The 271597-nt window shown below is 38.6% G+C and overlaps 3 protein-coding genes and 1 long non-coding RNA gene across 8 annotated transcripts; 2 read left to right on the forward strand and 2 right to left on the reverse strand.

Moving 5' to 3' along the window:
- Positions 1-36911: 36911 nt before the first annotated feature.
- Positions 36912-178544, reverse strand: luzp2 (leucine zipper protein 2). The gene is made up of 12 exons (XM_063880918.1): positions 178308-178544; positions 98096-98213; positions 94563-94633; positions 91711-91792; positions 86819-86881; positions 67925-67987; positions 56501-56563; positions 52597-52671; positions 51696-51857; positions 45022-45126; positions 42269-42343; positions 36912-37833 (listed from the first exon to the last, which is right to left on the reverse strand). The coding sequence occupies exons 1-12, from the start codon at positions 178367-178369 to the stop codon at positions 37726-37728; spliced, it is 1047 nt and encodes a 348-aa protein (XP_063736988.1). The 5' UTR covers positions 178370-178544; the 3' UTR covers positions 36912-37725.
- Positions 178545-201918: 23374 nt separating this feature from the next.
- lingo1b (leucine rich repeat and Ig domain containing 1b) lies at positions 201919-218353 on the forward strand. The gene is made up of 2 exons (XM_063881976.1): positions 201919-202168; positions 215949-218353. Exons 1-2 carry the CDS (start codon positions 202157-202159, stop codon positions 217806-217808), a joined length of 1872 nt encoding a protein of 623 aa, XP_063738046.1. The 5' UTR covers positions 201919-202156; the 3' UTR covers positions 217809-218353.
- A 14749-nt stretch (positions 218354-233102) lies between these two features.
- LOC134863683 (uncharacterized) lies at positions 233103-240791 on the reverse strand. 5 transcript variants are annotated; one of them, XR_010165705.1, is made up of 5 exons: positions 239423-240791; positions 237547-238146; positions 235461-237239; positions 235095-235238; positions 233103-234217 (listed from the first exon to the last, which is right to left on the reverse strand). XR_010165705.1 is itself a non-coding variant. In XM_063882322.1 (2 exons), the coding sequence occupies exons 1-2, from the start codon at positions 234862-234864 to the stop codon at positions 233553-233555; spliced, it is 837 nt and encodes a 278-aa protein (XP_063738392.1). In that variant the 5' UTR covers positions 234865-234874; the 3' UTR covers positions 233103-233552. The 5 variants fall into 4 exon arrangements, 1 of the variants encoding a protein (XP_063738392.1); XR_010165703.1 differs by having other exon boundaries at positions 235461-238146; XR_010165702.1 differs by having other exon boundaries at positions 235461-240791.
- Positions 240792-251375: 10584 nt separating this feature from the next.
- On the forward strand, positions 251376-251805 carry LOC134863708 (uncharacterized). The gene is made up of 2 exons (XR_010165710.1): positions 251376-251567; positions 251751-251805. It is a non-coding gene; the product is annotated as an uncharacterized LOC134863708 (long non-coding RNA).
- Positions 251806-271597: the final 19792 nt, after the last annotated feature.

Genomic DNA, 271597 nt, shown 5'->3' on the forward strand with positions numbered 1-271597 from the left:
TCAAAACATCTTCAACTATTTAAGTGGCATTGGCATACATTTTGGATGCTAGAGATATATAGAGATATAATTGTTTATCACTTTAGTGCTTCTCAAAACATCTTGCCAAGGACTGCAGTTGAAATTCTGCCAGCTGACTAACACTGGCTCTTTTACAGAAATGTCAATTAATGCGTTGTCCTTATAAATAAATTAATGAACTTAAACATTAATGAAAAATGATGACAATTACATACCTTGTTGCTTTTTGGATCCTCTGAACACATGCAAACAGTCTGAGGAGGTAACTTAGTTCTCTGCGAACACATGGAGCTGGACAAAGGGGTTGCTTGAAGCAACAATTTGGAATGTTTACTCAAAAACAATCAAATTTAAAAGTAAAAAAAAAAAAAACGACTTGCCTCCAACGTTCTCCTCTGTTTGCCGAATTTGAGTAAACCTCTGGTCATCAAAAGTTAGCCTCCCATGCTTTCACGTGATGTCAGGTATTCAACAGAAAAATATGTGAAGTAATTAGCTACCTGCAGTTATACTTTCTTTTTATTGATCATTATTCTGTCCTGGCTGAGAGATAGCGAACCAATAAAAAGAGACCCAGTAGCTTGGGTTGAGGTTGATTTACTGAATCTTCTCAGTTATGTTTTTTGGTAAAACTGCAACACAGATGAACACACATATTACAGTACAGATACATGAAATACACTCATTCACCACAAATGAAGCTCAACAATGAACTAAATTAGCCATAGCAACTTAACTAGCCTCTTGCTAACTGTTAGCGTCGCGATTAGCATTAGCATAGTTAGCACGGTTTTCGTAACTTAAAATAAATGCCTCAACATCACAGTGCCATAAAACAACTAAAATAAACCAAGTTCATCTCTACTCACTGTTAGTTCCACTCCAAGGCTCAGACAACCAACTCTCTGTGGTGGAGCACTCTCTATGCATGAACACTGAACACTGAAGGTCCTGGTAATTAAAGCTGCAATAACTCAAAAACACCACCAGGGGAAAACTTACTTTTTGCAGTCACTGACAGGAGTCAGAACAATCATCCACATTTATGCTGCTGATCTCATCACCTGTCATTGATGCACTGCCTAGAAACACGATGTGTGTTAACTCCTGAATTACAACCTTGCTAGATACAAGCTAGTTGAGCTAGCTACCATTCATTGTAATCAGATCTACTAACTTTAACAATAAATGAAACTTTAACAACAAATAATAACCGAACTCTATGCCAATGAACACCAATAAATGCAATTTATTTCAGGTAAATGTACTGATATCTGGTTGTGGTAATGTTAGCTAGCGAAGTGTTGCTTATGGTTTCAAGGTTTCAAGGTTTGAAGTTATGTTAGCTAACGTTGAAGTTAACTGCATTTAGAATATAACGAGCGATAAACATGAACTAAAGTTGGCTGCATAAAATACCACTATTAACTAAATTAATTTGAGGTCCACTAAAAATTCAGAAAATGTAGTAATTTCATCAACTTACCAGGGATCGTGCCTCAGAAACACTGAAAATGAATGGGGTTCACGGCTGGAACGGAGTGTTTGGAACTACTGGTCACTCCACGACACGTCTCACTTCCGCATTCCTCAGTTACACCAGAAGTATATGGGAGTGTCGTAACTCCCTTATTTAAATGGCTCTGGTTGAGTTACTATAGCTGGGACCTCTGCACATTTATAGCTGGACCGCCAATCACCTCCTATCTTCCAAGTAACTCCAGAGACGGCCAAAGGAGCTTCTTTCATTTAACCCTTCACATTGCAATAGAAACTGAATAGGCAGATTTGACGGATTTATTTGAAATGTTATTTTAAATACAACTAAATCTAGTTATTTTGGTAAAACTAATGAAAAGTATAAAAAAAAAATGTTTTTTTTAAAAATATATATATATTTTTATGTACAACAAATATGGATTGAATAAATAACAAAGACCGATTTCAAGTTCAAGTTGTTTAATCTATAGTAAAGAATATTAACATAAAATCCTTTCTTTTCACGATATATCTTGTCCTATAATTGGAAAAGGAAAAATGTATTACAGACATCTATACATTAATGGTCTGTATTTTTTTTTATTATACATTTTAAAAAAGCTGCTCTAAAAGCTGATCATGGTGCAATGCAATAGGTGACCCGCTTCTTGGGTTTAACAATTTTTTGGCTCCTATAACAACAAGTGTTAACTATATACTAAGTGAACAATAAAAAGATGGTGGATGAATTACAAAAATGAATCTATGAATGCATAAACTACAATTTCCAGAAGGCAAATCTGTCACTATTGAAATGATGCCACTCTCTTTTGTAAAGGAGTAATCTAAAGAAAACAATATGACAGGGTGTCCTAAAATATGAAAACCAAAACATGTAATGCTTTATTTTCTATATCGACACCTCTGGCAACATAATTATGTCCAGATTTTCAATGATAAACAAATGGTTCAACATTTGAAATACTCCTTTTAAATATAGTAACAACATCTGCCCCTGTCAATATACTCATAAAAGACAGGTAAGAAAGTGAATAAGTGTATTTCCAAAATTGTCTACTTTTTCTGAACAATTAGATTTTTTTTTGTGTTTCACCATTGAGAGTAAGCCTAACTGCAGTAATAACCGTTTCTGTGGGTAAATGCAGTACCTAGCCCCCTGATCCAGAACGGTCATCCTGTTTGGTTGACAGGAAACGGGTTTCACTATTTGAGTGGACACCTGCCAGTCAATCAAGCTGCTTCTAAATAAGGAGTTAGGGTAAGACTGGAATATGGTGCAGCTGATTGCACATCATGCTTGCAAACACAGCCAGAAACAAACATAGCAGAGGACAAATGTGCAAGTGGTAGCAAATTCCCACCAGATTCTGGATTGCCGTGGGCCCATCTCCACAACACAGCACACATAAACAGTAATGTGTATATCCATCAAAATGTTAACCGCTACAACGACATTCAATTCATTTTCAAAGTATTTTCCACACACACACAAACCTCTGCCAAATCTCTGTCACATCCCATACCCTGTCTGGCATTCCTCTAATTTGTCACTTGGCCTTTCAAAAAATGGTTCACAGGGAGAGTGAGACGAGCAAATAATTTGATTAAAGTGGGGCATTACAGTGAGTGTGGAAATCAGCATGACAGGAATATGTCCCAGATGTTAGCTATTGGACAATGGATGTGTAGAGGGGGTGAGACTCTTGGCAGTTGGCACAGGTTCATTGCCTACATCAGGATGGCCTCTTTCCTGTCAGGGCCACTGCCACACGAGTCCGTCTGGAGATTTAAAAATAGTAACAGGGGCAAAGAACAGTGGAGAACTGTGCTCTCTTGGTTACATTGACCTGAGCCCTTAAGTTGCACTGTCATACATTGTGATATTTTTCTTAGATAAAGAAGTGTATAGAAAGCTATGATCAGACTATACACCCTCAAATTGTCTTCTTTGTTTTTACTGTCAGCTCTTCTCGGTAGAAAAACACCAGAAATGTACCCCAAATCTTGTGTCTGAGTCTCACGCCTGGCCACAGATCACTCATTCTGATCATCAAAACAACTCTGCAGCATTTTGTGTTTTGATGGCTCCACACTTATTGGAAAAATGACCGTAGTGCCTTCGACCATCTGCAGTCATGATTGTTTTAGCTCCCTTCCTCGAAATTTTCATGGTTGACTCTCCTCCCAATTGTTGACTCTACCATCCCATCTCTCCAAACAGCCCGCTCTCAGTGCGCACAGCCGTAAAATGTCCAGCCTGCCCAAGCATAGTTGCTACAGTGGTTTCCAGGAATTTGTGCTGCTTCCTTGCGTCAACTTAAGATACACAATTGGTATTCTTGGCAGAGGCAGCAGATTTCACCCTGCTTGTCTCCCTCTCTGCAGATAGTATCTGTTTCATCCTTCACTACCCGCTTGAAGAACCTTCCCCAGTCAATGTCAGGTTGCCTTTCATCCAGATAATGAATTGAATAGTTGTGGGAAAAGCTGTTACGTTTTTTCCTCTGCCACTACCTGTACAAGTCAGTTGATCCTGCTGAGCTGGATCCTGCACTGTTAACTTTCTGCCACTACACTTTTAAGTGAGACCTCCTAAACTTTGTTTTAAAAACTTAAACATGGCAAAAATGGTTGACTTAAAAGCTGGGCACGACACGTTTTAGTTTTTCAGCAAAGGAAAAGCAAGAAAATAGAAAAATAATCATATAGGTGTACATTCAGAGGGTTACAGCCAAAAACTGTTTTCCAGCTCTGCATTTTAGGTAATTTTGGAGGACCAAACAAAACAAATATTCATATAAAATCACAGATTAAATTCTAATAAAAATTGGTGTGTCTTTCTTGTGCAGTGTAGTTATACAATGCTGAATGGATTTGGATTTACCAGGTCACATGACATGGAATCTAGGAATTTTTAAAAATAAACATCTGAGTTTTCATGAAAATGTTCATGTAAAAATAGAAGAAGCACTCAATTTGTGCTTTTTGTCCAGTGTAATAATATCTGAGTTGAATGAGGAGTGACTTGGTCAAATGACCTGAAAGATAATGATACAGCTGAAAATAATTTCTATTAAAATGGTTTTGAAAAACAAATTCAAGACACATCAGTAATAGAAAAATGTTTGCCACTTTAAAACACATTTGGGACATTTTTTAGAATAATTTTCACCAAAATGTGCAGGTTAGCAGTTATATCCAACCTATCTAGCTTTTGTCATGATTTATTAGCAAACATGACCAACATGTGTTGTGAGATTTATTGATGTGCATAAGCAGACTTGCTGTGTCTCATCTGTTGTTCCTCTGCTGATTTCAATTTAACTGATTAAATCCTGTATTGATTATGCAAGAGTGCCCATTTGCCCACATGCAGTGCAGTCTTTTATTTGCAGCAGACCTCAGTTATTTGTGTGTTTTGTCGTTAAACAGCATGCATTTTATAGACAGACAGTGAAACATTAAGATTAAGGTAGTATACTTCACTGTCTGAATGCTCACAGGCCTCAGCTCTTAATCTGTCATGGATGGCAGCTTAATCTTGACCATAATAGTGACTCATGTGGTTTTAGGTTTTCTCAAAGTGGGAAAAATGTTCTTAAGTCTTGTTCTACCTTGTCAGTAAGAGCATGTTTTTTCTATTGGTCCAGCTTGTTGAATGAAAATATATTAAACGGAACACTAGAAATCCCTCTTAAACAAGTACAATTCTTTACATATCACATTTAGAGCATAATAGAGCATCTTCCTCTATGGATATATAATATTGAGTTATGCTGAAAAAATAACTGGCACTTCCTGTTGCCAGCAGTGTCATCTGTAAGGAAATACTACAAACTTTAAACATTGTAAATAACATTGCAGGAAGATGACTTTTCAAATGATGTTTGAAAAATAGAACAAGTTATATTTAAACAACTATACCCAGCTTTTGGTTGAAATGTAGGACAAAATGCCAAATATTCTCTAGGTGTGTTCCCTCATTCTGTGTCGGTGAGTGAACATGAAAGCAATTAAAAATGTAAGAGGTAACAAATAAAGCAGTTCTGATAGTAAACATGACTCCAAATAATTGAATTCCTCATTCATAAAAGATGCAACAGAGACAGAGCTTTTCAGTGTACATGAAACCATTCTGTAGCATAAACATGACTTATTACTAACTGTGTTAATGACATGCATAAAGCGAATTCTGATATAAATCTAACTGGGCTTTTAGATAAAGATCGAAGATATCAAAATCTTGCATCTACCCCCCCCCCCCCCCACACACACACACACACACACACACACACACACACACACTCCTCTGAGCCACAGAGGGCTTCACACAGGAACAATCTTCAGGGAGGGCCTAAACACGAAGTGATGCAATCTATCTGACACATCCTTCTATAGGTACGATTGGAGAAGCTAACTATTCATTCTTTTTTGTGCTTGAAGTCTCATGCCCGTGCGTCTTCCCTCTCTCCCAGTTCCTGGGTGATGAGGGTGCAGTGAGCATTAAAGGGCTGCTTTGAACAAAAAGATTCAGTATGAAAAGGAATGGGATATTAGGCTCCATCAAGGGATCGTGAAGCAGCAGCTCTCCCTCCCTTGAAGCTGTCATATAATTAGATAAAGGTAGATGCTCCGCTGCGAGTCCATCCCCGTTGAGAATTTCCTGCGACCCACAGGTCAGCCCACAGATAGAACGGCAGGGGGAATGCAAGATGTTATACCTTCATGTCAAGGTGACATCACCTCACAACAATGAGGGAAATAATAGAGAAGAAACATTCTGAGAATATTGAATGAGGATAATTTGATGATAAAAGAAAGTACTGTACGAGGACATGTCTGTAAGGTAAAAGCAGACACGTTGAAGTTGTCACAGTGTTTCCCCCATGCAGCGAGCCTGCTGCACTGTGCAAATCACAGTTTGAAAAGCAAGTCAAGGGTAATGCTTACCTCTATGGCATGGCCTATTTTTTATATAAACCTTTCCTAACAATAAAGGCAGAAGTTATTCATATAAGCCGTGTGTGGAAGCAATGTGAATAATAAATATTTGGATAAAAAGTTCTTTACATCTGTAATCTCTCACATCTTGGCAGCCGCTGTTCTCTGGGAGCAATCAATGTAATGCTTCCTGAAATATCTTTATCTAAAATCTCAAAATACAAATGTTCTTTGCCTCAAGTTAGACATGCCATGTAGTTCAATCAATCAGGTAGCTTGACAGGCTTTAATAAGCACAGGTGCACCTTTTCCACTTTTAAATCTTTTTCGCCTCATTCTGACCCAGTTTTCACATATCGTGTGTAATATACTGATAGGCAAGCTCCTTCAATGCACTCAAAAAACTTTATGAAATGCAAGCAATGCAGGCCTTTGGGCAATTGTTATCTTTGTATGTGATGTAAAATCCTGGATATTCAGTACAGCAAACCTTGGAAGTAAATCTAACATCCACTCCAAAACAACATCTGTCATATCATTATCATAAATCAGTTCAAATGTGAACTTCAGCAACAACAGATCCAGCAACATACAGTATACTAATGCACAAATTTAAGTTGATATGAGAGTATTTAACTTAACTGTGAAGGAGGTTAAAGCTGTGAAATGATGGAGTCATTCGATACGTTACCCTTGAATGAGCTTAATTTCTCCACAGCGCTGGCAGTTGCATGCTAGAAAACACATTCACATCCCCAGTCCTAAAATAATTATCTCTTATTTATTTGTCTTTTACTTAACGATTATGTGCTGCAGATTTTCATTTTTGGTTTCTTGTTTCGGTGATGCTGAGAAGCTCAAAATAACCATAAGACCATAAGAATATATTTTCTTCTACTCATTTACTTCTTGATTAAGAGATCTTCATCAGGAAATAAATACATTTAATATAACACACAAGTTGTGGGACAAATTATACAACCGAACGTCGGCCAAATAATTTCCTATTTAGTCAGAAAATACATACAACCTCATGATTGTCAAAGAGATATCTAGAAATGTAACCAAATTATGATATTTTCACACAACCAAGTTTTTTTGTTGCCTTTACAACCATGTACATTAGTTACGTTTTACTTGCACTGCCACTGTGCAATCTTTTACCAATGTTGAATAGAACGAGAAATATATGCTTTCGTAGGGGCCCTTTCTGTCGTCTAGGTCTGAGGATATTTTGTTGCTGCTCCATCTAAATTGAATGTGGTCCCTCATTAATGTTAATAATCACATCTGTGCGTGTCAGAATGTCTTCTGGGAAAATGTCTAAAGGCACAGACTATGAAAAGAAAAGAGAAAAGGAAAGAAAGGCCTCAGAAACAATAGGGTGCCACTGCACCTTTGATGCTTGGTCTTCTAATAATGATCAAACGTAGACTTTAAGATCTCTCACAAAGGCAAGGGATTGAGAACCATGACTCATCTCATTAAAGTCACTGATCCCCCTGTTTTTGTTCTTTAAAGTTTGCTTCAGACACACAGAAATTAAAAAACTGAAATAAGTGTGATACGGAATTATTTGTCATTCAAGGTAATGGATGCATCTGTTATTTTCAGGAGAAAAATTCAACTGCTGCAGTAGTCTTACTTGAGAAAGTGTTGTTTTTAGGGAAATGTGGAGCCAAAGACTGTTGTAGTGTTTTCACGTGGACCTGCAAGGATCTTCCTGTTTTTCATCTTTCTTATTTCTGTTTAAGGTTTGGTTTGGCCAACTAAAGTAACTTGGTTATGATTAAATGATGTTTGTGTAAAAGCCTTACATATCAATGGTCCGTATACACACAATTGTTTTTACTCAATTTGCAGGATCAGACTCCTGCTGTACCATAAAGCAACTGATTCCTTCAATTTCCTGTTTTTTAAAAACTTTTTGTTACCTTTAACACTGGTTGCGCTCAATTCATCCTGTGTATAGTATTTATACAGTTCATATAATTGTATATAAGATTATGCTGATAAAGGATGGTGTTGTATCAAATCTGGAAAAGTATTATCCACAGACAGATACTGTATGTATTCAGCATCTGTTCGGGTATCCATCTCCTTAGAAAGAGATTTCATTTGGATGCAGCTTATCAAATTCCGCAACAAAACGAAATGTCAGCGTTTTGAGCAGATGGTCAAATGAGGCCAAACAGCAGCCTGCCACACAAGAGCCAAACATGTCGTCCTGCACATCCTAGCCAGCAAACAAATTCACCAGGATAATGGTGGCAAAGACAGTACAGTGCTTTTCCATTTGGAATCATCCAGAATAAGAAATATGTTTACCCATTACATTGTTTAAAAGGCTCTTTGTACAATAAACAAAGAGCAGTTTTACCTACGCCGAGGAGGTCATGTTTTTGGTTTAGTGGGTTGGTTTCTTTGTCTGTTTCTCAGGATAATGGAATCACTAGTGGCTTGATTTTCAAGAAACTTTGTAAAAGAGCTAAGCACGGGCCAAGGAAGAACCCATAAGATCTTGGATTAAATCTGAATAAGAGAGCTGATACATGTATTATTTTTCACTTTTGGTTTTGACCTTGAAAGAGGCCTGCGTTCTCTGAGTTTCCTTGTGGTTTCTTTCATCCATTTTCAATCATATTCTTCTAATTAATGCCATTTAGCATGGCAGTTTTACATAATGTAAATTACAATACAAAATGTTGGTGCCACCCTGTAATTCCCTGCATACGTAACTCCAACTATCTCAACCTGAGCAAAACTCTGATCAGACAAAGTAAGTGAAGACATCTGTGAGAGTGTGGAGGTCCAAGAGGATAAGTGAAAAGAGGACTTTGAGGTTAAAAGGAAACATTATTGACTTTGGTAATGAACTGACTGACAGCAGCTTTTGCTAAATTTTTAGGTCTTTCCTGGCAATACATTCAAATGATCAGGATTACAATGCAATCCTGAAAAAAAAGGGTGAACCTGTTTTTACCGAATGTTTGAGGTAAATAAACAAAGTTAATTAGGATAGGATGTAGAAAGTTTTGCATGATTTTTGAGCAATGACTTCATAGAAATGAACACATTTCCTTTTAAAATAATTCGAAAGGGGATATGCAGTAAAGAATTTTTATTCAAGGACTTCAAGGAAACAACTGAGAAGGAATTACTTAAAATACAGTATGTATTTATTCCTTGTTTTTATTAAATCGAAAATACTCAACTTTATTTTTAGAAGCATTAAATTAATTACCGTTATAAATGATCGTATAGGAGGTGTATAGTGTGTAAGATAAGATGCACTATGTAAGCAGCCAAGGCCCCCTCCCACACTAACAGCATACTCGCTAAGTAAGACATTTGTGGGCAGTGGTTATGTCAAGCCTACCTTCCTTATGCCTTAGCCTGCCTAGAAAAACAGCAGTTGGTGGCTCCAGCTGGAGAAGTAAAAACTCTTTCTAATAAAACCAAAGACAGGACCTTCAATTCATCATTTAAAGATGCTGTCTGAGAGTTGACTTCAGGAGCCACTCAAGGTCCATGGGTTCTAGCAAATGTATTTATTTTTCACATAAATTGTGCTCTGGTTTGCCGATTCATGGTGAGTCTCTTATTGCTGAATGTCCATTTCAAAGCTTCAAATTCAGTTGTTAAATTAGCATTTGATTGCCAATACAAAGCCCATTGTCAACAAGATGGATGTTGCACTTGGAAATTATTTTCATGAGATCGGGCAGGTTGTGAAACTGGCATTATATGCAGCGTCAGTAAGTTTGTTGGTGTGTGCACTAGAGTTGAGATCACTATTTGTAGAGTAGATATCTTGCTTGGAGCAGAGGGTGTGTGAATATACTGTATAGCATGTAACTCTGTGACTAAGATCCATAGTAGGTCTTATCTCAGATTGTTACTATTTCAAGTTGGAGTCAGTGAACTCTACTTCTCAACACATACCCTCCTCCAGATATCCCCCAGTGCCTTTCTCTTTACGCATCCATGACCTTTCCCCTGTCCTTTGCATGAACGCCGCCCCGTTTCTGATGGCTGGAGGATAATTGTGTGCCTCTGCCTTCTTTGTTTGTTTCCCATTCTCAGAAAACATGTTTTGGCTGATTTTTTTCTTTCACTGAATTTGACAAAATAAAGTATTGGATTAGAATTGCTACCATTGAATGGGCTCTTTGCTTACAGGGTAATGTTGAAAAAAAAGTACTAGGAAGTCCCAACCATGATGGGATAGTAAGAGTGATCGGAACAATATTATTTGACTATGTACAATACTATGCAACATTGAAGGTAATGTTGTGTTAGAGTACTTATTTTTTTATTTTTTCCACTAGATAATTATAAAAACATTTCCTATTTGATTTTTTTCATTGCTGGAGGCATTTCAATTTAACAAAAAAGAGGCACTGCACACAAGCTTGAATCTTTCTTTATTCTCTTTTTAGTCAAAACATAATGATGCTCTTTCAAAGGCTCCAGTTTTTACCGCCACTTTTGACTGGGTTCGTAAAAATTGTGGGTTTCAAACTACATGTTATTTAAAATATGACCAAGTATCATTTAATGATCAAGCGACCATCTGCATTACATTTATCTGTTTCAGTATTCTCTTTCTCCATATCAGTGCAATCTTGCTGTCAAACTCATGGAAATTAGCTGATAACAAAAACAGTGATAAAATCCCTGTAGAAAAATGAACGTGAATATCTATGAGCAAAATGATATTCAAAACACTTAACACCAACATTCTCGAAGTCTGGCTCTTTATGTATATGTAGAAATATTAATTTACTCATAAACAAAGCCACAGTTTTTCAGTCAGGAATTTTGAGAAGAGTTTGAAAGCAAATCAAAAGACACACTTGTGTCCTTTCCCCACCATGATACTGTACACCGCTGTAGGCTATGAGCCCTTAATTGTGCTCTCTTACTCACTTACAGATGCTGGCAGGATGGTCAGTTCTTAATCAATCACCATTTTATCTAGAAATTGTATGTGTCCCATTCATCATTATAGTAATAATAAACCTTTCTGAACGTTTTGCTGTTCTCGTTTTATTTTAAGTTTAGTCAAAACAAAAATAATCAAGTTAAAAATATATTTCACATCTCTGTATTCATGTCCTTTTTTCATCCTTGATCCTTGTTTTTCTCTCCATGGGATGCATTGTTTTCCACGATACCACTCACAACATGTTTCAAAGTTAAGAGCTGCTTTCAGTGGGACTTTAATAATAGTGCCAAACAGCACTTTCTGGTTTAATAAATCACACAGTTGGAGTGATTTGATTATTCTTTCATTTTTGATTTTCAACTGACATATCTTTAAATTAATTTTAATCAGGAAGAATGAGCCAGGCATGCAATATGCTTGAGCACCTGGTCAGCAGATTATTTCCCATATCAATGAACAGATAAACATCCTGGCAAGTGTTTAGAAATATCACAGTCTTTCTTTATCAATCAGTACTATGAAGCCTAAAAGTTCCCCTAACCAAAATATGTAAATACCATGTTGATAGCCAAGATGCTTTTGTTCTATCTTAAAATGTACTAAAAACATGACATGTTTAAAAGAGTAAAACAATTTAAGTAACAATATATTTCCAAAAGTAAACTGTGGGCTGGGAGTTATCTGTTTTCATTAATGTATTTTCATGTCTCTATAACAATACATTTAAATATGTATATATATGTTTTTGTAATACAGTGAATAAATAGTCCATATGAAACGACAACAAACAGCAATGCATTTATTTTATTTTTTTACTTCTGTGTGAATTACGAACTTAGCAAATCAAATGAGTATTTTTCTTGTTTGATTAAAAACGTTTGTGCAAAATGAACAGTTTCACGTGAAAATATAGAGAAGTATGTACAGATGTACACTATGTTCACATGTATGCACACAACAATTGAGTATTTGAATGAAGACAATTTAGAAATGTTTTGGTGGAATATTTGCCATAGTGACTTCAATTTGACTTATTATTATTTCCAATTCAGGCCACTGTCTACCATAATATGTGTACTGTATGATTTCATCACTGTACATTTCCATTGGAAGGTGAAAAATAATCTTTTTTTGCATTGCTGTTTTTTTTTAATTCATTTCCAAAATATCATAGACTTTGATCAGAATATTTTGTGGAAGATTAGATCAGGCATTTTTTAGCAGTCTGTAACCTAATAATAGAAGTTAAACACATTTGGTTGGATGAGTACTGTTGGACTTATTATCCTTGGCTTGTTCCAGGACTGATACGCATGCTTCTTTAGAAAATCTCCCACTTCCTGCAGCTGGTTCCAACAGAGTAAAATAATGTGAATAATCCCTTTGTGTGGTCTATTCAGACATCAAAGGAGTCAACACCATAGGCGTAGCCTAGTTTTTGAGGGTTTTATCAAGGGAATACAAACAGTGACATCTGAGACACAAGTATGTAATTGGTATTCAAGGATAAAAAAAACCCAAAAACGTTATGTCATTTATTATATGCTGGAAATATCTATTTTAAGATTTTGGGAAAAAACATGAACTGCAGCTGGTTTAGACAATGCTGCATCTCAGGAGCGCTGAAGCGGGCTGGTCTGTTTGGCTGCAGCACTTTGTAAGGATGCTATAACACAAGACTCCTTGTTTCCATGGTAACTCTGCAAGTGTATGAGTGAAGAAGAGGGTGTCGCGGTGTAGATGCTTTAGGTGAGTACATGGAGCAAAAATGATTCGACCATGTGATATTCTTACTATTATAACTGGGCTGGTTCTGTGGCATCTCAAATGTCCATGCAGGAGCCCACTTTTTGTTTTTATTTTGGCTTCCAGCTGAGCCTTTGGCCCACACTGTAGTTTCTCCAAAAATAAAACTTGAGGCTGAGGTTTGTTGGTGGGAGACTGACATGTCTGATGAGGATATCTTCACTTTTTTCCCCTCCCTCATTATTTCAGAAAGAGGAAGTGCTTTGATGTATAAGAAATCTCTCCAGAGAGTTGCGAAGTTTGTGTATGATGCATAATATATTTAAACTTACTGTAGCTGGTGAGTCTCCAAAGACTTCTCACTAACTCTTATTATCTTCTATGACCTCTAAAACTAACATGCTTATTCTGTACAACACTGAATTGTGGAATATCAAGAACTGACGAAAAACAGATCAAATATAAAGAATGAAAAAAGTGTTCAAGATGTCAAAACGTTGTTCATTAATCTTAAATATAGGACAATAAGTATTGTACTTCCAACAATATTGATCTTGCTGAATATGTTATTAAAGTAAATGTCAAGTTTAAAATGTGGTGTAAAATGCAGTATTTTCTTGTCTGAATCTTCTGAATTGAGGCAAATTCAGGTTTCCAATTTCAAGGCAGTATTTACATATGAAATATTCTCAGTATATTTTTGGAGGTGACATTAGAAGTAATGGTTACAGAAATGTGAAATGTATCACTTTAATCTATGTGTTAATCCATGTCTCAAATACGAAGTTCAATTTAATATTTGATTTTCAGAGATAATGACATTTCTAAATTTGTTTAAATCTAGATGTAACTGCAAAAAAAATTAACCCCCCCCCATCACAATTCAGACGGTTCTTTTTTTCTTAGTGCTGTTCAATTTTGTTTAACCAAGAAAAAGTTAAAGGAACAAAAAAAGAATCGTCTTTGTTTAATTCAGATGTCACATGCTGAAAAGGTTGAAAACCACCGGAGAGTTACGCCCATGCCAATCAGCTGTCAGGAACCAACAGCTTGTACTTCAAGGGCCTCTGAAGTGCTGCTGTTTTATCCCTCTAGCTTTTGGAGAATAATTTAGCGGCCCCTTAGCTTTTAAATGGTACGGTAAGTACCACACCATGTTTTGTGTCCACTACTGTTGTTGCTTTTGCTCATGCAATACAACAAAAGCCTGTACTCTATATGCACCACTGCTGGAGGGCAATAAAACATGCTATGTAGAATTTAATGGGCGACTTGACCAGGCTGTGTCGATGCAGTCGTCTTAAAAGCTTCTGGAATTTCTGCGGGAAAAAGACCAAAGCACTTCAAAAGTCCATCTGGAGGCAAATATAACAGATGGGAATGTTTTACAGTGCCATTTACACATGCAAATGGTATTCCTGAGGCCAGATTCAGCCATCAACTGGGCACCATTTCTATATAAATGATTATTGTTTTGAGAGTGTAGGCTTGGCTCAAAGAACTGACTTTGAGGTTACACAGTGAGTTGTGTTCGTAAAAGAAAAGCTACCCAGCAGTAGCAGAAACGTTACATGGATTAGCTATATAGGAGATGAAACGGTAAAACAAACACTATTTTCATTCTGGCCTTTATATCCCTGTTTGCTTTCCCCTTCTCCCACCCACTCCCATTATAAGCTGTGTGTTATGTTGTTGTTGATGTTTATTGCTCTAGCTGCTGGCCATGTAGCTCTGAAAACTGCAGCTCATCCCTCACTGACACAAAAATCCTACTTGTTGTTCCCACCAACATGTACCCATAGGACCAAACTACATCATTAGTTGCCGCACCACAAGCCATTTTACCAAATGAGATGCTGGGCTGCAGTGGGAATTATATGTAGGATCAAGGCAAAGGACAAACCTTTGGAACAACATTTCTAGAAAAATCATTATGAAGTTCACACCTATTGGTTTGTTGCTGAGGACTTATTTTGTCAGACATTGTCCTTGGCTTCTATTACAACTAAAGTAAAGATGAATCCTTTTTGGGTTTCAAACGGTATTGAGGGTAAATGATCAACAGTGCAGTCTCTTCTCACCCAGTGTTTGATTTGATTATCATTACTGCAAAAAACTTTACACCCCTCTCTCTCTCCCCATGATATTTGTTTGAGCTCACGTCTGATTACAATACACCATGCTGCTAGTGCCAACACAAGCAGATAATTATCATAGAGCGGAGTGCAAATATCAGGGGTTTGTCTTTTCCCTACGCATTAACCTCTATCAAAACTTCACTGCGTTGACACCAAACACCGTTGTCACTTAACCGATGAGTCAAATTGTTCTTCGACATTGTAATGATTTTCCTGTGTCTGAGGCTGAGAATAATGCATTTCTGCTGCTCGTTGGTGCTACCGTGTCTGGAATTAGAAACCACTGATGTATTTTGTAATTTCTGCTAGTTTCATTAAGACTAATTTATCAAATTTGGCTGTCTCTACTTTCTGTGAGAGACATTTCTTTGGTATTCTGTTTGATCTGAGAAATCATTCGTTATGCAAGGACGTAAAAAGTCTCTTGGTAGAAAAAGGTTTCCACAGATGTTCCCCTAAATACAGAATAGAGTTACTGAGTTTCTGACTAAAGTCAAACAAACTTAATTTATGGGAGATTTGTCATTACACTGTAATGTATAATGGGAAAGTGATGGTCTCGTGATGTCACCAGTATTAATCACACCATTCGGGTTTAAACACTCTGGAGACATGCCTATGCCTTTCAGATTAGACGGGTCTCAGGAACAAGAACAGAAATGTGTTCTTAAACTCGATAGCATTAGCAACCTGAAAGCATTACTGATCAGAATCAGAAACAAATATATTGCCAGGTACGTTTACACACACAAGGAATTTGATTTGGTGTCTGGTGGTGCGTACATAAACAATCCAAGAAAATAAGTTACATTCTTCATTTGGATTTATTCAACTTGGAGAATATAAGCCCGCTATTAATTGACCTTTAAGCTTTTGGTACTATATTTTTAATATATTATAGATAGTTTCTAGCTTTGCAAGTTTGATTTCTTTGCTCAAAACTGCTGCCTTCTAAATCAGGAAACAAGGTCGATGTGAGCTTAGGGGAACTGAGGAGTTAGAAGATATTTTTCTGTCACTGCCTCACCAAGAGAAACCATTTTCACATGAAAGTAATCCTTTGATCAATTGTTGTGAAAGATTATAGAATAAAGATTTGCTATTGCTGTGATTTACTGAATCCTAAACAAAATGCAGGGATATTTAAGAAGTCCTACTTTAGAAACTCCAGAGAAGTCGTATGCCCTTTAGAAAGTTTCGATGAGCGTGAACGTTTCAGTGTAAGGTTTTTTATTCAAAACATTTGTTCTGTTAACTGGACACTTGTGCTTTCTGAAAGTTCTATCTCTCCAATTGTTAGTTTATAAAAAGCGTTTTCCACACAGCCTTGAAATCATCTGGGATAAAATAAAAAAGAGAACCCCTAAATTCCAAGATATTTTTGGAGCCCTGGATTATATGGGAAAACAAGAACATATTTTATTCATAGCCTTAATCTAATCACTCAAGTATTTGTAAGTTATTTTGATTATTATCTTGCAATACAAAATGAGTTGCAAATCCTGTAAAGCATCAACATCTCATAAAAACTCATCCCAGAGCAGATGTCTTCTGGAGTGAATGACTTGGCCTTGTGCACTGCCAAACCCCTCAGTATTTAATTCAAGTCACTCCCACCACACCAGTGCTGTTACTTAGTGCTCTGTAATCTTTTACTTTATGTCAATACTAATGTTTGTACGAGTGAAAGGTGAACCTGTAATAACCAATGTGTTGGATTAGCCTGAACAGCAGTCAATGTGCCTGGACCCGTGGATTTCAGTAATTCAGCAGTGGCCTGAATGAGCATGGGCTCCTTTTCAGCTAATTCTGACATTGGCTTTTTCACTTTTGATCTATCTCATTTGAGAATCCATTATTAAATGATTAAAAATCCAGATGTTTTATCGTGTTTGATGTCTAAATATAATTAATACCTCACAGAATGTTCATCTCAGGATGCTGGAAGATGAAAAAGCTGCCACACTGCCAATATTTACTTGATGTTTTAAAGAAAAAAGAGAGACAGAAACACTAATATTAATACATTTTGGAGAGAAGAGTCGTTTTGTTCTTTGATGGTTGTTTATCATGTATTTCTTTCCTAGGGATCACACAGAGGTTACATCTCATATTATGTTACCTTGAATTTGTTTCTAACAGCATTTTTATACACAGCATTGAGATACACACACGTTAGCTTGAACAAACAACACTTTTACTGAATCATTTTTAAAAGTATTCACCCTTTAGTTCAGTGGTGGAACAAGCTCTTCTGTGTTTTCAATAACCTTGAAAAATATAGATAGATACATAGATAGATAGATACTTTATTTATCCCACATTGGGAAATCAGTTTGTTCCAGCATCAGTAAAAAATACATATATCACAAATAACACACAATATAAAATATTCTGGATACACTGAAATGTTCTATAAAAGACTAAAATACTGCAGCAACAGAAATATAGATGTCTACTAAAGGAGCAGTGACATATAAATGTCGGATATATAAATTGCAGATGTACTGTAGTGTCCATGCCTGAACAAGTCCAAGCATTTCCTGTGTTCAAGAGGCGGCAGTAATAATACACAGAGGACCCTCAGGTACATGAACGTTCCATTTGAGTGACCAGTGAAGCAGACACTCTGACTCTGTGTATATTATATATTTTTAAATGTACTAACATCTAATGACTTGTTCCTTAATTGAACTATTGAACATCATGAAAATATTGGAAATAAACATCCCATTTCCTAGGGTCCAAGTTCATGTCTCAAAAGAGTTGAATTAAAAAGTAAAAGCATTAAAATGTGGTGTTTCATGTCTGACCCATCTTTGTGTATATATAGCAAAACATGCCCCAATATTTTCAGCCAGATCTATACAAATGATGAACTGTGTTTTTTTTTTCTTCTTTCTGTCTCTTTAAAACATAATGAATGGCAGGTATATAAAGAGGTGTTTCATTATGATGTTGAAAAGACCATAGCCTTCTCAGTGTGAGTCCTCAGTATGTTCACATCTTGTTTGAAGAGCAGGTGCAAATCGGAGCTTTTCTGATAAGAATCCTTCTGTTCGCAATGGATTTAGTCATTTGTGCAAAATGGAGACACGCTGTTCATGACAAATAGATGTCCTTATTGTGTCCTAACTGCTAACTGTAAAACACACTGTCACAAAAAAAATAAATAGCTATTAAGCAGTGCCTCCCAACAGCCTTCACATTCACACTCTGTAATAGACAATCATCCCCCAGGATGATATTCTCTTTCTCAATGCAGACCAGTGCAAAGACTAAACACAGCTCTGATTTGATGCCATGAATAAAGGCATAGAATCTATTAATCCATAATGCTTTAATGATTAAGAGGAGCTGATGGGCTTGAGAAAATCTACCAGCAGGAAGATGGACTGTAGCGTTGAATATTTTACCAAAAGCCTGAGGGCAGCAGGTGGTGTTAGTCGGGAGAATGGTCAATGATGGTAGGTGGTCTGTTAGGATGCACATAACCAACCGTTTCTCTCTTGATAAAAGGGTTGGTGAACTACGGTTCCAATACATCAACTCAGGGAATATGTCAAGTACTGATCTAATATTACTATTTTTCATATTTGTGAAATATAGACCTAACTGCATGGAAGGCTAATAATAGATCTCCAGTTATTTGAAGCAAAAACACATAAAAGGTGAAAGGTATAAATTATTTTCCATTGCGTTGTTCAAAATCTATAATTGGTTCCTACTTATAACACCTCACTATGAACCTCCCACATATAATTTACTGTCCATTCACACTAAATGTGTTTCAACGCATTACAATGATTTCTATTAAAGTTAAAACAATGTGAAATCAGTGATCACCACTTAGTATGCTACCCACTGAACCACAATACATGCAATTGATATCAACAAGGATTTTTATAACAAGAAAGCAACTATAATTTATTGTGAACCAGTCAGGTTATGAACAATAACAATCTCAGTATCGGCATTGTTACCAATCCCATATATTGGACCAGGAACAGCATTATCTTAAGGCATGGCAGGGGATAGGGAAGGATATAGTTGATTAAAGATTTGAAAGTGGTGTAAAAAGGTCAGATATTGTTTCACAATAAATCAATTGCCTTTTAGTGAACTACTGTAATATCAAATATGGCCAAGTAATAAACCCCCAACCCCATATAGCCAAGAGAGATATGTTTGAACAGCAAGGAAAACATGTTATTAATTTAGTTGAATTTACAATCGAGGACAACAACACAATAAAGCCTTATCATTTAGAAAAATGTACAATCAGGCACAAGCTAAATGGCTACAAACTTATGTATTAATATAAAACAGGCTACAAGTTCTGCAGAAAAATTAGCTACACTTTAAGTTGCACTAAAAATTTGCTTTGACCAGTCTATCCAATAAATAAAGCAAAACACAAAAAATATGTTACTTCTTGTGGAATATTTTTATTTTCTAAGTAGATACAATGTCATAATCAATGTGTGCACAAGTGTCATAATGTGCTATTTTTATTATGTCTAAAAACATGGGAGACTGCTGATGGAGGAAACTGGGGCTATTATAAACAGTGGAGGAGTAATAAGGGCAATTTAAGGTAACTGCGACTGAAACAATTCAACAAGATTCAGGTGGTGACATGTCATGCAGAGGAGTCAGCCATGACATTTCATAATGGAAAACATTGTGCATCTTGTAGCTAAAATGGGGCAGCTGGAGTTTTTGTTTCTGAAGGGCACATTGCCTTCAGCCAGGGAATAAAACTTTCCTTATTGTTGGTGGCATTTTTTGTTTGCATAGTTAGGGCTTGGTTTAAAAAATATGTCCAGAAAAATGTTGCAATTCTGAATTTTCGAAGAGTGACGGTGGGAGAAGAGGATTTATTCATTCTAAAAGCAGGAAACTACACAATTTCAAAAAACAACAATCACATAAGTGAAGGAAAAAGAGTGTGGGTGCCAATGAGTGCTATTTTGAACTCTTAAAGGTGATTTAAGTTAGAATAAGTGGAACAAGCATAGATACAATAAACATGTATTACACAAAGTATTCATTATTCCTTCTGAATGGTTCAAAATCTATAATTGGGTTTCGCCACCCCCCTCAATTAACCACCCACATCTCATAAACTGAACATATGTGTGGCAATTGCTCATGTAAGTACTAAGTGCCGACACACACTTTAACTCAAACAAATATTACATTGAGTGGCTTTATAATTTCAAAACAAGATGTTCCTTTTGTCAGTGGCTACAGCAAAGGAAGTAGAGCTCCCTATTCCAACCAAATGATCTTTTCACTTTTTTACAAGAACCAAGATTGTGTTGGTTTGTAAAATGTCATGATGAATTAAATTGAACCAAAACATATCAAACTAAACAATTAAATGACTATATGTATAAACTTGAAAAACAAGAAAATGTGTATCTCTAACAAAAAACCCCACTAATCAATCCTAACATAAAACCCATCAAGGTCTGTGCCCCAAAATGGTGTCACAGTGGGTGGCAGAAATAAGCTGTGTGTGTGTGTGTGTGTGTGTGTACATCATTACGGGCTTTGACACAGGGAGACAAACTAATAAAGGCTTTCCACAACTTTTGCTTAAGCTTATTCCCTAGGTTACCTGCATTTCATCTCCAAATCCCTCCGAGGAATTTCATTTTTAAGCACATTTGATGTATAGGTTTTAAGGGACCTCGCCTATCACAATGTGGCAGATTTGAACTATGCCCAAGTTATATTTTGAAGTTTTTTTAATTAAACTATAAATCCAATCTATTCAAAACACTCCCTGTATATCATTCCCCTATGTGCAAAATATATTAAACCTCCTATGGTATATCCATACATATATCTTCCACATGGGAAGACAAAGATGACATAAGTTTGGAATAGATACAAAGAGGCAGGTGATCTCTTGCGTTTCATTTGCTCTGCATCCTCTGAAAACAACATCATTTACATATTCAGCTTGAGTTGGGAGTTTCTGCCTGAGGCTTGGTCTCTTGGTTTTACCCCCCAAAAGACTCCTAAGTTCAAACACATCAATAGAGGGAGGCTAGCCTCCTGAGAAGAGACGATGAATGAATTTAGCATGTACATTTTGGATTGAGAAGAATAAGAAAAAGCTTTTCCTTCTAACATTAGTCGTACTGTGAGCTGACTTATCTTTAATACTCATTTCTTTTGGCACATGGCCTTTGTGCACACAGGCTATTTATTGGTACAAATGTGTTATTTATATGCAGGAATCCTCAAAAAGTTTACAACTCATACCTGCTAGGCCTCATGGTTGCTGCATTTCTAAAGATTTAAGCTTCAAAACTCTGTAGCCTGAATGACACTGCTGGCTCAGAAATTATTTGTGCTAGTCATTTAAGTTTTACACAGGGTTTATCGGGATATCTCCGATAGAGACAAACACAATCTAAACTCCTTTTTGCCTGAAGCTATTACTAAGAGTCACTTGCAATTACTGACTGTGCCCAAAAGAACAGATTAGAATAGGTCATTGCAGTGTTTAAAAATATCAAACTTATCTCTGAACTATACTTAAATTGATGAAGCCTTCGTATATAGTTGATGTTTATAGTGTTTGAATGTATGGATGGGCATTTTGGTAGTGAAATACTAGTCAGAAATGAATAGCTACTTTAAGGTAATACATTGTTTTCTTTACACTTGTCGTAATGTGTACACTATCTAACACATACACTTAACCTTGTACAGATGAGGTCTATGTTTTCTCCCCAGAAAACCTAAAACAAACTTCTCAAACAGCATTATTTGTTTCAGCCCGCTGAGATTAAACCCTCAGATGTACTGTGAATCTGAATGAAAGCACACAAAGCCCAAACATCCATAGAAGACACTAGAAATCTGGTGGAATCCTGGACACATGACTAGTGGCCTTTCACTTAATATCCAATATCTGAAAAATACAGAAATATACAACTATTGGCACAAACTCAGATAATAGAGTCATATTACAACACAAAACGCCATACACTCCATGACTTTGCATGGTGCTCTCCGACACTCTCTTATGTCTTACACTAAAAGCTTAGCTGTCACCCTCGGGGTTTGAGGTGGAGCTAACAGACTCCTAGATCCTCTCGGTTGTCTGCTTCAGTTTCAGATACAGGAGATTATGGAGGAGAGAAGTCCTTCACCTACAGTGACCCCTCAGTAGTAAAGCACATTGAGACTCAGTGTCCCGCTATAGCATAGGCTTAACAAGCGAGACTGAGCAATAGTGAGAATATGAGGTGAGCCCCTCTATCACTGAGGCACACAGTTTCTTTGTGGCTTTCCACCCCAATTACTCTCATATTTCCAAATATCTAGTCAGCAGAGACAGACTGGAAAGTGTGTCTCAGAAATCTTTGATGATCTGAAACTCACTTACATGATGAAGTCAGATTTTTTCTGCTGTGAAAATGCATTTTGACATATTGAGCTTAAAAACGTGGTAGGTTTGAGCTTCCCGATTGCGACAAAATTGAATTAGCATTTCGATCAGGGACACTTAAAATCTACTCTTCACCTGGCCTTACTATCAGTGACCCTCTCTGTACCAATAAAAAGGACCTTTTACATGCAGTGTCAGAGGTTAAGATGTGTTGTCTATCTCCGGATGCATGACTGCTCACTCTATTAAATGAAATGTGAAAGTCTGTTTTACCCATTCACCCAAACCACAGAGGATGAACGAAATGGAGGAGACAAGCGCATTGTTTATATCTGCCAATTTGATGCAACAACCTATTGATGAAGGTGTTATTGTCCAGGATTGTCGTATAATCGATCAGTGCTGGGACATCCCTCCTCTTGAATCCAAAAGCTGAGTAGTACTGCAACCAAAACTCAGGTATATTTTGAGCATCAGACCAAAATGATTACATTTAGCAAAGGACTTCCAGCAGAGGTAAGAGGTCCTGCAGCAGCCAGACCGGACAAGCCAAAGTGAAGCCCCCTGTACGAATGTGCGAATCAGATGACCCATTGAGAAAGTTGATAATATTTTGGCTTCATTATGAAACTGTAGGCGATTTCAATCAGGAGAGACTTCCTTTTGTGTTTTAGGAATGTTTATTTACGCATGCGCCATATGATGGAAATGTTAATAGTGTTTGGCGATTAGACCCGATCCAGATATCGTATATCTTATAGGGGAAGCGCAGCCATGAGTATAAAAGAAACCCCCCCTCCCCAGGGTCTAGACAATGGTGGTGATGCTGACGATCTGGATTTGATGAGCAGATGGAATGAAGAGGAGGTGTGATGAGGTGAGGTCTTTTGATTAGCTCTCCTGGCACTGGATGTGATGACTGGAGGTGGTTGGGTTGGAGGCGGACCGCAGCATTAACACCTGACATCACAGCTGACTGCAGGAGAGAGAAGACCAATTTTAAAGTTTGACTGAAGCAAAATGATTGGCTGCTGGAGAGTGTGGTGACGTGATTAGTTGAAAGAGAGCGGCCATAATGAGCTGGTTAATGCAGCTGTGGAGTTAATGAATGCACAGTCTTCCTGAAGGAACTAGCGCTGAGCATCATGTGGCCCATTCCATGGTCAAATATAGGGCAATGTCCTCTTTTTGGTTTGTGTGGCTTGTTCTTGTCAGATAGGGATGAAGAGTTGAAAGTCAAGACGGATAAATACAATTCACATAATGACCCAAATTATAATAAACCGTGATCATTTATGTCTTAGTGCAAGATTACACCTTTGATAAAGTCAAATTTGATCTGCCGGTGATTCATTGTTTACATAAATTACATTTGTTTAAATTAAAATGGAGCCCTTCACAAATATGATCTGGAATGTATGTCAACAACAATTCTCCTGCAGCGTGAATGGGGATGCCAGTATTAATGGGCTCCCAGGTTTCTGTTTGTCTTATAAATGCTGAGTAACATAGAGCAAATGAGGATTAATTCAGTACAATGAGCACTAATCAACATACATTCCAATGGGATTTCTTTTTGTTTAAATGCTTGTGTCTGCAGAGTAGTTAGGCTTGTAACACTTAAAATTCTCCTCCGGCTATCAGCTCAGAGTGTTCTCATTGGAAAAATAACAGCATTGTTCTTTTTATCTAAAACTATCTATATTTATGTTTTCCTGACAAGCATCCTCTCAGGCTCTGCAGATAATGATAGCTGTCCTTGAGGGGAACACTGTAAGAAGCTTAATGTTTTGATACAGCAGGTACACCACAAAAATGGGAAGTTGGGGAGCATGTTATGTTACATTTGGTTTATTCTGCCACAACCAAGTTTGTTCCCTAACCAAGCAATTACTCTTGTCCTCGAACCCACATTCTTTCCATATCTTAACTAACACTTAAGAGTCTCTAGATTGCATGCATTATTGACATTAAATGTAATGTTCCTTCACATCAATTTGCATAATGTGACACTGGAGGATTGGTTGTCATGAGGTAATCTAATGGTTCTTCAGGGAGGACTGGGTAATGTTTTCACAGCTAAAACTTATTTTCTTCACCTTGACACCTTGTGGCAGTCAGCCAGTCAACAACAACTCCCCTCTTGTGTTGTGTCCTCTCTTTTGTCCTTTCTTGTGCCTCAATTTTAGTCTACTCCTTTATCCTCCTCCTGTTTGCCTGCTGCACCATGCAAACATTTTCTTTACTGAAGAAATAATGAAAAAAATAAACCAACTATAGTCCCAAATATGTGTTCTTGCATGCCACAGCAGCCCAGACTTCCATTCCGCTCTTTGAGAACTACAGTTTGTAAACAGAGAACACATTTTCTAAAGATTTATTCAAAAATAACAACTAAAAAACTTAAAGGTATTTGTTTCCAGAGTTATATGGCCACGTCTGTTTCCTTTCTTATCTTGAGATACGATAAGGTAGTTGCTGACTGGCTCATCTCAATACATCACGTCCAAAATAATTTCTATTGCTAGGCCAACCACACTGCTCCACAGAGGGCGTTTTGAATAACTTCTGGTCTGCCCTACTTGCTATAATTAAACCAATTCAGTGCATTTTCTTCTGTGTGAGTTATTTCTTTAATTACGGGAAACCTATGCAGTATTGCGTGAGCTTCTTGCAAGTTACTGCTTTAATTTCACAAAATATAGGAGACCATGCTGTGCAGGTCTGTGGGTCTTTTGCATATTTTTGAAATTTAAATCTCCTAATCCACCAAAACAAAAGGAGATGTGTGGCAAGATTATGCATTTTTTGTGAGTTTTGCTCTCTGAGTAACTATATCCTCTCAAACGACAGAAAACATTTGTTTTGGCCTGAGAAGTTAAAGGGAAGTGGGGGACCATAGTCTGTGAAACAGCATAAAATGTGCTCTGGTATAAAAGCAGTTAAGTACATTTATTCAGACATCCTTAAATTTGCATTAATTAATATGTTTTTGTTTTTCTCATACAACTTTGCAGGTGTACAGATCTGTCAGCCTGTTTAGTTGTTTCATAGCTTGGTCCAGCTGCTTAATCACATGTGTTGGAGCAACACAAATCTCTCTTAAGCACTGATAATCGATTATATACAACCAGTCCAGCAAATAACACAGATGAACTGAGTGACTACATTCTCAATTGAGTTGAATACTTACAGTCCATGACCCAAGCTCTTGCTTCTTCCTAAAAGACGAGGGAACCTGCAGTCATATTAGTCAGATATATGAAAAAACAACTTCAGATGGATGATGTTGTTCTGCATCTGCTTGGACACTGAATTATTCCCATTATATTAATCTGATGATTAGTTTCACGTTGGTATACAATGTTAAATAAACAAACAAAGTAATTAGGGTGCTTAGATAGTTTGTGTTAATTGGACAGACCAGAACCAAAACATACTCGGGTAATTATCATACAAAGGAAAGCATCAACGGCTGATATTTAAAAAGTTACAACAAGATCATCTTTGGTATACTTAGTTTAGAAATGTTAAAAGTTGTCAAATTAGTCAATTTTCAGGTCTTAAAACTGCTCACTGTATCAACTGACCTTACACCCCTTTTCTATAGAATGACATTCAGACACTGAAAGATGTCATGCTGCGATGAGTTTGATTAAATTAGATCTATTCTCTAAAGAGATTCATGTTGAGGTGCCAAATACCTCTGATCCTGCGGCAGCTCAAACTCAGCCTTCTTTTTCAGAAACAATTATTTTCTATTCCGAACACTCGGCACACTTCTTTCTCTCCAGACACTTTTACTAACATCTTCCTTTTTTTTATTATCCAAAAGAAACATGCAAATGATTGCTTGCAGCTGCCCGGTGAGGAGTGTACAGTATACAGTAATCTTTGTTGAGTTGCACAAATTAAATATTACAATTATATTTCCTCCTTTCTGTGATCATAATGCAGTTATTTAAAAACCCACGGTATGCTTAAAGTAAGAATTCAATCCCTGCTAAATAATGTAGTGTTGTTATCCACCACATACAGTCTCTCAAAAATGTTGGTGTTTACCCTCACTGGAGCGTTTAATCCCACCTGAACTTTGTAAACATGGGCCTTTGTTCTTTGAGGTGCTAACTGGCTTGAGAGAGAAGCAAGGTGCATTTGACCATTAAAGTGTTTTGCTGTGCATTAGGCCACTGCAGGTTACGCAGAGCCATGTAGGCAGAGGAGGTTTTTTTTTTATGGCGTGGGCCGTAATGAGAGTGTTGACAGCTAGTATAAGTTTGGGATGGCTGAGGGGTTTAATGAGCATTTTCACAGCATCTAAGAAAAAGGTGCATCACTCTCAGCAAAAGCCTGTATATAGTTATTGGTAAATTATTCTAAAACTGTTGTTGTAGCTACAGCCTATTTTTAAATCCAGCATTTAGAGAAGGTCTGCTGTTAGGGGAAAAATTGTATTCATCTCAACTTGGCTCAATGGTGCCCAGTTGTTTACTGAAAATATTCGGACTGCTCTCAGCAAGTGCCTGACGGTGGAACATTTTTACTGAAAGCTGAACGCTTTGAAGCCTTTTGTGTGAACCCACAGACCACAATTAGTTAGTGCTTCGGCAAGAATAGCATCTGCATCTTATTACGTGCTGTACTCAAGGATGTTATAGTGAAGCCTGGATAATTATAGAGCAGAAGCATTAAATTACCAGGGACTTTTTGTGATTTTAACTAACCGTACTGCTTTGTCACAAACTAAAAAGGTTAGTCCAATCCTCTTTTTAACAAATCGACAGAACATTAATCAGCAGTTTATTTGATAATATACTACAATAATTTCAAAATGCCAAACACCAGCTGGTTCTTCAATGTGATGATTTGGTTATTTAATTTTTTGTGAAAGGTAGTAGATTGAATATCTTTGGATTGTTGGTGAAAGCCGAGATCAGAGGCATTACATTTCTGGGTGATCTGTCTATCAGTCCCATTGTTGTAAACAAATTTGGTACAACACCTCAAGGATGAGTGGATTTTATTCTGGTGGTCAAAGGTCAGGGTCACAATGACGATTAATAAACTAATCATGACAGCATTTCACACAATTTTCTAATTGGATTAAATTAGGTAAAGGAATATCATGTCCCAAAGGTCAAAGATCAACTTCAATGTTAAATCATTATAATCTGCAAAAACAAAATTCCATAACTCAGGAAGGGAAGAATAGACTGTTGTATTTTAAATTTAGGTGGATAATGAATTAGCATCAATAAATGTGGGCGTCCACCTTAAAACTTTGGTGATCGTATAGCTTTCCTGCAATACGGGGTCAAAGGTGAGTGAAGCATCCATCTATAAATAGCTTCTTTGGAGTAAAATAGGGTGACCGACGAAAACACTGTATTAGGAGAAAAGCACACAGTTTCAAGAACAAAAAAAAAAAAATGCTGCAAATACAAAACGATGCAAGAAGTTCAAAACGATGCAAGAAGTTCAAAACTCTACGGAAAGTTGGACAATAAGGAGTGATGGACACAACTGGGCACTTGACGTTCGGGACAATAGAGTTGGCCAGAGCATCTTACCACGTTTTGTATTTAGGATATTTAGACATTTCTACCTGTCGGCAACCGTAGTAACAGGCACAATTGAAGCATTTCCTAAGGTCATGGCTATGTTTTTCATTAGAGTCAGATTTCTTTGCCATGCAAGAAAACCCATTCAAGGAATTTTCTAAACGTCTATACAGAAGAGCAAGGTCAGTGCAGCTTAATAAAGCCAAGGCAAAGCATTTTTATTAGTTTGTCCCTACATCAGGTCAAAAATAATCCTCAAGGGTCTTCCGAATCAGCACAGCAAACAACATCTGCCAGGCTTTGATCTTGCTGTCCTTACTTAACAACTTATTGAAACTGCTGACCTCGAAACCTTAATGTCACCACCCAAGTACCACACAAGAAAGAACAGAGCACTATGGACAGATAAGATCTACAGGATCTGTGTCAAGGTTGGGGAAACAGGACCCAAGTGCAGTAACAAAGTGAGGCAGGTAAGGGTCCAAACAAAAGGTGAGCTTTATTCAAAAAGCTGTTAACAAAAACACTAAGCAAGGGGAACACAGGACATGAAAAACACTTAGCTTGAGATAAGAAGGACGGACAGGAACAGGCAGGTGACATGGACTAGATCAGGTGAGAAATGACGACGACCGAGCAAGAGACAAAAGGGAAACAGAGACTAAATACACATGGGTAATCACAAGAGAGAGACAGCTGGAAGGGGGAGGAGAAACACAGGGGCAACAGGTGAACACAATGACACAATCAGGCACAGGAGGGAAAAGCAGACAGGAAGTGAAGCTTAACATGAAACAAGAGGGGAAGACATTTCAAAGTAAAGCACAAAACAAGGAAATTACAATCTAGGAGTCTCCCCTGTCTTTAGGCATTTAACCGACAACTACAATATGTCCTGTAGTAGTTACCTTTACAGTCGATGCCTCCACTATCATATATTGCTACGATGACAAGCACTCAAGCACACACAAAGGGTGAAAAGAATACCACTGCAGCATTGCTGATTGGGGCTGGTAACAATCATCACTATGGTTGCAGACTTGGTTTTGTCAATATGTATTCTTTCTAAAAATAGGTTAAGGGACCTGTCACATGCCTTTAGGAAAATATTCTAACTTTACGATGTTAAAATGCGAGTAGGTATGGAATAACGGTTTCAACCTCAGACGACAGTTGAGAGTTAATTTTGGGTTCCAACAGTGCAAAGACCGGAAAATGAGTTTTGTAATCCACAAATCTAGCTCCTCTTATTGGTATTGATCAACAACCACATCCAGCCTGGGCAGATATATTAAGGTCATTTTTTGCTATGAGGTAATAAAACCTTGCAAAAGCTTTTTTGATATAAACCTCGACAGAAACCCGTCAATGCATTTGCAATTTCCTGGTCACTAAATGAGGTAGATAATTGTTGCAAAACAGAAACGACCTATTCAGATTGTGCCCTTGAAATTATTATTTTTTATGGATTGGATTTTATCCGATGTTACCTCATTTTCAAATCATGTCACATGTTGATGTTTAACCACATATTATTTTCTTTAGTTATTTTTTACAGGTGGAACAAATTAAATAGAATAAACACATAATAGAAGTGCCTATGATTACAAATATTACCCACTATTATGTCCAATCCATTTACTTTTAGTACTGAATAGGTATTGACAGGCTCAGGTCAGTGGGCAGAAACGGGCTTTATTCTGAGGGTCACCTAATTGTTTTCTAAAATAAATGAAAAACTGTGTTTATGTGAATGAATACCAAATCAAAATCAAAGCTGAGTATGAATGTTTTGTTGTAAAAATGGTAATTATAACTCTCTTTTTCATTTTAAAACCCATTGAAAAGGAAGGAATAATAAGGGCATGCAGAGTTCTTTTATAACAGAAAATAGACTAAAAATATAAATAATATCTACAGTATATGACTGCTATTCTACTGTCATTTTCCCTTTTGTGTTGATTTCCTTTATACTCTGTGAGAGATGTATGTATTGCTTTTACCTGAACCTCTCATCTAGACTCACATACAAAAGCAAAACATGTTAGATGAAAACCTTTAGATTGCCACGTTTTATAATAAAAGATGTATCTTGATGCTAATCCCTTTGAACTTCATGTGTCATAGAAAAGTCTCGCATTTTGAAAACAACAAACCAATGTTTTTTTGGTTTATCCCATGACATTGGAGCAGACCTTGCCTTTAGTGGCAGCAGCATCTTTTCATCTGAATTTCAATGTGAAAAAATGTGGGTAAGCAGTGAAAGGTCACGTGTAACATGCGGCTTTTAAAAGCTGGTCCAATCAGAAAGGAAAGGAGAATCTTCAGTGTCACATTAAGTCAAGCGGTGATTGACCCTGAGCATCTTTTCTACCTTATTATCTCTTTGACATTTCAGGATGCTTTTAAAAGACATTTTACAAGTGTTTGGGGAGCCAGTGTTAGGAGAGGGAAACTGCTGATATGTGCAAGAAGAGGAAAGGTTTGCAATGACATCATACTTCATATAGACATTGGTCATGATGACAAAACCGTCAGGTCAGCAAGTAGCGGCATCGTTGCTGTGCCATTATCAAACTTCATTTGATTTGTGTCAGGGACCAGGCGGGGAGCGTTGCTCTCTCTGAGGTTATATTTATCTTCTTCATCTTACAGCGAGAACTTTTTTTCTGTTATTTAAAAAACTGTTTTGTTTTCTCCATCTTATTCACCATGAAACATTACCAAATGTAGATGTGCCTTTATTGAAATGCAAACATAGTAAGTACACAGTACACAGAGTGTAGCAGATTTTTCTTTACATGCCAAAATTATAAGGTGTCTTCAAATATGTATATTTTTGCTCTTGCTGTTAATTATCCATAACCAAGCCCTACCTCATGAATAAAACTAATTATTGGAAAAATAGGTTTTAAGTTAAGATAGTTGTGTTAAATATTCCACTTTTGGTCATTTAATGATGGTTTAATGTTCACAGGAACAGACTTTTAGTTTGGTCCTGATTGGCATCCTCATTGAGGAACAAGGCCTCTGTAGCCATATATTCTGATGTGTTGTGTTTTTGAAAGATCAATGAAAATCATAACTACAAACAATGCCCTAGCGATTTAGCCTAAATGGTTTTGACTCCTGATATATTGAAGCAAATTGAGAAAATTAACATATTTTAAACCCCTGGGGGTACACGGGGGTACAAGACATTTGTATTTGTAAATCGTTTCCTATGACTGCAGTCTAATTAGGAGCCAGGAGGACTGTGTTCTGGCAGTAATGAGTGCCAGACAATCACACAGTAGGAGAATATTAAAAGTCAAAGCTAATCTTGTGACGGAAATCTCAACACTGGCCAATAAACGTGTGCTCATGTGATCCCTATTCTGGTCCTCAGCACAGGTCTAAAGTGATGCTAAAAAACCCAGTCTGCAACAGATTTCTGATACAGGTTTGGTTCCCACGTGGTTCTGAATTGATGGGAGTGCGCCGCAGCTCTTCCATCACAGCCCTCCACCTCATTAAAATCATTTAGTCTCTCAGCGCATTAGCAGGCTGAGCTTTAAGTGTTGTGGATAAAGGAGCAGATGAAGTGGGCAATATCGACACACTTGTGCACTCTGTATAAAGATTTTGCAGTAATTTGTGTGTCGCAATTCAGCATCACTCTCAACTGCACATGTTAAAATAGCGAGGGCTATTCACAGCCATAATGCTGAAGACTTTGGCTGTCTAGAAATCTAATTCTCCATTTGTAATTTAACACTTGTGTTTTTCTTTAATGCACTGCTGGGTTGCTAAGTGTGTGTAGTAAAACAAAAATGAAATCACTTTCTATTACCCTCAGTGGGGATATGGCTAGATGAGATATTGCCTTCAAAACACATAATCATAAGCTTAAAATGTAAATGTCGTTTTTATATATGTGAAAAACAAAGCTTGTTTAAAAAAATGTAAAAAAGCAAAAATCATAAGAAAGGTTGTGGGGAAGGTAATGTATGTAGATGAATTTTTCATTGTACTGACATCTCAGTAAGCAGAGATAGAAATATCTAGACAGCGTTTAGAAATGCATGAATTTCAGAGTTGTTCTTGTGCATGCAGGCTAACAATACAATACAAAGGTCCATTTTTGGCATGAGCACATATTACACAAAGCATTGCCAAAGCATTCCGCACAAGGCCTTATAATAGAACAAAAACAAAAATAAACACTGCACATACATGTCAACAGTACATGTGGCCCAACAGCATAACACCAAACATACTGTACATGCCAACAACAACAACAACAACAACGTGCACATTTAAAAAAAAAATGTTTGTGTGAGTGTGTGTGTGTGTGTGTATGTGTGTGTCGGTGTCGGTGTCGGTGTGTGTGTGTGTGTGTGTGTGTGTGTGTGTGTGTGTGTGTGTGTGTGTGTGTGTGTGTGTGTGTGTGTGTATGTGTGTGTGTGTGTGTGTGCGTGTGTGTGTGCTAAAAGTCACAGGGTTACTGGGGCAGGCTAGTATGTGTTATACGTGACCTGTACTTTTTGCCACTATGAAAAAAGTCTGCTGTGAAAAGGGCCTTTTTATTTGACCTTTTCATTTGACCTTTTCATTTGAACATTCCTCCCATAGATCATTTGAAGTATGTTTTGTAATTGCACAATTTCTGTGTGTGTGTGTGTGTGTGTGTGTGTGTGTGTGTGTGTGTGTGTGTGTGTGTGTGTGTGTGTGTGTGTGTGTGTGTGGGAAAGTGTGTGTGTGTGGGAAAGTGTGTGTGTCTTTGTGTGTGTGTGAAAGTGGTTCTAATGTTATTATAAAAATGTGGTTTTTAGTGAAATCTAACATCTAACATTTTCGTCAGTTTGTGGTTTCCCTCCTACAGCCGGATGACTTCGAGAATTGCTGTATAATTACTGAGGAGCAGCTTCAATTTTCAGTTCGAAAAATCCTTGTCTGTATCTGCAATTGTGCAGCCATGTTGTTGAATATAAAAGTTGCAATCAGGTTATTTTGTTCTTGATTCCAATGATCATCCTCTATTGTTGATCACCCTGATCCAATACTCATATTAGCCTACATGTTAATACAATAATTATCCAACACATTGAAATGCTTTCTGTATTTTTCTAACATCTTTCCATTCTGCTTGACCCAAATACTAAAGCCCTGGTGCAATACTATTGGGAAATCATTTTAAATTATTGATATGCTCTGAGTTTAGAAGAACACATCTCCTGAAATTGACATGAAGCGATCCACTAGAGAGGAGACTCTGTTGGAGTTCGGCCTACAAAAACACATGGTCCACATAAGGTTGTTTGTATTAATATTTATGCCATAATACGGCGTAGAAATGTTGTCGGAATCGGTAGACTCTCTTCTTTCCGATGCATTCTCCCGCGAGATCCTACGTGATTCACAGACGGAGCTAGGGGGCCAATAATAGAGCTTGACGCATACATCTTTCTGAATGCTGTGTGTGTCAAGCTCTCTTATTCGCCCTGTAGCTCCGGTGCAAGGGAAAGTTGTTCTGCTTCCATGCCATACATCGCACATGACGTCAAGTCATGTTCTCATGAAAAAAAAAAAACTAACGTGAACTTAAGTTTAACCGCGAAATACTGCCAGGAGACAATGCCCCAAAGATTGTCCGTTTTGCGTTCAAAGACTTCACGTGCCATGGCAAAACATGGAACGCAAAATGTTCCCTCTGTTCGAAGACGATTGAGGAGACAGCGGGGACTACCTCGAATTTCAACCTGCTATCTCTCTCTCTTACACTTACTGTCTCTCTCACTTACACTAACTGTCTCTCTCTCTTACACTAACTGTCTCTCTCTCTTACACTAACTGTCTCTCTCTCTTACACTTACTGTCTCTCTCTCTTACACTTACTGTCTCTCTCTTACACTTACTGTCTCTCTCTCTTACACTTACTGTCTCTCTCTTACACTTACTGTCTCTCTCTTACACTTACTGTCTCTCTCAATTACACTTACTGTCACTCTCTCTTACACTTACTATCTCTTTCTGTCACCTGCTGTCTCTCTCTCTTACATGGATAAACTAGTTGCATGTTATTGACGCGTTCAATACTTGTTTTCCTGCTGTATTTGTGTTAAAAGCACATTAAATAAAGCACATTAGAGTTTTGCATTTCTGTGAGTGTTATGTTTTTCAAGTTTAACAACATCTATGCTTAACATAAATAAATAAGCTATTCATGATAAAATATATGGTTATGTATGTGCAAATAAGTCACATTAGAGTTGCGTTTTTATGAGTGTTATTGTTAAGAGGACAGGAGTGTAGTTATGAGCACTAGAGTGCGTTAAACGGTAAAATGCATAATGAAAGTCCATAGCGCCCGCCATTAGGGCACACCTATGAGCTGCGGGACCAGAGTTATGTTTTTTGAAGTTTAACAACATGTATGCTTATTGTAGTGCTGGACTTGGCCTTGGACTGGATCAATAGGGACTCGACTTGAACTTGACTTGGATGAGTAGTGGACTCGACTCGGATTCGACTTGGACATTTTTTTAATGTCTTGGACTTGACTCAGACTTGAACACTGGAGACTTGAACCTGGACCTGGACTCGAGGCATAGTGGCTTGACTACAACACTGATATGCAGTTAAAAGTGTGAAACCCAGCTTTCATTATAGAGAGCAGCACTGCAACACTAACAGACTGTGGACAAACACAGTAGAGTTAAGTAAAGGATTGGATTGTGATCTGATTTGTTTAGCAGATGCATGAATTAAAACATGTCTGGATCTAGATCTTAAGGACCACTTCGGGACATGTTAAGCTTCAACACATAACCTCATTATGGACAGCATAACAGATTGTAACATATATATAGCGTTTAGTTTTTTTCAACATTTGAAAAGTGGCTGTATGGTTTAGACAGATGTGACCGGGGCCGGCCCAGGGCATTAGGCGCCCGCCTAGGGCACCTAATTCTCCTATGTAGACTGTATAGACTGTATATGAGGTTGTAACGTGCGTTACTGAAAATTGTAGCTGTATAATATTACCAAAATGTCTTACTGCGTTACAGCAATATGTAATACATCATTGTAACTGTAACTTTTGTAACGCGTTACACCCAACACTGCTCCTCGATAGTAAAGACAATAATAGTTTTATCTTTGGCCTTTTTTGCATTCAATTAAAGACAGGCAATTTTCCCACTGACTAATCGGACAATTAAAAAAGGTTTCAGCTAAGCTAGAATGAATAGTTCTGAATAATTATCTTGGAAAATACATCAAGTCCTAAAGCTTTGAGAGGATGGCAGAGAAATGAATACGGCTTACAAAAACCACACTGTCCCTTTGATCAAATCCCAAGCTTGTTTACTTCAGAGCAAGCTCTTCATCTTTCTTCTCACCCACTGCTCCGGTGACCGGCTGCATGGAGGTTTAATGGCAGCATTTGCAAGGTCTGCCGTCCGTCTCCAAGTCCTGGCGACAGGCCCTTTTGTTTGCTCTCAGCAAGACGTAGAGCAGACCTGGAGGAGGTTCTCAAACTTGCAAAAAAGATAGATTACAGGCCTTAAAATAGAGCTGCACACCTGTCCAACATTTTCCAGCCAGGACCCTTGTGGTTCCAGTGACCGTGGCAAATGCCACACAATGGGGATGCTGTGACCACAAAGCTGATTAAAAAGCCGGTAGCTTTCACAAACAACTATAGATACCAAACATATCAAAGTGATTTCTCTGAAATTTAAATAAAAAATGAAAATGACATGACATAGCAGTACTTCACCTACAGTACAATACTGCAGTAACATCGTAGAGATGACTGGTACTTTACGGTGAAATAGACAATAGAAAGTGTGGAACTGACTTTGGCTTTAAAAACTTGTTTCTTTATACATCAATGCTATTTCTTTTGTTAATTCCAATACTTTCTTTTTGCAAAATTGACCGCTGAGCTGTTTTTAATTCCTTGTTTATTCACCTTTGTTTATTGTGTGACTGCTGTGTGAGTGACTGATCTCATATCCCCCTGTGAACGTCACTTCTTCTGTTTCTTTGAGTTGGTTTTCTTTATCTTCCTGCCAGCATTCACAAAGTGAATTCAGACTCACCATAAGCCCAAAGGATTTGATCGCTTGAAACCATTTTAACTTACCTGCCTCACAGGCAAAATTTGCATCCAATTTGCATTGACTTCATAAGCAACAGGCCACCTCTAAAAGCTGCTTTGTGTTAGTTCTGAACACACCCTCAGCGTCATATTTATCATCATGATCCCATTAGGAGCTCCCAAAATGATATTCTACAGCTTGTGTTTGAAGATTTGAAGTCATGCAGGTGAGTAGAAGTAATTAGTTAAAGGAGGCCTGGTTTACGTTTTGGACAGCTAAGACAATAAAGGTCATAGTGTGACCTTCCTCATTCGTATCAGATAATTATTTAAAGTACATTTTTAAAATTATGTAATGAATAATTTAGTATGAGTATTTTCTTTTTTTGAAACTACTCATTTACTCTGACCTCAGGCATGTCAGTGCCGCCTCTTCTCTAGTAGTGTTTGACGTGTAATTAATATAAACAAGGCGTAAATCCTAATTGCTCTTTGTACCGTGCAAGCTTTCCCTCCGTTAATCACAAACATACTCACTCATTTCTTTCCCACGAATAACCATTTATTCTTCACACATTTACTGAAAATTACAGTTTATTGAAAGGACACAGAAAGGTCAGATAACACAGATACATGTAGCTAGGAGTTACTACTCAGTGCATGGCACATTCTCAGGGAGACGACCCATTGTGAGTCTTTGGCTCTTAGCCTCTGGAGTGTTAAAGGCAGAAAGAGCGCTGAAATATTAAACGTTGAACAGTTGGCCAGCCAACTGGAGCCTCTATATTTCAAAATGTGGAGGAGTAAATTAACTTTGCTACAATGAGTGACAAACAATAGTCTAAGTTGGGTAGTAGTAGTAGTAATAATAGTAATAGTAGTAGTAGAAGTATTTTTTAATTGTCAATTGATATACTTATCACAGGATACAGTGTCAGACCTCACCAGTGCAAAGGGATTTTTCTATAAAGATCACACATTTAGAAAGCAGTGTCCTCACTCAGAATAAAACTCAGAAAAGGAAACAACAAATAAACAATCATGAAACAAGTTACCAGTGCCATTGCTACCTTTTAAAAAAAGAATTTCTAGAATGCATGCCATTTTACTATGGAGGTTTGCAGATGACAGTTTGAAATCCAGTGTCTTAGCCATTGCAAACAATGCTGTGTGTGTGTGTGTGTGTGTGTGTGTGTGTGTGTGTGTGTGTGTGTGTGTGTGTGTGTGTGTGTGTGTGTGTGTGTGTGTGTGTGTGTGTGTGTGCGTGTGGGCGCACACATGTTTTGTGTGAGTGCGCAAGTGTGTGCTCTTAGAAAGATCCTTCAGGCAATGCAGGAGCTCTGCATTTTGGATGATATGCCGTCCGCTCAGTCGTATTCATGTGGCTTTGTCTTTATGCTGCTGCCTCCATCTGCATCGTCGCTGGCGTCTGAGGGCTTTGTGGTGGATTTTACAGTCTGCGCTTGGCTCCTCTGCTGTTAGGTTCAAAAGATAAAGATTCTTAATGAGACTGCACAATAATATTCCACAGCATTCGCGGTGGTCTGTAATCTGAGCAGGAAATGCCTCTTAATATACTGTATCTGTGGGATGCAAAGGAGGTTATTTAAAGATAATATTCATGGTTACTGCTGGGCATATTAAACAGACTGCTTCCTCCTTCAGTCCTGCTTCCAAACACACAACTGCTGTCCCATTTTAGGAGCTCCTACTTCATTTGCTTCAGCTAAATGCTAGCTTTTGAGAGACTGAATGCTTGTGTTGTCAAAAACCTTCCCATCCTCAACATTCAGAATGAAGCAACATTAAAAAATTGACAGTTTGCTCCTCTTCAGCCGAACATGCATTTTTAGGCAATTACAATGATTCAATACTCTTATGCAAACACACTGTGAAGGGTTACACTGGTAGCCACACCCTAAGGCATAATCTGCTTTATCATAAATAGCACGATTATTAACAAAATGATGATCACGCTCAAAAGAAACGAACCATTTGAAATATAAACACATCAGAAAATGGTGAAACCTCAAGTGAGAATTAGGAGCTTTTTCTCATGTGCTTTTATAGGATGTGAATTTATTTGCAACCGGTTCCTGTTATGGCCATTAGAAGACATGCAAGGTTGCCTCTGGCTTAACCCACAGTTTTAACCCAAAAAAAGCTGCCGCTGTCCGATATTCACAAATTGTATTTTGTGTTACAGTGTAACATGCTGTGGCCTTACGAGGAGAACATGGCCACATACTTATTTTTGACAGATACCTACAGTACGTAAGTCTCAATACCTAATATGTTCTTGTCAACCCTTCATCCTACTCAGTTTAAAATGCTAATTGTGTATGTTGTATTGTTAGTGACGGAGGAAACACCTACAGAATCCTGCAGTTTTATATTCCAGCTGTTAAGAAAATGAGTTGCAATTGGAAGAAATGCATTAACTACCTGGTGGGATGGACACCAGCAGGTCCAAGGTTTTGAAGGCAAAATGTACATGTTTAAAGACTAGTGGCACATTGTGACACAGAGCAGTTAAGTATTTGTTTGGAGGAAGTGTGTTCATGTTAACACACGTTCCCACTAACATTTTAAGGAAAACATTATTGGGATGCAATGTTTTTTAACAGAGTGCAATTTTATTTGGTATTCTGAATAATTAAGTTTCAGCAATGACTCTTTTAAGCACTGCACACAGGCTTTAGAAATCAATTCCCCAAGCAAAGCATCTGTTTAGTGTTTACCAATGTCACTTTGGAGAATGCCTTCAGGCTTACTGGCTGCAAATTACTGAGTTACACATCAGTCTGCATTGCAGTGGGTTATAGCTCCAACACCTGGCTCGTAGCATTTAAAATTAGAATCCTTTCAGGACAGCTTTAAAGTAAACTCTGAATTTGACCATACTACAAAATAGCAGGTATATTATTATACATTATCAAGTAGTAGATTTTTAAGTATGTACCGTCATTTGGTGACTGAGTGCTCAATGACTCTTATTTTTATCTGCAGGCAAACGATTCCTCACTCCAGTGGCTTCTTTCCAAACTCAGTTGCCGCCCCCTTTGATGTGAATTGGGGTTTTCCTTTTTATGTGTGTATCTTTATCACCCGCAGAAAGTCCCTTAATGACATCCAAAAGTTTTTATTTAAGAGTGGAGTTTTGAAGATACTCGCACTAACTTTGTAAGTAGAAGCAGTACCACAGAATGTCGAACGTCAAGCTTTTAAATTATTTTTTACTTTTATCTAAATAGATCATTAAGAGCAAACCATCTAATGATGTTTAGACCATATGAATATATAAACATTGTTAAAAAAGGAAGCTACCCTCTTCTTTGCCCTGTTTTATTTTGGGTGTCAGTGAAATTGCAATTACTGATTATTTAAGTGTCTGTGTCACAGATGGTGTGTTATTAATCCTTGGTAAATTTTAGAAGCCAAAACCAATTCAACACATTTTTTATTGGTATTCTTGAACCATTTGTGATTTTATTATTTTTCAGCTTCCACTTGCACCTACAAAATAATACTGATTTAGAATAGGGAGAAACAAACAATGCTGACTCCGCTGTGCTTCAGGGATATGCTCTGTTGTTAAGTATGCCAGGGTTTTTGCTGAAGTTTTATGCAGTTATATTTTTGACTTAAGAAAACACAGTACTCTCAATGAATCTTAATCACAGAGTCGAGCAGATGCACCTAACATTTGAATATCTTCTACAGGTTGGATTACATAATGCGGCTTTATGGCCCACACTGCATATTTACCAGGTCTGACCTATGTTATTTTCCTCTGTGTTGTTGACACTTGAGCTAATCTGGCTAGAGCTCCTGTATGGGTTTGTGCTGTTGGTCTGTCAGCCTGTCCATGATCAGGCCACATCGATGAGCCTCTGTCTGATCAGTCTGCCAGGGGAGCCCCAGTGAATGGATGAGAGATTATTGTACAATATGTTGCTGCTAAAAAGTGCCATTGTTGCATTATTGTTATTTAAACCCTTTTGTGTGTTGTACAAAAACACAACAGGTGCAAGGCTACAAGAATATCCTTTTCTTCCTAAAGCATAGGATCATAAGGAGGAATCGAACACATAATGAAGGTGGAGTAGTGACAGGAATAGAAGGCACTTAAATGCAGATTGATCCACAGAGACCTGAATGCAAATTATTACTAATCAGATTGTTTACTACACCATAAATGATGAGCGCTGTGCATGCGGGATACCAACTGACAGCAGAGAAAGAGAGACGATTGTTGGTTCACTGCTGAAACACAATGGGAAAATTTCCCATTTATTGAGATAAAAAAGATTTGACAAGAAACATTTGCATAGATGTCTGAAACGGGATTTGCCCACCCGAGACGTTTCACGTAATCTCTATTGTTTTTCAACTTTACAACTGCTCCTAAAATATTAAAAAATACAAAGTTTAAATTAATTAAAACATTGGAATATCACAGAAATCATCTTTTGTGTTTAATACTAAAACACAATTTCAGTTAAAATGTGAATTGTTTATGAATTGTCAATTACTATTATGTTTTTGTTCTATCTAGCATCCTGTGTTGATGCAGGGAATACACTGCTTTTGACTCATTAACGTTGAAAATTATAGTATATTGTCTTAAGTCTAAACATAATACCATTATCTTGTATCAGTAATTGTTTAGTTACATTAAAAAAATATTTACATTTGTCAAATCTCTTTTGGAATATTCTTGTATTCTTGAGCAAATAGTGTGAGCGTCTAAAAATGGATCGCTGCCAATCTGAATGCAAGGCGGTTGCTCAGTTACACAGTATTGCACTGCATTGAAATGAGATGCATTGTTTTGTTGCACCATCTGGCACCGCCAAACAGGTGTGACTCAATTCAATAATTTGATGATGAAGGCAGTTATGCATAGGCTTTGGCAGGGCATTGAATATCACATATTATAGGCGACAATGGCACACTGAATATACGGTTTTATTACATTGGTTGCCTTTTATTAAGAACTTTTCGTAGGCGTTGTGTGTGTCTCTGACACACTGAATAGCCTACTGTGCTTTGTTTCACTTACATGCTGAGTTTTACATTACAGTTAATTGTCAGTCTCTGTGTGTAGTCCCACTGGGATGGTCACATCTATTTCATTTTCCATAAAGTCCTTAATAACATGATTGTCATGCTCCATGTTTTCAACATTTTAATTATCAGATTGTAGAAGAATGTGATTATTTATATATAACTATAAAAAGCTCTCTTGTTGTCAAGAATCAAGAAACAAAACCATTAATGACATAACCCACAAGTATTTATGTGGTTGTTCCACCTTGATTGTTGTCCAAAAGATTAAAAACACACACACACACACACACACACACACACACACACACACACACACACACACACACACACACACACACACACACACACACACACACACACACACACACACACACACACACACACACACACACACACACACACACACACACACACACACACACACACACACACACACACCATAGCCATAAATGACGCCTTAATGAATCCAAGTCTTAAAATATTTACATTCGGAGTAGAGTTGGCAAAAAACTGCAATTCCAAACTGTTTTAAGAAATAACTGGTCCCTTTAAAATATTATTTTCTGCAGCTTTTGTTAAGAATCACATTTTATTGAAAATTAGTGTCGGACAGGGTAGGCAGGCAGTACATTGTTGATTTGGGTATTTTCAAGGGTTTTCTTGACAATTGAAAAAAATCTATAGGTAACATTAGATTTAGCTTGTATGGCATTTCCCATGATAAACTGATACATCTTTAATGTGGAGCCAAAAAAGAGCAAGAATTCACAACAGCAACAAATACACTTTGAAATGTCTGCATCTACAGTATTATCATCTAATCTGAGCGGCACTCACCTGCTGTGGCTCTGGTAGCTTTTTACTATCTGGAGCTGATTCCTTCGTCTGATTTTGAAGGCAGTTGCCCCCGGTCTATAGGAGTAGAAAGAAAATTCCTCAGTTCAGTGTAGAGAGTTTTTATTCAGTGAAAACACAATATCAACAGACCTTAATATGGGACATTAAAGTTCCCCTTTTAATTTTCAATAGAAAGCAACCAGGAGTCTTATTGACTTCCTCTCAAAACCATTCAATAATCCCAATATGTTACTCACTCTATTGATGGTGATTTATTTAGCCTGTTTACATGTGTACTGGACAAACATGTTGTAGTCTGCTACAGTTTACTAGTCGTCAAACTGGTAATCATTTACTAATTAGTCAATCGACAGTTATTCAATCAACAACCAAATTGTATGAAGTAATTAGTAAGTGAAATGAATCATTGTAAATCTGAAAACGAGTGCCCTATATTTGTTGGTTGTTTCATAAAGATCTGCTGCTCTCCTCTTTCCTTTTTTTTCACAATATCCTGGAAAATGGATTTTAAGGCTGTTGGTAGAAAAATAAAAAAAATAAAAACACAAGCAATTTCAAGATGTCACCTCTGGCTCACAAAACCTCCAACAGCCATTTATTGCAATTTCTGATGTCAAAACAATCAATCATGAGATGATCAATAGAAAAAATAATGATAAGCTGCATCCCTACAGGATGTGTTATTGTTGATCTGTTACAAAGTTGCACACGTCGCTAAAAGCAACGTCAATCATTCCCCCGCTTCAATACCCTTACCAATTTGCCAGTAAGGTAATAGCTTTGCTTTCATGTAACATTGCTGCCAATTATTATGGGTAAAACAAAGCTTTGTACAGACTGAACACCAAATATGGTCATTACAAAGTACATTGCCTACTTCTTTATATAATAATCAGGTCAATTATGAATTACTTGCTGAAGGACCTGCTGTATAAAAGAACATTTGGATGCATCAAACCACATTAAAGATGAGTGACTGGTGAAGATGAACACAGTCTCCTGCATGCATTTTATTTGAAATATATATTTCAAACAGTAAGGTGGGACTTCTTTCCACAGGATGACAAGCAAATCATTTGACAGCGCAGACGTATCACATTTCATTTTCAAACTGAAGCGCAGGCCTTACGGTACACGCTCACACAAACTGTCTGTTGTCATTTTCTCCCATCCTACAGGGGGAGGAGGACAGCGGGAGATGTGGCGTTGCTCACGAGCGGACACCATATCTGAGTGTGTGTTTCAAATATGTCTCCTCTTATCTGTATCAAAATGTTTCTCCCTCTTGCTGTGGGATATTTTCCCACCCAGTCTAAATTATATAAGCTAATATGGGACACTGCTGAACATTGTTTTTGGCACAATGTCATTAAAGAACAATCTCTTTGACGCGGTTTCCACAGAGGGTAATATCCTCTCTGGGTGGCATCGGTCTGTGCTCCCCTGTCTTCAGTGGTCTATCAACTTCTATCTGTAATAGTTTTGATAGTTTTAAAAATCATTAAAGACCCTGTTGGCTTTCCCATCAAAGATACACATTCAGATATGTCCTCAAAATGGAATCCTAGAGAGGCAAGTCTGTGACCATTAGGTACCAAACAAGGTACCTCCAAAATAATCAGTTTCTAGGTCAGTTTCTCTTTCTGTCTTTCCTTCCTCAACAGCAGCTTTCAGAGTACTGTAACAACAATGCACTCAATGAAGATCCTCAGTGTATGTTTGAACTGGGCAAGTTTAGCTGTAAGTGAAAAGTTATTTGAAGTTGTGTTGAAAGTGAAAGTATCTCAGTGAAACTACAGTTCTCTCTGAGTGCAGTTAATGAATTGCTGAAATCACCCGAGTGAGATTTAAGGCTCAAACAAACAATGATGTGGAATAATCCATTGTGGCATTTTGTAGACAAATAAATCATTGGGGAAAAAAAAAAAATCCTCAAATTTGAGAAGCAGAAACTCGATCATGGTGCTAATTGATTTAATCAAGTTTCAGATCATTAATTTTGCCAATTTTCTGTTGATTGACATCCCATTAATCATTTCAGATGTGAAAAGTATAATCATTTCCTGAGGCAAACGCAAGGCTCCATGTGCTGTAAAAAAAAAGGATCTTTTTATTTCTCTGTATTTTAGCTTTCACAAAGAAAAAATATGGTCTCATAAGGTTGCATAACCTAAGAAGTGTTTTGAATCACTGTTACCAGGGCAGGTCACAACTAATTACCATCAAATTATTTTTAGTATCAAAAAAGACGGAACAGAGGCACCGTGTTGGAACTAGACGCTGCAAGAAACACTCAACCTTGATACAAGGTGAGTTACTAGCAGACATTTGCCAAAAATCTTCGACGATAAATCAATTAACCACTTAGTTTCTATAATGTGGATACACTCAACAATGTTTCTTCCATTGTTAGCATAATCTGTTTATGGTCAATATTGCCATTGTATATTGCATTATTATCATTTGGTAATGTGCATTTCGAAGTGATTTAACTCAAGTGTAAAAGTTGCAATTGACGACATTGACTGAAGAATGTATAATATGCTAAACTTTTTGAATTTTTTGCATCAAGTATTACAATGAATAGACATACTGAAGAGCCTCAGATTGGAAGGGGCTTGTCTGATTTCAGATGAGGTACTTGAGCATGGATTCAGTGAACAGATGAAGTCCATGGACACAGGCCCCCAGATAACATAGGGCATTATAGTTGAATTACTCTAAAGACTCACCTTTTCCATCTGGCAGTCTTTAACCCCGCCACTCTCTCTCCTCATTACTTCCATGTTCAAGGGTGATTTACTGGCTGTGACAATTCTCCGAACTTTGGAGATGTCCTGTTGGCAAAAAAGACAACATTTCAATTTAGGGTTAATTTGAGAATTTCTGACTCAAGGGTTCACAACTGCTTAATTCAAAACTTGTTCAATTAACTTTTTCAGCTTATGTATGAGCAGTGAATAAATCATGGTTGGTGTGACTATTTCACAACAAGCAGAAGAAGGGCAAAATAAACAGAGTGCTAACAAACTAAAACAGAATTACTGAAATATTAAGGAGGTGAATTTAGTCTGGTTATTTCAACCATTACATATCCAATACCGGAGACTGACAAGTGACTAAATAAATTACTAAAAGTCATCACGCTGACAGGAGACCGCCTGTAGCTTTGATTCACAGTTTGTTTATAGCATAGCGTTAGCTTTTGACAAAGTGGTGTTAATATGAGGAGATTATCTGCTTCACAAAACCTGTTAAGTATCATCCACGTGTCTTGGCTACAAAGACTATTTTGTGCAATATAACCATATGCAATTGGAAAATCCCATTGCTTTTTTTTATTTCAAAAATACGTCATAAATGCACCACTCTATTTGGGCATTCAACTAATCAACATAAATCAATTCGTTTTTTTTTATAGTTGATGAGTCTCATTACTTCCGCTAGTCAGGATGTTCTAGTTTTTTCTTTTTGTTTGCTTCTCTGTCAGCAGCATTATGTAATGTAAACACAACTGTCCGAAATGTTCATGAGCTTCGTTGAAGGGCATATTATTCTTCGGAGCAGATCCAAACTACAGGGTATAAAAAAACATTATTTTTCACTTTCGTTTTAAAAACCAGATAAGGTATTTGGCTTTGGCGCAGTTCACGGCTCTCCGAGTGCCCTCTTAGTTTTGTTATGAAATTACATGTAAATGCCAGCTCCCCCATGTTTGACCTTCAAACCAGCATGCAATTGATGCCTCTACTGCGAGTGAAAAGTAAGCATAATCCTGGGAGGTAGATTTGAGCATTACAGCTGTGAGAGCTTCCTATGATGGACAGTGATGTTTCAGTGTAGTGACCCCGGTGCAAAAACAGCCAAAGCAATTTCAAGATAGTAGAAGGAAAATAAGATGGACAGCCAAAGATGAAAAGCTTCTCTTTGGAGAATATGGAGTAATCTATTGTTCTGCAGCTGGAAATGATGACTTTTGTAAGGTTGATGTGCTTTGAATCAGTAATGAAAGAAACACTAAATAAAAACTGATTTCAGAAGAGTTACATGGCAGGTTTGTGTGAACGTTATTTTTTAATTGCACACCAAAATCCATCATTTAAATAATGATGAGTGATCCTTTGGCAAGCTTCTTTACAGAGCCAATTTTGTGGTTTGTGATTGTCGAAGTGAATTTTTTGCATGAATTGAGATTACACTTTTAGCCTGTTTTGCATAACACTTTTAAACCTCAGCAGGATCATGCCGTCATTTATGTGTATGACTTATATTTAATGGAAAATATTTTAACAAACATACAGTATTTACCTCTTTAGTGTTGAGAGCAGCAGAGAGACTCAAAGTGTTGTGTTGTTATCATGTACAGTAGTCAAGTCTTTCTTTGAGATCTTGGTTGCAATGTCAACAGGCACCATTGAGTGTGGTAGTGCTAAAATGAATGTATGTTAGAGAGATTTCAACACTTAGTACCAACAGATAGCAAGTGCCAAAAAAGTTAGTGGATAATCTTAGCCTTCAGGCTCCCTGACAGTGAAGTATGGAGAAGAGTGATGTCAATATCTTGAATTGGAGGACATTTATTTCTAGTACGAGGCCCATGTACAGCAAGGGCCTTCAGTTTGACCTTCCTGCATGAGGAATATTGACATTATTTAGTGTTGACCCAAGTTCTCCCCCACAGAGAGTAGTACACTTCTTACTACTCCAGAAACAAGCCAATCCAAAAGTCAGACACTTGTATTTGGTTCAATCTATCCATGCTAGATATACTGCTGATCCATAGGCCAGTGACCTACGCAGGCGTTGAGACCAACATTCAGCACAAGAAAGGGCAACCCTGTCATGTATTCTGTAATATGTCAACATTTAGAAGAACTGTAGAAAACGTACATCGTGTATTTTATTTATTTAGCCTTTTCCCAGACACAGTCATTTTTGAATAATTCAACAGTACATCACACAATAAATATAAGAAATCACGCTTGGATTAGATAGGTATTTGTTGTGCCTTATTATACAGCAATTTAGTTAGTTAGCAACAAACAGTAGAATATTAACTACATTTCTAAAGCAAAAATGAAAAATACTCTCTGTGTCCTTGAGCCAGTGTTCTGCTCTAAGCCTCTAGATAGTACCTTACCTAACTGGGTCAAAATTGGTCTCTTGTGAGATGAAGCAATGGTTGCAGGCACTCTTAACCTGTCACTGTCATATCCCATTCTTACTTTGTCAACTGAAATAACATGTGGCTTGACTTGTGAAAGTGTCCATTTTTGAGTGAACACTTCAAGCATTATTTCCTGACTTTTGACAGCATATGTTGGCTCTGGGAAACATTGTACAGTACAATCAGAGAGGGAGGGCATTTAACATCCTGTTGTGTCTCCAAAAAGCTAAGTGTTTCTACAGTAAAAACTTAAATATGAGATTAAACTGTGAACATTAATAATCATGGAATGTTCTGTTTAATTGTAGACTACTTCTTAGTAAGCATTTTCACATTGCATGATGCAAATGTAATTCTACCATTCAAATTCAGCCGATAACTATCTTCTCCGTCAGCCCCCTACTATCTCTTCCTTTCGTGGCAGAGATGAATATCCCGTTGATTTATAAAGACAAGAAAACAATCATAAAAGTAAATGCTAAGTGCTGAGGGCAAACAAATTCCTGATATCTTCTCCGGCTTAGTAATGTGAGCATCTAAGACATCATCTCCAATTACTTTGATGAAAATTGCATGCTATCGGACCACAAGGCTTGGCCCTCTCCCAGAGACTCTTAAATATGAAGCAACTTCTACTCCAATCTTGCTGATCTCTGCATCCTCACACTAATGAATCTTTCACCAGCGAGAAGAGCTTTGTGTGTGTGTGTGTGTGTGTGTGTGTGTGTGTGTGTGTGTGTGTGTGTGTGTGTGTGTGTGTGTGTGTGTGTGTGTGTGTGTGTGTGTGTGTGTGTGTGTGTGTGTGTGTGTGTTATGTGTGAGGGGCAAGGCCTGGGAGAGTCTTATCTGTGCCTTCTACCAGAGCTTAAGCCCCATTATGTAAACGATAACTACGAGCGTGAAGCTCAAAGTGGTGTCAGTAAGTGCTTGAACAAACATCCCTGCACTTATCCACTTTGGATTTCAAAAACACAAAGCAGATTTCAGCTAAAAGTGTTCTCATGAAACTAAAATGTATGCTTTATCATCCAGTTACTAAATCAATGCTTTCTCCATATATTAAACGCCTTAGGGGAAGAAAAAAACTCGCCTTTTTTTATTGTTGGTAGAGCAATAACACCCTGCTGTTCGCAAAATGATTGCCTTTTGATCATCAACAATATTAGCATAAGATTAGCCATGAATTTCCCAAAATTATATTAAAATGTCTCACTAAATGCATTAATCTACAATTCACTTATACTAATATGTGTTGTTCAAACCTACACAAAAGAAACTAGGAAAGAATACTAGAAAATACAACTACTGGGTGTTTGATACTGTTAATGAGCATAATGGGTAACACCACGAGGTCACCAGAGACCCATGTTCTGACATCTGCCTCTCTGTCAGTGAACTTCTTAGCTGCAGGTGATTCGGATCGTTTATGCACAGTAACTGCTATTGTGTCCTGTTTTTAACTACTTCATTTGAGATAAATTTGGCAGTGATTAAAATTTGCTTTGATCCACCTCTACTTGCACAGGCAAAGTGGACAGATGGAGCGCCCCAGCAATCTTTGCAGCGGGGGCGTGCTTAGATTTGTCAGACAGCCCGTCAAAGTGTACAGCGGCTACAGGAGTTAATGGAGCTAGCAACAGCTCGCAAGTGGAGTGCTGCTATTGGTATGCTAATGAAGTGGGAAGCATAAACTTCATTAGCATAAGAAAATCAACCCACACCTATCTTGAGTTTCCTTTACTTCTCATTTATGAGATGCCTATTGTGCCCAAGTGCTTGCATTTATCTAGCTCCAACTAATGAAAGGAAGATGACAGCGAATACACTTTTGTTATAAAGGGATTGTGTGGGTTTTTTTGGCAACACCTACCTGGGTTCCAATGTAGACAGAAAGTGTCAATTACAGAATATTGTGTTGTATGATGGCACAGCAGAGGGACAGCGGTGACAGTGGTGGTACTGCTGCATGATAAGAAATGAAGAAAACTAAATAAAAATCCTCTAAGGCATGTCAAATCTCTTAGGCACCCTTGAAAAAGACGCAGGGTAAATTGTCACTGCCTTGCTGAGAGAAAAGCTTCTTAAAGACAGAATTGCTCACCAGGATCATGGCAGATAAGGCGCTGTGGTGCTGCGGCTGGTTTGATGATTTCTAAGTGACTGCAGCGACTGCTTTTCAGGAATCAACCCAATCTCTGATTTAGGTTGACATGAATGCTTGGTAGAGGGACAAATAACCAAAGGTTCTATGAGGCACATTTTGAAGGAACAAAAATGGTGTGTATACCTGCTTCATTTCAGTTTCATGTCTATAGCTCTATAGAATAAAACATGTTTGTTAATAACACTGTTTCTGTAGAATAAACATGTGGACTGGGAAAAATCCTGACACCTGAAGTCCTAACATGTCAGTGTTTCACTAGCAAAACAAAAGATAATATCTTCACTGAAATGGATTAAATGCTGAGCCTGTTGTTTAATCTACTGTGACCTTGACTGTGAGAACATCCAAACAAAGCCTGTGTCATACTGAGTTAATCTTTTCTTAGTGAAAAGACTTTAATTCTAAAATGAATGAAACTCTAACAACACGTTACAATAATTGGGTTTGAAAACTATAGCACCACAAGACTAAAAGACTAATGTTCAAATTACTGCTTGATTTAGACATGTTATTACTCTGAACAACCTCCAGAACTGTGTTTGCCTAACCTGTATATTTGGTAGTAATTATTTCCTGGGCTATTTCTCTCCGGAGAGTGATACACAGGACATCAGATTGACAAATAGCCACTTATACACACACTAATGGCTACCACTTAAATTCATGTCTCCTATAGTGCATTATGCGCTGTGATGTGTGGTGAGGTGAATATTTTGGCACTGAGTTGTACTCCATGATGTCACTAGGCTGGGAGTTGCGGTGTGAAATGAATTTTAAATTTGAAAGTGTTTACACAAAGAGGAGCAGAAAACAGCAGCTCCCTGCTTGATCTTATCTGAGGAGTCAGAAGGAAATTATACTCCACCATTACAGAAGCAAATCCTTTATCCTGCTTGCATTGCATTTTCAATGAACGCACTTATCTAATTTTCCTAAAGCAAAATAACTGCTGTGTTTAAACAGGGGTTACTGACAGTCAAACTGACCAGATACTGTGACACAACCCCAGGCCTTTTCATTGAGGAGAACCACAGATGAAAGTAATTACATCGTTGAGAACGAAACTCCATTAGCTCTACCTGTTTCAGGGCACTACTGTTTCATGCTGGCTGTGTTTCTGACACTTCAATGGAATACGGTCACTGTTAATGGTAATCGGTGCACCTGTGTTTGCCTGCTAATACAAGTCAAAATGTTGTCTGTGAAAAAGGACCATTGGTCGTGTTGCTGGTCATTTCAAAGAGCTTTGGAAATGCTTTTTGCCCTCAGCCTGCAATGTTTATTCATGGCCATAGCGAATGAGGCTGCCTTGCAAATGCAATCCACCACGATTACAACAATGACCTGAATCCATGATACTAAATGTGTTGCTTAGACTTTTTTCAATTTCATCTACAGTAAATACTCACTCAGATTAAGTTAGAGAACAGCAGAGTTAGTTCAACAATACTGAAGATCCTCAAGATTAAAATGCAATTTAACACTTTCAAACAATCGTAAATTCAAGTTAACTTTTCCAAAAATACTACACTAGGTCAGGCGTGTGCTCCTGGTAAATTGGAACTCAAGAAAGTAATAAAAGATGTAATTTTTGATGTTCAAGCTGGTCTAGTAAAATGATACACCTTTGAGGAGATTTTTTTCATATACTGATCATACGTTTGTGAGAAAATAATTCCATCATAGTTCTTTTGTTTCCTGAAATATATGAGTGAAGTTTTGAAAGGATAGAAAATAGAGAGGTAGTTTTGGGACATGTATTAAATATACAGTATGCGCTTACAGTAGACAGATATGGCAACCATCAGAAACAAGAATACAGTTCATTTTGACCTTTTTAAGTCTATCACTTCATCATTAACACTTGAATGAATGCAGGATATAAATGCTTGTCTTGACATCCATGAGTTCGACATACCAGTAATTCAGGACAGCTAGCACTCATCCACAATCATAGCCTGAGCATATCACTTGACAATTCATTAAATATAAAACATAGTTGGACTTCTTCAACAACCAAGGTCTTCTTTGAATAAACATTAAATGAGACACGAGTGAGTGGAATAGTGAATTACCTTGGCATGTGGCTGCTGAAAGGTGATTCTGGAGCTGTTGATGAGCGATGAGTATCTGAACAGGTGGGAGGTGGGGAATCTGTGGCTGCTGCTGGGCTGGTTGTGCAGGACAGCTGAGAAGCAGATGTGAACTGTGTCCTTCAGCGCCTTCAGCTGAGACTCCTGTCCCCAAACAAAATTACACACACAAGCAGATTTCTGAATCCCTTCATGCCTCCTTCCATGCATCCACATGAGGAATTTACTTAAGCATTAAAGCCATCGGTCATGCTTTAAAGCAGCTTTAGAACAGCTACTGTTGGAGGCATCGTTAGGCAAGGCATGAAGCGTAACTCACTAGAGTTAAAAAAAAAGTGAGGCTCAAAAGATCATTTCACTTTTAATCTATATTAATAATGAACAGAATGATTGTTAAATCTTGTTCACAAGAGCCTCTGATGTCAGTACACAAGAATTGCCTGTTATGCTAGCAGCACTTTTCTAACCATGTATTTTTAAGTGATCTAACTTGCCCCCAGAGGCAGTATGTCAATAACCACATTTATAAACATTATACCTCATAAATGAAAACTACTGCATGCTTTTAAACGTACTTAAGCTAATAATTTGAAAAAGATATCCTCCAAAATGAGGCACAAGTCTAACATTCATCCTCAAACTGCAAACCTTAGAACGGGTTAACACAGACTAATATTACGTGACATACTTTATTCATTAAATAATTAAAAAGCTATTTTTATTTAGTCAGTGTTTGACATTGCAGGGTTTAAAAGGGTCCAATGAGAGAGACAAGATTAGTTTAAAGTTACGATAAAGGTACATCTTATCTTATCTTACACAACTTACAAGTAAACAAATGTTGCATGGGCCTAATAGAGCAGGAAAACATAATTTTGTTCACCTTATCCAGGGCCGTCTTCTCCAGTTCTTCCTTGGCAATGGTTAACTTATGCTCCAAGTCCATTAGCTGCTGCCCCTGCAGAAAGACATGGCTTTTGAATCAGCTCAACCCTCTTTGTTCTGTGCACACAAAGCACTTTCTCCAGCCCCACTGTGTCTCCCCAGCACTATCAATAACACAGATCTATAGCACCCAGGATTGAGACTCCTCCTTATTACATTGCCAATCATTCCCTTTGTCCTGACTTTTAAAAAATCTGCATAATGACACTTCACACATACACACATTTATACACATCGATCGGGTACTGAACCCCATTTACCTTATACGCTTTTAATAACTCAATGATTCCCTTGGGTCTTTACACAAGAGAGCATTGGGATCTCATAAAGCTCCATATTCATAGCTGTGTTATATTGATACCTTGTGAGTTTGATTTTAGCCCTGAACTGCTTTGATGAATAACACCTTCAAACTATTTCCTGGAACAGAGAAAGGTTCAGAATCCAGAGGGATTAAAATGAGTATAAATGTGTTCAGATACACAATTAAAATAAAGATCACACCAGTTCTTTAGAAAGAAAGGTTTAATCTGGACAGTTATAAGAGCAGGCCCCCAGGATCCATCAAAGCCCTTTAATGAGCAGATCATTGCTAGAGTTTAATCCCTGAGCTGAAACAACACACATACATATTCTGTGCAGTAAATGAGCCAATACACCCAATATTAGGATCAACAGAGTACCCTCTGATGAGTCTTTTATTATTGATAAACTCATCAAGAAGAAGAAAATAAACTCTTTTTGGATCATTTGCATGCCGTCTGTGTACGTAGAACTTGCCTTTGTGATTGACTTTGAGCCATGAACTTTTATTGGGTATCTTTTACTGGCCTCTCAAAATGAAAAACTGCATGGGCCTACATCCTGAAACGCCCAAGGTCAGCTTGTCAGCTTTCTGAACAAACAGCATCCACAATCTTTGGGAAGAAAAAGTGTTTGAAATTTTTGGAGATGGGCAAAGAGGCTGATTGATGGTTTCTGGTGAGTTTTATAGTCGTATTTTGTACCTCAGCGAGTTTTGTGACACAGTGGGGGATCTTGGCATGTTTTCCACAGAATTCATCTAATTTTCTTTCATCTCGGTTTCTTCCAGCCAAGCGTACATTTTAATGATGAACATGTCTGTCACTTCTACCTCTCAACAGGCACAGCTGAAATTATGTTTAAGTTTTCTCTGATAGATGAGTCATGCAGTGACAGTCAAGGACAGGGCAACTTTCACCACAATGGGTTTTTCAAAGAAGCCCAGGAATCAAATCTTTCTGTTAGAAGATCTTTTTTTTCCAATTTACTGTTTGGAACCATTTCACAAATTCATTTGTAGCTGTCGGGCTGTGCTCCCCAGGGAATCTCAGGGTAATATAGTTGGAGGAACAGTTCTTTAATCATCAACACAAAAGATTGCATATCATTTTTGTTGTGGCAAATGGCAAATGCAAAGTATTCACCAATTTATGTTTGGATTATTTTCAGCATAATGGGAAATTGTCGAATTCAACAAGACATGTGGCATATTATTGGAGATTTGCCATTAAAGTGGTGGAATTGGATATTATAATAAGATGTTACAATCACCTGAAAGAACAAACAGCAATTGAAACGCTTCACTTTGAGCTGCTGTAAACATTGCTGCGTAATGTATATATGCGTTTGGTTGTGTAGAGCAATGAATAATGATGAGATCAGGTTGCAAACACATTCATCCTGCTCTTAGCTTTTCTCCCAAGACTTTGTGTTTGTTGTGTAGTATCACAGTAATGCGCCATTACCGTCCATTACACTGAGCATCATCAGCGGAGAGTCCTCTGAGGGCTGCGGGGAACATGGCCACTGACCCAGATGTGCTGTCTTTGAGGGTTAGTACCTCCAAGTCTAAAGATCTATATTACTGCACTGAATCCATTACAGAGGTGACGGGTCAGTGGGTTACTAGCCACTCTGCGAGACGAGGCATGCAACTGCAAACCGTCATTTTTCTTTTCACTCTTTCGCTTTTCTCGAGGAGAAACAGCTCTGGGGTAAATGTAAAAGTGGTCTGACGGAGTGAAGATGTGAAGGCTTGAATAAGGCTCCCCTGCCAGAAATATTGTCTTGTAGGGATACGCTGGGGAAGGCACTGTCAGTTCCTCTGAAGTTTTATAATGTTTTGCCTGAGCAAGTGAAGAGGAACCTGCCTGTGTTAATGTTTACAGTTTGGATTCACTGAGCCTGGACTCTTTTTAAATTGTCCTTCAAATCTGTGGGCCATTACAAATGATGCACTTTAGAAAACATTCAGAAAACAAAAGGCTTCTTTGCGGTTACTGTGGGTGTAAAGTAGTATGCCCTCATTTTTTGTAAACTTGCATTATTGCACTGTATAAAAAAGTGCAGTAGTTTTCAGGTTTTTATGGTATTATAATTCTTCCTCTTGTATGGCGTATCGGTCAGTTCCAAGAAAGACTCAATGATTCCCAAGATAAAAATAATCAGGACTTGAGGTGCCTTTATTTCGTTATGTGTCCAATCTTGCAAGGTTGTCGTGTCTTTGTGTACTGTGACACTGCTGCAAAATGCAGTTTGATATGGTGCAACGGCCGTCATAACCAATCCAACTGCCTGCCGGTCAGGTGCTGTGACTGACATCCCCCCTGTGAGGCTGATGACATTTCAGAATCTTGAGTGACTCTTCTCTGCTTCCTGCTACCTCTTCCCCCTCTGGGCGTTTGATCACAGCATATGTGGAATACATATGAGTTTTCCAAAATAGCAACTGGGATCAGGGAGGTCAGACGGACATGATGCATTTCCCTCTGACCTTTCCATCAGTAAAAAAGCAGAATGTCATCTCTAAAGATGAGTTTGATACAATTAGGCTAAATCCGTCTGCAGCAGCAAATCATATAAGACCATAATGTTTAAAGCGCCACATGAATCGTTTGGTGACATTGAGCATAAGGTTATGTTGTGTGAGTGACTGATGCAATTTAGAGAAAACGATTTACGAGCAATGACACCAAGCAAACAAGTAAAAAGCATCCATCATTCACAAGCTAGAAATAGTACACAGAGCAGGACATTCAGGGACAATATATTCAGGCGCAGAAGCATAACATTCAGTCTGCAAGGATTGAGTCCTTTTTATTCATTAACGTCTGACACAGCTTTAGAAACGATAAGTCTGCGGGATCAAAATGTACATTTAAGAAATGACATTGAAGGGCATTGTGGCAGGAATGTCAACTGACATTTTGACAGTGCAAACAAGGCCTGAAAGGTCAGTGCATTTACCAGTAAATGCCAATAAATATTACATATTGCTCTGAGATCGCTGGACATTTAATCTTTGCAAAAACAAAGGGCAGTGGCATATGTATGGCTAGGCAACAATACTGAACAGTCTCTCGTTTGCCACTCTTTGCATTTCACTGTGCCTACAGATGAAGTATGTGTGTGGGAATACATTTCTGATGCTCCATCATATACAGTATGGATCCCACCACATTGAAGCGTTACATGATGTCAACTGTAATTTCCGTCTTGAAGATTCCCTTATAGGACCTAATGCATAATACTGTATAAACTTCACCCACTGGTGTCCACATCATTTATCCACATCATTTAAAAAGGATGGGGTGGATTTTGCAGAGTAGAAATCAGAGGACAGAGCTTATGTTGTGTGTGGACTGAGCGCTGGCCAATTGGCTTTGAGCGCTGCTGACTGGGAGGGACATTGTAATTGCCGACTGACTTAATTGGAGTACCTCCTCTGATGGGATCATCCTTTTTCAAGGTGGTCTGAAGTACCTGTTTACCCCTGGTCTGGAGCTACAATAAATAAACCCCCTTCAGTTTGAACTTACCTTAAAAATTAAATCCTTTTTCCCGTACCGAAGTTCTTTCAGTTGAGCCTGGATTTTTTTTGACTGCAAGGAGAAGATAAGGAAATAAGTGTTAGCTTATTCAAATAGCGAAATTGGTTTTAGATCACGTAGCAGGATTCTGCCAGCTGCAGCAGCAGACTCCTTTGTGATTATTCCCTGGGCAAAGCTCTGGCTTAAAGGAAGCCCCTACTGACAGGAAGAAAATATCAAATCTCCCCTTCACTGAACTGCATAGTCCACACAATGATGCAGTCATGCACTGGCTTCTTGCCCACTGTCTAAACCTGTATTCTCACTCCCACTACACACATTACTGCTAACATCACCGCACACATAACAGACCTAGGGTAGGATGGGCTCTCGTCTGTCATCGGTAGGCAGCGTGCACACGCACACACACACCAAGCATATTTTTACTGCCGCCCCCAGACTGACACAGTGGCCAGCGCTGCCTGACATTCACTCTGCTGCTCCACATCAATAGGCACATGCTACACAGAGGCTGTCTCCTAGATAGCTTGATACACAGCCATTCTCAAAGCTGCTCATGATGTGAGCATGAACACCGAAGCCTCCACATGGGACTCTGCACCAGTTCAGAGGGTTTCTCGCTGTGACTTTAGCGAGGCTATTGTAGTTTTTATACAGTTGTTTTGTTATGAAAAATGAAGGAATATAACTATGTAACTGGAATGCCTTGATTTATTGGTCAGTGCACATTTGAGTCGTTTATTTGAAAGACTATAAAATGATGATACAAAAAATATCATATTCAAAAATCTAATCATCCATCTTGAAATTGTTAACTGTATATATCTATATATATTTTTTAATGTACCTATATCTCACTATATTTATTGTACTTTTTCTATCTACAATATAATTAGGCAACTTTTTATCCACCTGTTTTTATGTTTGATTTGTGCATAAGAACAAAAGTAGAACACAGAAAGTAAGACAAAATATCATAAAAGGAATCCTGTTGTTTGAAATGTTGGTGTATCGATAAAAAAACATGCCGAAACAGACTTGTGCAAACTTTGGCGACGCCAAATAACTTCATCATGTTTTAGATGATAAGGAGATTGTAATGTTAAAATTGAGAAGCTTTAGGGTAAGAAACAAACACAAATGTCTGCCGCTGTTTGAATAATGTTTAGCACTTCTTTGGAAACCATCAGAGACAGAGACTGGAAATTCCCCCTCATTTGTTATAATAAACATAACATTTGGATAAAATCGTTACTATTATTTCTCTCTTGTTACCCATCCATCTATATATCTGTCTTTTTATCTTTACACATCTCTTCCTTTGTGTCTGACTGCTTATATCTATAAACCTCTCTTGCTCTCTTCCTATCTATCTCTATACTTCCTCGACACAGGCAGTAAAAATGTGACACAAGGTCTAATCTTTCACCAAAGCGCACAGAACTGGATGCTGAAGGACAAATTCACTTCAAAAGGTTTTGTGTACTTGACAAGCACCCTCACCCTTTTTTTTATGAGAGTCTTTATCTTGTTATTCCTCTTCCCACGGTGCTTCCACATCCCAAGACACTCATCTCTGTCATGTGTAACTGGATTCAAAAATTGCATCCATAAAAATAAATAAATGGTAAGGGTAAATAAACAAAGAGCTAACATTAAACACCAACTCACAGGGTGAGCCATATATTTAATCTGAAATTGTAAAGACTGTTTTTCTGTTCCCCTGATTCTGACATTAAACATTAATAAATGATTCTATTTGTTTGTGGAAGAGTGAGAAACTCTCTGGTAATGCAATGACTCATATTAACAGGCTACTGAGTCACACACTATTGAGTGGTATCTTATAAATGCAAATATCTGAACCTCCGAATGTGCTGCGCTGTTAGACTTGCCAAAGCATTGGTCTATGATTTATTCAGAATAAATATGATTTCCTCGGCCCGAGAGATTCACAGCAGCATCTCTGCCATCTTGTTCCTGATGGTTCAAATCCTGCAAGGCTGGGACCTGAATTTTAAATAGAACTGGCAAAACAGAAAACACTGACACAGGTTGATGTAGTTTGACCGTTCTGCCTAACTTTCCCTAAAATGATGTATGACTGATACATTGTCCTTGTAAAAATGATGACAAAAATCAAGCAGTCTGTTCCAAGGACAGACATGTTAATGTACTTTTGTAAGTACTGTATGTCTGTGACACTAATTTTCTGCTTATATTATTAGTTATGTATTCTTTAAAATAATCAAACAACTAGAAGATGCCTGGTTCTGAAGGGATTTGGTCTGGAACTGTTGGGAAATAGGGGTCTGCATTAGCATAAGTAAAACTTTCACATAACACAAAGTCATTTGATTTGTTATTAACATAAAATATTCATATGTGAAATTTGAATTTTTGACAAGTTTATTTTAATGTCATAACCAGCTAATGTAGTCCCTTTATTTCAAAAGCATTCAATGCCATCTCATAGTTCATAGGCAACTCAAGTAGATATTCATTAATTCCTTTGGGAGCCTCCATAGACTGTAAAATATGGACGTAGTCCCTGTGATGTCACCCACGGGTTTCTGTAAATCTGTTGGCTCAAAGTGGTTGACTCCGCTCGTCCCCATCTTGGCAGTTACCACTCTTCCCAACTCCCAGCTAATCCAAAATATATATACCCACATTTTGAACGTGACCAATTAACTATTCTTGTTTGATGTATATAGTTTTTAAGAAATATGTTTCGCCTTCCATTTTCAGACAGTGCCAACAACTTCAGAATGAAATTCTGCATCTTAGACATATCTCCAAAAGCATACAGCCTTTAAGGAATTCTCATTATTCCGAGTTCAAATAGCCTACAGCACAGTATATCTAACAGTGTGTGAACGTGTCTTGAATTGGAATCATACAAAACAATCTGTGAGAAAAACAAAAAACAGTAGTACAATCAAACCAAGACAATGACAAAACTCTAATATGAATATGTATTTATAAGTTGTCAGTATGATCTCTACATTTATGTGTTTCCTTTGTCATTGCACAGTATCTGTCAAAGCTTTATGTCAGAAGGGATAACTTTCAGTGGGCTTAAACTGCTACTGAAAACTTTAGCTTACTTTAGGCAATGACTGGATCAGTTTTATATGTACAGCCTTTGCCATAAATCCTTGCCATAAGAGAACAGCAGAAGTGCTCCTATCTCACAGAAGCAGATTGAAACAGGTTACATGACACCCAAAGGTGATGGTGGTGGGTGTCCAAAAAGACGCCCTCATCATACATCTGTATGCACAGTTGTAGCAGGAGCACAAACCAGCTACGTTTCCCCGTTTACACAGATCGCCCTTCTTGTGAAGTGTGTCTGATTGGCTGAGGCATGAAAGCTGAGATATACAAGTGACTGGCTGCCAGCCAAAACCTACTGACTGAAGTATATATTTCATTTCAATCATTTCATTCAGGGTAATCTGATTTATTCAATATGGATGCCAAATGAAGAAGAGCATGGAACTACGTTTCTTCTTATTTAAAGGATTATGCACATAACTATTGTGTGGAAGGGTACACACATGAAGCTTTGAGCACACATCTTCCTACTGATGCGTTATCACACCCGCCAAACATCAAACATTCATATGTGTATATTTGTATCATATTACATAGAGGACAATACATAATTATGCATACAAAGTAGGGCGTCACAGCTACCCAGAATGGGAGTGGTGAAAAATATGTTCCCTGGCTCTCATATCAAACCCATAACTACTCTAACCATCTGTAATCTTATACATCATGTTTGAAAAAACAACGATATACCAGCTAATCTGATATGATACATTAAAATCAGAAGAAATCACATATATGATCTTTAGGACTTGCTTTATAATTTTTTTTGTAGTGCAGCAATAAAACCAGACAGTAGGCATACTGTGCACCCCCTTTCTCCCTCACCACATGCAAAGTCTATTAATAAATACTTGCAAAGAGCATTTATTACAAACCGATGCCTCGTTATTAGAGACAATGGGATCAGTTTGATTTATCGCCTAGAAATACTTAAGATGATAAAGGCATGCTGCTCCATTCAAAAAGCCCTGTAGAATTAATTACATGAGGCCATTCACCTTGAAATCAGTCATTACTGGAAATCCTCCCAAATTCACTGTACAGTATTATATTGTATCTGCATAGGGTTCAGGTTACTAGATGTTTTCAATACATCCTGATGCAACAGAGATATTTAATTCAGGTGATAACAGCGCTGAAGTGTTACAACATCCTTCATCCAAATGACTTTGCAGCAACACCATAAATTTGCCTAGGAAACACGTGATAAATTCTCGCTCTTGAGGAAAAGATGCGCAACAGATTAAATGGCATCTCTAATGCCATGTGTCGCTCTCTTCACTGAACGATCATAACCTTGACTTTGATTAAGTTTTTTTGAGCCATCTGATTTAAAATGCTGTGTCCCTTTGCTGCGCGTCTTTCCCCTCTGTCTCAATGTTTCTGAACCGCACTATATTAAAGGCACTGGTTGCCTAAAAAACTAAAATGCTGTTTTACCAATGAAATAGAAACAGAGAAAAAGAGCAGATACAGTATAATATATATATATATATACTGTATATCTGTATAGCATGCACTAGTAGCTTCAGCATCAGCAAACTGAGCAGCATCAAACATTTTGCTCTGCTATTAAAATGGACTGCTGAATTTGGGAATGTTTGTGATTTGTGAAGTGAACAAACACTCAGCTGAGTCAGGCCAGTGGCTGCCTGCCAGTGGATTTCCTTACTAAATTACACTAAGCCTGTGATACGTTTTAGTGACCTATCCTTATCCTTATTTGAATCATGACCATATGAATACAAAACACATGTTTAAATGTATAACCAGTGTTATGAGACATACATTTAAGACATTGTTCTGAAAGAGAAGAACATTCCTCTTCTACATTGGAGCAGGAATGATTAATTATACAGTGGACAGAAAATGTATCTGCAACTATTTTGATAAGCTGTTAGACTTCAAATGTTTATTTAATGGTTTTTAAGCAAAAATGTTCGGTATACACATTTTCTGTAAATGTAGATTAAAATAACTTTGGATAAAAAGCCATTTGAAGCGGACAGGGTTTTAGGAAATTGTGTCAGGTAATCTTTAACTATTTTCTTACATTTTGCGGATTAAATGATTATCCATCAGAAAAATAATTTTCATTATCATCAGTGCAGCGTCATCCTACACATCTGAACTTCTCTTCATAGATAAACTACAAAACAACAATTCTTAACAAGAGATTTTTTGGGAATACTTATTTTAGTTTCATTAGTGTTATGTCTTTCTGAAAAATATATCACGTTTGTTTTACACTCAGGCAGTGAAGACACGGGATCAGCTCATGCATTTTGGTGTAAAAGCAACGGCTCAACCTCCTTTAAAGAGTTAACATGCATTTTTAGCGGAGAACTTCTCACCACACAACACAGATTAAGACCACAAAGCTTGACACTCACATAAAAAGCAGAAGCAAAGCACAAGTTAAAGCAGCTTTCTAAAAAACGATTACCACACCGAGTGAAATGTATTCCAATGTACAATGTGGGAATTCCCAAAGCTAATTTTTCACTTGCAGAAAACACAAATCACACAAAAAGGAAAGCTGCTGTTTACTAATACAAAGTCTAAAAATGTCTCATGCAACAAAAGGAGTTTAGAAAGTGTATTTAAGGCTAAAACAGAACAGGGCTAATCTCTGTTTTTGGACATGGCATCAAAGATTTTATCACAAGCTTCTTTATAAACTCTCACTTGCTTAATGTTTGGAGGGAATCTTAATTGATAAGATCTTTTGAAGATTATTTCTGGACAGCAATTAGGTAAACGTTAAATGCTTACCATGTTAATCTGGATTCAGTTTGAACGTTTTGGGTGTAAGTGCAATAAAACAAATATCCCATAATATTTCTATACAGACATAGCAGATATTATAATTTGGATACTCTCTTATTTAGTACCAGTAGAAACTCTTGAAATAGAATCATGCATTTACCATAACCTGCTTTGGTAAAACCTGAGTTGCAGCTTTAGTATCTCTTCCTGTGCGTCTGCTTTCGTTACACTGTGATTACAGCTGGAGTCTGTAACCCTTCCCCCTTTAAAAATAAATAACTTTCCCAGATGAAAGTATGGGCATGTAAGAACATTTCTCTCACTGATTTACTTCATTCTTATAGACTCACAAGGGAACTGAAGACAGTGACCTTCAGTGATCTACCTGTTTTCAAGAAAATTCTCCCTAAATTCCTCCGTAACAAACTCAGAGTCTGCTTGCCTTTATGTCTCCCAAAGATGCCCTGTACAGAAACACATACTGAGTGTAATATATTATCATATTCAAGTACAAAGCCAAGCAGTTATATTTTTACCCACACATAGATCATTCCGTTTGCTGTCTCTAGGAATTTTCTGGCTCTGTGCAGACTGACCGACAACTTCAATCAGGACATCTTCCGAGCCTTTGTACTCTCTCCAACTCTTTCCTTAAGTGTTATAATCAGACTTGGCTGGGATGTCAAATGTGCCATCATTTGAATATGTGATGCTGGCTTGGATCAGCTAAGCTGGTGAAATGTCAGGGACGTTCAGCTGGAAGCTTTGTAGAAGGAAAGAAGCATGTAATTTTCAACACAATTGCACGTGTTCCAAAAGATCTCAAGAATAAACCTGGTGTTGGAGCAGACTTCAGGGTCGATGAAAAGCTCTTTAACATCAAGGGCTTCCAAACACTCAATTCTCTTTGTGGACCTTTGTGCTGAAGTGTGCATTTAGTGCATCATTGCTGATACTTTTAAAATCGAACAGGAACTTAAGTCACAGGTTGTTGCTAGTATAAAGTCAAGTCAGATTCAGTGAAGCATCCATGCTAAGCTTCAAGTTAGCCACTCAGTGCTGAAGTGCCAGCTTATTATTCAACTTATTCCCTTGAGATTACACTTTTCTTTTCTTTTGACCTTGATCCTTCTATCTTTTGGAGGGATCAAGCTTCATTGGCTGTTGTTTAGGCGCTCTTTCCAGGGCAGCTTCAGCTGCTTGAGGATGCATGCAACCACGTAATGATTGTGTAAAACAGCGGTCCCCAACCACCGGGTCGCGACCCGGTCGGCCGCACAAAACGTTTGAATTTTTCTTTTTTTTAATTGATTATCAGTCTAAATATGTTTTATTTTGAAAAGTGACTTCTGGCGGAATGGCGCATGCGTCTGTGCCTCTTGACAGGTCTCGGTCACGTGATACGTCACCAGCCGTTACCGCGAAAATTAAACCGACAAGATAGCAAAAATGAGTAAAAAACAAACATCTTTGGCGAGCTTCTTTGGAAAGGGGAAAAGGCCCAATGGAGAGACAGAAGAAGAACCTACGACTTCCAAGAAAAGTAAATCTGCATTTAAAAGACAATATCAGGATCCTACTTAAAATACGGGTTTATCCCTACAGGTGATTCTCATGCGCCAAGCCCGCTCTGTGTAATATGTGGCGACAAGCTGGCAAATGAGTCAATGAAGCCTTCAAAACTGCTTCGGCACCTGGAGACCAAGCACCCTGCATTAAACGACAAGCCTTTGGAGTTTTTTGAAAGAAAAAAACGTGAACAAGAAGGGCAGAAGCAATTACTGATGGCCACCACATCAACAAATGTGAGTGCACTGAGAGCATCATACAGGGTGGCTAATCGTATTGCTAAGGCGAAGAAACCTTTTACTATTGGTGAAGAATTGATCCTGCCCGCCGCTAAAGACATTTGCCGTGAACTTCTAGGAGAGGCTGCAGTTAAAAAGATAGCACAGGTTCCTCTTTCAGCCAGTACCGTCACTAGGCGAATTGAGAATATCGCAGAGGATATTGAGGAGCAGTTGTTGGAGAGGATTAATAAGTCACCTTGGTACGCAATCCAGGTTGACGAGTCTACTGATGTTGATAACAAGGCGACACTACTTGTTTATGTGCGATATATATATCAGGAGGATGTGCAGGAGGATATGTTATGTGCACTATTGTTGCCAACCAACACCACAGCCGCAGAACTATTCAAGTCTCTGGATGATTACATATCAGGAAAACTAAATTGGTCCTTTTGTGTGGGCATTTACACGGACGGAGCTGCTGCTATGACCGGACGGCTTTCTGGTTTAACTTCTCGGGTAAAGGAGGTTGCACCTGAATGTGAGTCAACGCACTGTGTCATTCACAGGGAAATGCTGGCTAGCCGAAAAATGTCACCTGAATGAAGCGTGTTGAATGATGTCATTAAAATGATTAACCACATCAAAGCGCATGCCCTTAACTCGCGTCTGTTTGAGCAACTTTGTGAGGAGATGGACGCGGAGTACAAACGCCTTCTCTTACACACTGAAGTAAGGTGGCTATCTAAAGGCAGATCATTGGCAAGAGTGTTTGAATTACGAGAGCCGCTGCAGAGGTTTTTTTCAGAAAAAAAGTCACCACTGGCAGCACATTTCAGTGACAAGGACTGGGTCACAAAACTCGCTTATTTGTGCGACATATTCAACCTGCTCAATGAACTTAATCTGTCACTTCAGGGGAAAATGACAACAGTCTTCAAGTTGGCAGATGAAGTAGCTGCATTCAAAGGCAAACTGGATTTGTGGGGACGGCGAGTGAACCGAGGGATATTTGACATGTTTCAAACATTGTCGGGGATTTTGGAAGAGACTGAGCCTGATCCATCATTCTCCCAGCTGGTGCACGATCACCTGTCTTTGCTTTTGAAAGAGTATGAGCGGTACTTCCCGACCACAAAAGACCCACGGACTGCGAAAGAATGGATCCGCGACCCATTTGTGAACAAACCTGGTGAATCGAGCCTGTCCGTGCAAGAAGAAGATCAACTGCTGGACATTGCAAATGACGGTGGCCTTAAAAGTACGTTTCAGACCACAACTGTGCCAGAGTTCTGGATTAAAGTCAAGGCAGAATATCCAGAGATAGCCCAAAAGGCATTGAAAACCCTGCTTCCATTCCCAACCTCCTATCTTTGTGAAGTGGGATTTTCTGCAGTGACGGCAACGAAAACAAGACTACGCAGCAGACTGGATGTACGGAACACACTTCGGGTGTCATTGTCTCCCATTACCCCAAGATGGGACCGGCTCGTTGCAGAGAAACAAGCTCAGGGCTCCCACTAATTGTCATTATTATTATTATTATTATTATTATTATTATTATTATTATTATTATTATTATTATTATTATTATTATTATTATTATTATTATTATTGTCATTATTATTATTATTATTATTATTTCATTGACTTGTTCACCTTGTTATATAGAAGTTATTAGTAGGCCTATTTCTCCTACGTTGAATGCACTGATAAGTCGCTGTATTTCAAAATAAACCTCATCAGCGCAGTCACCTGAATCGAGTTTTTATTATAATTATTTCTTATTAGAAAGGATTTTCGTTGTAAAATAAATAATTTCGTTCACAGAGATGTTGTTGACTATTAATTTGTTAACAAAAGGTTGTTTATTGTCTGTTGATGTTTGCATTTGACATAAAACCACTGCGGATGATTTATTATTAGACTACAGCCGTCCTGGCGATGCATCATTAACGATTATCGAGCAAATGTAGGCCGGAGAAAATGAAGGCCGGTCCATGAAAATATTGTCTTAGATGAAACCGGTCCGTGGCGCAAAAAAGGTTGGGGACCGCTGGTGTAAAACAAACACTGCTCACTGACCTTTACCATAACTTTCTTCAGATTATAGTGAAGGTAGGCATTTACATATCTACACTCATCTAGAAGCTTCTAAGTACAACCATAGTCTGATATGCCTACCATTGAGCAACAGCACAAGGCCATGATAGGGCTTCTCACTGTTGGTTATGAAGGAGAGTCAAGAGGTTTTTTTCCACTTTCCCCACCCAAAATAATCCTGCCAGTCAAGGTAATGGAACAACAACATACAAGAAGGCCAATCAAAGTAAGATCCTATTTGTTTAACTATACACTAGAGTACTTTGCCAGTTAATTTGGAACACCTCGCTGGAACTGATGCAGTTTCAACCATAAAACAGTTTTAACAAAAGCTCACTATTAAAGCCTTAATGAAGTAAAGATTTATTGCAATCTGCTGGATTGAGCGGAATACGTTTCTATCTGTTTTATAAGCTGACAACTGAGTTTGTTTTCAACAGGGCATACATAAGGTAAAATAAGAGGTGCTCAAATTAAAAAGAAAAATATTAACTATACAGTTGATGTCGAATAAATGCTAATGACAGATTGACACAAATGAATTAAGTATGTCAAGTATTAGTTATACAAAATATTTTGTTGTGGGTGCAGATTACTGATTTGAAACCCTCAAATATTACAGTTTCCCTCTAATACCTGCCAGGCTGCATAATTCCTTGTCTTCTCCTGAAAATGTAAGCTACTCACAACTGTTTTGTCATTCAAAATCCTTAGTAATATTCCCTGCGGCATTGACCAAACAAGTCTCAGCTGCCTTGGTTGAGGTCTAGCCGAGGGTCTTTGTAAAGAAAAATATCTATCTGCACACCAAGGTTGCCATCTATCAACTTGTCTGCATCAACACACTGCCCTATGTTGTAAAAGTCTAAGGTTATTCCAAATCCTGCAGCCTTGTACAAGAAGTGCATAACTATTGAGTCCACGATTACAGAGCTCCAGTTGCACTCACTTGTGCATGTCATCGGGGTGCTCTCGGGTCCTTCTGCCTTGTAAGATCCTGCATAGCTAAATTACAGCATAGTATTGGTCAGCAGGACGGCAAGAGCAGAAGTTCAAAGCCTGGCTTGAAGTGAACCTGGTTCATGCTAGCGGACCATAACAACTGGCAGCAAAGCCAAAAAAGGAAAAGAGTAAAAGTCGGTGACTGCTAAAATGACACAGACGAAATGTACTCGAAGCTGCTCTCTATACAAGTTTGGCTCCTCGGATTGCTCTGTGCAGCCATCAAAGGGCCTGCTGTTAGTGAAAACTTGTCCTGAGATTCACTGGACAGCCAGAACCAAGCAAAGTTTGCACATGGGAGAGAGAGTGAGAAGGACAGGAATAGACTTTTTCTAATCTATAATGTGAATCTTACACCGTGTACCCACCGAGAGTTTCCTAATCACAGTTAAATTAATGGTCCAAATGATAGTGGATAAATTATTTTAATTACAAAGAACACGACAAAATGTTCTCATTTAGATGTTCTAATTGTGTTTGGTTAACATTGCTTGCTCACAAGAGAACAAAATGTGTGTGCAAAATCCTATCGTGAACTGCACCTATTCCATTAACAATGAACCAACACGTAGCGGGAGCAGATTAATTATGAATGTGATAAAACAGAATATTAATTGAAAATCCTTACCTCTTCGGCGTAGGCATCACAAAGTTTGTGTCCCGATAGTAGTTTCGTTTTCAAGCTCTTGTTCTGAAAAGGAGAATAGAAAGAAATGAGTGATGCCATTGGTAAGCCTTCTCTGTGTTCTTTACTTCATGATCCCTTAACTTTTTTGCTGCTTTATAAAAAGTGTTATTTACTCAATAGGCTTCAATTTCTCCAACAGGGCACTTGGCACTGACAGCAAGTGCTTGGTTGCCTCTCAGTTTGAAGAGCAGTCAGGAGTGCGCTGTCTCAAAGAGCACTCAGGCCTAAGGATAGGTCAGCATTGTAGCTCAGGGCCAGACCCCTACTGAACTTTATACGTGACCAGTAAAGCATTAAACTCATTTGACTGGCAGCTAGTGAAGAAACGACAAAGCACGGGTCAAAGGATGTTGTTGTTGGTGCCAGTTAACATCCTTGTTGCGTACAATCTGGAGGACTGAGTGCTACAATGTGTAACAATAATGTTCATAAAGTACATTAAACCAAAATATGTCAGCTGTTGAAACCCAAACTATGGTACTAACAATGTGTGATTCCTTATAAACTCTCAATTCCAAGTAAAATGTCTTGATTCAAAATGGCCACTGTAAAACATGGATTTTTGAATAACTTATATTTGAAATAAGCATGATAAAACAAGTATCTTTAGTTCAGGCCCTGTTATTAAACGGTGAGGTCCTAGTCAAAGGCTTTGTGTAGAAAAAGGACTTATACCAAGATCTTTCTGGATTACAGTAATTGAGTTACAGCACAATGCAGTGCTATTTATTTAAAAAGAGCATGTAAAGACACTACAGAGTGGGACTTGAGGGTGATAACAGCATTTGAGAGGAAGGAATATCCCCTTTTAATGGACAATGATCTGTTAGGAAGAATGGTCTTAAACCAACTGAATGCTTAACCCAAAGTACCCATCCAAACCTCACGATGACCCAATAAAACAGCATGATCAACCATGAGTTAAGTTACACTGAGTCTGAAAGAACTAAAATTGTACCGTCTCCAGCATGAGCAGTTAAGGGAAAGTCATTAGGGGCAGACAGTCTCCGCTGTGATTTTAAATTAGATGACCGTCTCAGAGATTTTATTACAGTGGAACAAAGAAAACTGCTTGGGAAAAACAGTATAATGCAGTGGACAGAACATACTGCACTAAAAGCACATCTGTATTTAACAATCCTTCTCATATGAAATGTCAACAAAAGCACGTACACATGCTTTTATTGGTTTGTACGGCAGCAAGTCTCAAGCTTGCATCCTTTTTAAACAGCTCCTTAGACATGTCATATCAAAGTTAATGTTGTTTCTGCTGAATGTAATGGATAATTCAACACTCAGTCGTTGCATCTAATCTATCACATGCTGTGTGATATAAGAAGTTTAAAGGTCCCCTATTATGCAAAATGCACTTGTTGATGTCCTTTATACATAAATATGTGTCCCTGGTTGTAAGGAGACTCACAAAGTGTCAGAAAATACAACCCTCTCTCTTTTCCTCCTTACACACATCTCTAAAAATGGGGTATAAACAAGCTGATCCAGATTTGCTGCCGATATGACATCATAACCTAAATGTGGGCTGGCTTTACAATAAACTCCTGGCAACGTCCCGCCCACGTGACACGTCCCAACCTATCGTCCGCAATATACAATCGTGAGCTGAATCCCCTTCGCAGCACCTTTCAGTGTCTGTGCAGGATGTCTGCAGGAGGGAGTTGTTGTATATATAAAACATATAATGTCTCTGTTCTAGTGGTAAACACTGAGAAGTGTTTCAGAAATAATGCTTGATGTGGTTTTGAACATAATATGGGGTTTAATCACGGCAGCGTTTAGCTGAGTATCTCCGTTAGAAACTTCTCTCTTCAGAGAGAGATCATGACGCTCCAAAGGGGCGTGGCCAGCTTCAGGTCAGCTCAAATTTAAAGTGACAGTCACAGAATCAGCACTTCAGGAACAGGGCTGAAATAGAGGGGAATGAGGCATGATACAATGGGTGATCTGTTTGGTATTTTGAGCAAAACACTTCACAGACAAGTTTTGTATAGATATTGCCCTACAACATCATGTTAAAATATAGCATAATAGGAGACCTTTAAAGACACTGGTCTGATTATTTTGAATTCTAAATGTATGAGTGTGAATGAGTGTTTACTGAAAAAAGTGGGGACATTTTAGAAAAAAAGGGATCACAGAGCCTTGAAATGTGTACTTTAATCCTCCTGATGGCTGAGGAAACCTCAAAGTGATCCAGTAGCATTATTGTATATTGACAGGAAATGTTTGGCAGTTACATAATTAAAATTGTACCACATGTTTTTTCTAAAAGAAAACCTACAATTAGATGCAATTTAATCAAAGAAACCAGTGGAGATTTATTTACACTTTTTTTCATCGACTCTGCAACACATTGACATTCTTAATGAGTTTATCAAGGAGCCAATTAACTGTAGATTAGGGTCTATTATTCCATCTCATCCAGCAAAACTCAAGTGGGAGCCATGACTATTCATCCACTATACTTCATTCTACGAAACTGAACACAGTGACGAACAGAAGCAAAGCACGGCAGGAGCAGTGTTAACCTTCGTTCTTCTCGTACAGTACATGCATTATGTTATGCTACATAAACAAGTTAATGCCACTGCAACTATGTGAACGGATTAGAGTGTATGGGCTTAGACTGGGATATAACAGACTTTGAAACAGCATGATGGATGCCAGGAGGGTGGTCTTGAGCATCGCCAAGACTGTGTCGTGTTGCTGGGCTTTACCAAGGCGGTAATCTCCCAACTGCACAACGAATGAACCAGAAAACCTCATCACAATGTTTGCTATGTGGGAGGCAGCCTTGGGAGGATCTACATGGTAAAGGAAGAGTGTTTCACGTTATAAACAGTTCATCACTACAGATCAGTATGACACAGTCAATATCGAGGGTACAGTTTGTTCAAGAACACACAATGTACTTCATTTAAATGACAAATCTCATGAAAACCAAGTGAAATGAAGTTTGATGTATTATATACCATTATAGTTTTATAGGGATCTGTTTATTGTACTCAAATAAGGAAAACATCTGATTTATTACACAATGCGTACAACAAATAAGACTTATATTAGGAGAAAACGACCTACAGTTTTAAGGTTATTTTAAAAACTAAATCTCAACAAGCTATTTCAACGTTTCAATATTAAAAACTGAAACAAAAGCAGATCTAAAACGCAGATTTGGAAATACACATCTTAGACACTGTAGGGAAGTCTGCCCCTTCAGAATCAGCACCAGTCAGTGCTTTTTCGCCTTCAGCATAGTGAATCAAGTTTCCACCTCTAGTAGCAGGTATTTCTTTAATTCGAAACATTTCCAAAAGCAATTATTGGTCATTGATGATGCATTGATCTTATTTAGGTGGAGATAACACATTAGTAAATGATGTTGCCGTGCTCTGATGATTGAGCTGCTGCTCAATATAATTAGGTAACGAGATGGCTGTGAACCACAGGGACATTTTGGGTACAGGACGGGTAAGGGCGTATGCATCCACCAGCTGGCCCTTGACAACTACTTATAAATGATTTGGCCACATCCACAATTCTCAACCTGTGTCATTGAATATGCTGACTGGTTTGACAATTGTTCACAACACAGCTGCATCTGTATTTGAACTAGCAATTCCTTTGCTTGTTTTTAGCCACACTTGTAGTCTACACTGATATCTCAAAAACGATATGATGAAATATTGTAAACACTGTTAGGCTCTAGGGATCGAACTGACTTTGATGATGTCCTGACTTTTCACCACCACAAGGTCTAACCTGTTTACAGGACTATAATTGGAAACACAGCAAAAAGTCGCATTCGGATAAAAAAAGTGGCAGTTTCTCACATACGGTACATTCTGGCCTCTTTCTTTCCTTTGTGATTCAATTCTTACTCCCACACACCTGTACAGTGTGCCATGTACTCCTGCACACAGACTACATGCACACTGAGCAGAGGTAATGAACTGAGATGGCAGTTGTTGTGATTCAGAGAGGCAATTCTGGCCGAGTATCAATTCCTCACAGTTGCACCGCTTCTCGCCCCTGCAGAAGGACCACCATTCGAGGACATGTAGAGCTGGCAGCTGTCATAGAAAAGTGACGCAGTTTAGCCCTGAGATATTCTCAGAGTGAAAATGAGATCCTCTGGAGCTTATGTGCCACAGCGCATTATTCAAATTTTGATACACTGAGCCACATATGTCGTACCATGTTATTCCTGCAGCGCAGTAATTCTGCTGACCTGAAAATAAATGTCATATTTATATGTTGCTCCTATTTTCTACTTAGTCAAATGCAACAATACACAAATTAGTTGGAAAAAGTATTTCTCTCAGCCTGCCACAAAGTCTTCATCACTGATCCTTGGCTTGGGCTGATTCCAACTTTGAATACAAATCACACGAGGGAATGTTGGATGCTGATAACTTCAGTTATTTAATGATTTTAAATGAAGAATCATTTTATATTCTCTTTCGCATTATGATCGCTGGGGGGGGAAGAATTGAATAACGCCATCTTGCTTGCTGGTACGAGAAGTTACACAAGAAGGTGGAGCAAAGGACAACCGAGCGCTGAATGTAGAACAACTGATGACACAGGGTGAACGTGTTAATGGTATCAAAGAAAACATTTAAAGCACTTAAACCAGTTCAAGTACTAGCAACCTGTTGTTCACAAATTAGAAATGCCCTAAAGCACAGAACAAATGTTGCTCTTTTGGAGAATACCTGAAATGAGTTATTGAGACCATAAACTCATGATCACAATGTTTACTGAGGAAAAAATCAAGTGAGACGGAGGGTCATTTTTTCTACACTTCTAAACAATCAGACTTTTTAAGACCAGTGGAGTTGCCCATATACAACTTATACAACGCAAGTATAAGTTCACTTTGTACCTCACTTATTCGCCTTGAAGGTTGCTGCTGGCTTTGTAGCCGAGTGTAAACGCCACATGCCATTGCAACTATGCAGGGCTTGATCTATGTCTCTCACTATTTCCATCAGATAAAAAGCAAGAATGACCAAAAATCCTCCTAAGGAGTTGTGGACTCAAAAACGTCTATCTGACTCAACTCAGGAGTTATTTTCACACATTAAAGGTGCTGAAATGTCAACATCAGCAACAACACTGAGGGTGTTGATGCTTGCTGTCCATCTAGGTCAACTTTCACACTACTCAACACACATCACTGCTGGATCCTTTCAGCCTTAGTGTGAAGTGGCAGAGACCACATTAACACCATCTGGGTGAGAATGCAGTAATGCGCAGTTAATTTTGCCGTATTACATATTTTATGTCATCAATAAATTCCATTTTCGATGGTGAGATTAACACCTCGCGTGAGAGTTTTTGTCACAATGTTTTAATGTCTGAAGTGTGATTTAGTACGACAAATTTCTTTTTGCTGCCGAGTCACACTCACCATGGCGTGCGTATGTCTTGACACCACTCAGCTGTACAAGCGAGGGACTGATGTCACAACCTATTTCAGCTTAAAAGGTTAATAAACTTGATTGTTATGACAAAACCAACAAAATGACAAGATGTTTCTTTTGCATTGCGCCTTTAATAGCGTTGGCAGCTCGGTCGTAAAAATACGACTTCATTATTCATGTCAATTAAAGGCCACAATGAATTGCGACCATGGACCAAAAAAGAGCCACTGTTTTCAGTGGAGGTTAAAACCAGACACAGATAAGTAAATACTCCTAAAATGAATGAAAAAAAACAGTTTAGTCTTCAATCTATCTTTAAATGACATGTTCAAGAGATTAATGTTTAGCAAACCAAATATAGAAGTGCTTATTCTTGCATGAAAAAGTGCATTTATCCTCCTTAATGAAGAAAACAGTGAAAACAGAGATAGCATCTGACAATGTCACACTTAGCTGAATTAGTGCTGGAATAGCTTGTTGAATTGATTCTGAGGGAGAGAGGCTTTATTGGAATCTCAATACTCACTACTCTTTAGGTAAGAGGCAAGTTTTATCTTTGAATTCCATTTATTTCGTATCATAATTTAGCTTTCACAATTCACCCAGCTCTCCTACAAACTCTAAGCCTGCAGGCAGCAATCTGAATTTTGTGAGACCTTGAGAGTGCTGCACAATTTTTGGCATTGTAGAAATTGGTGTGAAAAACTGCTTTCAGCTATTGTTCGCTTTGTTTGGTTGCAGCGTTGGGAGTAGGGAGTGATAATAATCTGGCAAAGGGTTGTTAGTGCTTTCTAGACTTCCCTTTCAATTGAACTTTGAAAGACTCCAACGCTGAGCTACTGGGGTAAACGAAGGGGAATTACAATATTACGGACTATTTAGAGTGTTTTGATTTTAAGTCAAAAACAAAGTCCTTTGTTGTGGTTTCTTATTCATGTGTCCCATGTGATTCTGGTTGGTTCCCACAGCATAATTCCTATAATTATGCACTGCAAAATATTTAGTTGTCAAAGTATCACAATTATTTATGCGAGAAAGCATTGAAAGCTTGTTTTCTCTACAATAACAATAAAAAGCCATGGGGTCACCCAAAGTAAAGGGCCAAGCAACATCTAGCATATCACAGCAAATACTTAAATTGACACAATGCTCAAACTGTTCTAGAAGAGATTTAAATCATATAGACAGCGTTCGTTGCTGAACCTTTCCCCTCTGTAAGTGTCTTTGACATAATTTATGTTAAAAAGGCTTCCAAAATACAGGTCTGTTGATGAAGCAAAATAGACTTGGAAAAGAATCAGGAACTTAGCTTGCCGTCCTAAAAAATAACACTGAATAATTAACAGTAAATAATTCTCGGGGGAACTTCTTTCCAGCAAATCCCCATCTTTTCCTGACCATTTACAATGGTTATTTATGAATGGCAGCTTCAGCAGTTTTAATATCTTGTTCAACAGTTTTTTTCCCCCTGGATGTTGGTCCTCCTTATCAGTTAAGAAATGCATTTCTATTATAAAAAAAACACAATCCAGGGTGTATCCATCTATTTGACAGCCTCCGTCATATATATTAATGAGTAGATCCCACACATAACATAGTCAATTACAGTCTCTGTCCATACTGCCCGACAGGCTTGTCTGCTTTTTTAAAGCCACATCTCAAGGAAATTGTGACGGGGCTTCAGCACTTATGTAGCTGTCGAACGCATCTTATAAATATTACTGGCATTAGCAAAGCAAATGTTCACTGTGGATAAACTATTAAATATGACATGGCCCCAGACGTCTTACAAGGCATTTGGCAGCTTAAGCTGAACTCATCCTGGCACTTTCTTAAGGGCTCTTCAGGTCAAAGGGGGGATTAGACTTTAGTGAAAAGATTCCACTGTGTCTTTGTTCTGACACATTATAATATGCATTCTCTGTGTATAAGCAAAAAGGTGATGTATTTGTGTTTGTTAAAGTTTACAATACCTAGGATCTTTTAGCAAGATGAATCCTAGGGCAGAAAGTATTTTGGAGAAAAATAACTGTACTTTTCTGTCGCCATTTTTATAAAATGACTGCTTGTGCTCCAAATAAGATTTAGTTTTAATTTCAGGGTTGATATTTAAAGATTTATCTTGAACTGATATGATAAGGTAAAGGACTTTTTAAGATTAAAATGAGTGGATTCGTTCTACATTACAAGCTAAATATCAAAAATAAGCTCATACTTTATAAACAACAACTATACCTTCAATTCTGCCATTGAGTAAAACTAACTGAGAATAACAGCTTGTATTTTATGCTACACAGAAAATAATACCTAAAATCAGTTTTCAGTTTTTTTCTTATTGTCAGCCCAGACGCACCAATGTATTATTATCATGCATTAGGATATGCTTTGAGGGAAATATTATACACATCCTTATTTGACCTGCCAACATGCATCTGCTCAATCACTATTATCATATATTCCTTGTTGAATGGCCTTTCAGTGAGCAGTTGAGTAAGATGCTTGACAACCCCTCAGGCTATTTCGAGGAAAAGAGATTAGATGAACTCTATTGATCCTCCCAGGGAAATTGGGAAGGACTGGCGTTTCAAAGACGAGGAGAAAAATTCCATGCAAAGTAGTCTGAATAACTATCAGCATAATAGGAGAGCTGCAGATCTCTGCAGTAACCCACCCACCTGAACACTAATCTTCTCTGGTCATTTAATTCTTTGCCATTCCTTGTATTTGTTCAAGCTGAATGAAAAAAAAACGTCCGAACAATGTGATAAATCAGATGGAAGTGATGACAGTGAGGCCTCTAATGTGGAAAGTGAATTATCTGACAGATTAATTGAAGCACTTGAAATGTAACATATGAAAAACGCCTAGACAAATTATTTTTTCTTTCAAATTGAATAAATCTAAAGTTGATATAAACAATGGGAGCAAATCATTGCTTCCCTGCCTCTGAAGTGAAGCAGTGAAACTGAGAAGACCTTTACTGTGATGTTTCCCCGACAGCTCAAAGTTTTAACTGATCTGCGTGTGCCCGGTTGACATTAAGTCTGTAATCAGATTATTACATCTTGAATTTTCTCATTAATTTCCAGAGTTGTAATAAGGAAAAGAGTCGACTGTAGCTGAAATGATGGAGCAGGTTACTGATTTATCATAGAGCAGGTAGATCAAATCCTCCATTAGCAGGACACTGAACTCTAAACGGCTCCCAAAGCTTGTGTAGGAAAACAAATATGTCCTATAAAGCTAGGTAATGGAAAAATCCAGACATGGTTAAAATAATCAAAGGTTGGTTTAAGACATTACATAAACTATGGTCTCCAGGGTCAAAGCTGAACGTCCAGTTTACCACACTTCCTGCAATACCATAACATTGAACTTTATACTGAATCCTCCTATATGAAGGTCATTTTGAGGCAGATTGCGCTCGATACTAGCAAATCTTGGAGCTATTTAGGACATTAAAGGACAGATAATTTATGGCTCTTCTTAAAAATCCATCACAAATCAATAAGCTATGGATGTGAGGGTAGCTGATGTAAAATAATTATGCCCTGACACCAAAAACAGTAACTATGTCTGTTCCCTTATCATACCCTAATGGACATAGAGGATAAACATCTGTCCTTATATTGAATGTGCCTATTGTACAGTACAAAAATAGAATAACTTTGTAACTAATGAGTCAGTCTAATGTAATGTAATGTTGTGGTAAAACACATAAGAAGTAAACCCATTAAATGTACTAAACTGTTGTTGCCAAGAGATGGAACAACAATTTCTGTAGCTGAACTAATTATGTAAATCATACTGCAGCACATTCGGTTTAGGTTTATGTGTGTGAATTCCACTGCAATATTTGCAAGGAGAAAAATAAAGGATAGAAGTGAATATTGATTTTAAGTTACCAGGTTTAATGGTGCTTCAGCAATAAGAGAAAGACCTTAACTAGGAGCCAAATAATATCACTTTTTGAAATGAACATTTTAAAGAGGACAGGAAAAAGGACTAAACCTAAATGAGTAAAAACAATAACAAGGACATGTGATAATCTAAGGCGTATATCTTATTTGAAAAGGTTTTACACTGTTAAACACATATGATTTGAATAAGAACTTTTCCCCACTACCCCCCCACTGTTTGCAGTTGAAGTTTTAAGCAGTTAACAAAAGATAAGCACTGCTGGGGTTAAACATTTTCTTCAATCTACAATAACTGTTTTAATAGAGGCCAAAACAAGTTGTGAACACAACATTGACACATCATGGAGCTTCAATAACTGTCAAACGAGGAGAGGAAGGAAGTGTGAAAGAACAATTTAGCACTGATTTTTTACTTCCCACATTTCAGTGATAAATATGCTCAGGATTAAATACATCTTGGTAGAGAGGGGCATGGTTAATCATTCATCACCCCTTTATCCCTGGAATATCAATCCAACCCAATTGGGGCTATAGCCTGAGTAAACTAGAATGTGCAAACACTAAACTGTGATAATTATCTTTTTATCAAATTAAAAGTTAGGAAAAGTCACATCGAAGTTTAGTTCAAGTACTATATAGTACGATATTGGAGGATATGCAAATTGCATACCCTCCAATATCAGACAGTTTTAATTTAGAAAAATGTCATTTCTTCAGCCTGCAGGTAAGAATAGGTGGGCAAAGCCACAATCTGCATGCTTGATTACCTATTTATGTTTTGCAATTCTTCTAAATCTTTCTTCTCTACTTCCACAAAAAGCCTCAAGGGTAGTGATGATGGCTACCAGATTAATCCTTATTTTCCCCCATTCAAATAGAACTGAGTTACATGGCACACTTGACAAATTCTAAAATAATATATACATATACATATATTATCAGCCAATCATGACATAGGAAAACTTGCTTTGCAGACTAAATTTATATATATATATAACTAATCTCTGATAACTTCACACTGTCGGGGTCTCAAGACATTTGGAAATTGAACGTCCTGAGTAGCTACAGTGCTTTTTTATGAAAACCTTTAACTTCAATAAAGTAGGAAAAAAACACATTTTGTGAAAATGTCAAAAGACATATCTACAGCCGCAGCCTTCATTAAAGTTGAAGCACTTGTATGTTTCACTGTAAAAATATAGACAATCCCCTCTCTATTGTCACAGCTGAATACCACAGAAAACAGGTCACTCGTCTGGAAACAGAGGGCCAGAAATCAATAGCCATGGCAGGCTGTAAGGAATAAAGCAACGCTGCTAAGTGACAGCATGACACTGCGACTCTGAACACATGCGGCCTGTCTTTACCTCCCTCAGACAAGTTCCTATGATTCAAGTTCAGCGCCAGTGCCCACGTAGCCACGCGGCTACAAAATGCAGTATTATTTGCAAAAACAATGTGCAGAGTGACACAAGTCTAATACAACTTTTAGAAGAAATTCAAAGACTTATCCATGAATGTAGGGGCTGCCAGCAGGTGGCCGACTTACCCAGAAAGACATCCCACACACTATACATGAGAGAGTAGGATTTTTCACTTCAAGTTCTCGCAAAGTGAAGAGTGAAGCATGTCCTTACAGGCTGCTGGCGTTGGTGGTAACTTGGTGGCTGATTGTTACTATGCTTTCACTGTGGGGCTGAGGGTCCACATGATCAGTTTTCTGATGGCTATTAAAATGCAACAATATATGTATATAAGTCTGAATCATCGAAGTCGTAAGGCATCACCTCGCTCCAGTCAGAGTTCCTACTGTCTAAATAAGGACATCATATTCTACATCTCAGCAGGCACTGTGATGGTAATTTGAAGGTCTAGGCATTTATGTTAAAGCTTGAATACATTTGATTGAAAAGTATAGGTCTTTAGTTGTCTTGGTTGCACTAATCAGCTTTTAAATGATAATATTTCCTCATGTAGTTTGGGCCTGCTTCACAGAGTCATTAAAATGCTTTTGCATCCACCATTAAAGGTAACCTATGATTAGCTTTTAACCCAGCATCATCTTTTGATTTGCTGTAGATTGTCCAGCTAATGGCCACTTCAGGAACGGTTTTTTGTTATGTAAGCTTTATATGACTTATGCAGCTGCAATGAAAGGGAGACATACTAACTTTCATGTAAGAAATCTGTATCTGTGGGCTTCAGAATACTCCAGGCTGCAATGGTTTATATGAACTGCTAGCTGCCATAGACAGAAACAAAGAAGAAGTTTGTCTCCTCTGATTGTCACCTATGAAGCTCCACAGAAAATGGATCAGAACTAAAGAGAACTTGACTGTGACAGTATCCCAAGAGCTTTTGTGTGCATCAGGGAACATTTTGGAACAGCAAGGACAGCTAAATGTAAGCCTATTTTGGATGAACAAACACATTATATTGACTATAGATTAGAGAATTGTGTTAGCGATTACTAATATTGTAAAAAAAATGGCTTATGGTTTCAAACTAATACGATGAGTAATTATTGAAATAAACAAAGTGAGAAATATTACCTGTAAACAAAAGTAGATGCTATATTGGCTTTTTCACATAAGGTTATTTGTCTTTTGGCTTATTACAGTACTTTGTCATTGTTGGGAGGAAATGCAGATTTAATACAAGCCGCCCCTCGGTCTCCTAGACGAACACATCCTCCTGTTACTACGAAACACTGAACCAACACATCCTGCTTTCAGGCTTACCTGTCACTCCAGATCTCGTTACAGACAAGCTTTGGCAGGATTACTGTACTTTATGATTGCAATATTCACTAAATAGCTTTTATTTCTGTCTGATAAACCACTACATTTGCTTCTCTGTTTATGTATAAACTCATAGTCCATGGGAGACTCTATATTGTGCCATCAAAGGGAATTAATCAGGCTTATTTGCATCTCTTAGCCCTTGGTTATCAGTTATCATTTAAAGAAAATAAACACAACAAAAACATTGAAAAACTAAATAGGGAAGTTCACAATGGGAGTCACCCTGACCATCCCTTGCATAAGAGTTCCTGCTGATAATAAATTAATAGACACTACTGACAGGAAACTTCTCCAGCACACCAGTCTCTGCTATGGGTGACACAGTTTGCCGCCTAACCCATATCACAATAATACTCAAATCCACTGAAGGTATTCTCCATATAGCATCTCAATGCCCTAAAGCTTTACTCCCGAAACATGACTTTTACTTAATAAACATTGTATTTGCAATCCTCAAAATGTAATGAACAATTTCCTAAGTGTTTGTGTTTTATAGACCCAGTCTTTTAACTAATTCAACTAAACAGCACAGCTAAAGAAACCAGTGAACGACATATACATTACTCTCTCTGTGTGCAACGATAAATACATCAAAAACCAAACTGGCTACTTCGCACTAAGCAAATAGCATTGATCACTTGTTATCTGATGAAGGACACTATTCATCTTATCTACAATTCAGCATGTTCCCTCAATTAATAAAGAGAGAGAAAATAACCTTTTGATTCTTTCAGAATTGATGTCAGTGTTGCACAGAGGAGGGACAGTTCCATTCTCCATTAGGAACAAGCTTCCTGTCAATGTCAGGGAAGCATAAACCGTCTCTTTATTTCTGTTAAACTCTCAACTTATTTATTTAGTCTAGCACATAACAAATTATGTTTCCCTGATTCCAGATAAAACATTTCCCTGTCTTATTTCTACACTCAACATAAAAGGAGCAGCAAGCCCATGTTAGCAGTTGTACAAATAAATGAGCATACACTAATATAGATGTATTTACTCCTGGACACCGATTGACAAGTAGAGACGTGTCCACTACAAATCACGTCTAACCCTGAGCAACATTCGATTCCACGCTAAGCTGTCCAATGAATTGAACGCGTGTGTTAGAGCTTTTTGAATTCACTGACCGGCGCTCCCCACCTGATCTCAGCGGGGGGAGAATCAATATTGCGCAAGGACAGCGCTGAGATCAGAGCTTTTTTGGGTGCTGGAATCTGAAATCTGAGCATGATGTCATGAAAAGAAATAACATGCACTCAGCATGAAAAGCAAAAGGAAAGAGAAACCAGCAGGACGGGCCAACTTTATAAACATCATACTGTAGTTCATTTTCAAATTGTAATACTTATTTATAAAGTTTAAACCCTTAATCAAAGTTTTATGAAACTGATAATAGCATCTTGTACTTATCTTATAAGGTACAGGCAGCTTTGATTTGTTACTAAATAGGTATTGATTTTGTTGGTATTCTTGCCATTAGCTTTGTGTTAGAATATTACAAACATTTACTTCTTGATTCCCAAGCAAGTACATTTAAAACCTGACCCCTGTGTTGTCCTCGATTTGTGAGAGACCGTTTAAAGCTGTTTTTAATTCTTTCACACATACTTTTTCTGGATGTGAGATTTTGTGTGTTACTTTTTACCTCGTGTTGAAATATTAGCATAGCAAACAAAGACAAATGATACAATGTTCCAATCTTATCCAATTTTATTTACTTTTAAATAAAATGCCCATACCATCCGAGACTCTGGATTTTTCATCTAACGTCAGTGTTTTGCACAGTACATCGTGACTCATTATGCAATTTCCTGAAGCTTCAGCTTGATGTAAGCTCACCTTTCAAAAGACAAACAGTTGAATAAACATGTCAAAAGATGCTTCTTTCACATTTTGAAACTCAAGCTAGAGGAGGATAATGGTCATAATTTTGCATCCACATCATATGAATTTGTTCCAGAGTTCACGTTCAGTTCACAGTAATGTCACGGTTGTGTTCTCGTAGTATTGAGAGCACAAAATGCACACATGTCTGCATCAGTTACGGGCTGCACAGATCTGTTTCCACATGCAGTGGGGGCCAACATGACCTTTTCCTCTACAATGTTGAGTTAACATTACTAGGAACTTAGTGTACATAATCAAGGCAAGAAGCCAAACTAGCAGCAGTGGTGTTATGCTGGACTTTGTTTGAATCTTCTTGGATAAATTAAAATTCTCATACCTAAAGAAATTAAAAATAAAAAATCTGGGAATTGAACATTTCTCTGTGGCTAACCCTTCACAATGTGTGGAACAATGCATCCTGTTAGAAATGGGGGGGGAAATAATTTACATAGTTTTTTGGTCGACAATTGTTGCTTCTATTTTGGCTTTCCACACCATGGCATTATGCGTTCAAGAGGTGATGCATTCATTACATTTCGGGGTGAAAAGAACACTGTAACTGTGTGTTTTCATTAGAGTTTACTGCACTTAAATCTATCATTGCCATCTAATTAGACCTTTTTCATTTACAATAAACCCTGTTAGCCTCGCTGGTTGTCAAGTCCATCGTTCTCCTGACGTAAGAAGTCTGGCCTTCTGTCCCTGATATGTGAACACCATCAATCAGTTTCTACATTGCCTGCCTGTCCAGTGCAAAACAACAACATTGTATGCCATGACACTTCTCTCTCTATTTCAATTAACTCTATATTTAAGACAGCTCACTTTGCTTTTAATGCTCGTCAGCAATGATATGTGTGAAATTACTTTTCATAGTCCTTTGGGGGCCTCTTTGTGTAAATGCGGTAGCTATTCAGTTGTTGAGAAATATACCATTGGAGGAGTGAAGAAGCCATTTATTCTCCAGGCAATATGGACTTGAAGCTTAGCGTGTCATTGAGTAATATCGAGAAAATAATTATTTCCAAACTTGTCTTTTCCATAAGACAGAAAATGCAGGCATTAACTACCCACATATTAATAAAAGCCATGGATAGACTTAATGTCTCTGACTGTGACTTAGAGTACACACTTCTTTTAGAATATGCAATTTCCTTTCTCATTTTATCTGTGCTTTTGTAACAATTTGAAGTACTTCAAATACTAATTAACTCATAACATCTAGTTAATGTGTTTTATCACTTTCTGGAGAATATGATCAAGTAACTTCATGGTATCAATAAGTGTTTTTATATTAAAAGAAAAAATGACATGACTTGCTAGACTTTAATATTGAGCGTTCATTAACTACTCGTCTTGTTCAAAACATATTTTTGCACTTTCCATGTGTTGCCTACCTGACTCTTTATTCCAGTAAGAGTATCACTGAGAGATCCAGTAAATGCCCTGATGCATGATTTTTTTAAATGCCGTTTAGCCGGTGAAATTACATCAGGAAGACATGAAACGAACAAGACAATGATGGGAAGCCATTTTAGACTAAAAAACATCAGCATCAGCAGCAAGTAGCTGAGTGCGAGGCAAAGCTGTCCATTACAATGCTCGGTGAGAACGTGATGAATCCCAGCAGGATCCAAGTCAGTCTGCAAATCATTCTCCATCAAAACACGCATAAGAGGCCCTGAAAGCAAATCATTGATAATGGCTTCACAGCCATAAAGCTTCCCTGCTGACACCAGCACGCAGTTCACAGTGATTTGCAAATAAAAAACACATTTTAAATGCCGATGTAAACAAAGAATATGGTTAGCTTCCTATACGCTCCTTTCAGCTCTATCAGAAAGACACTTTATAGATTCAAAATTCTGAGTAATGTTGTTGTTTTAGCACAATACAGGACGTGAGTTCAAGCTAGATATGGCAGTTTATTAGATACGATAAATGAATAAAGTCTAGTACAACAGCTCTGCAATGGACACCGCCTTCATGAAGGATGTCCTGCTGAATTTATTTAATTCATGTTGCATGGAAATATCTTTCTAATATTAAGTCAACCTCTTTTGATTCATGGGATGAACATGATAGTAAAGTTTAATCAAAATAATTTCATGAAAAATTAAATATCTTAACCAGTGAAACTAGGGTTTATTGATGGGTTACCTAACTGTTATGAAACTCATTGTAAAATATCCTAAGCTTCCTTTAATGAACATAACATAAAAGCATATAATGCTTTGATATATATGCATACACTTATTTATATATTCAAGAAAATAATACATATTACTAGCGCTAGTCCCAAGTATTGAAAATGTAACTGGAATGCAACAGGCCATAGAAACCAAGCTCAAAATATTGTATTATACCTGCCTTTTTGCTTCTGGTGGAAACAGTTTGTTTAATTTAGCTTAGAAAAAAATGCATACAGTTTTGACTTCTTTTATGACAATTAATAATAAAGGAAACAAACCGTAAACTATTAGTCCTGTGTAAAAAGTGTGCAGTTACCTCTTGTTTAATATAGCAGCATCGCTTATGGTGATATTCAATCAAAAATAGTGTATGCCTTTTTTTCTCCCCTTTGAAACTGCAGACTAGTCGAGAGCATGCAGTAGGATTGGGAATGGAGGATTGTGCTGATGATAATGCTTTAACACTCCTGACCTTTGAGTTTGTGCAAGATTTTTTTCGGTATCTCACAAGTTTATTAGATGCGGGGAAATGATTCTCATGATTCCCTGCATGTAGCCACTGCAAATGTCACAGTGTCACAGATGTCAGAGAAGTTCCCAGATATCTGTTGACTACAAATGACCTCACTGTGATTACAAAGGCCCTCACACCAACAGAGACCAAGATAGGTACATTTGGAATAGAATAAGTCAAATCTCAAAATGTCAACAACTATGCACTTGCATGACATGGGGGGGGGGGGGGCAATGGGTCTATAAAAGATGCTTTCCGTTTGTACTCCTACTCTTTGCTTCGTCCTCTGGCCTGTGGAGTAGATATCAATAAATAACCTCAGTTCTACTTCACCCGGTGAGCAAGGCATTTCCATGGCAATTCTACCAAAATATACTGTTTACATTTCCAATCTGTAAATAACATTTCAGTTCACTCTAATTGAGGTCAAATTGTTGGCAACACTGTTTGCCAGCTCTTTCATTTGGTTAGATTAGTGGGTACATCAACCACTGACTTATGGTAATGAGTTTTGGCAGAAAACTAATATGTGTGTGGCAAACATCAGAGCAAAAATGTCCTTTTTATTCCGCCCTGTCAGTGTTTAAGCACCTGTTCTATTTCCACATAAGATGTTATTTAAGGGAAATTAAATCCCTGATTGTTAATTATAAATATAAATCATGGCCTCTTATATGAGTCATTTAGTTTGTAAAAGCTTCTGCTTCAGAGTGTCGCCAACATGTGCAACCTCCTACTGTGAAAATGATCTGATTTACGTGGATGTGTCTCTACATTTACCTCTGATTACAACTTACAGAGTTACACACGCAAGAAACCTTCCAATGGAAAACATTCAGACATCCATAAATTAAACCGTAAACTGAGATGTTACTTTTTCAGCGCATCGCTGAAAAGGCTTCAAGGCCAACCCATCTTATTATATTTGTCCGACAAGTTATTTTATTCATTGCTCCATCCTCTCAACCTTCAATCATAGCCTCAATAAACATACACAAATCTGGATTTTCTATAGTGATTCTGGTGCGCGAAAATTATATCTTATATCCATTAGTTTTGTGGACATGTACAATGCCATTAGTGGCTGTCTTTGTGGTTGATATTGCCGAACTCAGCCAGAACAAATTACAAATACAAATGAGTGTTGATTTTCTCAGTCAATGGAGGAAAATAAAGAAAAGCATTACATGCAACTGATAGTTATTTATTTTTTAAATCAGTAAAAACAATTAAGTGGCTGTCACTGCATGTTTACATATCATCTGTCATAGTACTGGTCTGCAGAAGTTTTATCTTGACAATTTTCCTATACTACTTATTTTCATGTTGTATTGCTGACACACAAACAAAAGATACCAATGCAAACATCCAACATGAAACCTCTTTAAAAAGCCGCTGAAGATGTAGCTCTGCTGCATTTAATAGGCCAATGTTGTTCTGATGTTTTTTTTGTTGGAGTATTTTATTCAATTTTTTATTTATTTGTCTTACAGATAACAAGCCTACCGGCAGATAATGTGGTGTCACAAATTCAGTACAGCTACAATGGTATTTTCTCTAGCTGTCTAAGGCATCAGCAGTAAATGTCAAACTTTGGTGTCAGCCCCTCAGAGTTAAACAGAAAAAAAGAAGAACAAAACTTCAGTTTAGACAAACTATACTGCACTGATGTTCAACAACCACGCAGTAAGAAACCAGAATAGAAGAAACCAATTCCTCAACCAATGCAAGCCATGACAGTCAGGATAACAATCATGATCACAACAGACTCCAGTAATTGCAAAGCATAGCCCAAACAGGTCCTTTTTTGCAAATGAATGTCAACATTCGATTGAAAGCTACTAACTCTGTTCAGTCTCTGGGGATATTCCGAAGACATTTGGCAAACAGGACATCATTAAATGAAATGGAGGTCGACAAAGCGGGTAAAGTGGGTTCCTGATTGGTAAATTGGAGTATATTCTTCCTTTATGGTTACATATGCATCCCTTAAAGACATTAACTGAGATTTAATGTTGTTAAAGCAGGGTTCAAACTAGCCTAAATGATGCTTTGATGACTCACCTCTTGCTGTAAGTCCTTGATGATTTTGGTTTTTTTCTCCATCTCCACTTTAAGAAATTTGATCTGAAAACAGAAAGGACAACAGAAAAATGATCAACCTCAATCCCCCACTTCATCGTTTGTTTGTTTTCCATTCAGTGAACATATTTAATGAAAGTAATGGATGCTGAGCATCACCGCTTTAGTAGCAGTATGGGAAATTAAGTGCATTGAGCGAAAACGATTATGACAATGAACAAAAATCAGTGTCCATATATGATTTATTGCTTTTGCTTGTTAAACGTAAGGTAGGCAATATTTTATTATTGTTGTTTTCAACAAAATCCAAAACAATCAATGACAAACAGGAGTTGGACTTACACAACACGTGTTTGTTGTTGTTAGAGCCATTTCTGTGTTTAATTATAAATGATTATTTTCAAATTCTTTTAGGTCCTAATATATTCTTTCTATTTATAACTTCAATTACATGTAATATTCTAAGAACAATTTGGATTTACCGGGACCAGACGTTATATAAGGAAGGGGTGGGACTGTGCCTCTGAAACGGGGAATCGGGACAGTCTTCAACCTCACAGTTCACTTATAGTTTTTGTTTATTTGTTTGTTTAACTTGTCGAAAGGAAACTAAATCTGCCAAAGGAAGGCAAACGAAATCGCCGCATGCAGAGCTTTATTTGTACACGTGTGAGTCAAGAAGCAGAACCCTGTTTATGTGGCACAGTTTTAATACATTGAACGCAAATGTGCCATGACAGTTGTGTTGATTCAGTTGCTTTTTTGTATTTTAAAAGGGGGTTAGTTGGGAATTATAATATTAACAGACTTGTGATTTACTTATATTTTCTATGTACAATGTTTTACAGAAATAACTCCCTATTTGGTAAAAAAAAGTCACATTTTTTCATCTTCCATCGAGGAACCCAGGGGAACTAGATCAAACCGGTTGAGTCACATCCCCAAGCAGAGGGCATGATATAATCAAAGGTCATGTTCAGTCACTGTCACTGCCCCCGAGAATAGTAAAGAAAATAAATGAAACATAGAGAGCAGAAAACACAAACATACTGAATTAAATAACATGCATCAAAAAAGCCTGTATGCATTAGCTGAGTGTACTGGAGGCTTGAGATTAAGCCAGTGCAAGTAGCAAAGACAGTGTTAACACTTGATTTATTGTCTTTAATTTAACCAATATGAGCAGCGCTGGTACGTTTACACTGAAGTAGTATATTCAGGCTCCAACCATAATTGAACACTGTTTCTTATAAACTGACAGTAACCCGGAGGCCCCTTGCTGTAGTGAAGTTTTAATACACAGTATTCAGCTGGCCACTCATCAAGGCTTAAAGACTTTTTAACTCTGATGAAAAACCTCTCACATATTAAAATTCCTATCATTTCGTACAAACTGAGTTTAGCATAACAAATGTCCTGAACTGTCCCATCCGGGGCTCTCTGAATGCGGCACATATATAAGGCATTTATTCCTGCAGTGAGCGACAACCTACCCTCAACTGTGTGCCTGATTTAATAGCCCATATGCTTATCATTTCAGAGTGATTGCTTTGTTTATGCCTTTTATCCTGAGCTCAGCATGTCTTGCTAGTGCAGGCCTGTGGCTTGTGTTTTTACAGTTAGTCGGAGGTTCAAACACTATCTGCAGATGGCAAACTGCTGCCATGGGCTACCGTACGCAAAAAAAGAAGGTGTGTGGGAGATAGATAGGCCAAGGACTTGTCTTTCCTTTCTCTTTTCTTTTGGAAATACCTTTCTTTTTGTGTTGCATGTCCTTGAGAGAGGTCATCAAGATAGTATGGAGGACACAAAGGAAAAGCTTCATGAGGCTAGTGACCTCATACCAGGTTTGTGCCGTAGGGAACTGTAAACTACGCCTCACCAGTTGACTCACATCCCAAAGCAGGGTGTGATAACATCAAAGTTTATGTTTGAGCCTTTCAGTCACCGCCACAGCTCCTGTGAACAGCTAGAAACACAAATACTGGTGCAGCATTTAGGGTAAGTATGTTGAATGAAATCATTGTTTTTATTAGTTAATACGTATACATTACATATCAGCAATCAAAATAAGCTAGTTCTGCTTCAGCCCATGTGAAATGTACACATATGTTTTGTTCATTCCCTGATTCTCAAGTAAATGTATCTAAAACCATGATAATGATTATTCATTTGTCTGACAGGCAAAAGGTCCGATGTTATCTTTTATTTAATAAAAGTTTTGAAATGAAGGATTCTAAACCAATACTTGAGGAATAGCTTGTAAAAATACAAATATTTATGCACACTCAGACAAAAAAAGAACTCCCTGATACAAAACACAAAAAACAGATTGGCTTGAAACTCATTGCCAATATCTTTCGCCACATATAACTAATTTTCTATCTGCTGCTTGCTGTCTGCTCTCGGTAGAAAACAACTCTTTTTGTAGCATGATTTATTTTCTCTGGAGTTCTTGCAAGTCCTGTTTTCCCACTCTCAATTTCATGTGGACATGAGGAATCCAAACCAGATACAGCATTTCATTGTTCTATTGACCGTCTGAGGCATTTGTATGCTGCAGAGGTGTTCTTTTGAATCTGGATTCTGAAGCAGAAGGGATAAATTCCATTTAACAGAACATAAATGTCAAACTCAAATCATAAAACCTAGCAACTGGGATTTGTTTTAGAAAATTGGCAACAATGTCCCTAGAATTGTTAGAGTTATATTAAGTATCAGTTTTTATTGCTTATTGTTGTCGCCTATGAAATCTCACGTGCATAAGAAGCCAGTAATATTGCATGTCATCTTTTCATTAGCATATATCAGAAATTCTAGGAAAGCTCCAGTGCTACTCTGTAGATGTCTTTACAGACCAACGGGCTTCAGGCTGATTTGTGCTGCAGAACAAGAGGTGGTTTATCTGGATAATATGGGGACACGCATGTCTGGGAATAAAGTAAGATAGAGCATGTGCATAAACACAACTTTAAGTAAAACCATACATCAATACATTGAGTACAATGTATTTTAAATAAGTTTGTGTTTACACCAGCAACATATGTTAAACAACAACGTAGTGGGAAATCCATGCTATAGCTACAATCAATTGTTCGGAGTAAACCCATAGACTGTATATAACAAATGGACAAAGTCACCCAGACACAATACAGTCACTAATTGCTTTGTGCAGTATGGTTTGGATGCCAAGAGTTTGTTGCTATCTTGGTATTTTTGGAACAAGTAGTAAAGAGGGTGGAGGTAAGAACCACTAAACACTGAACAAAACAATTTTAGGCATCTCAAACTGTCACAAATCATTTTCATAGACTAAAAAAACACAATCATGAAAAAGCTGACGTTCAAATACACAAACAAGACACTGGGAAAGTAACCTGTCAATCACAAAGCAGCATAGGCTGCTTTGTGGTCTATTTTACTCTCTATTTAACATGTACAAAATTAACGTCATGCTGTTATATAACGATTTGAAACCAGCAAGTTAACCCTTTTGGTGTTGTCTATGTTTACTGAGGCAATAAACCAAATGAGTAGTAGGGTCTTTTTCTCATAGACCTCTACACACTTGCACTGCATCATGCAACAACAGTACTCGACCCCTGCTGGCCTTGGGAAAAAATGCAGGTTTAAGGCGGTGCTCAATTTCTTTTACAGAACCGGAAACTGTAACACTTTAATGTTGATGATTTTGTTACATTTGCCAGAGTAGTCGATTTAAAAAAATAAAGGTTTTAATTGATCAATATGCAGTTGTGCCAGCTTTTACTATAGAAAATACTATTATTAGTAAATCAGTCACAACATATTTTTATTACATTGTTATATATTGTTAGAAATAGAATTATCTGGCTACACAGCCTTTGAAAAGGTCCACAAGTATAATTAGTATAATGATTGGTAAAAAAAAAGCAAACATGCGTAGATGAACAAATTGAGGCTGTGGCTCAGTGGGTTAATGTGCTGATCTTCGGATCAAGGAAGCACTGGTTCAATCCCCACTGCAGTCAGCATGCCGTTGTGACCCTGGACCAGACACTTTACCCCAAATCTCCTGCGGGGATTTCCCTCAGTTTTGAGTGTAAGTCGCTTTGGGTAAAAGTGTCTGAAAAGTGACATGTAATGTAATGTAAAAATGTAGTTAATACACTAAATGTATAAACCTCCAATGACTCCAAAGACCTAGGTCAAATCCTTACAGTTATGAACAGAGTATCCTCTGCATAAACACAAACACTATTTTACTAAACACTACATTTGAATTACTGGTTCTGAAATGATAAGGTTAATCATTATTTTCTTGATCAAAAGAAATCTAACAGGTATTTTGAAAACCAAATTAGTCATCAGGTTAAACTGAAAGACGTTCACCTGTTCCAATCCAGTGAAAATGTCCAGCTTTTATCTTATTTATTTCATATTAAACTCAAGTCAGAGACCGTAGCTCACATTCCAATACATCACCTTGGGCTTGGGTTCTTCACCATTTAACTGAAATCAAAAGGACCTTGTGGTTAATTGAATTTATTTTCCAGATAGTGTTTAAGACCTGTGTGGAATCTAAAGCAAGGTGTCAGTGTATTGTGCAGAAGAGATGGATAGGCACAGTGGATACTGTAGACGTTAGGATATATGGGGTACATGTTCTTAGGTAATGCCTTTGTCTGTTCTTATCAATTATTTCTGCGTGGGGGTGAGGGTAGGAGGACACGAAGGCTTCTCTTTCAATTTCTGAGAGTTTCAATTAATGATGTATCAAGGGGGCGAGAGAGTTGGCTGGGTAATGAGTGTGGACCACGGAGGGGCCTGTGTGACAGGTGACGGCGCTGGTAAGAGGAGACTGGATGTTGACGGTCAGGTCTGCTCTGTCTTACCGTGGCCTGCTGCTTCTCCGCTCTCTCATTGGCCTCATCCAGCTGCTTCTGCAAGGCTGTCTGGAGGGACTTCATCTCCTCTCTGTCAAGTGGGAGGAAAGTGAGAAACACTCTGTTAGCACATCCTGCTCACACCATCAGAGGCCTCGACCGCACTGTCACAGAATAGCTTTTCTTTAAATACCACAGTGGAGAGACATTTTGTGCAGACACTGCGTTAGGTAATTTCACATCATAGTAGTAAAACAAAAACAGGAGGTTTATTTATGTTCTTTTATATTTAAAATAAACAATATGTCATTTTAGAAAAGTTGGACAATTGCTGACTGTGGCAGCGTGGTGTGGTTAGGGCGCCGGCTGCTGGAGTGGTAGGAGGGGCTCAGCCGGAGGCCAGACAGCTGATCGGGATCAGGTAATCAGGCCAGTACCATTGCAAAAGTACTGTTCTGTAATAAAGATTTCATTGTGTTTCAAAGTACCGAGTGGTCCTTCCATCATTGGGAACCTGTCAGGTGTGAGCCCGAACGCTCACACTGACAAAGGTTTTTTTAAGCACCTCTGGTTTGATTTAACGGTTCAGCTGACGCACATTTTTCTTTTCATGTAGAGCAGTTTTTTGTTAAGATAAAGATAACCCTTTAACGCCCACCAAGGCAAACATCATTATGGTAAAGGTTACAGACTTTAGGGCAATAATGCGTTACAAAATAACTATAAGAAAAAGAAGTGTGTCGTTTTCATTATGAAGTATTATTTAGCCTCTGATCATTTGGAACACTCCACTTCGATTTAATGCATGCTGTTTGAAGGCTGGTGCTGCATTCTTTATACATTTAACATAAATGTTAATGCATGGTATGCAATGTGTATTTCATTATCGTTTGATGCTCATGTGCACAGATAACAGCAATGCACACTAAATTATCAATCAAGTGGGCAAGTGATGTGGGTCAGTAGTTTCAAAAACGCTTGTAGAAATCACACCACGAGGAAACCTAGTTACTTTAGAGTTAGCATTCGATTTACTGTTTCCATGCATGGCTGTACGTTCAAAAGTCCATGATGCGGTTGTAGTCTGCCTCTGGTGTAGTCAAGCGGCCGATGTTTGTATGGAAAGGATCTCATGCATTACAGCTATACACTCTTGGATTTCACAGGCCAATGGACTTGTCTCTTGGCATAAGTTCAGCCGAGCAAACATTTTCCTTTACAGCCACCAGCCAACCACCACTGCCACGGCATTTCATTTCTTCTCTCATCTACTGCATATAAGGCTTGGAATATTCATTTAAAACTGCCCAAACTCACAAAAAAGGGCACAGTAAACAAGACTGTAACATACCTTGAAAGCAGAGTAGTGAGCATAGATTACAATATTGTAAATAAGCAGCAGTTTGAATCACAGCGGAATTAAATGTCACTATTTTGATACATTAAAATATATATATATTTTTTAACTATTTTTGTAAATATGTGTTGCTGCATTACGGTTTGTGGTAAACATAGTTTCAGAAACCAAAACCAATCAAAACGCTGTTTAGGGTTGTCAAAAATAAACAACTTGCAATGAATCACCTGTCTACATCCAACCTGATTGAGTCAGCTAGTAATCACACTTGGCAGATATTGAACTCCAAAGTTAGAGTAATAACACTTTTAAAAAAACAGCCATTGAACTTCTGCTTAGCAGCATTGAGCCATGCTGCGGCTTCATGGTTTTTAGCTTGATGACATGTGAGTGCTTCCATATGCTGGTGATAGGCTATTGATTGGCTATCAGGATACTGCACACAGAAGGTTGGACTTCAATCAGGCTGACATTTCAGAGAGCATGAAGGCCACAAATGACTCATAATCATTAAAAGTCTCATTACAGACAGTATTAATCAGACAATCCTAACTGGTGAAGCTCTTTGGGTAAACACTTTTCCAGCTTGCCCGCACAAAGATAAAGCCCTAGATCACAGACGTTTGATGTGCTTTTTTCACAAGGAGGAGACAGGCAAATTATTTTCGAAGAAGGATTTATGATTGGATTATGCATTCTTCACCTGCTCCTTTATATAGTGCCTTTTTAAAGCAAACAGCAACACCTTAAAATAACCAGCATCAATAGTAGTAACTCAGACATTATTCAATGCTTCTCTCTACTGCACAAGTACTGCACATTCTTTTCCATCCATGGTGAAGCACTCATTTCAGCATGGCTGATGTCTACAACTACAATTCCCATGAGCCTAGGTCCCAGACCAGGGATAGGATTATAGAGGTAAGGACTTAAAACATACTTTTCCTCTGCAATTGGATGATTCTTGGTAAAATGCACCTTGGAAGATGTAGTGCCTACCCAAAATGTTTTAAAAATCAAGGCTTCTACCTTTGACTTTTTGTTAAGAAACTAGAACATTTCTAGCTCATTTGTTCATCTTCTGTACTGATGAGTTAAAACAGGAGAGTTTCATGCCAACCCAAGCTATAGAGGGACATCTCTTATGTATCATACTCATATCATGTTATCTATGGCAAACATAACTGGGATTATGACTTTCGGATTCAGGGGTGCCCAAAGTAACTGCTCCAAATTTACAAAAGCGCTTTGAAGAGTTTAATAAGTATTAATTATCATATGAAACTTACATAAAACTTTATTTCTAGCAATGATTGCCACCATCATTTGTCATTTTCCCAACAGCCATGGCATTGTTGGCAGTGAAAATCTTAAATCTTGTGCTGGAATCTTTATCAATCACAACGGATTCCGGTAATTCACAACTTACATTTTGATGACAGGCGTTAGCAGCACATTACTGTTGGTAACTCATGTCTAAGTCGTCCATGATGCTTCAATTTACCTCTGTTTGTGGCTGAGCTCCAGAATCCTCTGCACGTCCTTTTTGGCCACTGAGTCATCATTCTTCAGCGACTTAAAGAGCACAGAAGAAGAAGAAGAATTATTTCAAAGTATCCAAAAAAGGCCCGAGACAGCAAATACTCTTTATAAAAACTTTCCTTGAATCGTTCAGTAAATGCTTAAAATATAACATGGTTTTTAAGTTTACAAATAACCTCAAGCAAGAGGGGAAAGTGTGAGTGTTGATTATACGAGTCATAAGTGTAGAATACTGAAAAAAATGTCAAAAGCACCTGACACTTAAAGTAATTGGGATGAATATTATTGAATGATGAAGTAGATGTAAAATGGTGTTGATGCGAAAAAAACAAAAAAACAACGATATAGCCTACATCAGTGTGGGGATGAAGTCTTCCAAGAATCCTAACGAGGGCACAGATTGGGTTTTTCGGGTGTGTAAGCATCTGCCTGATGGCTAATTATGGATTAGTCAGGTCTCTGATTGCTCAGCAATCCCTCCAAGATATTTCTTACTTGTTATGAGCCAAACAGACTTCTAAGGAAGTGTGGACTCAAAAAGAGAGAACGCTTCTCTTTAAATGCGCTTGAAGGGAATATCTATGCAATTAACACAACGTTTCCATAAACCCTGTTTCCTCCAGTCACAGAGGAGATGTTCTTCCTCAGCAGCCCTTGAATTCACTTTATGTTCATTTATTTTGGAGAGCAGGTCTAAAAAGAGGACCCAACAACAACTCTTGACAATAGAGAATGTATATCCACTTCAGATAATTGAAGTTGTGCAGTTAGAAACAAAAAACAGCTTGAAAATGTATGTTGTTTGCAAAATAGCATCACTTTCTCTCTGTTGTTTCCCTTGAATTCGATAATTTGTATCATCTGTCATGGAGCCAATATCTGAATGACCACTTTTCTACTCCCCCCAACATTATTGTCCACAAAAAAGAATGATAAGAGCTCAGGCCTCTTATTTTAACAAGCATAGTTTTGTCATTTACTGTCACAAAAAGCAGTTTACTGTTTGGATGCAAGGGATCTCCAATGCTTTGTCTATAATTTATCCCCAAGGCCTAAAATGAATACAACATATTTATAAATAAAGACATGAAGTGATAAAAAAACAAATTATTTTGTGTGGTTTCATTCTCCACTCTGCCTCAATTAATTTCTTCCATAAAGAAACCAACATGATTTCCCATTAAAATAGGCCCAGTTTTGCACATTGTAAAAGGCTTCTGTGGTTAAATAGTAAGTGAATGTGGTTATAAATTACAGTTCCTACATTTTTATGTCAAAACTAAATGGAGATGTTCACTGGATCACACAAGTCACTGTTCTTCACATATATCACTGTTCTATTATTAATGTTTCAATGTGAAAAAATAGAAAGTTTACAAGGTTTTTCTTCAAGAGATAACTCGAAAGTTACACAATAAAACATTTTTAACAATCAAACAGCCTTTTATGTGCAAATGTCCAATATAAGGATAATCTAAATTGACGCTGGAGCCCATAATAAGGGGCAAGATAAAAATATAAATAATAGCGTCTAATCTTGTACTGACTGCTTAGCAAGATTTCAACTGGGAGCGTCTGCCAGGAATAATTTCCCAATCAGACAAAGCTTAATTATAAAAGGGTTTCTGACCACCACCTATGGGCGACTCGTTAAAACAATAAACCCTTGCTCCATCAAGTCTATCCATATAACTGCTTCTCCCTGTTGACTTGATTCCCCTTTAAAAGTTGATGATTTATTTTTATGTAGATGATGTTTTCCCCTCTGAAGATTTGTTCCAGAGCACACTATTCCAAATCTAACCCAACCTCTGTCCTGCCCACTGTGCTGGCTCAGTGCCCGGGGCCAAGATAGATGCCAACCTGGCTAGCCTTGAGTGAATAGACATCAAAGCCTGCCCCGTGGATAATGACTGTCTATCTGCATGAGCTTTTCCCAGACACATTGGACATCTCTCGCACACATACACAAATGTCGGAAAAAATGTGTAAATCAGTTTCTTGATTTTCAGACAATTCTATTGGCCCATAAAAATGTGCTGAAAGTGGAAACATAGACACCCTGCGAAGAGGAAACTATCACTCACACTGCAGCTTGCACCAGAGCTCTTAATGTCCAAGAGGGAGGCATGTTTTGCATCATTGTTTCATACACTAATGTGACTGAAAAATACTAAATGATTCAAATGTCTGAATGTATAATTGAGTTTCTCTCATTTCTTGTCATTGCCAGGAGCCATAATGAAGTTGACCTAAACTGACTGCTGGGAAATGTGTGCAGTATGTGGCACTGTGATAATTATGTTATGCGAAATGTTCACAGAATTATAATCTCACCAATAAAATGTGGCATTACTCAATGAAAAGTGAATAATACCACAAAAAAACATTACATTTGTTCAGATTAATTGGAAAATGAACAGGTTATGGTGAACTTAAGGGTTGTAAACAAGCGGAAAGTAGAAACAATTCATTTTTTTATTTCATGATGTCAATTTTAATTGAATGGACTAATATGATGTTCAAAAAAGTAGTTTTAATAACTGAGATGGATATTTGTTCGCCCCACATTGGATTTATTGTTGGTGATGTTCCCAGAAGCAATTAATTTGGTGAGGAATGTTATCATAACTGATATAATTGAGGGCTGGAGTTTTGAAAAAAAAAACACGTTGTAATTAACTATAGTTCTCCTTTAAGCACAGTATTGATCCAAGCAGTTAAAGGCTTTAAAATTGGATTGGGAAGTGTTTACATTTTTGTGAATTGATGGTGCTGTCAATCTTTTTTGTTTTATCCTTCCATCTCCTAAGCTGTGTGTTGCCAATGCTGTCATTAAAGCTAATAAAGTGTGCTTGCAAATTGATCTGCTTTTCCATCTTGCATTGCATTTTCAGCAACTGCATTTCCAGTAATAAATTGCATAAATAACAATGCTCGCCAAATTGAAAAACATTTGCACATTCATTTTGAATAACTATGAGTTGCTAAAGAACAGATTGATTGAAACATAACTGAAAAGATTCATGGGTCCTGGTATGGCTGAAAATAAAGGATGGAAAATTGGGCTACTGTGGCTGCGGGGCTGTCTTTCAACCAGCAGGTTGTGGGTTCGGTCCCAGCCTCTGCAGTCAATATGTTGATGTATCCTTGTGCAAGATACTTAACCCTGAGTTCGCATGGCCAACGGTGTGTGAATGTGTATGAATGTTAGTTCCTAGAGCAAGGTACACTTCTCTGTATGAATGACTTGTAGTATGTAAAGCGTTTTGAGGGGAGACTTGATAACTACATGTTAACACACTAGGGGATTGCTCCAATTTCGTTGTTCTGGAAACTTGTTTTTTTAGCAGCAATGACAATAAAGATCATTCATTCATTCATTGATAAAGCGCTATATAAGTACAGTCCATTTAACCTCCGGCCTAGAACGCACAGCCAACTAAGCCTGTTAAAACGGCTGTATATTTGAAAAAGAAACAGTAAATTTACAACCTGTAGGTTGCCTTTTATGCTGTCCAACTCCTTTGATGTCTTGGAGAGCTGATGCAGGATGTTGCTCCGTTCACTGAAGACTTCCTTTAGCTTCTTTTCCAGCCCATCGTAGCTTTGTCTGTTGAGAGAAGGAGAGATTGAAATTTCCCTATAAAATGTCTTCACTGGCTAAGAGAATTCACTCTTTATTGGCACCCTTTGGAGGAAGAGGTGTGTTTAAACTGGATTAAATGCACCATCTCTAAAGCTAAAGGCTCTATCAATAAGGGGATAAGAACTAATATCTACTCTACGCAGTCTCTGGAAGAATAGAAGAGAAGGAATAACTCATATTCCTTTCAATCAACCAATTTATTAAAGGCTCATTTTACAGAGATATTTCTTGTGACCTGAAGTATGCCCCTGCTTCTCCAATTTAAATATCAACATAGTCCATCAAATCATTAAGGAAAAATTCTACAGGGCACATTTGTCAAATCCTATCCGTCTCTTTCTGAACTCTTGAATAGCACTGCAGAGGAGTTCTTTTAATGTATAACTGAACTCACAGAGGTAAATGTTACTTAAAAACATTATATATATTTAATTGTAGGATTATTAATATTAGACTTATTGAGTGACACACTGAAAATATGGAAGATCAGGGTACAAAAAGAGGAGTTTAACGGGCATGTAGGTCAATTGGATAAAAGATGACCCAATACATTTGACCTTTGTTGGATCCATTGTTGAAAACTGAATTTCCCTTTTTACCCCTTTTTTTGATTCTGAGAGCAATGGAGTAACAACTAATCGCATGATCTCTTTTACTTCTGTACACAAATCAGAATACAGACAAATATTATTGTTCACTACCAGGTTTTCTAACTCAAGGGCAGCAACAACTGATCTGAGAGGTGTTTGAAATGAAGTATATCTGAATGTGCAGCCCTGCAAATAAACAAGACTCAAGATGGTGTATTTCTATAATAATAATGAAAATGCTCAGTCAATTGAATATTGTGATGACCTCTCGAGTCTTCTGACTATGAAAAAGTCTACAACTCTATCCCTAACCGAATGGCCACCATCCGCTGTTCTGTTATGAAGTCAGCCGGAAGAGGAAAAGTAAAAAGGAGAGAGAATTTGCATGTGATAAAAGAGATTTTATGCAATCTTTTTAAATGTTAAAAATATGTTTCATCAGAATTTCAATAAATTAAATGGACATGCCTCATTCTGTATTTTGACCTATTTTGCTTTGGCCAATTCTTAGCAAGTAGGCTAATGCAGTGATTGGTGGAAGGAATAAACTAATTTCACTCTTCAACAGGCACCACACTCTAATATGACTTATGAAACCATGGCTGGATACATTAAACTACGGCCATTTCCAATGTCTACACAATTAATGGCAAAAACAGGACTACTTGGATCTAGCAACTCTTTTCCTTCACATAATGTAAAACACAAGGATTCATTAAATAAAGATTCCATCGTTTTGGCTAAATCCTGAAAATGTAAACGCCTTATTACTTGAGCTTTAAGTCAATGTATATATATTTTTTATTACTCATCTTAATTAACCTTGTGCTTTAAGTGGCTAGAAGATAACCATACACACTTTGAATCCTGCTCTTTAGTCATTGAAGATTTAGCTTATTACGTTAATGAAACATTTTAGCAGCGATTCCTTTTTTCTTTTTCTTATAAATAGGCCCCATATATATGTAATTATATGGAACACAGGTTTGTTTTTCAGTAAAACTCAAACAAGGTTTATTTTTTTTTTAAATCAAGCAAACAACAAAACAGTTTGGTAAATACGTTGCTCCAAAGAATTGAAAAGCTCAAAATAATTGTCTCTGCCTACTTCCTTATGTAATCAGAAACTCCAAATGACAGATTTAAAGGTCTCCTATTATGCTATATTTTAACAATATATTGTAGGCAATATCTATACAAAACTTGCCTGTGAAGTGTTTTCCTCAAAATACCAAACAGATCACCCATTGTAGCATGCCTCATACCCCTCTATTTCAGCCCTGTTCCTGAAGTGCTGATTCTGTGACTTTCGCTTTACATTTGAGCTGAGCTGAAGCTGGCCACGCCCCTCTGGAGCCATGCAGCTCTCTCTCCTCTGTGAACGTTTTCTGACGGAGAAACTCAGCTAAACGCTGCCTTGATTAAACCGCATCTTATGCTCCAAACCACATCAAGCATTCTTTCTGAAACACTTCTCAGTGTTTACCACTAGAACAGAGACATTATATGTTTTATATATACAACAACTCTAAGTCCCTCCTGCAGACATCCTGCACAGACACACAGAGGTGCTGCTTGAGGGGACTCAGCTCGCGACTGTATATGGAGGACGATAGGTTGGGACGTCTCACGTGGTCGGGACGTTGCCAGGAGTTCATTGTAAAGCCAGCTCACATTTCCGATATGATGTCATAACCAAAGCAAATCTGGATCAGCTCGTTTGTACCCCATTTTTTACCCCATGTGTGTAAGGAGGAAAAGAGAGAAGGTTGTATTTTCTGACACTTTGTGAGTCTCCTTTCACACCGGGGACATATATTTATGTATAAAGGACATCAAAAAGTGCATTTTGCCTAATAGGGGAGCTTTAAGCAATACGTAAGCACTTGACATAGGTGAATAATTCCTCACTCAATACTTGCTTGTAGTCCAAAGATCTCTCACATTTGTTCCCTTTTACATTATTCGCTTTCTATAGAAACACTCTACCATTCCCCACTTGCTACTGAAGGTACAACAAAATAAATAAAAATGAAATGCCCGTGGATGGAGCTTAGTGCTGCTACATTATTCTGCATCCATGGCTTCCTTTCATCCTGGGCCCTCTTCCAAAAAGCCTGCAAACCCCATGTCATAGATCCTAGGCGCAGATCATAGACAATAACACATAAATCACTAATAAAAAAGCAACACCTGGGAAATAAATAAATAATACGGCACACTGAATCCCACACATGACTTGCCACCATATGGCATTGGCGGGGAAATATATTGCAGGTTCAGGCGACGAGGGAAGACGGGGTTAGAGATTCCTCCCTGTCTGCCCTATTATTCACTGCCCAATGGAATAGGCCCTTGGGTATCTGAGAAATAAAAACAACCTATAATTTGAGGCCCACTGACACAGAAACATGTATATCACAAGTCTCTTAGATTAAGTCTGGACTTTTCCCCACCAAATCCACTATAAACTGCTCATTACAGCAAACACATGGTGCCAGCTGCATAACCACATAATGACCTCTAAAAGTCCAGTGTTCTAGAAGCCTCCTCCCAATTTGTTTAGTCAGAGATGTAGTTGTAGATGTATGTTTAAAAATGAGGAGCAGAACGCCTAACAAAAAAAACGACGATCAGAAATAGCACCACCAGGCATATTTCCATAACGCAGTGGTGAAGAGATAATGAAATATTTAATTTCAGACATCTTCAGTTTCAAATCAGTCCCTTGGTGTCTTTATAGAACTCATCAAACCCCCAAGAATGAGGCGGCGGCATCTTTTATTGGATCCGACTATGGACGGCAAATATTTCTTTATATGAGGCTGATCTTGCGTTGTGGGAAAGAACTGCTGAGGATTAAGAAAACACCACTGAACACTGCAGTCAACAACCAAACAATAGCTTAATAAAGCAATCCAAGGCTATGGCATCACAGAGAAATCTGCAAGAGCTTAAGATTCACTGTTGACAAGAGCTAGCTTCTAAATACAAGGTACATAAGTGTAGCTTTTCCTGGACAGCCTACTACTGCAACTACCCATAACATGCTGTTGACTATGATAGTGTTTGACATGGAAATAAAATAAAAACAAAACAAACAAGTACAGTTAAAATTGTAACCCTGTGTGGGCAAATGTTTTTGTGCGCCCACACACTAGCATTAGTAGCTTGAAGTCGGAGGTGCGGTAATGGAGCGCAGCCACTAATAAACTAACATCCTTCTGCATGCATCTATCTCAACACACAGTGATGCCTGATGTACCCAACTGGTTGTGTTGCTATACCTGTATCATCTTTGTTCCATCATTTTGCAAAATTTTTGATATGCGGTCCAAGAGCCAATGTAACTGGGAATAATACTAAAATTAAAGTTGAGTCGATAGCAATTACCGAACAATGGCTCCTTGTTTGTAGAGTCCAGTAAAACTTAATACAAGGACATTGAGGATATCATCCACCATCTTTTACTAAGCAATTAGCTGGAATAAAATACTCACGGAGGAGCTCCGTGTGTTAGCAGGTTGGGTAATCTAATGTCTCCCCCCTCCCTGACCTTGATTCTCAAAGCTATTTTTGGAAAATTTGCAGGATAAACGTTCAGACAAGGACAAATTAAAGGATTCCCCTGGGCTCAGTGTCTTCGGAGGCCTCTCCACCACCAGGCTAGTTATTTTAAAACCCACCCAGAGCTGAAATCTGAGCACAATCAGTAATTATTCAACATGTCATCTATAGTATACACATAACCCAATGAACATAACAAATGTGCAGCCAAGAATATGTCAGTTTTTCTTCTTGGAACTGAAACATGCTGACTAAGACTCTGCTACTCTGTATTATTTGGTTTTATGTTTTGAGGAACATTATTAAAAACCCATGATGAGCTATAGTGGCCATCCACTTCTTTTAGCTAAAATAGACTTGTTGTTACTTCCATCTACCCATTTTCCTTCTAATGTCTAGCTCAATATATGCAATGGCTTTTTAAGCATACTTTTATTTAACACTTCTTAAACAATCCACATGTGATATCATGTGTAACATCAATAGCAATGGTAGATTGCAGACGACAGAGGGAAAACATAAATTGTTGTTGTGGCGTTTTAGTCCATTTATTAAAATAAAAAGCCACTTTCTGGATGTCGGGATTGTGGGTCAAGACACGCCTCTCTTTGTTTCCAAAAACATATGCGGATATCGTAGGGTTGAATCGTCAGATTTGGAGATTGATCCGGCATACAAACAGGAACATAAACCTTCTTGCTTTAATGTAAATAAAGGTATTTTTTCATCACAAAACTATAACAAAAAGAACACGGTCAAAAGATTATACCACATCCCGTCTTATAACTCACACAGCTGTGTCCGATTGTCCTGCTATATAAGGGCACACAGACATGCGCATCATAATCCCTGACAGCGCACATTTGACAGCCAAAAAATATAGACTTAATAAATAACTAAATAACTTATTATTCATATAAATTAACATATTTGAAACTGTATTGTGACGCACAAAAATAGTAAAGAGTTTTACTCAAGCTTTATATTAATAAGCTAAGAGTTCACATCTAACACTTAGTTTATGGTAGGAGACTAAGAGTCAGAGTCCTTTTAGCTATCAGTCAGAGGTGCAAGTAACTGAAAGGCTAGGGCTTAGTAGGCTCAGTCTGCTGCCTCCAGGAGCAGACATAACTTAGTTATGGGTCTTTCAATGGTAATAGTCTTGGTTTTAACCAAGACTCTTCTAACAAGTCCTTTTGAACCAGGATGGGTCTTAACTACACATCCCAGGGGCCAGGTGTTCCTCGGGGCGTTATCATGAACGATGATGACCAGATCTCCAGGGGTGGAGTTTATTTGATAGTATTCCATTTGTGCCGTTCTTGCATCAAAGGAAGATATTCTCTGGTCCAACGCTTCCAAAACAGGTCAGCAAGGTATTGCGCCTGCCTCCATCTTTTCCGCAAATATAGATCCTCTTTCTGAAACAGTCCTGGGGGCAAGAATAGATTTGTTTTTAACTGAAGTAAGTGATTAGGTGGGATGGGCTCAAGGTCGTTTGGGTCATATTTTTTGGGGGGTCACTGTTGTTATTGGCCTATCGTTCATTATTGCTTCAACCTCACACTGTGTGCAAAGCATCATCATCCAATGTTTGTATCGGGTGAGTGTTTTGGATCCGCTCCAAATTTGTATGGGTTTTCCGTTGGCCCAATGCTACACCGTCCCAACAACTTTCATAAGAATCTGACCAGTATTTGTTTTCACATAATGCTGCTGACACAATAGCGAGACAAAAAAACTGAGCTCAATATAAGCCTACATTGCAGAGTTTGTACTAAATAATTTATTCCAAATAAAAAAGCATAATTTGACAAGTCGAAGAAGTCTTTTGATCAAACTCAAAAGGTATACATTGAAATACAGTGAATGACTTCAATGTTGGTATACGTTGAAGTGATAACTAACCTGCAAGCCTTTTCAATATGCTGTCTCCTGTTTACAATATGTGTTTTGATAGTGGATGAATGTACTTCGAATCACCAAATACAGCACAGAGGGAAAGAAAACATTGTCGCCTATCAGTTATTAAACCAAAATTCCAATATATTTACTCTAATTTGTTTTGCAAATACCTTGAAATTCAAACAAGTTATTAATTATGTTCCTCTTTCTATTTCTGAAATGGAAGCAGAAAGTTAGTAAACATTGGGTAGATGGCTGAATTTGAACTGTAAGAACATCTTAACGTTAGATGTAGTAATTACATGAACATTGTTGGACTTGAAAATGGAAACACATTCCAAACAATAAGTGCAGCGCCAGTGTAACGTGTCTTAACACACCATGCCATGTCCCTGGTTGTAGGATCACAGTTAAATATTTATCATGTTACAAGGCAGCAGTCAGAGAAACCAACAGCTCCTAAGCATAAAAGCAGTTTATTTGCCGTCATGCAGATTATAGGCAGACAGCGGTTTATATGGTACTTCCAATTTCAGGCTGGATTAATTATGCCATTAGGAGGGGCCACGTAAATAGTTTTAATAAGGGGGACAGCCCAAGGCCTGTCAGCGAATTAATATATTCCTCTAGCAGAGCATGACCAACAGCTAACATCTGCAGCAGAAGTCAGTCATGTTTACCGACTGTTGTATAAACATAGCACACAGCAGGGAATATTAATTGCATGCATGTCAGTGGATGTCTGGCACTAAATCCTCCCTAATTGTTTAGTGGGGGGGGACGTAAAGAAAAACAATTGGTGGTGAGGAAGCCAATTTAGTTTTGTCAATAAAGGTCAAAGCAACAGATTCAGGACATCTATTGCACATACGTGTAATATGGAAATGTCAGAACAGAAATCCCTAAACTTAAAGACAATCACAATATTGTTTTAATATGATATGTTGTACTGTAGGTAATACAATCTTATAGAACTTGAGTCTATGTTTGGAACTTTTGCTTTTTTGTCTTATTGTAATGCCGGTGTTGTTCGGAAATATTCAAGAATAACGCCTCTTTTATCTCTCATGTTATCCATCTGAGTGCAGACTACATCAAAGATATAATTTATTTTCTGAGCACCCCAAATCGTCTAATATTGTCTCCCAGATATTTTTCCTGTGGAAATGTCTTTATGTATGGGCACTCTTGTGTAGTATAGGTTTGCATTTGAAAGGACACTTTTTTCTTTTCTTTTCTTTTCATGTGTTGCTAACTCTATTCTTTGCAACAGTTATGAGTCATTTTGTTACAAGCATGAATCACAGAAAGAGATGTCCTTGGGTATTATTGCAGTACTGCTATGGCATCCACAATGTTCTCAGCATGGCAATGACACTGCAATTGTTGAGGATTAGCTTCTGTTTTCAGTGAAAGGTGCTAAAAATAAAGCTTTTTTTAAGGTTAAAGTTGAGTGAACATATTTCTGTGAAGTTGTGGAGGAAGAAATAGTTAACAAAAGCATGAAAGTCTTCAAATATAATGATATAATGCAAGATTAATGATTTTGAAACAAATACCATCCAAAACTGAGAGCCTGATGCGTCTGAAAAATAATTAAGTGAAAAGCAATTTGAACTTAAGTATTTTATCATTTAGATGGATGAAACTGTATTGGTATCAACCGATTTTACACATGAGCAATACATTCAGACAGTCTGCATTTTCTCTACTCTTTCTTTCACTATGTGGTTTAAATTGAGAGCATGCAGAAATGTAATGGATTTTTTTACCTGTTTGTGAAAGTGGATGTAAAGATCACAGCACATTTTGACCGCTGGTTAATTATGTAAACTGTCAAGCAAAAAGGGATTGTCTTTATTATTTTTTCCAGGCTGTGTTTGAACAGTAGATATAACATTACACTGGCAGTCATTAAAATGATATAGGATCTCTCCATTTTTCACATACTCCTTCTAATTTGTTAATCAATTAAGTTATGTAATTTTCCACCATGGGAGGTTTAAGGCATTGAAATAGAAATACTTAACATATTAAATGAATAATTCAATGATTACTTGCAGGCATTTTTATGCATAAATAGATGGCAATTACTTTCCCTCTACACTGAACACTTTCATTCTCTGCCTGTACTTCGAAACAATACTGTTTCTAGACAATTTCTAGGTTCAATTGTCACATAGCAATCCCACATAGAGAACCAAATACACAATAGAATGTGAAACTTAAGCTGGTAAAATAAAGAATAAAGCAAATAAAGCAATTAAAAAAATACCAAGTTATTATTTAACATCTCTTTCAACCGGCTTCCTGCTATGTGTAAAGATACAAATACAAGTCTTTCTCTTTTTCTGTTCCAGTTGAGCTGATCACAGTCCTTTATTTATATTGTCATTTAAAATATAAATCCCAAATCATATTCATTGTGACATCAAACCTAGCATGCCTAGAGAAAAATCTGCATTTGATTTAAAATTATCCAGGTCAAAGCCAAGCCCTTTTTTCTGGCTAATTATATATTCATACTGTGTTGGTTTTTCTATTCATTGCTCCAGTATTTTATATACGTTTATCATCACAGGGATGGTGATGTTAAGTGGCTTTCCTCTGCTTGATGTATGATATTGTTGTGACTCATTCTGTCTTCCTATGGCAGAATCTCTCATCTCGGAATCTACTGTATATCACACATATTACGCCTTTGAAAACATCCAAAGGACCTTGTACGGTTGCCAGCTTCAATTAAATCTTGGATTTGAGTATATCTAATGCATTTCCGCCCATCCTGGCTTTTCAAAGATGTCTTACACTGTGTTTCCGGCTTCAATAATTGTTGCGCTATAATCAAGCTGGATTGAGTTCAGACTCTTTTTGTTTACTATGAAAGGCGCACTGCCAGACATCAATGCTTACTGCTACTGTGAACAATAAAAGGATTTCTTTCAAATGGAAGAGCCTCACCTTTTCCCTCTGAGACATTTTATGACAACTTCTAATCCAGTATTGTTTCTGCTGTTTTGTTTGGAGAATGCTACAAAAAGGTAGCTGTTTTACACCAGAGGCAAATTCCTCAGGAAATTAACACTACAAGCGTAATACTAAGAGTTTCTATCTCAATTTGCTCAAGCAACAGCACAATTTGACAGAAGGTCCAAACATGAACATTTAAAAACATGTAGCTAAAAATAACACAGATCTAGTTCAATACATACAAAAGTGTTATTTTTTCTTTGGGGTTAATATAGCTTAATAATCCTTAAATAGCATGTTGTACTTATTTGTTCTGTCATTTATTAAGAGTGCAAATTATCCATAAAACATAGTTAAATGAAATCGGTTGAAACGCTGTGTGGAGTGCCTCGATAATGCATTTCAGTGTTATAAAAGGATAAATCTAGGAATGAGAGGAGTGAAACCCTTCAGGGACAGTCTTGAAAAATAATGTACTTTTCACTCAATGAAATAACATTTAAGTGCACTTAAAAACAACTCGAAGGGCTGTTACATTTGCAGGTGATGTTATATCAGTGATGGTAAGTGTTTAATGGAGGATTTCATCCACAGGATGACTGAAAACACCTCTTTGTGTGCGTGATAGCACGCAAATGATCGTCTAGCTATTCAAACTTTAAGCGAACCTCTGTTGCAGATGTGAGTTTGACCTCAGTTTTGACTCCCAACCAGGCTGATAAAAACTGGGCTGTTTATTTCCACATGGCCCAAATCAACTCTTTAATTATAGTTAATTATCAGACAGTTTCCTGGCTTATTAAATATGTAGCATTTGTCTGTTTTCAATAAAGGAAGGGAGTTAATAACAACTTTTCTTTCAATTAAATTAATTGTCTGGTCTAAAACATGTCAAAAACATTGTAACAGTGTCCATCTCATTATTCAAAGCCAAATAATACAATTCAAACTGCTCTCTTTTTGTGTAACCAACAGACCAAAAGCTCAATCATGTTCTCTTTCAAATAAGAATTTCTTAAAATTGTCATATACAAATAACAAATATCTTAAGGTACTAATCAACACTTATTGTGTACGTTCCAGTAATGATTTCTTCTCACACTAGTTGCTCATGTTTTACTTATTATTTTCCAAATGTATAAAGCATCTTTAAATCACAAAGTTTGTGAGTGTTTTGATTAGTTAAGATTAGTAAGATCTACATCTTAAGATTTAAATCTTAATAGTAAGTAATTGAAATAGTTAAAAATCATCAGTTGAAGAGACCCTATTATGCTTTTGGGGGATTTCTCTTTCCTGTAGTGTGTTATAAAGGTTTTTGTGCATGTAAATGGTCTTCAAAGCAAAAATCCCAAAGTTCCCTCCAGAGGGAGTTTATCTCCCACACACTCCCCCCGGGCCCCCTGCATGAAACGCCTCCATTGGACTTCTTTGTTTATCTCTGTTAAATAATGAAATCACTTTAACACTTGCGCTCCAAAGACAACAGAGCCGGCCAGCTAACCAATCAGAGCAGACAGGGCTATAGTTTCAGACAAAGGCGGAAAAGAGGGCTGCAGCCCAGGCAGTATGAAAACAATAAAGACCTTTTTTTTATGTCACACTAGAATCACAAAATACAAATATGAACCTGAAATTGAACACAATATGTCATCTGTATATATCACAAAAAACATCAGGTAAAAGATGAGTCTTGAATGAAAAGAAGAGATTTGAAAAAAGAGACTGAGTTCGCCTGCCACAGCGCATTGAAATAGATGGCTCTTTGGCTATTGATAATTCAACAGTTATACATTTATAAAAGGTGCATTATTTCCCCCTCCATCTCACAATGGCTAGGAAGTTGGGATGGGCTAGAGGCAGCAGGCAGATGAATCTGATTCACATCAAGGGCAATCAGTGAAGCTTCTCCCCAACTTCCAAATGTCACTCTGGGAAAACACCCGAGGATGAGTTAAGTCAGGCAGAGGGGAGGGAGGAGTGAGGAGCGTGAGGTAGAGAATTCGGAATTGGATGACGGATGTGACTTGATTACTGGTTAAGTACCCTGCCGGTGCACCACTCCGATGTGGATGAGAAACCCACTGGCGGCTGGATTATCAATTTGGAGTAGGCAAGTCTCTATTTGAATCTATTGTTTCATTCCAGGCTGACAATACCAAGGCCCTTGCCTTTCACTGAGCTGGCTTTCTGGCTTTTACGTGCCTCAGTGATTTGCCATCTCACCAACCTTTTAATCAAATCTCCTATCAAGCTTTTCATCAGATGTATCTGCACCTGCCACAGAATTCTGCTTCTCACACAAACCCGCTGGTCACAGTTAGGACTGACATGATTAAATGAGAAGTCAGACATGCAGGGAGAAGAAAGCCTTTTCTCACGACAAATTACTTCAGAGGAGAGCTGGAAAGAGTCAAGTAAGAAAAAAGAACATGTTTTGTGATCCAACAATTGTGTTTTGTTAAAGTATATGGAATAGGATCATAGCAAACTGAAAATAACTCATAATGTGGGTACAATTACTGTTATTTAAGTATTATTTACTTCAGTATTTCATATCTTAGTTGCTCCACATTTGTTTACTGAGATGGGAATCATCCATGATCCCAACACCCACATGCTTACCACCCTAGAATCAGTTTGTTCTTGTAATTAAAAAAAAAAAAAACACCACATATTTGAATAAGAGGTTATAACCTTTTGTCTTTCCTAAAAGTCCACATACTGTACTACTGCAAGTTGTGCGTTTTCATCCCTCCTGTCGTACAAATCTTATTAAATGTGCGGTTTTAGAGATCAGGAAAGCACCGCTGTCTCTGGTGGATATTTGTATGAGTATGTTGTCTCTGATGTTTTTGCTGGTTTTCCACAAATCATCCTGAGGCAAAGAAACCAACCTGCACACAAGTTGCTGGACTGTGATTTCCTGCACACTTACAAGCTGCAGGCTGCTTCTTGTCTGACCTCAGCAGCAGATTTGACATTGCTCCCACAGGTAATGAGCGTTCAGATTTTTTACCGGAAGGAAACTCATTTATTGATTTCTCATTATCCATAAACAGCTTTGGATTTAGTTCATTGCTTATTAACATAAAACTGTATTTTTGAGATACCCTTGATTAGGTAAGATATAACACTACTTCAGTCAGTCTGGCACTGAAAAACAGGAAGTATAATAAGCTGCTGCCTGTTTTAAGAGAATAACATTAAGCAGTTTATACCACTTACATAGATAATACTGGATTAGGATTTATGCATATTTCAATTTGCATACCAATGCATGCATTATATTACCCATGCCTCAAGATGAAGTGACTGTGAACAAGCCTAAGAAAGCAGTCAATGCAAGACAACACAAGAACTGCTGCAGGATCAGTGTATTGAACACATTACAAAATGATAACATATGTTTAGAAGTTGGTCTAAATTTTGCAGAGTTCTAATAAGAGAGCACATGTAGGTAGGCTACCAAATACCGGAGGGACTTTTGCAAAGCTTCCGAAGGGAGAATATATAACTAGAACTAAAGCACTACATAAAAGTAGTTCAAACTAGTTCAAAAAAAGGATAGATATATTAAATTAAAACAAAATATTTTGCACAGAAACTTGGTTGAATTTTCTAAAATGCCCGCTTGTTTACATGTCAAACATGAATAAAAAACAAAGTTCCCCATCAAAGATTATTTCTAAAGTAGTCTGTACTTTTTGTAATTACAGACAAAAGGGCAAATAAGTAGAATCACTATGGAGCTAAATTAACAGCAATATCTATTCAAACTACGAGTTTATTAACCTGAAGTTAACTCGTCCCTCAACACATTATGTCCCTGCTGGAAGTAGTCCATTGCTGTCCAAGCCACCATAAATAGCATTTCCCCATTGATTATAGTAAAAAGGATGAAATAAAAAAATCTCAGGTAAGATAAATCGAAGTATACAGAATATATAAGTATCGTATCATGGCTCTGAGCTTCTAGGGTGAACCATCTTTTGTATATTATAATTATGCTATAATCCGTGTTACAGGATCAGGCATACTTCAGGTGATGGGAGGATGATAACAGGGTTCCTGAACGTTTGAAGTGTGCCTTTAATGCACAGCTGTGTGCTTGTGCTTTGCGGGGAATCAAGGGACAGCACCACGCTGACACCTGTTAACACCAAAGCATGTTTTTCTTTGTGAATAACAGGGACCTCTGCTTCAGTAATGCATTGATTTAGCCACTACAGTCAGACACGCTTTTAAAAGAAGAGCACTCGAGTCTGTAACCTCCAAAGTGATGGAGGTTAGTAAAGTGTTATTCCAATCTGTGAGCCAGGGATAAAAAACATTGTAAACCAATTATCAAACAAAAACAAAAGAAATAGTTTGACCAATTTGTGTGACATTCATGTAATTTCATTTGTTTTGAAGGAGCAGGAGGTGCACAGCACAATATATGGCTCCCTCAAATGTGTGTCTTATACTGCGAGTAGGGATTACATAGACACACAGTTCCTCGTCAACAGGGCTCTTGGGAGTCTGCAAAGTTTAAACAGTGCATACAAAAAACCCTCACAACCACACGTTCCTATTAAATGTGCTGACCGGGATGAGGGTCTCTGACATGAGCGTGATGACAGACAGCCGGATGCTGATAGAAGTGTTAGGGTCAGAGGGACAACCTTGATTTCGGCACGTAAACAACACACCAACTCCACCTTCCGCAAATGCAATTTTCTCAGCACCAGACAAATCAGTTTTGTCGACGAAAGCAGGTTATTGTAATGCAAACACACAAACATTACCAAGTCTACCTTTTATTCAAAGCCACGGACGATGAAATTCCATCTTATCTGACAGAATAACACACATTTAACATGTTGATATGCAATAAGCAAAGATTCTTGAGTTAATCCGCATGGATTTCATATCTAATTTATAATTACACTTATTAGCATATTAAGTATGACATTCAACTCTAATCTCCAGGTCATTTACATCCATTATGCTACATTGAAACCAAAATTATCTACCACGGCTAAGAGTACCATCAATCTGAAAAAAAAAGACTGAAGGTTAATAGAGGTCTTCACCCACAGATGAAAAGAAATAATGTGCCCATCTAAGGTTTGGCTCTTGAGTGACAGGAAAACCATTGAAAGTATAATTTTATTCTAGCCTGCTTAAAAAACCATCCAGTCATCTGATACGTTGCTTTAAAAGACAACGCGTCCTCTGATACGCACCAGTATGGGAGCTGGATGTTGTTTCTGAATACTGAAGCAGGGCTATAGCAGGGCTATTTACAAAAACATGAGTGTAGAAAAATAAATTAGGCTTTGCTAAACCGATTATTAGCACAGAGAGCAGGATTTAAAATAACACCACATTGCTGATCATCCTCTAACAGTCTGGTTTTATAAAACAACAACATTTGAGAACAAGATTCAAACAGCTTGTCATGGAGCTGCTTAATATATTTTCTTCAGAAAATGTAATTTAAAGTTAAGGTTTTTGGTTTTTCTCTTCATATAAAAGGTTTTGAATTTCTTAGTTCTCTCTGGAGAACACTTTTCATTATTGAATCAAACACTCCTGAAAGAAACCTGTGTGTTTGCTTTTTTCAGTCAGAAACAGTAATAAAGTCTACTTTGAAAAAAGGAATCCAACGGTAGCTTTCACTTTTAACACTACTGTTCACAAAGCACATTTCTAACTGCCTTTGTATTGGCATAACTGTGCTGCTATTTATTGTGCTATTTCAGTGAGGCAGTCAATCAAACGATGTGTTGCTGTGCTCCCCGGTACCTGCCCTCTCAATCTTTGCCATCTGTTAACATGCTTAATGTGCTGCGTACTCTTTTAGCTTGACCCTGTCTCAAATCACACTTCAGCATAAAAGCATCCATCTCTTTAAGATGTACTCTGCTGCCTCAGTGTCTTTTTCACTTGAGTAAAGCTGCAACGGAAGATTTCTGAAATTGCTTGTCTGAAGAATAAACTGCTGCTTGATTATTTTTGTTGGGGGAGAAGCCACTTTGCCCTGAGGCATGGGATGATTTTAAATAGGGACATCATTCATTTCTTAAAATCTCCTGTAATAGCCCAGCTTGTCCATGAATATTAATAGCATAAATAATGTCCTACAGTATATTTTCAGCTAAATGCTGATAAAAATAGTATTTTAGTGTCTATTTGCATAACAGTGAGGTAAGATATGGGCCTCATGTGATGTCTTTAACTAGGCATGAAACAGGATTATACAGACTTAAGTCTAAATGGAAAGATTATGGTCACACTTCTTTGATGGTTCTAGATTGAAGTATAGACTCGCACATTGTATTAGATAACTTTAGGTATTCAAGGGTTCACTTGCTTACATATTTATACCACTTTCTTGTTTTTAAAATTGTATTGCATAAAAAGGTAGGCAACACTTAGATTTTTACTTGTCAACGAAGGTTAATACATTGTGTGTACCCTCGATGCCTGACAAAGAGTTCGAGTCCATTTCCTCATAAAATATATGCAGAACTGATCTTTTGAATTATTTCAAACCTGCATTGTTTACATCCATGTTTGCCAGCTGTCAGTCTTCCCTCAGTGGAAAAGTGTGTATGTGTATCACTGTCTCGGTGCACAGGCATGGAATACAAACTAAACTGTGTTTTCAGCCATGCAAGGCAGCTGTTTTCAACAGAAAAACAATCTATACCTGCTCAGCACCAGAAAGCAGACAGACATAATATGAGAGACTAGCTGCTGTTTATAATAGTAGTAGATAGAGAGCCAGATACCGTAGTAGGTGGAGACAATCAGAGCTAACACAAAATGAATAGTGGATTTCCAGTGTATACATGTGCAACTATTAGTATAGAAAGTTTGTAATACAAGCATAAAAAGGGATGGTATATGTCAATGCTGTGATCACAATCGCTCACCTTATATGTCCAAAAAATAGCAGTTCTGCAGGTTTCAATACTGAATATCCAACAGTGAAATATAAATGATGTATTGATGTATACCTTTATTGGGCTCTTGTGATAATAGGTTGTTTTTTTAGTATCAATAAAAGTCAGAAACATTTTTCTTTTTCAAAGGTAAAAGCTCCAAACTGACTTTAAGGAACAGCCATCGTGATGTTCCCACAATGATTACAGAATTACAAAATAATATTAAAATAACGAATGCATATTCAACATTTCGCCTGGTACTTCAGGGTTGTGAAAGGGGCGGAACATCTAATAATGAGTTATTTCTGGACTGCTTACATGCAACTTGGACTTTAATCCTGTTGAGACCATGCCAAGCCTTCAGTCCTCCATCTTTTCTCTAAACTATTCGCTAAAAATGTCCAGGTTTTAAATGAAGTACACCATTAAACTAAGCTTTTTGCAACAAGTAAAAGCCTACCTTTGGTTTCTTCATGGTGTTCGATCAACTAAGCGATTGATAGGTGAATAGATTTTGGCCTTGGCTTAATTTCGCCTAATGTTGTCTCAGCACACACTAGTTGAAAAAGGAAAGCAAGTGACCTCTATCTTAATGGAGAGGACACAAAAAAATCCTGTGCCCTTTAAATGCTCACCACTTACTAATGTAAGTTCTTGAAGTGAGGGGCAGTGAGTTTAAATAGCCCAAAACACTGTATAGTGGCACTGCTTAAAGGTTCTTTCAGACTTATTAGGTGGATCTGTTATCGTATAGCTCTTCAAACAATCAATGTCAGCTCGCCTCCTCATAGAAGGGTCTCACTCTGAAAAAGGCTTTTGAGGACTAACAAGTGGATACAAAGCTTTAGAAATGATCAAGGAGGTTTGCAGAGGCTACACAAAAAGTCATCAATAGTTGTTACATTTCTCTTCAGGTTAATATTATTAAAGAATACTAAACAAAAAGCAAAATGACAAAAATATATACAATTCAAAGATGTGAATTAGGGGTGTCACAATATACCGGTATTTACGTTAACCCTGATATTTAAAAAATGAAATATTTACGATATCTAATAGACAGTAACTATCGGTTTCAATTTCCAACCAGTAGGTGGCGATAACGCTCCTTAACACTGGTTGCGCCACCTCGCCGTAAAACTGAAAAAAGAAGGCGCGGTAACTAGCTAGCTAGCAGCGACTACCACAGTGTATGCTGTGCTGTGTGGCCACTACTGTTGCACAAAACCATGTCGGAGGAGAGCGAGACACTCCCGCACCCAAAAAGAGTTGCCTCGCCAGTGTGGGAGTTTTTTGGATTTCGTTAACCGACAAGAAGCGCCATTAAGCTACAGTAAGCGCAAAAGGTGGCAATACTACCAACCTGTCCCCCCACCTTCGCGTCGATCACCCTGCAGACTTCGCCACGGTACAGAGAGTAAGTTTCATTTAGTTTGCTAGAGACGATACATTTTACATTACGGTCTTAGTTGTGTTAGAGCTTAGTTATCATGGCGTTGGACTAAACAGTATTGTCTCTCCCCTGGTTATTTGTTAGGCAGCTGCTGCGTCAAAGAAGCGACACAGAGCCAGGGATTCAGGTCAGCTAACGGTGTTTGAGTCAATGGATAAGAAAAGTTAAGTAGACATGGCTAGTGTATGTCAGAATGAAGCCATCACTAAATCTTTGGCCTACTTTATAGCGAAGCATGACGTCCTTTAGAATTGTTAGAGCCCAGGGTTTAAAGCACTGATGACAACAGTTGCTCCAAAATATAAAATCCCAAAACAACAGTTTGTGTTGTTATTTTTGTAAACTAGACACAAAATGCACAATAAACTAATGAATTTGAGATTAATTTGACTGATAGCATTATTATTATTATTATTATGATTATTATTATTTTGTTTAAATTTTCTATAGATAATATCGTTATCGTGAATTATTTTGGCCACGATAACCGTGGAGTGAAAATCTGATATCGTGACAGCCCTAATGTGAATCTCAATTAGAAGATACGCAGTTTGTTGATGTTTTTTCAAAGTCAAATGAGAGTTTACCTAAGTTTAGAGCTGAATTACCATGTGGGAGACTCTGCACGCTATACAACCTTTATCTATTCAGTAAAACATTCTGCATTTGTGTTCACATTATGTTATATACAGGTATTTCTCAATTTGTTCACAGTATTTGATTGTAAGTGCCAGATAATAGTCTTGCTTCACGTTTATTGCAAACAAAGATATTCCAACATATTTTTCTTCATCCGTCTCATCACAGTCAACACCAAACGTAACACCAAGTCACCTCGTCTCAACTCCGAGCTGTCAACGACTTGTTCAAAGCTTTTCCATCCTCTTCAGTGACATTAATTAACTGAGCATGGACTGGCAGCAGCTAATCCTCTGCACTTGGAGTGTGAACAAGTTTAGAGAAGAAAATGAGAAGCACATGAGAGGCTGGCTGATAAAAAAAAATAGAGGGTCGTAGTGCATCTATCAAAGAAAAGATGATGTCTAATGAACATATTCGCAGCTGTTGTTTTCAAATCCCCAGAGATGATTTTTCTTATTTGTTGGGGAAGCAATCTGACAGGAGAACATTTATTTTTACAATGAAGCAACTGTTGAGCATGTTACGAAAGGCTTGCAGGAACTACTGTTTTTTTATTTCAATTCCGTTAAACATCTTTAGTTACTTTTGATGGCATCCTTGAACGTGTTCCACACGAGGCACAAACAGTATGGAGGTGTTGGTTTTGTGCATTTTAAATGGTCCAATGAACTATCTTCAATGTGACATTGTGGGTAATGTTTAGATTCTGTAGAAACATTGTGCAATGATGCATCAGGTTTGGCAAGTCTGATCTTATAGTATAACGGTTTTACTTTGAAGGTTTCAGGCACACCAATTATTAAAAGGCTCAGTTCACCCACACATACATGCAGCACACTTGGTCTAACCTCTACTTATATAAGCAAGCACATTGCTATATGTCCACTTTTTATAAGGTTTTTTTCGACTAGAAAAAAGCCATCACACCCATGTTATTCATTAACAGCCATATGTAAGCCATGACATCAGAAACAATGGGCACACGTCCTGGTTGTGAATCACTGATGATGACTTTTATCACATTGGAATTGAATTAAACTGTCATCTTACTTTGGAGAGCCGTACAATGCTTCTACTCTGAATTGTAATAAATGTGACGTATGCTTGATGAGGACCATTTTTTCTCCCAAATTGGACAAATGGAGGAAGAATTGCACACTGGGCACGAGAGACAATTTCATCACAGACAAGTCTTTAATGATGTCTCATCTGCATTTTTCAATTTGAACAAGGCCAAAAATAGATCAGTGGCCCGGCTTTGTTGAATTGAGTCAAGTTAAATGGATAGCAGTGAGACAATCACTTGTCCAAGGCCTACGTGTCTACTTTACCAATGTCCCATTAGTATGTTTAACAAACCCTTAGTTATAATTAAATGATAATTTCCTGTTAAGTAAAGTAAATACTATCAAAGGTGAGTTGTTGATTTAGTTAAATATTAATTATCTTTTACGGAAACAGAGTTGTTTCTTTGGATTTCAGTTAGATGGCAGTGGAGGCGAGTGCTCTTGAAATAAGAACAATTAGTTATCAGTTACAACGTAAGACAACGTTTACCAATGTACTTTAAGTGCTTAAAATGTAATCAAAGAGCAGATCTACAAAAATATATGGATGAGTAACCAGCAAACAAATCAAGTGATTCAACGTTTTTGCAAAGAATAATTGAGAAAAAATAATACGTATGTACAGATGGAAAATAATCCTATATGCAGGAATGAATGTTATACATTATTAATAAAACGTTCACACATTAGCTGTAAAACTGTCTTGAATTGTTGTCATTTGAATCATGTTACTAAAAATACAGTCGCAACCATTTCAATTGCAAATAGTAGATTAATAACGTTGCATTATACAAATTGATTCTAACTAAAAAATGTACAAATAAATTCCAAAGACTCTGCCTGTTAATGGCAAGTATTCTGTCATTCTGCTGCTGTATCACATTTGCATAGTACAAGCATGATATTTGAATATGTCATGTGCAATATTAGCCACTATGTGCGAGTGTTACTTCCCCCAAGGAGCGGCCTGCCCTGCTAAAAGCCTGCTAAGAGCCTGCTAAGAGCCTGCTAAGAGCCTCGGCCTTCCACTTAAGATATTGGCAGAGCCAGTTTCAACACTGATGCTCTTTTTTGTTATTGCTACGCAGCCAATGACTACGAACATTTGGATAAACTCAGCAGGGAGCCTGAATAGCACAGGATCATAATCAGATGCCTGTGATGAAGTGAGACAGATAGTGGGTAAAGCTGGCACTATTTAAGGGGTCAGAAAGCTTTATTTGTCGGTCTGGATTTTGCATTCTTCTCTCAACATAGCTCATGCTATAAGCTCCTCATAATGTCTCCACTTCTTCACAAAGGCAGAGTAGGGAGTGCCGGCTTAGGCTCAACACACCCACCCTCCCTCTCGTGTGGCTCTTATGTCTCTTTATGTGAGTGTCAAAGTCAGAAGAATCTCTTATTCTTCTTGCTCTGGGTCCTCAGTTCATTCATGACCTTTAAGATTAAAGACAAGTCAGAAGGAGTTAGCTTCACTCCACCGGTCATTTTTCCACATATTTTTTGTTGGTTGATCTTTGGTTATACATTTAGAATTGCAGTTAAAGTAGCCTGATTGCCAAATATAACTAAATCTATCCTAAGATGTAGGTGTTGTATGGCTTCGCCAGTAAAAATATGCTTGATGAGAATCTCCTTCGGCAGAGACGTGAAAGCATGTATGAACGTTTAGTGGTTAGCTTACAATGACATCAATCTAAACACGTTTATCTCCAGTAGCTACGAAAGAATCTACTAGCTGACTTTAAACATATTCAGAAAAAAAGTATGCGCCAAGTGCTAGCAAAAGAAACAAAGGAACCCTGTTCTCTGAGCTACACAACCAGAACACAGTATAGGTAAACCACTTGTTCCACTGTAATCAACCGCTAAGCCGTAGCAGAATGCTAACTGCTCTCCCTTTATGGACTGAATGTTAACTAGGCATAGTTTAGCGTCTTTGTAAAGGGCTGAACACAGCCCCACCTAACTTCTGAGTGGAGGGGAGGCAAGTAGAAAGAACTCCAACCAAACCATTTGTTATAAAATCTCAAAGCCATACATATCATTCAAAGAGACACGTACACGCTTGCAGGTGCCTTTCCTTAGTTTCCTTAGTATAGAAATGCAAATAGAACTCCAAATCCGTTTTTGGTTGTAGTTATCACTTAATTATAAATAACACACAAAGTTCCAAATAATAACAATACAATTTATGAAATAATGAACTTTTTTCTTTGCAAAAGGTGGTTGCCTTTAACATTTTATAAAGTTATTAACCAATATATTTTTTGCTATAAATACTGATAGCCATTTCAACTCCTGTTTAACTGCTGTACCTATAACGTGTAAAGAACAGAGGGAGGGGTGGGGGCTCAGGCAGAAAGCTTTGATGGAAGGATAAAAAATACAGAGTGGCATACTCCCCTCGGGCAGCACAAAGACATCAAACGAACTCAAGCAGATGTTTTGTTGTTGTTGATTTGTTGAGTAATTACGCACAAATGTGTCATTCCAACCAGCTTTTCACAGAGAAGACTGAGCAAAGCACTCATCACAGAAACAAAAACCGCTAAATGATAGACATTAAGTATGTTAGAATACAAAAGCTCTACAGTAAACATAGAACAATATATTTCTATTTTAGTCAACCCGTACATTAAAACACAATACCTGAGCTGCCGCATAAATACTTTATGAAAGAAAATATTGTAACATGTCAGGTAAGTTTACTTTTATTTGCTATATGATAATTAAATTCAATGCCTTGAGAAAAGAAGGAAGAGTTTTGAGGTTGAAGTTTAACTTGGCAGATAAAACAGTGTGTGGTACTTTGTCACATATACATCCTCTTTAACATTTTGCTGACATGGGGTGTGCGGTATTTATCACTCCATCACTTTAAACTGATGCATATGATAAAGATACTGTATCACTTGGCTGATAACACTTTAAAGTTTCTCATATAAAACTTTGAGTTTAACTTTTGATCTTATATTATGAAATAAGGATAAATATCCATAAACTAGACTATAAGGAAAACCCACTCGCATGACAACGACTACGACTGTCTTTATTGATTGGATTCGTTAAGCTTGTCATCCTAATTAATGTCCTCTATTGGTTTAACTGTAAGAGTTGTCAATAAACATTTACCCACGGTCTCCATGGTGACAAGATTGTATGCTCATAAGCCTGCAGGTGGTGTTGCTTTGTCAGACTGCAAAACTTGAGACTGAGATGACATTTTAAATCTTATTTAATTGAACTAAACTGAATTATGAATGCTGGTAAAGATAATAGATAATACAGATGTCTACAACATAGGACTTGTGTTAGGAAATAGTGAATCAGTCTTTTCCGTAAATTCAAGGTTTGAAAGAGACACTGTACTTCCTCCAGTACTGAATAACATGTATCAATGTAGCATTAATGCTATGCCCTAATATACTGTAATATACACATACAAATGTGAAGGAACGCGAGGGGATTATATAACTAATTCTGTAACTTTTCAGGAGGAATCTGTTGAGATTCATAATACCTCTCAAGAGCATCAGAGATAAAATGGTTAAATGTAAAAAAAAAAATGGGACTGTATGTAATAACTGCATGGTATAGCTGTGTCTCCTTTCATCATAAAGCTGGGTGTCAAATGCTTTTGTTTCGCACATTTTAAAACTGCATTTAACAAAATGTAACAGTCTCTGGCTGCTATCATTATATCACAGACTTTATATTTTTATTTAAAGAATATCCACTCCTTTTTCCACCATCAGAGTAAACAGAGCAACATATTTAGAGGAATTATTTACTTTTCTTACTCAAACTTAGTCTGAGAGTTTGGTTTCACAGTAGGACTCAGTCTACCTGCGTAAACAAAGCTCTCAATGTAGGATTGAACGATTTAATCAGCTGCACCGCCTGCAGAAATGTATTCACACCACCTGCTGTTTTATTATGATATGTATGCGAATTAGTGTTCATGCTGGGAAGAAGACACATTTCAGAAAGATATTCTTATTACAAAGTGAAATAAATTCAAATACCACATCTGATTTTTAATAATAACAGAAAAGACATAGCAAATACTCACAATAGCATTGGCCTGGTTGATGACCTAATAGAAATATTACCTCATGTGTAGGCAACATCAAAACATTGTGTCTTCTCTAGCCTTCACCAATAAACCCAAAGTCAAGACATTTTCTAACTGAAGTCTATAAACTCATCAAATTGTCTCTAGGAGTGAGAGCAGCATGTTCCCAGCTCACCAGCGCTGCAATTTGTAGAGCAGTCTCAGCGGAGAGTGGCAAATAGAAAGACAGAAAACAAAACAACATCCCCGATTAATCCTCGTTTAAAATCATATTATTGGGTTGAGCTTGTGATTGTGTTTACCAGGGGAAAAAAGGGAGGGGGGAACGGTGTAACAATGAAATAGTAATTAAATGGTATGTGTTAAAGCCCATGTTAAACTAACCCTAACCCCCTCACGTTAAGCGATAGCAGACTACTATTTCCTTAAACCTATACGCACCTCTTTCAACTCATAGAAAGGAGGTTGTGACACAAATCAGAGGAATGGGTCCGATAAGAGCTGCATATTACCACAAAAATAATAAATAAAGCAAACAACTCTATATACTCACACCTCCCACTATACATACATGAGCAGAGAGAGAGTGTCTGCAGCTGTAGGGGAACGTGCCAGGAATGAATAGTAGAGCCCAAGATATACAGTGGGGCAAAAAAGTATTTAGTCAGCCACCAATTGTGCAAGTTCTCCCATTTAAAAAGATGAGAGAGGCCTGTAATTTTCATCATAGGTACACTTCAACTATGAGAGACAGAATGGGGAAACAATCCAGGAAATCACATTGTAGGATTTTTAATAAATTAATTGGTAAATTCCTCGGTAAAATAAGTATTTGGTCACCTACAAACAAGCAAGATTTCTGGCTCTCACAGACCTGTAACTTCTTCTTTAAGAGGCTCCTCTGTCCTCCACTCGTTACCTGTATTAATGGCACCTTTTTGAACTCGTTATCAGTATAAAAGACACCTGTCCACAACCTCAAACAGTCATACTCCAAACTCCACTATGGCCAAGACCAAAGAGCTGTCAAAGGAGACCAGAGACAAAATTGTAGACCTGCACCAGGCTGGGAAAACTGAATCTGCAATAGGTAAGCAGCTTGGTGTGAAGAAATCAACTGTGGGAGCAATTATTAGAAAATGGAAGACATACAAGACCACTGCTAATCTCCCTCGATCTGGGGCTCCACGCAACATCTCACCCCGTGGGGTCAAAATGATCACAAGAACGGTGAGCAAAAATCCCAGAACCACACGGGGGGACCTAGTGAATGACCTGCAGAGAGCTGGGACCAAAGTAACAGAGGCTACCATCAGTAACACACTACGCCGCCAGGGACTTAAATCCTGCAGTTCCAGACGTGTCCCCCTGCTTAAGCCAGTACATGTCCAGGCCCGTCTGAAGTTTGCTAGAGGCATTTGGATGATCCAGAAGAGGATTGGGAGAATGTCATATGGTCAGATGAAACCAAAATAGAACTTTTTGGTAAAAACTCAACTCGTCGTGTTTGGAGGAGAAAGAATGCAGAGTTGCTTCCAAAGAACACCATACCTACTGTGAAGCATGGGGGTGGAAACATCATGCTTTGGGGCTGTTTTTCTGCAAAGGGACCAGGACGACTGATCCGTGTAAAGGAAAGAATGAATGGGGCCATGTATCGTGAGATTTTGAGTGAAAACCTCCTTCCATCAGCAAGGGCACTGAAGAGTAAGCGTGGCTGGGTCTTTCAGCATGACAATGATCCCAAACACACCGCCAGGGCAACGAAGGAGTGGCTTCGTAAGAAGCATTTCAAGGTCCTGGAGTGGCCTAGCCAGTCTCCAGATCTCAACCCCATAGAAAATCTTTGGAGGGAGTTGAAAGTCCGTGTTGCCCAGCGACAGCCCCAAAACATCACTGCTTTAGAGGAGATCTGCATGGAGGAATGGGCCAAAATACCAGCAACAGTGTGTGAAAACCTTGTGAAGACTTACAGAAAACGTTTGACCTCTGTCATTGCCAACAAAGGGTATATAACAAAGTATTGAGATGAACTTTCTGTCTCTCATAGTTGAGGTATACCTATGATAACAATTACAGGCCTCTCTCATCTTTTTAAATGGGAGAACTTGCACAATTGGTGGCTGACTAAATACTTTTTTGCCCCACTGTATGTCCCATAGTAGTACTTGTTGTGTACTAGTTGCAACTACATGCTCTTTCCACACCCACTGCTGCAGAACTATACTTCAAAGCTACATCATAGCAGGGTGTGTGGGATGTTGAATGAAGTTTACCCTACAGAGTATGAGAGTGTTCAACTGCAGAATACAATGCTAGCACAAATAATTATATTAAATTGCTAAATTTAACATTTTTTTTTAAACCTAGTTTTCTCAGATAACGCGTACAGAGCAAAAAAACCTCAGCAACAGGGCCGGAAGTACATTACTACTACTCTTGCGCCTTCATTTAGAAGAATAATGGCTCTATGAATATTAAAATATGCAAATATTAAAGGCCTTGTCCTGCCAATCACTACAATATGCACTAGGCTTAAAAGAGCAGTGCATATCAAGATGGCTATACTTGTTTTACCCAGATGTCTGTGGTGCAAATGGATGACTTTTTTTGTTTTCGTTTTCATGTTGTCAGCTTCTTAGTGGCTGAAACAGCACAACTGGTTGTAAAAGGTACAATGACAACCATTGGTTTTGTTATTGTCAAAACACTGTATACTCATGTTTACATTTTAAATTTCACTAATAATAAAAGCTTTTAATTAAGATCAGATTTTAGGGACATTTGTCCCTTCAGTAGAGAAACATGAAATACCTCTCTAGTAAAAGGTTTGTCACACAATCCAGAATAGTCAAGATCAGACAATTGAAGGGATGTATGAAAACATTTTTCATTTTTTAAAAACATTTTTTCGAGCGACAGTGTACTGACTTTTCAATAAGGTAGGTGTGCCTACTCCAACAGATTGGATTGGTGCCTCCCCCCAATAGAGGCCAGTGAAGCAGAGAGCCGGTAAGCAGCTAAGCCCCATCACACCAGGCAAACTGTCAACCCCTGTTCATCAAACATGGAGGCTTAGCCCACTGACAGCCCATCAGTTCTAGCGTTTGTGTTGTGTCCGGCACTATTAACTTGATGAACCTTCATTAGCCTTTCGTCCAATTGACGTTGAAGAGGGGATTCATGTTTGTTCTTAGCTTTTTAATGGAAGCAACCCAGTGACCTGCGCTGCATGGTTGGACACAAAGAACCCTTCTAGCTTTAATGGAGGATGTGAGGGTGCTTTGATGATCAGCTTGTAAATAGACGAAAAATGGATCGGATGTTTCAAACGACTGTAGTCATGGAAATAAAAATGCTCTCATCTTATTTCCTGCTTTTAGTGATGTTTGTACTCATGAACTTTAGTGTCTCTGGATTCACATCAGCAATGCATTTTGTGAGAGGGTCAGTGGAAAGTTTTGTTTGCGTGCCAGTACTCAGTTTGCAATGGATAATACTGGTATATGGCCATCTGTGAAATCTAACAGTGCAGACGTTAGCATACTGAGCCCTTTGAATGCTTCATGACATCAAGTACATTTTTAAATTTGCTGCATCAAATGGTTAGCCAAAGTTGTTTTGTGATGCATGACAGCACATGGCAGAGTGGTATTGTGAGGAAAGGGCTAAAAAAAAGGGATGTTTTTGTCTTTTAAAAATGATCTTGTACAAGCTGATAGGCAATATCCCTAGATGAAAGGTTATGCTTTGCTCCAGTAAGTGTATTTTGCTGTTCTGAATGTAATTTGCAGGGCTTTATATACAGTCCACAAAGCAGCTCACAGCTAACAGTGGATATCTGATAAATGCATGAGTTGAAGGCTGACCAAAATAGGCTGAAACTCAAACAATCATTAGTGCCAACGATAATGTTATTCAGACAGTCGACAGCTTATTGGCTGACCCACAGTAGACATCTTAGTTCCGGACGATTATAAAGAGACACACTAATGAATGCTTGCACAGGTATTTGTATCTTGACTATACCAGAAATCTCCAAAATGCATCAGTCTGCATCAATAAGAAATAATGAAAAGATTGTCCCCTGGAGCAGAATCTGTCTGAACAGAAGAACCTCTTTCCGTTTAGGACAGCACGGCTGCTGGTTTGACTATAATGTATTTTCTGGTGGATCGAGTTGATACATAATTCAATACGCAATCTTGTGGTTGACCTTCCATTGACTATCTACCACCACACACATGCACACACACACGGCCTCGCCATTTCATTCTGTTTCCATCTTTCAGACAGATCTACCTTATTGCATTATCTGTTTGCATCTATTTATAATTTGTGTAAATGATTATTGCGTCTCATCACAGAGTGTGACAGAAGAGGGGATTGTGTTTCATCGATCTTAACCAGGTACCCTTTGCAAAAGATCGTAATGAGGGAAAATTGGTACAGGAAGAAACACAGCGGTTCATTTCAGGTGAATTTTGCTTGAAATCTTGGGGATGGAATTATTCGCTAATTCGAGCAAACGAAACTCAATCTGTCTTAATCAGGGGCTGAATTTTTGTATCTCAATGTATTGCCTTTTGTCTAAATGAATTGAAACAAAACACTCCAACCTTGCCAAATAACCTTCTTCAACAGGACAATCATACTGCGTACAATTACCAGTGGAATTTATGTAATGACAAACACCCTTAGGTAGATAAATTGAGAAAAGCATCTGCAGAAACTAACTATAAACGTAATTGGAAGGTTGGAAAGGTTTGCTCTGCTGAATCGCAGCCTCTTGTGTTCACTGGATTGTGCATGATAAACAACATGCAAGGAGCCGTGTTCATTTATTATATTAATGGACTGCAATGAGGTCTACACCATGAAGTGTGCACATTTGTAACCCCAGGGGAGCTGACAAAAGGATATGCATATAAACCTAAGGCAAGCTTTTGTGAGTGTGTTAGTTTTTCAAATTGCACATGTAATTTTTCTGTTTTTCCATTTAATATATATATATTACTGACCCTTTGGCCTTGTTGGTCAAAGAACAATTTTCCCATGTAGAAGAAGTATTACAAATTATGCATAATGATTGCTCGAGTCTCAGCGAAGCCTAAAAGCAGACAACCAAACAAGATTTGTTTTTAAATGTCCATCATTACTGGATAAACCTCCCTGTGTGATGGGTCGAAATGAAGAGGCTAGTGTTACATTAATCAAGCAGATACCCTTGTCATGTTGCTGTGGACCAACCACAATTAGAAGGGTTCTAAAGTCTGCACATGTCTGTACTTCAGCAGGGTACTTTGTCATTTGCTATGGAGAGCTGGGAACTTACTCACTGAAGGTTTAAACACCCACAGCAGTTTTTCTAATTTCTATTAACAGAATATCATTAGGATCTAAGAAGACAGCATGTAAGATATTTCGTACAATAGGTATCCATTCATAATTGGAATACATGTTTGGTCTTGTTTAACTAGGTGTGTCTGTATCATTTTTAATCTTCCATAAATATTAATAAGTGAACTGCCTGATAGCCCCTAAACACACACTTTGGTAGTAATGGTGACTTATTAACAACTAACAAAGATGGTGCTGATATTTTGATCTTGAGTGAAAAATGATCCCAAAAGTCAGGGAAACCCAACTCACCAAGTCAAAGGTAACTTCAAATGTAGGGACAGGCCCTTTAAGATGTCCCCCAATTATATTGATAACTGTGGCAGCCGGGTTTGGTTAGAGCGCCGGCTGCTGGGGTGAGGGGAGTGGCTCGGCCGGAGACCAGACAGCTGATCAGAATCAGGTAATCAGTCATTTAATATAAAGCATGTTGGTAACCTGGTTCTGGTCTGTTTTGCAGTAGGCTGGGTCCTGGGAGGTTATCACAGCCGACACACACCGTCCTGGCCTTGCCCATCCTGGAAGTGCCGCGGAGCTGTCTTTTTGTTTGCATTTTCTTATGGAATAAACGCCCAACCCCGAACCCTTCTGTCTCTTACATTCCACCTGAGCGATCCTGCTCACAATAACGTTGTTTAACAAGGATGTAGCCATTTATCTACTAATGGGTTGACATGAATGCACATCAGTTATTTAACAAATCAATTCAATACTGAATATTAACAAACTTCTCAAGGTTGGTGAAGCTTTCTGTTTTTTGTTTTTTTTGCCATCGCAACGACTCAGTTGTCCTGACATGAACTAAGTACCATAAAAACATAATGGCATGAACTGAGACATCAATGAAACCATGAGCGGATGATGACTGAACTGCAGTTAAAAGCCTTGAAAAAATGAGTAATGGACTTTGAGTTAATTTATCAAACATTTTTTATTGAAGATCAAAACTTCCTTGAAAATAAAAACAGACCTTTCTGATTCTCTGGAAACCCATGGAGGTGTACTAAACTACTGCCACCTCAGATTCATTATTTGATGTAAGACTTTGGGAGATCGGAAACTATTAAACAACTCACTCCTAAATGTTTTTCTTTTAAGATATTTTAAAGATGACACTATGCCACAGTTAAATATCCACTGTATAATTAACAGTTTCACCCTGGTTATTAACCCACAAAATCATTATAGAGCTCATAGAGTATGCATTTCCAGCTACTTAAGGGATCATTTAAATAACCCAATAAACACATTCAGTGTCCTTTAACTGCCTGTCTAACTGCAGTAGACTAACTTTACAGTAAATTACCCTCAATTTGACGATAAACACATGAGTTAGAGTTAGTTATATGCCTGTCAACAGTGTGCATCTTAGCAACAAATGAAATGTCCTTCATTGGAAAAGGATATATTTAAACAAGACAATTTAGTTTTATGTTAAAGGTCTCCTATTATGCTATATTTGAACAATATATTGTAGGGCAATATCTATACAATGCATACATATGTGAAGTGTTTTGCTCAAAATACCAAACAGATCACCCATTGTAGCATGCCTCATACCCCTCTATTTCAGCCCTGTTCCTGAAGTGCTGATTCTGTGACTGTCGCTTTAAATTTGAGCTGAGCTGAAGCTGGTCACGCCCCTTTGGAGCTTCATGATCTCTCTCTGAAGAAAGACGTTTCTAACGGAGATACACAGCTAAACGCTGCCGTGATTAAACCCCATATTATGTTCCAAACCATATCAAGCATTATTTCTGAAACACTTCTCAGTGTTTACCACTAGAACAGAGACATTATATGTATTATATATACAACAACTCTGACCCCCACTTTCCACCGGGTCCGTCTGCGCCGCGCTACGCCGAGCAATCGCGGCCACTGTAGTCAATGCGTGTGATTCCACCAGACGCGCCGCGTTGCATTTCAGACAGACCCTCCAGGATTTTGCGCTGTTGCGATTTGCAACTTCAACGCAACATCAACCAATCCCCGCAAATTCAGGGCGGTGTTGCAATTTTAACCAATCACCGCAACTTTCCCGCAAATTTGACCAACCATTTTCGTCGTCTTGAACTGACGTCAACAAACTACCTTCCGCCTTACTTCCGTGTTTACTAGTTCAAGAGATTCAAGAAATGCAGCATGAGCGCGTCCAACGTTTTCAATTGCAAGCACGGAAAGAATCGAGGTGAGTTATTTTAAATGTGCATGCTAGTGGTAAAGTTTGTATAGATTATCATGTAGTTGGAATGGTGTGCTTTCTTGTTTGCCTCTCCCTCTCGCTGTCTCTCCCCCTGTCTCTCTTGTTGCCAGGGTAGGTTATATTAGCCTACACAGTAGTAGGCTATAACAAGACAACAAAGAAACATAAACTAGCAGACACTTGTGTGCTATCATGAGCAGGACTAAACAAATGTCTTTTTTCAGTAATAACTTAATATTTAACATCAAGAAAATCGCAACTTTTACTTCCTCTCGCACTGTTATCGCAACAAAAGCCTAAAAAACGCCGCAACTTTCATCGCAATTTTTGGGAAAAGCTCATGCAACAGGCACTTTAGGCCGCAACAATCTCAAAAAAGGCCCGCAAAATCTTGGAGTGACTGTTCAGAAGCGTCTTAGAAGCGTCTCGGTGCTGGGCTAGGGTGGCCAGACGTCCGGCTTTTCAATGCCCTGTCCTCCTTCTTGAGGCACTACGCTTGAAGAGCGGAGTTCTAGAATCTTTGCTGGGACGCAGCACAACGTCCAATGCCGTAACATATCTGTTCTAACAAATGATTGGCTAAGAGCGGTGTCAGATAAATATCTGCTATATCATTGGTTAAAAACGTAAACAAGGCTCCATGTGCTGCTACGTCATACATATGCCGGCTTCTTGGACAGAAAGTTCGCATCATGCCAAAGACCTCATTCAATCCAGAATGGACGAAAGAGCACAAATTTATATCTAAAAGCAGTCGAGACTCCTTTCATGGCTTCTGCACACTTTGTCGTTGTGATTTTTACATAAGCAGTAAGGGAAAAGCTGCCATTGAACGACATGCAGATACGGAGAAGCATAAAACTAATAGACGTGCGGCAGGTACCTCTTCAATGAGGACATTTTTTCGTGAAGCCTCGTCGCCCCTGGATAATAAAATAACCGCTGCTGAGCTATGCAAGGTTTACCATGCTGTAAAGCATCACCAGTCGTACAGAAGTGTAGACTGCGGCGTGAAAGTGGACCGGGAGATTTTCAGTGACTCGCCCACAGCTAAAGGGATGACCTGTGGCCGAACAAAAGCCAAGGCATTGTGCGAGAACGTCCTCGGGCCCTATTCTGTACAGTTACATACCGACTACATAAAAGAAAACAACCTACCCTTTTCCGTGGCAACCGACGCCTCAAATAAAGGAACGACCAAGTGTTTTCCCATTGTGGTAAGGTATTTTCACTTTGATGAAGGCATCCAACATGTCCTGTTGGATTTCTATAGTGACAGCAATGAAACGTCACAGGCCATAACAAACCAGCTGCTGGCAAAACTTGAGATGTCTGGCTTAGAAGTGAAGAACATGTCTGCATATGCAGCAGACAATGCCAGTGTCAATTATGGCAAACATAACAGTGTGTATCAGAAGTTGAAACTGAGCCAAAAAGATGTGCTCCCTGCAAACTGTTTGGCCCATATTCTGCATAACGCAACCAGATATGCAGAAAACAGCCTTGATTTTGATGTGGAAAATGCTGTGCTGAAGGTTTACAGCCATTTCAGCATATCAGCAAGCAGAACAGTGCAATTAAAGGAATTATGTGAGTTTGTGGAGGTGGAGGAATGCAACCTGCTGCAGCATGTTGTCACCAGGTGGTTGTCCCTGCTGCCATCCATTGACAGAATCCTGAAATATTGGAAGGCCCTGACCAGCTACTTCCAGAGTGAGGGTGAGGGGGACTGTGCCAGAACTGTGTGGAGATGTTTTGGAGAGGAAAGCAATGAGGTGTCAGAGACATATTTTCTGTTTCTCAGCCATGTTCTTAAGGTGTTCTCCGACATGATCGAAGCACTTGAGGCACAATCCTTCAGCATTACATCAGTGTTTAAGGTAATGACTGAACTAAAACAAAAGCTAGAAAGAAGGATGAAGGACAGGTTCTTTGGGTTTACTGTTAACAGCAAACTGAAGCAGCTGCGCCCTTGCCAGTCAAAAAAATGTGAAGCAGATTTTCTGCTTTTTTATGAAAGAGCAAAGAAATACATCAGTGAAAGATATGACTTCTCTGACACAAGCTTTCATAGCAAAGTGGCCAAGCTTGGCCTCACAACTTCTGTGCCATTTGAAGACTACAGTGCTGCTGTCCAGGCCTGCAATCTGGACATTGATATGGATGGACTGTATGAGGAATATGCCATGGTGGAAGGTTCCTTCAGCTCACCAGAAATGGAAGGTTGCCACAGTGAGGAACGATATTTGAAACTGTTTTCCAAAGCAGATGTACCACTTGTGAATCTCAGGAAGGTCAGCGCCTATATTTTCTCCATCCCATGCAGCAATGCACACACAGAACGTGTCTTTTCAATGCTGACAACTGCATGGAGAAACGAGAGGAATCGCCTGGATGTGGACAGTGCCAAGGCTGAGCTGCAAGTGTGTGTCAATTTCACTTATCCCTGCACAGAGGTGTACAAGATGTTCATTGAAAACCAAAAAACTCTTGGATGCAGCCAGGAAAGAACAGAAGTATTGCAGATAGACAATCAACTACTTTGGTGAGTACCAGGGTTTCCGTTAGAAAAAAAATCTGCCGGTCAAAGTGACCGGCCGAGGTTTCACCTTCCGGACATTTTGATAACACCACGGTCAAATATTCCATCGTTCCTAATTAGGCTAGTGTAGAAACATTTGAAGTAGACTAGTAGCTTACAAAATGACAATTTGACACACAAAAATAATTTAACACATTTATTGGCCTTACTTTCAAATAATTACGTGAACACTTATTGCGCAAACGACCCTGTGCGTTATTTGCACGAGGTGCCCGAGTTAATTTTAAGAGACGTATCTGATGAACCAATCATCCTTCCATATATATCAAACAAATAAAAAATAAATACAAATATTTCTATTTAGTTTAATAAACTAATCCCCCTTACCCACATACAATTAAGACTTTTAACAGCCCAACAATAGGCTACACGTAAGTTATATCAACGGTCTTGACGTGCACCTGATATGGTGCGGTTTAAGTAACATTTTAAATTAATAGGCATGAGGCCATCAAATTATTCATAGGCCTACACTGCCTCGTAGCCTATAATTACACTACTTTTTACGGTTTTTGGCAGTGTTGAAATTGGCAGCTGCCGACATGAAATCGAAAGTTTGTAATGTCTCTCCACAACTTGCGATGCGCATAAGGCGCGTAACTTTGTTCTCTGAGAGGCGACTTGGCAGCAGCAGCAGCACCTCTCTTGTGAGTCGCATCTGGAGTCGTCGCATCTTTCAGAAAAAAACTTTTAAGGCTACTCTGCCTGGGACCGGCCATATTTTAACAATAGCCGACGTAGCCTATTTGTTTGTTAGCAGAAGACGCTAGCCGCATTCAATAAACAAAGTGGTTGTCATGTTTACGCTTTTCGCGGTAGAATCTTTGCTGCACGCAAACGCTCGTGGGCCAATCACACGCCATACACCTTCCGATGTATTTGTAGGCCTGTTAGGTTAAATTATTTTATTCTAATAGGCTACTGTGTTACTACATTAGACTTAGCCTAAATGGTAGTATTATTCTGAAAATCAAATTGAGTTAGATAGAGGGATTATTAGTCAATTTCAAACGGACACTTTGACCGGTGAGATTTCATTTTCTCGTGGTGAGTACACTAGTCTTATGATTTCACTGATGGGCTACATGGAATATTTATATTTATTGGGTTGAAAACAATACAGATTTTTGAAGGTTGATAACAGTATTCTTGTTATGTTGTTATTTGTACCAGTCCCTGCAGGATATAAACAGGCCCAGGCGCAGTGGGGGCTTGGAAGCCATGATGTCAGAGGTGCTGTTGTCTCCTGAGCTGCTACAGCGGGTGAATGTGGAGTTTGCTTAAATACAGGTGGACTGCTGCACACACACACACACACACACACACACACACACACACACACACACACACACACACACACACACACACACACACACACACACACACACACACACACACACACACACACACACACACACACACACACACACATATACAGATGAAGACAAGTCCCCAAAAGACTGAAGCACTTTAGAAATGCTATACTTTTTGAGCTGTTGAATGTAAATGTTTTTTTTGTTTTTACAATCTCCTTTGTTGTTTACATAAAAGGTTATTTATGCTTTTCAAAAAAAGCATTTTTGTATTATTATGTATGTTACCTGTTATTTGTTTTTTACATTCAAGTCCACACATGTTATGCTTTGTGGCACTCTGCACTTTAAAAGATTCATCTCAGTGGTCAGTTTTTGAACACCACAATGTATTGAATAAATACAAATACTGTGAACAAACTCTTTTTGACTTTTCATTCATATTTTTTCCTATTCAGCTACACAAACATCATCTTTAAACCACACAAAATTGTACTGTAAATGAGAGTATACCAGAGTCCTATGTACACCATAGTAATTTATTGATATGCCGCATAATGTCCTCCTTTTTGGTGTTATGGAAATGGTCACCCTATGCTGGGCTCTGCTAAAAATACGCGGCTGGTCCATTTTGGACGGAGACGCGAGGCGTTGCAAAGCGCCGGGCAGGAAGTGGAACGGCCAGTCTCTGCTTGGGTTATATGGCAGCTCTGTACTTTGTTGATGTCTGGTCAGTTCAGGGCCCAGGAGGGACAGAAGTTCATCCATCTGCTCTGCACTCATCCTAAAATATTGATGATGTCGTTGGCTGTCCAGCCTCAGCTCAGCCACAAGGTGATAAAAATCACCTTGTTGTCTCCTTCACTAGTTGAGGGGGTGCACCCAACCATAGTCTTTCAAATAGGAGAAGAAATGCCAGCGTTCTCCTCCTGTTTACAGGCACTGTGTGTAAAGTATATAGAATTATTATGATGATGAATTCATTTTTTTTTTACAACTAAAATACAGCAACACATCTTTGATTCATGTAGTTTATAACTGGACTATTACAATTCTTATACAATTTGTCTGTAGGCTACAACACAACAACAATAACAATAAACACAATCTAAACAGACACAAATAAACCATTTCACTATGTAGCCTACTACTTTCTTGTAGAAGTACAAATGTCCAGGAAATATGACCAAATCAACAAAAACTGCGAGCCGTGCACGCAAGACGCTCTGCTTCTGAAATGCTCCCGGTGGGGTATGACGCCGTTCGGAGGTCGGAACAAAACCGCGGCGCAGACGCACCCGGTGTAATCCCGGCGTAATACAAACACAGAGCTGCGCTAGGGGATTCAGTTTGCGACTGTATATTGTAGACCAGGGGTGTCCAAACTTTTTTCACCGAGGGCCACATACTGAAAAAATATATGGAGAGCTGGGCCACTTATAGAGGTGAATATCGGCTCATAAGTTAAGTTATAAGTTAGCAAAACAAATCAAATGTAGGTGAATAATGCACGATACTTTCAAATGGTTTAAGGAAAAAACAGCCTACATCCCGTCTGTCTTTAGGGTTTCATTAACTTTGTTGGCAGCTCATTCCTTAAAACAGAAGCCCTCAGATTGCTGATAGGAGTAAATTATGAAGGTTAAATTTCAAGCTTGTTATAGAAATAAGTTATTGGGCTTTTTTTTTATCTACTAAGGTTTGTTAGAAAGTGTTTTAAATTCTAAATGACTGAATTTATTTGAAAATTGGGCTCATTAATATATTTTAACATATATATTTGAGAAGTACAATACAAGACAAGCAAAAGCTTAATTTGTGGGCCATATTCCATTATACTTTTAGAATTTGCTGAGGGCCGATTCAACATGGCCTGCGGGCCGTAGTTTGGACGATAGGTCGGGACGTGTCACATGGGCGGGACGTTGCCAGGAGTTTATTGTAAAGCCAGCCAACATTTCCGATATAAAATCATATCGGCAGCAAATCTGGATCATCTCGTTTGTACCCCCATTTTTAGGGATGTGGGTAAGGAGGAAAAGAGAGAGGGTTGTATTTTCTGACACTTTGTGAGTCTCCTTACACACCGGGGACACATATTTATGTATACGAGACATCAAAAAGTGCATTTTGCATAATAGGGGACCTTTAAGATACATTTGTAGAAGAGTAAAGACGTGCCTGTAAATTTTTAGTTCTAGTTCTGATACAATTAGGGAGTTTGTGTATCAGTCAATACAACTTTCAAGATCTTAGTTTTGCCTTGATTGTTTATACAGAGTATAAAATGCCAAATTCCATCTAGTTTAGCTTAAAATAAAAACACAAGGCTGACTCATTTTCAATGTCAGATAACACAAAAGCAAACATATCTCACAAGCCACTGATGAACACTTTGCTCTAGTTTTAACACCTAAACAAGCCATGTTTTTGCCTTGTTTTTATCCATCTGGATAAAGTCAACTGCAGGTGAGAGTTCGGGGGAGCAGGTCTTGGTACGATATCACTGGTAAAATCTCTCAGCAGGGCTTTGAGCTGATTTAGATATCCGGCATTCCGATTTGTTAAATAAGTAACAAGACATGAGTATAAAAAAATATATATATTTTTTACCATAAAAGTAAATACAGAAGCTGCAAACTTTTCCTGAATGTCAATGAGCAAATATTAAAATGGCAGTGTCTATGCAATTTTTTAAAAGATCTGCATCGCAGTATATGGAAAGAGAGATAGTAATCATAGATGTATCTGCTTAATAAGTTTGGTTTAATCAATAAGACATTTGGTTCATAAAATGTCCTGGACATAACAAAATGTCTTGTTTTGTCTGATCGACAGCTCAACAAACCTTAAGATATAGCACCAGTTCACATTTAGAACCCTGAATCTAGGACAGTTTTGTTTATGAAAATGGTATAATCCATTAATCTGAAGGTTAATTAATCCATTATTCTGTAAAAGACGACAAGATAGCGAGGGAGACTGAAATAAAGGAGGCAGAGAGGAAACACAAACAGGTGCTGATTTCAAAGGTAATGGAGGCTAGACTGCTTTTCAAAAAATAATTGAGGGCATTGCTAGAAATGTGACTTGCTGCTATTATTTTGGTTGATTACCATACGCCTTTAAAGCCGGGACATGCTGGGTTGCATATCCTATTTGCAATCTGCATAATACTGACAGGTAAAAAATAAATCACTCACAATGGCAGGGAGACTTCTTTCTGCTCTCATTACCGCTTCTCATTACAGAACAGAGTTGAAGTAAAATATAGTATCTGGTTTTTTTTTAAGATTGAGGAATCGAATTGGGCCCTTGTCTGCTTCTCTGCTTTTTTTTTTTTACAAAGTTAGACATTTTCCTCTCCTTAGAAGAAGTCACTTGCTGTCAGTCAGTCAGAAAAACAACCTTAGACTAAATCTCAAGTAATATAATCCACTGCATTGAACATGAGCCTTAATTATTTCTCAGTTACTCCTGAATGATGATCTGCGTATACCTGACATCCAAAGAAGGACATAAAGGTGAGAGGAAATACACACAGCTTCTTACATAATAGGCCCATCTAGCAAAAAGTATGCAAAAACCCTGCAATACATAAGATGTCTAGAGATGGTTTCTATAATGTTTAGTTTTGTGGAAAACATTTGAGAGTTGAGATTAAAAGTTCTTTCTTGACCTCAATCCTAATTTTTAAGCCCTTTATATGCTCAGTGAAAAAAAACATAACTTGGCCATCTGTTTTAGTGAGGTCACCAGATCTCATATTTTTCTTGGTAGAACATTGTTTCAATCTGAGTTTCTCAGTCCAAAATATGTACATGTGAAAAACAATCCAAATACAACTTAATATTCAGACAGGATTGAGAGTCTGGAGCCATGTTAGCAGCTCCATTAGCCTGTTGTAATGCAAAGCTATGCATTGAGTTAATGAATTAACTGTAATATACCTGTTATAGCAGGTATAATATAACCATCTTTAACATTTTAGCTTGTTAGCATGCTAACATTTGCTCATAAGCACTAAACACAAAGTACAGCTGCAGGCTGGTTGGAATTCTATAATATTTGTCACAAAGCATATTGGAACATTGGACCATTCTTTTTCTCAAAAGACGAGGCAATATTTGTATAATACCTGTGCCGATATTTCACTGAAAAGCACAAGTGTGAACCTAATGGTCGATCAGGGAACCATCGACAAGAAAAGGTTTTTACCATTGCATCCAGTAAATGTTGTATTTTACAGGATAAGTGAAACACATGAACTGCTGGTGGCTCTACAAAACAAGTCAGGGGATAACACAAGCCATTAGCTTTTGTCCTCCCAGGACCATTAATGTCTGTACAAGATCTTGTGGCAATCTGTCGATTATGTCTTGAAATATTTTGGTCTGGAAAAAAAAAGGGTTGCACCAAGCAGCTACTAGACCGACCAACACGTTGTCATGTCTACAGCCCAGTTACTAGCGCAGCTGATATTATACAGCAGGCATATTGGAGAATGTTTGGGAGGAATGCCAATGACAAAAATAGTTTAGACATTACTCAGGGGTCAGAAACTTCATATGACACTGGTAATATTCCTGAAAGGAGCAAGTTATCCATGAAAATATCACCTGCAGTGTAGTAAAAAAGGGTCTGCGGCATATCTACAATGCAGTGTATATTGATTTTCCAGCTCTGAGCCTGTGTGTGATGCTGATTCCATTTCTTATATTGGAGCCACTGGCCTTGAGGTAGTTTTTCGAACGTCCACAGTAACACATGAGAGCAGAAGACTACATCAAGAGATGCGACACGGTGCACGCTTGGTTAGCACAGAGGATTCAGAATCGAAGCTTGTACCCCGAGATGAGGATGCATGGGTACCTCGTAGAGAAAGGACTGAGTTAGGTATCTACTTTCATCAAAAGGCACACGTGAGGTAAGACTACACACACACAATCTATTGACCAACATCCTACCTTCAAATGATAATTTGGATTGTGAAAATGGGAGTTATTTTCTTTGCCACTCCATTTCTGAGACTTTGTAGGGCTTTTCTCTATGGTGATAATTATTTTTTCAATGTGTGCAAAAATAAATCAGTTCAACCAAAAGCAAATGAACCGTACTGAGAATTTCTAGGCTGCAGAACCTTGTTTTCAGTGTAATGCTGGTGGATTTTCTTGTGTTTGTTCTACAAAGAAAATAGATAAATATGCCCACATCACAACTACCGAAAATCAAAGGACACCTCTTTTGGTGTCCTATTTTGTCAAACAAATTAAAAGTGGCTTAAAAAGGTATACAAGACTAAATGAATAATCAAATCTTTATTAATTTTTATAATTATTCGCAATACATTATTGTGATGATTAATAATAATAATAATAATAATAATAATAATAATAATAATAATAATAATAATAATAGTAGTAGTTTTGAGTACTTTGATGTTTTTAAATGTGTGCCGTTAAGATAACTATACAATTTATTTTGTAAAACATATATTCAAAGTTGAGTACAAGGCTCAAATGTGACATACTATTCATCATACTGCGTGACGTTATGAAGGGTTGCCATAATCTCCATTAAAGGTCAGAAAAGACAAGGACATTGAATTAAATGGGTAAAATTCAACAGAAATGGAAATAATGATCTAAATTATTAATGCATTAGAATAGCAGTTTGAGGTTAGCTACTTATGACTTACATTTGTTCTCCTCTACTCCCCTCTTTGTCTCTGATTCCAGAGCCTATATCTCATTTTGCATTGTGTAGTTGTTGTTGTGCACCGATTGTTATTTTAAACCCTGTCAAGACACACCTCGTTTCCTCTTCTGTGACTCCCCTGTGATCCACCACCTGTCTACACAGCTGCGTGGCATGTACTGTACTGTATGGCGTTTTTTCCCTTGCTCTTCATCTAAGCTGTACGTTTCTATTTTTCCATCCTCTACATTTGAATATTTTTCTTGTTCCTACAGAGTTTTTCTCCGGTGCCTTGTTAAAGACTGTTAAGCATGCCTGACCAGCAAGTAGAGAGTTTTTTTTGCAAGCATCTGCTGCTGACTTCTCTCTTTTATTACAATGACTATCATGTATTCACGCCCTGACAGCTTTACTTGACAGCTGTCATACGGTCATGTCGGAGTGCACTACACCCACAAAGATGAGAGAGTACAGCAGTGACATGTTTATATGTTTATAAACTATATAACTGCTACATGCACAGCTATGCAATCCCAGTGATGCAAAGAAGCTCATGTTTAAATATATTTCCATTTATTTAATGCAACAAATGCATACGGTTTTTACACATAGGAGATATTCCATCAGCTGAATGAGGTTCACACACTGAGTGCAGGGTGCAAATTATGTTTTTATGTTACTGACAGTCCGAAGGCTCACCGCACTGTCACATTTCCCCAAATAAAATCTCGGGGAAAGTAATTTTCCAGAAAAGGTCAATAAAGTGACACAGGACCTGATCGAGCTCCTTTGATCAGACTATTTGCAGAAACCAGAAGGGTGTTTGTCTAATGTGTTGTCTCTGGGTGGTAATCTTTATAACAGCTTGTGTGACATTGTATGAATTCCACCCCAGTTGCCTAAATCCCTCGAAGTGATTTGCCATTAACCTTGAAATGGTGACAGACTTTTTATATGACAGTGGAAGCTTGGAGCAATTTTTCCCCGTTTTCCGCCTGATGAGGAAGCAAATGGCCAAGAGTCTTACATATGTCAGCATGCAAGGACAAATGTCAAATGATTTTGATTGCTAACTCAAAGGACACTCACAGCACGTTTTTACGGATACCGCAATGATTAATAATCCTGATTAATTAAGTTTCTTCAAAAGGGAGACATTTATGCATTACCTCAACAAGTATGGGCGCAAATTAATAGGTAGGTTTGCTAAATGTCAAGTTGTATTATTCATTCAGTGTCTTGTTGAAAACCAAAGTCAGAGACCATGTGGAAAGAAATGTAGATGACCAAAAAGTTTGTAACAATTTAATTCAATAAACTATGGTGTTAAGCCAATTTTGTCTGGTGTGGCTGGTATATTAGCTATAGGTAGATATAGCTTGTAATACATATTGCTCGGTTAGTCATTTATGACACTTTATTCATTTCAATTGTATGTGATGGATAACAATTGTATTAGTTTCATCACAAAAGGGAAACAAAAAGCAGCACATAATTTGTGTTCTAATTTCCATGTAATTGCTACTTGTGGCTAGAGCTGAGGCTGTTCCATAACATTGACATTGCCTCGCTTTAAAGAGGCACTCTGTACCCATAGAAAAATAATATGTTTTGCTGACAACACTTATCAATGGCAGTGTGGCAGTGACAGACGACTGGCTAGGTAGCTAGTCCTTCTCAGGAGCACATGGAGTTAGTCAACGTTTACCAATTTGCTCACTGCATGATTGAGTCAGCAACTTAAAACCAAAAAACACATTCTGGAATGCATCATTGGGAGCCAAATAGACATTCAACACCTGTTTTCAAAGTGTGACGAGTAAACTGATCTTCAAGTGTAAAATCTGCAGTTATTGACTATTTGAAATGTGGTTTAAAAAACAAGCGTACATCTAAATCCAGAAACATCAATTCCTGAAAATGATCCCCGTCAAATGAAATGAGGCAACACTCTGTGCCAGAGCTGCTATGAAGGTCAGTCTCTCAGAGTCAAGTGAAAGTCTGACCTTCACGGCTCTTGCACAATCAATAAAGAAATCTAATCAAGGAACGTTAGCCGGGGTTCAAAACTAAATTATGTCAGAATAAAGGAGCTTAGGATTTGTGGGCAACCTGTTAAATCAGGGCAGAATGTTAAGGATAATTTCATTAATTGGCAAGCACTTCAATGTTTGCTTCATCTGTTATACATTATAAGAACATTTGGGTCCTCTTAAGGGTTCTAGGTTGCTAATCATCCTTGAGTAATGCTTGCAGTTAACCTTAAAAAAAGGCCACTTTGAAAAAGTAATTTCCAAGTACAGACAACATCAAAAGTACACCCATAATATACACTTACTATTGCACTAACATTGACGTGCATTTCACGGTTTTTGCATGCACACATTGAGAAGATTCAGCTTATATTGCTCAAATGACTGCAAGTTGGCTGTGTTTATTTATCAATTAGGCTGTCATGTACTGTACAGGATCCCCTCTGCTACAACCACCATCAGTCATGTCCAACCTGTCACCAACAGCAGCCTTTCTGCTGCCCTGAAATTTATGTTAGATGTTTCTTCATCACACTTTGTCATAGAAACTCAGGGTGGACCCACTGGATATAAAGATAGGTATTACAATAGCTGGGTATTACATTTGACAACCTCAATATTTTGATTTAGTATGTTGATTTTATGATGTGACTAATTTTGCAGTAATTAATGTGTTTCACAAATACTTCATAACTGGAGCAACGTTACTGGGCAGTACATTTTCTTTGAAGTCTCTGTATTTCGATGTCTTCACCAAGTTGGCGATAGGCTACATAGATGAGGTACACCTCAGGTTTTCTCCCAAGTGTAAATACTTTAAGCATGGTTTACTTTAGTTTAACATTGTATTTCATCATACCGTCAGTCTGCTGAGCTGCACATCCTTAAATAAAGGCAAAGCTCTCTGTCTACCGGGCCATCTTCGTTCCTACCCTCACCTATGGTCATGAAGGATGGGTCATGACCGAAAGAACGAGATCGCGGATACAACCGGCCGAAATGGGATTTCTCCGCAGGGTGGCTGGCATCTCCTTTAGGGATAAGGTGAGAAGTTCAGTCATCCGGGATGGACTCGGAGTAGAACCGCTGCTCCTTCGCGTTGAAAGGAGCCAGTTGAGGTTGTTTGGGCACCTAGTGAGGATGCCACCTGGGCGCCTCCCTAGGGAGGTGTTCCAGGCACGTCCAGCTGGGAAGAGACCGAAGGGTAGACCTAGGACCAGGTGGAGGGATTATATCTCTTCGCTGGCCTGGGAGCGCCTTGGAATCCCCCAGTCAGAGCTGGTTGATGTGGCCAGGGAAAGAGAAGTTTGGGGCTCTCTGCCGGAGCTGTTACCTCCGCGACCCTGACGGAAAAGCGGGAGAAGATGGATGGATGGATGTATTTCATCATTTGGTTTTGTGATATTAAATATGTTGGATCAGGATAAGCTTTGTATTCCACCAATACTTTGCAGCCTTAAAGCTTTAAACGGCTTCAGGGAAAGAAAGGGTTTTGGGAGAAACAGCATTGTAATTAAATGGAAAAGTACAAAAAAAAAAAAAAGATATAATCCTAAATCAAATGTTTGTCCCTCTATGGCATGACTTTTTACTTTGGGAGGAAAAGAATGTTTCACCATGTGTTTTAGGAGCTTAGGGGTCCTTGATATCATATCCATTTTAAAATGTGCCTCAGGGCAACAATGTGCTACGAGGGTATTGAAACACCAAGGATTTCTATAATTCAGAAGAAATAGTAAAAACAACTCTATATGAATTCAAAAGGTTTTATTTGAGAAAAATAAACAAAACTGGCTACAACATAACAGGAACACATTTTAAAATATAACAAATAACATTTCATGCATACATTTCATATTAACCAACGTGTGTGTGTGTGTGTGTGTGTGTGTGTGTGTGTGTGTGTGTGTGTGTGTGTGTGTGTGCGTGTGTGTGTGTGTGTGTGTGCGTGTGTCAGTGTCTCAGAGGCACACATTTAAAAAAAATAACATTTCATGAATACATTTCATTTTGACCAACCCAAATCAGTTCGTTTCTGTGCGTGGCTAACATTGTCACTCTGTGTGAAACCTCAGGAAGCAGCTGTTTGTGGATGTGAAGCGGAGGTGGATGTGAAGCGGAGGTGGATGTGAAGCGGAGGTGCACATCACCTTTCTTGCACTTGGCTTTGGGTGTGCCTGTGCACCCTGGTACCTTGCATCTCCCCTTCTTTTCATCCATTATTATCCAGTGGGCCGTGGCATCCAGGCGAACATCAGGGACTGGAATTGGAGTTGCTGGTCCTTTTCTTCTCTTCTCCTCATGCTCACCAGCAATTGTGAAACTGGGACGACCTCTCTTGCGTTCTGGACTCTTTCCACTCTTTTGCAGACCTTCAGCCTCATTTGTTCTTTCCTACTCATGCCTGCGCCTTCACAATCTCTTCTGTAAAGAAGCCAGGCGGTCACAATGATCATGTCTATGAAGTGAAACACCAGCCGGTGATACCACTTCTTGGATTTTGTTCTGGTACAGTGCAATCAGTGAGTCAAGCAGATCAACCCAACCCATATTTGTGTTGTATTCCTTTACAACAGCAGGGCGGGGGACTTTCATGTTACGCTTTTGCTTGCGATCCCACAAGGGGGACACTTGTGAACCAGTTATCGAAGAAGAGCTTGTAGTTCTCTTGCTTAGGTATAGGCTGAGCCAGGCGGAGGATACCATTTGCACTTGCTCCCACATCTGCTAGCTCAGGGGGGTGTACCGCTCTCCCTGTGTACATTTCGAAGTTGTGCGGGACACCATCAGAGCCAGCCAAGAGGAGTATTTTGTAACCCTATTTTTTGGGTTTTGATGGCAGGTATTGCTTTAGTCTACTTCTCCCCTTGAATGGGACCATCTGCTCATCAACTGCCAGCTTCTCACGCATGGGAATCGACTTCAGTTTGGAGATTAGGTGAGTGACAAGCGGTCTGATCTTGTATAATGGATCCTTTTCTTCCTCCTGTATGTTTTCATTGTTGCTGAAGTGAAGGTATTTTTTAATGGCCTCCCATCTATTCAGGGTCATGGTGTCAGCTACTTGGGATACTCTGCAGGCTTTGTTCCAAAACATGCGGGTCCTTGGTAAACCAAACAGTGACATGTACACAACAGTTCCCAGGAAGTGCTCTAACTCTTTTGTTGTGAGGTTTAGGGGTTTGTTCCGGTTATTTTGCATTGCATATAAATTTGACAGCTGAACAATAACTTCTAGAATGTCTCCAGAAAAAAACTGCCTGAAATACTGGAGCGGGGACATGATTTCATCGCTTCTTAATACCCCCTGCCATTCTGGGTAAGGATTGTATGATGGATTGTGGACTGTTCTCCACCGAGGTAGGCTTGGATTACCAACTTCGGCTACATCTTCATGTTCCTCTTCATTGACAGACTCAGTGTCATTTTGAATAGAGATGCATTCTCCTAATAGAACACAGGAAGCAAAAATAGAAACACACTTTTGAATGTGTCGCCTCACACAGTCTAGTATTCACCATAGTTATCTGACATCAGGCTTTGATCTTTGAACACGACTGTCGATCATGAACTAAATCAACCCAAGTTAGCATTGGGAAGCGCACCAAAGTTTCAAAGTCAAAATGTCTCTGAATTTTCTAGTTTACATTTTTCCTTCCGCTAATATGCTTGCCAAATAAACACACAAACACACTAGTACTCTGCTTAATGATACTGTATGACCCCTAACCTAACAATTGTCAAACCTGATTCAGGGATCCACTCTTACTGACTATCTTGACCTTCACTGTCCTCACTGTCACTCCCATCAAGCTCACTGTCCTCACTATCAGACGAAATAGCCCTAACAGCCTGATCGTGTCCCTTCTGCCTATAAAAGGTTTTGGTGTCCATTTTCCTGTAAATATCAGTAGATAGTAAAGACTAGGTTTATAATTTTACAGCTGAGCACATTTGCACTCTTGCATGATACTGCCTGGAAAAAAGTGGTCTAATGGCACAGTGTTGCCCTGAGGCAACGGACATAAAAACACAGTTTTAGCAAATGAATAAATACATAAGTCTTTAAAAAATCAAATATAGTTATTTATGTATTCATGCACATGCATACATTTTTTATTTAAAGTTGTATACATTTTTAATATGTTAAAAAGTGAAATGTATCTTACCAAGCGGTGTCGCTGTGTCCCATGTAGCTTTGCTTGCAGAAAGGAATGCTCCAACCCCAGACAAAATACCACACCCACATCATTCCTTCATTTTATTGGACACAAACATGTCTGGTGACATTGCATGTATTTTAAAATATTCAAATATTTAAAGGGCCAGTGTGAGGTCGAAAAAAGTGGTTTGTTGACTGAGGGCAACAGTATGCTATAGAGGGTGTTAAAGTTTGTTGTTTTTTATTTCTGTAATGTATTGCATTATTTATGTATTTCAATGTGATTTGTGGGGCTAGATTTAGAAAAAGAGAGCAGAAAGAACAGTCCATCTGTTGTTGGAAACGGGGTACCTCCTTTGTTTTTTTAATATGATTTAAAGTTGGACCAAAATGGAAGATTTACAATGTTTTCTTTTTTCCAAATGTTTGTTCTCTTAAAACAATTGAAACTGATTTGGTCTGGAAGAGATGCAAAGTACACACAAAAGAAAACCCTGGAAAAAACCGACTTCTGTGTAATCAGCAGTTTGAAATGGAGCCATTACTTGTGGTCCCATGTAAAATGGCATCACAATTTCCAAGAAAGCCCAAGAGCTAATCATGCAATTGTCGAACCTAAAAACATCTGCAAATCCAGTTTAAAAATGCATTCATATCTTTGAAAAGACTAATCCAAAAAGCCTCAATCCACCAGCATAGGCAGATAGCAGCAGTGCTTTGGTTAGATTCACTCCTGTGGAAAATCCTTTGCCTTGCCCGTGGCAGATTGATTTTAAGGATCATTTAGGCCGGAGCAGTGGACATTTCACCTTGGTAATGCAGTTCTTAGGTGAGTGTTTAGGTTTATTGGGGATCCGACTTGGTATTCATAGCCGGGTGCATTGCCATGCATGATAAGAGAGTGAGCAGTGTGCATGAGTGACAGATGTGAGGCAGTACTCGTTCAACAGCCCGCTCAAGCGGTCAGTAAGCTTACAAGGTTCCAATTTTCACACATCTGCCTATGACCAGGAGACTGAGCCGGCGACTTGGTATTTCTGTCACATTCGAGGCATCTTGTCGTTTTCATCAGTCTTCCAAAGCAGCCACTCTATCAAGAATCTCCTTTGCTGCTTCTCTCCAGCTCCTTGAACAGAACTCCTCTATTAAGAGATCGTCACTCCAGGGTTCTTAACTAGGCTAAAGCATGTGATTTCATTGGATTCTGAGAGATAGTCAACACACTATCAGATAGTCAATACACATTTTGGAGCAGCGCTGAGCATCTGATCACAGTTATTCGAGGTGTGCAACATCAAAGCCTCTACTCAAGGCAGGGAAAACTATTTTGCAGATAGAAGAGAGCACAGAGGCAATGATTTAAAATCTAAAGGGCCAATTAATGTATCTCCTGCCCAACAGTTTCTCATTTTCTCTGCTCATATATCCATTTACTACTGTTTGCTCAGAACACATATTGGCCGTTTCCCCCTCTTCCTTGGGCTAGATTTTCTTTGAAGTCACTGTATTCGATGTCTTCACCAAGTTGGTGATATGCTACATAGATGAGGGAAACCTCAGGTTTTCTCCCAAGAGTAAATACTTCATGGTTTACTTTAACATTGTATTTCTTCATTTGGTTTTGTGATATTAAATATGTTGGATCAGGATAAGCTTTGTATTCCACCAATACATTTGCAGCCTTAAAGCTTTAAAGGGCTTCAGGGAAAGAAAGGGTTTTGGGAGAAAAGGCTTTTTATTTAACTCTTAAAAGGAAGAGTTACAAATAATGTATAACCATTTATCCCTAAAATTAAAATAGAAAGGATAAAGAGATGAGGGAAACAAAGAAACAGCTTTGCACACTAGTAAGCACACAAGTATAACATTAATCTAACAAACCATGTTTAATATATTAGAGCTACAATTCTTAGACGATTTATATTTTTTCAGATTTTCAGACTTTGAAAAAGCAAGGCAAATCGGTCAAACTAGGCTCCGGAAAACTGACAGTTCAAACACAAACATGTAATAGTCAGATTAAGCAGTTTAATGATGCAATTTATCAAGAGTCGCAGCCCAAAAATAAGATCATATAAGCCCTTTACCTTGTTTGTCTTCAGTGATGGTTTAAAGATACTTTCAGTCTACTTAGCAAGCAGCTGCTCAGTTCCCAGCTGGATAAAGTGCGGGAAGTAGCAGGTATGAAGAGAATAAATATGATCACACTCATCTGATAGTGAAGATTACTGTTTGCAACAATTCACACAAAGCCGGGTGCACTTTGGATTTCAAGAAAATGTTGTATTTACGGTTTGTTTTGTTCTCTGCATAACGATGATATAAAATAAACTCAATCCAAGAAGTATTTTTTTTCCCATATTTATTATAGCATAGACTTGTGAACATTTTGTGACAGCCATAATTGATTCTGACACATTGATATCTTCAGCAATAATACACTGTCAACATTTACAAACAAGACAGTGTTTCAACTGAGAGCAACAAACTTAAACTCTCTTTTGTTTTGTCTTCTTCTGTCATATTCTTTGAATATTTTAATGCATCATTCAATCTTTTGTTTTATCCAGTTCCTTTTGGTCTTTAACCAACACGTGTGTAGCCCTAAAGGTTTAAAGGCTACATGAAAAAGAGTGTTTTGCAATTATTTGACAAAAATCTGCCTCTTGAAGCGAAGATATAAAACTGAATTTGACTTGTGTTTAATCAAAAGAGGAACAGATCTTGAAGCTCCATTAAAATATAACAGGTCTTGGACATCATTCATTTTTCAGAATGCCTCTTGGACATCATTCAGTTTTAGAAAAGAGCTGCGTAATAATAATAAAAGTAATGGCACAAAGATTTCAGAGGACTTGTCAGAGAATAGGATCTTCAAGCTTTGTTCAATGCAGCCTGTTTCTGGTAGCTGCAGAATCTAACATCGATAATAAACAATGCTTAAGACAGCTCTTTCTTTCAAAATTCATTACAATTCATCCCATGAGAAACTGCCACATGTCAATCCACTGCTCTTGGTAAAAAAATATTCTGACTTTACAAAAACTTAGTCAACCTCAAAGTTGGAAGCACTGCTGAGAAAAGTCAGATTTTTTACATTATGCTTAATACTGACAGCTTTGATGTGACTTGTTTTAAAGCAGCAGCAGCAGCATGTACCAATGGATGTGTTTCTGCTTTGCTTCCATTATACTGTCAGCTTTGGATTTCTCCAATTAGATATCAATTATGTCACTAAAACCTGACGCTATTGGCAAATGCTCCTCGTGTTGATTTTTTCTGAGATACTTTGGAATAAAAATGTCATTACTATTCTTGCTAAATTCAACTTAAGCTTATGAGCTATTTCCTACCAGTGGTCAAGAAAAAAAGATGCAGCCAGCTGGTTTGTTTTAACCTTAAAACATCAACATATTGAGCTAATTTGCATTTTGTTTCATGCCAATCCAGACTGTTAAAATGCATCTATACATACGCAGGTGGCCTTCATATGATAACATTTTGGTCTCAATCCCAGTTAACACAGTCTTAGTATTCACTTCCTCTTATCCTGTGTTTGGTTTCATTAAGGCCAAACAAACACAATAATAGCTTTTTGTAAAACCCTGAGGGAAGCAAATGAAAAGCTGCAATGCAAGGCAGGCCGTTCCAATTAGCTCTATGAAATCCCTGTGAATGCTGACAGCTGGATATTATGATGGATACTCTTGATATTGAACATTCCCAATCCATATAAATCAATTGGGGGCCCAATTCTGGCCCGATTGGTCCAATCCCCCTAAGTCACCCCAGAGTGAGTGTTTTTCTTTTCTTTCTTCAGGACGATGAGTAAAACCAAGCATTCCTCCAGGGAGGTCTAGATGATGTGCCAAGTACAGACAAGGGGATAATTAACTCAGTTTTTCCAATTAGGACAAAACAATCCGCTGAGGATACAAGTAGGGGGAGCATAAGCATGCAAGCGTCAGTATGGGAGGAGGACAGGGACAGGCAGACAGACAAATAATGAGGGTAAAATACACAGGCTAATGATAAACACAATCAAATGCCACAATATGGCATTGATGCTATGTTCCATGCCTTTATGCATTATTTACTACAGTATGTCATTTTACATTTTGAAGAATAATAATCCATTTTCCTTCCTGGTGTCAACATATCAGGAGAATTTTACCTCTAATAGAGTAAATGCATAATAAATGCGAAGGATTCAGATTAAATAAGTACACATTTACTTGTTTTTTCAGTCAGTATCCCCTATAGTGTGGCAACCAGTGCCATTACGTAAAAATGGAAAAATGTGGATTTTCTCCAGTTAGATGGAAACCTACACTACTCAAATAAATAGTTCCACTGAAGCCAATGTGTGTTACTTTCCCTAAATAGACTCTGCAGACCACTGAATGTCATAGCACTTCTTCTAGTGGCCCGTGAGATTTACTTCAGTGTAGCCTTTATTTTGCTAAAATCACTATAAAACCTTAAGAAAAAATACGTTACGGATTGATAGTTCAAGCACAGTACACACTGATCTTTTGGGTTGGGTTTTCATTGCACATTGAGGGGGTTGCAATCATTTTAAACTGTTACTAATGGTATTATTAAACCAATTGCCCTGCTTCCAATCTTTGCCATTGTACATCGCATCCCTTTTAGCCTATGTCTTGTGTAATGATATCGCTGAGAAGGCTCAACTGAGGTCAATCTGATTTAGCTGCTACTGCTAAGCTTTTAGAGGAAAATAGTAAACTGAGGAATACAACTATTTGTCATTCTCTGCCAATGCTCTTTTCTTCTTCTTAGCAAGATACCAAACACATCCGCAATCGTCATGTGGTGCAAGGACAATTTCAAAAGAAAAAAACACACTGAATAGGATTTGCTTTGTTTCGAACATGTTATCCCAGTCTTAGTTTCTCCACAATTACAGCGGTGCTGGCAGAGAAATGAGCCTGACATGGAAAAATGGACAGTCTCCATATTTATGGTTTTAAGACAGAATAGAATAGAATGCAGCTAGCAAGTGTTAAGCAAACATTAAAAGTAAACAACACAACTGTACAAACCAGACCTAAATGTTGAAGTACGCCCCTCTTTCTTTTATACATGTATCAAATAGAAACAACCCTGTGTTTTATGTGTTATAGTTTGGACAAGCCTCATGAATACTGGGTGAACTGCTCAAGCATGTATTCTGTTTATGGGCGGATTGTTTATGAATACTGGACCTGTGCTTCATTTCATCCACTGACACTGATTAATTTATTCATAGATATTTATCTTCATATCCATATCTAGTGACAGTGGCTCAAGGCAGATGGTTCACAGTCATGAAAACAAATTAACGTGCAAAAATCAGCAACTATGAGGCTTAATGAGAAAGCTTTTATGTTCTAAACGTTTCTATTACTTACTTTCTACATGAGGATTAGGGAGCACTGTTTTTTGTTTTTATTAATCCAAAGAAATGTAGGAAATCCCCCCAAAATCCAAGTGAAAACATGTATTTTCACAGAGCTCACATTTTGATTGGTTTATTTTCCAGGGGTTCTCAGCATATGTGATTCTATCAATATTTATTTTATGGAATACAACATGTGTAGATACATTTCAATTTGTAAAAACACTTTGTAAAAGTCATAATTTTGGATTAAACCCAACAGTGAAATGTGTGAAACTTTGATTTGATGTCTGAGTTTTTAAAGATGTTGTGTACTATAAGGTTCTTGAACCAGAAAGTGTTTTAATAGTGATAACTGCAATCCAGTAAGCAATACTGTGATCCAGGCCAAACTAATCTCATATCAATACTTATTCAATATTCAAGCTTTTCAGCTGCATAACAAATCTGCATAATTATATCACAATAAGTGCATTTTGTGTGTTAGTATTACACGTGTTGTCTATTTTCAGTCTTTATTTGCCCAGCGGTAACCAAAACAGAGCATTTAACAATGCCAAGTTACGCAAAAAAGGTCAAATATGGATCTTTGAAAAACACTCACTTTTAACTACTGTAAGTCTTAAACCTACACCGCTGAAATAAATAGTTCTTACTGGAGACACGTTCTGTTGCTTAGTTTCACTAAAAGGCTTTGTAGAGCACTGAATGTAATAGTTTTGTTTTCAATAGCAAAGGAGTTTCACTGATATATCATTTCTTTTTGCTATAATGACTACATACACACTTGAGAAAGAAGTATATATTTTGGAATTTGGTGTGGTGTGCAAAATGCATTATAACAGTATTGAATGTTTTGAGAAAGGAGAATAACTCCATGAGCAAGTCAAGGGGTGGTGAGTAGCTCAGACAAAAGCAAACAATAAATATATGCACAAAACCAAGGTTGTGCAAGGTGAGCCATACTTGTTGCCATACTTGTAAACTATCATAGAATAATTTTGCTTCATTCAAAGCATTGTTGGATAAACCAGTGCTGATTTGTTTCAGAATATGGAGAATATTTTCTTCGCAAGACATGAAGAAAGAAATGGTGGATGAGATATTGCATTGTGTTCCAGGAACTGGTGGAAAGTGAAGCTTTTTGATAAATTCTACCAATACGTTGGTCACACCTGAGCAGATAGGAAGCATGTTAGGTGGAGGGATCAGAGATAGCCCACTGATACATGACAGCGACACAACTTGAGAATGAAAGTAAAAATCTATCAGCCCGAGGGTTGAATGTTCAGTTACAACCTGTCAGTGTCACTGAGTTCCACTTCTTTAGTTGACGTGCTAATCAGTCACGCTTCTTTCATAGGGGGCATCATCCATCATTAAGAGAGAGAGACACTTATTCTGAAAACACATCAGATGTAAGAAATATAAAATAATAGAGAGCGAGAGATAGATGTATCTACATTTTCATGGCTGTTGAGTCTATTAATGTGTTTGAAGATAATGTGCCAAAACTGTTCCTGGCAACCGCTGTATGCTGCTTAATTAATGCTATTAAAGTCCCTCTATTTGTGTTTCTTTACATGACAAATGACCTTTGAATTCTGGTTATATCAGATTAATTGTTTTATGGTAGCATTGTATACTATCTGTTGAAGCATAGTTGTGAAACTGCCAAGTGAACACTAACATGTACCTTTATATACCCGTTATAATGATGTCCCTCTGTAGAACCTAATATCACAATTTATGTTCATGTGCATATCTGTTTGATTTTAAGATGCTATAGCTTTTGCATATATTTTCTATATACTCTGTACATAAACTGCTGTGATTTACAACCAAATAAATCAATAGATCAATATATGAATAAATCTGGGGCTTTCCCTTTATGAGAACCACAATGGTGCAGCAGAGTTGTGCTCTACTAAGACCACAACACAATGTCCAGTGAATACGAAAACAATGTACTAATTATTTTATTTTTTTAAATGAGGCCAGAAAAAAAACATTTCATGGTTTAACAATAGAAACATTCTCAGGAACCCAAGAAACTATACGTCTAAGTTCAGGCTGGTTGTATGTACAGACACCGCCACTATTACTTTCTGTTGGGTTTCCAATTTGAGTGACAGGATTGTAGAAATCCAATTTGAATCTTATTTCAATTTACCCAAATGTGGTGGCGATCAGATTTGCAAAAATTGCATTAGAGTTGTTTTGTCGACCGGACTTTCTAAAATCAATGTTCCCTGTGCTGTAGTTTCTACGATTTAATTCGATAAGATAATACACTTACCCCTGCTAAACAGAAACACACCCAGAATCCTCCCAATGAAACGTTAGCATTCAGGTGTTTTTGATTGCTAAATTGACTGGACTTTAGAAGTTCACCCTTTGGCTAATTCACTCCATTCCTGTCAAAATGATTGGCAGCAACATAATCACGCCTCCATCTCAGTGTTAAGATTGTTAGATATTTGAGTGTTGCCATAGTGACGGAGCCGTCTCTGAATCACAGAGTGTGCAATAAGTCCGCTGATCATTTGAGAGGTGTATAATCTGATCAGAGACTTTAATATCCGAAGGTAACACAACATCCATAGGTATAACATTTCATACAAGCCACTCGCAGTAACTCTATGAAGGGAGATGGCTCAGTTAAGTGTAATATAAGCTTCAACAACTTCAAAGTTTAATTTAATTTGTCAAGTTCATACAGCTCAAAATGGACTGCCAAGGGATATATTCCGGGGTGTACATTATGTGAACTACAATAGGAAATATGTTGTGTCATGTTGCTACATGATGGTGGATAAGTGGTTGCTACCGAGCGCAAACAGCTCAGCAGGAGCTCTGACACTCAACAGCAACCCTTTTAAAGAGAATCATTATCAGGCGCATGTATTTCTGTGCATGCACAGGTGGGTGTGGGTGTTGAAATGGCGTCATTGAAAATAAACAAAAAGCAGTGACATATACATTTAGTGACATAGAATTGCAACAACTACTTGAGTTGATGCAGGAAGATCACTTATTATTTGCACATCTCTTATTCATTCTTAAAATATCTTTAATGTTATATTTTCTTGAATGTTTAACAACTCAGTACAGGATTTATGAATTATAATAATTCTTCAAAATGTATATTGTGAGATATAAGAAGCACATAATTCATGATTCATATATGATTTTCTCAGCTCATGTGTGACCTTTTCCCCTGCCTTTTAAGCGGAGAGGAGCAGATTAAATGTTAATGCCATAGTAATATGGCAAAATATGCCCTTAAAAAATGAAGTGTTTTTATCCATCTGCTCAGATAAACATCAAAAGTCTGCTTTCCATCTGCTTAAATGTCACTTTATGTTGGCATTGTTTTCAGATGAACTGAGCACAATATTCTCACTTTCACTTTGCAATTAAACACTGACAATGTATGTTTTATGTGCCAACAAATGGAGACACCTTGAGTTTGTATAAATATGTTAATACTTGGACTTTTTAATTAATTTAACAACGCTCATAACATGTGCTGTCTTTGACCTATCTGATTTTAATCTGTCATCTTGTGTAAAATATGTCCCTGAGAGGACACGGTTTATTATTGGCAGTTTTTAATGTGGCCACATTATGAGATGCAGGACTCTTCCAAGAAGTCTGACAGGTTCCCCTTTTCACCTCTGATGCCTCCAGCAAAGTTTTTTTTTTGTTGGAACAGTTGTCTTGCATTTGACATTGTAAATCTCATTATGTAAATATGATTGATTGGGGGCACGTTTGAATCACCGGGCTGGACCGCGGGGTCGAGCTGATAAACTAATTCAAAGTGAAAATACATCTTTGTGAGGAGATGAAGGTGATGATGCCCTCGGTTCAAAGTCCCCGGAGGAGACACTATTCACTGTCAATGAATGTCTCAGTGGCCTTCCATTACATTATTCTTAAGGACAGCTGTCTACTGACACATAAATATGTACCCCCCATTCCCATAGGGGTCAGTGCAATCAATGCCCCGCTGAGGATTGGCTGTCACATTAGGTGTCGGGGTAAAAGCATCTTTAAGTGAATGAGGTAGAGTGGCTTGCCCAGGCTCAACAGGGGTTCTTGCTGTCTGAAGGACAATGCGGGTCACAGCCATTGATTCGAGGGGTTGTAACTGTTATTAATTAGGACCATGAATTGTGTTTATCAATGTTACTGGAAAACGGAGCGTCAATATCATAGTATGACACCCATCACTCAACCACAGTAACAAGAATACTCTGACAATTAATAAAAACGTAATTTGTCTGACGTTGCATATCCATACAACAAGTGCACAAAACTGCATAAATGAATTGCAGGAAAACAGACGTTCCTGTTGGAGGCGCCTGCAACAGGGCACCATATGTGCTTGCTGAGATAAAACGGAAAGGATGAGCATACCCCCTGTAGGTAAATACTCATCAGACCAGAGTATTGGCTGCTGTGTTACTAGATTATTCCACCATTAACTGCCAGTGCCAGACCCTGTCCTGCAGTCCTCTGATGAGTTTGGACCCTGGTGGGCAGGAAACGGGCTCAAAAAAATCCTTCCGCATCCCTGGAAGGAGCACATATGTCTTGTTTTCCGGGTAAGTAGCGAGTTAATTGTTAGTCTCGATTATTGTTTTAGGGACCTGCCTGGACAACACTGATGTAGCAACATTGTTTAAATGTAATTTTGCTGATAATAAAGGTACACCATTGGTGGTACATCACCACCAGACATATTCACGAGTTTTGCTTTTTATGTTGCTGATATATATAATATGCATGTGTAATAGTCCTGGCGGTACATTACTAGTTCAATATCTAGTTTTGAAAATCTGGTAGAATCACATGTTTGTACATATTTGATGGATGTGGACATGATTTTCTGATAAAAGCTGCACGGAAAAGTGCAACTGAAGTTACCTGCCAGCCAGGCATGCAGTATTCATGAACCACCATATTTTCAGTTTGCATGCTGTGAAGCATAGGCAGCCATGCTGTTCACATGACCCCCATAAAAAATTCAATTAGAAGCAATTCCATAGTCTCATACACAGCACACTGGATCGTTCAATGAACTTCAATGGAGCCGCCTCACATGCAATGACTTTTCATGCCCCAATGAAGATTTCATAATAGAAATTCAATAACTGACTATGGTTTAGTCACTGCAAAGATAAGTACTGTGCTCTGCTTGGAGATGTAGGAAGATGAGATGACATTTTCGGCACAAATACAGCATGTGTACGCCTTTCGCCAGGATACAGGCTCTTTATGACTGATGTGATTATGTTGTCACCCGAACGCTCCTATCTGCTGGTGTGTGTTACCAGTCAAACGGCCCATAACTCAGAAATCATGTGCTGCCTTTTCATTATGGTCTGGCACGACCCACTTGGCATTTGTGACTCTCATATTCTTCAATGGCGCTTGTGATGAATCACATCATATACAGCTTGGACCTTTCCCATTAAAGTTGTAATAAAAAGGGCTTTTGTTTGGCAGATTCTCCACAGCAGAATCCACCTTATTTAAAAAAAAATTAAAAACTGAAATGAATTAGGCTCACAATATATGTTTAATTCGAGGAAAAATGTAGCCTAACACTGTGCCAATAATTCTAGATTCCCCAACACACTTTCCTTTCCTCTAATCACATGAACTGTCATAATGGGCACAATGTTTGCACCATGGTGTGACAGCACTAGATTATGCACAAAGCAATTCACAGAGGATTGCTTTACCAGATACAATATGGAGTGCTTCACTGCTTTTGTTTTCGAAAAGCCATCTCAGCCACCCAGCGCTGTTTCATGCAGGAATACCTCAATGTACTGAAGCATGACACCAGAGATGCTGGCTACTGGTAAATGCAAAGACAACATCATGTGGAGCGAATATCTTTTACATAGACAATATCTTAAGATGTATCGATCCTTTAATGGAGGATTTTATGTAGCTTATAAATTCTACATTCTTTGTCAAAAATGTCGAGAAATGTTTGATAATGTGCCCATTATTGATAGTCAAATGCATATTGAAAAAAACATTTTAAAATGTGATTTTCTGTCTCTAAAAGTAAAAAAGTATGAGATACAAGTTACATTTATCTGTGTTAAATCAAGTGCCTTTGTGGGGTTGAAGCAGGATGTATTACCTGATAATGTCATTTCTGGAAACACTTTTTATATTATAATATATTATGCTGCCAATTCTGAGCGTCAGCCCCTTCATTAAAATAGAAATAAAAAAATAAATGAACCCATATAAAGGTTAACTCTAAGATGCACCAGGCTGCACATCTACTGAGTGTCATGGGGACAGCCGGGAGCTGTCAGACTCTCATCGCGGTAATGGGAAACCCCAATTAGTGACATTGTGCCAGGAGAAGAGGGCGACATCAACATGAGGCAGATTTTCTCTCAGGCTGCAGGTGCCTGAGAGAAAATCTGCTTTTCCTGTCTAAATACAGTGAAGGCAACAACTCATTCAATATGCCACATTCATTGGGTTAGATTTATAGATGAACAAAATGACTGTTATGGACATTTAATATAATTTCCCTTACGATATATCTTGTTTGTCTTGATAAAGGTCCTGCTGTTATGTGTTCTTCTATTACAATCAAACAGACTAACAGTAGACGCACATGAAAGTGACCCTCTTCTAGTTTCTGTTCCTTCTTGTTGCAGCACTGGTTCCTATACCTGGTAGGTTTGTCTGAACTGCCTCTCTGTCAACCATCCTCAAAGCTCCTCAAAATTCTGCTACTTTCTCTGTCCTCTCACTAATGCGCTCTACTCGTTCTTTCAGCTTTTTTAGACATTCCTTTGCTTTCTGCCAGATACATCTTTGATAGACTTAAACCTACACTGTTCTTTCATTTATATACCTCTCCTTTTCTGAATATGTTTCATTCTTCAGGGGCTCAGTTCTTATCCTCTGTATATCCAGACTCATTGTCCTTGGATGACTCTTGGAGTTACCAAAGTGTCATTCCTGTCATTGTTTGCACTGCATCATCTCACCTCAATCGTAAATAAATGGGTTTGCATCTCTTAACTGGCCAGTGGTATAATTTGTGAATAATTCCACAACCAAAATATAATGGACTGATTGTATTTTGTGATTTGTTTGTTTTGTAAAATGTCTGAAAAAAATGTAATATATAAATGTGTGCTAAGGGTACTAGCACGTATCAAGTCCTCCATAATGCACAGCGGACACTGTTATTTTGTCTCTTGAATAATGTCTTTATAGATGACGTTGTGCACTTTGTGAATTTAATTTGGAATTTCATTCTTCAATTCATGCAAATGGTCCTTATACAGTAGCATTTATATTGTATAAAAGGGTAAATACTATAAAGATAGCATGCACCTAATCATAAAAGTGGCCAAAAAATCAATGTTTAGTTGTTTTGAAGTCACATGGTTTTGTTATAGTGTTGCATAGAGCAAAATTGCATCAATTAATATCGCATTAAAGAAGATTTAAGATTTTCGTCTAATAACAACGTTCTTTTGTATCTGTGAGGCTTGTCAACAACCAAAAAATAACAGTTTTGAGATCATAGAAAGTTTATTGTAAATGTTTTGTTTGTCAAATCACGGCACGACAATTAAAAATGTCTGAAGAATAATCAAACTTTAGGCATCTGAACTACCTTTTGTTTTTCAAATAATCTACTTTAAGTACTAGCAGAGCTGTGTGAAGATTAATATTGATGCTTAAAAGCTACTGATAAGAAAATCTATGTCATTTCAAGTGTTATGTTGTGTCATTAAGAAAATACATCATACAGTGATGGGACATTTTGACCGTTACATCATTTCAGTTTGAAAATCCGGACCTGCTGGTTGACCTATGTATCATTATAGAATGCCCTACACCTGCAACATTTAAACATGACCACAGAGCAGGTCACTCTCCAACCACACAATTACTGCACTTCTTGCTTAAGGTATCGCCCTATCCGCTCTAACTGTTGGCCCACTGGAGGGCCGTGACTTGAATGCCAAATATGTATCTCCGCAGTAACAACCCCAGTTAGGATTCTGCAGTGCAAACAAAACTACCTTTACCTGTCAGAAATAAGACCTCAGCGCTGTCACAACACATTACCATAGTGAGCAGGGTGAGAGTTATATTCCTTAACTATTACAGAGGATCTGATGTAACTATAGAGTGTGCTATGAAATTGGGGCTAAAGGCGATGAAATGTTTGCATGCAGGAGAAAAGGTCACAGTGGTCTTATCAAGTGTTCGACTCCTGTCAGGCGTTTCATTAAATTAGGCCCAAGATACCTTCACCAGCCTATGCACTTACATCATCTCTGAGTTATCTGTATTCATAATATACATGCACACGATTCGAATGTATCATGTCTCTATAGCACCGTGGATATGTTGAGTGCAGCCCATATATGTGTATGACCAGATGACCCCGTTAGTTCCCTGAATTCTTCATATTTCATCGGCAAATTACGAGATCTAAGGTTTGAGCACTGTATTTTTTTCCTGTCAGTCCAATTTACTGGTTCCGCTTTTCAGGCTACTTCAGAATCCGGCTTGTCAAAAGTCTTAAAAATAAAAGCTTCCTGAACTATGTCTGCCCTTTTCCAAGTGATACAGTGTTTATTACTACCGGAGGAATTGCCACGGTTTTAAATGCCAGTCGAGTGCAAGCTCCTTCTTAACACATAATACATGTGGAGGATCTCTATGCTTCCTCAGTGACAGTCCTGATTGTGTGTGTTGTCATAGTCCCCGTCATTTTTAGGAGACTGAGGACTTTGCTAAAGCACATCTCTGCAATAACCTTGCGTCCCATATCCATTGTTGTCCTACTTGGACCTCTTCCTATCCTTGATTTCCTCCACCAAGAGATCTCTGCATCTTCAGAATGACAGATTTGGGCATTGTTAAACAATTACGATACCAGTACCAATATCCTAAAGTGAAAGTAAATGAGCAAATAACAAGTTTCATTAAATCGAAGAGCTCTTGCGCTAATTGGGTGCAAGCAAAACCGTACAAGGAGTCAGGACTGATTGCAAACATAATTGAATAGTTTGACTGGGTATGTTGCAATACTACTTACTACTACTGGATTATTTGGGTCAATACCAATATCTTAAATATGTATTGAGTCCCGATACCAAACCCTAATTATGACATATTTGCTTTTGTGACTGAACAAATTCACCCCTCAAATCTTTTGCCTCAACTTCACAATGTAATTGGCCCCTAACATCTAAAGAGTTCTCTCTAGACTTGGGGTTTTGATCCCATAGCAAGGAAACATTGAAGTGGTGGAAAATATATCACTCAGCTTAAGTAGACCAGAGTCCTGTGCACAGTACAACTCAATGTTTAGACTTGCTTGCTGATTCACTGCGTCTTACCTTTTCCTTTCATCTGCATTTTTTGTGTTGTGAAGTCTACAAACTGATTGTATTCTCCTGAGCTTAGCATTCCCTTAGCTGACCTGACGTGCATGTTCTTGGCATTAAATCATACATATAGTGAGGTGCAGCAGTAAGCAAAGAAAACTGACTTTTTAAGAATCCCTGCCTTTCTCCCCTCCTTGTTTGTCCCACATGCATTTATTGTCGTTGCTCCAATCTATGAACACAAAGCAACAGAAGTGAAATGAACGTGCTTAAAAGCTTTGTATATAAAAGATGTGTTTATATGGAAAAGGAGCTCAAATTCCCAAGTGTACAAGACCATTGTTAATCCAGTTAGCCTGGAAGAAATATTTTATAATATGTCCTATCCATTGCAGTAATTGGATTCTGCTCACTATGCAGCAAAGCACCATATTCAGAGGAACCTGTTGTCAACTCAGGTTGGGAGGTGTTGGATTAATGTAAGTTGTATTACATATTATACAAGCTTTGAGACTCTCAAGGGATGAGCAGTCAGAGATATGGTACGCCCCAATATGCTGCAGCGACTCAGTTTAATACTAAGAGGGAAAGTGTTGTAGGTGCCAATGGACTGTTTTTTATTCTATTGGCACCTACACTTCTATCTTTGCACTACATCAGATTCAGAGGGGAATTTGAAGGACTCACACTTGAAGAATATTTTCTAACTCAAGGAGAAACAGGCAAACAGAGAGTTGGCCCTACTGGGTTGCAGTGAATGGCACCGACAGGTGACACTGCAGACCCTTTGTCTGGATTGAGGCTGATAAGGAGAAGATTGACAAGGTCGTGTCCACAAGGGAACATTTCTAGCTCCCACAGGTGACCATTGTTCATGTCTTTTTAAACCTGCCATGTGTCCAGCTCGACACCATTATTCGACATTCTCTCACACTGCCATGTTTCAGTATAATGATTTTACTTGAATGGTGGTTGAAAAAAAATCATAATACCAACAAAATCTTTAATTGATAAAGTCCTTGACATTTTGTCAAACGTGACATTTAAAAAAATTAATTTCATTTACTTTCATGCGACATTAGGAAAACCAGAACAGATTCATAGTTGAGTAGATCCATATTTTTCTTGACAAATAACTCGACAAATTAATTGAGTAACAAAATGTTCCTGATTAACACTGTGGCATTCAACACATTGACTAATGTTTGGAGCTCTAGCTGTATAATCTAGGTATTACTGCTATTATTATTATTAATAATTACTGAGCTGCTTTCTAAACAAGACATCTGCACCCCTTTTGTTTATTCATACAACAAGCATGCATAATGTGCTCACCAGTACAAAGACATTACACCACTTCTAGCAACAGGACCAATTATTCATAATGCCTGCAGGTGGACAGACACAACGTGCTTTGTAATGCAGATTCCCACCAACTCAACTTTGTTATATTCTAAAATATACATGTGACTTTGTGATTTGACTCTGTATGTGAAAGACATAGTGAGCTTCCTGAACATACTGAGAATCATTCTGAACACTTTATGGACTTACATTGTTTGTCTCCCGCAGGTTCAGCTCTCTGCAGGAGGGAAACTAAATATTCTCATCTCTTACTCGAGTCAATGACCTCAGTAACGTAGAATCAAGGAAGGAAAGTTTGTAAAATATCCTGTTGTATTTAACCCAAATAAAGTATGACTGTAGGACGCAGCAAGGACAATACAGCTTTGTTAGAAGAACTGATCTCACAGGAGTATATAACAAATGAATGTAGCTTTTTAATTTCTGTATACAAAAAAATACTGTTGACGTGTGGACTTAACTACAGAAGCTTTTACATTAGCCCTGCTAAACAGATCTGTGAGCAATTATGTTTTTCACAAATAACAATATGCCAATTAGAAATAGGAGGTATTCTTAGAAAAAGACAACCTTTAATAACATATTTTGCTGTGGGGAAAAAAGCCATACATGCATATATTGTATGCATTGCATTTATTCCTCAAGGACTGAATAAAAATAGTGTCACTGCCGTCAGAAGCAGCTTCAATCAACAATCACACAGCTAGGTAACCTTGGAGACAGCTGCCTTGTTAACAACCTTGTGCATGCATTTCTTATTAAGCATTTCATCAAGATAAGGAACGGCATTATGACAATCATTCTACAGAGACACATCACAAGGAACTTCATACTCGCATATTGTGAGGTTCACGTCTAAAATAAAGGCATCATTTACACATGATTAAAACATATGGTGTGATGTTGTCTAAGTGTTGCCGGTGTGCAGATAAAGTCACACAAACATTTTAGTGTTGCAGCAGACACTTTCCATTTGCTTATCTCTTAAAGTATCCTGGAAACTAGATAATCCCAAAATTCATCCTCCAGGGACTTTCATAAAGCTCATTAAATCAGTTTTAATCCAAACACCTGTCATCACTTGCTAATTTGCTCAAAATAACATGCAGGTTGTTTGGTAATTTATTTAATGATACAAGTTAAGTGTTGTCAAAACATCTCCAAATGCACACAAATTGTGAATGCTGATGTGAGTCTTATAGTTTTAAATATGTAGTAAATGTCCCTGATAACCTCCACAGTCCCCCATACTAGACCTGTGTTTGTACCGTTTATTAAAAGGGCTGTAGTGTAACTGTGCCTGTATTAGGCAGATTATGAGATTATAAAACACATTAGAATGCAACTGTAATCCCACCAGTAAAATCAGGACTGTAAGCAAGGCAAGGAAAAGCTTACAGATCACAGGATCTGCTCCTCAAACGACACTGAATCAGTGCTTAGACACACACCATCACCACCTTGACATAATGATAAAATGTCAGGTGGTATTTCTTTTCTACCCGACAGCTAATTGCAGTTGCTGGGATGTATCTTAACTCACAGCTCGACCCAGTTTGCTTGTATAAGAGCAGGGACAGTGTAGTGTAGGGATGGGCATGATTAATCCACGATCGATTAAGAATTTCGTCGATGACATTCATTTTTTATTGATAAAACTAATGCAGGTTATGTTGCGTAGTGTGAGTCTTGAAGGAATGCAATGAATTTCGTTATGTGGAAGCAATCACACATTTACAACATGGGCGCTATGTTTGAAAAAAACGCCACAGGCCTACTCAGATACCTGGGAGTTTCCGTGTATTTCAAAAGTAATCATGAAGAGGTTACTGCTTGTGTGGTCTGGAACCATTTTGATTTAAAAAATGACTCACTGCCAACACTGCAAAGCTGTGTATAAGTACAACTCGTCCACTACTCAAATGATGTACCACTTGAAAAACGCGCATCCGACCCTGGTTAGTGGCGGTGCATCCTGCTCTCGGTCTCAACCTAGCAACACGGTGTTTGCACGGAGGACCTGCGATGCACAACGAGCAGAGAAAATTACCCAAGGGATCTGCAAGTTCAGTGAGGTGGATATGCTGCCCTTAAGTATTGTTGAGGGCGAAGGTTTTCTTATTGGAACCAGCATATCACATTCCGTCACGATGTACCATCACCAGACTGATAGAAACTCACTACGAAGAACGGAAGCAGGAGCTGTTAAAAGAATTGAGCAAAGCTGAAAGAGTTGCTCCAACCACAGACTGCTGGACCTCTTTAACAGCTGAGAGCTACATCACGATCACCTGCCACTACATCAGTGATGACTGGCACATGAACTCAGCGGTCCTGCTCACAGAAAGCCTGCCAGGTCGGCATACAGCTGACCACCGCACTGAGAAAATGGATGAAGCTGTAGAGCAATGGGGACTTGAAGACCGAGTTATTGCATGCGTTCATGACAACGCAGCCAATGTTGTTGCTGCCAACAAGCCCACCAGAGTGAACTGGATTTCCATTGCCTGCTTTGCACACACACTCCAGTTGGCCATAAATGACAGATTTGCACTGTATCTATATCGGGTAATATCAGCGGATAGTAAACTTGTTAGCCACTTCAATCACAGCACTGCAGCAACCAATGCACTGCAAAAGAAACAGGAGCAAATGGGCCTCGCAACTCACCGGCTTATCCAGTAGGTGGGCTGTTGCTGCTGTGCTGTCGGACCAAACCGTGACCAAGCTTCAAGATGCCAGGATCCTGGAGTTGAAGGATGAGTACTGGCAGATGATGGAGGAAACACAGCCTGTGCTGTCAGCACTTAAATGTGCCAACACGGTTATGTCTGCAGAGAAAGACGTCTCCATCTCGAACACTTATCCCGTCACCTTCGGCCTCATCAATATCCACCTCATGCCAAGTGAAGAAGACGGGCCCAGACTCATCGAATTCAAAGCAAAAGTGCGGTCCTCCCTCATCAAGCGAATGAATTTAAGCTAAACTTTTTATCTTACTTAAAATGATTTGCATAATAAATAGCCAATTGGAGTAGGCCTAATTACATGCATACTTGCGTCTTATCTGCGTTGTGTTGCCTATTTAGATATAGCATTTTTTCGTATTGATTTCCCCTATCATTTACAGGTTCACTCTGATGAGTTTGTGTCATCCACATGATCTCATCAATGCTGGACCCTCGTCACAAGCACCTGGGCTTTCTCACACCAACACAGAAAATGGCTGCTAATGTGAACCTGGTTGAACTGGGAGAGGCAGTGGAGATCGGTAGGGCGGCTATCCCAGTGGCTGGGGGAGACGAGGAGCCTGCGTTGTCTCACACGGACGAGGGGAGCACAAACACTGGAGTCACGGCCTCCCAGTCTCAGGTCTGTACTATGACAGAACTCCTTTGGGAGCACTATGCCACTCAATGCGAGTCTGGCATTGAAGGAGCAGAACTTCATAACTTTCTGAGGGAGGCTCCCCCAACCCTGGATTGCAACCCTACAGATGGGTGGAAAGTGAATGGAATAAGGTTCCCCAGGCTTACCAAGTTAGCACGGAGGTACTTGTGCATCACAGCGATGTCAGTCCCCTCAGAGCGGTTGTTTTCGCCGGCTGGACTGACGGTCACCAGGCTGCGCTCGCGTCTGACCCCAGAGCATGTTAACATGCTTATCTTTTTCAACAAAAATCAGAGTGGTGCTGAAGTTGTATGCGAGTTACTTGGTATTTTTATGACGCTTTGTTAATTAGCCTAATTCATTGTTAGGTTGGCTAATCTCTCTCTCCCCCTCGCTCGACTCCGGTGCCTTTTTGGATAGTTTTGAGGTACATTTGGCCAAACCTGTCAAACTAAAAGTATTATATATTTTTGGTTAAGTTATTGTTTAACATGATTGTTTCATTATTATTATTATTATTATTATATATTTTTGGTTAAGTTATTGTTTAACATGATTGTTTCATTATTATTATTATTATTATTATTATTATTATTATTATTATTATTATTATTATTATTATTTTGAGGGAAAACAAGGGTCAGTTGTGTTCATGAGCACCGGCTTCTAGCTGCAAGCTCCGCTGCTTAAGAGCACAGCAGCGCATATTTTCAAGTTCAACCATTGAACGGATCGGGTTGAACTGCCACAAGAGTTGTTCATCTTGTAATACATCGCTCAATGAGGAAAACACGCTGTGTTTTTTGTATGTTCATTGCATTTTTTAATATAGCCTATAAATAGTGAATTTTAATATAAAAATATTAATGATTAATCGAAAATTGATCATCGATTCTCCCGACAATCAATTAAGACAATTTAATCGAATGCCCATCCGTAGTGTAGTGTATGATGTTCTACATTCACGTAACCCTGTGTGTTTCATGTAAATATTCAAATGAGGGGTCATGCCACTTAGAAAGTACAGCTCTCTTCCCATTCACTTTTGTTGGTGTGTGAGAGCTTCAGTGCTCATGGGGAAACTGTGCTTTGCAGCAGAATTGACATTCACTGGAGTGTGCCCCCCTCCTGTCATTTTGTCAACACCATCACTGTGTGGAGCTCAGCCAAGCAAGACATCTGACAGACAGGCAAATGGGAGTGGTGGACTTCAGCAACATAACACCCTCTTGCTGCCCTCTCGGTGCCCAGTGGTGAGGTTCAGTGCACATACATACACATGAAAAAGAAAGAAAGGCCATCTTTTTCAACCTTGGCTTGCACTTTACTCTCTTGTAAAAAAAATAAATCTGGGACAGACACAGATTGATCAGAAAGATGCAATCAGCCAGAGAGACACTGCATGAGAGGGTTTCCATTTGTTGCCAAATACTGGACCCGACACCAAAAATTGATTGGCAAGTGACAATACCGCCTTTTATCTAGAAGCTTCATCCGGAGAACAATGTTTCAGGGTCAAGAATTATGACACTGTGCCATTGGATGTTTTTTTTGCCAATGCCAGGCTCACAATTAAAGTCCTGTTTTAATCTCTTTGAAGAATTGCACAAAGATTCAAATGGCACATTGCTAATTGAACGCCATCAAGGAACAATAAAAAAAGGTTTTTAAAAACGGGATGATATAGCTGTAATTCATAACCGGCATTAGTTTTATAGCGGCCACAAATTCATGCAAACTCTGCTCGTTTGACCGATGCCTGTGGATTAATGACATCTCTGACTCTTCATATTTCCTCAAGACACCATTTTTCTTCTGCATTGAATGAGCATGAGTCTCAAAAGTGCCATCAAATGCTGAGGTTTGCAGGCATACAATCCTCGATCAAAATACAAATCAAAAACATTTATGAGTTAACTGCCACCATTGGCAGCACGGAATGGCTTCGCTGCACTAAATGCTGTGTGTAACTGCTGAAATCCTTCCCCCTTCTACAAACAGCCTGAGTAACACACTTATCAGTCAGGTGTCATGGCAAAACACTGGGAAAACAGGGCGATAGGGGACTCAAATGGAACCAGCACTTGTCAGCCAGGATGGATCCTGACACCAGAATATGCTCAGGAAATGATTAGATAAAAATAACAGGATCAGCCCGGGCGTCTTCGAGGAGGTGTGCTGGCGGCTGATAAAGGATTCAGATTTATGTAGCCTTCACTAAAAAAGGAGATATTATGTGTGTTTTTTCTTTAAAAAATGGTACATTGGAGCTTGGCTGTGGTCTGCAGTATACTCAGCAGAGAGAGCAAATATGGAGGGGTTAATAAAAGACAGGAAATGAAACACAGTGCTCCAGTTTGGCAGCTCTCTGTGATATCTTAAGGAATCAATTTCAGCTCTGCGATGTAAGTTTGTTGCATGTGCCCTTGAATATTGACAGTAAATCTCTGTCAGACATGTTTTGTGTTATACCAATGCGGTTAGGAATGAGTGCCTTTGTAGAAACTGTAGTAGGTTTGTGTATAAGCGGAAAAGAGCTTAGTAATCAAGTGAGCAACTCACATCAAATATGTTTTGTTGAATTATGCTCAAGACCACTGACAGCAGTTGAGTAAATTCTGGCAGCTCAGACACTCATCCAACTGGCGCGCTCAACACTGATCAGACCTCAATTACTCAACGACACGGTACCTACACGAAGGCTTACATTTAGTTTGCTGTACTGCACCAAATTAATTTCAGATTTGCTTCGGTCTCAACTGCAATAACCCATAAGGGACAAGTGTCGCAAAAGAGTTTGAAATGGCCCTTAAGATTTCCGAAAGCAAAGCGAGGACAGATTAATCCGATACCGCACGGCTCGCCTGAGAGAGCTTGCTCTGTAATAATTCCTACAGGGAGAAGGGGAGGCTGTAAAGAAGTGAATCCCCGCCCCTCAATATTGTGCTGTGTTCATACAACAGCTGTATGTAGGAGGTTCTGCTGATTGTTCACTTGCCTTCACACAAGTGGGTCTGTGGGGCGATGTAAAAAGGTTGAGGTTTGAACAAAATACAATAGTCTAAAACTCTGCCATACTGTTTCTATCAAGCTAATATTCCTCTACATGCGCTGGTTATTTCTGAAAAGAGCTTTTGAATCAATTTCCTAAAGTAACTAGAATATGTCTGGCATCAAATCATGTGGTTCAACATTTTAAACAAGGATAATTTCCAGAACATTCACAATATGCAGTTTTAGTCAGGTCTATTATGGCAGCATTAACAATTAATCCTTCTGTTGTGAGGGTCATAATGTTGAGTTTAAATGTATACTATTCTACAAAAGTGTTGAAAGAAATACCTATGCTGTCAATCACTCATGTTCTGTTGTTTAGTTATTAAAATGTATGAACATTTTCAAAAGATGTTTAAGGTGCGGTCTATAATCGTCCTGTTTGGTCAGTGCAAAATCTAATAAAAGCGGTAAATTACCATTTCTAAAGAAACAGAAAAACCTGAATATTTTGAAATGTTTGAATACAAATGTAATATTTATTGTATTGGATGTGATTTATTATTGTATTTGGTCAAAAACTAGAGATGTTTCTAATGTTGTCTTGTATGAATTGTAAACATATGTATTATCCTGGAGTGGCTCTGGCCTTGGCCTGAAGTCCCCCAATTGAAAGGTTGGTGGTTTGATCCTGAGTCTCTGATGCATGTCTTTGGGCCAGATACTGAACCCCAAGTTGCACCTGATGGCAGCTTATGGCCAACTGTCTGTGAATGTTAGTTTCCCTGAGAAGGTGGCACATAATGTAATGTTTTAGGGGTCGCAAAGACAGAAAAGTGCTATGTATCAGTGCTATATAACTGCAGTCAAGTCAATGTTAAAACACGTTTTGAGAATAAAAACCTGTCAATTTAGATAAAGACTGCAAATACAGAGAAAGGTACTACATTGTTTTACCCTTCAGCACTTTAGCTGTGTGTGGTCTTAACTCTGTGGGAAGTAGCAAACAGCATAGTATTGGATATTGTAGCATTTTTATGAAAGCAGACCTAGGGCATAGTGAGAGAAATAAAATGAAATTCATTGAGGACTGCAACCCTGAATTAATGGCACAGCTGTTTGACTGGACTGCATTATTTTGCACAGGTGTTTCTGGTATTGTACCTGGCACTTCAGCTGTAATAGATTTTATGTCACACCTCCCTTTGTTTAGGCTACTCACCACTTATCTGCATTGAGGTCTTTCTGTATCCCATTGTACATTCTAATCATTCACAGGGTTTTAACTCGCACTCCCAGCACCTTTTGATGTTTGCTAGGGCCTAACAGGTCTTTTTGCTTAAATTCTACTTTTGGCAATCCAGATTTTAGCAACACATCTTACTCTTTATTTCATAGAACTGGATAGCTTGTGTATCGATGCCAGCATTTACGAAACAATGGTGAAGGATGTTTTGAAATGAGTGAATGAAAGACATCTTTCAATTGTTTGACCTGTCTTAAAATGCTACTAATGGCAGCTTTTATAAAAACCAGCAGTCTCATAAGAGGGCAACAAAGAACTAAAGCACAACCAAACACTGTATGTATATTGAAAAGGACCAACCACTGCTTCTCTGTGTGATTTCTCACAAGATCTAAGCCTTGTGTGTAAACCTAACTGTATTATGTATGATTCTCTTCAATCCAAAACCAATAACTCTACATTCTCTGATCCCTCTAATATCTTGTGTGTAATGCCTCTGAGCACTTCGGCTCATTCCATAGTGAGCCAATTAAAGTGCAGAAAAGAATAACACCTGGCAATGGATAGATTGCTGGCAGCAGCTTAATGATCAGAGAAATAGGATATGACTGAGAGCTGAATCCCAAGAAAGGCGGAGAAAATAAAAAGGCGGGGAAGGAACATTTTACCCCCCCTTATCCATTTTTCTCTCTGATAACTACTGTAGAGGAAGTCTTAGGCCAGCCCTAACGTATCTGCTTCAGTGGAGCTGTTCAATAGAGTACCATGTGATCTGTGAAGGGCAGCAGGGAGTGTAACTTTATGAATGTGGAACACGGCGATGCAGGGAAAGACAGTATCTTATTAGTAACAATGGCAGCCAGGGGGCACAGCAAGAAGAAAATCACTCAAAAGCAGGTAACATTATTATCTCCCTCTGTCTGAGAGACATACAACTGGAGTACAAAAAACTTAATTTAAACTCAATAAATGCACTTTTTTAAATCCCTATCAAAGAGTTTAAATACAGCTTGTTAAGCCTATGGTAACCATGGTAACTCTGCAATTGACAGTATTATGGAGATTTGGATTCTGTAGCGATTTTACTTCGCCATAACGGATGTTTTTGTCAACCAGTAACAGCGAAAGAGGGTCAAAAAAAGAGGGCACAGATAATAGAAGAAGTATGGCGAAAGCCAGAGAAGCATCCAAGACAAGTTTCTGAATTCACCAGATAGAAAATAAGAAAATCAGAGAAAGGATTTCAATTACAAAAGAAAAAAAATATCAGAAGATTTGTAGGGTGAGCTCTTTCGTGCGGGTATCTAACCTGCAGGTATACGTCATAAGCATGCGTCGCTAGTGTGTGTTAAATTGCTTTCAATGCCGAAAGGGGACAAAAGTTCCACATTTCAATTCGACTGTCCTAACACAGATGTCACATTCAAACTGAATTAAATGATGTAAAGCATGGAAGATAAATACACTTCAACTTAGATCAAAATGCTGTGACTGACATCTACATTAAAGAAAATATGAAAGGCCCCGTCAGTCTATGCATGAGCAAATAACTGATGCACTCTCCTTTAGCTTCAAATGGAATAGCTGCTCGGAAACAACAAAAGGAGGCACTTTATATGTAGTGCCGCTTTGGTGAAGGATGAGGCTCAGCTTCTGTTTATTATGGTCATACATCATGCTCTTCACAGCAAAACAAAAACCTAGCCTTCCGCTAATGACTCATCACTGAGAGAAGAACACGGGCATCATGTTTACAGGGACTGAGCAATTAGAGGCCTGCCAATTACAACAGTGACAAATCAACGCTAATACACATATTGACAGCAGCCAAGGAGTGAAATAAAGTGCTGGATGATACAGCAATAAAGATTTGCATTAAACAGAACCTTCTTTAAAATCAACAGCTATATAAATTGTAGTTGCAATTGAATTCAGCAACAGAATGAGTAGAAACCAACCATTTGAGCATTAACAGGAAGTAGAAAAAGTCTCTTAAGATACTGAAACACATTTGGCACTTATAGTAGTATGTGAAATGTGTCATTTCTACTTTAAGTACACAGAAAAATATCACCCAACTTTGCAGCTTCCTGCAAAATCTCTTTGTTTTGCTTTAACAGCCCGCAAACTCAGCATGCAGCTAATTTCAGAAAACAATTAAAATGATGAAACCATTCTTTACAACCCACTCTACTTCCCTCCAGCAGACATGGCAAGCTCAAAAGCCAAATGTGTTCTCCCATAATCAAGAAAAAACTGAGCTAAGACTGCAGTTAACATTTGTCAGTTGGAACAAATAAATGTTAGTGTTGCTCTGTGTCTATTGGATGTCTGAATTAGGAACTGCTTGCTTAAAAATTCTCAAAAAACCTCTTTATAATCAGGTAGAACTATGTCAAAGGTTCAGCTTGTTTCAGTTCAGTTCATTTCTCCATTAAAAAAAGAGATGCAACCACAACAAGTTTGTATATTTACTTTTAAACTCAAATCCTTTATTTGATTGAAAATGTAATGTGTTCTTAAAAGAATGTATTGCCCGTGTTTGATTGACAGCAGATGGCAGGCTGACGGAGTGTCGGTGTTACATTGTAGGGTACTACCGACAAATAAACAAACATGTCATTGGCAGACAGCATGTTCAGTGGTGGTGACGTCTGAGGACCACACCAGCATCTAACCAGACTGAAGGGCCACTCCCGGTTAGGATAACATGCCATTTAACGTGCTGCAGCTGAGCAGCTAATTAGCTATCTAGCCTGCAAAAGTTTTTAGCAGTGCACTTTGAGAATGTGTGGTGTGTTCCATAAACCTAGGTGTAGTAGAGGAAGACTTCTTTAGATAGATCATCATTATTACCTTTCATCACCGTTCCTCTTTATATTTATGCTTGAAGAAAATGCCTAGTGCATTAGGTACACCGAGCTAAAACTACAGCAGTTTGCAGTAAATCCTCCCTTTATGAAGGCTTTCGTTTCCTTGTTTCTGTTAAAACTGTTTCAGGGAGGTGATGATAACATTTCATGGTGATTATTGCAGCTTATATACAGATACAGTACATGGTGGAATTATACTGAGATGTATTTCTGATATATTGTTTAACCCTATTTATATCTATACCTATAGACTCACTGCTATAGACACTATACCACCATTATGCAATTTAAACTTCAGCTTTCATAATTTGAATAAAGTTAAATCAATCTGTCTAAAATGAATCGTGAAACCTTTACAAATGCAGAATTAAGTTCAGGATTAGTATGTAATCATTTAAGTTAATTGGACTTAATACAGGAAACAGGATGTTTGTCCATTAATGTTAATTAACTTAAAAGTCATAACAGCAGCAGGATTGTGTCATTTTGTCTCTGCTTAAACTTTAATTATCATATTTGTTACTAATAAAAAGCATTATAGTTTGTATTTAATTCATCAGATTACATTTAATTAAGTCAGTTCTCCAGTGAAAAGCGGTTGTTGCAGAAAGTCATGCCCTGCCAGTACAACTGTAAACACTCACTGAGCGAACAAATCATTATTAATGTTATATTGTTGCTATTGCCACACAGGGTAAGATCTTGCAGGTCATCTCAAGTGCAGTCATCTGTCAGTGTTATATTCAGCGATGTGATTGGTTCTTTGGCTGTGATAACGAGAAGGCAGGTTTCTCTAAAGAGATGAATGATGATTTTGTCTTAGTCTTTCAAATTTAGGTTAATGGCAGGTCTGAAAGGCTTTACTGCAGAAGTCCAGCAATTATACTCACTCCTGAACTCTTTATACACTTTGACTATAAAAATAATACTCTCTTTTGCAAAACAAGACACTACCAGTGGGCCAATGTCTGTTAATTTATAATTGCTCATTCAGTCATAATCAAATCTCTTTGTTTTTATACCAAGCACATATTCAGTGTCTCGAAAACCACATAGATGAGGATGCTCCTTTCACAATAGAACATTGCGTTCCGGGAAATGCGATAAAGTAATATATGACACTTGCCGTGTTTGAAGAGTAAACACTGCTGTCATTTCAAACATTTTCTAAGAGCAAAAGCACAGTGCCTGAACTGTGACCTTTAATATAAAACGTTTGACTACTCCTCACCCACAATGAACGCGGCCCTTTTAATTACTTTCTCATTTGTAGGAGCCACCCAAGGTTGTGTTTATTGTAGCCCACTTCATTACTGTCATGTGGCCAATGTGGTTGCCATGGTGTGAACATCACGCCATGTACTTTGAATTTCAATTATCATTCACAGTTTAATTTGTGCTGGGGACATTACCTGTCGGCACAAATATAATTTCCTCTCATCTTGAGGATACTCCCTTCCCCTTAAAGTCATATTTATACATAATGTCCCTGCTGTAGTGTGGATGTCATTTCATGGCATGAAAAACAGATGTAACTGGCACACAACATAAATGTTTCCTAAAACTCTCCACTACACATTCAGTCTGTGGCTGACTTTGCATTAAAATTACATTTAAGGTGCCCCATCACTCCACTTAAGCCACTTTCCGCCAAATTGCTGCGCTGCAAAATGCATGAATGTTTACCCAAGGGTGTCAGTTCCAACATGCCAGACTACTCGATGTCTTTCAGTATAAATAAAGCACCAGTTAATTTAGGTAATGATGGAGCTCTCAGTCAATGACAATCGCTGCAAATGGAAACACAGCCAAGCCCCACTTAAAGAAAGAAAATACTGGTAAGCTCCACACACCATACTTACTTAGGTTAGCCTCATTTGTTTCCTATAGTTGCTTTTTTATCAGCCAGTCTCTAAAGAACGCCCAGGGAGAAGAGGCGGATTATTTCCGCTAAGTCATTATCCCTGCTAACCATTTCCAGTCCATCAGTGCAAAGATTGACCTCAGCATCTCCCACTGGTCAATAGCTCGGTCTAGTTCCATGGCTGCTCCACACCTGACCTTAAGTCAATCCTCAGGTTCTCAATGTGCAAGACAATATTTGTTGACAAACTGGATGGATTTCATCTTGACACTATAAAGTGCAAAGCAAACCAAATTGAGCCTACGAGGGCTCATTCAATAAGATATCATGTGGAGTTTATCTCCTCTGCCGTACATCTTGATGGGATTTATTCTTTGCCATTTCTTAGAAAGTATTGATTGGACGTAAATTATGATCTGTGGATTTTTTTCAACTCTGCAAACGTGACGGATTGAGACAAAGAAGGTTTCTGCAGTTGTGATGAATAAATACAACTAGGTACCTTGCAGCTATGCAATCACAGTTTTATAAATAGACATTATATCCATGAAAACGGTTTAAGACAAGAAAATATAACATATCGACCCGTTTCCACACTCATCATAGCAATCATTTTAATGTAAATGATGACATAATATTTGGTTTGATTGCCGAACGTGTCATGACTGGATATAAGCACAACACACTGATAATGATAATACACTAGGTTATCATGCCAGAGGTAAATAAAAAGCAGACATTTCATCTCATGTCTCACCTTATGAAACAATGAAGAGAGATTCTCGATTTAATTGACAATATGCTCATATCCACCGGAAGATGTTAAGATATAAAGCAATATGTCTGTGTGTCTACGCTCTGTGTGTAATCCAAGGCTCTCTGTAGTTCTTTTAATTGCCGTCCAAAATACTCATACATATTTGATGTTGTGGATATCCCACCAGATACCACAGTTTCCAAGTAGAGTCTACTAAGGTAAGAGACATCAAAGGTACTGTCAAGAAAATGTGTCAAATATATTTCAAGGAATGCTCTGAAAGGGAATATTTGAAAGTGTAAAAAGGTGGAGGTTTTTGATCTTGATAGGAGAGAGAAAACAAGCCAAATGCAAAAGAGCAGCCTTACTGTAGTAGCCACCCGGCCCTGACCCAGAGTTGGACAGTCATATCTCATGGGACTAATGTCAATGCAGCCTTGCTTTCTGGCTGAGTACCAATTGATTTCTGCAATGACACATAGCCTTGCACCCCCATTAGGTGACCCAGTAATCCACTCGATTCATTATAATCAAATCCCCCGTAATGAAGCTCTCATATGAGCATGGGACAACACATTTTCAAATATGTATATTGTACAATGTTTGGATTTGTGAATAAATGTACAATGTGTATGCTTTAACAATGCACATCTTTGTTTAGGCATGCATAATATCTCTAAGAGAGCCTGCAGGATTTGAAGGCTATAAAACAGAATTAACCGTAGACCAAAGGCTTAAAATGCTGCTACCATGCATAAAAATTGAAATGGTTCCTATTTCATTAATTCTCATTCCTCAAGGCAACTCTATCAGGTCACAGAAAGGAGGTTGCAGTTAACATAAGAAATGGATTCTCTCACGCACCACTGATGTGATGATAGTGAATCAAGCAAAGCGAGGCAGAGCAATGCGTACACTGGACAGCTCCAGTCACAATTCATTTTCCTGCTGCTGATACACCTTGCATCGGTCCTTCATGTTTCACTATTATAACAAAAAAATGAGAATGTCAGTAATGATAAACCTTCTGTGGGCTTTTGACCTCCACAATAACAACACAAATATGACAGGAGCTTGAGGAACTAATCAACCAAAGTAAAAAAAGGTTGTGGGTTGATCAAAAGCAGCGTCCCCTTGACTGCTTGTGGTTTGGATTACAAGAAAATAAGAGAAAAAAGGATAGCTGAAAATGTTGAGTTGGTAATAAGGTACATATAAAAATAAATAAATAAATAAAGTCAACACTTCTGTGCTCCTTTTAATAAAATCACCCCATGTCAGCAATAATAAAACCAATTTCAAGAGTTTTATTCAAATGCATCACTGCCAACTGGTATTGCCTCAGCAGAACTACTGTAGGGCTGCACTACATCAAAAGACAACATACAGTAGCAGGAAAATGCACCAGCTAATTACTGCCAGCTATTGAAAATATTGCTGATACTGTATATCTGACAGGGGAGGCAAAGTACATGTCAACCGCAGCAGGACGAGTGGAACAATGATGAGGCAGAGGTGGCATGGATCAAGTACTGTCCTGTTCAGGAGTGACCTTTCATCGAATCCATTCATGGATGCTGATGACAAATCTTTAGAAAGAGGAGAAAACATTAAACTGTCCTTGTGGATGCTGCTTTATTCATGATTTGTGTTCAATAACATGTAAAGAAACATGTTCATGAGCACTCTCAGCATAGAGTACATCACAAACTCAAAGCTTATAAAACAATCCAGATTTTAAAGGGGCCCTATTATGCTCTTTTGCTTGTGTTGTGTCTTATTTGTTTTTGTGCATGTAAATCATCTGCAAAGGCTAAAATACCAAAGTTCACACCAGAAAAGACTTTCTCTCTCCCACACTCCCCCCTTGCCTAAAACATTCCGATTGGACTCCTTTGTTTACTTCCATACCCTAGTGACATCACTAAGTAACACTCTACTATTACCTAGCGCCCACCACATTTTACGTGAAAGGCTAAGGGGCGGGACATCTATAAGCAGTTAATCAATCAGAAAAGAGTCGGCCAGCTAACCAAACAAAGCAGACGTGGCTCTGGTTTCAGACAGAGGGTGAAAAGAGGTGCTGCAGCACAGGCAGTATGAGAAAAATAAAGACCTTTTTGACATTAAAGCGTGGAGACAATAGAGGCACAAAATACAAATATGAACCTGAAAATGAGCAGAATAGGGTCACTTTAAATTACAATCTAAAACACCACTATGAGTGTCAAAGGTCATTGGTTTAAACATTGCAAACTTATCTTTTACTTAAGTCACACAATGACAACTCAGAAAAAACAAGTTGCAGAAAAAGAAGCTAGTAGAGGGTGTTAAGAACTTCTCAGTTTATTGGTGTTTGATATTCCAAAAAACCCCAAACTAAAGCCTTAATAATGACTTTAAACTTCAATCAACAAATGACGTGATCTAAACAAAACTGTTTAACATTTCTTGTTTCACTAACTTGTAATCAGAGCCCATTCAATCATTTAAATGTCCCTAAATTGTTGTAATTGTTTTGGTCCTCATTAAGCATTTTAAATTGGAGTAGCTTGTGCGTGCTGAAGGCAAATCAGGAAGTTATTTTCCATTTCTTCCTATTTGAGGTCACATTTGAAATCACTCTTAGCCTTGAAAAACCTTCTGCCTTTGACAAAACACAACCTTTTAAAAAGAGTCTTGGAACAAATTAATAAAACCCTGATTAAATCTGCATGTTCTGGTAATTACCTTTCATGACAGGCCTGAAGCCCTGAAGAGGCAGCACACAATCTGTGCTGACCTGCCAAATGAAAAGCAACATTTCTCCTTCTCAAATTAGTGCCCATAAGATCATCTCAAAGGCTGATGATGGTGAACACTATTTAAAAAAAACTTAAAATTCTGTTTTAAAACACATTTTCATAGCTTAAAAAAAAAGCCTCGGTATGCAAAGTAAAATGGTGATGAAACAAATAGAATGTTTCCAACGCATTTGCCTGGAGCTTATTTATGTATTTGCCTTGTGTGTATTACAATTGTAGGTGATTTAAAGGGTGTGTTGGTGCTTAATTTGCAGGCTGATTAATGAAAGAGGTTAATACATCAATACAACCCCTACTTGTATGATTCATACATCATCCGTATATTAAGCTGCGTCAGACTTATAGATAAGATGCAAGCAATAACCTTGACAAATGTCAATCTTTTGTAACTCCTGAGGCGAAGGAAATCACTTGCATAGTAGCCATGCTTGTGTTGGGCAACACAATGAAGATGTAGCCATTTATTTGTGTTCTGTTTATTTAACATTAACAACAGAGTCCACCACTCTCCATGTGCACGCATTCCTCAACGTTCAACTCATTTACCGAGAAAAGATAACCACAGTATCAAAACATCTTTGGGCACTGAGGAGTAGATGGAAAAAAGGCAAGTTGTATTATGCATGCGTTCCTGCGTATGATGTCTCCATGGTATAGTCAGAGTCTTGCATTTGCTCTAACGGCACTCATTAAGGCAGTGGTGTAAGGCAGTGGCAGAGAAGAAGGATGGTTTTATCAATGTGTTAATTAATCATCAACACACACACACACACACACACTCACACACACACATTTCCCTCTTATTCTTTTTTTCCCCCATCACTCTTACCTCGGCTTCTTCCAAAGTCTTACATCACACACACATAGAAATACACACAGACCTGCTCTTTTTTAAGACACTGCAACACAAGTAGCTTTGTCCTTTCCCTCAGTTTCCCTGACTCCAACTTGCTCTTTCCCAGAAACACCAAAAGTCCCGAAAAGCAATGTCGCCACTATTCAGCACGCAGTGCATTCAGCGAATTACCACCACAAAAGGACAACTGTCTTTCAGCCTGCCCAGAAACTGACAGAGATAATAGCGTAGTTCAACAGAAAAGCTCTTCCTTCCTCCTTTCAAGTCTTTCAGTCTCCGACATGCTCAGCACACAGAGAGCTTCTGCCCCAGATGGATTAAGGCATTCAGCATTTGGCAGGAATGATCTTTAGATTAGTAATCTAAAGATTTCTCATCGCAAGCTTTGAAGCTTTACCCCCTCTTTTGTTCTTGAGTCTCTAACCGGGTGAAACAATGAAAAAAATAAGAGAACCATATGCTGTTATTTATCTCTTACCTGGTGTTGAAGCTCAAAGCTGGACAGAGAAGCAGTAAGCAAATAGCTTGGATGAATTTCATAGCTGTCTCACACTCCCGTTCCTTCTCCCTTCTCTGATGCTTTTTGCTTTTTCCCCGTGTCTCTCTCCCCGACTCTCTAGCTCTCCCACTGGCTGCCTGGGTTTTTTAGCGCACTCTCATACACACACACACACGCACTGAGACACACAAGCAGAGAGGCAGACAGATGCAACACAGTGGCTCGGCTAGAGGGAGGATCTCTGGCTTTAAATAACACAGGGACACGGACCGACTCGCTAATGGAAAGGAGCGGGTGGGGCGGAAATCAAGATGTGGGAGATGGGGGAGTGATATGATGTCAGCACCCGTGCGGCTCCGGCTATTGGTGAGAGGCGTACTTGCCATTGTTTGGTGCCGGTTGTGCCTCCAACAGTACACCTTTTCCATTCATTGCATTCTGCCTGTTTACTACCTGCAGCCTGATAGGTGGAAGTACAGCAACACTGTGAGCTGGAAGAGTGGGCAGCCGGGGTTAGGGTGAGGAAACACTCTGGGGATTAACAGTTAACAGCAAAGTCACAGTTCAGTAAAAGCAAGACACTAATGAATTTAAAGTGTAATTAGTAATGGAGCCCTTTGTGTCCAACAGAAGGCGAGGTTAGGATGTTAGTAAATGAACAATGAAAAAAAATCAATTCCCTTTAATTAATCAAACTAATTAAAAAAAAGTCTGACTAAGTTATGATTTTTTCTTGCCGCATATTCTACTTTATTAAGATTAAATGGTTTCCTTTGCTTTCCAGATTAATGACGTGTCCAATAGAATAAAAGTAAAATAAGCCTTTTTTTTCTGATATACATCTACACCTGGCTGAACAAACAAAGTAAATACTTGATGTAAAAAGCCAAAAACCGTTATCTCAGAAAAATAAATTAGCTATTGATATGTACAAACACGATAAATATTGTAAAACAAGACATAAATTATCCAAAATGAATGAAGTCCTTACTAAATTTGGTAAATGTGGATAAACTCCTTCATTACAGCATATGGAAAATGATGTTAAAGCATTGATATAGAATTTATAATGACAAACAAGTTTGCATTAAAGGAAATACATTGACTTTTATGTTTGAAATAAATGTAATTTAAAATCTATATTTTTGTCTATTTCAGTGAAAGTACATGTCCAGCAGAGCACAGAAATAGCTGTATAGATTATATGGCAAAATTACTTAAATGTTATATATGCATGGGCTATGCAGTCATCATCCACCACCCCCTACAATATAGTCTATTATTTTAGAATATTTTGGAGAAAAAATAAAAGATTCTGGCAAAAATCCCCTAAAAAACATTTTTTTTGTTGGATAATGTGCCTCTGTTTTCCTTATACTGCATAATTTGCTCACACAGAGTAAAACCCTTTTGTAAAGTAGTAAGGACAGTCCTAATTCTTTATATAAACCACAACTGGACAATGATGGGCAAATGGAAATGTGTCGTAATGGAATCATCTCATGCCTCACCTCCGGCCTTACTTGCCCTGTGAATTGCTCAGAAATGCAAGGTTAACCTTATCAAAGTAAAACAGCTCAAGAACAAAATGTTGAGGACAAAGAGGATGTTCCAAAAGAGACTCAAAGCCATGTAATACAGGTAAAATATCAAGCAGTGCATACAAAAGGTGGAGGTCAAACACCAAAGGCATGATAAATGATTTCCATTATAGGATTAATAGAGTTTCGAGCCTATTGTGCCATAGCAGTATCCCATTTTCTGTACCTCAACATCCTCACCCATTTAGTCGGTCTAATTACAAGTTCATGCATGGAAGCCCATGGTGACCAGTTGTAATGAGTCTGCTAGACCGAGGCATGCCTTGGTTACCGGGGAGAATTCTCGACGGACCTCAGTAATCTGTCTCAATCATGTAGCACATCAGCCAGAAACTTGTAGTCCCAGAGCTCCGAGCCAACCTGTTGAGCATCTTATCATAATGAAGAATAATTACCATAAAACGGGCGTGAATGGCTGATATTATGCAAGATTACATTTGGATAAATCCCCATAGCTAAGCTTGAACGTCACATCAATTGATTTGTATATTTTGTTTACGAATGCCTCATTTGAATTTTGATCATGCCTAAATGGGCTGCTTTGATTTAGTTGTGTCAAAGCACTGTTTAGATGTTGAACACTGCATTGACAGGAACATTTTTTGTGGGAAATATATGGGAATTCTTTCTTTGCATGTTTTCAGTCCTTCAAGCAGTTTTGCCTACAGAAAAAATCCCATATCGCCTTGCCAGCTTAGCATTGAACATGCTAATTCCTTTATATTTACATAATGCACAAAATCACGACTGATGTTCAGCAATTACACTTGGTTCCCCACAATCCGAGCTATGCTTAGGACTGCAGTATTCCACTTAAGTGTGTTGCATGAACTAAACAAAATGAAAAGGCTGGTGAAGGGATCCGTAAGGCTTCTTCGCACTTCCTCCAATCTTTTGTTAATGGCTGGAAGCAAAGCAAGACTCCATGAACATCCAGGGAGTGATGCAACACAAATGTGGTGCATGCAATTTTCAACATTTAACCTAAAAAGTTTAGTAACTATATGGGCTTTGTATCCCTACTGTCGTCACTGCAGGATCGAATAATGGTAGTTTTGTTTTGGAGGTCAGAATTATGTCAGGCCCATCTGCCACAGGTTTTGAAGGACTTACTTCAGTTGTAAACAGTTAATTAGTGTATGATATTTGGTTTGAAGTATTACAGTGTTTATATTTGTGTGAGATTGCTATTCTATGGTTTATAAGAAAAACCACGAGTTTGTAGGTTGGGGTTAGAGTTAGGGTTTAGGGGTAGGCATGTACACATTGATCATGTTTTAATGTGTTACATATGATTATTATCTCATGTAAAATGATTATCTTAGAAATATATATTATAAGTATAAATACCTTGAGCTGCAGAATGTGCTATTGCCTAACACTAGTATGTAGGTTTGGTGTTAGGTGCTATAGAATTAATAATATCAGTAAGAGTTTTCACAAGAATAGGACTGTGAATGTGTGTTCGCAGGGCTTTATGAAAATTCTTTTAAAATAAGGAAAATGCAAAGCTATCATAGAAGCTGTCAAAATATAGTAGGCAGTGGCACGGCATATGGTGCTTTGAAGCCATACAGTCTATTCTTTAGCTGGATCCAGTATAAAAGGACCGTGACTAGATCTGTTTTGTTCCCTTTAAAACCCTTTATTTTTCCATGGAAGGCTTTTGCATTGTGCTTTACAGAAGATGCTTCAGTTTACCCATCATCCTGCCTCCCATTTATACATTTAAAGCACATCCACCAATGGAACTGACACATGTAGTCAATACCATTTTAAACTAAGTAGCTGCACTTGGCAAACTGGGTTAAGTGCCTTGCTAAAGAGCACTTATATTGGCTCTTGAGGGATTGCACAACTCAATTGCTGTGTTCATCCACATTTCTCTTGTCCCGAAACTTATTTTCCTACCTTCTGGTCACAAGCCCTTCTTTTTACCTTCAGGCTAAAACAGTCCCAGCAGGCAACGTGTCCGCTCTTCTGCAATAACATATTCAAGGACAGTGATATTGACTGGCAGTTGCCTGAGTAAATTAAGATATCCTGGTTCAGAGCAAGCTTAAATAATGGCCTGTCAGCAACAGTGCTGCTTTGACGATTGTTTGTTTTCTGCAAAGATGCCTCTCGTTCCTTACCTGCTTTTCCTCTGCATGCATATTAAGCTCAAGAAGATGAGTTAGCAAACACTGAAATCTCCATAGTCTATTATGTATGTTTTCACTGAGAGAAAGAGAAAAAAAATCCAACATTCCCTTGGATACATTTCCATTCTCAAAATCCATACAACATTTTGTGCCAAAAAGGAAAGACAAAACCAGGAAAGAGAAAAGTCTGGCAGCAAAGGTAAAGCTTAAGGCTCTTCCCTTTCAGCTGCTCCATTCTCTCAGAGCAGGGGTATGGGAATGTGCTTTCACAGAACCTGTGCTGAAATATACTCTGAACACCGCGTCTCGAACGGTTCAGAACCAATGAAAAGAGATTCTGGAAAAAACAGCCCTAACGTCCGCAAGCACAAATATTACAGATGTTGTTGGTCAGCAGGAGTTAGGTTTAGATGAAGAGGAGTTAGTAAAGCAAACATGAGAGACATCTGTTCAGATGAAACATCAACAACAATGCAATTCATTTATTAGCCAGCAAGTATTTTAAGCAAGACGGTGATTCACTTCGATGTGCAATAAAAAAAAAAGAGATTTGAGTCAAATTAATATCAAAATGAACTGAATCAGCTAAAACAAAGCAATGGACACAAAGTGAGAAATAAATCATGTATGTAAGACACACGAAACACCAAAACATACTGGCCTGTAGATGCCTTAAACCTTACAGGAAGTCAGTAAAAAACTGTCAATGCTGAAATATCCAAATGTCAGGCTGAATTTAAGGGGAGAATGTGTTAAAAGTACCTATAATTTATTCATTTTAAGCAAATGTTAAAGACCAGCCATTATCATATTTCCTTATGAGTGTTGGAATAACAGATTAATCATACTGTAGTCTTGTTCAACACCAGTTCTTATAGAAGTTTAGTTGATGCTAAAAGGAGAAAGTAATTATACTGTAGGGTGCAAGACGTTGAACTAGTTCATAATTTGAAGTTTTACTCACAATCCAAATGATATTAGTATCCCATTGAACCTAGATGGAAACAGTTGTTTAACAAGTAATCTGACCTGTTCCTTTGTCAGACTAATCGATCCATCAGCCTATAAAGGTGGTGTCTTTAAATGTATTTTTTCCAGTCCAAACCAAATTATTTTCAGATTAGTCTGAATAAAACAGAGAGAAGCATGAAGCCGGAAAACCGCAAGATGGCGATACATTTTCTGTCTATTAGACTTTGCAGCTATGTTTTCTGTTGGGTCTGTAAGACCTAAGGTAATTTTAGAAGAACTTGCCGGCTTTGTACAGCACCGATCATGATTGAAGCGATCTGTGTGTGCTTGTAACAAATGACCTGCAGAGCCCCCAATGCTCAAGGGCGGAAGGGTCGGAGCAGAGGTCAGATCGGCAGAGCACAGATGATAGCATATCAGCAATACTAAGGACAACGAGCAATCGTTACTGTAGTTCATTATAATGCTAGATACACCAAATCTGTGAAGTCGATTCAAAAAGATTATTCATCCATCAACTTGACAGCAACTGGACTTTTAAGATTAAATAATGAGGGGGGCTTCCAAGCTCTTTTTAATCAGCAAGAGAAAGAATAACAGAACTATACTGAATTTATTTCAACAAGTTTCTTGTCAAGGCAGATTAATTATATGCGTGGTAGTCCCAAGGGAGAAGGCTGCTAATGCTACATTAGGGAGGACACAAAGTTTTGTTTTCTCAACTTGTAAATTAATGTTGGGTGAATTCCTAAATAGTCACTCCGAGCGACAGAGGGCATATGGCACAATTTGGACTGTTCGTAAATTCAGGGCGCCTATAGTACCCTTCTCATTTGGTTATTCATTGCAGCTCGTTCTTGGAACAGCAGTGCACTCTGGCTACCAGAGCACCAAGAGCTGTGCTTTTTTGAAAGTTATTTTTATGCTGTTCTATATTATAAAACATGAAAGCTCCAATTTGTTTTCATAGGCATATTGCTGCAGTCTATAAGCTGTCATGTTTCATCATGATCATCTTTTTCATTGTCCTTCTGACAGTAAAGGCTCTACATTATATTATACATATTGATAGAAATGTTCTTCTTTAATGCTTTTAATCCTACCAGTCCATGAATGCACACAGAAATAGAACGGTCTGTTTGAACAATAACTGTCTTATTTTAGTGTCAAGTGTCAGATTGGATACATTTACACATTAACTTGTTAATTGCCATCAACAGTGAAATAGGAGACTGGGGTTCAGTGGGTTAGTGGCTCATCTTCAGACCATCTCACCTTGATACCCACTGTAGTCAGCATGTCGCTGTGTCCTTGGGCAAGACACTTCACCCCAAATGGCTACTGAGGGGATTGCCAACAGTATTGAGGTACAAAGCCCCTTAATAATATAGGGGTTTGTTTGTTTGGGGTTGTACACTTCCAGATATTTTTGGGCATGAAGACACAAGAAGACCTCTTCTGTGAGTCAACAGTCCCATCAGATCAGTGTTAATAACTGCAGCTAAATATGGCAATCTGACCTCACAAGCAACAGCAGACACCCACAATCAGAGGCAAGATGCCAGGACACACACATGGAGCTGTTAAAAAGATCCCAGGACCAAGTTTTCTTTCAGCAATAAGACATCGGCACAACATTGATGTTTACAGGCAGAGCAGCTATGGATTTGTATGACTTTAATGACACAACACAGGTCTTTTCAAAGCCAACACAATCCAAACAAGCAAGGACAACCACAGTCATTGTACTGGAGCTATGTTCACCCCAATGCATTGTAATGTTCCAGCAAGAGCCTTGGCCTTAAACCCTGGTGTTGTTGCCACTGGAGACGAGCATTTGTGTGGGATTGTGCCTCAGTTTATTGTGATTCTGTGGGCTTGTGAGTCATTGAGCTACTTACCCAGAATCCTCTGAGGGAAGGCAAAAACTGCTTAACAGCTCACAAATTATTCACCCATGTGATTGTTCTAAGAAGACTATTATTAATTAAGTTAATTATGTATAATTAAGTGCTGATTATACTTTACATTTTAGAGCTTTAGTTGATAATCTTACTAAGAGCAACTCACAGCAGAATAAGTCTAAGTCTTACATCAGCAGTATTCCATGCATCTAATTTTGAGGAAGTGGAAAAGTGCTAAAAATGGAATGATAACATAAGTATAACAAATTTGGACAGATAATCTTGGATGGGGAATGGAAGGATTCAGAAAACAGATGGAATACAGTTTGTTTTATATGCGTTTTCTCAAGCGTAGGAGGGATATGCAGGATAATTGCTGGATAATATAGATTCTACTTCAACAAGTATATGTTTCCATTCAAGGCCAGGGTACAGCATGTTGATAGCATTTAACTGTCATAGGTCAGCATCAAACAGTGTAGATGTACTTCAACAGTGTCAAGATCACCAAAAGGGTAAAACAGTAAATGTTTAAGAGCCATTATATGGTTGCATTGTTCCACTAAGGTATAAAAACAGTTGGCAGTTTTCCAATAAACATTTATTTCCTCTCTTCTGGCCTTGGAAAGAATACAGAGATGGTCTTTTGCTACGAGTAGCTTGATAGTTACTGTGCTAATGTGCCATAGCTCCAGGCACAGAATCTATTTATTTGCAGATCTATAAACATAGATTTGTAGTTTCTGTAAGATCAGCATCTTTGCCATGTGGAAACCCCAAGGCTTTATGTTCGATTATTTGTGTGTTCCATGTTTCAATTGTTTTTTTATCATTAAAGGTCAATTTCCGGGGAGGATTTTCACCCTTGAGCTCGCTTTTTGCTCTCGCTGGAGTCGGTCTGGTCTGTAAAGGATGACTATACAGGACACATTTAGGGCAATATAGGTGAGTTAGTGTTAATGAACACCATTGTTCTGAAATGCTTGCTAGTTTTACCATAGAGCCTATAAAGGAGATAGGTGGCACATGGTTTACAAAGTATTTATTGCATCATGCATTCTTCAAATGGTTTTGAACTTAACTAAATATGTATTGCATAGTTGGAAAAAAATGTAACCGCTTATTGTTTATTCCCTGTATTTCCTGAGCTACCAGGGTTACAATTTGCATATTAAATCATAAACATGTAGTTTCAGTTCATAATGTAAAAAGCAGAGACAGAAAGATTTCTCTCCGTCCCACTACAGAAAAATCACTGAAATTGTCCAAAACCCGACAAATGGAGAGATTGAATTCAAGAATGTATACTATATTGATTTGAGCACACAATTCTCACTGAATGAGGTGTCCCTCTCTGTGGTGCTGTTGTTTGAGCCAAAAGGAGAAAATGTATCAGTACACTCCTGTTTATCTAGCAATTGTAATGGAGTTCACATTTATGTGCCATCCTATGGGTGGGTGTCCTTAATCCACCACTCTAGAATGGAGAAAACAGTGAAGTACTACAAGAATACAAACTGAATTGTCTGCAGTGAAAGGATTAAGAAAGGCAATAACTATGGCAGGCTGCTATTTAAACTCACTGGTGGATTTTGACTTCCATCTTCAGGTCGCTTAGTAAATTGCAGGCAATGTCTTGACTGACCACAGCAGCAATATTTCACTGTTGTAGGATATAACACAGTAAGTCGACAACAAAATAGGTCCCAAAATGCATTGGGGTGTGCATTATATTGATACTTCATTTTGCTTGTTTGTATTTATTCACAAAAAGGCTGAACCATTTCAAGTAGGCAGTGAGGCATCTTTAGTGTTTTCTTCGCAGCTGCTGCCTGACCTGGATAAACAAAATGCTGCAGCGACAGCAGAATTATCAGCATACTGCTGATGTTATGTATAAAACACAAGCAGAGATACATGCTCTGTAATATAAAGCTTCATTTTCAAAGTGAATAGTTACAATGCTGAACATTTCGCTGGGCTTCAAAATTGATTAAGTAAGTAATACAGATCAGGACACTAACCATCTTTCCCATCAGTTAAAACATGTTTCACTTAATCCAGGCAGAGCCCCAGAACAAGTATTTACTGACAGAATGTGAATGTGAGGTAAGTGGTAGCAGATATGGAGTCCGGCAGCTGTACCGTAAGTTTAAAAACTCTTTCTAGCTGCCTTACCTCCAAGAAAACACTGTCAGGATAACACTTGGGTTGAAAAGCTTGAGAACAATTGAGAAAGACCAAGAGGTGACAACAGCTGAAACTGATCTTCTGCAGTCTGGACTACAGAGGAACAACAAGACACAATTACAAGAGGATTCACATGAGTAACTGCAGGTGGAGCTCAGACTTCTAGACAGCCAGCCGCAGCACTAGCCAGGAGGACATAAACATGAAGGTTTATCCGTGCATCTTTGAGCCAGCAGCCCTGCCTGACAAAATGATAAAGACTGACAAAGTGCAGCTGCGCAGCTCGCAGGGAAGATAAAGACCGAGCCTATAGGAGCTAGAAGTTATATCCGTCAGAACAGAGTTAATTTGCTGCAGAGACTTTAACTTGTAGTTGTTTTTGTCAGATTGTGTTGCTGATTGCAGCACAAAGGGAACATTTAGTGTCTCTACTGGTAGCTTTCTTTAAAGTCTAGCTTGAAAAAACAAATGCCACTGCAACCAAGAGGGTTCATGTCTGATTAAGTGTTTCCATAACCGATATTTCTGAGGTTATGAGTGCTAACATTCATAAAAACTCAAAGAAAAGGATTGCTTTTTTGAAGGGGTCATATATTGAAAGTATGCAATATGGTATTTTTATATTTCCCCAAAGGTGAACGCTGCCAAGTGTTGTACTTAAGTACAACTTCATCGTTACCACTTTTATTTATTGCAAAAGTCGTTTTCAATTCCAAGTATTATCTTTATCTGATGATGTAGGCACTAGTAACTTTGCAGATTAAGATGTTGCATTTAGAAATATATGAAAAGCTTGTAAAACATGATGAGGGTGTAAATGAGGTAGTGAGACTCAGTGCCACCTGGAACAGTGACAGCAATGAAATGCTGCCTGCAGGTTTAAACATCAATAACACTGTGAAAGAGACCATTCACATTAATGAAAGGTTTTACTTCTGATGCGTAAAACAGATTTTGCTATTACCATAGCATTTCATCAGTTGAAATGGGAATAGAGGGAACTCATTACTTAAATGGCCTGTGGGTGGGAATGTTGTTACTGGATCATCTATAATGTATTTATGTCTTTATATTTAATTATTCTCTTGGCTTTTATCAGTCTCAATTGATTTAATTGTAATGTTGTTCTAATCTTATTTGTCTCTTGTTAAGCATTTTTGACTGATTTAGATTTTTTTAGATTTCTTTTCTAGGTATTCAGAAATTTGAAATCTATCCATGTATCTGTAATAAATCTGAATATAATGCAGTCTGAAGATGAAAAGTATGAAACCGACTTAGCCAGTCCTCAGCAGGTCATTTCAACTTGACCCCAAGATAACGAAGATTATGAAATAACTGACAGCATAAAGAGAGACTTAGAGTCTAATACAAGTAAGGACATACTGTATGAATTGAGGGAGTGGTCATGTGTTTTCAGGATTCTTTCTACACCAGAGGTCTTCAACAGGGGGTCCGCAACCCCTAGGGTGTCTCGGAGGTACGCAAGGGGGGTTGCAAAACGTTTGGTTGATTAGACCACCAAGTGTACATGGCACTAGGCGCGGTTAATATAAAACACAATTTTATACAATATATACAGTATAGTAGGGGGTCCCCGCTCCATCACTTAATCAGTTTTTGGGTCCTTGTCCTGAAAAAGATAGAAAACCCCTGCTCTACACCATTGTGCACGATACACAACACACTACACAATGCATGTTGAGCTGAACGAATGAGTTAAAAAATTCAAATTCCTGTACAATATGTTGCGGCAGCACCATTCATTTTATGTGAATGTAATTTCTAGACTGTCTGTATGAGCTGAGTGGTTGGCTATTAAGTTCAGCTATTGAGTAGCTTCCTCATCTGTTCGAAATGGAAAGATTATCCTGAAAAGGAAGCAACAAGCATGTGACACATTAACAAAGACACAACTATCAACATCCCGTGGTAAAAACATCAATGGATGAAAGTGTGTGACTATAACATTCTGAATAATATGCTTAAAAAAGACATTAAGAGCTAAACCTTTTGTTGTTGACAAGTATTTTCCGGACGGTTTTACTAGGTAAGTGCCAGAAGGAAAAACATGAATTCCATAATAAAGAGACTCCAGCATAGCTCTGGCTGCCTGACAACCCACTGCTGTGTGGCTGAGACAGGTCCAAGTAAATTTGGGACTGACCCTACAGGATCCCACATAACTGAACTGTTCTGAAGGAAGGCCGGACCCTGCCATGCATTTGCTGATGCTGGGACAGAAATACTCAGAGCGCGTAGCCTGAGGAAGCAGCTTTCATGTAATCCAGCTGGAGTCAGATACTGATGGTGGGGTGAGCTTTACTTCTTTAAGAGTGATGAGGCATTGGGTTGAAACAAAGAAGAAAAGGATAAGTCAGCACTACTGCAAGCTTCATCAAAACATGCAACTAAGATAAATCTCCGTTCAGCTCATGGATCATGAGCCAGTACTTTGACAAGTGTGTGACGTGCATTTTCCTACAACTACACAATTCAGTAAATGTGTAGAAGGAGAGGTCAATCATGATACCTATCAGTAACTGAAAAGAGTTGCGAAGATATCCTATTTTGTAAAAGTAGCCTTAACACTCACAATAACCAAGTGTGGACCACACAATGTAATCTATATTTAAATTGGATAATGTGCGTCAGATGATGCTTGATGAATTCTTGATGCCAGTAGGTATCGTCAAGACGATAAATTAGTGTGGACCTATAAAAATTCTTAGGCTTTCACCCTTAGCATGCATGTGACATTTGGGGAATGATCATTTGAGCTACAATTACTTCTTTTGTCAAGGTTAATGGGCAAAATGGCCAGCATGCCACAGTAAAAGCATTGAATATAACAAAAAGATTAAAATGTTTTTTATTCATGTTCAAGGTTTTCGGTACTGACCAAATTTAGACAGACAGAAATCTGGCATGAATATGATATAATGATGATAAGACTAGAGATAGATTTATAAATGAATGGCTGGTTAAAAGATAAAGACCCTAAGTTTTAAAGCAAACATAATAACCTTTTTTTTAAAAAAGCAAAAACAAAAACAAACAATCTCATAATGTAAGGTTTTAGTTTAGCTTTACTTTGTACTTATTATCATTGCAACTAGTATCATGCTTAAGTTCTGCATTACAATTTGATTTTGGAAGGCAAGGATTAGTTTGTTAATTTGAGAAAAAAAAATCCAAAATAATGACTGATAACTTTCCATGGACATTGACTTTTGGGTAACACTTTATATTAAGGTACACAAATTAACCATCAACTAGTTGTTAATTAAGATGCATATTAGCAGTATATTGGCTCTTTATTACTCATTATAAAACACTTATTAATGCCTTACTCTACATGTAATAGGACATTAATTAAGAATTGTTCCTCAATAACCCTTTAATTAGTGCTTATTTATTGCAAGTAAGGAAGTTGTTGTACATGAGTTTTGGTCTTAATATGCTTTGCTCAATATGGGCCTAATACGGCAAGTAGTACCGCAAGAATAGTCCTTCTCCCATAACAACACCAAACAAATATGGTCTATTCTTGTGTATGGAACAGGCCACACAATTACATGTGTTAATTGTGTCAAAATAACTGATAATTAGGTATTTATAACTTAGAATGTGTTCCCCATTATAAAGTGAAGTCTTGTTTACAACCAATAAGCTAGTAGTTTGACTGTCATTGACCTGCACAGGTTCCCTATTCTAAAGTTGCCTCCTCTTCACACTTTGTAAATGCATTATAGCACACAACTTCTGAAATGAACCTCAACAGTGCATGAACAAAGTAAGCACACATTGAAATATCTCTTATTTATGAACCACTCGAAAGATGTTCAAACACATCCCAAAACAAGTTTCCCAAGGCTGAGAACACGCCTGTACTTTTTAATAAAATACAGATGTTCCACCATGTTTATGTGTTTGTGATCATACTGTGTGACCTGCTTTGTAGTGGCCGTTTTTAATATTGTCCAAAGTTCCTAGGCCACTTAGTCTGCAATGTATCTTGGTTCTGACTCGTGTTCCAATTAATTCCAAACCTTTTGTGAAGACTCAATGTAGTCACGGGAGGCAGGTAAACTTGAACGAGGGTTTATTCAAAATAAAATACAGCGTCACCGCAGGTGATTTTCATCCACAAATACATCTCGTTCGGTCCAATACCGACTTGAAGTTTGATATAACACGTAACAGTAAACACGGTCAAAACCTTGTTGCGATCCTATATTGCAGACTTCCAGCATCCAACTAGCCTAGCATAGCTCCTAAAACTCTTTTTTCCCATGGGTTTTCATGCCTGTGTGTGTTGAGTGGATGTCCATATCCTACTCGTTCTTGGATGTCTTCCTTCTTTACAGGAGTGTCTAGTGTGTGTGCAGCATCCACATACTTGTTCATTGCAGCACCCTTTTCTTGGGCATCATATACTTCATAAATTTTAACATTAGTCACCGCTAAGGCAGTATTAATTTCCAAGTCCTCTTTCTCAGCCTGTAGCTGTGCCTCCTTTAATGCTAAGGCCTGCTTCTGCTTAAGCGTAGCTGCCTTGACCTCCAGAGCTGCTCGCTTTGCTTCTTCCCTTAAGCGTGCAGCAGATGTAGATGATGCAGATGATGAGCTGGTGCGTCCACTGCCAGATCTACTAGAACTTGTCAACACAGATACACTGTCCATATGGGTGACCTCATCGTCACATGCTCTAGACTTTTCTTTGCAAAGTTCAGCATCCTTAATCCACATATCAGTTGTTCGAATAAAGTCCTGTAACTTGTCTGTTTTAGGTTTAAACCAGCTGTCTTGGTCTGCAACCTTTTCATCTTCCTTAAGATGAAGTGTAACTGAACAGTTACATTCTTTAAACTCCTCAAAGGTGGTTTTGAAAACTTTAATCCTTGATTTAACTTCCTCTAAGTTACAACCATTGTCCATTAACTGCTCCATTTCGTTTGATTTTGCAGTTAGTTGCCTTAATTTACCTCTCCTTGCATTGATGAAGTGATGCAACCGCTCCTCCGCGGACTTTTCTGTTGGTTTGACTGCCCTCTTGTGGGCGTCATCCGTAGCTGCGCTGCCGGGGTCATTTTCCTCAGACATGACGTATCCAGCTCCAATTCACTCGCAGAATTACCTCATTGACGGTTGATATGACCAGTAATTAATATTCCAACAGTTGAGCATGAAGAGTATGGTTGAGGCTTACAGTCAATGTCCTTTAAGCACTAAATAATCCAAATTGTCCTTTGGTTTCTGCGGCAGCTCCTGTACAGCCATGTGCGCGTTCCGACGATTCCAGTAATTAGTCGGCTCCCTCGACGACGTTATCCCCAAACAGTCCGTCCTTATCGGAAGTTTTTGACTTATTGTAGTGGCCGTTTTAATATTGTCCAAAGTTCCTAGGCCACTTAATCTGCAATGTATCTTGGTTCTGACTCGTGTTCCAATTAATTCCAAACCTTTTGTGAAGACTCAATGTAGTCACGGGAGGCAGGTAAACTTGAACAAGGGTTTATTCAAAATAAAACACAGCGTCACCGCAGGTGATTTTCATCCACACATACATCTCGTTCGGTCCAATACCGACTTGAAGTTTGATATAACACGTAAAAGTAAACACGGTCAAAAACCTGTTGCGATCCTATCTTGCAGACTTCCAGCATCCAACTAGCCTAGCATAGCTCCTAAAACTCTTTTTGCCCATGTGTCCTGAAAGCTGCGTTCAAGGCCCTAATACCATGTTGGAAATAGGAAACCTAGCATTTTACATCAAAAAGAAGTAAACAGAAACATAACCTTAAGATAATCCACCTATATCACTATATACGAAACTATACAAAAATAATAGTATAAATGAAATTTAGCACCATGTAATATGTCAAGCCAACATAAATATTTCCCCCAAATATGACTGTGTGCTTAATTGGCTCTCACATGCTTACATGAATTTACACAATAGGTGAAAAGGGATTATTGTGTTTTTGACAAGATTAACATGGCATAACCATGCCATACATTTGAAAAGGGTCAATAACATGTTCAATAGCAATTTTACAAAAATATAAATGTGCAAATATTAAACATACAGATCAATATCACCTTGCTCTTGGTAGCTCAACTGTCAAGACGCAGAACAAATATAACACTTAGCAAAAAACTGTATTTAACACACTAGGAAAATAGACAATGATAACCACAAATGAAAGTACAGACAACAAAGTATGCACTATGCCGCGAGACTCAGGCTAGCGTTAGCAACATTATCGTAATTCTGCTAGTTTACAGAGATAGTTGAGAAGAAAAGAGGGACTTTCAAAGCTCCCGGTTGCTTCTTCTTTCGGTCTCCCTCAATGTGTTAGTAGCTTGTAGATACATTTGTTTTAGCTAACTTTGTTAACTTTAATTGCTCATTCAATTTTTCTGCTCAGATCATCACAGGCGACGAATCTCTCTCCTCCATCTGTCACACACACACTGACGCAAGGGCAACATGACCTGTCAATCAATCGCAGCTAGAGGCGGGACTTAACCAAAACACCCTGTCTGAGTGGCTGATCCCTCTGCTTGTTTTAAATGAGGAAGAATCATTATTAATCTATATTCTCTATCAGTGTTTCTAGCAGACAGAGCTGTCTAGATAAATAATAGTGTGAAAGTTTTTGACTGAGAGTGTAATTATCAACTTGCTATCTACGACATCTGCAATTACCTTTCACAGGCTTCAGACTTTATATTTGTTCCTAAGGTCATGCAAAGCACTTTAAAATAGGGAGCATATTCTAAGTTAGAAATACCAAATTTTGAGTTATTTTGACACAATAAACACTTGTAGTTTCATGTCTTGTTACATAAGAATAGACCATATTTGTTTGGTGTTATTATGGGAGAATGACTATTGTTGTGGTACTACTTATCGGGCCCATATTGAGCAAAGCATATTAAGACCAAAATTCATGTACAACTTCCCTACTTCCAAAAAAGAAGCACTAATTAAAGGGTTATTGAGGAACACCTCTGAATGTACATGTAAAGTAAGGCATTAATAAGTGTTTTATAATGATTAATAAAGAGCCAATATACTGCTAATATGCATCTTAATTAACAACTTGTTGATGGTGAATTTATGTACCTTAATATAAAGTGTTACCCACTTTTGATATAAATCGTCACATATGACTAATCTGATTAATTTCAATAGACCAATCAAATGAATAGTGTTGTTAGTAATGGTTTACCTTAGTTGAATGGTTTGAAGAAGCTGTCAGGACCGCTTACTTCTCTTTTCCTACTTAGTTTGAACAGAGAGCTTTTGCAATGCTTCATCTCTCCCAATCGGAGGGATTCATCCATTGGGATCATCATAGTGTTTGTTTCAATGGACCAATCAGAGGGCTTGTTTTCAATGGACCAACCATAGGGTCCATACCGTTTAGATAAATAGGGGGAGAAATAACATGTATTATTATGATTATAATAGGTTATGTATATAATGTGTTTTCTTACCTCTTGAGGCCAAATGTGTTCTGAACAGGACATGCAATTCAAGCACATTTAGTTTATGTGAAAAGTCTGACACTGACCATTTTAATTCTGTCATCAGTACATTTCTGCCATGTCTCTATATTGAAGTTTGTTCTAAAACGGTTATACACTTTTAATTTCATTTTACATAATCCCTGTGGGGCTGCCTTTTCCTTCACTGCAGGATACAGCTATAATTATGTGCTATTCAAACTATGATCACACAGTCAAGACGACAATCATTCGGTCACTGACTGCTCTGAATGGCCATCTAATAACCGGAGAATGAAAAGAAAGGCCATATAGTGTATTGAACGACCTTTGTTCTCTCACAATAAGGCCTTATTGGAAGATGATAAAGCCCATTATAGAAACCATTAGCCAAAACTCGGCAGTGATATGATGAACGCCAGAAAGCTGCTGAGCAACCACAAGATCTAGAACTTGGGGGGTAGTTTTGGAACTAAATTAGTGCAAAAATGTGCAAATGCCATCGATTTTTTACAGTTTATTTGACGATTTTAGGACTTCAAACATCAGCTTGTAGCTTTTTTAATACACCAATTAAAGTGATTTGTATGCGTGTTTTTGGTTGTGTAGTCCGGCATTTAAAAAAAGGTGGGAACCTTGGAGGACCGAAGTTGGACTCCAGCTAATTAAATACGACAAAAATATTCACACAATGAGCAGATGAAACATGCTGATGATTATTTGAAATACACAGAATCATATAGAGCAAGGTCACAGGAAATGGTGCGTGACTGCCAAGTAAGGAAGGTGGACACGGATCACAGCTCACACACTTTGAACACAATCAGCTCTGTGCTCACTGGCATTCTCCATAATTTCAGGGACAGGTGTTCACATTCTTCTTCATATTCCCTCATCACAGAAGAGAATGGAAAAAAAAGAAACGTCTTCAGCAGATATGTCACGCTCAAACGCACACATAGGCTGTTCTTTGACATGCAGCACAGTCAGCATCAAGACAGAGGAAGCTGTCGGTTTTCCTGTTCCGAGGGTTATTCTCTGGATGAGACCACATGTTCGCAAAACATCTTTCGCTGTTCTGATATAAGCAGCAATGTACAATTGTGTCTGCAGCTGGTGGGATTGTCTCATATAATAGCTAATGATAACACTGCTGCTGCTCCTCTGTGTGTCCAGTAAATAATTCACATGTCATTATTTTAAGCATAATGATGATGTTGGTGTTAGCTGTAATGAGTTGTGGAAAGTTATATATTTGGTTGGATGTAATGGCTCTCATTGTGGTTGGTGTTGCCTCCAGCCCTAAGGCAGCTGCAAAATGGTGGATAAATTGTGCCAATAAATAAGTAGGAATACAGAAATACAGAAACCAATAAATGAGACAAGTGTTATTGCTGCTCCGATCCACAAGGAGGAGCTCTTTTATCAATTTTGAGGAAGAAAAGAGAAGAAAGTTATGTTGACAGATGTACACTGTGGATGTCATTTGTGCTCAAAAAGGTTGATTGTCATTTATTATTTGACAGGACTGTAAACAATAATGAATAAAGTTTGACTTCTATTACAAAAGTTTTCATCCAATCATGTGAAAAATAAGGCTTCTTTGGAAGATTACTTGGCAGACCTTTCACAGAAACATACATTAACATGTTAAACAAATAACTAAAACAAAGATATATTTGGATATATTCTAAAAAACAGGTGTTTTTGTTTAGAAATATCTGTGGCTCTATTTTATTACATTAACACACTTCAGATACCAAAGTGGAAAAAAATAATGGGAATTCATTGTTAAGTGAAAGTTAAATGCAACAATTTATTTTATAAGCAGATACAATCGTAAATCTGTTTGCAAAAGTACTGTTGTCTTTATAAAGATAAAAGCGTTTAATTGTATCCATCCTGTCCATTCGTATGTTACACTCCATTGATCAACTTTAATGATCAATGCTTTGTGTGACTGTCTAATCAAACATGGAATATCATTAGCCCCATTACTGCATGCATATCTGGCTGCCAAACACCCATCGTATTTTAATCAAGCTGTATTGTTGCCATTCTTCACACATTCTTAGCATCTGTTTGTTGAAAACTAAATAATTCAGCACCATTGCACCTGCTGTTAGACATTTGATTCACCAAAACTCTGATCAAAGTCCTGCGAGCGGTGTCCTTTTGTTTTATCTGTTCTTTGACACAAAAGAAGGAACAGCATTAGTATTGTATGTACTTAATCAAGTGTGTTTAATACCTAATGACACCTTGCTGGTATGCAAGAAGCCTGTGATAAACTGATTATTTCCCCACTCTCTGGAACATACAACACCTATCCCATACTTACTACTATACTGAAGTGTTGGTATATGAGTGATTACATCTCCCGCTTGTCTCTGTGTGAAATCGTGACTTCATAATTTGTGTCAAGCTGTTGCAATCAGCTGTGATGTTTAACCTGAAATCGCTCAGTGTACTGGTCCATCAGTGTGTGGTCTGCTTTTGTATGCTATTCTGGTTTTTGACCTTTGTCTTGTATTGCGACGGTCCTTTGTGGTTCCTTCCACAATATACTGTAGCTTGCAGACACTGATGTGTGATGGGGGGTGTGTGTGTGTGTGTGTGTGTGTGTGTGTGTGTGTGTGTGTGTGAGAGAGAGAGTGTATGTAGAGTAGTGTAGGGAAAAATATAAAGATAAAATAAGATTACAAAAAGTGAAAGGGATATTTCCATTAGAAAAATCGTAGAAAAATATGCTCTGTGGCTAAGAAAACTTTATAACCAACATATTGCGTTAAAAAAATAAATGTTTCACTAACAAACATATTAAAAAAAAAAACGATTAAGGCGGGAATTCAAATGGGCAGAAGTTAAGAGCTAACGTCAGGGAAATAAACCACCGTGGTATAGCTCAAGTCATGATTACTAAGTTAAAGGCGGCTATTGTTAAAGTTGACATTAATTAGTGTGATTGAATTCACGATTTAACATTAACCAGCATATTGTACATCACTTACAGAACATTAAAAATGTTAAAGCTTATGTTAACCACATACTTTATTTCAGGCATTTAACCAATCCAATCAAAAAAGAGCAATTGCCTTTAAAAAAAGAGCTAAAATAAAAACATATTGCAAGGTTTCAAGACTCATTGCTTCACCACTCAATAACAGGTATTTTAATAAAACACAATGATTCAAAACACCACAAATACAAGCATTAACATATAAATGCACCTAATACAACAAATAATCAAGAACAAAATATTAGCCCTGTTTCGTCACCAGTAACTCTGATTGGAGATATCTGGCACTTTAGTAGTTTAACGCTCTGCTTCGTTCACACGCTCGTCTCATTTGAGCAGGCAACATATTCTGAGTTATTCCTAGGTTATTCTGAGCTGTGAGACTCAATCCAAACAGCAAAGTTGTTAAGAACCGAAAATGAACTGAAAGGCAGCAAAAAGCTCTGTAGAACTGAGGGTGTTAGATGATATGATGATGATGATTACCTGTAGAGCAGTAAGGTTTTTGCTCAGTTCTATGTGAAAAACACAGCATAACATCACAGACCAGCAAGATCTTTAAGTTAAATTGTGACGCACTGAAGAGCATTCAGGAGGAGCCAGAACATGAGATCAATTGTCTCTATTCTTTCAATTCGCCACCAAAACGTTTTTCCACAGCATTTTGGACAAGTAGATGCAAATGGACAGAAAAAGCCCAGTAAATAGCCAAAAAGGGATAAATAAGAACCAACTACCGAAGTTAATTTGTTTATCAAAGCTAGGATTGCTAGAAAGATTCCTCCAGATTTCCCGGCAAATGGCTTTACAAGGTTTCTAATGGTGGTAATGATGGAGTCGGGGAGGCGAAATTTGACAACACCGACTTGCTCTCATTAAGCTTGAGAAACAGTCTTTGATGTTCCCGTTCTTTCAGTCAATATTCGACGTAAATAAACCTCATGCAGCAAATGTATTTTTGTTTATTTCTTTTCAAAGCTTCTGGCATTTGAAATTGTAATTTAATTTTGTGTATTCAAACAAACAAATAACACAAACAGAGCAATGAACACAAAAGTTCCTTGCTTGTACGTTGTGATTGAATATGACAGAAGCCGGGGTAAAATAACTCTTTAGGCCTTTCCGGCTTCTGCGTGAAGTGCGGTCAGTGGAAGTGTCTTTGCTGACCGCTCCTGCCCCATAGACGACTTTTCTGTGGCAGTTTTCCTGCAGAGACTGGCTAAGGGGGAACCTGCGGTGTGTATTTTGGGAGATGCCACCACATTTTAGCTGCTTCCTGAAACAAACCTAATACCAGCAGTAGCAGTCTGATAACACATGCACAACACAGTTCGGAGTTAAATCCTCACTGATCTGGCTTAATGAGAAACACTACCATTCTGTATAACACTTAAAACACCACCCTATCAGTCAGTAACCTTGTGCCTTGACAGATTTGTTGTACCGGGTATGATGTTAAGTTTTTAAACACTCATGGGATGTAGTCAGAGACACACACACACTGAGATTCTGAACACAGATATACTCTCAATTCAAGCTACTGGGATTCCCGCCCAATGGCATCAAATCTTAATTTGCAATAAAACGCATAACCCTAGCATGCCTCTAAACAAAACGCCTCATTCTAATGAACAGGGAAGTCAGAAAGCCCAAGTGCTTCGATTTAAATAGATGGCTTGTGGATTTCCTGAACCTCTGAAGTATGGAAGAAGCTGCCTCCTCCCTGTTATATTTGCTTTGGACATGCTTTGGGATACGATAAGGGCTTTCCTGGATTCAAACCATCTTGGCCGCTCCCCTTCATAAAAACAAAATAATAATAAATGATGTCACTGAGCTATTTTTAGCGATTGGCATACAATTACAGACCATGTCAGCAGGAACTGTCTGTGACAGTAAGAGTAGGCGACAGGGCAAGGCCTGAAAAAATAAGCATCCATGTTGAAATCAGTGAACTGGTTTCCTAGCTAAGAGGTAAAACATGTAGTCCGCAGTGAACTTGGCAAAAAAATGAATAAATCAGGCAGTTAATCTTAAGCAATAATGTTGTTTGGCTGGTTGTTCAGGAGGAGGTGGTAAAGAGGTGAAAGGAGCCTTCCAGGTTGTAGCTTCACCACTTAACCGATCATGAATTTGTAATGTCCTGGCAAGGGTCCGCAAATAGTTCACATACAGCGCCACTATACCAAAATAACAGCAACATTATACACATCTTTTGTGCAGTAATTAAATGGCTGTAGTTGGAGAAAACACATGCAGTAAACAGTGAAAAAAAAAAGGAATGACTGGAGAGAGCAGAATGCTGAGAGAATGGACCTTGAAAGTAAGATTTATTTATCTCCGTGAACCCATATTTGCAAAAACACCATTTCATTTTGTTGATGCAGATGGAATTTTTAAAGTAAAGTCAAGTATTTAACAGGCTCAGGCGTAAACACCCCAAAACAAGTTATAAGCTCAGGAACAGATGTTTGGTGTTCATGGACATTATTTAGTTGGTGTATGTTGTACGTTGGGCTTAAAAAGGGGCAGTTTATCATCCGGCAAAAAGCTCCCACAGAGGAGCATGTATATTATATATGTTCCTGCATCAACAGCTGCATGATTGTATTGTTTTTGGATTTACAGTACTGATGCTGGCCAACAATGTAATACACACATGAAATTAGGCACAAATTCAAAGAAAGCAATCCCAACATGTTTGGCAGGTGAAGCTTTTAAAAAAGGGAGAATGTGCTGCCAACATATCCATAGAAGCCAGGTTCACCTGAATTAAATAAAATAGCATGATTTCTGCTGTTCTAAATCCATCCTGCATACAGTTGCATTGCATCTGTGCAGACATTAACTATGGGAAAAGAGCGTTTTTAATTAAATCAACCATCTATTTTGCTGGGATTGACTTCTGTTGTATTTTTCCAACTGTCTCTGCCACAAATCCAGTCGCAAATCATGGGCTGTGAGTCACACGGTTTTGTCCGCCCTGGTCTGCTGACACAGAAAGAGGAGAATTCATAGTGCCATTGAATTTAAATGAACATGTCATGAATCAGCTGTCCAATCTCTTGTAATTGGCCATAGTAGGCATGGTACCATTCAAAAAAATGAGATGAATTCCTCCTGCTCTATGTCGGGCGGCTCTTATCCTTGGTCTCATTCATTCAAATTTTCCACTCACATTTCATCTGGTTTTATTTCTTGCATAAGGCATAACTCATCTCTTTTAGATTAGCTTCTAGTTGGCCAAATGAGCCATAAATATGTTTTATGTTGTATAGGTGTGGAGTACTTCCCCTTTTCCAGCTGCCTGAATAATTCTTTCCTCCCCATGTTTTATTGTCAGGCCGAAAAGTGCCTCTATTGGATATGTCTTCAGCTCTATGTACAGCTGTTTGTCCAACAGATGTAGTAGAAAAACTGAGGTACCCGTCATAACTTGGTTTAAAAAAATTGAAAAGAATCTTTTTAAAATTAAAAAATAAATGTTTAAAATAAGATGTGCATGTCTCTCCATAAGCCATTCTGTGGCCAGGAGCCTTTCATGTCCACCACCACTCTACTAAATCCTCAGCCCCCTAATCTTCCATAAACAGTCCCCGACTGCGGAGCTACCTTGGCATTGCCAGCATGTGTGTGCCAGCCCCATATACCCATTAGCACCGTTAAGCCTGTACATCTCACCCCCAGCCCCCACTCCTCACAGCAAAGGTGAGCGATGATTACCTCATGCATCACTACTGGTGGCGTTAATCCTGAACTCTGGCAAGAAATCTTTAAAAACGGAAAAAACGTCTCCATCCTGATCCACTAAAGTCTCAGGGTGTTTGTCATTACCAGCAAAGGTTTGCAAACTGCACAAATTGAATTTAATTTGCCGTTTATCCTTGTATCACTCACTCCTCCCCTTTATAACTGCACATCACTTTTTGTTGATCACCTCCTTTCTTTGCTCGACACACAAACACACACCATTTCTGCTTTCCCTCTCTATCACAGCAGCCTGCAGCTAACCAGATCTCTCCATAAAAAGGAAACTACAGTACACAAAAATCAGAGCTGCCACTGCAATCAGAACATTTATCTCCATTTCTTTTCAACTCTTCTCGCTGCCTGTGTGCTGTGTGCCTCTTATTCTCCTAGCACACTGCAGCTCCTCCCTCCACCTCCCTCATCAGCTGCCCCTCCTTCTACCCTCTCTGTCGCTGCTAGGTGCAGCATGTATGCAAGCGTGTGTGAGCCAGCAGAGCTGCCTGTGTGTTTACATGTCAGCCTATCAGTGCTGCCGGATTTAGCGCATCTGGAGAGGACAGAGGATTCTCTCAAATGCCCCTCAGACAAGGGGGATTCTCAGTGCTGCATATATCCCCTTTTCCCTGTCTGAACCCAGCCTGTCGTGAATCCTGCATCCCTGTCTCCATGCGTTCGGAGGCATTTTGAATTTCCTTGGCAACATGGAGCTGCCTGAATTAGAATTCTCTGCATGACAGTCCTGGTAAGTACTCGGTCTCTATGGTGGGCTTTGAGCACTGAGGCATTGGATCAGATTTATTATGGTGCAGTGGAGGGGCCAGAGGATCGCCAGGGAGCAAATTAATGTCAGAAATAAAACTGTGTATCGAAGGCAAATGATAGGGAAGGAGAGAGGGAATATTATTCACTGAGGAGGGCTCCAGATCTTATTTGTGCTTTGTCATCCAGATGGCTTTCATTTTGCTGTGCGTTCTGAAATCTGGGTTTGTATTTATGGAACACACACATGCATGTACAATTTTAAAACGTACAGTATGTACTGTTGCTTAGATATTAGTGAGTGATATAAACACAGGTATATGCTATAAATATTATATTACATATGCGTGCATGGATGCATGAAAACACACCTATGCCTTTTTACATCACAGCAGAAGGTGTGAGGCTGATTAAGAGTGTGTCTGTTTTTGTGTTCCCCCCCAAAGTGTTTTTGCCAGGGAGGTTGTCGACGCTTCCTCGCCTGCCCTCATTAACATTCATCTTCCTTCAAATGCCAGTAAACTCATCTAGCACTCACACTTATTCATTCTCAGCTGCCTTTTTGCTGCTGGCTATTTTCAACTGGGTATGAAGGAGCCTATACAGGTATTAGATTTGCCACAGGTTAGATGGATGGGTGGCAGTGGGGGGTGATGGGTAGAGTGGGTGTGGGGAATGATGCCCAATGATTATTTATGCGGGCCAAGCATACGGTCTCTCGTAGTTTAATTTCTATTGCTTGTTATATTTGCATTTTTATAATCATGGCTGCAACGCTTAGGCAGGCAGGGAGCGATGAGAGGACTCTCCTTCTTTTTTTTAAACTGCACAGTAACAACCTCTGCAAGCCACAGAGCCCCGGCAGTCTCTGAGTGAAGGGTCTGCTCTTCACGTCAAGGCTTTATGAGCTAAACAAAGCTCCTAATTGGAGCCCTGTAATCAGGTTATGACAGCTGATTAGAATCTGTTCTCTTTTTTGTAGTTAATAATGCCTGTCACTGTGTGTGCGCATCTTCAAAGCACTCCACAAAATTTTCATCGGAGTGAAATGAGCGAGGCATGTTGATGACTGGAATTTATGATTACATTTGATGATTAAAATTAACTCATTGTTATTGGACAATCTGCATATTGTTTCTTTGTTTTGTTCGCACTTTTCAACTTGTGGTGCATTCATGCACATGTTACAGCTGTATTTCAAGACTGGAGAAGATAAAATGCACTCATTGTTTGCAATCGCACTGAAAATCCACTGCTAATGGATGTGGTATCAACATCAGCATTACCACAATATTCAACTGGCTTTTCGCAGTAAAAGCTAATGGAGATCCACACAAAAAACACTGACATTATCTACATATAAAGATATTGCAGAATTGTTTACAAAAAGTTACCCAATTACAGTATGCATTCAGCGGAAATGGAGAAACATTATCATTCAATTGGAATCACATTTCTTCACCAACACCTCAATATGTCTATTAAGCTGCTAAATGCTATTATATGTTCACAAGGTAGACAGCAACTCTGTTTATCTGCCATGAGTTACTGGGCAGGTAGAATATAATGGGTTTCAGTTTTTGAAAACCTTTGGAGTGGAATCCTGGAATCCACGCTTTTGAGGCTGTGAGACTGAAGAAAACAGTGAAGTTGCAAAAGATTTGAAAAAAAGCACAAATATGAAAACTGCAGGTGCTGGCTTCTTCTCGGTTCATTACTATGAGTGCACCCTTTCACGAACAATTTGATCAATGTACAAATATCTAGTTTAGCAGCTTTTATGATTTTCATAGTAGAGCTGAGTGTTAAATCATTTTGACTAGCAACCATTTTGAGCATCTCTAAATGTTCCAATGATCAACGTGATCAATGAAAAGCTATTAAGCAACTACTAACGTAAGGATAGGTTCAGTTTACACAACAAATTGCTTTGGTTTTGCACAGAAAAACCGACAGTACATGACAGCTGCAATTATGAGTAGCCTTATGGGTAAAATGTAGCGCTGTGTTTGATATTTGGAAGTTTCCAATGATAATGTTGAACATCCAATTTTAAATGTACATTTGAATGCTGAGCAGCTTCTTTTTTTATGTCTTTTCATTGTGTTCAAGGCAAAGAGTTTCTGCAGTTGCAAAGTCGTACTTATATTACTGTTACACTATTTGTAAAATAAGATTCCAGTGATGGATGCATAAGATTGTTTCTGACTGGTTCAGGACAAATATTTTCAATATGTCAGAAGCAATGTGAAGTCTAAAAGTAAAGATGTAATGAGAACAATTAATATAGATTTCCAAATTAACAACATGTCTTAGATTTAATGTTTTGTTGGCACTAAGAAATTCAAAACAACTTCTTCAGGGTGGTCACCTAACTGGAAGGCACAAACTGACAAATTATATTTGTGAAAGAAGGTTGGTTTACTAACTCCTTCAATACGATCATTCAGAAATTAAGGACTTTCTCCAAGGATTTCTTATGGTGATGAAATAATAAAACATGACTACACAGATTTGAAGCTTCTTTCAAAACCTCATAAAGATTAAGAAATGAATGACATTCAGTCTGAGTGAATGTCAAACATATTGAAATGCTCTTAGTTGTAGTGCCTGATGTTACGGTTCCGAAGATAAGCCCCACAATCCTTTGAGGATGACTGCATGTGTGTGCATGCACTAGGCCTTGTAATAACTTTATAATCAAGCACAAACATTGAAGCAAAGAGGGCTTGTGGTAAAGGATCCTGAAAAGTTCTGACCTTCATGCTCCTCATAGATAGTGTGTGTACTTGAAAAATAATAGACATAATGTGGTATGAACTTAATTCACTCCAAAAAGCTCAAGGAAAAAAAGGTTCTCTGTGTGAGCTGATCCAATCTATTCAAACAGAACTGACAAAATGTGTATGATCACTTACATGTTCCTGTAATACATTGATTAATATAAAGACAATGCACAAACACGTAATACAGTTGAGCCTATACTCCAGTTTATTCAATCCCTGATAGAACAGCTACACACAATCAAAGCAGTGTTTTTTCACAGCGCTTTGTTCCATACTGTCATACGCTAACTACTCTGTTACAGAGTGATCTACATAACACTGAACAATAGCCAATTTCCCCCAGTAGGATCAAATGTTGATCATAACAGCTAAAGTAATGTGTTTACAGATGGATTAGGGTTGTTTAAGTTCAAACTGAATACTAGTATTGGTAACGTATCCAATATTGGAGGAAGTTACATTTAGCAACATTTGTGGGAAGCTCAAGAGTGATTCAAATGAAAGCAGATTGTTTTGCTTCAGGGTTCATCATACACCATATGCTCTATGTAAGAAGAAATGCATAGTGAGTAATGTCAGATTCATGTGAGGATTTTGTATGGTCTCTTATGATTTATTTCTCCTCATGTTTGAATTTAGCCCATTTCATCTATAGATAAAATCAGGGCAGTGTTGCACGTAACAGTTCATTTGCGATGCCCCAGAAAGAAGTGATGTAAAAAGTAGCCGGAAATAATGGTGTTACTATTGAAGCATTCTGTGAAACAAGATCCATCTGGAATCCAGATGCTGCCACATACTGGGTAACATCAGCCACCTTGAAAAGGAGACGGTGAAACTGATTGTGGTGAAGACTGGCAGACCCCATGTGTGTACAGTGTCTGCTGTATGGCGAGGTGACAGACGCAGGCAGATCTGTCACAGGATACTCACATTTCTACAAATGTATTCAGAAGGTCACAGTCCGGCTGCTTTGCAGCAGCCTTCCTCATTTAAATTTAATAATAACAGCTTTATGCTAAATATGAGACAGTCAGGGTCTGGTAGGATAGAGGAGTGATTCATGTGCAAGCTCCTGGCTGGATTCATGCTCTGGCATTATCAGAGCCTTTAATAATATACATTGGATGTGATCACAGTAGAAAGACTGTCCCTTCTCATTCATCATCTGTCTGCTCATCTGGTTCTTTTGTTTGGTGGGTATTTATATTATAACTGGACACCAGAGGTCTGGTTCCTTTCACTTGAAAGAAAGAAGATGATGAATGATTGCCTTCTCTTTCTGTATTCTCAAACTGTAAGGACTGGGGCAGTAAGTTATTAGGCCTTTGGAATCTATATGCTGTTTTTTCTTTATCAAAACCCAGGCTGATGCGTTCAATCAAAGAAACCGAGGCTTGGACTTTGGTGTGCAATTTTAAACACGGTGCTAAAATGAATGGTTTAAGTTTTCTTGTATCATATTTGTAATGTAGCGGGGGATCATTTCCTGAGTTATTTGGTGAGAAAATCTCCTATTGTGCCCGCTATAAAAAGGCTGTTAGAGGCTTGTCTGAGGTAAAATTGCCTTTAGCATGGCATTTAGTACTTTCTTTTTCATTATCTAAGCCAAAACATGTTTATATTCCCTGATGGTGAATAGGGAATAAAGGTTTGTGTAATTTCCGGCTTATCCTACTTGATTTTCCAGAGCAATGGGTGTTAATGAAGAGAGGAGCCTCTTAGTAGTATTACAAAGAAGCAGGTTTCATTTACTGCACATTTTCATCCAACGCCAGTTTACCAATATTTTAGTATAGGGATCATTTAGCCGTTTGAACATCTCCTCATGTGTCTGAATAATCCTGTTAATGAGTCCAATAGGATGAAAATATCTCAACATCTTTAATTAGATCTCAAATGTAATAATAAATAATGCAATGTAAAATAAAAACGTCTTTGGCTGGCAAATTCAACCTCCATTAAGCAATATTTTAAGTGTAAAGAGGGTTATTAGTTCTGCTGATCTTGGAGAGTGAATAGCACCGTCTGCCGCTCTGAGCCTCTTTGAGCCTCTTCCTGTTAATAGTTTTGGTTCACCAGCCCGTCTGGTTGAGTCCTTCTGGCTCTCACTGACCCCCCCATATAAAACCGTGGGCAGCTGTTCAAAAACTTCTAGCTCAAAATCACCCACACACTGATTGTACTCTACTGACCCGGTGTGAAATGGTAGAGAAGGAGTCAGCATCTTTCAGATTCGAGTGCATGATAAACACGGCCAAACATACATTTAGGAACCTATGGAGAACCTTTCTTTTTTTTTTTTTTTGCACCAGTTGTAAGACCAAAGAAGTGCTAAAACGAAAGTGACTGCTGGACCGTTTCTCACACGGCCAAGCAAGTCCTGCAGAGATCTTAATCCAGGTTTAGCTTTAAAACAGAACCACCAAATCTTCAAAACAGGTTTTCATTAGTTAATACAAAGACCCACTGAAAGTACAATCAAATCACACACTAGAGTGTGCTATGCTTTAGTTTATAGTAGCTTGGTTCTTACCCCTAACAATATGCTATGCTAATAAGTACACCCATTATGGGCTAGTGAAACCTCGGCTCATATTTTAAACTCACCAAATGATCCTAATCTTTTAGATTTTAAGAAAGTATTAGTCATACAGAATCCTTTAATGATGGTTACATGTTGTAATAGACATCTACAGTATGAACACAGTTGGATCCTTCTGTAAAACATAATTAGGTCTATAGCCAGCCAGTGAGTATGAGCATTTTCTATTTGCCTGTCAACAAGATTCAAAGGCTTTATTGCTACTGTGTAGAAATGGCAATGAAAATCTTAAGTCCCAAGCTCCTCCAACAATGCAACATAGTTATATAAGACATAAAACCATAAAATAATATAAAAAATGAAAATAGTGAAAGAAGAACTCTATATACATGTACATACAATATAATATATACAAGACTTTATAAAACATTTACTAAAATATAGCATTTTGATTCATTTGGAGTTGTGTGCATTGTAATTTTATTTTTAGAATTGCTTGTCAAGCCATCTAAAACTTGAAGTCAACAGCTCTAAAAATTATGATTCGTGTCAAATACAATCAAGAGACAAAATAAACCACATAACTCCAAGGCACCCAAGATTTGCTGTGTAGTAAACACTTTTATTCAAGCATAGCTGACACCCACTTGTTTTCAGCTGGAGTCTTCTTCAGGGTGTGATACGTAGGTGTCAGCTTAGAGCTTGAGTACATAGGATTTCCTCTTTTGTTTTTCTAAATGCCTCCAGCCATTAACTCCAAAACAGCAACTTTGTTTGCAGAGTGTTTTTTGTAAATGATTGTTTTTCCCGCTTAAACAATAAAATATTTCGATAATGCTCCAATTGTTCGCTTTCGTGATGCCAACATACTTTATTGGTTGTTCTTTACCACAATGATGGTAAGGATTCGACATTTAAGAATGAATGGATTAAGAGCCTTCTGTATGGCAGAGGTTTCTCCGAGGTGTTTGCGGATTCTTGTGGCATATTGACAATTGAGGAACTTTGCGACTAAACTCACAGCGGGCAGACTAATCAGAGCTTACATTCACGTCAAATAAGAACACATTGCACCACCATGAAGGAAAGAAATCAGGAAACACTGATGAAGTAAATAAAGCATGAGGACTTTTGTTGTGGCATAAGGACCAAAAAGTTGTCTTTGTTGCACCTTCTGCAAGTTCTGCTTTTTGTTACTGGGCTCATATGAAACGCAGTTTTTTATTTTGTCTGGGTTTTCGGAGAGCTTTTAGTGACTCGCACTATGGTACCGGGTGTGTCTTTATGCTTGTTTTTGCGGTGCTCCATGGCAGTTCTTTTATTTAGTGCTGCATTTCCAGCCAATCATAAGGGGGCTTTTTTTACAGCAGAGATTTTGAGTTGTTGAAGTAGGGAAGTTGTTATTTCTAAATACTGATCCTAATACTGAAGCGATCATTAGCAGCCATCATTAACATTCTTACTCTGTAACATGCCTTGTTACAAACAAAAGTTGTGGCAGCTAATGAAGAACTACCGCTTAACAGGACATAAAAGGTGAGGCACTCACTAAAAAGGATCAAATGAATTGTTTTAGGTGAACTAAAAAAGATTGAGGATCAAAGATGATTAGTCTCATCCACTGGCCACACAGGAGATGAAAGGGGCCTTCTGATCTTCAGGCAGGTTATTTCCAGATCAGTAGTAAAGATGATGAACATGAGAGGAAGATGCAATGCTCACTGACTTGATATTGGCCAGCCACCTTGGGTTGCCTTTGAACATTGCGCAAGTCCTGTGGAGGCGCATACATAGCATGCAAACTTAACATTAGGGGGTATGCCCCTACAGGAGTACAGCTTGAACAACTCCCCTTCAAAAGCTCATACGCAGCATGGTGAGCCTTGAAATAGGTAGTAAAGCTCACTGTTAAAAAGCTCATGCAGCGAAATTATCCCTTTAATCATGTATTTATGAAATTCCAAAAACAGCTTTTCATGTGATGGTACTAATAGTGTTTCCTTTGCTTTATTAAAAGTGTAAGTAGTGTAATGTAATGTAAGTAGTACATTACAATAAAAGCAGACAACCTGCTTAGCAAGCTTTCAACACCAGCAGCCCGCAGACCTGTGATTCCTGACTGTGAATGCAGTGTTGATCAGAGTGCGGTAAATGTACTTTGAGACAGACAGAATCAAATGGACCCCCTAATGGAGACTGTTGTTTTCAGTTCCATTAACCACAGGGATGTTTAGGTAAGGAACACGTTTCTATCAGCAACTCCTCTGTCTCTTCTAGTATCCTAGAGACCATTTATCTACAGTCTCACCTGTCAAACTGAAAACTATCCAGCATGAATGACAAAGCTTCAGTATCTGCCTCAATGTTGTTGGATAAGCACACTTTTTGCATTGGTTCTTTTTCTTATCCACTCTGCTCCACACCACCTCAAGATAAACTAAGACCAACACTTTCATACTGAGCCTTGCACTCTTTTGGTTTTGATGTGTACGCGGCTGCTGCTTAAACTTAAATAGTTCCTAGTTAAATCACTCAACCCCTTCATCTCCTCTCCCTACCTTCTCTGTGCTAATATAATCTTAGGTCCAGTATCATTATTACTGTATGTAGACATATTTCACAGTGGCCCAGAGCTCTGCAGGTGCACACCTCCCAACCTTTTAAGCTTATGTGAAACTGCTTCTCGAGTTCATGCATCCAAACACACGCCCAACCTTACAAATCTTTGACCTCCATGCCAAACTTTAGATAACTAGGGTGAAAACTGTGGCGTGCAAATGATGTGGACATTTGTCGGTTGACCAACCAACACGGCAGGCTTTAGAGCTGCTTGACACAGCTAAACATGCTCTGAATACCAGTGTAAATCAGTTGCACTCCACACAATTGTCTGGCTACCGGACATTTATAATCTGGATTATAGGAGATAAGGTGTTATGAGCAGGTTTGTTTTGAAGTGTGCTGTCAGAGAACTACAGTACGATAATTGACTCTCTGTTATGGAGATAAACAAACTGACAACGAATTAAATATTTTCATATTTGCATGAACAATACAGAAGTTTCGGTGCACTTGCTTGTCCTTCATATTGATCACTTTAATTATCCGCAATCCTCTAATCTCTCTTGACACCATCTATGTCCAAAATAAGTAGGTTGTAGGTATGGGAACGTTCTGTGCAGCCTTTGTGGCTGAGAGCCCTGCTAACTGCTGTCAAAGAAAGAAAGATCGGGAGCATGCTGACCCCATGCAGGTGTGTTTCTGCATCTCAACAGGAGGAGTTCCCATGCACTGAACCATTTTGTCCTTCGCTAAGCATTTGATCCTGGCATGGGGGAGCATTAGGCCGTGCTGTTACTTTGTTAAGTTTGCAGGGGTTGTTACCTTTATCTTTGGCTTCCATGGAGGATTTGTTTCCATGGGATTTCTCATATCTGACTGTGTATTCTTCTGGAGGATGTAGATTAACTGGCAATACACTTCTAAAGAGTCTATTTTTACCCAGCAAGTGTTTATTGTAACATAACACGGGGCAACATGGCTCAGGAGGTAATCGGCAGGGTCCTAGTTTGATCCCCAGCTCCTCCAGAGAGTGTGGAAGTGTCCTTGAGCAAGAAAATGCAACTACTCATTATTATTGCAGCTTTGTTTTTAATATCATTACTGTTGGTATAGAACTGCATTTAGTTTGGCTTCTATCGAAATATTTCCAATGCAATCCTGATGTGTTCAGGCTAGAGGCTAGAGGCTAGAGGTTCAAGGTTCAAGGGTTTTTATTATCATGTGCACAATATCTACAGTGTAGTTATGGCATTGAAAATCTTAAGTCCCCAAGCTCCCCCAACACTTCAAGATATTATAAAAGGACATAAGAAGAAAATAAGAACTAATAAAATAAAACTAAAAATGAGTGCAAAATATGAGTAGTTTAAATAGTGAAATATTGCAGGTAGTTTGTTACACCAGTCTGTAAATAGTGCAGATGAAGTATGTACATCACTGAATATAAACTCAATAAGTTAAATTATGCATGGAATGATGAAGTGTACATGTACAATAATTAAATATACAATAGCAAAATGTAAGAATTAATATTGTACAGTGAAGTACAATTAATACTGTTTGTCTGTAAATAACTATTTTGGATTTACATAGAAAATCAACTGATACAACCTTTTGTGATTACAGTTTGAGTATGCATCAAAAAGCACAGAACATATATTGCATACATATATCAAATACTGCAGGAAGAGAGACTTGTCCACTCTGATCTACCACAAACATTGCAATTTGTACGCAGCAAACAATGTTTCCTTGTTTGTTTGCTTTTTGACTTTTAAATGTTTGCTTTACATTTGTCAGTTGAACACAAACACACCAGCGGAAGCAATCGTCATCTCTAGCATCCTATACATATTTGCTTGCAACTTTGTAGCTGTCGCTCCATTTCTGTTTCATCCTCTATTCCCTAAACAGTGGCAGAATAATTAGAGCTAGAAGCTGTTGAAATATGTTCCTATCAACAACAAGCTTAATGTGCAACAGACGGGTTAATGGGCTAATTGTTAAGGACTGTAATAAAGAACATGGAAGCTTGAAGTAGCAAAACAGAAATGAGACTTTATTGATAAGATAAGCCTTTTGTGAAACTCTGGACAGCACCAAAGACTGAAAACATGGATTGTACATGTTTGACTCACTTGATATTGAGATTGAAATGGATACAGTAAACTAAAACTACAGTGGACCACAAAAACATTGCAGCGGTTTCCACCTTGCTAGATGGTGTTTCCCAAAGATGTTGTGCTCACAGACCAAAAGTAAGACCATTTTGTCTTACAACTCTGATTTTGTTCAATCACAAAATGCAGACCCTGCTACAAACGTTCATATTATTGAATAGCAATAAAAAGTGTTTGTCAGCTATAAAAAAAGATGCATGCAAATACACACATCCTGTGAGCACAATTTGCATGTGCATCAATCAAAACAAAAAGCTGAATTATTTATTATATCAAGGGAAATACTCTGAGAATTCAAGCTGCATTGATGATTCATGACAGCGGTCACAAGTTGAAACTATCCAGCAGGGACATGGCAGACAAATAACGTGAATAGAGAACTGAAGTGCAATGCTAATTGGTTTGCAACAGAGCTTTGTATTCAAAAGAAAAAAGTCCCTTTTCAGGATTTTCTCATGTTATTTTGTCTGCCTCCCATATGAGTTGTTGTTCGTTAATCTCTTTGTTTTTAAAGTCCCAGTTCCAGTTTTCATGTAAACATCCTTACAACGTTATGCTGCACAATAAATGTACTAGTTCCTGAAAACAACCATAGGGCATGAATGCACCACTGCATATAGCTAATTTGTCTGCGTGCTGCCTGAATGATTTCAATGACCCATTAGCGGAGCACACCTCTCTTCGGTTTGCCCTGCATAAAACCACAACGCACCATAAGAGAGGAGTTGCAGGGATTCACGACAACAAGACTAATGGTGAGCCGAGAGCTGCTTTTGAGAGCAGATTGACATAGTGACAGGTCCGCAGAGAAAATGCAAGAGCAGGAGAGAAAAAAAATTGTCCACTCATATTCCTCCCATTCACAATACCATCAAAAGAGGAATGGAAAAAAAAATAGGGTGGGCACAAAGAATGCATGGAACAACAGAACAAAGGGTAAAATATATTTTCAGCCCTTTCAAGCCCTGCTCTCAAAATGTAAAGACTATGAACACTGTACCTAAGGTAGTAATTGAAAGGACACATTTCTTCAATTCAGAAATGCAGCTCAAGGTCAAAACAAAGTGGTGATACAACAAGCAGCTCTGAGCTGTGAGGCACGATTACAAAGATAGAACCCTGCCCTTACCACACGCTGAATCATAAATCATGCATAGTATTTTGGTAAGAAAATCACCACTGCATTTGCATTTGCTTGTTTCCGATTATCAAGGACATCATGTGAGCCTCATCTTCATTCATATGCCTGACGTGACAAGATAAAAATCACATTATGTGTCAAGCAGATAAGCATGTTGCCCCGTGTTCTGCATCAAGTATCTTAGTAATATTTCATTTCACTCCGGGGTTTAGCATCTGCCACAGCATAAATGTGTGCTTGTCTGTTTTAAATGATATTTCACCATCCTATTGGACCAGTCCACATGTTATCCATCTGAGAATACACGTGATTAATGGGAGATGGAGGTTCCAATGGAGCTACTGATAGACATTTGAGCTTTTATTGTGACAGTCTGCTTCCTACAATGGTTTATACTCACTGGACCGATGGGTCTGACATCTGCTGCCGACCAAAATTAAAACTTCTGCAGGAAGGCAAAATGGAAGCTGCAATTACTGTAACATTGTAACTACTCCACAATCCAAGCTGCTTCAGTCCAATGACTTTAATTCACTGAGAGTGATGTTTTAATTTGTGTTTGTACAATAAAAGCAGAATCAGTCTAATCTTCACTATCAAGTTTACATTTTTGTAAAGGGAGGTACACAGCCTGAGAGGTTCTAAAAAGCACTACACTGATAATATGAAGAACTCTTCACGAAACGCTTTTGTGGTGTGAGTTACAGATAAAATATGCAGTGCCTATTCAGTTCCCACTGAACCAGCCTAATGAATATTGGGATGGAGATTGTATTATCCCATCATAGTAAAACGTCCTCTTTCACACATTGCTTTACGTTAACCTTTTTGGTTCAATAATTGCATTCACTGTGGAACTTCGATATTGTCAAGCAATATAAATACACTCGTGAATCACATAACGCTGTTTTTCTTAGTTTTTGAGGACTTGAGAATGTTTGTCAAAGTAAAGATAAATGACAGTGCCATTTCTCTCACTTCGCATCGGGCTCTTCTGAGAATGTGTCACAGAAATAGCTGTGTCTGAAATCACAAGATTGATGCGAGAAGTAGAGCTTGAAGGTTTTAGCAAGTTAAAGTTCCCCTGGGTCAAAATCAAAGAGGAGTTTAAAGTTATCTGACAAGTTCCTCCCTCCTTCCATTTATCAACGCATGGCAGCAAACTCAGCTTTATATAACTGCTTGGTCAACAGCTCAGCAGTGGCATGGGATGAGGTTATTTTGAATTCATTTCAGGCAGCCATATAAAAAGATATACCATGGCATTTTTAGCTGTTAATTAGCAATGGTTTGTATGAGCAAAGCAATCCGTTCACTGATATTGGCACACAGTACAGTATACTCAAAAGTCTGAAGCACAGCAGGGTGGTTGTATTTTGTGACCTTTTACTGATTTCATTCCTTGTGAGCAAAGCCACTATCGGGTGGGGCCGGTTATATCTGTTTAGGTGTGCTGGTGAAAAAATGTAATATCCAAAGAAATGTATTTAGCTCACAGTGTAGGTTAGGTAGAGAAAATAGCTAAAGGGTTCTAATTCAGGAGGAATAATTTTATAATAATTATTATCCTGAAAATATTGAATTGCAGTTGTGTAAGGGATAATGTGCAGCGAGGCAGTCACTACGGGGAAAAGAACAACCGACAGGCTGATCAGGGAGCCCGACGCAAAGCTTAGGGATTTTGATCAGCCTCTCAGGTGTTCTTTTCCCCATAAGGACCGCCTCGCTGCACATTATCCCGCTTATTACATGGCCAGATACTAAAGAACGAACAGACTCCCAATATTAATTGAAATTATTTTATTGACTCAAAAATTATCGTATTTCTTCCGCTAAGAAAAAAAAAAACGCTGTTCCACGGCGCACAGACTGCACGGCAGCACTGACTGAGGTTTTCTAACTGTTCAAGTCTGTTCACATTTTCTGATCCACTAACAAGTCCTTAAACACGGCAGAGCCCTTAGCGTGTTCCTGTTAGTGTTTATTCCTGTCTGTCTTCTTCTAGTGATTTATCTGACGTCCAGCGCTCCATCTTTTAACCTCTTTTCCTTCTCTTTCTTGATCCTCCTTAACAACGGTCAATATAGTCCTTGACAGCGGTCTGTAGGCCTACTACTGGATTAACAACATGTCAAATGTTCTGAATTGTCCAATCAGAATAGAGTATTCAACTAAGCCATGTAATAACATTTGTTAAGAGGTATACAGCATTGACAAACTTTAGGCGTTTATATTATATTTGAGTATGTGAAGAAATCATTCAGGCAAGGACTCAACACTTAAAATGCAATATATTGTAGTGCTATTAATAGTTTGCCTCCTTTAAAACAGTTTATTTGCTTATCTAAGGAATTAATGACACACAACAATAATAGTAACATTCATTCAATATCATAAAAGGTGTAAAAGAACTGCTTTCTAAACAATGTTTTCCCTAATGTTTATTTTTGATCTGTTTGGAGGACATAATGACTTTTATCAAAAATGTCATAGCCATTTGTGCACCACCAGTCCTCTCCACTAACTCCCCTTTTACCATGTCTCCACAGGTACGCAATAGGATGGTGTTTGGCGAGGCAGGAGGGCACAGCTACTTGGTGGCATGCTGGCAGCCCATCCTGATCCTCATGCTGGGCACCGTCCTTTCTGGCTCCACCACCGGTTGCCCCTCCCGATGTGACTGCAACGGTCAGGAGCGTTCAGTCGCGTGCAATCGACGGAGACTAGCAGCTCTTCCTGAGGGCATTCCCACAGAAACTAAGCTGCTAGACCTTAGCAAGAACCGTCTGAAAATACTTGGGCCCGAGGAGTTCATTAATTACCCTCAACTGGAGGAGCTGCAACTCAACGAAAATATTATTTCATCCATTGAACCAGGGGCTTTTGGCAACCTCATGAACCTGCGAACTCTGGGTTTGCGTAACAACCAGTTAAAGCTCATTCAGCTGGGGGTGTTCACAGGCCTGACCAACCTCACCCAGCTCGATATAAGTGAAAACAAAATTGTCATTCTGCTCGACTACATGTTCCAGGAACTATACAACCTTAGGGCTCTGGAGGTAGGCGACAATGACCTGGTATTCATCTCACCCCTATCATTTCATGGCCTAAGCAACCTTGAAAGCCTCAACATTGAGGGACGCAATCTGCCCTCAGTGCCCACTGATGCCCTGAGCCATCTGCACAACATCTTGTCACTCCGATTACGCTATCTCAACGTCACTGTCATGAGGGATTACTCCTTTAAAAGGCTCTATCGACTCAGAGTGCTGGAGATTTCTGAAATGCCTGCCATGGATACCATGACGGCAAAATGCTTGTATGGACTCAACCTCACATCCTTGTCCATCACAAAATGTAATCTTACGGTCATCCCCTATCAAGCCATCAGTCACCTAAGGCATCTCCGGTTTTTGAATCTGTCTTTCAATCCCATTCATGCCGTGGAGGGGAACAAACTGTTCAATCTGCAGAAGCTCCAGGCTTTTCATTTGGCCGGTGGAAGATTAGCTGCCATTGAACCCTACTCATTCCGAGGACTCAACCACCTCCGTGTACTCAATGTTTCCAGCAACATCCTAAACACCCTAGAGGAGTCTGTTTTTCACTCAGTGGGAAACCTGGAGACTCTGGCTTTGTATGACAACCCGTTGGCCTGTGACTGTCGCCTGCTCTGGGTCTTTCGCCGGCGTTGGAGGCTCAACTTTAACAGACAACAGCCCATGTGTGCTTCACCTGATGTGGTTCAAGGAAAAGAGTTCAAGGATTTCCCAGACATTCTCCCTTCTGACTATTTCATCTGCCAGAAATCAAAGATAATGGATTATAAGGTTCAGGAAAGCCATGTAGATGAAGGAACTACGGTTCATTTTGCTTGCAAAGCTGAGGGTGATCCGGATCCTGTGATAATGTGGTTATCCCCTAAGAAAGACTACATCACTACCAAAACTGCGGGGTTAAGACTTTATGTGTCTAGTGAGGGCACACTGGAGGTGCGTTACGCCCAAATCCAAGACAACGGCACCTACTTGTGCATTGCAAGCAATGCAGCAGGCAATGACACCAAAGCTGCTCACCTTTTTGTGCATAGCAACTCCCCTAACTGGCCCCAACAGTCAAATAAGTCATTTGCCTTCATTTCCAACCAGCCCAGCGATGAAGGAGCTAATGTGACTCGGGCCACCATTCCATTCCCGTTTGACGTTAAGACACTTATCATTGCAACCACCATGGGATTTATCTCTTTCCTTGGAGTTGTTCTTTTCTGTCTTGTAATATTATTCCTCTGGAGTCGAGGGAAAGACAGTATCAAGTCGAGTATAGAGGTTGAATATGTGCCACGTAAAGAGGAACCAGAGGAGGCCAGTCCAACTGAAGCGCCCATACAATTCAACATGAAAATCATGTGAATCTCAAATGGAGACACTTGCAAACGGCAGTCTGGATGCAAACCACCTTTGCTTAAAATATGTACTCAGTTAATGAGCAGTAGAAATTGCACAGCAGCAAACGCATCTTGACACTAAACCCTTGAATTTTGCTCTTCTTTTTTTTTACTTCAGAGCCTGAAACTTTAAAAACAAATGTTGAACTTCAAATATCTGTATATTTGTATTGGCAATTCTTTATCAGTATGTTAACATGCAATCAACTGTATATTCCTTCGTCAAACTAAATGACAGTAATATTTAGAAAAACACATGGATCCCAGTTTATCAAAAATGATATGTTGGTTAGTGTCTGGAAGAATGTGGACATTAGTCTGCAGATTAAATCTGATTATCAGCACAAAATAAGAGAAAGATCTTGTTGTTTTGATGTTGTTGCCATGTTTTGATATTTTAATGTACAAAGCACAATAATCAATTATGAGAACCTAAATTAAGTTACTTAAATATTGCCATTTCATATAGTCCCATCATAAGCAATTGACAAGTATAATATGAGTATCATATATATTATATATATATATATATATATTATATATATATATATATATATATAATATATATATATATATATAATATATATATTATATATATATATATATATATATTATATATATATATATAGCAAAAGATAAGAGGTTGGAAGTCATGAAATTGCAAAGATCAGCTTTGAAACTTTGAGAAAGAATAGCAGCATTAAAATATTGCAGATTGCATAGTTGTGGGAATACGTTAGTAATGTTGAGCAAAAATAACTTGTTATTTGGGAAAATATCTGTCTGATGGTGGTTTAGAATCAGATAGAATAAATCAGCACCACCCTGCAAGTATTTTTGGGCAGAGGCCTATGACATCATTATTTTGTGTTTGATGTTTTCCCTGCAATCGTGCGCCATGTTGAGTAAAACAACATGTCACAGTTAATCCAACAGAAGCGTTTCCCCACTATTATCACGACAAGCCATTTTGTCAATTGGGTTTCAATTTGACTGTGTCTAACTGTTGTATTAACTTATCTGGTGACAGTGAAATGAGAAGTGTGCATGTAAACACACTGACTAAAAGAAAATAAGCCAGTACATTATGTGCTCCTTTCTGCCACAAAGGACGTTTGTCATTAAATGTATTAACATGTTCAGCTATAAATATTCTTACTGTATTTTATTAGTTTATTGTACAATATGCTATGGCACAAATGTAATGCTTTTAATGGCTGTGACTTCTGAACATATTACTATCAACAGAGCAGATTAAATATTTGATGTGACCAAACCAGAAGAGACTTTTACAGCTCTTCAAACTACCTTTGAAATTCATCGGATTAACAATTTATCATCAAGTGCAACAAACTTAATTTGTTTACCGATTTGGCAGCTCAATAAGCATCAGAACTCTGAGTCCTGGGGTTAAATTGTCACCGGTGCATCAATAAAAACGCTGACATTATGAAATTGTTGCTTTAAGGAACCCATTTTCCAGCTTTCAGCTGAGCAATACCCAATGAGTAAGGGGTAAAATTGAGTTTAATGCCTCATAGGGTTTTTATGTTGTCTAATTAATTTCACAGTCAAGACCTGCTCTGAAGATAATGTGTTCATTAACTCTTACAATACTTGTTTTAAAAAAAAGGGGTGAGCAGATGAAAATTCTATTAAAATAAATAACATTTTATACTGCCGGGTGCTTATTTAATGCTAATTTACTATAGAATGTGACCATGAGTTTTTCCTCTCTAAGACACGTTTACTCCTGTGCCGCGAGTAATGACCACAGAGCTCATTGCTTTAAATACAGAGGCTCAAAATGAAGCACACTTCATTGAATACCAATTAAACCATCATCTTACAGAAGAATGTTCATATTTGAACTTGCCAATGTGGTCATAAAATATCATACAGAACTGGTGGTAATGTTACACCACACGCTTGTCCGAGGCATGTATGTATTTGTGCCCAGTAAACCAAAAAGGCATGTCAAACTGAGATCAGGTTACCATGGTATCCTTGTTCTTTTGTCACACTTGGCTCAGCTTTCATCAGTCTAAGCTGCATATTGTTAGGTTCAGCCCTCCTTTGAGCTTAACACATAACAACATTTCACACTAAGCACTGTAAGTGTGTAAGCTGTGGCAATGCTAGGTTGTGCAAGCAGCCACTTTTCCTACACAACGTTTGGTTGTAGTGATAACAGATGCTCAAAACAGAAATATATCATTCAACTGCCAGCTTCACACGGGGGACCACACATTACACTGAAAGCTTAAAAAAGGCAGAAAGACGCCTGGTCCTGTTTTAAAGCAGTAAATGTCAGATTGATGAAAAATCACAGGGACATCAAGAAAGAATGTGTTTGCCTCTGGACAGCCTTATAAAAGCACACATGATCACATTAAATGATCATGATATCATACGACACTGCACGACATGTGCAGAGCTAATGCAGGTGATGTTAGAAGTAGAACCAGTACAAGGTCACTTCTCAATCAGAAATATTTTATTTATCCCAAACTGGGAACATTTTTTCATTGCAGCAGCGAAATACAAAAAGAAACAAAACAAATTACAAATAATTAGAACTTAAAAATAAAAACAAAAATGAGAACCGACAAATGTACAAGTAAGGCAATAATGTAAATCAGTATATTGCAAATGTACAATGTTAAGTTTGAAGGTGTGCATGTTAAGTCTAGTTCACAAGAGAGGCTACGGAGCAGTGAGTTGTCTGCCAGCCAGCATGTCAGGTCTGTCTCAAGACCTGTATTTGTCTTAAGGTGTTTGTATCGCTCACTAACCAAGCTCACAGTTCTCTGAATGGAAAAGGTAAAGCATGAAGTATTGGTGTACCTGTTGGTCTTTGCAATTTTGATGAACAGAGCTATATAGATACACAACCCCCTACCCTGACTTTTTGCCCAAAAGGCAGCGTTACATTTCATGACATCCTCATCAATTCCAGGATCGAGTTACTCCATGAAACAAAAACTGCACTGTGCATTTGTTATTTTCTCTACAACATGGAGATACTGTGTGGCTGAACAGTGAGGCATTCTTTAAAGTGTTGAATTTGTTAAAATGATTGCTGTACAGTACTAGTAAATGTGCAGGTTTCTATGCTTTCTAAAAAAAAGAATTGATTTATAAATACTGCCTACATACAGTATTTTCTTGTTTTAGCCAGAAAATGTGCCCCACAGTTATGACAATAAGCTTTTTGTCACGCTCCCGAGAACATGGCGGGACCTGTTGCGTCTCACTTATACGCTCAGTTGGACAGAGCAATAAGATAGCAATAACTGTAACACTCGTCAAAGCAAGAAAGCATGAAGGCAAAAGGGACATGACTGACAACAGAAAGACATAGAAACAAAACTATTTTACATTAGGGTGAGTTGTCTTCTTGATGCTTTCATAAAACTTGAGAAAAATACTTCACTATTTCCTGTATGTCACTTGAACACCGGTTTGTAAAGGATAGTGCAACACATATATATATCTGATGGGCTGGCACCATAACTGGATATATACTATAAGGGATGAAATGTTATTCCACTAGCACATTGAAGCAGCCCTACCAACATGACCAACAGTAGCTCAAGTGTTTAAAGGACTCTGTGTCAATACGTTGATTTCAAGCATAAGGAATTTGCAGGCCATACTTTATAGAATTACAGCTGCACTCTGGGCTCATATAGAGACAACAGTAAGCAGACAGACATTACTGAGCCGAGTAATCACACAAAGTTCCCAATCGATTCTGTAATGCAACCAGTGTAGAGAAGCTGGGGAAAAATGGCTGTAATGGTTGAATGAAGCATGTTTGTTTGCTATCAATAGTAAGCAACTTATTGCAGATGTAACTGGAGCTGAGCCACAGCTTGTACACAAAGAGACAATCAGCAAAGTATTAAACATACTTATATATTAGGATTAGCCAGTATTCTTTAAAACATGTGATTTATATCTTTTAGAATTATTTTGGACTAACTTGATATACAGTTAAGGGGCTGTGAAACCCTTTAGTCTAGAGATGTATTATGGCCATCAACAAGGGATATTGTTAAGTAACAGAAAACAAATTGAAATATATGAAAACAGCTTGTAGGAGAGGAGTTCGAGATAAAAAATATCCAAAGGGGTGAAAGCTTTAAGGCACTTCACGAGTAAATAATGAAGCAGGAGAAATATACACGCCCAAAGGACTTAACAGTTTCTCTTTGACAGGTGAGATGGGAGCTACATCTGGGGGTTATTATGAGCTGTCAACCATTTAATATCAATTTGAAAAAAGTGCTTTGGTATTAGACTGCTTTGAAAATCCCTAAAATAGGCATGAACTATTCGCATTTGTTGATCAATTAGATCTGTACCTCTCACTTCATTTGAGGAGAGGAGGTATGTGATGCACATCGGATGAAGAAGGAATCAGAGGTGCAGGGTGTAAGTTAATTACATTTTCAAGGTGGTGTATTGGCTAAGCACTGGACAGGCACAAGATGAACAAAGCATCACCTGACAACTCAAAATAGTCTGACACATGCAAAGCCCCATAAACAATAAGGTTCATCCTGTAATGTTTTTTTCTAGCTATACCAAAAAAGGAGTCCAACGTCTTATACAATATACTATTTGACCAGTGTATTGCCAAAGCCTCTCTAGATACAATTAAAAGGAAATCACCCTACTTACTCTCAATAACCTCATCCAAATGACAAAAAAGAAACTTGCTTTACACTGCAAATGCAGTAAAATCTGAATGCAAATATAGATACAGACATAATCCATTCAGCACAGTGAAATAGGGTATGGTAGGTATTAATGCCCCTCAAACTGTTCAGGGAGGTCGTTACATGCCCAATGTTTCTGGGTGACTTGTGCTATTAACAATTAGCTAGCTGGCTAAAAACCAAACGCCCACTAGCAGAAATGTGTCGATGACTCACATGGATCGACTGCTAGGGAGGCAAATCATTTTGATCACAGCATGTCACTTAACTGCTTAGAAATGAGATGAGCTGCCACATAACTGCACCTTGTTCTAAATTTAAACCACCTAACATTCAAATTATTCATGCAAACATTTTCTTATTTACAAAATTACAGTGTCAGTCACTTTCGTTTATTACAAGAGCATGGTCCTGGAAATGAGGACGGCAGGGTCGGTAAAAGCCAATAAAGCTGTTTAAGAATGCAATTATGTAGGTTCTTAGTTGCCGTTATACTCATTTTATCCTCACAGGATACTTATTCTCCTCTGCTGAAAACACATGTGTAAATGACAACTAAATAAATAGGTTTTATTTATTTCAATTTATATATTGACATTTCTGAAACATGTTATCGTATACACAAGTAAGCACAGTATATGTCATCTGCAAGGGAAGGCAAACACTTTTTCAACCACTTTTAAAGTTACTGTCATTACTATCTATAACTGTCTATGGTTGAAAGCTTGTGACAGATTTAGGTCATAAAACAAAGTGAAAGAATGGCAGTAATTGGAAGTTCCTCTGAGACACAAAGGCATCCATGAAAAGTTTTTCTCAAGCGTCGAAATAAAGAATGGAATATCAATAAATACGACAAGAGAAACAGTCTTGGATTTTTCAGAGCATTTTTTTGCCTTGTTAGAAGGCAGAGTGGAGTCGCACTTCATTAAACCTAACAAGTGTTCAGTTGCACCCATAAGGAGACACCTTTTTCACCTGACATATCGAGTGGATGTGTAGCTGATGTAAACTGTGCAAATGCTCATGTGAGTTTGACCTCACTGTGCAGCAGAGATGCCTGCTAACAGCTCCCTTCAGCTTATCAACACGTAAAAGCCAAGAGACCATTTATAAAGAGTACGAGACAGACTCAATCACTCTAATGAATTCACTAAATAGATATTGATCAAGGAGGCTGCAGCGGTGGTAACAGTATTCCTAAATCTCTACCGGTGGACACATTTCTACTCTTGCACGGTCAAATCCCCCAACCCCCATTTTTTTTGTATCATTAAGTCCATCAGTCAAGCCAGTTTGTGGTATAAATTGTTACCTGGGCTTCTTTATCTGCGAATTACTGTGCTTGAAATAATTTATTAGAAAAAGGTCTTGGTAAAAGAAATGAATGACCAACTTAAAATGAGTCAAGCAAACAAATTAAGCTTGAGAGATTGTCCCCTGATAAGACACATGTCAACAGGAAGTGAGTATTAAGACAAGGTTAACTGAGGTGGGTTTACAAGCACCATACAGGGTAACTTAATCCCACAAAAAATGTCTCATTGGTTAGTGTTGTATGCATTGGTTAACTTTAGAGCTCGGCTGCTAAAGAGCCCCAGAGCATGCACACTGTTCAGCACCATGGACAGCACTCTCAACACACGGTCAAAATATCTAAAATGTATGCATCCCATTATGTCTGAACAGCAGAATATCTGGCAACTGGTGATTCTCGTAACAGTCAGACCCATTTGTTGTAGCCTTTAAACATTTCTCAACCATTAAAAAACTGATTTATTTCTACTTTCATTTACAGCCCCGGAAAAAATTAAGAGACCACTCCACATTTTCCTTAAATCTTTATCTCTACATATATGGCAGCCATTCCAGTGTCTGTTGAAAGTGTCAGTAGTTTATAGAATACAATTAAAATATAAATACTGTTTTAACTCAAATACACATCTATAAATAATAAAACAAGAGAAAATGATCATGCTGAAGTGGTCTCTTAATTGTTTCCGCGGCTGTATATTATTTTGGCAAAGCTCGAAAGAAACATATATACAGTTTCCAGTTAGCAGATGAGCTCTATCACACATGCTTGCTTTTTCAGTGCTACATTTTAGTATTTTTAATTGGACTTTGCCACAACATTTCAAAAGATAGCAATTTGAGTCATCAAAGCAATTCCATTTCTGAGGCTCAAGTTGTAGTTACCTAATTAGATTCTCCATTGAAATTGTCTTTTACTTAATCCTTTTCCAAGCACCTTGTGTGTTTAAAATGGAGTTTACATTAGAGTGTAGATAATGTCATTTGGGACTTTTCCATCAGCTTATGAATACAGTATAATGGCTCTGGCTGCCTTCCAATTAGAGCTGTGTTTGCTTTTGTAAACAGAGATGAAAACGTATCACTCATTACATGGCTAGTAGGGGAGACAAAATCCATGCCAACACAACTGGTCAAATTATTCATAGTGGATAAAAAATTGATATATTCAAGTTCATTTGTGAGGTCGAGGTTTTAGCACAGTTTCATTTTCATTTTCATTTCCCAGAGCAGAAATCCACAGGAAATAAGAAATCAGAGACTAAAAATGTGATCTGAGAGAAGCAGAGAGTGAGTGGGTGTGTGAGGCGCTTGGGCTGTATGTGGACTAATCCTTTATGACATGGGAATGGCCATCTCTGGTTACCTTCTTTTCCCATTTCTCTCTGGTTAGATCAGAGTCCTTTTGCACGGAAGTAAGATTTGCTGATGCTTTACAGTTTGTTGCTAGGGAGTGCATCTATATTCTGATGTAAATGCGGGGAAAGCTAATTTAAGTTAATCGCTACCTGCAAAAAAAAGAACTAGCCTCGTTTGACACCACCAATCGTTCTTGAGTGCAGTGCTGCTAAACGCACCACAAAGTCCACTGCTCTCTTATGTTTATCTTAGATTATTAAAGAAACACTTTGACTGTTCACTAAAGCTAAGGTAGGCAACTTGTTTTAGAAGTATTTTTATTGTCTGTATTCTTTTTGCATCCTGACAGAAATCAATGAATCAAATGCTGTGACGGAAATAATAAGGAAAAATAAATCCTGTATCCGTAGTTATCGAATGACTGTAAAAAGCCACACAGCGACACAGCTGGACACCAATACTGCATGCTCCACAGTGTGTCCTTTTTGAACAGCAGGAGCCTTTTTTTGACACAAGCCTAGTATCAGTGCTGTATCTGATTTTGGTTTTTAAATGATGTACTTTTTTCACAGATTTGTCTGTTGTGTCTTAACAAGGAATGGTGGAGACAGGCAGACACAGACACACACATAGGGAGACAAAGAGCACAACTGCACAATGGCGTGCTGATCCCTAAAGAAAAATAGCTTCAAATAGCAACAGCACTTCCAATGTTTGTTGGCCCTAAAAAATCCTGATGGGAGCACCCTTTGTGAGGGAGGCGAGCACTGTTGAGTCACAGCAAGAGGGTTTTGGGTTCAAACCATTGTGGTTAAATTGTCATGTTCCCTTCATGTCAGCGTGGGTTTTCTACAGCTTCCTCCTACAGAGCAGACATGCATTGCGGATTAATTTTTGACTCTATATTGCCAATAGCTGTGAGCTTCAATGGCACTCTAGTCTCTGTGTGTTCACTTTGCCTTATCTGGCGGCCTGTTCAGGGAATAATGACAGCTAGGACAGATTTCAGCCCCCCCAGGACCCTGATTATGAAAACCAAATTGTTTAAAGCCAAATACCACAATATAAATAACGAATCATCATAGTTTAATTAAGGGTTGAATGAAATTGCATGAAAGAAAAACTCAGATAAAAACAGAAAATGTATGAATTTGGTTTGATCAGCAATGGTTTCAGGCTTTCCAAGGACAAATCTAAAAAAACATGCGGATCATCACCTAATTAAAATTCAACTACAGTACGATGGTGGCATTATAAATGTTAAAATATCAGTGCCCTAAAGGAATGTCAGTGTTTCAGATGTCTAAACACAGTTTGAAACGACTCAGTGGGTGCTCAATGAGACTGAACTAATGTGTAATCTATTTAACAAATGTGTTTACAGTACCATTTACTATTTCTTCATCAAAAAGGCAAGGCACCTTGACATCATACAGCTAATAACCAACTAGCTGTAAGCCTAAAATACTTGGCTTAAAGTGATCACAATGATAGATTGTGTTCTACCCAAGTGGTGGAGTACCTTAAATAGACACTTAGTACTCAGATCAGAATTCTGGTTGCGTTTATTGGTAGTTAACACTTCATTGTTTTGGTCATTAGCTGTAATTTAAACAAATTCATATTAATGCCGACTATGAATCGAGCTTAAAAATGTGGCTACAAAATGAGGATCTTAACAAATAAGAACAATTGTAATGGACCTCTGTGGTGATGCCAAAACATGCCGAAACCTTAGGATTCAATGGCCAGGTGCACATACTGTGGGACTATCTCCTCTCTAATGAGGTAGTAAGGGGTCTGAAATATCCACATCCTTGTTCTGTTAAAAAAATATATATTCCAAAGCTGATCTGAACTTAGCTTCAGCAGTCAAATCAAATGGGTATCTACCAAAGTTACAGACTTTCTAATATGAAACTCTCTCTGTTTCCCTAGACAGTTTTCAATTGCTGAGCTACAGTAGACTGGAGGGTAGTTACTGGACTAGGAAAGTTTCGGACTTAAAGACTACATCCAGGCAATCCCCACTTAACTTGGACATATAGCCTTAAATAAACTTGCACTTTTGTGCAAAATGAACCATTTGTTTGCCCATGTCTTACATTGGAAGTGCATTGAGAAGTATTTTATCTATACTTATCAGAATTTGTATTTCACCACAGGGGAACTGAACAAAAAAACAAATACAATTTAGATTAAAGACCAGCAGTGGTAAAAATCAAAGCATTGACAGTAATATTTCATGAGAATGTAAGATGCACTCTTCAATTTATTTGCATTCCCTTAATTAGAGATGCATGTTGTTCCTCAATAACAGTCAGTATTTCTCTGGGTTTTGTATTCTCAAGCTAATTCTGCAGCAAAATGAGCAGGCTGACAGACAGCTTCCATCTGTGCGACTGTAGTCCCAGTATGACAGTGATGGAATTCATTAATCATTAGCAGCCTGCAAGCATCTGACCTACACCCAATATGCCTGCTGTGAGGCCTGTAAAACTGCGCCTGCTAGATAGCGCCTGCACACACGGATACAGAGATTATTGGGTTGTATAAATATAGACCTGCCAAAAGGAATAAAATGGTGTTATTGGGTTTTCAGGTTTGCTCGTATCTAACATTTTTCTTCTTGGTCAGACCCACCTCTCCCGTTTCAGCAGGCCAACCTTCACTTACCCTTGGCACGTGGTAATATGTAGCACAATTCGCAATGTGAGTGGCCAATCTGAGAGAAGCAGAGCAGGGACCAAGAGGGAGCAGAGGATTTAAAATGGAGCAAACTTGCCCTAAAGCAGTCCTCATAATTGAGAATGATAAGAAATTAAAGAAAAATAGGCTAAACATTCAAGTGAGAAATAATGCATTTCAAATGAGTTTTTTTTCCTGTGAGTGTGGCGACGCATCACTTGACTTTCTTTTGTGTACTGTGTTAAGCAAACAATAAGTCTTGCAGTGCTTCAGGGTTGCCAAGCTACAGAACCTCGGCCATGAAAAAGACAATCCCACAAAAGGTCCCTCGAGTTTTCAGAGTAACATAGCAGCCTCTAAGTTGAAAGTGAGGATTCTAGAGACAAATGCTAGGTAGAAGACAACGGTGGTATTTGAGACAACTACAGGCATCGAGTTGTAGACTGTGGTCCAAAAAAAGGATAAGCTAAAACTGCAATTCCTGCGTTATGACTATAATAGAGCTGCACGGTCTTGGATCAATACTAGTGACTCAAAAATTGCTTCACCAGGAATCTGAGGTGCAGTGATTAATTCTTTCTGCAGGAAAAAAATAAGCATTTCTATTTTTGTGACGGTTAATTAGAAAAATGTCTCCACTTGAACTGATAGTCATTCCTTAGCTATGAATGCTTTGGTTTATTACAACAAGTAGCCTAACTAATAATAGTAAACAAATATTTCATAATTGAAATAGTAAAGGTCACAGGGGAGCTTGAGCACTCACTGTAGCCTTGGTCTTAATTTCCCAGAGATACATTTATATGGACTAAGGGAGTGAGTGTTTTTCCTTCTCCAAAAGAAGTACATGAATAAGGAATATGACAGGTTCATTATTTTTTGAAGACTAAATTATTTACTTAAACAGCTGGGCTCTCTAGTTAGCAAACATTACTCCAAGAGCAATATTGCAGTGCATTTGTTAGGGAATACTTTCAGTCACAGATTAATATACACTTGGTGCACTGCTGAGTATACATTAGCATATATACGTATGTGGGATTACCTGATATTGAAGCACAGTGCCTGTGTTCATTGCAATTAAGTTACATTCCCAAGTGTGACGCTCATGTACTTTATGGTGTCTGGACAACAATAAAAATTGCAAGGCATAGAAAAATAAGATCCAACTCTGGTTACACAGACAACACTTGTTATTAGGATACAATCTTTGTTTTATTTGGTCTTTTTACAGGATTCACTCCTCTCTTTCTCAGGCTGGCAGTCAGTAGGGGATTGACATTAAGCCTCTTAGTCACTCGTTCTTTAGGCTAGAAGTTGAGATGTATTACTTGCCCAAGAAACCAACTTGTAAGAAATGGAACATGTATCAAGACTACAGCCTAACATTTTATCACTACCCTTCAGTACTGTCCCAAAAGTCAGTGTAAACTGTCAAGAGAAGATCTCTGTTTATAGTATTATCCTGTGGACGTGTAGTATGAAGCTCAGCAAAGCTAAAAAAGCAGAGAGTTTGACAGTTGAAGGCGACTGCAACATGCTGTGTTGTTGTATAAAAACACATGGGTGAGATCTGGCATGTTAATCATTACAGCTGGTTGCCGAAACCGATCATCCATCCCTTTTAAAAGATCACATTCATCCCTTTTAAAAGATCACATTCATTTGTCACTTGCTCGATCGGGCAATTGCAAGAGCATTCAACTTTCCCATACAAGGCCTACTGGCTCAAAGTACTTATGTGAAGACCTATCAGTGTTGGGAAGACTGGGATTAGTGTGTTTTTAACTATCTCCGCTTCAACACAGATACACACAACGCAAGAATTGATAGGCACAAGGCACAAATTCAAGAGGAAATGCAGGGCTTACTATAGTCAGTTGGGAAAGATAGATAGAAAATACTTGCCCTGGATCAATCAATTAAATTTCGTTTATTTAGCTCAAAATTTACTTCAATTGGGATTACAATCTGGATGGATCAAGATTTGAGCCCCAATTTTCATCACATAATTTGTTCGAAAACAGACGGAATTGAGTACTGAATCACCTTGACATAACAGGGTTTTTTGTGAGCACATCTGTCAGACTGATCTAACACCGAGCCTTCTCTGAGATAATTTCGGCAATAGCCAATTACACCCTGCAGTAAGCAAAAAAAACAGATCCTGCTTAAAGCAGAGCAAGGCTGCATTAGAAAGTTATTTGCAACCTCTGACTTTAAGTCCCTGGGTATTTTATAAAAGGTTTGGCACGAGGCAGTAGGCTAATTAGGCAAATTCATTGAACTAATGGACTATCCCTTACGTCCAGTTTTCTAGATGGTGCCTGCCTGCTTAGGAAGGTGTTACTGCCAGAGAAATATACTGCTGAGAGCAAAGAGTCAACATGATAAATCTGCACTCATGTTTCTCAATCCTTACATGCAGACAATGCATTTATATTATAACTTCAGCACTCTGCACTACAGAAATTAATGATGACTGACAGAATATAGTTCACTGAGAAACCACTCAAGTTCATGTTTCAGTTTCTTTGTTATGGAAATAGACCCTGTGTAATAATTTTTGCACCTAGGGTACAGGATGAAAGGATATTGCTCTCCAAAGATTTTTCTCTTCACACAAACATATGCTCTGCAAACTTGACTATTGTTTGGCAAAGATATAATGTTCCAAATGCTTTAGCCAGCTTTTCAATTTCAGAGGGGTTGTTCCAGCATCTATTAACTCAAAGCATCAGGGAGTGCTCACTTGCCTCAGAAAATGTCCCCTACTACAAAGGATCTGTTGAAAGTTTCATACTATCAGCCATTAATACTACAGGTACTGTTGAAAATGTCCATCAGTATAAATGTTAAAATCTGATATTGACATTCTCTCAAACAAGAATACCAATCCCTTTACATCAAAAGTGAATAGCTTGGGCATTTTTTTATTTGATTATAATCTGATCAAGAAAGGGCTATTTGTTATACAGCCCAACCCAAGCAGCTACTGCACACCTATATGATTCTTCAGTTTTTATATATTAGTTGTTGAGTAGACGCACGTGGAGAAAATGTATTGGACTCTTAACTTATAGAACAATGTGTGCGCCAGGAGTTTCCTGACATGATTTAGTACTACCATGTTTGTATCCTTTTTATTATACATAACTCATGTACAGCTGAATTTCCTTGTGGCTGCGCAACTTGTGATGAATCTTGGAACAAATGTGAGGTCTGAAATTGATTAGGTCATTGCATATATTAAAATGACTGCTGAATAAAGCCCTAATTATGCGGTTACGGAGTTGCACTGGACGACCAATGAAACCCTTTGGTCGGTCGGAAGTGAATAAAGGCAAATTAAAAAAGGAGCCGTACCGTTTTCAAGACTGTTTTCATTAAAAGAAATGTCTTACTATTAGTAAAAAGCTTATGTATGGGTTATCATCCCTCTGTTGAATGGAATGAGAATCTTATTGCTCATTATTATGGATAATAAAAGTCCATCTCATTGGGAAATCAAATATTTTAATTGGGCAGGGTACTAGTAATATATGATAATTCACTTCACTGCAATAATTCAAAAACTACATCTAAATGGGGAATAATGAGATTCATTGCTTTTACACCCTCTTGAGGTCTAATATTGAATGCATTAGGTGAACTTTTGATCAAGGCCATACAATACTAAAATGCATGTGCTAACTAAATGTACCTAAAGTATTTCAGAGCGTGAAATGCAGTAACCATTTCACGCTCTGAAAAGATCTCAGGGACAGGAACATCTTAACTAACATAACATGATATTGCCTGCAAGTTGGGGGAAGGATAGCTCGGAAATAATGGAGTAATTCCATTAATTATTTTATCCAATGAAAATGCAACTATTTTTAGTAGTAACAATCTCTTAAGTAAAATGCTAACAATTCATTGGTCCAACTTAAATATTTGTATTTATTTTCTTTGCCTTATATGGCAGTAAAGTGAAAATCTCTAGGTACTGTACTGTTTGTCAAACTAACAAAACCTTTTCACAGTTAAGATAGAATTCTTTGACATTTATAGACAAAACAAGTCATGGAGAAAATGACTGAAAGAATCTCTTCTAATGAGATGGGTTTTTTTCCAAACTCCAGCTAGTTGCTGTGTGCTGATGGTGCTAATAGTGGACCTGTGGGGTGTCAGTCTTATCAGGGCGCTGCTGTAGTCCCTCAAAAAATGTCACATATATGTCAGATTCACCTTTAAGGACAAAGTCTCCAATTATCCTCAGCTCTGAAACTCTTACTGCCTTCATCTAATGTGAAAAGACAGCTCTGCTTCCTTTTCAGATCTCTCGACGCACGCTCTCTTCTCCTTTCGCTCAATCAAGGAATGCATGAGTACACTGTAGTCTCTTGATTAGGCATACTTATTACCAATTATTAATGCTAACAACTGGCAGCTCTTTTAAACAGAATATAATATGTAAATTCAGAGTTATCAAGAGATTAAACTGCTGCTCAACTGATGCGAGACATGTTTTAAGTGATAGGGACATACTGATTTATCGGCTGAACATCAGCAACCTCAGGAGATGGCAAGCAACTGCTACAACCGCAATGTTTTAGATTTTTCTCTTTTTTATCCAACAGCATGACGAGGTGCTGAGCACTGCAGGTTTCTAGTTTTTTCTCTGGTTGCCGAGAGTTGAAAAATCTTTAAAAACTTCACTGTCATTTTTCTCCTAGCCATACAATCACAGGGCAGAAAGGGCAGGAAGTGCTAGGATATGTACTGAGCTGATCAACTGCAACGGACGGCAAATTACTACACATGGACCGAGTCAGTACTTCCTTCCGACAAACTTTAGACAAGTACTCTACCTTGTGTGGACATTTTGGCCAAATAAGAATAGGCACCAGCCAAAGAGTACTCAATATGTGGGAAACTTGCATGGCTGGTAAAGCTTCTGCTGTACGTTAACTTTGAGTGTATGAGCTATGTTACAACTGAAATGTTCTCAGACTCAAAAGACTTATGAAGCATTATTCAGGGTTCCCCCAGGATTTTTAGTCTTAAATTTAAGACTTTTTAAGACCTTTTTAAGACCACTTTCAATAAAATTTAAGACCAACGTCGCACCTTCCCTGGTATGCGTATTAATGAAAAAATTGAAAATCAATCAATCAATCAATCAATCAATCAAATAAATAACTTTAATGAACAATATGCTCTGAGGACAACAGCTTTCAAAGATCTGCTTCAACATAACATTCACCATATTTAAACACAATAACTGTGTGAGGAGTGCATGTATGCACATGCACACGTCTGTGGGTGCGCCTTTGTATGGATGTTTTTTCCCAAAGTAACCTACAGCCTGTCTACACTGTATTTAAGTCATTAATTTAAGAACCATTTAAAACAATAACTGTGAGGGGTGTACGTGTGTGTGTGTGTTTGTGTGTGCGTGTGCCTGCATTCGTCTGTGGGTGTGCCTGTGTGCGGTTGTTGCAATCTACACTGTATTTAAGTCCTGAGACAGAATAATTTAAAACAATAACTGTGAGGGGTGTACGTGTGTGTGTGTGTTTGTGTGTGCGTGTGCCTGCATTCGTCTGTGGGTGTGCCTGTGTGCATTTCAATAGATCCTACAGCTTTTGGAGCTCAGCTCTTTTGGCAGCAATCTGTTCGTCCAGTTTAATGAGTTCAGCCATCTTTTCCTTGTGGCTCCTTCTAAAGGCATTCGATTTTGCTATTAGCTCCGCCATCTTGCTGCCTGCTTGCTTGGCTTCAGCCTGGTCTGCCAACTTATCAGCATCCCTGAGCAGATGTTCGGCTACCTCCTTGATGGATCTTCTGTGCTTTCTCAGTTGCTCCAGGTTCTCCTCAATGGCCTTTCGTTTTTCTGACTCTGCTTGAGATTCTCTCTTTTTTCTCTCCGTCTCAAGATGAATTCTATATCTTGCTCTGGAAGATGAGACCGAGGAAAGCAGGGCTGGCGTGAGGGGGACCTTGGTAACCCCTCCATGGAGAGAGATGTAGTCACAGACGATTCTCTGCGCTACAACGGTGTCTTCGTGAATGTTAGCAGTTTCAATTTCTTTGTTCACCGAAAAGCCCCGCTCAACTGTTGCCTGCCCGTGTGATTGAAGTAGAAGCTTCTGGATAAAGGACCAAAGTTGTGGGTAGGTCTCACTGATGATGTTGCTTAGAAAGACATCCAGTCTTTTCTTGAATGGCTGGAAGGACTGAAATTCTTCAGTTCGGACCTCCAGGGACAGCATCTCTGAGAACTTCTGGGTGATCAGATCACCTAAGAAGAGTGGATGAAAGAGCATTCAAATAAATGTATAGCTACAATATCAGTAATATATTATTATTCATACGACTGCTTGATCTAATGTCCTATTGTGCTGTGTTAGCATATGCATTATGTTATGATTCTTATTACGTAGTTCCTATTTTTTGACCATCGGCCGCATTGGGAAGCTTCAATGAACTGTCACATTAAAGAGTGTTACAATACACTTAGTGCTATGCACTGCACAGCATTATTCTAACTTATAATGGCATGACAACAATGGCATAATCAGGATAACGAACTGCATTCGTAGATAAAACAAATAATGCACTTTGAGGTGTAACGCCTGTGCTACCACTTTGAACATGCAGTATTTTTTGATACAAGAATACCATGATGTTCTTTATCCCTTACGTACAGGTATTACATTAGTAAATTGTATGCTTATGTTTAGACCTCATCAATAAAATAATGTATGAATATGTACCAGCAGCAACTCCTCCATCCAACTGTCTGTCTTGTAGAAACTTCCTGACTATGCTCTTCATCTGTTTCTGACACAGTTCAGGGTTGCTGTACATAAAGGCTGGGTTCAGACAAGTTAATTGTCTAACAATCGGAAACTTCAAAGGGCTCCTCTCCTGAATCTTCTGGACCATTTTGGATAGACACTCCATGTATTGGTTTTGAAAATGTAGGATGGAAAGTTCCTCTGAGGATTTACTCCGCTGTTGGAGTTCCTAAGGATGAATAAGGACTAGCTGAAGTGAACTGTCCCTGATTACAACACAACTGTTTACAACACAACTCTCCTTGCTCTTTCCCTTTAACCACCAAATTGCAATTTTGTGAAACGCCTACTTGTCGGCCATGATTATTTCCAGAATACCTTTATGGCAGTCTCTGCACCAATGCCGATGTCCACTGCCTTTGGATGCACCCTCGACTGCTTGTCAGTGACATCAAGCCGTACCAAGTGCTGAGGTGTGACATCAGTCAGTAGCTCTCGCTTGATGAATCGCCTCAGCAAATTCTACAAAACAGGGAAAACATATCCGAGAATGAAAATGTCTTTGGGACACAGTAGCATCATTGTCACAATACACTTGAGCTATTTGAAATTGATTATATAGATGTAGTCTGTGGTCACATATTGGCCCAAATCAACCAGCAGTAGTCTTATTGTAATGAAAAGAGATGATGTTAAATAAAAAGACATATATTCACACAGATTCACTTAAAAGATTCAGCTTACCTTCAGTAATTCAGCCAAGTCATTGGCAAAGAATGGAAGCACAGGTTCATCCGTTTGATACTTTGTCAAGAAGGGTGTCACACTTCGTGAAACTGCCATGAAAAAATGCAGCTTTGCCAAAATAAGAGGGTCTTTGGTTGCCACCTCGATGGTGTCATAAGAAGACGTTCCAGGGTTTGGGAGCTTCTTGGTTGTAACAGCATCAACATATTTCTTCATGTCAGGCCAGATCTCAATGGCTCTCTGCACTACTGGGAGGTTCTCGATCCAGCGGTGACCACAGAAAGGCAAAGCAAAGGTTTTGGACTTTGTAAGATTGCAAAAACCCTCCCTTCTTGCTGGCACATTGTGAAAAATAGTATGAAGAGCTCTTAAGAACTTCTCCATATGCCACTCAGTGAATCCACATTTGACAGCATTATGTAGAGTGTGTAGCCCACAACTTCCCACTACAACCAACTGGGCACCCCCAAAATGCTCAGCATGCTCCGTCCGCAGCATCTCAAGAAAACGCCAATTGACGTTGGGTCCGTCCATGGACAAAGAGACCATCCTCCTCAAATCAAGGTCACATAAACACTCCTACAAGAAATATCAGAAACAAAATTCAAACACCTTTGCAGTATTCTGTCATACAATATAAAAGTGCTCTATAACCATTTGTATCATGCTTTGGGTAGGGGAATATTGGATTGAACAAGTTGCTGATATACAGGGATTAAAGCAAAAAAAAATCCTGAGCCTGAACTTTTTAGACTCATGCAAACAACTATATACATGTATGCAGATTATTGTATAGTGTTCACAATGGTTCCCAAACTGGGGGCCATGGCCCCCTTCCGTGGCCGTGACCCCCCTGGTGCCCCCCTTTTGATAAAAACACTCTTAAATAGTGAATTTTGAGCATGCTGTAGTAAATGCACTCTGAAATTTAGGGTACATTAAAAGGACTGATTTACTTTTCAAACAGTTTTAATAAATCAAATAATTCAACAATTTCAACATTTCAATAACTTTGAACTTTGTTCATCAGAAATAAAATGGCAAATTAAATACACAGATGTTAATAAAACCAATAGAAAGTTATATCAAGTAATATCAAAACAAGTAATCAAAAACATTAACTCCTACATGAAATGATAACTTAAATCAAATAGAAAGAAATAAACAAAGTGCATTTGTATCTCCAAAGTACTTTTTAGTGGGGTTTAAGTTATCAAAACTAGATTCAAAAAATGAAACAAAGTGCTCTATTTTTTCCTCTTTTTTCCGGGTTCTGAGTCATCCGAACTCTTCCTTTTTCCAGAGGTAGTTGAGGCTATTGAAGAGGATTTCTTGGCTGGACCATGAAACAGAGAAAATAACTTTGGTTGCCCAGAGGATGCAGTGGATGGCCCAGAGGAGGAGGCAGAGGGCCCAGATGAGGAAGCAGAGGGCCCAGATGAGAAGGCAGAGGGCCCAGATGAGGAGGCAGAGGGCCCAGATGAGGAGGCAGAGGGCCCAGATGAGGAGGCGGAAGGCTTATTAGTTGCCCCAGACGAGGAGGCAGAGGGCCCAGAGGAGGAGCTGGATGGCTTTTTAGCTGCCCCAGAGGAGGTGGTGGAGGGCCCAGTGGGTCGAAAAGGTCTTGTTTTTGCAGAGGAGATGGTCTTTGGTGAAGGTCTGGTTGGTCTAGGTGAGGCAGCTGGCCTAGTGGAGGAAGAGGATGGCCCTTTTGATTTCTTCGCCTGGGTCACTATTCTGTTTGCCACCGCTGTAGACCTCACCCTCATGGCCTCACTCATCCTTTTCTCCCTCATTCCCTGTTCTCTTGCCTTCTTTTTCTCTAGGTGGAGTTGGTATGTTTTATAGGAGGAAAGGCAAGAATTCCTTAAAGGCTGGTCAATTAACATTGTTGAGGCCGTCCACTTCCTGGCTTTCATTGTTGACTTAATTATGGCGAGGCTCTCATACGTTTCCACATTCATCCTGCACCTGTCTGCCTCCAGTATGTCATCCATTATGTTGAAAGACCCCTCCACCAGCGGGCCTGTGAAAATTGAAAGAAGGGCTTTCACAAGTTTGATCAGGGTTGGGTATCTCACACCTCTTTCTGAATTTCTTAGAAGTGCCACCTGACTCCACCAGTCCACATCCACTCGGCTGTTTTCTTCAACATAGGTATTGGCCAGAGGTACCAGGTCAGCATCTATTTGGTATGCACGAACCTCCTCCCGCAGTGGGCCGAGTGCTTCAGGTGGAACCACATTAGGCAAGGCCTTCCCTAATGCCATGAATGCTGAACCTAAGGAGTCACACTGTATGAGGGATGGGGTCAGAGCCGAGAGTGAGGTGACCATGTGGTTGTCGAGGGGAAGGTTTTTGAGTAGAAACTCTGCTGCCTTCATGTAGCCCTCTCTGAGGGAGTTGTACAAGTTTCCAACCCACAGTGTCTTCGCCACACGGGCCTTGGTCATGGCAGAGTATCCATATTTTCCAACACACAGGGATTTGTTAGGCAGCTGTAACGCTGCATCCCGTACATTGATCTTGAGGATCTCTTTGACACTCAGGGGGATAGCTCCTGGCTTCATGAATTTGCTTAGCAGCTCTCTTACCAGTGCCAACATTTCAACATGCAACAAGTGCACCATTGGTTTCTCATGTTGCAGTTTTTTCAGAAATGCCTGAAATGTTGGAAGGACACCTGTAAACATACAAAAAACATTTAGGCATGTTTCCATTAGTTGTAATTAAAACTTAGAACAAGACATCAGTTACTACTATGCAACTAGGTAATTACAGTACAGTTACTAACTATACAATGCTGTAAGGAATTCTCTTGAGGTGGATTACTTTTGTTGAAAAATAGACCTAACTGTTCCATTTGCACCTTGTCTTAACTAAAAAGCTATGCCATCCAGGAGAGCTGGGCCATTACCACCAAGTAATAAATAAATGTATGTAAACTAGCCATGGATTTTCCTACTCATTCAAGATACCTCTGAACAGGTCAATCAAGACTGTGAGCCTATCAAAATCTGTGAATAGCACAGAGATGCGTTCCTTCCGGCTCTGGTTTGTTTGGGTCCTGGATGCTGTGGCCTGTTCTCCTTGCAGAACCTCTATTCTGGCCCTTTCCTGAGGCGAGACCTCGTGCCTTTCAAGGACTTGTTTGAGTAACTTTCTGGAGTGCACACACACACACACCCACGTTATGCTCCCTCTTATAAAACCATATGGGGATTAAGGCTGCATGTTATAACATACAGCATTATAGACAATACACTAATACATCCCTATTTTATTTTTTTAATGAAAAAAAAAACTGTCAGTAATGCAATATTTTTATCATATCATCATACAGCATATAGCTGGCAGTTTCATGTGTTGCATTAACTACAGCAATACTATAAAGCCGTTATAGCCACTATTAAAAAAAACAGCTTGATTCTGCACTACAACACATTTTCTCATAAGGGAAGGCTATAGGCCAGAATATAACACATGTTCAAAAAAAGAAAAGAAAAAAGCTCCTTAAAAAGGAAGGTCGTTTTATTTTCGCGCAAGACAAAATAGTTATATATCAACTATCAATCCCAACGGGGTGCTGCTGAATGACAGCGCAAGGGATAAGACGCGGCTCGTAGGTGTAGGTTTCGGATGTTGTCAACATTTAAAAGCACGCATGTATGCCAGGTAACCGCACGGGTGAGCAAATAAAGAGGACCTCTGCTGTGTACTCTGTGTTATTTTGTGAAGAGTGCTCATAGAAACGACTAGGCTAAAACTACACAAGTCCCGACTTTGTGTCCGACTTTTACATTGGGTTTCGCCGCACACAAAGACAATCGCAATTGTCGTAAGGGGGGGTCTCAGCCGAGAATCGGACACGATAGTCGCGTATTTTGAGCCAGGCTGAGAGGCTATACTGTGACAAATACGATTTAATTCACACACATTTTTAAATGCTTTGTACCTACCTGTATTTATGCTCTTCGCCCGGATCCAGTAGGTTGTAGTAGTGCACAATCAGGACATCCAGGAGTTCTCTCACCCTATTGCACACCTCCAACATCTGCAGGAACCTGTTACTGATGGGCCTGATCAAGCTCTTCGGTGTAAGATGGAGTAATCTCTGGAATTCCGAAAATATTTCTTTCTGTTTCGGAGACTTCTCTATGTCATAAAACACATCCGAGCAGAAATCTTCCACCTCTGCCTTGAAAGGGCTCATCATGGCTTTTGCACCGTTAGAAACCATATGGACTGTGTCGCCAGATATATCCAGCAGGTGCGGGTTCTCCCTGCGCAACTGTGTCTCGAGACCGGACTTCTTTCCCCGCATAACCGCACAATTGTCCAGTAAAATACTGGTCACCTGCTGCAGCCCTAAACCATAGGACTGCAGCACATCCTTCAATTCCTGGGTAAGTGCTGCAGCATTGGCTATGTTCATTTTTCGACTAGCGAGGTGTTGCGTTTTAACAGCATTTTCCTCATTGTCAAAAAAACGAACAAGAACATTGAGGACTTTATCCATGTTATTATTGGTGGCCTCGTCGACGTTCAGGGAAAACATGTTGTTTTTCAGTTTGGTGGAAATTTGCCTTTTAAACTCAGGTGTTATCCCGTGAGTGTTGAAATAGCTGGCCAGCTGATTTGAAATGGACATTTTACTTAGTGCAATTTTATCTTCCGCTACTTTTTTACACAGCTCGACCAGGGGTTGTGATAGCGTGAAGGAGAGGTCGTGTTCTGCGAGAAATGCACACACCCGTATTTTTAACTCACACACACGGTCAGTTATGGAAGCCGGTACATCAGATGTTGTTGTTGCTCCTGGTAAACGCGTCGTGTGTGGGACAGCACGAACAGCAGCTAGGTGACGAGGGTCTGATTCGTGTTTACGAAGAACCTTTTTGCCGCTGGATGCATATATTAGCCTCCTGGAGCACAGCGTGCAGAAGCAAGCGCCTGTCTCACTCAACTTCTTACACCAACTGCTAAATGGTTTGCCATCTCGTCCAATCTCCTCCAGCCATACCCAGCGCCATTTATTTTTCAGACCTTTATCTATCTCGAGGGTATTTTCCCCTGGTTTCATGTACTGCATCGCGCCTGCTCCTATGCCCCTCTCTCCATTAACTACAGTCACAGCCTTCGTAGTAAGAGAGTAGGCCTATCTGTGCTACAGTTTAGTTGATCGAGGCGCGTTGTGTTAAGGCCCGCCCCGTTTTGCTTCTGATTGGCTAACACTGTTTAACATCAGAACTGGACAGCGGCGCTTCTTTCCTACCATTGGCAGAGAACGAACAGACTCGAAAGCCGTGGAGTTATCGCGTTTTGGGTTTAAAAAAAAAAAAAAAAAAATCCATGTGATATAACAGTTTACACTATATACATTTTCATATGAAAGGGCAACAGATTTTTTTATTTGTTTTACATTTTGTCAGTCTTAACAGTAATAGACTACATATTACTGTGTAAGATTATAGAAGGCCTATTCATTATTCCACAGTGCTGCTATTCCTGCAGTTTGTTGCCAGACTGTGTGAAAAGTTACTAACAAAACTATACTAGACAAATTGCTAATAACTTGTTCAGCTCAGTTGTTTTAAGAATCGCAATTCTTATCTAGGTAATGCACGGTAAGCAACTAAGAAAACGTGATGACTCAATATTGACAAAAACGATTTCCTCTAGATGGCAGTAGCGCATTAGCGCGGGCTCTGAAGTTAGCATGGGAATAATTGTACAGCCCTGTTTACCATTTCATAAAGTAGCCTAGCTTATCTCTTGTGCAGAGCCTCACTGTAGCACGGATATGCTCTGCCTATATGGACTTTAATTTCAAAACATCCCTGTTTTACCTTTAGGTTACATATTGAATTATCTTTTATTAAGTATTCTTCAGAAATGTTATCTGTAGCAACTTACCTTGAAATTACTGAGAAGGTCCACCGCCTTTGCATGGCCCATGAACTGCGAGCCAAAATATCGTGATCGAACACGGTCACCGCCCCAGTAGCGGAGATGGATGTCAAGCTGTTTGGTTTTTGTGCTTTTGTTGAGGCTTTCGTCCAACATTGGCACAAAACCAACAGCCTGGTTTACCTGCTCGGTGAGCTCCTTACTGATAAAAGGGACGAGACCGAACTTCGTAAGATACGCTGTCTTGTTGCTCCCGCATGAAAATGTTGCCGCGATTTGAGAGTCAGGGAACATGCATTTGAATACATCGGTGATGCCCTCATTGGAGGAGTAGGAGTGGTGTTCGTATACTGTCCTAAGAGTCCATATTACCTCTGCCTGCAGAGTTGGTGTTGACCCGCACAGTAACCCTGACAGTGGTACCTGCTGCAGTGGTGTAGCGCTAGCCACGGAGGTAGACTGCACTGAAGGTGGCACACAGAAAGTTGCTATCGGTGCCTGGCTCGAACGCACTTCAACCAATTTTGTGTGCTTGGCACTCTTCATATGGGAGTTCAAGGCTATATGCCCCATGGTCCCAAGTTTGAAGGTTTTTCTGCATAAAGTACACTGTGCCTCCCACACATTCCCTGGCACAGGCTGAACCCAGTTATACTTAGGGTCGTGTACCCACGACGGATTGAACCGACATTTGCCCATCTCTAGCAAATAGAGTAGCCTACTTTAATGTCAACACATTTTTTTCGGATTTCACTTCGCGCGAACTCAAAGACTGTACCAAAGAGAACACAATGCAATGCAGAGGGGGGTGTCAGCGTCTCAATCAGTTTACAATGAATCGGTACAGGTTGCCTGATATTTAGGATGTAACCTACTAAAATGCAACGTTTGGGTGTTCTAAGATTCGCTGTAACAACGAACAAAAAAATACATGTTGTGGCGCCGTATCAAATAAGGAGGTGGATGAAAATTAAGACTTTTTGAACAAAATTTAAGACCTGTGAACAAAATTCAATACCTTTTCAAGGCCTTAATTTACGAATACTAAATTTAAGACTTTTTCACGTTTTTAAGACCTCGCGGGTACCCTGATTATTTTTACTAAAAAAGTTATTTGATTTGTTTGTTATATTAAACATTTGTTCACAAATGTCTGGGTAAATGTCTGTGTTTCCCAGGCACAAAGGGGGGAAAAAACAAGAACAAAGACATAGATATTGGTTAACAGTCAAAATGGGTTCTTTTATTCTTATATGTGCCCAGAACTTTAGAAATGGTACCTCATTAGTAAGTGACTATCAATTTCTTATCATGTTTGGTACCAGATGTAGTCTATATCTAAAAGATGTCTATTATACAAAGGATGGGACCATAGGCAAAAAAAAAATTGCCAGCAGGCTGCTCTGTTGCAAGCAACAACAACTCATAAATGACAAACGTCGCAGAAGAAGGGCCAGAAATTCTTAAGAGAGATATAAAAAGGCCAAGAGTGCACAAATAACTTATGACAACAATTGTCTAGAGAAGGCCATTGGAAGTACGACTCGTTGAACCTTGAAGCAGAAAAGGGTTCAGTCCAAACAACCCAGAGCAGAAAGACTGCTACTGTGGGAATGTGATTGAAAAATAAATATATCGCTCAGGGAGTACGGATGCTACGATGCAAGACATTTGGTAGAGAATACCTAAGGAAAGTCCATGATTCCTTAATAGGAATTGGATTGATTAATATTCAATTTATTTTGCACATTTAAAGAGGTGACACTATAGTATTTCCTTAAACACCCTTACCTTCCAATTGAGACAACTTTAAGTTTCCAAGATTGACCATAAATGCAAAATAAATATTACCATATTGAACTATTTCCTGTCCAGCTAATCCATGTTACTCTTACAAATTGCAACAGCTTCAACGTGTGGAAATAAAATAAATCTGAAAAATATATAGGTGTAGTTATGCCCAGAAGTATCAGTGTGTTAAGTGACCTTTCCTTGAGTAGCACCCTTAGGCCATCCTGTGTCTCCCTTACATTCCTATCACACTTCCTCTGTTCACACTCATTAGCTGTACTGCGGGGGGGGGGAAGTCATGTAGAAAATGCCACGTAGGGCAGGCGACCAACCTAATGAATTTGTTCCATTTCTGCGGAGATAAAAGAGGAATCACTGCAGGGAAAACTGCGAACAGCCAACGTGTAAGCCCTCCAGGATGTCATCAACTTGAACTTTAAGCATTGCTGCTTTCATCACAATATATAGTGGATCATAATCTGTCAGAGGGAGCAGAGCTGCAGTGTAGGATGTTACACTTGACTGCACAACATGGAACACACACACACACACACACACACACACACACACACACAAAAATAGTTCTTCGTTCATCACCAAAAACATTCAAGCAACCCTTCATTACACTGTAAAAAAAAAAACGGTTGACAGAACACAGATTTTCTAGGCAACGTGATGCATTTGGTTTTTTGAGTTTTCTTAACTTAAATTCACTGTGGTTGAGTGTACAAACATTTTTAAGTTCTGCCAACTCAAGTTTTTGGAGTGTTGCATAGAAATTTTGAGTTCTACAAACAAAGGCTTTTGAGTTTCACATGTTAATATTGAGTTCTACCAACACAGTTTTTTGAGTTTCACCTTTATGCTCTGAGTTCTACCAACACAGTTTTTTGAGTTTCACCTTTAAGCTCTGAGTTCTACCAACACAGTTTTTTGAGTTTCACCTTTAAGCTCTGAGTTCTACCAACTCAGTTTTTTGAGTTTCACCTTTAAGCTCCGAGTTCTACCAACTCAGTTTTTTGAGTTTCACCTTTAAGCTCTGAGTTCTACCAACACAGTTTTATGAGTTTTACATATAGATTCCAGGAGTTCTACCAACTCAGTTTTTTTAGTTCTACCAATCCCCCTCACCACTCCCCATCATTCAACACACAACAAATTAATTGAATACAATTTGTTTTTATTTTTCCAACATCAATGGGCTACTGGTGTGTGTGTGTGTGTGTGTGTGTGTGTGTGTGTGTGTGTGTGTGTGTGTGTGTGTGTGTGTGTGTGTGTGTGTGTGTGTGTGTGTGTGTGTGTGTGAAAGAGCTGGTGTAGGCTTGTTCATGGAGGAGTGATGACAGAGCTGGGCGTGCGTGCGTTCGTGTGTATGTGTGTGTGAGTGTAAATCATACACAGGCTTCACAGCAAAAGCTTCTCTTTCAAGGATCGCGTGCGCTGCGAGCATCTTGAACCAAGCTCGGAAAAGATAGTCTGGATGGCCTCAAAGGTGTACCTCATCTTCTCTGGATAGCTTATGTCCATTGCATACATTAGGCCAAACAGGTAGGCGAAGGCAGCAGCGAGGTCAGGTAGGTCGTGTTTTATAACTGCCCCTTCCAAGATGACATTGATTTCAGTCACTGGTGGGGATTCGGTGCCATCATCATCGTCATAGACAGTCAGTATGGCAACTGCCACTCCTCCAACCACCTCTTCCTCAGGGTCTGTGTTCTGTGGGAAAAAACAGACACAGCAAATGTTTTAGTGATACCAACACCCCATTACAATTGCGGTCAACACATAAGCTAATTTAGTTGTTTACAGTCACATTTAGGACAAGACTACCAGTCAATATGTATCCAGCTTCTGGGGAGATATGAAAGAGGCACTGCAAATCTATTAATCACACCGAAATGCTCTGGACTGACTTACCATGCACTTCAGAAAGAACTCTGATGCATCCTCTCTAACAAAAATGGGAAGGCCTCTCAATGCTGTCGTCCTTCTATGGCGCGCAATGTCTGCCGTCTGTGAACACGTGCATACAACCATGGACAGACACACACACAGACAGACACACACTGTAATGCAGCAAGATAACTCTCAAATTAAGAATCTCTGTTTATAAACATCGAATGTCATGTGATTTTGATTATTTAAGGTTATTTTTCTTTTTTACATACAGTTTAGTTTGAGGAACATTACCCACCTCTTCATCAAGTGAATTCAGTAACTTTTCCAAATCTTGACCAAAAGCTGTCTTCCTGGCTCGGTAAAGTTTTATCAGGCGGGACGTATACTTGTCAAGAGATGCATTCCAAGTTTCATGGAGGTTTTTGCTGGTGACTCTATAAAATTCTTTAGATATCTGGACACAAAAAAAAAAACAGTTTATAATTATAATATCCATACCAGGACTTAATGTGGTATAGTCATGCCAGTCTAAAGCTGCCAATGCATTACAAGACTTTCATCTCATCATTTGAATGAAAAGACTACATTTTCAAATGATAGTGTATCAGAAGATTAACCATATAGCCTAGTACACAGGAATGAGTGTTTCAGTACACAAATACACATGGGAAAACCATACACACAAAACATAAAGGAAAACATTACCTCCTCAGGAAAAAACAGTGCAGGCCATCTTTCTTGCACTGTTGACACCATAAATTATTCAAGTGCAGATTATGTTTAGATATTCATTTTCCATAAATGACTGAACAGTCCAATTAAAAGTAAACCAGTAAATTCAAAACCACAGCAGAGAAAAAATATATCAGTCAATATATAAGTCTATATATTAGTACTGAATGCCCTGTATGTAGGTTACCCCACAACCTAGCCCTTGCCTATCCTCGTGCTACTGCTCCCTCCACAACCAATGTTAGCGCTACTGTCGCTATCACTAGCTACTACTGCTTGATTGTTAAGCAGACATCACATGGTTCTTTCTGCAACACACGCGGTCCTTATGCAACATGTGTATGGAGTACATTCAATTAAGTTGAATATTTTAGCAATTTTAAGTTTAGATATTTATTTTCCATGAATTACTGAACAGTCAAATTAAAAGTAAACCAGTAAATTCAAAACCACAGCAGCATTCATTAATGCGAGAGAAAAAATATATCAGTCAATATATAAGTCTATGGGTGCGTTCGTAAATTGCCACTCCGAGCACACTCTGAAACGTTTTAACCGATATATACAGTCTATGGATTTGACAGTATCATGAGACTGGTGAAATACTGTCTTTCTGGGAAGTGTTTCGAACGGTTAAAAAGTTTCAGAATGTGCTCGGAGTGACAATTTACGAATGCCCTGTATGTAGGTTACCCCACAAACTAGCCTCGCGCTACTTCTCCCTCTACTTCAGTTAAGACACAAGGGCACAAACTCTAACTCTCCCTCTACAACCAATGTTAGCGCTACTGTCGCTATCGCTAGCTACTACTGCTTGATTGTTAAGCAGACAGTTCTTTCTGCAACACACGCGGTCCTTATACAACATGTGTATAGAGTACATACAATTAAGTTGAATATTTTAGCAATTTGCTGCTACTGACTGTGCATAGAACATCACGTTCAAAAATTAGCATTAAGTTAGCAAACTAAAATCAGCTAATAACTTTGCTAATTTGGTTGAAATACATTAAATATACGACGCTGGTTAGTTCAGCGACCAAATCTATCTTCAATTATTTGCCTTACGCATTCTATTAAGTCATATTTTAGAGAAATAACAATAATTACCTGATATGAATCTCACGTCTGGCAATCCTCTCAACTTCGAGGGAAAATGGTAGAACGGTCGACTCGTGGAGACCTGTGTATGTCCATGGAGACAGGAAGGAAACCCCGTAGTAGGCGTGTCCATGAACATACAGTTGAGGAAACTTAATTTTTTGTGTTAGAATCTTTCTAATCTTGTTAGAAAGTTGAGGGAAACAAAAAATCTTGTTTTGGTGAATCAAATTTCCTTGTTGACCAAATTCTGAGAATATTGAGTTGGGCAAACATTAATTTATTTGTTAGATGACAAAATTGTATTTCTGAATTAGCTTACAATAAAATTGTGTGTAAGTACAACAACTGTAATTTCCTTTTTTTACAGTGTAGTTGATCTAATCGATTGATCTGTAACCAACTTTCTCCACGAAGAGTCATACAAAAACACCACTTTTAATCTTGTGTTTGACTGACGTGTTTACACTAGAGGTACACTAATTGACTGATACAAGATTATTGTGTTATAAAAAAAACAATTATATGTGCTACAGTATTTGAGATTGTGAATTATTATACTGTAATCTTTAACACAGAAAAATATTCAGAACATAGAAATTGGAACAAGGGAATAATTGGCTGTTTTGTTTTTTGAAAATTACCATAAGGATTAATCAATAATGAAAAATGTTCAATACTTAACTTTTGATTGACAAAACAATTAAGCTACTCATTACTTCCTGCTCCACTTCACTGCTCCAATTTAATTGTATTCAGTTATTCAAAGAAAATTATGTAATCTCCTGAAAACAAGGGTATTTTTCATACAATACATTCATTAAATTCTTGCTGATAAGATTCATATTTGTGATGCTCTGTACCGTAACAACACTTTGCACTCAGAGTCAGGAAGCATCGCAAGGCTCCAGGAGTTACTATAGATTCAAGATTTCTGGGTGAAAAAAACAAGGCTACTTGGCAGCATGAGCCTCCTGAAAATAAAGTATGCTGTACTGTATTTCAAGCCACATTATGCCTCTGCCTGGCTGTCATGCAGGGGGAATGTCTTTGGTTACACCGGCCCTGTCAGGGATTTCATCTCATACGCTACACTATGTCATCTTCACATCTCATTTCATGGCACTCTGAAAACTGAAGTCAACCCAGACGAGCAGGAATGCAATTCTCAAGCGTGCAGAGAAATTCCCAGTTGAAGGTAGGGTCATTTGACAACGTCAGACCATATTTAGAAGTACAAAAGCAAAACACAGCAGTGGTCAGAATAGTCTAATGTTGAATTATTTGTATGGTCATTTTCAGAAGCAAGAGATGTTTTTGTTTTTTTCTCCTAAAGCATGATTTATTTCAGTTTATTTATACGTGTGTTTATGCATCGTAAAAATGTGGTTATCAAATACAGTTAGGGAATTTAAAAAAGTACTGACATTTTTATTTGTGGTTCATTATTATCTCCATGAGTCTAACTGGATTTTTTGATGCGTGTGCTGCACAAATATTCTTCTAACAGAATTGAAGATATGGAGGAATTAGGCAAGACATGGACATCGAAAATAGTTATAGCCTCAAGTAAACCCACTGTCTGCTACAAAGTGTTGCAAAAACTTTATTTTGAGTACAACCATTTTGCTTTCTGGGCTGATGGTAGTGCATGGGAGAAAGACAAGAGTTGCTCAAGTAAGAGGAGATTATAACCATTATAGCGCACTTTCCAAATAGTTGGACTCATTGTGTTTTAAATCCTTGGAAGCTTTGTTCTTGAAACTTTCATGCCAATAAATTAAATTTGATATGTTTACACCTAGGGGTGGGCAATAATTCAATATAATAATGTATAGTCTTTCAATGCAATCATACAGTATAGGAATATTGTGGTACACAAAAACTGACTCTTAACCAAAGTGACATACAGTACATGGATCCAAACATGAAGCATCAATGCATCTTCATAGGGACTATCATTTGAAGATTGCAGTTTTGTTTGTTGCGCTTAACAAACTGGTTTTCTCATTCTATTGTCTTAATCTAATTCTATATTACTGGTCATACATGATCCATGTACAAAAAAATGCATTCAATGTTTCTCTCTGAAGAGTTTTTAAAAAAGCGTACTTTTTTATTAAGAATATATAGTCAAAGAAATCAAAGAAAAGATTTGCAAATCTGCAAATCTCGCTGAACAGCACGTAAAGACACATGGATGCTATACAAGGCAGACAGTCATTCAGAAATGCAACCCACTCAAAGCTGCTAAAGCAAATAACCTATGTTTGACATTATGTCTTCTGTTCAGGATTTCACTTCTAGAGACGACTAGCCTTTGTCATAATTATTCTTCATGGCTGAAAATGTCCAAAGAGTCAAAAGAGAGGAAGTTTTGTTTAAAATACAAGCAACACTCATTGCAGCCCTCAATATCCAGTCATTTTCTTAATGGGCCCATCTTTGTGGCCAGTAGTGTCTGAGTCACTCGTACTTTTTTAAAAGTTTTTTTTTCTTAATGAAATGAACATGTTGTGCTGGTAAACACATTAGTACCCCTTTAAAGTATTTATCATTATCATTTGGAATATGTTTCCTTCCAAATTCATTGCAGTCATTGTAAGTCAATCATTTTTAGAAGATTTAATGCTGTTCAATATTTCCACTAAGCGCTAAGATTTGCAGAGGAGCCTCTGAAAGGCCTTTTCTTCCACTATGCATGAAAGTAAGAAGAGTTAATATTTGGCATTTAGTCTGACGTTGTCACTACCCACAAGCAAACGCCAAGCTCAGCAGCACAGCAGAGACTGGGAAGTGACAGTGATAAACAAACCACGTCCAAGAAGCACTGGAATAGACTTTTTAGAAAAGTGAGATGGATAAATCCACAGCCGAAAATGAACCTGATGTGCAGCAGCAGCAGCAGGCTGAAACACACCAGCTCTGCAGCAGATGATTATTCACTTTAGCATATCAAAATTCAAATACGTTTTGCGTTAGAGCAGACAGCCTCTTCATTTGAACTGTGTTGATAAGCAGCAGATGACCATCAGTACATGGATATAGCTTGCAGAAAGCTTCAGGTTGACAAAGGATGCAGCTAAGCAAAGCAGTGTAGATGTAATTATGATAAGAACAACAGTAACCTACGCTGTCACATAAAGGCATTGCTTTGAGTTGTAACATGAACCTGAAAATGGAGTGGGGGAAGAAAATGTGAAGCACTATTGTGTGTGATACAAAATGATAGAGAGAAAAAGGCTCTGTGCAGGACAATATAATCACAACATCATGAATAAACCAAACAGAGTACAAAAACAAATAAAAAAACACGAATTCCCAATGTCCATGGAGAGCTAGCATAACAGTAATTAGCAGCCAGCTTTATCGTTGTAAGACATCATTAAAACAGCAGGTAGCCTCCGAAGCTAGGCTAACCACCTAACACACACAGCCAACACTTCAGTTCACTATACATTCTAGCAAACAGCACCAATTAGCGACCTTACCTAGGAGAAGGGATCAGGGACTTCCAGCTTGTCAATCAATAAAGTCTCAGGGAAAAGTAAACGTCGAACAAAAATGTCAGGGGTAGGACAGGAAAACTTCTATTGTGGCTTGAAATTGTCTTTGAGGTCGACGAAGAAAACAATAGTCATCAGCGGGAGCAATCCGCAAACACATTATTTCTCCACACCTGCAGAAACGTGGCTAGCTTGTTAAGAAATTCTCCATGACCTGACCTGTGTGGGAGTAGCCGATTGCTGCTTACCGAATGTGCTTACTGCTGCTTGAAGGACTACAAACTTGTTACTCCTAATTCTGAACCCTCAAAACTTTAGACTTTGCTACGAATTGATATCATATGGTTATAAGGTTTGGTGGTTACTTTAAAGTTGCACTGAAAATACTGTTCATTATCATGGGATGCACCCTCTATTCCGACATCCTCCTATGGGGATGGCTAGTCGCCACGTCATCATATCAAAAAAGCCACTTCCGTGTCCACTCGCTAAAGTTTTAATGGTTTCTACTACTGTCAGCGGCAGTACAATGGTGCAGTGCTGTGTCCCGTGTTGTAGTAACAGAAATTATGTCGACAAAACCATCTGTTTTTACCGATTTCCCCTCGATGAACAGAGAAGAAGAGATGGCTGAAGTTGATACGGTAATTTGGATCTCAAATGATGAACAATAATAACATGCTAGCAGTTACTAGCTAGCCAAACGTCATATGTTAACAGTGTTGTGCATGAGCTAGTTCAAAAGAAGTGAACAAGTTCATTTTTCTATGAACTTTGAACGGAACTCAACATAATGTTAACTAACTAACTCATCAAACCCTAAGACAGCTAAAGGACAATCAGCAACGCACATCCTTTACATTAGATAGCTAGCGCTAGCTTCCAACCCTACATCCACTAACCTGTCTAGCTATGTTTCTAAGACATTCCTGGTGAGTTGTAACGTTATTTATGTAACCAGGTTTGTGTCGCCATTAGGGCGATATATTTTGACTTTTATTTTGACACATTGAGAAAGAATACAAACTTTTACTTTGATACAATTTCCTGTAACTTCCTTACCACTTCCTGCCTTGTCATCAGTTACTTCCCACTCAGTTCCTATCTGTTGAAAACAGTTAATACTTAAGAATTCCTGACCGTGAAAGATGCTAGAAGCAAAGTCGTAAGTAAAACTCATTGTTAAGTTAAATAATTGATAGATTAAGTTAAGTTTAAAGTTGAAAGAGAAGGTAATAATAGTCTTAAAAGATCGTTTTTATTTACATGTATTTACAAGGATATTTCATAAGACTTCATGTGAAGCTGAACTTTATGTTAAAAAATGTCAAACTTTGTTTTGTTGCAGTTTTCACTCTGCCATGTAATGCTGGAATCTTCAGTAAACAACAGTGAAATGTTAACTACGACACAGACTCCTGGTTATTGCATCAGAGTTTAACTTGTTGGATAGCTTCAGTTGTTACACTGCAGTGAAGACAACACAGTGAAAAGACTGAGAAGTTAGCATTGAATAACGAGTCAAGATGGAAGCTACATCTAATAAATCAGGAAAAAGTGGAAGCAGCTTTCATTCATCTGCCTCATCAACCAATGCTTTACTTCGTGCACGAGCAAAAGCAGCAGCTACTAAAGTGCGTGCCGAATATGCTGAGCAAGAAGCCAAAGCTAGGATAGAAAAAGTGAAAAAAGAGACTGAGGCTGAAACACTAGCCATCTGCCGTGAAGCAGCAGAAGCTGAAGCCGTAGCAGCTGTCTGGGAATCAGCAGTTTCAGGAAGCAACAATTATATTGTGCTGGATGAAACAAATTCAACAGAACAAAGCAAACTTGAACGGACAAGTGAATACATCCAAACTCACTTCCATTCCACTAACTCCGTCCAACAAACAGCCATGAAGGCTAGTTCGCCACCAACTCAACCAATTACCTATGCCACTCTCAGTTATAGCCCGAACAACCCCTTTGTTTCACGCCATCAGCCGCCTGTTTTTTCATACGACAGCACAAACAATGTGGATTTTACAGACTATGACTTAGACTATGCGCCACCAGCAGCCAAAGAGTCAGTCAGCCAGAATCCATTTACCCGAGAAGGTCCGCGGGTTATTCCCAAGACTCTTACCTCGCAGATCAGTGACTTGAATATTGGAGCTCCATCCTTCAACCCCCAGCCAACAAATACTCAAAGTATGCCTGCAACTGAACACCTGGCACAATATTTAGCTCGGCGTGACCTAGTGAATACAAGTTTGTACGAGTTTGATGATAAACCTGAAAATGATCGTGCTTGGCTGTCATCATACAAAAATGCCACTCAAGGACTTGGTCTCACAGCCACTGAGGAATTGGACTTGATGACGCGATGGCTTGGAAAAGAGTCCAGCAACCAGGTGAAACGTCTCCGTGCAGTGCACATAGCAAGTCCACAAATAGCACTGGGGAAAGCTTGGGAACGTCTTCAGGAGTGTTATGCAGCCCCAGAGGTGATTGAAAAGGCCCTCTTTACCCGACTGGATGCATTTCCCAGAGTCTCAGCCAAGGAAAATCTGAAGCTACGAGAGCTAGCTGACCTGCTTATGGAAGTGCAGTGTGCTAAAGAAGATGGCTACTTACCAGGCCTGTCCTACCTGGACACGACACGCGGAATTGAACCCATAGTGACCAAGCTGCCTTATGGACTCCAGGAAAAATGGATCTCGGCCGGTTCTAAGTATAAAGAAGCAAATGGAGGACGGTTCCCACCGTTTGATTACTTCACGAAACTCATATGCTATGAGGCCAAGAAGAGAAATGACCCTAGCTTTGCCTTTTTAAATACCACCACAATGTCATCTGTCAGAGCTGAAGGTGCCTTTCCTAAAACCTTCAAGAAACCCATTGCTGTTCACAAGATCAATGTCACTCCCACAGAGTCAAATGTCTCTAGTGATCCGAGTAAGATCTGCCCAATACATGCAAAACCCCACCCACTGAAGAAGTGCAAAGCCTTCAGAGCCGAAACTCTTGATGACAGAAAGGTATTTCTGAAAGAAAACGGAATCTGCTTTAAGTGCTGTAGCTCAACCAACCATATGGCAAAGGACTGCACTACAATTGTTAAGTGTTTTGAGTGTGACAGCACCCGACATATCTCAGCTATGCACCCAGGACCAGCACCGCACCTCACGACTCCTCTGACCTCGCCACAGCATGGCGGGGAGGGAGAAGAGGTAAACGACACCAGTGAGGTTAGCGCAAGCTGCACAGCAGTATGTGGTACAGGACAAGTCGGACGGTCATGCTCCAAGATATGCCTGGCAAGAGTGTACCAGAAAGACCACCCAGAGGAAGCCATCAAGGCCTACGTCGTGTTAGACGACCAAAGCAACCGATCGTTGGCCAAGTCCAGTTTCTTTGACAAGTTTGACATCCACACTAAGCCATATCCTTACCAACTGAAAACATGTTCTGGTATAGTAGACACTTTCGGCAGAAGGGCATCAGATTTTATCGTGGAGTCCCTCAATGGAAAAGTTAGGATTCCCTTACCACCACTCACTGAGTGTAATGACTTACCTGATAATCGGTCTGAAATTCCCACACCAAATGCCGCTCTGCATCAGCCTCACCTGTCAAAGGTAGCAGAACACATCCCAAAGCTGGACCCCACTGCTGAAATCCTCCTGCTGCTAGGGAGAGACGCAATCAGAGCACACAAAGTAAGGGAACAAATAAATGGCCCCGCCAATGCACCCTTCGCACAACGCCTTGACTTAGGCTGGGTGCTGGTCGGAGAAGTCTGTCTAGGGAGCACACACAAGCCGAACGTCAGTTCCTTCCGGACGGCCATGGTCGACTGTCATCGGCCCTCACTCTTCCAGCCATGCACAAGCCTTTTGCACATTAAAGAGGAACTTCACGACAGACTGCCAGGAAACAGTGCCTTACCACCCAGAGCTAAGGAACACAGTCTGGGTCAAAATGTGTTTGACTGCACGGAACAGGACAATAAGCTAGCACCTTCAATCGAAGATGAAACTTTCCTCAAAATGATGGACAAAGACGTCTACAGAAACGATTCACACAGCTGGGTTGCTCCATTGCCGTTCAGACTACCTAGGCAACAGCTTCCCAACAACCGCGAGCAAGCACTCAAGCGGTTTGGCTCACTCCAACGCCAATTCAAAAGAAAGCCAGAAATGCAACAGCAATACGTGGAATTTATGGGTAAACTGCTGAAAAACAACCATGCTGAGGTGGCACCAGAGCTAAGAGAAGAAGAGTGCTGGTATTTACCAAGCTTTGCCGTGTATCACCCACAGAAACCCGATCAAATCAGGGTAGTGTTTGATTCAAGTGCCCAACAGTCTGGGATCTCCTTGAATAACGTGCTCTTGACTGGACCGGATCTGAACAACACCCTTCTAGGAGTGCTCATGCGGTTCCGAAAGGACAAGGTCGCTGTGATGGCAGACATTCAACAAATGTTTTACTGCTTCCTTGTGGACGAAAAGCACAGAAACTACCTGCGATTCTTATGGTTCAAGGACAACAACGTAGCCAACGAGGTCATTGACTACAGAATGAAAGTTCATGTTTTCGGGAACAGCCCATCTCCTGCAGTGTCGATCTATGGGCTCAGAAGAGCCATCAGAGATGGCGCAGAAAAATATGGAACAGACACAGTCAACTTCGTCGAACGGCACTTTTATGTTGATGACGGCCTCTGTTCTGTCCCAACTGATGCAGAGGCTATTGGGCTGCTTCATAGGACTCAAGCCTCACTTGCTGAGTCTAACTTGAGGCTCCACAAATTTGTCTCAAACAGTCAGGCTGTCTTGGAAGCCTTCCCAAGTGAGGATTGCGTACAAGCCAAAAGGGATGTAGACCTCAGTGGAGATGAGTCACCCACCCAACGCAGCTTGGGGCTCCTGTGGGAAATAGCAAGTGACACATTCACCTTCTCTGTGTCAACCGACACCAAACCATTCACCCGTCGAGGGGTTCTTTCAATGGTGAACAGTGTCTTCGACCCTTTAGGGTTTCTGGCTCCAGTTACGATCCAAGGCAGGGGCCTTCTCAGAGAGTTGAATTCTGAGACATCGGAGTGGGACACCCCATTGCCTGAAGATAAGTTAGGCAAGTGGGAAGCTTGGAGAAACTCGCTTCAAGACTTGAGGCACTTTCATATACCTAGGATGTACACAGGCATCTGCCCAGCCAAGGCTGAGCGAGTAGAACTCCACGTCTTTAGCGATGCATCTGTGAAGGCCATTGGTGCCGTAGCCTACCTGAAAGCCATCCAAGAAGACACAGTAGACGTGGGATTTGTCATGGCAAAAGCCAAACTTGCCCCTCAATCAGACCCGACCATTCCCAGACTTGAACTGTGTGCAGCAGTCTTAGCAGTGGAAATAGCTGAGCTGATTCAGGATGAACTGGATCTAAAGCTGGATGCCACAAAGTTCTACACTGATAGCAAAGTTGTCCTTGGATACATTTACAACCAGTCCAGACGGTTCTATGTGTACGTCCATAATCGGGTCCAGCGTATACGCCAGTCTACCATCCCTGAACAATGGCACTACGTGAACACCGAAGACAATCCGGCTGACCTGGCGTCGCGGTCGGTCCCAGCAGCACACCTCACAAAGACAATGTGGTTCAACGGACCAACCTTCCTGCGCAAGCCCTCTGTTCAGCCAGACCCTGCCTCAGTCATACCTCAGTCATTCAGCATAGTCTCACCAGAGTCAGATGCAGAGGTCCGTCCAGCGGTGAAGAGCTACATTACTGATCTACAAGGGAAAGTTCTCAGCACAGAGCGCTTTGAAAGGTTCTCCACATTCGACACTCTCCAACGAGCCATCGCACTCCTTATTCATATAGGGAGATCCTTCAGCACTCCGACAGGCAAGTGCAAGGGATGGCATCACTGTGACTTACCTCGTTCAGTGGATGAGCTTTCCCAAGCAAGAGAAGTCATCATCAGAGCTGTTCAGAGGAATACCTTTGTGAAGGAATTTGAAGCTCTGGAGAGAGGAAAGCAAGTTCCGTTAAGCAGCTGCCTACGCTCTCTCAACCCAGTCTTACAGGATGACCTCCTCTGCCTTGGAGGCAGACTGAAGAATGCAGATGTGTCCATTGAACAAAAGAACCCTGTCATTCTCCCAAAAGAACACCATGTGTCCTTGCTTCTCACCAGATACCACCATGCCCAAGTAAAGCATCAGGGTCGCCAGTTAACAGAAGGTGCTGTACGAGCTGCTGGGCTCTGGATCCTGGGAGGCAAGCGGCTCGTTAACTCAACTATTCACAAGTGCATCACCTGTCGCAGACTTAGAGGACGGATGCAGGAACAAAAAATGGCAGATTTGCCCACAGAACGCCTTACAACCTGCCCTCCCTTCACGTATGTGGGACTGGATGTCTTCGGACCCTGGCACGTCTCCACCAGACGCACCAGAGGGACACAACCTCAGAGCAAGTGCTGGGCCATACTATTCTGCTGCATGAGCTCCAGGGCAGTTCACATCGAGGTGATTACCTCAATGGACACCTCAAGCTGCATAAACGCATTGAGGCGTTTCTTTGCCATAAGAGGACCAGCCAAACAACTGAGGTCAGACTGCGGCACAAATTTCATTGGGGCTTGCAAAGAACTTGGGCTGAGTGCAGATCAACCAGACAGCACAGTGCAGAGGTATCTGCAACATCAAGGATGCTCCTGGGTGTTTAACCCGCCTCATGCCTCACACATGGGGGGTTCATGGGAGCGCCTCATTGGGTTAGCCCGAAGAATCCTGGATTCGACGCTCCGCGAACACAGCACTCGCCTAACTCATGATGTTCTGTGCACACTAATGGCAGAAGTGACAGCAATTCTGAACGCAAGACCACTAGTTCCAGTATCGAATGATCCCGAGAATCCATTCATCCTCACACCATCGATGCTGTTAACGCAGAAAGTGGGCGTCCCACCACCTCCAGGTGACTTCACAGGCAGAGACCTCCTCACGAAGCAGTGGAGACAAGTACAAGCATTATCCAACTTGTTCTGGAACCGTTGGAGACAAGTGTACCTGTCAACCTTACAAAGCCGCAAGAAATGGACAAGGTCCCACCAGAACCTGCAAGACGGTGACATCGTCCTCCTCAAAGACAACCAAGCTGCCCGCAACAACTGGCCTTTGGCAGTGGTCACAAAGGCTATTCCAGGAACAGATGGAAGAGTCCGTAAGGTGGAACTAAAGACAGCAAACCAAGGCCAACCAAAGACTTACCTTAGACCAGTGACGGAAACGGTTTTGCTTCTTCATAAGAACTGATGTTTCAGTTGTAGATCTTAGTTGAATGTAATGTTCATGCTAGTATAGTGACCTCACAGTGGTCACAGCGGGGAGTGTGTCGCCATTAGGGCGATATATTTTGACTTTTATTTTGACACATTGAGAAAGAATACAAACTTTTACTTTGATACAATTTCCTGTAACTTCCTTACCACTTCCTGCCTTGTCATCAGTTACTTCCCACTCAGTTCCTATCTGTTGAAAACAGTTAATACTTAAGAATTCCTGACCGTGAAAGATGCTAGAAGCAAAGTCGTAAGTAAAACTCATTGTTAAGTTAAATAATTGATAGATTAAGTTAAGTTTAAAGTTGAAAGAGAAGGTAATAATAGTCTTAAAAGATCGTTTTTATTTACATGTATTTACAAGGATATTTCATAAGACTTCATGTGAAGCTGAACTTTATGTTAAAAAATGTCAAACTTTGTTTTGTTGCAGTTTTCACTCTGCCATGTAATGCTGGAATCTTCAGTAAACAACAGTGAAATGTTAACTACGACACAGACTCCTGGTTATTGCATCAGAGTTTAACTTGTTGGATAGCTTCAGTTGTTACACTGCAGTGAAGACAACACAAGGTTTAAATATCTAGTTCCTGCAAAGTATAAATATTGTGTTTTATTTTGAAAGTTCATGGTTAAAACCGGAAGTAATGTTTGTGTATAAGGAAAATGCTGGTCACTGATTGGTTCAGGGGGTCGGGTGGAAGTTGGCAGAAAGTGAATGGATGGAGAGAGGGGCGTGAGAGTGGTGGCTTGACTGACAAGGTCGCGGCACCCAGAGTGAATTAAAGTTAAGAGTTTGTGGAAAATAAATATGTAGTTAGTGTCTCAGGATTGTCGGCTCGACGGTCTTCATGTGGATTCTTTAATGCACACCGTCTGCAAGGAACTGGATACCTTTCTACTCAAAGTTTGTCACAGAGTTACCCACGTGTGTATATTAGCTTGTTAGCAACTGAGTGTTAGCATTCATTAATAAAGTGAATGTACTCTTAGCCGTGTTATAGCTAACTCAGCTTGCGCTTTTGGCTTCAGTTTGGGGTTTTTCGGCATGAACACACTGAGGATCTTTATCAGTTTTGCTGCAAGTGGGTGACACAGTGAGGAGTTTTGGACAATACGAGAGAGCACGTGGTCGCCGGACACTTTCCCGCCGCCGCTGATCGCCATCTGAGACTGTTTAAGATGTTCAGGTATCGCTTTGGTTTTATTGCTCATTTGAGTGAAGAGGACAAATAGTTTTGACTTTCAACGCTCTCAAGCATCACATCAGGCCTGCAACGTGAGGGGTTTTATTTCATGTTATTTGCCTGGCTTGTGTGTGTGTGAATGGGTGTGGGCCCACTGAGTTCAGTGTGAAATTGATACAAAGGAAATCTGAACTACTTTGATATTATAATAATTTCCAATTAAAGGGATTATTAATCTGACAATATTGAAGGCCCATTCTGAATGTATATTTCATGTTGTTTGTTCACAAGTATACAGTAAATAATTGAGATCTCTAGTTCTTAAACTGATTCCAGTGTGATATTTGGTGATTTCTGTTAATAGAGGTGTTTAAACTAATGTGTTTAAGGTAAGTGACTAGTGAAGTTACATTATCTAAAGGTGCTTAAAGGGACTGAATATAACACAAAGGGTACATTGGTAACATACAGGATAACGAAAGAGAAATAAGACAACATTACCTTATGTATTCTTTATTGTAAATTTGATTTATTGAGTTAACGAACTCAGGGCACTTCCCTGATTAAACTAGGGAATAAATGGGCTACATTTACATAAGCAAAACGTGTAAAGTCGGATGTTACACTGAAAACAACTAAGCTAGCTAACCCTTACCATACCATAACACGGCTAAAAGACAGTCAGCATCGCCCCGTGTTTACATCAGCTAGCACGAGTAACACCCTTACGTTCTCACCTCAACATCGTAGCTTTTTTTTTCCCATTGAGGCCTGGACTTTCCCTGTTGGACTTCCACTTGACATTGTGCTCACCGATATCACCCTGTTTAAATGATATGAGTTTAAACCCTTCTGAACAGACTTTGGGATGTCAGCGAAGTAGGCTGTCACTATAAAAAGTGACCGGTTCCTGTGCTGTAGCCGTTGTTGTTTACGTGATCTACAAATGCTAACGGTCACGGAAGTGATTCCTAACGGTTCCTGACGTCACACCCTACATGCCCCTATTCGCGTTTTAATAAAAAATGGAAATGCCGCTACTCCGACAATTATACAATAGCAGCATGTAACCGTTAATTACTTATAGGTAGGCACACTTACACTTATCCAATAAATTGTCACTTTGAAGGCTGAAGTTTGTGGTAGGCCTAAAGCTAGTAATATTTTCCACTGCATTGTCTTGACTATTATTTCAGCAAAAAGGAAATAAGCCTCCTAACTGTGTTTTTTTTTTTTACAAATTATCTCACTTTATAAGATGAAGTCTATATCGAAAGCTGTATGTATGCATCGCTCTTAGAATAAACCAATGGTCTACAACACAACAGCATACTTAAAAAATAGTATGAGCTTCAAATTAAACAGTTTTACATATTTAAGGTGTACCTAATGTTTACTTTCACTGATCATATCGGGAATAAGAAGAGTACTTTAATGGTGAAATAAGCCAAAAAGGAAAAAAAATAAACTGAATTGTATAACCAAAAATGTTGTTTATTAACTATTTAAATGAAAATGCTCGCCAGCCTATTCATAACAATGATGTATTAAATGGAAAAACAAGTTATAAAGGAGCACATCCCCTAACACTTTCAAAGATCTCACAAAGATACACCAACACAATGAAACACACTGACGGAGAGAGACGATCCTGCAGCTTTCCTCAGCCCTTTATTCAGGTCTGATGAGGGATTATAAACACCTGAGAGGCAGCGCCTGGAGGGAGACAGATAGACAGAGACACACAACGTGACATGTAACACTAATAAATAAGAAGCTAAGTGTAGGTGCAATGAGAGGGGGTCTTCATTTGAGAGTGCATAAACTAATCTACTTTGCTTTTTTGCGGCGGTGTGTGTTTTTACATCAGTGATGCTTGGTGTCGAGATGCTATTGTTGTTAACCAACACTGTTCCCCGCTGGTGTAGTTTATAGTTCTAAGGTGCCGTCCTTTTTACCTGCCGAGGGAGTTTTCCGCCGTTCTACTGGTGGCAGTTTATATCCCTCCGAGCCCCAACAACAAGGACAGAGAGGAGGCAGGTGAGCAGCACCAAATTCCTGGGTGTGACCATCACAGATGACCTCACCTGGAACAACAAGACCACCGCGCTGGCAAAGAAGGCCCAGCAACGCCTCTACTTCATCAGGAAGCTCAAGCAAGCAGAAGCCCCCCCCCCCCCCCTACCTCTCTCCTCTCGCTCCCCCTCTCTGTCCCTCCCATCTCTCCCCTGACCTCTCCGCCCTCCGTCCCACTGAGCTTTCCCCACAGCCTCAATGGAAATGTACTAGGACATTAATCCCCCTCCTCACACACACCCATCCCTCATCCAGCACCAGTCACTTTCTATTCTCCGCTGCTACTGAAAATGTACTTTGCACAAAGTATTTGTTTGCACTAAAGCACTACTTGCACTACTGTCAAACTGTGTTGTTTTGTCTCTTGCGTAGTTTGTTTTTTTGTATACCCCTTTTTACCCCCCCCCTTTTTTTCTACACTTTTAGCTTTTTATGTTATATGTTCTTGTTTATATTTGCACTGTGGGACTGCCAGAAATGGTATTTCAATTTTCTGTATGTATAACGCATGGAAACTTTGACAATAAAGTGGACTTTGACTTTGACTTGACTGATATGCCTAATGAACTAATTTAATTTAGAACGAACACTTATCCCCAATCATGATTTAATAAGCCAGAACCTCTTTTTTATCTATATTATTTTCATAGGGATTTGGGAAGCGTTAATTTAATTTTTGTACAAAAAAATGTCCCACATCTACATTTCAAAGAAGAAACACAAAAAGCCTTAGAAAGGACAGAAAACATGATTTTAATGTTTAAAAGCAGGACTAAACCGTTTCATAGATAACGTCTTTTTGTTACTGTACTTATGGGTAAAATGAGAACACGTTCACTACAAAAGGAAATCTATTGGTAAGACATGTTTTATCACATTCGCAGAGAGGACTGAGTAACATTTGAGCAGAGAACACAGATTTAAATTTACATCGACTGACCTTTTCAACTCCGAGAAGCCACTTTCCAAAGGAACATTGAAAAGTTTCTTGAATAGCAAGTGACAGCTGACAAAAGAAATGGCTGCCCTTCATCCTCACCAAATCCTGAATAATAGTGGGATATGTAAATGTTAACTTGTGATCCTTCATTATGTGGACATAGTGGCATATTCTTTAAGGGCACTGCAAGTCTGCAAGAAAGGGAAATTTGAATCAGTGGTGCAGACTTGTTTCAAATATAGATTCACCAAAAATATTAATATATTAATGAGAGCCGTTTAAGAACAAAGTTGGTATTTGTTAAATTGTGTACATGTTTGTTCTTGTTCAAATCTACCAGTACTGCCTTTTTTTTCTTCTGTTTGTCTCATGTCTGTCTTCTCTGTGTGTTCCTGTGTCTCCCTGGCTGGGTGTGGCTGACCTACTTTCTCCTTCCCTCAGCTGCTGTTCATCAACCTGATTACAGCACTCATTGCACCTGTACAAAAGCCCCATCCTCACCTCCAGTCTCTGCCAGCTTGTCTTGTTTCCACTTGTTTCAGAAAGCTACAGCCTATTCAGTTTTTGCCTCCTTGCTTGTATCTGTCTTTGCCTGAACAAATCCTGTGTTTCCTGTTTAGGACCACTTACTGGCCTATCTGCTTGTCACGTACAGTGTTGTCCTGGAGTTCCCCCCTGCCGTAGATTATCGCTGGTGCTTGCTCCATGGACTTTCTGGTTTGCCCCCCCTTGTAATTGTTAAGCCAGTGCAGCTCTTTAACTCTTGTGTTGTGTCCTTGTGTTTGCATAATGAATTCAGTTATGTTGCTACAAAGCCAGGAAGGTGTCATAGAAAAAAAAGAATTGTCAGATGTCATTCATTTAATTAAAAACTCAGCTTCAGTGTTGTGGTGTGCGTCATAAATACTTAATTGTTTTTTTACAGAGGGACAGGAGATGGAATGCTCCTTGCAAACGCTTTTGTTACCCTCACCAAAACATGATTATATTGAATTGACAGCTTAGTTAGTACAACATGTTAAATCTAAAGCATAAAAGATTGAAGTTCTCCCAATATGTAGTTTGAATAGTGAGTTATAAGTGAACATTTTTGTGCTGTTCTTTTCTTGGGTGCTAAAATATGAATACCTATATTTTATTATTTAAAACAGGGCAGTGCCAAATGGCAACGAACATGGTCTCCAAATTGGATCAAAAGCTTTTGACCATGTCAGTCATACTTTCATGATAATGATGTGAACATCAAAGCAGTAAAGGACCTGTTTGATCGTGGATGAGATGCACCTGGCCTGTTATGATCTAAATCCTATATTCACTGTGGTTCCTGCTTACTTTAAATTGCATGAAACTGTGCAGATGTTCTCGCTATTTTCTTTAGCTGTATGTCGAAGCCTCAGCTGACCCTTCTCAGCCATGTTTCCTCTTTGCTTAAGCACATGGCCCCACTTGCCTTGTGCTTGCTTTCAATAAGTAAAATTTACACAACATCACTTTCAAATATAAATATATAACTCTCACTTTGCTGACATCCATTAAAATCAAATCAGAAAAGTCTGAATCATCGCTCCCCACCTCCACAGCTGCTTTTTTTTTAAAATTGTATCACGTCATCAAAATCCTCTTGGGGCATTGGTGCTTTCAGACCACTTGAGTTGGAGTGATTTTCTGTTCAGAGTGTTGGTCATGTTCACAGCATCAAAACCAAACACTGGTATGAGGGATAAATGGCACAGGCATTGAACTCTGAATTCCCAGAGGCTTGAAAAAAATTATAGACAGTTTCGGCAGCACCTCGGATTATCGGATTTGTCAAGGATTGGCTTAAACAGACTTGATCCAATTTCCTTACTAGTTATCAATAAAGAGGTCTCAGTGAAATCACAATTAGTTACTCCTGTTTTTTGCCTGCAGTCATCCTGTCCACAGCCTGTTTCCAGTTACGCCTGCCTGCCTCCTGCCTGCTTTCAGATTACCTGTTGCCTCTCTGTGTTGAACTCTCAGCAAGTAAACCATTGATTGCTTTTAACTGCGCTGCCTTCGAGTCCTTCTTGTGACTCCACCTCTCCGTGTTCAGAGTTGTTGCTGCAATTTCCCCCTTTAGCCATCTCTTAAAAACATTCCCTGCTCTTGCCTTCCCCCTGTCTTTTCTCTTTACTGAATTCTAGGTTCATTTTATGCCTCCTGTTTTACACTCTTCATTATATATCCCTTCCCCATTTCTTTGGTGTCACCATGCTGTTTTACACTCTGGCTCTCACTTTCCTTCCCGCAGTGGCTCATCTCCCATCTCAGACAGCACAAGGCTATATGATGTCAGAATAGGAAGGGACTGCTTCTGCTCCATAGCACAAGACAAGACAAAAACCCACACAATGCACATCTCAGTGTGCTGAGCATGTTGACTAGGCTTACACAGGGATCAGGTCCAGAGTCTTACACATTTCTCCGCCAAACAATTGTTTCCCATATTTTCATCCTGCAAGCAGCCCAGTGAAATGAAATCTATGTCATACTGACAGTGGAAATGATGCCTGCAAAATTGTTTAAGAGAAATATGTTAAACGTCATGGCATATCTTCCTTCTGTTACATCTCCTAAATATTGATGCGTTGTCTTTGTTGACCTATGTCACCTGATCTTAAAATTAGTGTGGAAACTTTTCATGGAAATGACATATAATTGCAAGCCAAAAGTCTGCTATCGTAATTATTCTAACCACTGATAAATGCTGGAAACTCCTGCGGTGTTTCAAGAATCAAGCTCATCTTAAAATTGAGATTGCCCTTCAAAGTGAACTTAGCAGACACAACTTCATTCAATCAAATAATTGGTGAAATCTCCTGGAAAACTTGTTTCAGTCACTTTTGTATTTTCTTCTGCTTCTCAGGCCTACATGTGTTATATGGCAAAAGTAAAACAGGAAATTACAATCACAGCTAATTCTCAGCAAATCTTGAATAAAGAGCAACTCAAGACTAGCTGAAAATCTTCTCTTTGTGGACCTCAATAGTTATTGTCCTAATGCTGCAGTATGTTTTTGAATTGTTTATGTACAGGTGCAACGGGTAAAGTGGTACTTAGTAGTTCTATCAGTTAAATGTTAGCCATGCTAGTGTCAATTGTAATAAATAAAAATATGACATTCAGTTCTTTGCTTCCTCTCTATCGTGTTGATTGGAAAGTTTGATTGTATTGATTGTGAATCCAATATGCCTCCCTGAAGAGCAATATGTGATAATAACACTTCTTCTAGTTTGACGACAGACCTTTTGACGTCTTTAGGCTCTATATTGTCAATAGTGTGGGATGTTATACATTTCCCAGAACTTAAATATTTCTGCAGAGCCACAGTAATGTCAATAAAACAACTCATGCTTGGTGCTTTTTGCAGATTCAGCTTTGCATTACTTTCCATTAAGCCAGAGTAGGAGACTTGTTCACATTGAGACTTTGGCCTGTGCCCACTCAAAGGCTAATTCAGTTGCAGATCATTCTATCATCCTAGAAAACTGGCAATAATTGGATCAGTTGTGTCTTTGAAAGACACAGACTTATGCCTTTATGTCATTTTGATCTGATTAATCTTGATTAGTCCCCAGTCAGTATGTAATGCAACACTGGTAATCACTGATAATGACGACCTGTTAGTTTAAGATATGATTGAAATATTTGACTTGCTTGAACTGATAAGGCTCCTATGTCTTATATTCAGTATATTTTTCTATTCTCCTGAACATGACTTGCCTTTACTACCCTAACTGTCATATAGGCCTAGCAGATGTTCATCACACAATCTGGTATTCCACTATTTGATAAAGGCTTGCTTTGTCTGTTATTTTGATAAATACAATATACACATATATAATACACTGCTTTTGTTCCATAAGACGGGATACCTTTACCATATGTTCGATGATGCTACAGATATGTTTAAGTGCTGCCATATTACCCTTAGTGTTCCCCCATCCGTGCCTTTTTATAACATTTGTATGGGATTCAGATTACATTAAAACTGTATTTCAGAACAAAAGGCCCAAGCTAAATAAAGAACTTTTCTGAAAAAAGGCATTGACAGTTTTCTCTGCTGCAGCTGTTAGCTATCATCATTACCGCAGGGTGCCAGTTTTACAATACAGTTGATCAATGACGACAGATGAGAAATCCTCAAGCTCTGTGGCTCCGTGGCTCACCTAAGCTGAAAGGGATGAGACATCTATCCTGTCCTATTTATCTTCATATATCTATATATCATTTTTCAGTAAAGCCCTTACTTGAAGAGGAAGTAATGAGCAAATGTAGTTATAGCTGACGGGAAAGAGGCAATGTATTCTTAAAGATAGTTTGATATGGTGTATATACTGTATTGTGTGAGATACGACCTGATTAGGACTTAGTCTGCATTGTCTTTTTTAATAATGACTATTGTCTATACTATTTATACTGACTACTGTATATGGTCATTTTAAGTCATTCTAAAGGGCTGAATAATCCTTTAAAACTGAGTCAAGAAGAAAATCCAGTGGTTATGTTCATTTTAATGAATAATTGGTAACACAGACAATACTCAGTAAATAATATAGAACATATACACCATTGTCCTTTTAAAATGAACCAAATCGTCTCTGCCTCGCGACTCTATTTTTATACCACGTGTCAGGTTCAATACGTACATGCAGTCGTACACAAAACCAAATCAGCTTTAACAATCCATATCCCTCTGCTGACAGTATCATATGCAGGCTGCCCTTGCTGTCTCTCTGCAGGCCACACAGCAACGTGCGGCATGGAGAGCACAAGCACCCTGAGGACACAACAGGAGCAATTACACTTAACTCTTGACATTTGAGTGACAAGGAAACTGATTCAGAAATAACCTGTAGCACAGTGAAGTGTTAAGTGCTAAAATATCTTGCCTGAGGGGGCTATAGGGGAGCAGGGCCCACACAACAAGCAAGTTGACTTGCTGTTTTGTAAAGAAACGGCTCCCCTTTGTTCGTTTCAGAGAGCTAAAGAGAAAAACAGTAATCTGCTCTCTGAGACACAGCATGCTAACTAGAGGAGACAACATATCAGTGTGGACTATGGGTTTAGCACCACCAAGTCTCCAGCTGTGGAATAGATACAGGCAGTTCTTCAGGTTTGATTTCAAGGGAACAATGTTAAAATCACCTTTTACTGCCTATACAGCTAAATCACAAACCTAGATGGCCTCTGTTGTCCTGAACTGGTAGATGGCTGTGTTCTTTATTGACACTTAAAGGTAGCATTAGTTTCTAAACTGGCTATTTGGGAGCAGAAATATTCGCATAATAGACTGTGGGTTTGAGCCCATAAATAATGTTTTATTGTACCTGGGCTGTGCAGTTCCCACACTTAAAACATATTCATATGTTGTGAAAGCCAGAGAAAGGTATATGGGCTGTACAACTTACTTTACAAATGCTTAACACTTTGCAGATGTATGTGGTTGGAATAAGTAGCCATAACACATGCACACAAACTTGGTTAGAGCTTTAAATATAATAAAAAACTTATTAAAAGCTTTATTTTAGAAGGATAGTGCAAGCGTCTCTAGAGACCAAAACATTTACTTTGGGTTGGTAGCTGAAACAGTTGTATATTTATTATTTGACATTGTGAAAAAACATGCAAAAGTGCTGCACAGCAAGTTGATTCATTAAGAATATATTGCCTGAAGCATTATAAAAACATGTAATGATGACTCATTGAGACATAGTTTAATTTCAATACTGAAATAATGTCAAAGGTTAAGCACTAAAGCATTGGAGTAAAGAAAACAAATGTCAAAAGCTGCCCACAAGCAGACATGCCAAATGTTTATCTGTTTACACAATGTTTATGTCTCTGTTTCAGATGCTGACATTTCCCACCTGTCCACCGGCCACCGTCACTGTGTTTTCCCTTGAGTCTGACTTCCTGTACAGCTGGTTGTCTCTCCTCCGATGTGTCTCTATTGCAAATTATACACACATTTTGAGTAGTGCCTTCAGACTGCATTAAAAAACAAGTGTTTACTGTTATCGGTATTGTTAAAGAGCAGATTAAGGATTATTAAACCATGTTCTGATGTTTGTTGTTGTCCTCAAAGGAGATTGTTGGTGTTACAAACCATCAACATTTAGTTTTCTAATTTTTTTTATCCTGATTATGGTTTAGAGAAGTTTATGTGGATGTTATTTTCATAAATAAGGGGTAAAGAATGCTGAACTCCTATAGTAAAAAGAATTTGAGGGACAAACCTTGCTTTTCCATATGGAACAATAATACCTCAATGAATCTTGACCAATGTTTTGTTGGTACTGCATGTACTAATATAATTTAGCATTGTTGCTAACCAGGAGCTTCCCCTCCTGGACGCAGTTTCTCCTTTTCCAAATGAGTTCTTCTGGTAGGAAAATGCAACACGACAGCGACTTATGTTTACTCAAATTGCCTCCCCAGAAGCTGGATTTCAACCAATCAGATAACCATTGTGCGACAATGATGATTAAAGAATCTGCAGACAACGTGTGATGCTATCAACTCTGATGATGGACCAAGATTATTGTTACAGCTCTTTGTGAAATCGTGTTCTTGAAGTATCTGCAATGAATCAAGTGAGGATGAGTAATGTTTCACCTTAACATGACAGACAATTGGCAGGCAACTGCTATGATAAACATTTAATATTTGTTTGATGAGTGATTTATGTTTGAAGTTCGACTTACAACATCTGTTTCATTTTCATATTGAGTGGCCCATTGTTGGTTAATATTGTTCATGGATGTAATTAACTAGCTAGCTTCCAATGAAAGAAGAGGGGATGCCCGTTCCGACTGGGCTCTGATGTCTTCTCCAACTGGTGAAAACGCACATCAATGGCCACAACATCAGACCTAATGTAGATCTGCCGGACATTTCCAGAGACGTAGTTGGGGTTTCAGATGTTTGGTAACAATTTTAATTTGCATACATGTAAGAGTCATTTTCAATAAATAAAAAAAACAAGACCCATTAAGGACAACAAATCAGTGGACAGACACGGTGTTAGTCAAATGTAATTATTGTATAATTATATGAGTATGAACTGCAGTAATATTTACACAAATCAATTGTCTTTGTTTATATGGGCAAGATGATAGGATACAATTTTACTAATGATCACTTTAACTCATACACAAAAAAACGATTTTATAAATCAACCAGACTAACCAAAATGTGCAAGTGACTGCTGTAATTTTTAGATATTCTCCATCTGTGTATTCATTTGCGATTGCATTTAAAAAATAACTGCGTTGTTTCAGGGTGTTCTGTGTTTGGATAACCATATGGCAGCAACATAACACAAATGAAAAGCAAAGAAAAAGTACACAGTTCTATTTTCCAGCCAACGCAAGTCAAAGCCAGACAAAGTTGTGCACCAAGAGTGTTTTCAAATGGGAGTCGATGTCAGTCGACTGTGTTTTGCAGTGTTTCTAGCCTCCAGTATCTGCACGTACAACGAGGGTCACAAAGGATACACCAATTGTGTCCTTCAAATTCTGGCAAAAGCGGGAACCAATCCTCAGGCTGCACTCCTTTGGAAGGGGACAGCCTTGTCATGTTTGGTTTTGAAACACAGACTTCAAAGGATGCAGCCCCTGAATTGGGCCACCGTGAATCTGTGCAGACTCAACTCTGTGATGCACATGGTGTAGACTCTTCGTCATTCTAACTGTGTTCATTCTAACTGTGTTCACATAATGCAGAGCCCTCACCCATCTTTATACATTTTATGTCGTGGTTTGATTAGGCATGTCTTTAAATGAATAGGCCCAGTCACTGATTTTTTTTGTCTGTATGGCCATCGAGGGACAGCTCCCCTCCCTTGACGTGTTTATATATTGCTCATGAATATGGAGGACAATACAGTCTGAGATTCCATGTCTAATTTCTACTGACGGCCCTGAATGCTTGGACAGAGCCTGTGTGGAAAGGCTGTCTGTGCTACTTTGCAGAAACTATCCAATTTATGTAGCTGTCAATGATTTCAAAGAGTTTATGGCAAGGAAACTGTTGAAATTGCAATGGTAATTTTTCGGATGCAATCTCTTTATCGTCTCTCCTTCTTACTGCATCTTTTTCTCTCTGGCTTCGATTTAATTTTATTCGGGATCATCAATTAATTACGATGGATTGTTATTGTTTGTTTCCCCTCGCAAACAAGATTATGCGTTGCTGCTGTGTCAGATGGGGCTTGGAAAAAGAAGCTCTTAATCTCATCTGGATCAGCTGGTGTAAATAAGAGTTAATAAAAAACAGTTCTAGACGTTGTGGAGGAAGTGCGCTTCTAAGTTTCTGTTACCTTTCTTTGGTGCAATGAATGTCACCAGAATCCTGCAGAAATTAACGTTAACTAACGCAGAAAGGGCGTTGACCGTCTTAAGTGAAGCCACTGGTTGAACATTGGTTTATTTGTGAAATATTATTTGAAGATAGGACGAAACACTAATTGTATACGGGGTTAGAGAATTGTTGAACAGATGTTTAATACCTATCCTGACAGAATGAAAAAATAGCACATCTTTGGGCTGATCTACATTTGACATCTTACCAGAGCAGTTATTTTTTTATTAAACACACATCACTTTTCTGGAAAAAAAAAACTTTTCTCTTACTATCCCTACTCTGTAAGTACATATCAAATATAATTACATGGGTAACACCAATCATTATTTAACAATGCAATGCTAGCTTAAATGTACATTCCTGTCCAAATTGAAACATCTCAATATTTAGAATTGTTATACAACCTTATTCTCCTACATATGACAATGAAAATATTCAGATTGCTTGTCTGTTTTATAAAACCCAAGTGTTTGTTTTACTATCACAAGGAAACAAACCAATGTTTACATTAAAAAAAGCTTGTACCAGGCAATCTTTGACCATCTTTGATTATTCTCAAAAAAAAACTAAAACAATGGATAACCACAATGTTTGCTCATTAAATATTAAATTATTTTAAATATTTTATTTCCTTCACACAATGAAATATATAGGAGCACATGGGTGACCTTCAAGATAGCTGCCCTTTATTTATTATTAACAACAATTCATATGTAGTGGGTGGCATCTAAAAGTAGGAACCCGTAGAGCTGTGTTTAATGTCTACCTGGCAACAGATCCTGTCATCACGCGGATGCCACTGGACTCTTATTAAAATCTGCTGCAGTGAAATTGTTTCCTCCTCCTTTTACTAGCACAGCCAAGGTCACTACAAAGAAAAAAACAGGGTAACCTTGTCAAACTAAGCTGTATGTGTCCCCAGAGTGTACTTGAGTAAACCAACACCAGGGCTAACAAAGTTACTTTTGAACTGTTATAAATCACATATAGTTCAGAGATCAGGCAAGATTTCCAAGCAGTAACTTGTTGTATGACTCTTCTTGTTTTGAACAGTGGGCAGGGGAGGAACGTAAAGGAATGGGAAACGTCTTCAAGGGAAATAGATATGTAAAAGTTAAAGCTATGTGATCAAGTTTCCATCTTATAATTACAGTCTCACATCAAAATACTGTCGGTGAAAAAAGCTAAAGAGAGAAGGTAGAGCTTTAAATTATAACAGAAATGGTTTCAAAATATAAAATTATTATTACAATGAGTCACTACTTACT

The sequence above is a fragment of the Eleginops maclovinus genome, chromosome 4 (genome assembly GCF_036324505.1).
Source record: "Eleginops maclovinus isolate JMC-PN-2008 ecotype Puerto Natales chromosome 4, JC_Emac_rtc_rv5, whole genome shotgun sequence".
Taxonomy (NCBI): domain Eukaryota; kingdom Metazoa; phylum Chordata; class Actinopteri; order Perciformes; family Eleginopidae; genus Eleginops; species Eleginops maclovinus.

Excerpts from the sequence above, each read along its gene's own strand:
- luzp2 (XM_063880918.1), bottom strand. The coding sequence starts at position 178,369 with ATGAAATTCATCCAAGCTATTTGCTTACTGCTTCTCTGTCCAGCTTTG. Across the intron at positions 91,793-94,562 it reads GAGCTCAGCCACAAACAGAG|AGAGGAGATGAAGTCCCTCC; the intron begins GTAAATTGAAGC and ends CCCACTTGACAG. Across the intron at positions 42,344-45,021 it reads AAGACTGCCAGATGGAAAAG|ACCGGGGGCAACTGCCTTCA; the intron begins GTGAGTCTTTAG and ends CTACTCCTATAG.
- LOC134863683 (XM_063882322.1), bottom strand. The coding sequence starts at position 234,864 with ATGGTCCAGAAGATTCAGGAGAGGAGCCCTTTGAAGTTTCCGATTGTT. Across the intron at positions 234,218-234,692 it reads GGATGGAGGAGTTGCTGCTG|GTGATCTGATCACCCAGAAG; the intron begins GTACATATTCAT and ends CACTCTTCTTAG.